Source organism: Schistocerca nitens, chromosome 7, assembly GCF_023898315.1.
Source record: "Schistocerca nitens isolate TAMUIC-IGC-003100 chromosome 7, iqSchNite1.1, whole genome shotgun sequence".
In the NCBI taxonomy this organism is placed as follows: Eukaryota; Metazoa; Arthropoda; class Insecta; order Orthoptera; family Acrididae; genus Schistocerca; species Schistocerca nitens.
In genome coordinates this window covers 390,787,131-391,075,488 of record NC_064620.1, presented here as the reverse complement: position 1 = coordinate 391,075,488, position 288,358 = coordinate 390,787,131, and the positions used below count along the sequence as shown (strand labels likewise).

General features: G+C 41.9%; 2 protein-coding genes across 3 annotated transcripts; both read left to right on the top strand.

Moving 5' to 3' along the window:
- The first annotated feature begins 123,151 nt into the window (after positions 1 to 123,151).
- Positions 123,152 to 257,051, top strand: LOC126194720 (speckle-type POZ protein-like B). Of its 2 annotated transcripts, XM_049932968.1 has the most exons (4): positions 123,152 to 123,172; positions 194,078 to 194,654; positions 229,220 to 229,309; positions 254,768 to 257,051. In XM_049932968.1, exons 2-4 carry the CDS (start codon positions 194,089 to 194,091, stop codon positions 255,246 to 255,248), a joined length of 1,137 nt encoding a protein of 378 aa, XP_049788925.1. In that variant the 5' UTR covers positions 123,152 to 123,172; positions 194,078 to 194,088; the 3' UTR covers positions 255,249 to 257,051. The 2 variants fall into 2 exon arrangements, with proteins under 2 accessions (XP_049788925.1, XP_049788926.1); XM_049932969.1 differs by lacking the exon at positions 229,220 to 229,309.
- On the top strand, positions 152,742 to 154,813 carry LOC126194721 (uncharacterized). The gene is made up of 3 exons (XM_049932970.1): positions 152,742 to 152,771; positions 152,863 to 152,937; positions 154,046 to 154,813. The coding sequence occupies exons 1-3, from the start codon at positions 152,768 to 152,770 to the stop codon at positions 154,330 to 154,332; spliced, it is 366 nt and encodes a 121-aa protein (XP_049788927.1). The 5' UTR covers positions 152,742 to 152,767; the 3' UTR covers positions 154,333 to 154,813.
- Positions 257,052 to 288,358: the final 31,307 nt, after the last annotated feature.

Genomic DNA, 288,358 nt, shown 5'->3' with positions numbered 1-288,358 from the left:
AATATATACATATAGGAAGAAAGAAGGAATAACTATATTATAACTATAAACTTAAGGATACAGGGTACTTATAAATGATGGAAAAATCGATTTTTTTATGACTTTATTAAATTCTATAGTCTTTCCTAATTACATTGATATATTCATTACAGGGTTTCAGATGAAAAATGATCTATTCTCTATGGCCATTAAAATTGCTACACCAAGAAGAAATGCAGATGATAAACGAGTTTTCATTGGACGAATATATTATACTACAACTGACATGTGATTACATTTTCACGCAATTTGGATGCATAGATCTTGAGAAATCATTACCCAGAAAAACCACCTCTGCCGGTATAACGGCCTTGATACGCCTGGGCAATGAGTCAAAAAGAGCTTGGATGGCGTGTACAGGTACAACTGCCCATGCAGCTTCAACACGATACCACATTTCATTAAGAGTAGTGACTGGCGTATTGTGACGAGCCAGTTGCTCGGCCACCATTGACCAGACGTTTTCAATTGGTGAGAGATCTGGAGAATGTGCTGGCCAGGGAGCAGTCGAACAGTTTCTGTATCCAGAACGGCCCGTACAGGACCTGCAACATGCGGTCGTGCATTATCCTGCTGAAATGTAGGATTTCGCAGGGATCGAATGAGGGGTAGAGCCACGGGTCGTAACACATCTGAAATGTAACGTCCACTGTTCAAAGTGCCGTCAGTGCGAACAAGAGGTGACCGAGACGTGTAACCAATGGCACCCCATACCATCACGCCGGGCGATACGCCAGTATGGCGATGACGAATACGGGCTTCCAAAGTGCGTTCACCGCGAGGTGGCCAAACACGGATGCGACCATCATGATGCTGTAAACAGAACCTTGATTCATCCGAAAAAATGACGTTTTGCCATTCGTGCACCCAGGTTCGTCGTTGAGTACACCATCGCAGGCGCTCCTGTCTGTGATGGAGCGTCAAGGGTAACCGTAGCCACGGTCTCCGAGCTGATACTCCATGCTGCTGCAAATGTCGTCGAACTGTTCGTGCAGATGGTTGTTGTGTTGCAGACGTCCCCATCTGTTATCTCAGGGATCGAGACGTGGTTGCACGATCCGTTACAGCCATGCGGATAAGATGCCTGGTATCTCGAATGCTAGTGATACGAGGCCGTTGGGATCCAGCCTGAGCCCACCGATTCCATATTCTGCAAACAGTGATTGGATCTCGACCAAAGCGAGCAGCAATGTCGCGATACGATAAACCGCAATCGCGATAGGCTACAATCCGACTATTATCGAAGTCGGAAAAGTGATGGTGCGCATTTCTCCTCCGTACACGAGGCATCAAAACGACGTTTCACCAGGCAACGCCGGTCAACTGCTGCTTGAGTATGAGAAATCGATTGGAAACTTTCTTCATGTCAGCACGTTGTAGGTGTCGCTACCGGCGCCAACCTTGTGTGAATGCTCTGAAAAGCTAATCATTTGCTTATCACAGCATCTTCTTCCTGTCGGTTAAATTTCGCATCTGTAGCACGTCATCTTCGTGGTGTAGGAATTTTAATGGTCAGTAGTGTATACACGAAATTTTAAAGTTACGGTCATTTATGCCGCCACGCCCACTTTATTTCTGTTACAGAAACTAGTATTATTTCGAAAAGAACTGTGTTCTTCCTGTTTCCAGCAATTATACTTATGATACATTGTATATGTTGATAACAGTGCAAGTCTCTATTGTCTGTAAACTATTATCTTTGCTAGTATTTACTTTTGTTTCGCTGAAGCAGTTTGTTCACGTGTTACTGAATGGTTATTGCCCAAGTGATACATATATTTGTGGAAGAAGGGGAGACTGGGATACAGTGGGTGAAATTTGAATATATTTTTGGATTATTTTCTGTCTGGCAGGATGCCTAAATCACCTAGTATCTATGTTAATTTAATTGTATTGCTCTGATAAAAATTTTGCATATAAAATAAATGAAAGCAATGTGATGTAAAAGTGCCCACTGTGGCCCCATCATGGGGTACTGTGAGCATTGGTATGAGGCACAGTGAGCACTACTGAAAAGATCCTCACACATGCTGAAAACATTTATTTTATTGCTAAACATTATTTGGTACATTGAATTGATACACTATATTATCACTGGACATTGTATGATTCCATGTCAATGAAGAATAAAAACATTCCTACTGTTCGTTTTGTGCCGCCAACTGTGGAAGGCTTCGGTAATTTACAAATGACATCTGTTAAACAAATTTCACCTGCTTCTGCACCTGCAGGAAGTGAAAAATGTCTGTCAAACTTACGTGACTATCGCAAATAATTCACAATTGCAGTGCCTTCATTTTTATTCATTGAATTAATATGCGCAACAAAGTAGCGAGATGGTATTTCTTTTCCTTTCGTTTGCACTTTCACAATAACAGAGTCATTCTCTTCAGGCTCACCTTCCATGTTAAATTCTTCTTCACCGTGAAGACTCAGATTATCATCACTACCAATAACATGAAGAATAGCAGAGCCTTCACTGTCTAATGAGCTACTCTCTGGCTGTAGTTGCCTTCTGACTTTTTAAAAAATGGGCTTTGGCTGTTTTGCTTGTAGAGTTTGGTTCAAATGGCTCTGAGCACTATGGGACTCAACTGCTGAGGTCATTAGTCCCCTAGAACTTAGAACTAGTTAAACCTAACTAACCTAAGGACATCACAAACATCCATGCCCGAGGCAGGATTCGAACCTGCGACCGTAGCGGTCTTGCGGTTCCAGACTGCAGCGCCTTTAACCGCACGGCCACTTCGGCCGTGTAGAGTTTGGTTTGTTTCTTTTTTCCCTAATGTTCTCAGATTCTAGAAGCTCCTGCTTCTCTGGGGTGTGAGTAAGAATTCTTGTCCTTCCTCTTTTTCTTCCATGCTGGGGTGTCTTACGGATGGATGCTTTTGGTGATACCAAGGATCCTGACGTACTTGAACTGCTACTACACTCCTGGAAAAGGAAAAAAGAACACATTGACACCGGTGTGTCAGACCCACCATACTTGCTCCGGACACTGCGAGAGGGCTGTACAAGCAATGATCACACGCACGGCACAGCGGACACACCAGGAACCGCGGTGTTGGCCGTCGAATGGCGCTAGCTGCGCAGCATTTGTGCACCGCCGCCGTCAGTGTCAGCCACTTTGCCGTGGCATACGGAGCTCCATCGCAGTCTTTAACACTGGTAGCATGCCGCGACAGCGTGGACGTGAACCGTATGTGCAGTTGACGGACTTTGAGCGAGGGCGTATAGTGGGCATGCGGGAGGCCGGGTGGACGTACCGCCGAATTGCTCAACACGTGGGGCGTGAGGTCTCCACAGTACATCGATGTTGTCGCCAGTGGTCGGCGGAAGGTGCACGTGCCCGTCGACCTGGGACCGGACCGCAGCGACGCACGGATGCACGCCAAGACCGTAGGATCCTACGCAGTGCCGTAGGGGACCGCACCGCCACTTCCCAGCAAATTAGGGACACTGTTGCTCCTGGGGTATCGGCGAGGACCATTCGCAACCGTCTCCATGAAGCTGGGCTACGGTCCCGCACACCGTTAGGCCGTCTTCCGCTCACGCCCCAACATCGTGCAGCCCGCCTCCAGCGGTGTCGCGACAGGCGTGAATGGAGGGACGAATGGAGACGTGTCGTCTTCAGCGATGAGAGTCGCTTCTGCCTTGGTGCCAATGATGGTCGTATGCGTGTTTGGCGCCGTGCAGGTGAGCGCCACAATCAGGACTGCATACGACCGAGGCACACAGGGCCAACACCCGGCATCATGGTGTGGGGAGCGATCTCCTACACTGGCCGTACACCACTGGTGATCGTCGAGGGGACACTGAATAGTGCACGGTACATCCAAACCGTCATCGAACCCATCGTTCTACCATTCCTAGACCGGCAAGGGAACTTGCTGTTCCAACAGGACAATGCACGTCCGCATGTATCCCGTGCCACCCAACGTGCTCTAGTAGGTGTAAGTCAACTACCCTGGCCAGCAAGATCTCCGGATCTGTCCCCCATTGAGCATGTTTGGGACTGGATGATGCGTCGTCTCACGCGGTCTGCACGTCCAGCACGAACGCTGGTCCAACTGAGGCGCCAGGTGGAAATGGCATGGCAAGCCGTTCCACAGGACTACAACCAGCATCTCTACGATCGTCTCCATGGGAGAATAGCAGCCTGCATTGCTGCGAAAGGTGGATATACACTGTACTAGTGCCGACATTGTGCATGCTCTGTTGCCTGTGTCTATGTGCCTGTGGTTCTGTCAGTGTGATCATGTGATGTATCTGACCCCAGGAATGTGTCAATAAAGTTTCCCCTTCCTGGGACAATGAATTCACGGTGTTCTTATTTCAATTTCCAGGAGTGTATATGCCACCTGTAGCAAGGAAGACAAAGAAAGCAACAGCAATGACACGCACAATTCTGCTTAGGAAAGAACTCAGCCAAAAAGGACATTGTTGTAAAATCCCAGATGTAACCACGGCCTCGTTGTGCTTGTGCAAAGTGAAAACGTGGGTACTGAGGCAGGCCGGCACTGGCAATGTTTGCACGACAAAATAGCACTAACCACCACATTACACAGTATTACGAAATTAGAGTCATAAACTGCAAATCTAAATTGACTGCAGCTGTAGTGTTTGTTGGTGACACGTGAAAGTTTGCGGTGGACCAGGATTCGAACCCGTATTTCCCACTTCACACGACAGCGGTCACCTTAATCGCTTCGGCTATCTGTGCACGCCTCCATGACTGACTCAGAGTTCCATACGTCACCCTTGTCCACATCTCGTAAGGCTCGTACACACACTGTATGGTTCCTGCCAGAGTGGGATGTGCGATATGATCGTTTAAACCCTTCAAGGCATGTTGCAGCCGAACCGGTTAAGGCGACCACTAGTCTGTGCAACACTCCTTCTTTCTCCCTCACCATGAATACTGGAATACTTCTCACGATGTCGCACGAAAAGTAATTAAGCCGCTGCATCGTTGATACACAAGATGCGCTCCTAAATTGTTAGCTCACTCATGAAAGACATTGTGTGTAGAAACATATTCGTCCTGGTACAGCTATGATAGACACATGACAACACAGTGCACCATATCTGGTGATACTGTAATGGTTTTGTTACTTCCTGGAATGATTGTGTTATCTTGCAAGATTCGCTTGATATACACACACTACTGGCCATTAAAATTCATACACCAAGAAGAAACGCAGATGATAAACGGGTATTCAATGGACAAATATATTATACTAGAACTGACATGTGATTACATTTTCACGCAATTTGGGTGCATAGATCCTGAGATATCAGTACCCAGAACAACTACCTCTGGCCGTAATAACGGCCTTCATACGCCTGGGCATTGAGTCAAACAGAGCTTGGATGGCGTGTACAGGTACAGCTGCCCATGGAGCTTCAACAGGATACCACAGTTCATCAAGAGTAGTGACTGGCGTATTGTGACGAGCCAGTTGCTCGGCCACCATTGACCAGACGTTTTCAATTGGTGAGAGGTCTGGAGAATGTGCTGGCCAGGGCAGCAGTCGAACATTTTCTGTATCCAGAAAGGCCCGTACAGGACCTGCAACATGCGGTCTGCATTATCCTACTGAAATGTAGGGTTTCGCAGGGATCGAATGAAGGGTAGAGCCACGGGTCGTAACACATTTGAAATGTAACGTCCACTGTTCAAAGTGTCGTCAATGCGAACAAGAGGTGACCGAGACGTGTAACCAATGGCACCCCATACCATCACGCCGGGTGATACGCCAGTATGACGATGACGAATACACGCTTCCACTGTGCGTTCACCGCGATGTCGCCAAACACGGATGCGACCATCATGATGCTGTAAACAGAACCTTGATTCATCCAAAAAAATTACGTTTTGCCATTCGTGCACCCAGGTTCGTCGTCGAGTACACCATCGCAGGCGCTCCTGTCTGTGATGCAGCGTCAAGGGTAACCGCAGCCATGGTCTTCGAGCTGATAGTCCGTGCTGCTGCAAACGTCGTCGAGCTGTTTGTGCAGAAGGTTGTTGTCTTGCAAACGTCCCCATCTGTTGACTTAGAGATCGAGACGTGGCTGCACGCTCCGTTACAGCCATACGGGTAAGATGCCCGTCATCTCGACTGCTAGTGATAAGAGGCCGTTGGGATCCAGCACGGCGTTCCGTATTACCCTCCTGAACCCACCGATTCCATATTCTGCTAACAGTCATTGGATCTCGACCAACGCGAGCAGCAATGTCAAGAGCGATATGATAAATCGCAATCGCGATAGGCTACAATCCGACCTTTATCAAAGTCGGAAACGTGATGGTACGCTTTTCTCCTCCGTACACGAGGCATCACAACATCGTTTCACCAGGCAACGCCGGTCAACTGCTGTTTGAGTATGAGAAATCGGTTGGAAACTTTCCTCATGTCAGCATGTTGTAGGTGTCGTCACCGGCGCCAACCTTGTGTGAATGCTCTGAAAAGCTAATCATTTGCATATCACAGCATCTTCTTCCTGTCGGTTAAATTTCGCGTCTGTAGCACATCTTCTTGGTGTAGCAATTTTAATGGCCAGTAGTGTATTTGTGGTATACCAATCAAACATTCTGAATGAATCCACTTTAGTGTCTCATCGACTTATCAAATAAATATTTACAGATAGGAGAGATTACTTTCATGCACCAACTGAAATTAATTTCGTTGTCTACATAGCGAATTATCTGTACCAGCCATCAGAAGGCCAATAAAGATGTGATGGACGCTTCAGTTAGTCGCTTGCTCCATAAAAATGTCGACGCACTGTCCAGAGTAAGAGGAAGTAGGTCTCAGTTCGAAACTGGAGCGAGAGAAACATTTTATCTCCTCTGTGACAGAGATACGAGCAGCTGTATCAAACTCAGAACGACAACTTTAGAACTTTTGTCATCATAAGAAGTCTCACTACGTTCAGTGACCAGTCGAGCTATGGGCAAGAAACGTAAAATACTGGAAATTATAAAATCTCTTAACGAAATCGTATCACTGAATACTCTGTTAACTATGTTTCATTCAGCAACTACTCTCACAGCCATTTTTGTATTTACGCCCTAGTCCGATAAAGCTACGTATGACAAAAGACTTCACACCGAATTAAGATAGACACTGGTTGGATGGTACTATGATGAGACACCAGTTGTATTAGCGTAGAGAATATTAACAATGTTTCCTATTAGGTTATTGAACAAAATTGACACAAATATAAGAGAAATTGTCAACAATATATTTTACCTCGTTATCGAAAACCAAGTGATAATGCGCAAATAGTTTTTTGTCGCCATGCATGTAGAGACTTGATGATTCTGAGTTAAGCCACGTTCAAAGTGCAATCGCCAAAAATAAACAATATAAACACAAGAGAACCAAAACTAGTTTTCTTGGTGGACATCTGGTTGCGGAGGTATCTGAAAGATGTGTTCAGTGCTCCCATTACGAACTTATCTGAACTGAAGGCACAAATCGCGCACACATTCTGAACGTGACCCCTGTAATACTCCGATCTATTGTGGAACATGCTGTCTCTCAGACTCAACTTGTGCAGAAAATGGTGGGCAGCATTTTGAACATGTCTTGGCGCCAGTCGCTCTACAGTTAAAAACCAATTTCTTTGTTGCTTTTTATGCGATTATTGGGCTCAGGACAATTGAAATTTAGTAATGATGCAGAGTCGGCTAATATTTAAAAGGCTATACAGGAAGAATCAGTGCGCAAGGTAGTGGGATACGAAAGTACTAACGAATGAAGATATAGACTTGAAGTTTTCTGAGGCTAAAGATACTACTGTCATGAATCGCCTAGTAGGCAGTTCAGCTGAAGCAGAATGGGAGTCTCTGAAAATGGCAGTCATAGACGCTGCAAAGAGAAACATAGGTACAAGAAAGGTAGCTGCGTAGAATGGCTCTGAGCACTATGGGACTTAACATCTGAAGTCATTAGTCCCCTAGAACTTAGAACTACTTAAACCTAACTAACCTACGGACATCACACCCATCCATGCCCGAGGCAGGATTCGAACCTGCGACCGTAGCAGTCGCGCGGTTCCGGACTGACGCGTATAGAACCGCTTGGCCACCGCGGCCGGCAGCTGCATAGAAACCATGGGTAACAGAAGAAATACTATAGCTGATCGGCGGCAGAAGGAAGTACAAAAATGTTCAGGCAAATTCAGGAATACAGAAATACAAACGATTTTGGAACAAAATAAATAGGAAAAGCAGGGAAGCAAAGGTGAAATGACTTCAAGAAACATCGGAAAAGGAATTACACTACTGGAAATTGAAATAAGAACACCGTGAATTCATTGTCCCAGGAAGGGGAAACTTTATTGACACATTCCTGGGGTCAGATACATCACATGATCACACTGACAGAACCACAGGCACATAGACACAGGCAACAGAGCATGCACAATGTCGGCACTAGTACAGTGTATATCCACCTTTCGCAGCAATGCAGGCTGCTATTCTCCCATGGAGACGATCGTAGAGATGCTGGATGTAGTCCTGTGGAACGGCTTGCCATGCCATTTCCACCTGGCGCCTCAGTTGGACCAGCGTTCGTGCTGGACGTGCAGACCGCGTGAGACGACGCTTCATCCAGCCCCAAACATGCTCAATGGGGGACAGATCCGGAGATCTTGCTGGCTAGGGTAGTTGACTTACACCTTCTAGAGCACGTTGGGTGGCACGGGATACATGCGGACGTGCATTGTCCTGTTGGAACAGCAAGTTCCCTTGCCGGTCTAGGAATGGTAGAACGATGGGTTCGATGACGGTTTGGATGTACCGTGCACTATTCAGTGTCCCCTCGACGATCACCAGTGGTGTACGGCCAGTGTAGGAGATCGCTCCCCACACCATGATGCCGGGTGTTGGCCCTGTGTGCCTCGGTCGTATGCAGTCCTGATTGTGGCGCTCACCTGCACGGCGCCAAACACGCATACGACCATCATTGGCACCAAGGCAGAAGCGACTCTCATCGCTGAAGACGACACGTCTCCATTCGTCCCTCCATTCACGCCTGTCGCGACACCGCTGGAGGCGGGCTGCACGATGTTGGGGCGTGAGCGGAAGACGGCCTAACGGTGTGCGGGACCGTAGCCCAGCTTCATGGAGACGGTTGCGAATGGTCCTCGCCGATACCCCAGGAGCAACAGTGTCCCTAATTTGCTGGGAAGTGGCGGTGCGGTCCCCTACGGCACTGCGTAGGATCCTACGGTCTTGGCGTGCATCCGTGCGTCGCTGCGGTCCGGTCCCAGGTCGACGGGCACGTGCACCTTCCGCCGACCACTGGCGACAACATCGATGTACTGTGGAGACCTCACGCCCCACGTGTTGAGCAATTCGGCGGTACGTCCACCCGGCCTCCCGCATGCCCACTATACGCCCTCGCTCAAAGTCCGTCAACTGCACATACGGTTCACGTCCACGCTGTCGCGGCATGCTACCAGTGTTAAAGACTGCGATGGAGCTCCGTATGCCACGGCAAACTGGCTGACACTGACGGCGGCGGTGCACAAATGCTGCGCAGCTAGCGCCATTCGACGGCCAACACCGCGGTTCCTGGTGTGTCCGCTGTGCCGTGCGTGTGATCATTGCTTGTACAGCCCTCTCGCAGTGTCCGGAGCAAGTATGGTGGGTCTGACACACCGGTGTCAATGTGTTCTTTTTTCCATTTCCAGGAGTGTATTATCGAACGGCCTGACTCAGAATACAGAAAAGTAAAAACAGCCTTCGTTGAAATTAAAAGCAAGGGCGTTAACATTAAGAGCGCAATGGAAAACCGACTGTTACGTGAAAAGGCGAGAACAGATAGGTGGAAAGATTACATCGAAGGCCTCTGTAAGAGGGAGGACTTTTCTGATGACGTTATGGAAAAAGCAACAGGAGTAGGAAAAGACGGATAATATATAATATCTACAAGAACAAAGAGGGAACAATAAGACTGGAAGATGAAGAAGTAAATGGTGTAAGACAGAGATACTGTCTTCCGTCCCTAATATTCAATCTATACATCGAAGAAGCAACGACGGAAATAAAAGAAAGTTTGAAGAGTGAGGTTAAAATTCAAGTTGAAAAGCTGTCAGTGATAAGATTGACTGATGACATTGCTACCATCAGTGAAATTGAAGAAGAATTGCAGGGTGTGTTGAATGAATGAAATGTCTAATGAGTACAGAATAAGGATTGAGTATTAATCGAAGAAAGATGAAAGTAATGAGAAGTGGCAGAAAGGAGAACCGTGAGAAATTTAACACCAGAATTATGGGATCACGATGAAGTTAAGGAATCCTGCGCACCTAGTAGAGGAAGACAGAGATTGGAATACGTCCAGCAAATAACTGAGGACATTGGTTGTAAGTGGACCCAAATCCTCGAAAACATAAGGCTCTACTGTAAGCGATGCCGACAGCCCACAGCAGACAGCTATCTTAGTATTATGAAGCGGTATTGGTTGAGGCACGAGCAGCTTTTCTGTCGTGTATTCAGGGCTGCACACCTGTATATTCGGCCACCACACTTACATATAAGCTTCGCGCTCCAGTTACAGCCCCTGCCTCACCTCGGAGGTTGTCTGTCAGTTGAATGGTCATTGAGCTGTTTACCGTCGAACAGATGTGCAGAACTATAGATCTATATGTCTAACGTCGATCAGTTGTAGAATTTTGGAACACGTATTATGTTCGAGTATAATGACTTTTCTAGAGACTAGAAATCTACTCTGTAGGAATCAGCATGGGTTTCGAAAAAGACGATCGTGTGAAACACAGCTCACGCTATTCGTCCACGAGACTCAGAGGGCCATAGACACGGTTTCCCAGGTAGATGCCGTGTTTCTTGACTTCCGCAAGGCGTTTGATACAGTTCCCCACAGTCGTTTAATGAACAAAGTAAGAGCATATGGACTATCAGACCAATTGTGTGATTGGATTGAGAGTTCCTGGATAACAGAATGCAACATGTCATTCTCTACGGACAGACGTCTTCCGAAGTAAGAGTGATTTCAGGTGTACCGCAAGGGAGTGTCGCAGGACCGCTGATATTCATAATATACATAAAGACCTTGTGGATAACATGGGAAGTTCACTGAGGCTTTTTGCAGATGATGCTGGAATATATCGAGAGGTTGCAACAATGGAAAACTGTACTGAAATGCAGGAGGATCTGCAACGAATTGACGTATGGTGCAGGGAATGGCAATTGAATCTCAATGTAGACAAGTATAATGTGCTGCGAATACAAAGAAAGAAAGATACTTTATTATTTAGCTACAATATAGCAGGTCAGCAACTGGAAGCTGTTAATTCCATAAATTACTTGGGAGTAGGCATTAGGAGTGATTTAAAATGGAATGACCATATAAAATTAATCATCGGTAAAGCAGGTGCCAGACTGAGATTCATTGGAAGAATCCTAAGGAAATGCAGTCCGAAAACAAAGGAAGTAGGTTACAGTACACTTGTTCGCCCACTGCTTGAATATTGCTCACCGGTGAAGGATCCGTACCAGATAGGGTTGATAGAAGAGATAGAGAAGATCCAACGGAGAGCAGCACGTTTCATTACAGGATCATTTAGTAATCGCGAAAGCGTTACGGAGATGACAGATAAACTCCAGTGGAAGACTTTGCAAGAGAGACGCTCAGTAGCTCGGTACGGGCTTTTGTTGAAATTTCGAGAACATACCTTCACCGAGGAGTCAAGCAGTATATTGCTCCCTCCTACGCGAAGAGACCATGAGGAAAAATCAGAGAGATTAGAGGCCACACAGAGGCATACCGACAATCTTTCTTTCCACGAACAATACGAGACTGGAATAGAAGCGAGAACCGATAGAGGTACTCAAGGTACCCTCTGCCACACACCGTCAGGTGGCTTGCGGAGTATGGATGTAGATGTAGAAGCCTCCTGTAACCTCCACATCGTCAGAGGGCGTGCAGATCGCTGTATACTCGTAGTACAGGCGCTGCAGTCGCAGGTATCTATTCATATCTGGGTGGTCACGTGTCCACGTGACACCGCTCATGTAGCCTTCCGCAGATGCATCCCGCACGATACGTCGCGCATGATAGGCCGCGCGTCCGTCCTCAGAGGGTTGGTTACGCTCCGGGCTTCAGCCAACACGAGTCACCGTTTTTTATCCGAAACGGGCCGCAGCTGCGACCCGTCGCACTGTGACTGCTCATAGTCGCCGTGAGCTCCGCACGACGTATGACTTCCGTCAGCCACTCCCGAGGGCAGTGCATAGCATGATCTACATGTGGCTGCCCACGGCCACACCGCCCAGTCCTAGTGGGACCGCGCCGCCACAGAGGCATGCTGCTCATCAGTGACTGCTGTCGACCTCGCAGTCTCGTGGGACCGTGTCGTTCCTTATGCTCATTTCTCCTTGCCAGTTCGACGAACATTCGTCCTCAGTAGCAATACTTCGTTAATATTGTGTTAAAAACCAAACAGATGTTATTGCAATGTGTGTATTTCAATACTGTCAGCTAAACCACACGGCTAAGGGCCTTCTTTTTCCGTTGCCCATATTCTGCAGTTCTTTATATTGGTATGGATGAGAAAGCATGAGTACCTAAAATGATCTATAACGCTACGCATGAAATCGGGATTTTCCGGTACTCATACATCGGGATCTATTGGTCATACACTACTGGCCATTAAAATTGCTACACCACGAAGATGACGTGCTACAGATGCGAAATTTAACCGACAGGAAGAATACGCCGTGATATGCAAATGATTAGCTTTTCAGAGCATTCACACAAGGTTGGCGCCGGTGGCGACATCTACAACGTGCTGACATGAGGAAAGTTTCCAACCGATTTCTCATACACAAACAGCAGTTGACCGGCGTTGCCAGGTCAAACGTTGTTGTGATGCCTCGTGTAAAGAGGAGAAATGCGTACCATCAAGTTTCCGACTTTGATAAAGGTCGGATTGTAGCCTATCGCGATTGCGGTTTATCGTATCGCTACATTGCTGCTCGCGTTCGTCGAGATCCAATGACTGTTAGCAGAATATGTAATCGGTGGGTTCAGGAGGGTAATACGGAATGCTGTGCTGGATCCCAACGGCCTTGTATCACTAGCAGTCGAGATGACAGGCATCTTACCCGTATGGCTGTAACGGATCGTGCAGCCACGTCTCGATCCCTGAGTCAACAGATGGGGACGTTTGCAAGACAAAAACCATCTGCACGAACAGTTCGACGACGTTTGCAGCAGCATGGACTATCAGCTCGGAGACCGTGGCTGCAGTTACCCTTGACGCTGCATCACAGACAGGAGCGCCTGCGATGGTGTACTCAACGACGAAACTGGGTACACGAATGGCAAAACGTCATTTTTTTGGATGAATCGAGGTTCTGTTTACAGCATCATGATGGTCGAATCCGTGTTTGGCCACCTCGCGCAGAACGCACATTGGAAGCGTGTATTCGTCATCGCCATACTGGCGTATCACCCGGCGTGATTGTATGGGGTGCCATTGGATACACGTCTCGGTCACCTCTTGTTCGCATTGACGGCACTTTGAACAGTGGACGTTACATTTCAGATGTTTTACGATCCGTGACTGTACCCTTCATTCGATCCCTGCGAAACCCTACATTTCTGCAGGATAATGCATGACCGCATGTTGCAGGTCCTGTACGGAAAATGTTTGACTGCTGCCCTGGCCAGCCCATTCTCCAGATCTGTCACCAATTGAAAACGTCTGGTCAATGGTGGCCGAGCAACTGGCTCGTCACAATACGCCAGTCACTCTCTTCATGAACTGTGGTATCGTGTTGAAGCTGCATGGGCAGTTGTACCCGTACACGCCATCAAAGCTCTGTTTGACTCAATGCCCAGGCGTATCAAGGCCGTTATTATGGCCAGAGATGGTTATTCTGGGTACTGATTTCTAAGCATCGCCGCGCGGGATTAGCCGAGCGGTCTATGGCGATGCAGTCATAGACTGTGCGGCTGCCCCGGCGGAGGTTCGAGTCCTCCCTCGGGCAATGGTGTGTATGTTTGTCCTTAGGAAAATTTAGGTTAAGTAGTGGGTAAGCTTAGGGACTGATGACCGTAGCAGTTAAGTCCCATTAAATTTCACACACATTTGAACATTTTTTTCTGAGGATCTATCCACCCAATTTGCTTGAAAATGTAACCAAATGTCAGTTCTAGTATAATATATTTGTCCAATGAATACCCGTTTATCATCTGCGTTTCTTCTTGGTGTAGCAATTTTAATGGCCAGTAGTGTAAAAGGGTAGGGTCAAGTGCTTTGGATAGCCGTTGCGCTACGGACCATTTGCATATCCAACAGGGGGAGCGTCTCCGTGTCACTATCTTACAGTATAGCGTCACAGTGTGAATGTTACATATTTCTTCTTGCTTGGACAAATGGAGGAAATCGGTTGATTCTTTTTGCATTTAATGTGGTCTGCTGTGAGCCTGAAGGGACTCATGGAGGCACCATTAGTTCAGGGGCGGTTCCTAGGAGATCCCCACAAAAATAGCTTTTTGCTATGTTTTCGCCGACACCAGAGGGCCAAAACTCAGTCGAGGACTCAGAGACAGGTGTGTACGTCAATGACTATAACTTTTACGATGTATTCCTAAGATGCCGATCTCGAACACCATTGAAAATTTTCCTCATATCTTTATCTGATTCGAAGTTTCGGACGTTCAAAGTTACCATACTTTTACACGTAAAATACTCACCTAATATCACGTGTGAGGCGAAAACGGAGCTTATAAATGGACGTAGCAAGGAGAAATACGCGAACGTAGTTGCAATATAAGGCGAGTTAGAAGTCCTTGAACACTTTCATAAATTGGAAGATTAAAGGGAAAATTGAAATGTGATGTTGGGAATGTAGGTTTGACGTGGGGCTGCAACTTTTGGAGTGAATGTCATTCATGGCCGCCATCTTGAAATCCGCCATTTTGGATTCTAGGTTTTTCTTTCTTTCTTTCTTTCTTTTTTTTTTTAAACTGGGAAGGGGGTTGTATGACACATCAAATAGCACTCGCTTGAGCTCTGGAATTGAGTGGTGTAAACTGTTTTAGTCTATCTTGTACAGTTTAGAAGTTATTAATGTTCAAAGTTACCTTGATACGAATCTTGTCTTGGGATGGACAACACGTAGACCATGTGTTGTAGCAGTCAGTATGAAGGTAATTTCCCAACTTTGAACATTAATAATCTCTAAACTGTAGAAGATAAACAAAAACAAATTACACCACTAAATTCCAGAGCTCAAGCGAGTGTTATATGATGTGCCATACACCCCCCTTCCCATTAAAAAAAAAATGACTTGAATCCAAAATGGCGGATTTCAAAATGGCGGCCATGAATGACATTCACTCCAAAAGTTGCGGCCCCACATCAAACCTATGTTCCCACAATCACATTTCAATTTTCCGTTTAATCTTCCAACTTATTAAGGTGTCAAAGGACTTTTGACTCGCCTTGTATTTATGCTGAAAGAGAAGAAGAAAGTGGTAGAAGCAAAGAGACGAAAAAGTAATAAGTAATGGAAGATAGTAGACAGTAGTTGTGTTACAGAGACAGGGAAGGAGGGAATAACAGCGTGAGGAAAATAGAGACAGACAAAATGGCAGTGGAACATAGTTGACAGTGACAGAACTGCGTAAGAAAAAGAGTGAAGGAGACAATGCCATGGGGGAGGAATAGAGGGAAAGAGAATGTGGAATTGGGTGAAAGCCAGATTATATCACATTGACATCGAGGAAGAGAGAGATAATGACAGTGAGAAGATATAACAGCAGTGGGAAGGAAGGAACGCGATATTAGCAGTAATCGAGAGTAGGGGAGAGACAGTGAGGGGACTGTGGCTGTGACACAGGAGACAATGACAGAGGGACACAAAGAGATACTGATAGTGAGTTGGGCTGAATGAGCGAGTGAGAAAGGGCAACTGGGAATGGATGGGTATGAGCGACTTACAGCGATGGTCTGGTGTGTGTGAGTGAGTAACAGTTAGGGGAGCTTGTGGCAGTCTGCAGTAAGCTGCATGTTAGTAAAAGCCGGCGTATGTTCGCATGATACAATTTTTAAGAAAACTTTTAAAGGTACTGAGGAAAGTAAAATGAGACAGTTGGTATCCTGCTTTTCAGTTAGAGTCCTTTCAATAAACAGGAACATATTCGAATTTTTTGTACTCCTATAGGAGCTTTGTACCACCGGTTGACAGATACCTGGAAATGGAAATGAGCTTCGTCTACAGACTGTTCCATGGTCGCTCATTGTACATTGCCAAGCGAGTGAGGAATTCTAGAGCAAACGATAGTCTAACTCCAGGCCAGCATGAAGCAACTCTTGAACATGAGTAACTTTATGTGGATAGGAATACAGGATGTTTCGTAGAATTTTATGCATTGGTCTCACAGGTATGTGCAATTTTCGGGTAATTCCCCGTGCACTCGATGTTTGCACACCAGTACTCGAGTCCCCACGCAATGCAGAACATTTCTTCACGAATATGTTATCATTTACTCTAGACCCTTGGCAAACCATCGGACCAACAGCCTTTTTCATACCCTCGAATGTCCAGAACCTCTGCAGAACTACTGGTGCACAGTCACTGTTCTTGTAAAAGAGTTTTTCAAGCAGCGTACGACCTTGCATTGAGACAGTTACGCTGAGTATCTCAGACCCAAACTGGGGAACAGCCGTTTATCCTGTCTTATATTTGTCATATTCTCGTGCTTACAGCGCCATCTGGTGGTACAACTTTCGTAGTTTTTTTTTTTTTTTATTTTCCTATAGCGTTTCCTCCTCGATCGATAATAATCCGTTCAAGTTAGAAGTAATTTTGAGAAATGATTCATTGTTTGTAGCGTTTTGAAAATGGAACTTCAATAATAGTAGCACTGTCAATCGTTAAAGTTATTTTCCTTTCTATCACCATTGTTATACTACTGGTCATTAAAATTGCAACACCAAGAAGAAATGCAGATGATAAACGGGTATTCTTTGGACAAATATATTATACTAGAACCGACATGTGACTACCTTTTCACGCAATTTGGGTGCATAGATCCTGAGAAATCAGTACCCAGAACAACCACCTCTGGCCGTAATAACGGCATTGATACGCCTGGGCATTGAGTCAATCAGAGTTTGGATGGCGAGTACAGGTACAGCTGCCCATGCAGCTTCAACACGATACAACAGTTCATCAAGAGTAGTGACTGGCTTATTGTGGCGTGCCAGCTGCTCGGCCACCATTGACCAGACGTTTTCAACTGGTAAGAGATCTGGAGAATGTGCTGGAGAGGGCAGCCGTCGAACATTTTCTGTATCCAGAAAGGCCCGTACAGGACTTGCAACATGCGGTCGTGAATTATCCTGCTGAAATGTAGGGTTTCTCAGGGATAGAATGAAGGGTAGAGCCACGGGTCATAACACATCGCAAATGTAACGTCCACTGTTCAAAGTGCCGTCAATGCGAACAAGAGGTGACCGAGACGTGTAACCAATGGCACCCCATACCATCACGCCGGGTGATACGCCAGTATGACGATGACGAATACACGCTTCCACTGTGCGTTCACCGCGATGTCGCCAAACACGGATGCGACCATCATGATGCTGTAAACAGAACCTTGATTCATCCGAAAAAATGACGTTTTGCCATTCGTGCACCCAGGTTCGTCGTCGAGTACACCATCGCAGGCGCTCCTGTCTGTGATGCAGCGTCAAGGGTAACCGCAGCCATGGTCTTCGAGCTGATAGTCCGTGCTGCTGCAAACGTCGTCGAGCTGTTTGTGCAGAAGGTTGTTGTCTTGCAAACGTCCCCATCTGTTGACTTAGAGATCGAGACGTGGCTGCACGATCCGTTACAGCCATGCGGATAAGATGCCTGTCATCTCGACTGCTAGTGATACGGGGCTGTTGGGATCCAGCACGGGGTTCCGTATTACCTTCCTGAACCCACCGATTCCATATTGTGCAAACAGTCATCGGATCTCGACCAACGCGAGCAGCAATGTCGCAATACGATAAACCGCAATCACGATAGGCTACAATCCGACCTTTATCAAAGTCGGGAATGTGATGGTACGCATTTCTCCTCCTTACACGAGGCATCACAACAACGTTTCACCAGGCAACGCCGGTCAACTGCTGTTTTTGTGTGAGAAATCGGTTGGAAACTTTCCTCATGTCAGCACGTTGTAGATGTCGCCACCGGCACCAACCTTGTGTGAATGCTCTGAAAAGCTAATCATTTGCATATCACAGCATCGTCTTCCTGTCGGTTACGTTTGGCGTCTGTAGCACGTCATCTGCGTGGTGTAGCAATTTTAATGGTCAGTAGTGTATATTGGACACCTGCGAGTGAGTTAAGCAGATTGCGAAAATCAATTTTGAATTGTCATTAGTAGGGCCAGGAATGGAAGGTTTGATCCTTATATAATCTGTTATGACCTCAGCCATTGTCGTGCTTTTATCAGGAGGTCGAGCGGAGAGCCTGGGTGAGTGATCCCGTAGAGCGGCAAGACGCTAAAGAAACATCATAAATTAACAGTAAATTTTTGGCGAGAATTTTACAATCAATAGTCTTCTTCCTGCCGCTGTCTAGCAGCGATCGTGCTGAGTCCGCGCTGCTTGAAAGTGCGAGGTGGCTCGACAGAATCCGGAGAGGAACTTGGCGCGCACAGGTCCCGCGCTTCCCCCGTGGTCAGCGCTGCGGGTCCGTCGCAGGAGACTGCGGTCGGCCGACCTCCCGCGAAGCCTGGCATGGCTGCGGACGTCCGTCAGAGCCTCAGCATTCTCGACGAGTGAAGCTGCACCTGGGCTCGGCCGCAGAAATCTGCTTGTCCCTGTTGTCAGTTGTTGGGTTGGCATGTAGGCGGGAGACCAGCAGCAACACCAAGGACAGATGGAGTGGCGGTCCCAGCACACAGCCGATAAGGCGGTACTTGTACCGCCCGAGTAGCGGCGACACAGGCGCCCAGAACTTGAAGACAGGCAGATCGGTTCTTCACCCAGGAAAGATAGGCCCGCCCAGCATCCTCATTCAATCACTGTGTGAGCGTGGGGTTGATCTGAGATTCTGTTATTCTGCGCAACGGATTAATCTGAGACGTACCCTTTACCCTGTGGCTCCTGCAAGATGCAATTTCCACCCCCACACTACTACAGAAGTCAGACGGACGCTCCTAACGTTCTAAAGAGAAATGCCTGAAAAACCTTCAGCAATAAATATCTTCTGGAGTCGTCCGCTGTAAGGAAATGACACAAAAATTCACAAAATTTCTTATGTAACTAATGGGATACTTGGGTACTGGAGTAGTGATAGTTAGTGGAAGAAAAACATGAAACCCTCGAAAGTTATTATTTATTTTGCAAAAATTCTGAGAAATCACAATGGCACTTTTAGTTATGAATTGAACAAGTTATATCCTGGTTGGCATTTATAAGAGTCGAGGGGCATGAAAGGGAAGCAGTGGTTGGGAAGGGAGTGAGACAGGGTTGGAGCCTCTCCCCGATGTTATTCAATCTGTATATTGAGCAAGCAGTAAAGGAAACAAAAGAAAAATTTGGAGTAGGTATTAAAATCAAGGGAGAAGAAATAAAAACTTTGAGGTTTGCCGATGACATTGTAATTCTGTCAGAGACAGCAAAGGACCTGGAAGAGCATTTGAATGGAATGGACAGTGTCTTGAAAGGAGGATATAAGATGAACATCAACAAAAGCAAAACAAGGATAATGGAATGTAGTCGAATTAAGTCGGGTGATGCTGAGGGAATTACATTAGGAAATGAGACACTTAAAGTAGTAAATGAGTTTTGCTATTTGGGGAGCAAAATAACTGATGATGGTCAAAGTAGAGAGGATATAAAACGTAGACTGGCAATGGCAAGGAAAGCGTTTCTGAAAAAGAGAAATTTGTTGACATCAAGTATAGATTTAAGTGTCAGGAAGTCGTTTCTGAAAGTATTTGTATGGAGTGTAGCGATGTATGGAAGTGAAACACGGACAATAAATAGTTTGGACAAGAAGAGAATAGAAGCTTTCGAAATGTGGTGCTACAGAAGAATGTTGAAGATTAGGTGGGTAGATCACGTAACTAATGAGGAGGTATTGAATAGGATTGGGGAGAAGAGAAGTTTGTGGCACAACTTGACTAGAAGAAGGGATCGGTTGGTAGGACATGTTTTGAGGCATCAAGGGATCACAAATTTAGCATTGGAGGGCAGTGTGGAGGGTAAAAATCGTAGAGGGAGACCAAGAGATGAATACACTGAGCAGATTCAGAAGGATGTAGGTTGCAGTAGGTACTGGGAGATGAAGGAGCTTGCACAGAATAGATTAGCATGGAGAGCTGCATCAAACCAGTCTCAGGACTGAAGACCACAACAACAACAACAACATATCCTGGTTCTTTTCGAAATGTGAAGTTACCTCTCAAGGATAGGATTCGCTAATGAAATTTCTATACAAAGTTTAATATTGTTGTTGACTTGGCAGAATGGCTGAGAGGCGCGCCTACTCAACTTGAATAATTATCCTTTAGAATTTTGCTAGGTGCGGTCGAGGCTGTCGCGTGTGAAATGCAGTGAATTATACGTAATAACCCACAGATGCAGGTTAGTTACAACTGTTGTGGAGGAAATATGGGGCTCGCAATAATTATAGCGCACAATACCGTAGGATGCGATGATTGCTGTCTGCGCCACTCGCTGCTGACAAATAAGATAACTCTCGTTGTATCTGGATTGACCTTCGCCAATCACCTCTCCCTACGCCTTGATGAAGTCAAGGATTCCTGTTCGCCCCTAGTCTAACTACTGGCGTGGTACAGCGGTCAGATAACCTGTCTACCGCGATGCCACTCAAAAATTCGCTCGGAGGCGTTTAACTATAACTCTGTCCATTGACATTGCACAATAAGTGTGTCGGCCAACAGAGTGAACAACGCTTATTCACAAGGACTCAATATAGAGAGTCGCCCTTCGATTCGCTCTCGACAGACGTGCTCTCCCAGTGATGTACTGAGGAGAGACTTGTTCCTCACTCCAAGAGCGACAACGGAACGGCGCCTCTCCACGCCAAACGTGAAGGGGTATATCTTTCGGTCTCTTCCATTACTCCTTCAGCTCAAGGTGTCAGAAATATCGTCTGCCAATCGGCATTGCTCTTCTAAAACGGGAGAATGACGTTTCTTTTAAGGCGACCAATCCGGAAACCTGTAGCATTGGCGTTTGGCGTTTGCTGTCTCCCTGTGAAAATCTCTGAAACAACATGCTATGTGTAAAGAATGAATAGGCTGGCCGCTCCCACACGATGTAGTGGAATTTGCTTGAATGTATGTGTGTACGACAGCCTCAAGTATTTCAACCACGGTGCGCTTACTTGTTATTTGATATCGTTTACATGAATTCATACAACACTGACTTTCTTTTTCATTTCCAAAAATTTGTTTTTACGATATTAATTTTTCTAAACTTGTAAGTGTACAGTGTATCATGTTTTAGTGTGGTTATATATTTTCTTTAGTTAAGCTTGTTTAAATGTTCGCAAAAGCTCTGTTGTGTTACTTTGTTTTATTTATTTAGGCATTATCTTTTTCTTTAAGTGTCACTGTTTTTTTTTTTGTAACAATGAAGAAGCGTTTCCTCTTAATTCTATCCTCAGTATTAATATTATTACCCCAAAAAGGTGTTTTTGAATGTTACTTAAAGAAGAAAAATCCTGCACAAATCCTTTTCTAATTTTACATATAAAAGAAATAAATAGACTAAGGTTCTTTACAAAAGGTTTAAGGTATCTATAAATTGTGGACTTTACATACATAATAAAAATAATTACTTTTACAAGAAAGGAAAAATGTACTTTTACAAATATATCATTTCCTTAACTCTACATTTGTGTTATATCAGTCCTTTCCTTTTTTTTTTTTTTTTGCTGCGTCAGTTTCTGTGTTCGACGTTCCCCACTGAAATACTGGAAGGCGTCGACTCATTTGTATTGGTGTCACAAATCATGAGAGAAGCACCCTAGCATGCGATGCCACGTCTTACTTGTTGACATTGTCATCATGGAGTGGTACTTTTAACCGATGATGATGACTGTGGTTTACTGCATACACAGTGATGTCTTGGTACTCCTTTCCTGTCACACCTGGGATGGTATGGCAGTTCGATGATTGTAGTTGACTACCGATGATCGTCACCCAATATTGTGTTGTGACCTCTTGGTACTTCACACCTAGTTCGGTATGGCAATTTGATGATGTGGTAGGGAGAATACTGTTCATTTTGCTGAATCTATTTCTAGATAATGTTGGTTGATACTACATAATATTCTGTTTGCCATTCACTTGTATTTCTTTGACGCTTCAAGGTTTATTTTTGGAGAGGTGGTTGTAGTAGTTGCCATGCCTCAAAGTTCATGGAAAGACATTTGTAGCAATTTGCTTTCTAGGATAGGAGAGAAAGGTATCTTGCTGTCTTCTGCTCTTCTTCATCTTGCATCTTCTGTTCTTCTCTTCTTTCTTGCATTCTTCTGTCCTTCTTGGGCTAGGAATATATGAATTTTAGAGTAGGAGTGATATAGGATTTGTAGGATCTGACTGCCTTTCCAACTGTTACTTGATGAGTTTGTAGATCTTAGTAATTTTTTGTACCTTCATTGTCGTCTCGTCATATTATGATTCTCCCCACGCTCTTCTGTTGTATAGCTGTGTCGTGACATATGAAATGTCCGTGCTGCACGTTGTCCTCCTGAAGTCCAACCTGGTTGAACCTGCACTTCCAGTGTGGCGTTGGTCTTCATGTTGTTTCTGTTTCCCTAAGTGCTTTCTCAACATGTCTGTACCCTCTCCGTCGCTATCTCGAAGCATCTGGTGTTAAGGGAGCTGGTGATTGGTGTTGGTGGCGATGTCCCTCTGATGCATAGAAATATTTACAATTTTTGTTTTACATATATTTTTTTATTTACAAAAAAAACCTCTGATTTTATATAATGCAAAAATTTCCTGATAGTGGCAAAAATTATTGTATATATATGATTTCTTTTTTTATTCTAATTATGTCCTACCACTTCTTAATTCTTTTAATTGTTGTGTACCATTTATTGTTTGTGTGCATGTTGTAGTGTACTTGATACTACAAGAAATTTTTAGTGTGTATTGTGTCTCTTTTTCTTTTAATTAATGTGTTATTTTGTTGATTCTTAAATAATTTTTTTGATTTAGTGGTTAGTACACGATTTGCGATTGCCCCTCTGTCTGTTTCCCTTTCTTCTCTTTTACCATTTCTTTAATTCACATTCTTTTAGGTGGCTCATGTGATAGATGCCAATATTTTTACCTGTTTTTGGATTCGTTAGCTCAACGGGATTTTCGTGAGTGAGCCTGGAAATTATCATTGGCCTCTTATAGATTGCAAAAAATTTTCTGCATTTATTTTGACTCTTATGTGAAAGGTAATAATTTTGTACGAAAACCTTTGGCACTGTGTGAAGCGTTTCTTTGTGGTACATTTGTCTTGAGTGATTTTACGTCTCATTGCTGCTGAGCGAACGTTTTGTAGGGCAGAAGCGACGATTTGTCTATGTTGCTTTCGGGGAATAACTGGAAATTTAATGATTTCTTTTATTTTTTCTGGTGGATCTATGTTCTTTAATACTGTAATTGGTGAATAAGTCGCAGTACTATGTGGCGTCTCATTAATTACCTCTTGGGAGTCTCGTAGATATAGGTACCAAGTACAGTGGTTCTTTCTACAAAACACTCTACAAAGTGTTCCCAAATCTTTCATGGTACGTGCTGCCGGATTTCCTCTTGGTTTATATTTGGAAATAAAGGTGGGTTTGATTTTTAATTTGTCTAATGTGTTTTTCCAATGCACTGATCTGTATTGGGGCCCATTATCTCAGATGATTCTTTTCACTCTCCCAACTTGTTGTATAAAGTCCTTTTGAAGTGATTTACTAATCGTAAATTCAGTGGCTTTCTTTAAGGGTGTAAGTGTAGTGTATTTTGATGCTAGTTCAATTACAACTAATATGTAGGTGAAGCCTTTCCTTGTTCGTGGAATTGGACCATAAAAATCGGTTGCATCAAACTGTCTTAATTTATCAGGTATAATAGGAAACATTGGGGGTCTGGTCTGATATGTCACATGTTTCGACTGTATGCATTTTTCACAACTTTCAAGAACGCGTCGAATAGGTCGCTCCATATTTGGGTAGTGTACTGTTTGTTTCATTTTTAGATAGCATTTCTTGGGTCCAAAATGTCCACTGCTAAAGTGGGTGTACCAAATGTATTTATTAATAAGTTCGTCCGGGATGCATGCTAACCATTGTGCAGTATCATTATTACGTTTGAAAAATAGGATATTATCTTTTACTATGTAATTTTTTCTAATTTCTGTATTGGTTTTATCGGTAAGTTGGTGTTTGATCTTGAGGAGGGCCTGATCTTTGTTTTGTTCGTCAGATAAATTTTTTAAAGAATTTGTGATAAAATTTTCGAATGGTACATTTTTTAGATAATGGATAGTCCGTTCTTCATCTTCAGTGTTGATTTTCCGGTCCTCTGCCATTCTCTCTGGTGAACGAGGCAATGCATCGGCCAGAATATTTTCAGGTCCTGGTATGTATGTGATTGAAAAGTCATACTCCTGCAGTATTTGCATCCATCTCGCCAAACGTCCGTGGGTTAATTTGGAGGAGATTAAAGACTCTAATGCTTTATGGTCTGTGTATACTTGTGTTTTTCTGCCAAACAGAAAATGTCGAAATTTTTGAAATGCCCATACTATGGCTAGAGCTTCTAATTCTGTTATGGAATAATTCTTTTCTGCTTTCGATAGTACTCTGCTTGCAAAGGCTATTGTTTTATGTATTTTCTTACCGTTTTACTCAATTTGTTGAAATAGTACCGCCCCTAGCCCGGTCTTTGCACTATCGGTTACTAGACAGAACTCCTGGCTAAAATCTGGGTGTGATAAAATTGGAGCATTATTCAATGCCTCCTTCAACTTATGAAATTCTTCATCTGCTTGTTTATGCCATATCCAGGGTGTGTTTTTTCCTGTCAGTGCACACAGTCTCGGTGCTGCAAGTGTGTCTATCCATATAAACTTTTTATAAAAATTTATCAACCCCAAGAATCCCCTCAGACTTTTCTTGTTGTAGGGAGTAGGAATATTACGAATAGCGTCTATCCTCTTCTCGTCTGGCGTTATACCCTTTTCAGATATGTAATGTCCTAAAAATTTAATTTCTGATTTTCCAAAATGCGATTTAGTAATGTTGACGGTGACCCCATGTTTTTTCATAATTTGTAGGAAATTATCCAGTATATAATTACGTTCTGCCCAAGTTGCCTCCGCCACAAGAACTTCGTCCACATAGCAAGTAATTTTCTGAAGTATGTCGAGATTTAGTATAGAATTCAGACCGCGAATAAAGGCAGCTGACGAAATTTTGAGGACAAACGGTAAACGTTTGAATTCGTAGCAACGCCAAAGACAATAAAGGCTGTGTATTTTCGACATGAAGGCTGCAATTCTATTTGCCAAAAACTTGAACGCAAATCAATGGATGAAAAAATCTGTACTCCATGAAACTTCTGAATCAACTCATCCAATTTCTCTGGTCTATCTGTTTCCGAAATTATAATTGTATTTATATGTCTTGAATCGAGTACCAAACGTCTGCTCCCATCCTTCTTACTTACAACATGTAAGGGTGAATTATATGGTGACTTGGCGGGTTCAATTATGTCATCATTCAACATTTTTCTGATTTAAAGAAATACTTGCTCTCGATAACTATATGGTATGGAATAAGGTGGAACACAAAAGGGTTTATGATCTTTGACTTCAAATTTGTATTGAAAATCTTTAATGCTACCTGTCTTTGGTGCAAATACCTCTGCATGTGATCTCAATATGCCTTCTAATTTTTTTTTTTTTTTGTGGAGCGAAATATTATCTATTTCCTCTATCTTTTTACTAATTTCTTGATGAATTTCTTCTATTATTTCTGGTGGGAGTGGGTCAAGGTTTTCCTCAAACTTATATCTAGGGTGTCCCTCCTCCTCTATTTCATTCCCTTCTTGACTTAAATGTAATTGCTTTACTTTTCCCTGTTCTTTTTCATCGTTCAAAGTTTGAATAAAATATAGTATTACATCATCTACTGTTACGAAGTCTTGTGGTTTGCCAATGTGAACCTTGCGCTCATTAATGAAATCTACACCGATTATCACATCAGCCGTAAGTTTTGGTACGATTATAAAATTGTTTTCAAATTCGTAGCCTTGGCAATTGAATGAAAGATGTTTTTCGTATTTCACCTCTGTTGCATTTTTTCCTACGGCTCCAAAAACTCTTATCCTTTTTGTCCTTAAAATCGGTAATTATTTCTCTCTATTGCACCTTTCAAATAGGCTTTCTGATGTAGCCGTCACTTGACTCCCACTATCTATGATTGCTTGTGTCGTGATTTCTCCAATGTTTATCTTTAATATGGGTTGTATAATTGTGGATGTTACGATTTCCTTTTCTTGCATCAAATCCTCTGCTATAGATTCATAGCTTAACCTGTGGATAATTGTACCTTCCCTTTGTGTTTGTGTTTGCTTTGGTGTTAACTCCGTGAGCAACACCGTTTGCGACCTATCTACCTCTTTTCGTCTGTTTTCGAGCTCCTGTCTCTCCTTTTCCTTCATTTCCAAACATTCCGAATGTACTCTCTCTATCTCCTCATAGTCACCCGTGTTGTATACATTATACGTCTTTTGTGTTCGTAGCGTCTGTGTTTTGTTTCTATCTAGGATACTCTGCTCTGTTTTATCGCGTTTATTTATTTGCTTCTCGTCAAATATATTGCTAAGTCAGGTTAACAATTCTTCATCGCTTAATTCTTTAATACACGGAAGTGGTGGCAGTTCATCCTCGCTTTCAGAGTTTTCCCATTCTATGACTTGGTGGAAGACATCTGAAGTTCACTGAGGCTTTTTGTAGATGATGCTGTGGTGTATCGAGAGGTTGTAACAATGGAAAATTGTACTGAAATGCAGGAGGATCTGCAGCGAATTGACGCATGGTGCAGGGAATGGCAATTGAATCTCAATGTAGACAAGTGTAATGTGCTACGAATACATAGAAAAATAGATCCCTTATCATTTAGCTATAAAATAGCAGGTCAGCAACTGGAAGCAGTTAATTCCATAAATTATCTGGGAGTACGCATTAGGAGTGATTTAAAATGGAATGATCATATAAAGTTGATCGTCGGTAAAGCAGATGCCAGACTGAGATTCATTGGAAGAATCCTAAGGAAGTGCAATCCGAAAACAAAGGAAGTAGGTTACAGTACGCTTGTTCGCCCACTGCTTGAATACTGCTCAGCAGTGTGGGCTCCGTACCAGATAGGGTTGATAGAAGAGATAGAGAAGATCCAACGGAGAGCTGCGCGCTTCGTTACAGGATCATTTAGTAATCGCGAAAGCGTTACGGAGATGATAGATAAACTCCAGTGGAAGACTCTGCAGGAAAGACGATCAGTAGCTCGGTACGGGCTTTTGTTAAAGTTTCGAGAACATACCTTCACTGAAGAGTTAAGCAGTATATTGCTCCCTCCTACGTATATCTCGCGAAGAGACCATGAGGATAAAATCAGAGAGATTAGAGCCCACACAGATGCATACCGACAATCCTTCTTTCCACGAACAATACGAGACTGGAATAGAAGGGAGAACCGATAGAGGTACTCAGGGTACCCTCCGCCACACACCGTCAGGTGGCTTGCGGAGTATGGATGTAGATGTAGATGTAGATGTAGATGCTGTTTTCCCAGGCTATGTAGCGTAATTCAAGTGTATCTGGTGCTGACTTTATCAGAAATTTTCGTAAGTCCCTGTTTGTCTGAATTTTGGATTTTTTCAGTTTTTTCTAATTTTGATCTAGCTACTTTCAAACATGAATGTCCTTTTTGATTGTTTTACCAGTTTGCCTAACCTCTTCCGGAATTTCCCGTCAATCTTTACGTTTTTCAGGATTTTGTGGCCTAATTTCTATTTCTGGTTTCCCTTTGCTATGTTGTTCTTGTCTCTGTGGACCATAATTTCCTCGGTAATTATTCGCGCCCTGGTCTCGCCAGTTGCTGTTTCTAACATCGTGACCTCTTTCAAAGTACCCTTGACCGTTGGCATTTTGATTCCTAAATCCATATCCGCCACTGTGTGAGTTTCCATTACCGTTCCTATTTTGGTACCAATTATTCTGGTTATCGTTTTTCTGCCAATTGTCTCCATTGCGCCACTATCCTTGTCTGTTAAATTGGCTGAAATTATTGGTGTTAGGATTACGATTATTATTATTATTGGAATATTCGTTCCTAGTACTCTCCTTTTGCTGTCCCCTTTCCTTTCTTTTTTCTTTCACCTCGTCTTCTTTAAACATAAATTCAAGTTCCCTTAAAACCTCTTTGCATTCTTCGGTATTTTCATTTTTTCTACTGTCGCCTGTTGATACTTTACCGGTAATTTCATTCTACACAGACGTATCAGCTCTCCGTTACTGTATGGTTTGTCTAGGCATTGACTCTTTTTGTCCATGCTATCAAAGAATTTTACCACGCTTTTTTCTTCTGGGTTTTCATATGGTGTCATCTGAAGTAACTCGTATTTAATTTTGTTTTGCGCCTCCTTGGACCAATATCTTTCGAGAAATGCTGTTCTGAACTGTAGGTAAGACGTACAGGTAGCCGCAATTTTTTGCATCACCTCTGCTACCGTCCCTGACGTGTGTGCACAAATGAAGTCAAGTTTCTGAGCTACGCCCCAGTGGTTTGGTAAGCCTATTTGAAACTGGTCGATGAGTGTGCGTGCATGCAAGCTACCGCCTTCTTCCTTGAAATGTTGAAATTTTCTAACTGTACGGAAGTGGTCTGTATCATATCTACTCACAAATCCGGTTTGTGGCTGATTCATGGACTCAAATTATCTGCCACTGCTTGTGTCGTCGTGTTTATTCTCTGGTAATCTACTGCCTGTCTGCCTATTCTCAATTTCCTGACTCACATCCGCGTCATATCGTATCATTGGTAAACAAAAGTGTTGTTCGTGTGTTTCTACTCTCGTCGTTCATGGTGTAGTACCTGTGCTGCTATTATGTTGTGTCATTGGATTTATTGGTTCAGTTGCCTGTCTTTCGATTGGTATCTGCTGAATGTATGTGTTACGTTTTTCTAGGTACTGTGCCTGGTCCTATGGCATGTCATGTATTACTTTAATCGGGGTTTTCTGTTTCGATTTCTGCGCGAGTGTTACGTCTAGCCTTGGTTCTACTTGAACTTTCGTAGACGGCGCGTGTTCGTGTACTGAATTAATGCTTGACGCGTCAGTTGTTTCACTACGGGTGTAATCGGTCTCGATCTTTTCTTCGGTAGTTTGTATCAACTCTGTTCGAAGCTTTTCAAACTGATCTTTGTTTTTAAGTTCTATTTTATTGATCCGCTGATCATATTTTTTCAGTGCAACCTTTGCGACCTTGCTATGAATTGCTTGTTCTTCCGAAATTTGTATTGCTGTTCCAGTGGCTTTTTTCGTAAAACGTTCCACCTTTTTGTCAACGTTTACGATGTCCACGTCAATGGGTAATTGCTGCTGACCTTGTGTTAGTACCTGAATTCTTTCTCTAGATTCTTTCGCGTCTTTGATTATCTGAGTGATCTGACTATCAATTCTGGCAATCCCTTCTTCCATTTGGATTTTAACCTGTTGGATCTGTGTCTTAATCTCTTGTCTCAAGTTCTGACTATCTTGTTGGATCTGTGTCTTAATAGCCTGATTATCCTGTTTCAATTCCTGATTACCCTGTTTCAATTCCTGATTATCCTGTTTCAATTCTTGATACTGTTTTATCATCTGTGTATTAATACCCTGATTCTGTTTCGTCATACTAGCATTCATTTTTTGTAACATCTCCATGATCTCGTCCTGTTCTGTAACACTAGCTTCTGCTGAACTATGTACTCTCGATCTATTATTTTCCACTCGATCGGTTACGTCGTTTACTGGGCTATGCTGTGGCGTTTCTAAGTTTGATAACTGCAATAACCCGTGCTATCTGTGTTGAAGACTAGTTGCGTCTGTCATTGAACCATTACGTGGCGCAAACAACTCCCCATTCTGCCCTCTCTGTTGTGTATGTCTTGTGTTTGCAGGTACAGTTGCGTCTGTTACGGAACCTTTTCGTGGCGCTCGTAACTCCGCAAAATTCTGTGTCTGCTGTTGGGGCATATTTAGAGTGTGTACGATAGGTTCGACGTATTCTAAATGTTCCCCCTCTTCCTCACTGTCTACTTCTCTTTGAACGTTAGCTAACTGCCGGTTCATTGACTGTATTGACGCGTATTCTGTCCCTGAATATGCGGCAAACAAGCGCGTTTCCTGTGCTCGTTTCGCTTCTAATCTTTCCCACTTCCTACGTCGGCTGTCTATTTCTGGCTCAGAATGTGCCCTACCTGGAATTTCGTATTCTGGAAATTCGATGTTCTCATCCCTTCGATTCCCATCTGTCTGATCTGTTTCAATTTTATCCCAGTCTAACTGAGCCTACTGATTCTGCAGCTCCCCGACTGTCCTATTCTCTGATTCACCGTCTGTCCTATTTTCAGGTTCACCTTCTATCCTATTCTCAATAAGCTCGTTTACTTGCTGTCTATCTGGTTGATTCTCCCCCATCTTGTCTACTTGCTGTCTCTCACGTGACCTTTTGGCTTGTGCTCTCGTTAACACGGAAATTCTTTCAACACACCACAACCCTATCTACAAAACTGTACAACCACTTACCAGTTGGCTGAACCAACAACAACAACAACAACGCCGTGACTTCTCAGCTAATGTTCTGTCTGCTCTGCTACAGTCTCCAATCTCTACCTGTGCGCTTGCAAAGGGAGAAAAATGTTATTTCTTAATTCTAATTTATATGATGCTGCGTCACATTGCGTCTCTGCCTCACTCTGCGTCTGTGCCTATCACCTGAAAATTCTATGTCCTAACAGCTACACAAAAATAGTAAAAAAATGCAAAATTTTCCAATACAATAACACATGCCCTTTTCCCAACAATTCTGTTTTCTTCACTATCTGTATCTATTCTGATCCCAATCTTTGCAAATAGCTATTTAATACATGAAAGAAAGTTCTTCAAAGTGCTACTGCTGCGACCTGCCGTACCTAACTATCCTGACATTTTCCTATCATGGTAGCTTACCTATTTTACCTATCCTGGCAGGGTCGCCATTTTCTGTGAGCGTGTGGGTGTTATTCTGTCATTCTGCGCAACGGATTAATCTGAGACATTCCCCTTTACCCTGTGGCTCCTGCAAGATGCAAATTCCACCCCCACACTACTACAGAAGTCAGACAGACGCTCCTAACGTTCTAAAGAGAAATTCCTGAAAAACCTTCAGCAATAAATACCTTCTGGAGTCGTCCGCTGTAAGGAAATGACACAAAAGTTCACAAAATTTCTTACGTATATAGTGGGATACTTGGGTACTGAAGTAGTGTTAGTTAGTGTAAGAAAAACTTGAAACTAACGAAAGTTATTATTTATTTTGCAAAAATTCTGAGAAATCACAATAGCACATTTAGTTATGAATTGAACAAGTTATATCCTGGTTCGTTTCGAAATGTGAAATTACCTCTCAAGGATAGGATTCGCTAATGAAATTTCTATACAAAGTTTAAGATTGTTGTTGACTTGGCAGAATGGCTGAGAGGCGCGCCTACTCAACTTGAATAATTATCCTTTAGAATGTTGCTAGGTACAGCCGAGGCTGTCGCGTGTGAAATGCAGTGAAGTGTACTATGATAGGGTCCTGTAGCCACCTTTCATTAGTCCGGTAGCCCATTTTCACTAGCATTTCTCTTTCTTTTCCTTGTTTATCTTTTCTCATAACTCATACTGGTGTGATTGAATGAATGTGGTTGTGTGTCACGCTGCTAGACGGGGGCGTAGTCTGCTGCAGAAAGTCTGCGATAGTGATACAGATTCAGCAGCAATTGTACAGAATAGCCAACTCTCGTAGTGTTAAGTAGGCAAAGAGGTTTGCGCTACCGGTGGCGGAAATGGCATCCTGGGCTTTTCCGGGCCACGCGGAGCATGGAGGAGGCTGGAGAGGAAAAAGGGAGGCAGTCTTCCGCCGGTATGGGAAGCGTCCACAGCTGTCGAAGAAGGGTGAGTTAGACTGACCGCGTGGCGCGTTGTTACTTGGCGAGGGAAGAGCTGTTAGCTTTTGGTCTCGCTTTTCAGCTCTGAAAGATTGCTTTGTCTTGTCGCAGCAAGGAATGCACAAAGGTATCGATAAGAAGTGAGCACTTGCTCCTGTATGAATGTCTGTTTGCCTTCAGCTGTGCCTGTATAAGCTTTCATTTTTCTAAGTATTTATAGCTTTGCCTTCTCATAAATTTTCCTTGCTTTATGTATCTTTCGTCCGTGGGGAGCCGACCACATGGTTGAACATTAGAGTTTGTTGGGCTACCGTCATCACTAACTGTCCGGTCTCATGTTTGTTTTAAAGAATTTTAACTGTTCATGATTGTGTTATGCGATATTGTTGCAACTTGGCCACGATACCTAGAAATTGCGTCTCCGCAAACCATGTGTTCATGTGGGTGTACTGTGAAACATGTACCGTTTCACGAGTTATTGTGATCAGTTATCAGGCATCAGCAGTTGTTTGAATGATTCAAACCAATTAGTTTAGGTGTTGATTATAACAGTGAATGTATCGATGCTTTTCTTTAATGTTTTAGGAATTAATGTTATCAGGAATTGTGTACATGCCTCCTTTTTCATGTGTTAGGAATAAATGATTTTATTTACAATTTTCTCTTGTGTTCCGAGGTTACGTTTTTGCACCTAAGCCACTCACCTCGTAGCTTTCCTGTTAGCACATCCAACGTGTTTCCTTAGGTAGAGGTCCAGTGATTAGTTTCCCCTTTTATTTTAAAACAAATGCTTTATATTAAGTCTTATTTTCAGGTGTGTTGCTGGGAGCTGATCTTCTGCACAGTGTTCATGCATGTACTATTTTATTTCAAATGGTTGATTCTCGTGGACAGTGCATGGGAAATACTATTAATTACATCGCATCCCCTATGAGCGATATCGTGACGTACGTATTTTTATGAGTTTTTTGTCTGTGATCAAATTAATTTATTTTCCGACTCAGCCAAACCTTTGATTAGTTATATGGTTAGAGTCGGTGGCGACCCTAATCTTCTCACGTTAATTTCACAATCAATAAGCATTTCCATTCCCAATAATAACGTAATAACCCGCAGATGCAGGTTAGTTACAACTGTTGTGAAGGAAATATGGGGCTCGCAATAGTTATAGCGCACAATACCGTAAGCTGTGATGACTGCTGTCTGCACCGCTCGCTGCTGACAAATAAGATAACTCTTGTTCTATCTGGATTGACCTTCGCCAATCACCTCTCCCTATGCCTTGATGAAGTCAAGGATTCCTGTTCGCCCCTAGTCTAACTATTGGCGTGGTACACCAGCCAGATAACAAGGCCACCGCGATGCCACTCAAAAATTAGCTCGCAGGCATTTAACTATAACTCTGTCCGTTCACACCACACAATAAGTGTGTCAGCCAACAGAGTGAACAACACTTAATCGCAAGGACTCCATATAGAGAAACGCCCTTCAATTTGCTCTCAACAGAGGTGCTCTCCCAGTGAAGTACTGAGGAGAGACTTGTTCCTCACTCCAAGAGCGACAACGGCACGGCGCATCTCCATGCCAGACGTGAAGGGGTATATCTTTCGGTCTCTTCCATTACTCCTTCAGCTCAAGGTGTCAGAAATATCGTCTGCCAATCGGCATTGCTCTTCTAAAATGGTAGAATGACGTTTCATTTAAGGCGACCAATCCGGAAACCTGTAGCATTGGCGTTTGGCGTTTGCTGCCTCCCTGTGAAAATCTCTGAATCTGCGTGCTATGTGTAAAGAATGCATAGGCTTGCCGTTTGCACACAATGTAGCGGAATTTTCTTTTAATCCAAACACGGGGTCGTTCCCCCTTTTCACTAGGGCCCATGCTGTCCGCTCCACGGGCGGTCACCAGCCAACAAAGGCTGGGTCGTCCTCTGAAGGGACCGGCCTTCTGGTGTGTGGTCTACCTCTCTTGAACTAAAAGCTCCTGTGACCGTCGTGTCTGGAATGTATGTGTGTACGCCAGCCTCGAGTATTTCAACCACGGTGCGCTTACTTGTTATTTGCATATCGTTTACATGAATTCATACAACATTGACTTTATCTTATCGAGTTTGTGTTCGAATGAAGCGTCTTGATGTGCGGAATATGATTGTGATGGCGGCATATGTAAGCAATGAAGGTCAGGAGACCACAATGTCTTACAACTGTTGTGAGCGGCAGGAATGCGGATCGCAGATCAGAAGTCCCCTCCGCTGCCGGACAGCTGTGGGTTTGTAGCAGTGGACTACAAGTTGGCGGAAGCTTGTATACGACTGTTGAGTTCCCCACAGCGTTCTGTAAATTAATAAAAACGGTCTTTCATCGGTATCCCTAATGCAGATTGAATGGCCTAACTGTGAGAATGAGCTTCAGGGGGGGGGGGGGGAGGTTTCGTAGTAGGCGATGAAGAGGCACCATCCCCTCCCCCCCCCCCCCCCACCCGCCCCTGTCCACCTAGGGTGACCAACTCTCCCGTATTTCACGGGATCTCCCGTATTCAGAGACATTGTTTCATATCTCCCGACTCCCGTATTTTCAGTTTCAGTGGCCGTTTATCTCCCGTTTTTAACTTTATTTTTCTTATCACGCACCGGTATGTAAAATATTTTTCAATCATTTAAATTTTGCACGCACTGTCAGGAGTCGTACGTAGACAGCAGAGACAACTGATTCTATATCGACCTTCGACCATAGATGTCGACATTATGTCTATCGAATATCTTAGGAATGATCGACCGACGCCTGGCGGTTAGATATGACTTTGTTTCTGTGCCAGTGCTTACTGCGAATCGTCGTTAACTTGTTCAAGATTTTATGATGGGCAGGTAAGCTAAAACGCCACCAAAAAAGAAAACAAAGTATATGTGTACATATCTTACGAAATGTGAAGCTTTATATTCCTGGATTGGACCTGCGCGGTCAAATGATTATAAAGCAAACTGCTCAAATTGCAAACGGGAGTTTAGCATCGCGCATGGCGGCAAGAACGATTGTTTACAACACATGAATACTTCAGGTACGGTAATAAATTATTAACACACACACACACACACACACACACACACACACACACACACACACACACATATATATATATATATATATATATATATATATATATATATATATATATAAATCTCTTACTGAATATCTTACTGTTCAGTGCGTAGTAATTAGTAATCCGCAATTTTCTGAGTTAACATCTTGTATTTGCTTGTAGGTCACAAAATCAAGGCAAATGATGTAACTACTTCATCCAAAATAACTACGTTCTTCATCCCTCCTCACCTGAGCAAAGGCTTAACAAACGAAGATGTGAAAACCATTGCTGGTGAACTTTCATTAGTCCACCACACAGTGCAACACAATCTAAGCTATAGGAGCTTGGACTGTGCTATCAAACTTTCGAAAAACGTGTTCAGTGAATCTAATGTGTCAAAGAAAATATCTTGCGGGCGAACTACAGCTGAAATGATGATAATGAATTTATTGACCCCAAGAAGTGTGAACGATTTTCTGAAAGTTTTAAATGACCCCAAGAAGTGTTTCATGTTCTTTTCTTTAGCAACAGATGCCTCCAATCATCTAAACACGAAAATGTTTCCAATTGTCATACGATATTTTGACCCCTTTAGCGGAATTCAAAACAAATTGCTGGATTTCGTAGAACAGGCAGGTGAAAGTGCAATTGATGTCCATAGGTTGTTAAAAAACAGTCCACGCATACACTGTTGACCGAATGTCCTTTGGTTTTCTAAGCCTGTCAGCGCTCTCGGCTGCTAAACTGTTTAACTTCGTGGTTTCAGAGTGTTCCTTTATGTGAACTCAGCAACCTGAAAGGTAGGCTTATGACATCTCTAAGTGAAATTACTATATTTAGCTTCATTACAATAGAGTACGTACTGTCTGTTCAGGACTGTTGTCGAAATGGTCAATCAGTTGTTCTTGGGTTCCTTATCGCAATGTCTGACGAAATCTGCTCGTACCTTATTTGTATTTTTGGCCTCTCACGTTGACATTCAGTTGCAACACTGTTAGACAGCTGGCAGATGCGACCAACTTAGCCGTTTCTGTCGGTTCTTAACAAAATTTTATTTATGCACTAATTACCATTCTTGTGTGCAAAAGCCGAGCGGTTCTAAGCGCTTCAGTCTGGAACCGTGCGACCGCTACGGTCGCAGGTTTGAATCCTACCTCGGGCATGGATGTGTGTGATGTCCTTAAGTTAGTTAGGTTTAAGTAGTCCTAAGTTCTAGGGGACTGATGACCTCAGATGTTAAGACCCATAGTGCTCAGAGCCATATGAACCATTTTTGTGTGCAAAATGCCTCCAAGAGGATTAAATTATACTTAAAACCCCCTAAAACAGGTTAAACAGGACTTACACAGAAAAAGTAGTGGCTAAAGAAGACTTTTTGCTACAAAAGAGGACTTTAAATAGAATTTATGATTTAAAAGTAATGAAAAAAATTTGGGAATTTGCACATTTTAAGAAAAGACATTATTAATAGCTTATACTTTATCCGGAAATCCAGCATTTGTGTGGCAGAATTTCGCTTGTCCTTATAACTCGATAACGTGTCAGACCGCTATTGCCTCGTTGATACTTGAGTAATCGGAAGGTATGAGAAATAAGGCCCGCACTGAGATCGACATTGTGTATGACGCATTGTCGCCGCGTGAATACGTCCACCCCTCCCTTCTTGGGTGAATTTGCACGATGCCACTCCACTGATTGCCTCTTCGTCTCTGGTGACAAATGATGGGTCCATGTTTCATCACCGGTCACAATTCTTCCAAGAAACTCATCTCCACCATTCTCGTACTGTTCCAAAAGTTCGCTGCATACCGTTTTTCTTGTTTCTTTGTGAGCCACTGTCAATATCCTGGGAACCCACCTGGCGCAAACCTTTTTTAATGCCAACACTTTCAGTATTCTGCAAACACTTCCTTCCCCTATCCCAACGTAGCATGACAATTCGTTCACTGTGATGCATCTGTCAGCAGTCACCAATTCGTTAACTCTCTGCGCATTGTCTGGAGTGTGTGCATTACGAGTCCTGCCGCTGCGAGGATAATCCTCAATATTGCTGTGCCCGCTTTCATCATGTAACCCACCGACTAACTGTACTGCGATCGACAGCAGCATCTCCATACACCTTTTTCAACCTCTTGTGGATGTTCCCCACTGCCTCGTTTTCACAGCACAGGAATTCTATGACAGCACGTTGATTCTTACGAACGTCAAGTGTAGCAACCATCTTGAAGACATGCTGTGACGGCGCCACTCACGGGAACAGGTTGAACTAAGTTTGAAAACAAGCGGGAAGGATTTATCTACACACTGTATAACTTTCACACATGCAGAATGAAAACTGTATTTTTACTAAAATAGTGTGCATTTCTTTTGGAGTGATCCTCGTATTATCCTAAACCTGGGGCGTCGGTGGGATGGTTTCCTCAATGCTTGCGGTGGTTTTGCCTGAGTGGCATAACGATTCTGGACTGTACGGCCTTTGAGTACAAACTTTTTGATCGTCCTTCATAAAATTAGATAACTGACTTGCATATGTGATACGACTGAAGCAGACATTTTACATGACTACGATATTTTTTTTTTTAGTTACTGCCATCTTCTTAGAATTCCCGGCGGGGTCAGGGATTTTCTCTGCCTCGTGATGACTGGGTGTTGTGTGATGCCCTTAGGTTAGTTAGGTTTAAGTAGTTCTAAGTCCTAGGGGACTGATGACCATAGCTGTTAAGTTCCATAGTGCTCAGAGCCATTTGAACCATCTTCTTAGTTTTCGTTTGTTTGGGTAATTCGTTCTAAAAAGTCACATTTTCTTCAACACAAAGTTTCCACAGCTCACATTACGCGCACCATTAGGAAGAAGAACACTGTTGCAGAAACAACGAAACAAATATGCCAAATTTAAAAAGACGCAAAATCCCCAACGTTGGCGATCTTTTACAGAAGCTCGAAATTTAGCGCGGACTTCAATGCGAGATGCTTATAACAGTTTCCACAACGAAACTTTGTCTCGAAACCTGGCACAAAATTCAAAGAGATTCTGGTCGTATGTGAAGTATGTTAGCGGCAAGAAACAATAAATGCCTTCTCTGCGCGATAGCAATGGAGATACTATCGAAGACAGTGCTGCCAAAGCAGAGTTACTAAACACAGCCTTCCGAAATGCCTTCACAAAAGAAGACGAAGTAAATATTCCAGAATTCGAATCGAGAACATCTGCCAACATGAGTAACGCAAAAGTAAGTATCCTCGGAGTAGTGAAGCAACATAAATCACTTAATAAAAGGAAGTCTTCTGGTCCAGACTGTGTACCAAATAGGTTGCTTTCGAAGTATGCTGATCCATTAGCTCCATACTTAACAATCATATACAACCGCTCGCTCGACGAAAGATCCGTACCCAAAGACTGGAAAGTTGCACAGGTCACACCAATATTCAAGAAAGGTAGTAGGAGTAAGCCACGAAATTACAGGCCCATATCGTTAACGTCGATATGCAGCAGGATTTTGGAACATATATTGTGTTCGAACATCATTAGTTACCTCCAAGAAAACGGTCTATTGACACACAGTCAACATGGGTTTAGAAAACAATGTTCCTGTGAAACACAACTAACTCTTTATTTACGTGAAGTGTTGAGTGCTATTGGCAAGGGATTTCAGATCGATTCCGTATTTCTGGATTTCCGGAAGGCTTTTGACACGGTACCACACAAGCGGCTCGTAGTGAAATTGCGCGCTTGTGAAATATCTTCTCAGTTATGTGACTGGATTTTTGATTTCCTGTCAGGAATTGATGGAAAGTCATCGAGTAAAACAGAAGTGATTTCTGGTGTTCCCCAAGGTAGTGTTATAGGCCCTTTGCTGTTCCTTATCTATATAAACGATTTGGGAGACAATCTGAGCAGCCATCTTCAGTTGTTTGCAGATGACGCAGTCGTTTATCGACTAATAAAGTCATCAGAAGATTAAAGTAAACTGCTAAACGATTTAGAAAAGATATCTGAATGGTGCGAAAAGTGGCAGTTGACCCTAAATAACGAAAAGTGTGAGGTCGTCCATATGAGTGCTAAAAGGAACTCGTTAAACTTCGGTTACACAATAAATCAGTCTAATCTAAAAGCCGTAAATTCAACTAAATACCTAGGTATTACAATTTCGAACAAATTACTTGGAAGGAACACATAGAAAATGTTGTGGGGAAGGCTAACCAAAGACTGCGTTTTATTGGCAGACACTTAGAAAATGTAACAGACCTACTAAGGAAACTGTCTACACTACGCTTGTCCGTCCTCTTTTAGAATACTGCTCCACGGTGTGGGATCCTTACCAGATAGGACTGACGGAGTACATCGGAAAAGTTCAAAGAAAGGCAGCACGTTTTGTATTATCTCGAAATATGGGAGAGAGTGTCACAGAAATGATACAGGATTTGGGCTGGACATAATTAAAAGAAAGGCGTTTTTCGTTGCGACGGAATCTTCTCACGAAATTCCAATCACCAACTTTCTCCTCCGAATGCGAAAATATTTTGTTGACACCGACCTACATGGGGAGGAACGATCACCACAATAAAATAAGGGAAATCAGAGCCCTTACGGAAAGATATAGGTGTTCATTCTTTCCGAGCGCTATTGGAGATTGGAATAATAGGGAATTGTGAAGGTGGTTCGATGAACCCTCTGCCAGGCACTTAAATGTGATTTGCAGAGTGTCCATGTAGATGTAGATGTAGAACAAGCAACAGGCTGAACCAATAATTTCTTCTATTACAAATGTTGCAGTGGACAACTTTCGTCTAGACATGTGGTAGGATTTAGTGTCGGCTAATATGCCATGGAACGTGCTAAGGAACACAACTTTGTAAGAGCTTTCTGAAATATACCAGGAAAGTCGAACTGCAAAAATTATTTGAAACAGATGAATGAAAAGGCTATTGCTGGTATTTAAAACGGACATTTGTGACCACTGCATTTGGCTTTCAGTCGACGAGGCTACTGACGTCTATGGCTGAACTTTCTCAGTCTGCAGAAATGTAAAAGTTTCACGTTACACAGCTTAGAAATTTGGTTCTTTGTGTAATGCAATTCCAAAATGAAATATGATTGTAGGGTTTGGCTTCGGACTGTGGTCATACTCAAGTACGCATCGCAACGGTGTGTTTTTATGTGAGTGACACATGTAAGGTATTTTTCGGTAGAAGATGTTGCATTACAGTACTATGAAAAGAGAAAATGGTTGTACCACCGGTAAATATCTCGAATGTTTATGAATTTTTTCGAGTTTCGATACAGAAAATAGTTAGTTGTTCATTTTTCACAAAGAACTAGAGTGACAGTGTTAAAAATATGATAAAATTTTTCTATGTTGATACTGGAGTTCATTACATTTTAATTAGATGACTACAAAAAGGCAAAAATATTTTCCAAGAAGATGGAGTGCTAAAATCAGTTTCACAAAAACCTAATAATCCGGGCGCTAGTCATTAGCAATATTAGCTGCTTAGCATCGGTCCCAGGGCAGGCTCACAACAATGAAAATATCGCACGAAGTGACGCTGCCGTTGCTTAGCAATTGTCTGCTTTGAGAGGTGAAGCTATTCGGACGTGTGTCGGTGTTGTTTGAGAGGAATATAGTGATTAAAAAGTTTGCTGCAGATCTCCGCAAATAGAAGTTAAATAAAACTTTGGAAGAAGGTTAACTGTTGAAGAAAAGCAGACTTGTGACGAAAAACTATGGAGGTAAGTGGCCAATCCAAATCCAGCCATCATAACACGTCCACGCTGAAATTTTATGCTGTAGGCAAAAACTTCAAAAGCTGCTACTGCTGAATGGTGAATGTCCTAAACAGAATAAGATACAGTACGAATCCGAGCAACACCAAAAACATTACGGAGGATATTCACGGCTACTTTCTGAGTATTTTGGTGTGGGAGGCTCGAGAGAATGGTGCATCACTCTGCCTCGACAGCTATGATCCGCAAACCACTTTACGTTGTATGGTGGAGAGTGTTTCAGCATTTTGCACTTGGTATGGGGGAAGATCTCCTGTAAACAAACCACCACAAAGATTCCAATTACTCTGATTTCCGAATCTCTGTTATTTCGTGAGACCTGTATGCGAGAAGTAATATGCTGCCCAACTCTTTTCGATACTTACGCTCTTACAAGGGAACATCCCCATCGCACCCCCCCTCAGATTTAGTTGTAAGTTGGCACAGTGGATAGGCCTTGAAAAACTGAACACAGATCAATCGAGAAAACAGGAAGAAGTTGTGTGGAACTATGAAAAAATAAGCAAAATTTACAAACTGGGTCGTCCATGCGTAAGTTAGGCAATATCAAGGGCAATCTGAGGTGAGGAGCGCCGTGGTCCCGTGGTTAGCGTGAACAGCTGCGGAGCGAGAGATCTTTAGTTCAAATCTGCCCTCGACTGAAAATTTTGCTTTCTTTATTTTCGCAAAATTATGATCTGTCCGTTCGTTCATTGACGTCTCTGTTCACTGTAATAAGTTTAATGTCTGTGTTTTGCGACCGCACCGCAAAACCGTGCGATTAGTTGACGAAAGGACGAGCCTCTCCAATGGGAACCGAAAACATTTGATCGCAAGGTCATAGGTCAACCGATTCCTCCACAGGAAAACACGTCTGATATATTCTATACGACAATGGTGACGGCATGTGCGTCACATGACAGGAATATGTTGTCGACCCACCTAACTAGTACACTTGGCGAATGGGTAAAAAGATTCTTCTACCTTGCCCGATTTAGGTTTTCTTGTGGATGTAATAATCACTCCAAAAAAAGTGATGAAAACATAAGAGTTTGTCACATAAACTGAAAATAAAAAGTTAAAATTTTCGGTCGAGTGAAGATTTGAACCAAAGACCTCTCGTTCCACATCTGTTCACGCTAACCACGGGACCACGGCGCTCCTCATTTCACACTGCCCTTATTATTGCTTATATTACACATGGACGACCCAGTTTGTATATTTTGCTTATTTTTTCATAGTTCCACACAACTTCTTCCTGTTTTCCTCGATCGATCTGTGTTCAGATTTTCAAGGCCTATCCACTGTGCCAACTTAAAACTAAATCTGAGGGGGGTGCGATGGGGAGGTTCCCTTGTTAGAATTTCTACAGTAACCTCTTCGTGGAGCACAACGGCCTCTTGTGCCGTCTGCGACTGGCGTACGTTGAGCATACCTGTAACGTTCTAGCGCCTACTCAACGATCATTTGACGAAATGCAACGACCTACATTGAATCTTCTCAATCTTGTCAATTACTCGAACCAGACAAACGCCCCAGACTGATCAGTAATGCTTAAGAATCGGTCTAACAAGATTTTTGTAAAAAACTTCCTGGCAGATTAAAACTGTGTGCCGGACCGAGCACACAGTTTTAATCCGCCAGGAAGTTTCATATCAGCGCACACTCTGCTGCAGAGTGAAAATCTCATTCTGGAAACATCCCCCAGGCTGTGGCTAAGCCATGTCTCCGCAATATCCTTTCTTTCAGGAGTGCTAGTCCTGCAAGGTTCGCAGGAGAGCTTCTGTAAAGTTTGGTAGGTAGGAGACGAGGTACTGGCAGAAGTAAAGCTGTGAGGGCGGGGTGTGAGTCGTGCTTGGGTAGCCCAGTTGGTAGAGCACTTGCCCCTGAAAGGCAAAGGTCCCGAGTTAGAGTCTCGGCCCGGCACACAGTTTTAATCTGCCAGGAAGTTTCATATCAGCGCACACTCCGCTGCAGAGTGAAAAATCTCATTCTGGAAGATTTTTGTAACCCACATTTTTCGTGGATGAGTCATATTTCCCTAAGTCTCTTCCAGTGAACCCCAGCCTGGAATCTGATTTTACTAGAATTAGTTTTATATGATCACTGCATCTTAGATCGCTTCGTACAGTTAATCCCAGTTATTTTATCGAAGTTGCTGTTTCCAGGGATAAATCGCCAATAGCGTAATCGAACTGTAACGGACTTCTTCGCCTATTTATACGCAGTGTAATATAAATCACTTATTTCTTAGGGTGCTGCCAGTCTCTGTACTACTAATCGACTCTCCTCAGATATTTCCGCATTTCGCTCACAGTCTTCTGACGTTATGGCCTTCCTATAGCCAACAGACTCGTCTGCATGTAGCCTCAGGGAGCTTCTGACGCTATCCATCGAGTCGTTCAAGATCCCTGTTTGCAGAAGACTCTTTTACAGATTTTCTTTCGCAAAAAGGTCGTAATGCGTGAGTATAAAACATGTTCCACAATTCTATAACAAGCTGACATCAGTAATATAGGCCTATAATTATGACATCTACCCGACGACCCCTCTTGAGTAAGGATATGACCTGCGCTTGTTTTCCAATCGCTTGGTACCCTCAGTTGTTCCAGCGAACTATGATGAACTGTTACTTGAAGGGGTGCGAGTAACCTGTGTAGAATGTCGCACTATCTCATGCGGCCCGACTGTGTTTCCTCTGATGAGCGATTTAAGCTAATAACCTATTTCGTGACCACTTGTTTCAAAACAAGCTCTTCGGCATTAGTGCGACGATTGTAAGGAGCAATAGTTATACGATCTTTCGTGCTGAAACTTTTTCGGAAAATCAAATACAGCGAGACGGCCTTCTCTTTATTGTCTTCTATTTATGGGCCAGTATGGCTAAAGCAGCGACAGATTAGAAGATTTCGATTATTTAGTGGGACTTGCGATGAACTTACCCTTCTTTGTGGAGTAACTCTTACTGTGATCTTATCATGAGCCTGTTGAGTTTCACCAAACTGACAAAGCGAGCAACGGATACTTCTTCGCTAAATCACGTGAACCTAGTTTCTCAGTCCACAGCGTAGATGCAGTAATCGAGAATGCATGCTTCTAAATTTTAACTCCATCTCAGGCCTGTGGATGTTCCTCCAATCAGCTGTAAATATACTTCCGGATGAAATAGGTCTGTTAAATGGTTCATCTGTAACCCTCCGACCTAATGGCATCGTAGATAAATCCTTCACATATACGCTAATCAACCAGATCGCCTTATATCCACTGTCAACAAAATTAAATTCTTTTGAGAATCAGGACAGGTCGACTGCGAGCTGTTTTGAATTTGTAGTGTAAATGTAGTACTAAAGTAGCAAAACAAGTATTCCAGTTAAATAACGATTTTAGTAAAACAAGCATCCCAATTAAATAATGAGTTTTGTCAGTTCGTATCAACCTATTTGTCTGATTACGATTAAGTCTTTTTGTGCTCAGTACACAAGAAGATGGAAGTGAACTAAAATACGTTGTTAGACGCATCTGAAAAGAATTCTAGGAATAAATAATAAAAAATCAGTTATTGAACCATTTTCACTATTGCCTCAGATTATCAGAATTTGCTGTTCCACTGCTTAGAACCATACATTATGGGGGACAGAACTGAAGTGTTTCGTATTGACAGCGTTCATACTGAATGTCATCATTATCAGCTTAGCATTAACATTACCACTCAAGGTTTTCGAAACTTTTTACAAAGATTTAAATGTTCAGTAAAGAATGTAACATAACTCTCTTTAGGCGTTAGGAGGTCAAGACATAGCATCATGCGTGTCTGAACAATGTCGCCACCGGATGTACGTAATAATCTTACTCCTTTCTGCAGTATTTTGTATCTAATTACGAGATATAAGATTATAATTTAGATTTTAGAAACGTATTTGCATGTGTTTGTAACCACGATCTTCGGTGTTCTTATTCGGACACAACGATACTTCAGTCACAAGAAAGGTGTAACATGAATATACACTCCTGGAAATGGAAAAAAGAACACATTGACACCGGTGTGTCAGACCCACCGTACTTGCTCCGGACACTGCGAGAGGGCTGTACAAGCAATGATCACACGCACGGCACAGCGGACACACCAGGAACCGCGGTGTTGGCCGTCGAATGGCGCTAGCTGCGCAGCATTTGTGCACCGCCGCCGTCAGTGTCAGCCAGTTTGCCGTGGCATACGGAGCTCCATCGCAGTCTTTAACACTGGTAGCATGCCGCGACAGCGTGGACGTGAACCGTATGTGCAGTTGACGGACTTTGAGCGAGGGCGTATAGTGGGCATGCGGGAGGCCGGGTGGACGTACCGCCGAATTGCTCAACACGTGGGGCGTGAGGTCTCCACAGTACATCGATGTTGTCGCCAGTGGTCGGCGGAAGGTGCACGTGCCCGTCGACCTGGGACCGGACCGCAGCGACGCACGGATGCACGCCAAGACCGTAGGATCCTACGCAGTGCCGTAGGGGACCGCACCGCCACTTCCCAGCAAATTAGGGACACTGTTGCTCCTGGGGTATCGGCGAGGACCATTCGCAACCGTCTCCATGAAGCTGGGCTACGGATCCGCACACCGTTAGGCCGTCTTCCGCTCACGCCCCAACATCGTGCAGCCCGCCTCCAGTGGTGTCGCGACAGGCGTGAATGGAGGGACGAATGGAGACGTGTCGTCTTCAGCGATGAGAGTCGCTTCTGCCTTGGTGCCAATGATGGTCGTATGCGTGTTTGGCGCCGTGCAGGTGAGCGCCACAATCAGGACTGCATACGATCGAGGCACACAGGGCCAACACCCGGCATCATGGTGTGGGGAGCGATCTCCTACACTGGCCGTACACCACTGGTGATCGTCGAGGGGACACTGAATAGTGCACGGTACATCCAAACCGTCATCGAACCCATCGTTCTACCATTCCTAGACCGGCAAGGGAACTTGCTGTTCCAACAGGACAATGCACGTCCGCATGTATCCCGTACCACCCAACGTGCTCTAGAAGGTGTAAGTCAACTACCCTGGCCAGCAAGATCTCCGGATCTGTCCCCCATTGAGCATGTTTGGGACTGGATGAAGCGTCGTCTCACGCGGTCTGCACGTCCAGCACGAACGCTGGTCCAACTGAGGCGCCAGGTGGAAATGGCATGGCAAGCCGTTCCACAGGACTACATCCAGCATCTCTACGATCGTCTCCATGGGAGAATAGCAGCCTGCATTGCTGCGAAAGGTGGATATACACTGTACTAGTGCCGACATTGTGCATGCTCTGTTGCCTGTGTCTATGTGCCTGTGGTTCTGTCAGTGTGATCATGTGATGTATCTGACCCCAGGAATGTGTCAATAAAGTTTCCCCTTCCTGGGACAATGAATTCACGGTGTTCTTATTTCAATTTCCAGGAGTGTAATTAATTAAATGTTCTTAAGTCTGATGTGCAAATACATTACATGATGTACGCTGCAAGGTTACCGAATTTCCTGATGCTGCTGCAGCTGCACATTGACCTCTGTTGTAACATTGATAACTATTTACAATAAACTCAACTAGCAGTTATTTTGCAAAATCATGAGATATTTACTATTGGATTATTTACTGAAATTTATGACTAATGCAGTGAAGGCAACTGTTTAGCGTTGTTGATCATGGGAAACGTTCATTAGTTGATGGAGACAACCTAAACCCAGAAAAGACGGATGGGTATGGATGCTAACTGTGGCCAGTTTACTCTATTGTAACTGGGTAACCTCTTTTGATGCTAGTCATTTGTCAGGATGAGCATTACTGCAAAGGGCATTTGATTCTAAAGCATTATGTCAGGTTGAAAAACACTAAATAAATTACTTTTTCTCTCTTAACAACATGTGGGCAGGGTGGGTTCTTCCTTGGCTCGGGTATGAGGTAGAATGAAACAGCATTTTTACATAAGATAACTTTTATTGAAAGATTTGTACAATGGTTTCCTTACTGGATTGTTCTGGCTGGGAGAGCGGCAGCTGTGTCGTTTGCGAAGCCTTCTGCTGCGTGAGCGGCGGCATCTGATTACGCCTGGCGGTGTGTATCTTGTGTCGCTGTTTCGCCCAGTTGACTGGAGACGCGCATCTTGAGGTGGCCCGTTTAATTATTGAGTACCAAGTCGTGAATCGGATGGTGATACCTCGGATGTGGCGTCCCAGTGTTTCTCTTCTCTATGCGGCCGCGTGTGTCAGTGTTGTGCGTCGGCCAGCGGAGCGGCGCGGCAAGGGAAGGCCAGTGTCCTGGACACGAACAACGGACTCCAGCATGCCAGTCTTCGGCTGTTAGATCTACATCCCAGCTCGCAGGTGACTGCTGATGTGAGGCCGTCTCCTTCCCATACTGACGAGTCACCCGGGTACGTAAAAATCAGTCTTCTAATACCTTCTGACTTCTGTCTTCTGGCGGCGAGGCTGCTGCTTGCTATTCCATTACAGCGGCGGACTTGGTGCTTCTGTGTACGATGTAGTCTCTTCCTCCATGACGGTCTTCAGCACCGACTGAACTGTACTGGAACTGAACTCGACCCGAAACTGAACTGAAAACTACTGTCGGGCCCACTGCGTCTCGCGTATTTATTTGCTGGAGGTGAACGACTTCACGGCCATTGCCTATTCTGTCACGCTAAAAAGCTTCTCGAAGAATCTTCTTAACGTCGGTCATTGGCTCTTGGAATGTAGGCGAGGGCCTTTGATCACATGTGACAATTGAGAAACACGTGAGTCGGTCGGGCGATGCCCTGACAGCTGAATCGACAGCTTCCACTTATGTGGGGAGGGCGATGGCTTCTGAACGTGCTGTCTTGCAAGCGCCGGTCGTTGCCACTGCTGCTCTACCCGCTGTTTGCCAGTGTCTAACTCTTCTAAACTAAACTAAGTTTTTCATTTATTTTCTATTTTCTGCTTCACTTCACATTGATTTCACTAATTTATTTACCTATCTTAAGTACCACTCAACACTATGACGCATTGCTAATACTAATTACTCTTCATTTCTAAGCAAAAAATGATTGATTTTAGTAAGCTCCAAGAAGGAAGTTAGATGGTGTAAACTTGATTACTTGGACGAAAACTACCGATTAAGGCTCCAAAAAGTTACCACCTGATTTCCAGAGCTGTGTTGGAGCTTAGCCTATGCTGTGAAGCTTTAGATGAGAGACGAGGTACCTTGGTTTTGACGTCTCGTCGACTTTCAGGTTGGGCAAAGATGAACCATGAAGTGGATCACAAACTTTGCAGGTGAGCAAATCCTTTTTTTTTTTTTTTTTTTTTAAGTGGATAGAGGAAATGAATTAAATTTCAAATGAGATCGCTGAATGGCAGTGTGAGTAGCTTGAGGCGTATGAAACTCCAGTGTCTTAGCCACTCCTCCAACACATCCTGCTCTTCCTTTTCGTGCATAGCACTAAACATACGTCGTCGCTCGTTACGAAAACGGATCTGGGCTGGCGGTCACGTTAGATACATTTGTCACACCTGTCCCCTTTTATCTTTTAAGGACGTTAATCTGATGAAATTGCTGGTTGTGCTCTTATGCCAGGTGATTCAAAAAGAAAAAATAGATTTCAGTTGTTTATTACACATCGCGTATGTCACTGGATAGAGGAAGTTTCAAAGTTTTGAGCAACATGTCTACTGCAACACAAGAGAAGTCATTTCGTGTGTTAGAATTTGGGTGAAGTCAGTCCACTGTTCACGTCCAACGTGCATTTCGCCTCTGATACAGCGAGAAACCACCTCTGCACATGCATATTTGTGACTGGCATACAAAATCCTTGGAAGTTGGTTGCATACGCACAGGGAAGAGCACTGGTTGGCTACGCGCGTGTGATGAAAAGGTCGAGCGTATCCGAGATGCGTTCACACACAGCCCCCCCCCCCCCCCCCCCCCCCAAGTCCACAAGACGGGCAGGACAGGGATTTAAAGTTCCTCAAACAACGCTGTGGCGTGTTCTGAAACGACGTCTGCATATGAAGCTTTACAGGTTGCAGTTGCTGTAGCAATTGTGTCCCGGCGACCATAGCAGAAGGTAAAATTTTACATTTCATTTCTCCAGAATGTGGCAGAGGAAACTTTTCCCGAACGACTCAGCTTTTCAGACGAATCGATGTTTCATCTGCCTGGTAAAGTAAATCGCCATAATGTAACAATTTGGGGATCGCAAAATCCTATCGTCGTCATCGAACACCGACAATGAACGCGTTTTGTTCCGTTTCTGTTCGGAGTGTTTATAAACCTTTCCTTAATGCGGAGGAACCTGAGATTCATTTCTCTGGGGCTGCATAAAAGAAAACGTCTTCGGCCCAGCTATGGCAGTTACTCGTTAACAACTGATAAATTGTTGAAGCTGCCGCTTCAGTAAACAATGTATTGTTGATTCGTGTGTGGAATGAAATGGACTACCGTTTCGATGTTTCTCGAGCAACGCATGGCGCTCATGTTGAGTGTATGGCATAGCGTCTGTGCGAACATAAAACTTTCAGCCTTCCTCTATCCAGTGACGTGCATAAAGTGTTCTGTCCTTCATAGTTTGTAATAAACAACTGAAATCTCTTGTTTCTTTATGATTCAGCCTGTATGTTCAGCTTTCAAATCGTCTTTAATCAGCGCAGAGTAGGCAAAGTGTAATGTGAAGAAGGCTTTAGCAGGACAGGAAACACACAATCCGGCCTTTAATTTGTCGCACTTCTATTATTATTATTATTATTATTTGGCTTGGCGTTATTTAGCCAGAATGCAAACAGCTTGGTTCAAATAAACTGAAGCGCCAAAGAAACTGGTATAGGCATGCGTATTCAAATACGGAGACACGTAAGCACGCAGAATACGGCCCTGCGGTCGCAACGCCTGTATAAGACAACAAGTGTCTGGCTCAGTATTTAGATCGGTTACTGCTGCTACAATGGCGGGTTATCAATATTTAAGTGAGTCTGAACGTGGTGTCGTAGTCGGCGCCGGAGCGATGGAACACAGTATCTCCGAGGTAGCGATGAAATGGGGATTTTCCCGTACGACTATTTCACGTGTGTACCTTGAATATCAGGAAATCGGTAAAACATCAAATCTGCGACATCGCTGCGACCGGAAAAAGATCCTGCAAGAACAGGACCAACGATGACTGAACAGAATCGTTCAACGTGACAGAAGTGCAACCCTTCCACAAATTGCTGCAGATTTCAATGCTGGACCATCAACAATTTCAGCGTGCGAACCATTCGACGATACATCATCGATATGGGTTTTCGGAGCCGAAGGCCCACTCGTGTACCCTTAATGACTGCAGGACACAAAGCTTCACGCCTCGCCTGGGCCCGTCAGACCGACATTGGGCTGTTGATGACCAGAAATATGTTGTCTGGTCGGACGAGTCTCGTTTCAAATTTTATCGAGCGGATGGACGTGTACGGGTATGGAGACAACCTCATGAATGCATGGACTCTTGTCTGTCAGCAGGGGACTGTTCAAGCTGGTGGAGACCCTGCAATGGTGTGAGACGTGTGCAGTTAGAGTGATATGCGACCCCTGATACGTCTAGATACGACTCTGACAGGTGATACGTACGTAAGCGTCCTGTCTGATCACCTGCATCCATTCATGTCCACTGTGAATTCCGACGTACTTGGACAATTACGTCAAGACAATGTGACACCTCACACGTCCAGAATTGCTACAGAGTGACTCCAGGAACTCTTCTGAGTTTAAACACTTCCGCTGGCCGCCAGACTCCCTAGACATGAAAATTATTGGCATATCTGGGATGCCTTGCAACGTGCTGTTCAGAAGAGATCTCCACCCTCTCGCACTCTTACGAATTTATGGACAGTCCTGCAGTATTCATGGTGTCGATTCCCTCCAGCACTACTTCAGACAATAGTAAAGTCCAAGCCAGGTCGTGTTGCGGCACTTCTGTGGTGCTCGCGGGAGCTCTACACGATCTTAGGCAGGTGTACCAGTTTATTTGGTTCTTCAGTGTGTAAACTCTTATATGCAAAGAAAGCAGAGTATAAATAGTGTGTACAATGGCTATTTCACATAGGTTCAATACATATAGACAAGGAATCTTCACATATCAACCAGGGACAGAATATAATACAGCTTTGTTATTCCTCCTCGGTCCTGCGCTTAGAGTTTGTGAAAGAAAATAATTGTGGTCAAAGATTTGTTCTGGGACCAAACAAGACCGAAACACGAAATTAAAAAAAACACTCTTGTGAGTTTACTTGGCGCTCCTTATTGGGGCATGTAGCACATAGTTTACACCATAAATTATCCTTCTTTCTTATCCTAGTAATGACATATTTTCACGGATTACATTGATGGATTTTATTTGTAAACTGACACGTGAAGTATTTGAATATATTAATAAAAGTACAGCAAAATGTTAGTTAGTTATTATATCTGAAAATACTGTCAGAAAACAGTTCATTCCAGGGCCTTCAAAAAGTTAAGTTACACGTTATTATGGCAGGCCAAGTGACATTTAACAAATACTGCACTACACTTCTAACTGACACAAACAAGTGATGCTATTTTCCAATATAATCATCAGAACTTTGTAAACAACCCTCGGGACGTTTCACTAGTCGTTCAGTCCCTCGACTATAGAAATCAGACCCTCGGCCGCGGAGCCATTCCGGAACCGCTGTGTAAATTTCTTCGTCGTCGCAAAATCTGTGACTGCTATGAAACAGTTCGTCGATATCTTCGCATTGTCGTCTATGGTAGACGTCGAGGTCGATGGCCCTCCTTCCCTATCAGCATCACCCACCTCTGTGCGGCCTTGGTCAAATTGTAGGCACCACTTCCCTGTGCCTGGATGCGACAGTGCATTTCGTCCATATACCACCAGAGTTCATGGTTAATCTGTGTGCAATTTGGACGTTTTGCCCACTACAATCGTATTGTGCCGCGTAATTCAGCTTTGGAGTTCATTTCCAGTTGCTGTGTCATTGCACTCTCACACTGTGAAGCACCTGTTATCCTTAAAAAAGCTAAACTATGTCTTCATGACACCCAGAGCATGTACTGTCCTCTGACAACGCGTAACCTGTTGCGCAATCGTCTTAGGGTGGGGCGATACGTGTCACTTAATTTTTGAAATCCCTAGGGGCGATACGTGTCACTCAATTTTTGAAATCCCTACGTGTACGCTCATTTCTGCTATTACACTACTGACCATTAAAATTGCTACACCAAGAAGAAATGCAGATGATAAACGGGTATTCATTGGACAAATATATTATACTAGAACTGACATGTGATTACATTTTCACGCAATTTGGGTGCATAGATCCTGAGAAATCAGTGCCCAAAACAAACACCTCTGGCCGTAATAACGGCCTTGATACGCCTGGGCATTGAGTCAAACAGAGCTTGGATGGCGTGTACAGCTGCCCATGCAGCTTCAATACGATACCACAGTTCGTCAGGAGTAGCGACTGGCGTATTGTGACGAGCCAGTTGCTGGGCCACCATTGACCAGACGTTTTCAATTGCTGAGAGATCTGGAGAATGTGCTCGCCAGGGCAGCAGTCGAACATTTTCTGAATCCAGAAAGGCCCGTACAGGACCTGCAATTTGCGGTCGTACATTATCCTTCTGAAATGTAGGGTTTCGCAATGATCGAATGAAGGGTAGAGCGACGGGTCGTAACACATCTGAAATATAACGTCCACTGTTCAAAGTGCCGTAAATACGAACAAGAGGTGACCGAGACGTGTAACCAATGGCATCCCATACCATCACGCCGGGTGATACGCCAGTATGGCGATGACAAGTACACGCTTCTAATGTGCGTTCATCGCGATGTCGCCAAACACGGATGCGATCATCATGAAGCTGTAACCGGAACCTGAATTCATTCGAAAAAAATGACGTTATGCCATTCGTGCACCCAGGTTCGTCGTTGAGTACACCATCGCAGGCGCTCTTGTCTGTGATGCAGCGTTAAGGGTAACCGCAGCCATGGTCTTCGAGCTGATGGTCCAAGCTGCTGCAAACGTCGTCGAACTGTTCGTGCAGATGGTTGTTGTGTTGCAAACGTCCCCATCTGTTGACTCAGGGATCGAGATGTGGCTGCACGATCCGTTACAACCATGCGGATAAGATGCCTGTCGTCTCGAATGCTAGTGATACGAGGCCGTTGGGATCCAGCACGGCGTTCCGTATTACCCTCCTGAACCCACCGAGTCCATATTCTGCTAACAGTCATTGGATCTTGACCAATGCGAGCAGCAATGTCGCGATACGATAAACCGCAATCGCGACAGGCTACAATCTGACCTTTATCAAAGTCGGAAACGTGATGGTACGCATTTCTCCTCCTTACATGAAGCATCACAACAACGTTTTACCAGGCAACGCCGGTCAACCGCTGTATGTGTATGAGAAATCGGTTGGAAACTTTCCTCATGTCAGCACGTTGTAGGTGTCGCCACCGGCGCCAACCTTGTGAGAATGCTCTGAAAAGCTAATAATTTGCATATCACAGCATCTTCTTCCTGTCGGTTAAATTTCGCGTCTGTAGCACATCATCTTCGTGGTGTAGCAATTTTAATGGCCAGTAGTGTACTTATGGAATTGCAAAAATGGTTCATTTTTTTCTCTGCAACAAAAACATGTTTTGTGTTGAGTGCACTACACAAATGTGTGATCCTTACAATCAGGCAAAGCACACCAGAATCAAGTTTCATGGGTTTTATTCAAGATTTCAGGTAGACACATGCATGGAACATCCTTGTTGTTGCTACTGGGACAGGCTTTGGTGTTCTGAAGCGTTCCTCACTGGAAATGTATCTCCTTTGCCATCATTTTCCGTATCTTCTTCTTCGCTACCGTCCACGTCTTGTAATCTCCGTTGGGAATGTAAAAATACAAGTCGTAAACTCAGTGCTACATCGATGGAAGGTATCGCCTTAATGTTATAGGGAAACAAATAATTTTTTCTCTAAATAGCGTATGACTCATTAGTGTGACAAATGATCAAAAACTGAGTGTTGGGGACTTAGTACTTATATGCAATCACCCTAAGTCCTCAGCGACACTAAAACAAAACAGTAAGTGGCAGTTAGTATATACTGGACCTTTTAAAATAATCAGAGTACCACATGAGTGTAGTTACTTATTAGCACATCCACAGTCAGGGAAAGTGCGGGGGCTGTACCCTCGAAAGGATGTAAAATCATTCGTACACTGAATGACCAGTAGTAATATATAATGTGTGTAGAGAATATACTAGGGTGTAGAAATATTTAGCTATAAGGATTCGTTTGTGTTTCCCTTTTTCTAGGATTATTTATGTTTTTCTTCTTTGAATGATGATAAAATTGACATGCTCTAAATGATTGCACAAAGCTAAGCTGATGCCAAGGTGCAATAATCTGTTGTGTAAAGATGTTAAGGAGGACAGTCGAAATAAACAATTCACTAGTAAAAAATTTATGTGATGGACAATATTTAATACGTGTAAAAAGCTAAAGCATTTGTTGGAACAATTTTTCTATTATGTGTGTGTAGATGTAAGATATAAGATTTTCTTTGAACCCAGAATGATATTAGTGTTACGAAACCCTGAGACAATTATGTTTTGAAGTTATATTATGAAAATCAATAATGCAACCAGTAGTGATCTGAGTACACCACTGGAGACAAATTCAATGGCAATAAACCCAATTGAGGTAACATAAAGTTACGAGTAATTAAAGCTCCAATTGGAGCACGTGTGAATTGCACACGTAAGAATATATATATATATATATATATATATATATATATATATATATATATATAGGTTATTGAACAATACGCTTGAATCCGGCTGGGATGCACAAGTAAAGTCTGCTTAAGAATAAAATGGGTGATAACCGGGCAAACTGATAAAGGAAAAATGCTGGAAATGTAACCATGTATGCAAATGTCACACATCTTTAATATAAACGAATAACTAAGTTACAATTATTCTGTTTTAAAGATGCCATAATGGACATTGTAACCAAAGACCTATGAGAACGAAAGAAGTATTGTGTAGCAGAGATAGATAGTGACTGTTAAGACTACATCAATATGTCGCGAGATTATTAATGCCAAACAAAAGAAAACTGTGTCAGTGCGGTGTTCATAGGAAAATAAGTAATCGACAAGACACGAACAGTGACCCGCAAAGAGACGGCGAAACAAATTAGTGTCTAACAGCAACATTTACAGTATGTAAAATGTATTCTAAAGAGTCTCCAGTTAAAATTATTAAAAACGATCAGAAATTACCTCAATTTCTCTAAACCGTGATAACACACATATTAGTACCTTGCAGAAATGAAAGCAAGTGTTGAACAGGCAGCACGTGGCGTAAAGTACAAGCTACAATCAAGGACAACGAGTTTAGTTAACTTCCTAAGTGGAAAAAAATATTTTTTTTTAATGTAGCATACGTGCTTCATGAGCACTGGTGAAGATATTTGAGGACTCGAATGGCGAAATGGGAGCACTTGTTGAAATGGTAATTTTCAGTTTCACAAGGTTTTGCAGTAAAGAGTTTTTCTTTGTTTCGAAGTAATAGTTCGCAAACAGCAAATTGCTTACATCTCCTTCTTCCATTTCCTAATAGTCGTAGAAATGGTTATCCTTGATACCTACCACAAGCAATTGGGTAGGATCAACTAAGGTTGAATCGCATTAGTACCAAGGTTGGTATCAGCTTCCTGCTCGTCTGAAATCCTCGAAGCAAGGGGGACTTAATTATTGGCTGGATCGCAGCGTCACATTGGCTTTACGGTCGGTTTCCATACCCTCAACTTGAAATCGGGGGATGGTAGACTGACGTTGGTTGATTGCTCAGCCAGAACCACTGGCATTCTTCGCCAGCTGTTCGACTTTGTCTCGTAAGCCAATCGTACATGAGCCAGGGGCCACAGAAGGGAGATTCTTATATCTCTACACCTATACTGCAATGTTGCTCGTAAAATTTCTGCTATTTGAATATTCAGTTTACTGTTCCATTTTATATTTTGCTTAAATTGTAATAAGCTTTCTGAGTCCGACACTGCAGCAGGATCTGGACCCCCGCATGAGCATCAAATACAAAAGCCTCTCGAATCGCTATCGCTCCGTAGTAAAAATTGAACAACATGGGGACGGGCGAAGTTGTTTAGAATATTTCACCTTCGGGACAAGAACCACATCTTCTACTGCAGAAGTCTCTTGAAATAGAGAAGTGTCAGTATAAACGTGAACAACGTGCGTCAATAAAGATTAATGTAAGTACTGAAACATGAACTTATTGTGTTTTCCTAAAACTGTAGTGGTGAATATGGAGGTTTTTTGATAGGAAATAATATTTACAAAATCCATTTCTTAAGTCTCTGTATCTCAGCTGTTAATACGAGACTGCGGATATTGCCTATGGGTTGATTGAAGCTTCCGTCGGGAATACTACAGGTGTGATATCTTCGCTGCCTCTGTCTTACGGCATGGCAAGATAGTCACCCGCTTCGCCTGGGATAAATGAAGTGGGAGGATAATGTGCTAGCCTCCACTGTGTCTCATAACTCCTCATGTGATGGAACACAAAACTAATTCGAAAACATCTGCATACGCGCACTGTACGATACTGGGCTTCACCATAGTCCTGTGCGCACCGATAGCTGAATGGTCAGCGTGACGGACTGCCGTCCTGAGGGGCCCGGGTTCGATTCCCGGCTGGGTTGGGGACTTTTCTCCGCTCAGGGACTGCGTGTTGTGTTGTCTTCATCATCATTTCATCCCCATCCGGCGCTCAGGTCGCCCAATGTGGCATCGAATGTAATAAGAGCTGCGACAAGGTGGCCGGGCCTGCCCCGTAAGGGGCCTCCCGGCGAGTGAGACCAAACGCTCATTTCCATACCATAGTCCTACTGAACTTGAAGCATTGTTCGAAATTTATAATGCATTATTTGCTTTACGTTTGGAAAAAATACATCTATTAACACAGATTTTACAGTTTCAAGAGATTTTTCCAACAAACTGAGGCATCGGCCAAGACCTTGTCAGAGCCAGCCCACAAAAAATCTCAACATTGTGAATGCTATGTAGTCCACGTTTGGAGCGGCTTCATCCCTGGCTGGATGTACAGCCACTGGATTACGCGTATCGTGATTTTGTTTTGCCTTCGCAGGTGCTACGATGCATCTTGTGCTGTTCGTGTCTTCCCTGCAGGAAGAAAACGAAGAAACCGACACCCTACGTGGAGCGCTACACAAGTAGAAAAGAGTGGAAGAAAGTCCTTGATGCCGGAATAATGGATTTGAACATGGTGAGCAACTCCAAGATGTATCAAAAACGCCACGGTGATGTTAAAGCATTACTGAAATCAGTAACAATGATTACTCTAGTAGCATAATTTGTTCTTGTAACTTCCCAGATTTTTTCAGTATCCGAACTATTTGTTTAAGTTTTCTGGTTTATATTAAATCTTAAATTAGACTTAACGAACATACACATATTATAAATGTCATAGATAGAGGGGGGAGCACAGGGAAAGGACGAGCAGATGGATAGAGAGTGGTGACGAGTAGAGGGTTGGGGAGAGTGGGGGGAGGAATTGAACAGATTGAAGGGCAGGAAGAGATGGAGGGAGTGTGGTGGGCACACAACCCCCAACGAATAACGCGTCCAAGAAGGCGACATCCCAACGAACGTTGACCGTAGACGGTAGAAGAGTGCTTCTGCGATTCCATCTGCTTGGTTACAAGTCGCCTGCGTTGTTTCTCTGGAAACAGTTATGGAGGATAATTCTGACTACCTTAACAATAATATCCCATGAGACCAGTTGAGACTGCACTGTAGTTCCCTCTCTAGATTGTCGCACAGGTGACAAAATGGTAGATACCGAAATAGACGACAGTGGAATAGAGAAACAATTAAAATCGCTCAAAAGAGGAAAGGCCGCTGGACCTGATGGGATACCAGTTCGATTTTACACAGAGTACGCGAAGGAACTTGGCCCCCCTTTTGCAGCGGTGTACCGTACGTCTCTAGAAGAGCGTAGCGTTCCAAAAGATTGGAAAAGGGCACAGGTCATCCTCGTTTTCAAGAAGGGACGTCGAACAGATGTGCACAACTATAGATCTATATCTCTAACGTCGATCAGTTGTAGAATTTTGGAACACGTATTATGTTAGAGTATAATGACTTTTCTGGAGACTAGAAATGTACTCTGTAGGTATCAGCATGGGTTTCGAAAAAGACGATCGTGTGAAACCCAGTTCGCGCTATTCGTCCACGAGGCTCAGAGGGTCATAGACACGTGTTCCCAGGTAGATGCCGTGTTTCTTGACTTCCGCAAGGCCTTCGGTACAGTTCCCCACAGTCGTTTAATGAACAAAGTAAGAGCATATGGACTATCAGACCAATTTTGTGATTGGATTGAAGAGTTCCTAGGTAACAGAACGGAGCATGTAATTCTCAATGGAGAGAAGAGTGATTTCAGGTGTGGCGCAGGGGAATGTCGTAGGACCGTTGCTATTCACAAAATACATAAATGACCTTGTGGATAACATCGGAAGTTCATTGAGGCTTTTTGTGGATGATGCTGTGGTACGTCGAGAGGTTGTAACAATGGAAAATTGTACTGAAATTCAAGATGATCTGCAACGAATTGACGCATGTTGCAGGGAATGGCAACTGAGTCTCAATGTAGACAAGTGTAATGTGCTGCGAATACATAGAAAGAAAGATCCTTTATCATTTAGCTACAATATAGCAGGTCAGCAACTGGAAGCAGTTAATTCCATAAATTATCTGGGAGTAGGCATTAGGAGTGATTTAAAATGGAATGATCATATAAAGTTGATCGTCGGTAAAGCTGATGCCAGACTGAGATTCATTGGAGGAATCCTAAGGAAATGCAATCCGATAACAAAGGAAGTAGGTTACAGTACACTTGTTCGCCCACTGCTTGAATACTGCTCAGCAGTGTGGGATCCGTACCAGATAGGGTTGATAGAAGAGATAGAGAAGATCCAACGGAGGGCAGCGCGCTTCGTTACAAGATCATTTAGTAATCGCGAAAGCGTTACGGAGATGACAGATAAACTCCAGTGAAAGACTTTGCAGGAGAGACGCTCAGTAGCTCGGTGCGGGCTTTAGTTGAAGTTTCGAGAGCATACCTTCACCGAGGAGTCAAGCAGTATATTGCTCTCTCCTACGTATATCTCGCAAAGAGACCATGAGGATAAAATCAGAGAGATTAGAGCCCACACAGAGGCATACCGACAATCTTTCTTTCCACGAACAATACGAGACTGGAATAGAATGGAGAACCGATAGAGGTCCTCAAAGTACCCTCCGCCACACACCGTCAGGTTGCTTGCGGAGTATTGATGTAGATGTAGATGTAGACAAGTGTGATCCTGTAAACAGTTTCTTTATTTGCACAGTTTGTATGAAAAGATAAGAACTACTGGCAGCGTACTTCAGCTGCATGGGATAAACCGAGAAAAAATTGCTGCACTTCATTAGACCGAACCAGAGGTTGCGCATGTTGCAAGGTACATTTTCCTGCCGAGATAATGCGCAGTCCTAAAGCTAATACATGTTATCAGGAACCGAATCTAAGCAAAAGCATATGAAGATGTTAGAATCTGATGGCAAACAGTAACCAGAATTATGGAATTTGGTTTCTCGGCTCGCGACAGCCATAAGCTCCCTTCAAGGTTGAATTATTTAATGAACGAAGGGGGCATTCGATGGATTACCTTCTGTTTTGGAGTAAACCAGGCTATAAAATAAATAAATAACAAAATAAAATAAAATATTAATTATAGTATATGCATGATAGTGATTGGTTGTAATTAATATTTGCGTATCTGGAACGTGGACGTTTAATTATTTTGTATCAGACGCTTGACAATGGCTTTTTCGTAAATGCAATGTTATTCGTAGTTGACCGTGAAATAAGACTCAGATAATCGGACTTCGTATTTAAATCGTTTCCAAAGACTGCTGCGGTAAGTGCGGACTCAAAATCTCAATATTAGAATAATTTGCCAGCCATGTCAATACGTCGTACAGAGGTGACTGTCTACTAAACATAAAAAAGTTTACATAGTTAATTAAATCAGACATATTCAACGAATAAGCCTACAGTTAAATAATTCAACTTACTTTCATAAATATAGAATCTTTACAGGGTCGAGTGCCTAGTGAGATTGCAACTCGCAGTGTTCTTATATAACATCAAATATGGCGGTCTGCAAGTTAATAAAATATACGTGCTTCCCGCACCAGCTATTCTACAAGACCTACTTCTTCTTAATGAAACATAAGAGTGTCGTAATTGTATTTTGTTTTATCAGCGGCATACCGCTGCAGTTCTGTGCCATAGGCTTTATTTATTTGTCAGAGATTAATTATTTAATTAAGATTTCGCGTTTCCCAGGAAACTCACGCACGGCATGCAAATGTGCCCTTATAAGGCCTTGCAGTAGCAATTATTTTGTAGCTGTTCGAGCTGAGCTTAATGATACAAGTATGATTCAAGGCTGGAAACTAACACGAAATCTTCTACAACACAGGCTCTTTCCTGGCCACACGTGTCACTCAGCGAGGTGAAAATCTCGAACCATGACGTCTGAAGATAGCGAATCAGCCCAATGTAAAGTTTGTAGGTTTATTTTCCTGATGAAAGCCTTACCTATGCCTTACCTAGACAAGCATTCTGAATTACCAATTTTAACATCAGAAACGTAAACCGTGCAAATGTATCATTCGACAATAGTGTCTGTGTCTAGGCGCTTCAGTCTGGAACCGCTTGACCGCTACGGTCGCAGGTTCGAATCCTGCCTGGGGCATGGATGTGTGTGATGTCCTTAGGTTAGTTAGGTTTAATTAGTTCTAAGTTCTAGGCGACTGATGACCTCCGAAGTTAAGACGCATAGTGCTCAGAGCCTTTTGAACCATTTGAACCACATAGTCTGTGTGGTATTATTATAATATCATCGTCAATTCGTCAGCATATGTGCTGTTAAGGAGACATAGCACGAGTGACTTCAGATTACTGCCTTAAAGAATGCCGTTGGTGCACGGTAGAATATTGTTCCTCTGGTTTGCATTACAACGCTCCTTGCGTTTATTAGTAGGGAAAATTTGACTGAAAGCATTGGCGCTTACGAATATGTGCTTGTTTTTCCATTTGATAACACTGCTACATTATTCGATGGACAAATACTGTCTTCGTGCCATCCCAGCGGAGGTGCTGAAATTATAAAGATCCTAGAACAGTTACCAATGAAGCACAGATGACACCAAAAAATTTAAAACCAGTTAGGGTATTGAAAGCAATTCTGTAACTGGCAGATAAAGTACGCTTACTTAGGGAGGCACCTAAACGAAAGAATTACCACATAACAGAACAATTATTCAAAAGAATAACAATTTATATAGGGAGAATTTTCTCAAATATTATGGGAGCGAATCATTAAAGAAAAAAATAGAAAATAACTCTAGAGCGGCTATACAATCTCAGAAACTAATAGAGAGAATATGAATGTATTATAAGCGGCTAAATTTATTCCATCTAATAATTTCTCACGACACATGATTAATATGTTATTAACAAGATACTATGTTAACTAATTTAATTCGGCACGTAATTTAGGATAGTATTATATTATTAGCATAATTTTATATTTTCGTTACCAAGTTACATGTTTACATTTGCATATATAATTTACTATGTATGTAGTGTTCTCATCTATGCATGTATGTACCGTTGTATTTAGTAAACAAAACATCATCATAGACGTTATACACACCCTGGTCACAGATAAATGCATTATGGTTTTAGAACATGAGTCTCTCTTCATTCTCCTTCATTGGCTAATCTTTTTATATCAGTATGTTTACCACAGCCGGCCGGAGTGGCCGTGCGGTTCTAGGCGCTAGTCTGAAACCACGAGACCGCTACGGTCGCAGGTTCGAATCCTGCCTCGGGCATGGATATGTGTGATGTCCTTAGGTTGGTTAGGTTTAAGTAGTTGTGAGTTCTAGGGGACTGATGACCTCAGAAGTTGAGTCCCATAGTACTCAGAGCCATTTGTTTACCACACTGCATCAGCAATTTGATTCCTACAAACTTTACATTGCGGTGATTCGCTATCTTCAGACGTCATGGTTCGAGATTTTCACCTCGCTGAGTGACACCTGTGGCCAGGAAAGAGCCTGTGTTGTAGAAGATTTCGCGTTTGTTTCCAGCCTTGAATCATACTTGTATCATTAATCTCAGCTCGAACAGCTACAAAATAATTGCTACTGCAAGGCCTTATAAGGGCACATTTGCATGCCGTGCGTGAGTTTTCTGGGAAACGCGAAATCTTAATTAAATAATTAATCTCTGACAAATAGATTCTAACCGTTGCATTTACACAAAAATTTTGCTTTCAGGTGGCCGGTTAACTATTTTAGGATTCCTTAGCAGTCGTCCCGTTAACCTGCCTCCAATTCTGTTGAGCATGTTCCATTAAAAGATTACCTCACCGTTTCACTTTTCTGCCTCTCATTTCTCTACTTTATTTGATTTCTTCATTTATAACAGGCACCTATAGCACCATGTAACACATTCTTTAAACTTTACACTTATGGGCTGTTTATGTGATATAAAATCTGTTTAAGTGTGGTAAGTCGAATCTCTAGAGTATTCCTATTTCTCAGCTATATGCCATGCTATGTGAGTCAGTAATGGTAAAAACAAACCACCCACAGTTTATGGAGTACGGACGCTTCAGAGAGAGGAGGGAGCCAGAATATCCATCTATCTTCGAGATCTTTCCCTGTCAACACACTCCAGGTCCTGCCTCTCGCATCAAAAAAGAAGAGGGTAATATGGACGTTACTCGGAAGGACGGCCGCGCAGAGGTGATGGTGGTGGTGGTGGTTAGTGTTTAACGTCCCGTCGACAACGAGGTCATTAGAGACGGAGCGCAAGCTCGGGTTAGGGAAGGATTGGGAAGGAAATCGGCCGTGTCCTTTCAAAGGAACCATCCCGGCATTTGCCTGAAACGATTTAGGGAAATCACGGAAAACCTAAATCAGGATGGCCGGAGACGGGATTGAACCGTCGTCCTCCCGAATGCGAGTCCAGTGTGCTAACCACTGCGCCACCTCGCTCGGTTTGCGCGCAGAGGTGAGCCAACATCAGTAGTACCGTGTATGCATCACAGAAACAGTCACTCTGCCAGATAACTAACTCATTTTTACACGTAGGATTAAGTAAGGAATTCATTTTATTTCAATCCATTGATACGAAACAGCACTGGTTACAATATTCTAAAATAAATGTCACATACAACGGAGTGAAAATAAGCTTCCGTTGTAAAATTACGAGGGATTCGGAATACACTACCCGTTTGAAACACAAGCTAATAACGCAGGTTAACAGTTGATTCAGCCTTCCATGATTTCCCACGTGTGTTCGACATGCTACATCAAGTGTCCAGTACACGACGTATGACCATACGGAGTGTTAATTGAATACCTGGGCATAAAACTAAGCGCTGATATAAACTGCAATGCGTATATGCTGTCAGTAATAAGGAGCCGAGAGCAGACCTCGATTTCTGTTCAGTAGTTGGAGTAAAAATACACACGATACCAACGCGACGTTATGTGGTTTACAGTTCCAGTGCTTGTGGCCCCTTATCAATGCGGCATCCACAATAAGGTTTAGAAACATGAGGAATAGTTGATAAGAGAATATTTAACCAGACCAAACCACACGAAGGTATAAGTAGAATGTGGGGGATCTTAAACAAAAGCTGACGATATTGTCGTAGTGTCTTCCAGAATCGGAATTCGAGGTAGATTGGACGGCGTCATACAGCTTTATACGTACGTTCATGTGACGATGAGAGGATCAGGTGAGAGAAATTAGGGTGGTAACAGAGAGTGTTATAAATATAAATTTAGGTTCTCGTTAGCAAATTTTCTTGTTTACAATTGCCTGCGTATTTAACTATGACCTTGCTGTACTTGTACTCCTGCTGTGCTGTCGCAATTAAGAAACAAAGAAGCATCACAAACGCTATATACAAAACGGATCACAGACAATCCCATTGTTTTTAGAATCATATGTCTATTGACTAGTTTCATCTGTCTTCATGTGTTAATCATTTTATATCTTCCTGTGTACTACACAGTGCATGGGCAACAATCTGCTGGTTATATACTTAATTTTGCATACCTTCACAGTTTTTCCCCTTTCAAATGCGTGGTTTATTACTCCTGAATGCCTTATTTGCTGTTTCGACCAGCCCTTATAGTGTTAAGCGTGTCCCATTAAAACATTATGTTGCCTTTTTTGACAAACATCTGTAGCATCGCACTTCGCATTCTTTATTAGCCATAGTTATGGGCCGCTTAGTTAATATACAACAAAGCCAAGTAATCTGTCTTAAGTTTTCTGTTAGACATACGGCATCCTAGCTGAATAAGCGACGGTAAAATCAGACCATCCACAGGGCGCGTCAAGAAGAGAAAGGCGGCCGAAGAAATACTACCGTCTGATGACCGCGAGCGCAAACACACTGAACAGCGTCGCCGTCGCCGCAAGAGGCGTGAGAATAAACTGGTCGTTGCGCCACAGGAGGGCCCTGCTGGGGTAAGTCAGCGTCATTAATGCCATGCAGGGCTAGCAGGGAGAGACAGACAGATAGGATGAGAGCTAAGAAACAACAGCTACTTCTTAAACTGCACGCATTGCAGAATCAGCCATTCTGCCAGATCATGTCTATCGAGAATTTCTGACGCTCCAGACATGCCCCCTCGACTATAAATCCAGGAAGGACAATTTAAGGGATTCGCTTTATTACAATCAAATAAGAGATTGGTTACAAGATGATGAGGTAAATCTTGGGTCGTACGGATATAACTGTGGAATAGCAAGGTTCGATGTAAAATATCCACGAATATGCACGAATTATAGATCTGCAGCTGTGCGAGTCACACTAACCAATGAGTATTGTCACTCGGAGACACATCAGTATTGCGGGTTCGAGGAAATAGTGTAAGACTATCAGACGACTTTCAGTTTCGACGAATATATTATAGGTGTAGCACATGTTCGAAGTGTGGAATGGCGGGTAATGAAACCGTTTGACTCGTTCTAAACGCAAGTATGCCAATAACGGTTTCATGTAATTTATGCAAACACGGAGAACCGCAATCCGATTGGCGGACGTGATTTTAACTGAGCTCATACTGATTTCGAGTATGCGCCTTAACCAACTAGCCTCTTCACCTGCGTAAATTTTATGGTGGAAATACTATCTTTGTTCAGCTTGTCTATTACAATCACACGAAATGTCTTCTTTGTATTAGACCTGAGAGCTGAACTGCTCCATTGGTTGGCCCAGCAAAGGGCGAGCTTAAGTACCTCTAGCTCCAAGCTGATTGCGTCCTTAGCTATTTGCTAGCAAGGAAAGAGGAAGTTAGCTAAACGGTAACCATAGACCGCGGTGTTGTACAGTCACCCAGCCAGCCCGAAACTGAGCAGAAATACCAGGGCCAGAGCCTATCACATCAAAGAGAAAACTGCCTTGTACGTAAATATAGGTATAAGTGATATTAGCCCTAACTATTAGCGGAACTGAACACTCGTGTACGATACACAGGCACGAAACCACAAGCTGGAAATCAATGACGCCCCAAATACCATCAATGACATTAAGGAACTAATAAAGCACTCGGAAACTGTTACAACAACTCAGCGATTTATGCCTGCAACAAAGTAATGACTCATCCAACGTAGATGTTAGAAACGAAATGACTACCATAACATAGCAGAAGACTTGGTAAGAATTGGTCAAAGTTAGACTTCATATACATTCCAACTGTATTCATGAAATCCCCTGTGACTGACACAAATGGCACAGCGAGAACAACTTCAAGTTTCTTAAAACAGACCTGACACATGAAGAGAATCAGTTATATTTTCGTGAGGTCTTTTCTGGTTTCTTACAACTCCATCAACAATTCTTCACGTGATGAGATAAGTATGAGTTTGCAACTACATAACTGATGCAGACTACAGAGGGGTCCAAAAAAAAAAAAAACGCATCCACTGTTTAAAAGTCCATAACTGGAAAACTAAATGACGGAGCTGTCTTATCTTTGGTAGTGTCATAGTTTGTAGTTCCGGCAATCACCACACACGCGTTGTATTGCGTTGTTTTGTTTTGTCAGATGACAGTCGCCAGATAGTCAGTGTTTTGTTCTTAGTTGCACCTAGTTACTCGAGTAAACATGGCTGGCGCAAGGCTTACATTCGATGAAAGGAAGTCAGTTTTGAAGTGGTATTTTAACTACGAAAACATTAATGAGGCTCAACGGCAATGGCGAAATGAGTATCAAACAGAGCCTGTTGTGGCGTAACAAGCTCGCTACGACACACTGAGAAGGAAGCCGAAAGGCACGCGTACACACACGCCGACTGGCGTCAAGTCTGGAACAGGGTACGTTATGACTGCTATAAAGAAAATACGTAGCTTTGGAATATACTTAACTTTTAATCAATCCTTGTGATACATCTCTCTTGACTATACAAGTGAGACTCGTAAGATACATGCACTGTGACAATTGGCGCCTTGCTAAGTCGCAGCCATTAACTTAGCTGAAGGCTATTCTGTCTCTCGGCAAATGAGAGAAAGGCTTCGATCAGTGTAGTCGCTAGCAACGTCGTCGTACAACTGGGGCGAGTTCTCGTACGTCTCTCGGGACCTGCCGTGTGGTGGCGCTCGGTCTGCGATCACACAGTGGCGACACGCGGGTCCGACATGTACTAATGGGCCGCGGCCGATTTAAGCTACCACCTAGCAAGTGTGGTGTCTGGCAGTGACACCACAGAGCCACCGACACGTTTAACGATTCGTTGCATTCGAGACAAATCTGAAGCCGAAGGCTGTGTTAAAGATGTACACAAACAACGATCTGGACGACCTGTAACAATAACAAGTCCAGCTGACCCCCGTCGTGTGTTACAACAATTCACTCGCTCACCACAGAAGTCTGAGACAGTGTGCCCGTGAAACTGGAGTGAGCCCGCATCTCGTGGTCGTGCGGTAGCGTTCTCGCTTCCCACGCCCGGGTTCCCGGGTTCGATTCCCGGCGGGGTCAGGGATTTTCTCTGCCTCGTGATGGCTGAGTGTTGTGTGCTGTCCTTAGGTTAGTTAGGTTTAAGTAGTTCTAAGTTCTAGGGGACTTATGACCACAGCAGTTGAGTCCCATAGTGCTCAGAGCCATTTAAACTGGAGTGAGTCGCCCAAGTGTTCGCCGAATTTTGACGACAGCAAAGTGTAAGTGCTACATCCCACGATTGCTACACGCAATGAACGAGGACGACTCAGATCGTACAATGGAGTACTGCGAGTGGTTTACTAACATGATGCGCAACGATGAAGAGTTTGCAGAGATGACTTGTGTGGTCTGATGAGGCACAGTTCAAACTCAATGGTACAGTAAATCGCCACAATTGCATCTACTAGGCCGCCGAAAATCCGAACGTCCATGTAGACAAAGCCCTGAATTTGCCAGGAGTAAATGTGTGGTGCGGGTTGTCTTACCGGGGCTTGATTGGGACATTCTTCTTTGACGGCACAGTTACCGGTGAGGTGTACCTTCAGAAGCTTCAGACATCCATTTCACCTGCCATCCGAGACTTGTATGGAGACAGAAGAATTTACTTTCAACAAGATTGTGCTCCAGCGCACTACCAAAATCGTGTTAGGGCGTATCTCGACGAAAATCTGCCAGGAAGATGGATAAGCCGTAGAGGTGCCGTGGAGTATCCACCACGTTCCCCATATCTAATTCCTCTGGACTTTTTTACCTGTGGGGAACACTAAAGGACGTCGTTTATCGACAAAAGCCACACACATTGGATGAACTTCGAGAATCCATCTTACATTCATGTGCAACTATCCAACTGAACACGTTGCAGTCAGTAGTTCGTGCTGCAGTTCGGCGGCATCGTTTGTGTGTGGATGTTAATGGTGACCATTTCGAACACCTACAGTGATATCTTTAAGTTGGACTTTAAGCTACACTTTCACCAAAAATGAGACAACTCCGTCAATAAGTTTGCAAGTTATGAACTGTTAAACAGTGGATACATTTTTTTGGACCCCTCTGTATTTGTGTGAAATAGTAGTAAGATCAACCGGTAGAGAACACGCGATATCAATGGCACAAATCGTGAAAAAGCGTTACTGCCTCTCACTGAAGACAATCAGGGATGGCCCAGCAGTGTTGGTGCAGGTTCTGATAGGGTTACTGCGAGGACCAAACTGGATGTCATCCCATCTGTATTTCCACTTCATCCGTGATCAGAAGAAATACTGAAGTTTTAGCACCTAAAGATACTAATTAAGAGCAAGACAATGCACACAGGTATAAAGGGGTCTAGTATAATAAGTGTGAACTGACAAAATTGTGTTGCGTTAATAGCCTTAGAGCAGTTATAAGGGCTCTGATACTACAAAGGAACAGTGTGAAAATCTACTGTGTGTCACTAAATACTTTCAATATAAGGAGTAATGTATTATCAGGGCAACTGACAAATATATTGTTAGTAACTTCACATGATTCACTTTTAATTGAACGTAATACTTAACTTTGGTGGCACAATATTCTGCATAATAATGTAAAAATAAATTACGTTTTCGTTAGGAAGCTCCCTTTGTGAGGTTACGACGAAGCCATCCACATACTTCTGTGGAAGTCAGAAGTATCTGCGCCGGGTGAACTTACTGATAAACAAATCGCTTCCTATAGGATCAAATGAGTTTAATTAAAGGTATTGGGCAGCGCAAAAATTAATAAATCGAATTTATTAAAAAAATTTTGGTCCCAACGGTGTTATAAGACGATAAAGTAGGGAGTTTATGATACTACTGTCTGAAACTGGTCACTATAGGACTCTATATATTATTCTTCTCTACAGATGTCATGATAAACACAAGCGCACAAGGACAGGAAACTGTTATGTTCATTAAGTATTAACTTAGGTTATATTATAATTAAAATACCCATACTTGGCAAAGATTGGTTAATGAGATTGGGGAAAGAACCAAGATCGCAAAGGCTGCACAGTGCTTTGCACAGTCGAGATTGCCAGTGAACTCAATCGAGCTGAAAAGATGGCAGTCATAATGCCAATCGGAAATCTTTATATACGTCTTGAAACTCGGTTAGTGGACGCCGCTGTCGCTCACCATACTTAGCGTTACCTGAGGCCGCGGGCGGCTGCCGTAGTGGCTGCAGCACTCTCAGTCATCTGACCCGCACTGAAGGCTGCTCTCCCTGAGGGCCGAAACTCTATGTGCCTCTCAGCTATCTGTCCACTGGCGAGTCTCTGATGGAAGTTTGCTCTACAGGGCGCTCCCAATAAGGATCAGAAATTTTATTTACTTTTCGGAGCGCGCGTGGTTTCGGATAATCAATGAATGTTACTCTCCTGAGTACCAACCAATCAGATTGCTTCTAACAGTGCAAAAATCTCCCTTCCCTATTCAGTTTATTATAACAAATCAATCATGAGGTTGATTGTGCTGGAGCACAGAAACAGGCAACTTCTAACACTATCTGTCCTATATCACGTTCAGCCAATCAGGCCTTCTCCATGTAGACACTTGCGAGTTGCGTTCTTCCACTCTAGAATTTATTTGCACTATCCTGTGTTAACTGCTCTACTATTTCTTAGCAGAGTCAACAACAGTTCAGTTAGCTTCGCAGCAGCCTGACATCTCAGGGTGCCGTGCTATTAAATAAGATCCAGATGGTCTCTCCTCCTACTCCAATCTAAAGACCTTACCTTTGCACTGTGGTGGGCCTAGCAGTTACCAAAACATGGGCTTCCTGCAGGGCGCAGAGAATTACAATACCGCACACCCTGTAGCTGCTAACTCGCGATGTGTCCCTTCTGCACCAGTGAAGATGCCAAGTTACGAGGGTCACTCCAAAAGAAATGCACACTATTTTTTTTGAATCCATATTTTACTCTACATGTTTGAAAGTTTTACAGTGTGTAGATACATCCTTTAGGAACAATATTTTCATTTCTACACATAATTTCCATCCCTATCAACTGCCTTACGCCATCTTGGAATCAGCGCCTGTACACCCGCACGGTAAAATTCTGGACGAATCTGTTGGACCTACTGTTTGGCAGCATGCACAAGGGGGTCATCATCTTCAAACCTTGTTCCACGAAGAGAGTCTTTCATTTTCCCAAAGAGCTGATAGTTACATGGAGCCAGGTCAGAACTTAAGGCGGATGTTTCAGTGTTGTCCATCCGAGTTTTGTGATCGCTTCCATGGTTTTTTGATTGACATGTGGCCGTGTATTGTCGTGCAACAGCAAAAGAGCCTGCTTTTGCCAATGTGGTCGAACGCGACTCAGTCGAGCTTGAAGTTTCTTCAGTGTTGTCACATATGCATCAGAATTTATGGTGGTTCCACTTGGCATGATGTCCACAAGCAAGAGTCCTATGGAATCGAAAAACACCATAGCCGTAACTTTTCCAGCAGAAGGTATGGTTTTGAATTTTTTTTCTTGGGTGAATTTGCATGATGCCACTCCATTGATTGCCTCTTCATCTCTGGTGAAAAATGATGGAGCCATGTTTCATCACCTGTCACAATTCATCCAAGAAATTCAACTCCACCATTCTCGTACTGTTCCAAAAGTTCGCTGCATACCGTTTTTCTTGTTTCTTTTTGAGCCACTGTCAACATCCTGGGAACCCACCTGGCACAAACCTTTCTTAACGCCAACACTTTCAGTATTCTGCAAACACTTCCTTCCCCTATCCCAACGTAGCGTGACAATTCGTTCACTGTGATGCGTCTGTCAGCAGTCACCAATTCGTTAAATCTCTGCACATTGTCTGGAGTGTGTGCAGTACGAGGCCTGCCGCTGCGAGGGCAATCCTCAATATTGCCGTTCCCGCTTTCATCACGTAACCTGGTTGCCCACCGACTAATTGTACTGCGATCGACAGCAGCATCTCCATACACCTTTTTCAACCTCTTGTGGATGTTTCCCACTGTCTCGTTTTCACAGCACAGGAATTCTATGACAGCACGTTGCTTCTGACGAACGTCAAGTGTAGCAGCCATCTTGAAGACATGCTGTGACGGTGCCACTCACGGGAACGGGATGAATTAAGTTTGAAAACAAGCGAGAAGGATGTATCTACACACTGTAAAACTTTCACACATGCAGAATGAAAACTGTATTTTTACAAAAATAGTGTGCATTTCTTTTGGAGTGACCCTCGTAAAACCGTACACATCAGCTTTCCATTGTTTAGGATGCAAACACGGACAGTGCCTCTGCCGTGGAGCTCAGCCCATATGAAGTGTACTGTGGCCTGGCATCGACACATGCTCCCTTGTTCTGGCGGCCTGTGTTCAACGTGTAGTCAGTCGGGTTTCCAGCTACACATTTAAACAACCGCCCACAGATAGGAAATAATATGGAAATCTAGTGTTAGATACGACAATCACTGACGTTAGTTTCAATAAAAACTCCTATTTACTGCTGGGAACTGATTTAGATTCGGTGGGCTTATGAAGTTAAAAGCGTTTGATTATGGCAACAGACAGGTTTTACATAAACGTTCACGCAACACCCTGTTTTCGGTTACATGCTAACTTTACTATGTGTTTGGTGCACTTACGCACGTGCCGTACTGTTGTAAGTAATAAACAAAAAACCTTCGCAAACGTTACATACAAAAGAGACCACAAAAAATGTCTTATGTGGTTAGATCTATCAGTTTGATGGCTGGTTTCATTCTTCTGCGTGAGCTGAACTCTTTATGTCTTCTTGCATGTTATACACTGCTTCGATAGTAAATTGTTTCTTATATAGAAGTCTTCCTCATCCCCCTTTCATTCTCGCCCTTCAGTTATCTGCCTTATCTAAAATCTCCGTTTTTAACTGAAATCTTCTTATAGCGTACATTTAAGGGCTACTAATTTAATATATAATCTGTTTAAGAATGCTAAGTGAAATTTCTAAAGTTTTATGTATGAGTGACATGTGCCATCCTAGCTGGGTAAGTAACGATAAGATCAAACCACCCACAGGTCCACGTTATTGGGGGCTTCAAGGTGAAAATCCACCGTTTAAGATTCAAGGCAACGACCTGAATACAGAAAGTGAGATTTACTCCAGGGAACAGGGGATGGTACTGGTCGATGCGGCGCAGGAGGGCCCTGATGAGGTAAGTCAGCATCATTATTAACATTAGAGTAAGCGTAACGATGTGGCCTGATAGCGTGAGAGCGATAAGGAAACAGTTACATCTCTGATTGTACACACTGCGGAATTTAGGCACATAGGCAGATTACATCAGTCGAAAAAGTCTCATGATTTGCACATATCTCCATGACTGTAAATTGCAATTAGCCCTCAAGTTTACGTAAAGTATTAACAGACTGATTCACGATATTAGTATCTAATAATACCAGCAATCGTTGGTACGAAGACCTTAGTGTATACAGGGTGGTCTATTGATAGTGACCGGGCCAAATATCTCACGAAATAAGCGTCAAACGACAAAACTACAAAGAAAGAAACTCGTCTAGCTTGAAGGGGGAAACCAGATGGCACTATGGTTGGCCCGCTAGATGGCGCTGCCATAGGTCAAACGAATATCAACTGCGTTTTTTAAAATAGGAACCCCCATTTTTATTACATATTCGCGTAGTACGTAAAGAAATATGAATGTTTTAGTTGTACCAATTTTTTTACTTTGTGATAGATGGCGCTGTAATAGTCACAAACGTATAAGTACGTGGTATCACGTAACATTCCGCCAGTGCGAACTGTATTTGCTTGGTGATACATTACCCGTGTTAAAATGGACCGTTTACCAATTGCGGAAAAGGTCGACATCGTGCTGATGTATGGCTATTGTGATCAAAATGCCCAACGGGCGTGTGCTATGTATTCTGCTCGGTATCCGGACCGTTCGCCGGATAGTTACGTTATTTAAGGAAACCGGAAATGTTCAGCGACATGTGAAACGTCAACAACGACCTGTAACAAACGATGATGCCAAAGTAGGTGTTTTAGCTGCTGTCGCAGCTAATCTGCACATCATTAGCAGACAAACTGCGCGAGAATCGGGAATCTCAAAAACGTCGGTGCTGAGAATGCTACATCAACATCGATTGCACCCGTACCATATTTCTAAGCGCCAGGAATTGCATGGCGACGACTTTGAATGTCGTGCATAGTTCTGCCACTGGGCCCAAGAGAAATTACGGGACGATGACAAATGTTTTGCACGCGTTCTATCTAGCGACGAAGCGTCATTCACCAACAGCGGTAACGTAAACCGGCATAGTATGCATTATTGGGCACCGGAAAATCCACGATGGCTGCGACAAGTGGAACATAAGCGACCTTGACGGGTTAATGTACGGTGCGGCAGTATGGGAGGAAGGATAATTGGCCCCTATTTTATCGATGGCAATCTAAATGGTGCAATGTATGCTGATTTTCTATGTAATGTTCTACCGATGTTACTACATGATGTTTCGTTGCATGACAGAATGGCGATGTGCTTCCAACATGATGGATGTCCGGCACATAGCTCGCGTGCGGTTGAAGCGGTATTGAATAGCATATTTCATGACAGGTGGATTGGTCGTCGAAGCACCATACAATGGCCCGCACGCTCACCGGATATGTCGTCCCCGGATTTCTTTCTGTGGGGAAAGTTGAAGGATATTTGCTATCGTGATCCACCGACAACGCCTGACAACATGCGTCAGCGCATTGGCAATGCATGTGCGAACATTACGGAAGGCGAACTACTCGCTGTTGAGAGGAATGTCGTTACACGTATTGCCAAATGCATTGAGGTTGACGGACATCATTTCGAGCATTTATTGCATTAATGTGGTATTTACAGGTAATCACGCTGTAATAGCATGCGTTCTCAGAAATGATATGTTCACAAAGGTACATGTATCACATTGGAACAATCGAAATAAAATGTTCAAATGTACCTGCGTTCTGTATTTTAATTTAAAAAACCTACCTGTTACCAACTGTTCGTCTAAAATTGTGAGCCATATGTTTGTGACTATTACAGCGCCATCTATCACAAAGTGAAAAAAGTGGTCCAACTAAAACATTCATATTTCTTTACGTACTACCCGAATATGTAATAAAAATGGGGGTTCCTATTTAAAAAAAAAAAAACGCAGTTGATATCCGTTTGACCTATGGCAGCGCCATCTAGCGGGCCAACCATAGCGCCATCTGGTTTCCCCCTTCAAGCTAGACAAGTTTCGTTCTTTGTAGTTTTTTCGTTTGACGCTTATTTCGTGAGATATTTGGCCTGGTCACGATCAATGGATCACCCTGTATATAAAGCACTACTCAGGGAATGTAAGATTCCGTTGCAAAACTGTCACGGGTTCGGAAATATCTGTCGTGTTACAGATGGCAGCCTATAACGATTTCGGATGCACCAACTGTAGGTCCGAAGGCTGCTCGCAACCAGTCGGAGACACAACCGTTTATCAATATTGCACGTACCAGGCAACGGTGTAAGGATCACCAGCTAAATTTCAGTTTGCGACAAGTCGTAATTGACCTAGTGCAACTTATGGTATTTTCTGTGGAATACCATTTATGATTGGCTTGTCTCTTACAGAGATGGAAGACTTCGCCAAAATATCCTGCTGAATCACAGCTGAAAACTTATATTGGTTGCTAGTGAGGATACGAACGTGTGGCTTCTGTGCGATTGCTGCCGTTGTCATTTGCTATCAAGAATAGCAGAAGTTCTTTAGTTGCTGCTCTGTAATGTAAATCTGGACCACAGTAGCATACACTCGTCTGGTCAGTCACACCTTAAACAGTCACATTAGCGCAAAGAAATATCACAATCAAAGGCAAAACTTCCTATGCACTTATATAAAATAAGTACAACTAGGAAAACCTCTCACTGGAGCAGAGCACTTCTGTGTGCTACTCAGGAGTCAGTTGGAGTGAAACCAGGAGCTGGAAATAACTGACGGCATGAATACCCCCAAAGAACTTATGAAGCGCTAGGAAACGAATATACCAGTCACAACAGTTACAACACTTCAACATTGTTGCCTACAAGAAGGTTATATCTAACACGGATGGCTTAAATGGAATAAATTCTACATCCAGTAAGTTCGCTTGATAACGATGCTTTCGTCTGAACTCTTGAAACAACTGAGCAGGATAAATTCGGCCTCATAAACATTCCAGCTGTATTAATAAATCATCGTCTCACCTCAACATAGACGTCACATAAGAATATTGTCATCTCTCGTTCAACACTGCTCACACTATAAGAGCCACCGATCCAATTTTGTGGAGCGTCTTTTTCTCTGTTACGGTCCTCCTTCGAACGTTGAAATAAACTTGATCTTGTAGAAGGATTCTCCATTCATACTATAAGTTTGACTTGATAGGAAGTGCAGTGGCGTAGGTTATGAGAAAGTGTTACTGTCTCTCATTGGGGCGAATCATAGGTTCCACAGGAGTCTCCATGCAGGTTCTGATAAAGATAATATGAGGACCAAACTGGAAGCCGTACCATCTGTATTCCCACATCAGTCTCGAACACCATAATACTTAAGTTTTGGAAACAAAAGATAATTAACAGGATATTACCACATCCTTAACGGATGTTAGTCTACAAAGTGGAATTCCTTTATTTTCTACAGACATACATAGCTTTCGAATTAAGCTGTCAAAGTTACGGCTAGAACAACAGTGAGGATCATACTCTGTTCCAGACGGAGCAACAAGTTCGAGGTAAACCCTACAAATTTTGACTCGATGAATTAAAAAACATTTGCTCTGACACAGCTGTCGCGGATTGATAGAAAGTTTACTCATGGATGGAGACAACAAAGCGGTGTGTGCGAGACAGCTGCACTTCTGTCCTCCATGTAGCACAGGCGCACCGTACTCACTCAAACCACGTACCCATTTCTGATAATTTAAAGCGTTTTACCATTAGTTGTTCCACTTTTAAAACTTAGGAAGATCTTTCCTCTTCCTCTTAGCTCTTCAACCATTAGGTTGGCTATCATCAGCCCGCCAAGTATTTCTGTCTTCGGCCTCCTTGAGAATGGTGTAGGTGGTTTAGCTGGTATCGTCCATGATATGGTTGATGTACACTAGTCTCAATTTGCCTCTTGTGTTTTTCCTTTCTGCTGTTCCTTCAATTACGCCATTTATGACACCGTAAGGTCTGAGTAGATGGCTGACACATGTGGCCCTTCTGAGCTGAATAAGCTTTAAGAGATATGGCTTCTCTTTATCCAAACTACAAAGCACCAGTTCGCTTGGTATTTTTTTTTTCACAGAAAATCTTGAGCATCCTGCGGTACAGCCACATCTCGAAGGCTATCAGCATTTTTTCCCGCTTCTCCGAGTATCCGTATTGCACTTCTGTTCTGTGGCACATTCCATACAAAAGTCTTTATGAGGTCTTCCCTCAGGTATTGGGCTATAAACGAGACGCGTAAGGTTCCTGCTCTTGTTAAAAGTAGCTGTTGCCTGGTTTATTTGGCTTGCAATATTCTTCCCTGACCTTCCGTCTGACGGTGGTTTTACTCTGTAGGAAGCCAAAGGATTCTACGGTCTCCAGTCTCTCATTGTAAAGTGACCACTGGGCAACGGTATTTCGTCTACTCACCCCAAGATTTTTGTCTTAACTTCATTAATGCACATTTTGGGAAGAAATGGGGGAGGCTTTCATGTGCATCTCACTTCTAGTAGTTCCACATCTTTCTAACTCCACTCTGTCTTCGTGTTCTGTGGTTTTGAATAGGGCGCATATGGCCGCAGTTGTTTTTTGATCCCTAAAGCAAAACAAAACCAAACCAAACCAACCTTCACTTAACACTATAATATCACCAGCAAATCTCAACATGTCTAATATCTTACCTTAAATTTTAATTCCTACTACAACTACTAGTTTCTCCCTAAACTCATCTAGTGCCCTCTGAATGTATCCGATGAACAAGATAACAGAAAATGAGTAGCCCGGCTGTACACCTGATTTAACAGTGGCTTCCTCTTGATGTTATCCACATCCTATCACAGCCATCTTTTCTCTGTAAAGTTACTGCAGCACTCTTCTGTCCTGATACATTATGCCATTCCCTCTCTCAGCTTCTCAAAAATCTGTCGCCAATCTACCCCAGCTAATATTTTCTCTTGGTCGATGTAGGCAATATACAGTGCCTTGGCAGGAATGATAAAAGATGCGACAGGAACGATCATTTGTAGCCAAAGAGACTAGTAAACGTGGACTAAGGTTCGTAGTTTAAGAGCTACAAGGGCTTGTTTTGTGGAAGAGATGTGTTTCACAACAGTGAAGCTGCACAACTGCCCAAAGTTCTGAAGGTGAGCACTTTACAGCCAATGCTTACAGGAAATTTTTTCCGTGATTTGAGCCATACTTAAGCCCCTCAAAATATAGAAGGCCAAGCCGTTGCAGTAGAAGAGGTTTTGTTTAGACTTTTAAACTTCAAATGATCGTTCCTGCCATACACCTGAATACTGACCAACCCTCCTAGGATACTCTGCTGCATTCTTGACTCTTCCTTTGTCTTATCTCAGGTATTAGCCGTTACCCGAGTATTGCTTCTACACCTTTTGTAAATCCAAATTGGTCTTCCGTATCTTGCACACCTATCCTTTCTTCAAACCTCCTTACAATGACAGAGGACAAGATCTGGGTGGGTTGTGTCATCAAATTAAGAATGTTACATTGTTCAAATTTGTTTGCAATTTCTTTATTTGTGTTGGCGCTGTAGCACATTCTTCGAAGTTTGTTGGGTGTTCCCTGGTTTCGTATAGGGTTGTGAGACTTGGGATAGTTCTTCATGTAGCTGTTGTCTAGCAGCCTTGACGAGTTCTGCTGGTTTATCACCATCTTTAGTGGCTTTCCCATGTTTTAGCTGCTTGACTACGAGATAAAATTAATCATGCAGGGGACAGATTCCCTCCTCTTCCGGATTGCTTGCCACAGCGTTCTCCAGTTCCTTATCTTCACTATTTCTTGCATACGACTTTTCAAGACATTGTTTCCACCATTCTAGTACATCTTTATGATCATAACAAGAACCACATGAGGGCGTAGCAGGTAGCTAGAAATACATTAAAGGGTTAAGAAATTTTCCTCCACTTATTGAAACAGATATAACACGTCCACATAGCGGCAGAGTGAAAATATCCCGTAAGTTACACCAAACATCGCGCGCAACATAAAACAAAAAATTAAAAGAGACGTGTTGTCAAATGCGATGACAATAACAGTATAGAATAATCAGTTACAGAAGATTAGAAAAATGAAATTGTGCTGAATGTTACAAGGGTAATGAAGCTACTGAATGTGGAGTTATAGGGACTGCTGTTTTATTACTTACGATGAGTTAGCCACTGCTACCAGAATGCACCACGATAGAATTTTTTGCACGTGACGGTATATCCATGGAATCTAGGTCTCTCTTCTTCAATGAATAACATCAATGCGGCCATTTCCCCTTTACAAAGGGGACTTTGTAAATAAGGGCGAGGCAATTGTTAGAAAATCTTCATGTGGTGGTGTTATTGTTGATACGATCTCCCGTTTGAAGAATGATGAGATGCAGGTTCCCACGGTAGTCTGTCCTGTGAGAGGCTCTTTGCTTCTCCATAAGTGCAGCAGCTGACATTCATTTCAATCTGCATACTGTGTTAAACTCTTCCTCTACACTCTACCTGTACAAATTTTACAATCCCTCGCCTTCTCACCCAACTCACAGACTTTTTCCTCCATTTCGATTCATTTCCTCCTCGCAAGTTACACGCTCCACCCAGTTTGATCTCCAGCGTTCCACTCATGTACATGGCTACACTATAGACAAATACCTCGAGAGAAGACTACCTAGAACTGAAATTTATATTATAGGTTAACTAATTTCTGCTTTTCAGAAATGTCTTTCTTGCTATTGACATCCTGATCCTCTACTTTGCTAATAAGCTGTTACTTTTACCCAAGCGACAAAGCTCAGTTTACTTCTCTCAGTGTCATTTGTTAATATTTTTCCATATTCAACTTCTAACTCAATTCTACCGCATTTTACTATCCTACTTTTACTTTTGCTAGTATTCATTGATAATTTCTTTTCAAGACATTACTCATTTCGTTCAACTGATAATCAAAGGAAACGGGTGTATCTTACAGAAATGTAATGTCCTGAACTCAAAGTACATATCTCCATATGTAATTTTTGTCTATTTACCGTGCTGCTTGCTGAATTGCTAGGTTACAAACGTATCACACTCCCGTCTCAGCTACTGTATGCCTGCGAGATCCTGAGACCTTTATAACTGCACTTTGTTTTATGCACAAGTTTGGGATAGTCTCACCTCCTGTATTTTATCTCTGTGTCCCTCAGAAATTGAATTCCTACAGATTTACTTTTGCCTTGCAGCAGTCTGTCTTCAGAGTCCTACGGTCGGAAATGACTTACTCGTCCCCATACTTACGCACAATCTAAATTCATCTCCCCAGAAATTCTACGCTACCAATGTCTTCATTAATTCGTATTAGATTTTTCGTGACCATTCCGTTAACTTTGAAACTTGTGAGCATTTGGCCTGTCTGGGAATGGGATTATTACACGTTTTTGAAAATGTGGGTGTATTTCGCCTGCTTAGTATGTTTTATATATCACGTGGAACACCTTTTACTGTTGTGTGAAGCTCTTTTCAGTGTACCATATTTCACTTCGAATCTTCATCCACTTCCTTTTTTAAGTTGGTTTATTTTGTAGGACCCATTCCTACCTTCAATACAGCTTTCAGACCCCCATCCTTTCGTTCGTATCGGCTTGCCAGGTAAGCGTTTGATATTTATGCATCTGAATCTCTCTCCTCTAACGGTTTCCATAATTTTCCCATCTATGGATCTAACTTTCCGATTGTTACACACGCTTCTATTGTTTCGCATTTCTTCTGCATCCAGCCTTGTTTTCCCGTTTTCAGCTTATTGCAAAACTTATTTTTACGTGTGTGTATTCACGTTTGAGGCTTCATTCCCTGTTTTTCTTTTTTAATTTTCTTCTTTAAACCGTTAAAATCAGTATCTGGTCAATTAGGCAAGAATTCTATTGGAAATAATATTTTTGCCCATTTAATTCTCTACTGCGCTCTCTAATTCACGTGTTCGTTTTCCATTCGTCTTCTAATGCAATGCTTCCCCTTTCTCAGTGGGTTTTGGACTTATCTCGGACCATTATCCCAAATTTCAATCCTTCTGCAGCTTCTTCACTTTAAATTAGCCGTTTATACACAATAAAGTATGGATATAGTCCATCATTGCTCCTGGAAAGAAAAACGAGTTTAAAATCCGGTTTTCAAATCTCTGTCATTCTGAGCGGCATTGAAAACATAGGGAATAAGAGCAAATGGGGAATTACGCGTCATTTGCGAATCCCCAAACCACATAACGCTTTTAACTGACACAGTTTCTTCGTCGGGTGGTAGTGTCATTTTCCGGGTGTATACTAGCACTACAGGAGGCGAAAAGACCGACATACGCAAAATTTGTACCCCGTACTTCGGTCGACGTATACAGGTCAACTGAAGAGTGGGATGCAAATATCATGTATGTAGATCTTTCCGTCTTCGCTAGTAATACTATCTACATAAGAACAGAATCTTAGTAGTAGCGGAAGCGAAAGAAACAACACCTTTAAAATTTGTATCCCGTACTTCACTTGACCCATACAGCTTAACTGAAGAATAGGATACCAATGCTAACGAAAACGAAGAAATCAACGTACGTTAAATTTCTATCCCATACTGCAATTAACCTATACATATCGACTGAATTTCAAGATACAACACGTATATATGTTAATTGAGGTATTCTACACTACCACAACTTCAATCCTTTTTTCCCTTTCCTTTTTAACAGGAATACTAGGACTTAAATAAGCGATATCCTTAACATTATGGTCGAAATATCACTGGACGTTATATATGTCTACCACCTGTTTCTCTCTCCTGCATTCCTTAGTTTATGAACACTTGGCTCAGCTGTCAAATCTGTGTAGTAAATCATCTCTGGAAAATTCTAACGTCATTGGTCAGAGCCGACGGGTTGTCTCCCATTCTTCAGTAAGCCCGAGACGTTTTAGTTACAGACATGCTGCCAGTATGAGAATCTTAGCGCTACGTTATTGTGCAGTCGGTGATAATGGAAGTCCCTCTTTTTCATACCGTACACTAAGTCATCAGCTTCTAATGACTGTGCGGTAATAATATTCCAGTATATTATTATTACCTGTTAAACATTATCACTACTATTCAAATTTTGAATTTCATTTGACTCTGGCATGAAACAATGATTCTCCATGTAAACCTCTTGTTCACCGCAATGCCTGAACACTCTTACCCATTATTATTTCATAATGTACGTTCTAGTGTATAATGTTGTTTCTAGTTTAGCCAAAAGCCTACCACTATCTTGGTTGCTTAGGTGGACGGTGCCAAGATGGATCAAGAGGAGGAGAGAGTAGCTGAGTGTCTCGTGGATGCTGTCAAGGTGGTACAAGCCTGTCAAGATTTAGAGGAGGAGGCAACTGAGAGTCTGATGGGTGCTGCCAAGATAGATGAAGCATGCGGAGATATTGAGGAAACGGCAGATGAGGATCTTGTGGATGCTGCTGAGATTGACCAAGCATGTGGAGAAGAGGCAGCTAAGGGCCTCATGAATGCTGCCAAGATGGAACAAGCCCATCAAGATTTAGAGGAGCAGGCAGCTGAAAATCTCATGGGTGCTGCCAAAATGGGTGAAGCATGTGGAGACATTGAGGAAGGGGCAGATGAGAATCTTGTGGATGCTGCTGAGATTGACCAAGCATGTGGAGATGAGAAGGAAGGGGCAGCTAAGGGGCCTTGTGAATGCTGCCAAGATAGAACAAGCCTGTAAATATTTAGAGGAGGAGGCAGCTGAGAGTCTCATGGGAGCTGCCCAGATGGGTGAAGCGTGTGGAGATACTGACGAAGGGGCAGATAAGGATCTTGTGGATGCTGGTGAGATTGACAAAGCATGTGGAGATGAGGAAGGGGCAGCTAAGGGCCTCGTGAATGCTGCCAAGATGGAACAAGCCTGTCAAGATTTAGAGGAGGAGGCAGCTGAGAGTCTCATGGGTGCTGCCAAGATGGGTGAAGCGTGTGGTAAAATTGAGGAAGGGGCAAATGATGGTCTCGTGGTTGTTGCTGTGATTGACCCAGTATGTGGAGATGAGGAGGAAGTGGCAGCTAAGGATCTCGTGAATGCTGCCAAGATGGAACAGGCCTGTCAAGATTTAGAGGAGGAGGCAGCTGAGAGTCTCATGCATGCTGCCAAGATGGGCTAAGCATGTGGTGAGATTGAGGAAGAGGCAGATAAGGGTCTTGTGGATGCTGCTGAGATTGACCCAGCATATGGAAATGAGGAGGAGGGGGCAGCTAAGTGCTTCGTGAATGTTGCCAAGATGGAACAAGCCTGTCAAGATTTAGAGGCGGAGGCAGCTGAAAGTCTCATGGGTGCTGCCAAGATGGGTGAAGGGTGTGGAGATATTGAGGAAGGGGCAGATGAGAATCTTGTGGATGCTGCTGACATTGACCAAGCATGTGGAGATGAGGAGGAAGGGTCAGCTAAGGGCCTCATGAATGCTGCCAAGATGGAACAGGCCTGTCAAGATTTAGAGGAGGAGGCAGCTGAGAGTCTCATGCATGCTGCCAAGATGGGCAAAGCGTGTGGCGAGATTGAGGAAGAGGCAGATGAGAGTCTTGTGGATGCTGCTGAGATTGACCCAGCATATGGAGATGAGGAGGAAGGGGCAGCTAAGGGCTTCGTGAATGTTGCCAAGATGGAACAAGCCTGTCAAGATTTAGAGGAGGACTCAGCTGAGAGTCTCGTGGGTGCTGCCAAGATGGGGTGAAGGGTGTGGAGATACTGAGGAAGGGGCAGATGAGGATCTCGTGAATGTTGCCAAGATGGAACAAGCCCATTGAGATTTAGAGGAGGAGGCAGCTGAGAGTCTCCTGGGTGCTGCCAAGATGGGCAAAGAGTGTGGTGAGATTAAGGAAGAGGCAGATGAGGGTGTCATGGATACTGCTGAGATTGACCCAGCATGTGGAAATGAGGAGGAAGGGGCAGCTGAGAGTCTCGTGAATGTTGCCAAGTTGGAAGTAGCCCATGAAGATTTAGAGGAGGAGGCAGCTGAGAGGCAGCTGGGTGCTGCCGAGATGGGCGAAGCATGTGGTGAGATTGAGGAAGAGGCAGATGATGGTGTCATGGATTCTGCTGAGATTGTCCCAACATGTGGAAATGAGGAAGAAGGGGCAGCTGAGAGTCTCGAGAATGTTGCCAAGATGGAAGAAGCCCATGAAGATTTAGAGGAGGAGGCAGCTGAGAGGCAGCTGGGTGCTGCCGAGATGGACAAAGACTGTGAAAATGAGGAGGAAGGATCAGCTGAGACTCTCGTGAATGTTCAAAGATGGAACAAGCCCCTAGAGATCTAGAGGATGAGGCAGCCGAGAGCCTCATGGGTGCTGCCAAGATGGAGAATTTCCGAGTAGAGGTGGAGGAGGGGGCTGCTGAGAGTCTTTGGAGCCAACCCTCAGGTGCCGAATGCACCAACTGAAAAAACGTTTGTTTCAAAAGTTCTTATTTGTCTTCGTTTTTGTTCTGTTTATTATTGGTTTCGTTTTTCGTTCTGTGTTTCGTTTTTTGCTGCGTTCATTTAATGTTGTTTCTGTTTATTCATTTTTCAATTTTCATTAACAGTCATTGGTTTATTTAAAACAAAAAAATAAATCTTACGTATTTCACCAACTGTTCTCTTTTTTTAGTGTACATCTGCAACAATGATAGTTGCGGAATTGAAAGTACGTTTCATTTTCAGTTCAGACTGTCGCCCTATCGTTACAATGAAATCAACAGTAGGCAAAACCCGGGGCTCAGTCCAAGGCATTTATGAAGCTCATTTCAGTGGCATTGAAAGTTCTGTGACATATACACGATAATAGTCGTCAGCAAGTGCTACATTCACTTCTGTATTACAAACCTCACATAATGCCGATTTACGCAGTCTGATTTTATAGTTGTTAGAGAGTGTTAGGTGACCAGCCGCAATATCGTTGGCCCGATGTCTCTAATGACTCTGGGTAGGATCATGGCCTGGACAATCGACCACACTTGTGACCAATCTGCTTGAGTGTATTTCATGGCCACAAAAAGTATGCGAGAGCGTTGGATGAAAAATTCCGGAAGACTATTGCAGAGATTTGTAATAGAAGCGAACATCCTTAAATTTGAGAGTTGACAGATTTGGAGCATATTGTGTGTGACCCTCCGTGCTTCTCCACTGAGTAGTTTGTTTAAGAATAATGTCATGAAGTGCTGAAATATCCTAACAGAATCAAGCTCTCCCATTATTTGCTGGTATGAGTAGCTATATGACTCTGCGCAGTAAGTTGGGTTGTTTCAGTTTTCCTCTCGTTGTGTCTCGGGAAATTCCCTAGAGAGGAGAAATAGGGCAGTAGCGGTGCTGGGATTAATCTTGCAGTAGGAAGAACCTGTATTAAAAGTCCAAATTCGAGCACGTATCCTTCTCTGACCAGCTTCTCATGTGAATAGCATAGTAATATAATTCGTTCTAACGAGAAAGAAATGTATCGTATATCACTCAGTTTGATCATCCCACTCATACCTATCCTCAGTGAGTATTCTTACAATATGTGCTCATCAGCATTACGAGGGCCATGACTTGATGAGGGAAGTATGCCAAAGGACCGAGTTATCTACGGTTAGTGGGCTGCGAAAGTACATGCGTGACAACAGATTTTTTTCTTTGTTCTTCACCAACGTGTATTATTTGAAAGCAAGTGTTTGGCGGGAAACAAAGCATGAGACTTTGTAAGTACGCACAGTAGGTGCAAGGCTTGATGTACCAACTCAATAAGAAGCTAAATGGTCTTATTATTATTATTTGATTTAGTATATTGGACATGGGAGGGAAGTGTCGTCAATAACTAATTGGCCGGGTTTATAGCTGGGCTGTAATACAGTCACTCTAAAACTCATAGAAATCAGCTGGTGCCGATACGCCTACCAACCATTGTGGGCAAGCAGAACGGAGACTGAACATTTACAAACAGTACATACAGAGAGCACACCTGCGTGTTGATTGTAAAACTTAAGCAAGTAGCCCTAAGAACAACAAGAAGATGAGCTCATCGGTATTTCAGCCTAGCAGAACTCACGCCAATGCAGGGGCCAATAACGGTGGAACCTCATTGTCTATGTAGTTGTAACCAAGTGCAAGAATGGCATATACCTTACTCACAGCGACATCTTCCATGTATCGACTACGACCGACAAGAAACAGTTATATGAAATTCACATTAACACACGTACACTGCCTTACCTGAAAACTATGCAAGAAGAGTAGATATCCATTGTCTGCACAGTCATGGCCACATGGCTTTATTAAGACTATGGTATACACAATACTAACTCTTTAACAGTTCTTGATTCCGATAAGATTCACACACTAATATAAAATTCGCGCACTAATATTCTTTTTTATTTTTGTTTGTACACACATTCTGCATTACATGAAAGCATTTCATGAACGATGAGAGCTCATTGTCTGTACAGCTATGGCCACGTGGGACATTGAGAACGGTGGCACATACACTCATGTTCATAAATTAAGGATATTTGCAGAATGTGGCGCCACACAACGTGGCACTACACAAGACTGGCGCTAATAGCATAGGCACATAGGGAACACACACGACACAGATCTGTAAGTCCGCGGTATTGGTGATAAGTTGAGAAAACCGTCCCGAAACACATGTACTACAAAACGCCACTGTTTCCTGCGCATGTACCTGGCATCAGTATGGGATATGATCACCATGCACACAAACACAGGCCGCACATACTCTGGATCGGGTGGTCGAGCAGCTGCCAGGGTATAGCCTCCCATTCCTGCACCATTGCCTGTCGGAGGTCCTGAAGTATTGTAGGGATTTGAAGACGTGCAGCGATACGTCGACCGAGAGCATTTCAGACGTGCTCGATGGGGTTTAGGTCTGGAGAACAGGAAGGCCATTCGCCTGATATCTTCTGTTTCAAGGTACTCCACCACGATGACAGCTCAGTGGGGCCGTGCGTTATCAACCATCAGGAGGAAGGTGCACCCCTGTAAAGGCGGACATATTGGTGCACAATGACGTCCCGATACGCCTGACTGTTACAGTTTCTCTGTCAAAGACATGCAGGGGTGTACGTGCACCAATCATAATCCCACCCCACACCATCAAACCACGATCTCCATAGAGGTCCCTTTCATGGACATTAAGGGGTTGGTATCTGGTTCCTGGTTCACGCCAGTTGAAAACCCGGCGAGAATCACTGTTCAGACTATACCTGTACTCGTCCGTGAACATAACCTGGGACCGCTGTTCCAATGACCATGTACTGTGTTCTTGACACCAGGCTTTACGGCCTCTCCTGTGAACAGGGATCAGTGAAATGCACCTTACAGGTCTCCAGGCGAATAAACCAGGTCTGTTCAGTCGTCTGTAGACTGTGTGTCCGGAGACAACTGTTCCAGTGGCTGCGGTAAGGTCCCGAGCAATGCTACTTGCAGTACTCTGTGGCCGTCTGCGGGCACTTATGGTGAGATATTTGTCTTCTTGTGGTGTTGTACACTGTGCACGTCCCGTACGGTAGCGCCTGGAAACGTTTCCTGTCTGCTGGAATCGTTGCCATAATCTTGAGAGCACACTTTGTGGCGCACGGAGGGCCTGTGCTACGACCTGCTGTGTTTGACCAGCTGCCAGTCACCCTAGTATTCTACCCCTCATAACGTCATCAATATGCGTTCTTTGAGCCATTTTCAGGACACAGTCACCATTAGCACGTCTGAAAATGTCTGCACACTTACTCGCTGCACCGTACTCTGACATGCACCAACACACCTCTGCGTATGTGGACTGCTGCTAGCGCCACCGTGCGACGACCGCAGGTCAAATGCATCGCATGGTCATACCCCGAGGTGATTTAAACTCGCAAACCGCCCACCAGAGCGTTGTTCACCATGTATCAGCATTATCCTTAATTTATGAGTATGAGTGTAGTTTACTGACTGTGAGATGATTCTTCATTGTAAGAACGTTCACACTATAATACTTTTATATAATATGCACGAAAACATGCAACTTATTCGCTATGAAGCGTCCGAGGTAAAGTGAAAGTTAATTATCTTTGCGGCCATGAACGATGGACTATGGAAGGCAATGGCTCGTACGTTATTCACAGAGGAATCATTACTTGACCCTATACAGATTGCTGGAAAAATAAGAACGGAGCACCTGTAATTAAATAACGATAACATCAGCAGTACTAAAGCTAAAGGCTTGGACGAATATTCATGCATACTGATGATCCAATGCCTGCGCAATGGAGTTTCCATCAGACTATGATCTCCCTGTGGAATATACCATAAATATAAAAATTAATGGGCGTTGCTACACTTCCCTGCTATTAACAGACCTGCAAGAAAAGGGATTGACTAGTTACTTGACTAAATAACTCAGTCTTGCACCGTAGACAGCAACCTGAACGAGACACTCTGACGGAGCGACCGTTCCCTTAAAAGACGAAGACACAATGCCCATTGTGGGAATATATGAGGCAGAATCCACCTTCTGTTCCAGGGTGGGGCAAACTGACCCACTTTCGTGACCAACAATGGCACAACACATTTCAGACTATTGTACATATCCGTCATACCTGTTTTGTTTGCAGTCTTTCCCAGGAACTCAAGTTGGTGACTACTTGAAACTACACATGCATTTATGGATGTCTCATGTAAACATTCAAACTCCTGACTCACTCCATTCCATCTACTTGTTAATAAAATGAGGACACATAATGGGAAAAAGGGGAGTATATGCACTAATTAATAATTGAACTGGTTACCCTCAATCTTCATCAAGAGACTACTAGTACATTGGATAGGTAAACTTATTAAAATGTAGTAGTATTGATACAATTAAAAATAAAGTACTATTTGTATAATGCAAGTTATACTAAAAGCTGTAGTAATTTAACGGTACCTATGGTAGCCCGTCAGCATTAACGTAATCTTGCAACCATTATCTTATACAAACCTCAAATGTTTAGGTTAATTAATGTTTTGATTAAATGACCCTCCTCCTTCCACGACCATGGTCATTTTTATCCAATGTGTACAAACTCGTGTTACCGAGATACAGAACTCGAGTCGGAGGTCGATACAGACTAATGTATCGAGATATTCCGGCTCTGCTAGATTTTACTTATTCGTTGGGTGTACCAACTGTGCTGATTCTATTTTGCTAATCGTTTAAAGTTAGAGTGAGGTTGCCTGCGCACGTCTAACCTACACTCGTCATCGTCGTGCCTATTTATCTCGTTTCATAATGTCCCTCTCCTCCAGTTCACGACAGTAATTTACCCGCCACGAAAACTGAAACACCAAGTCAGAGTACAATATTAAATTGGCCATTAAAACGAAACAACCAATCGCTATCCTTAATCTCAGTACCTTCCACTTTCCAACAGTGTTCTAAATTATTACCTTATCTAAACTGACTGAATTTTTTAATACACTATGTAAAAATATCGATAATATTGGTGTATATTACAATATTTCAGTGTCTAAAATATATCTGTTATCTATCGAAACGCACATGACACTATTGCTGATCAAATGCAAAATTTGATTATTGTACACATCTCTTAATTGTCTGTGGTACTTAAGAAAATACGAAAGAATATTGGCATTCCTATTTTATCCCTACTTGAGGCAATGATCTCTCTGTACAAAGATTGAATTTTCCTCACCTGAAATGTTAAGTTTTTCAGTAATCCTTCATCTCACTGAGCCCTTTTATAGGAAGGGGGCGGGGAGATAAGATTACACTTCTTGTTATTCACTGTAAAAATATAATTGATGTTATTCAACGCTAATACTATTTACTACATATGTTAACATACATGTGGTAACGTGTTTAAGCGTAAAAGTCACATTTTTATGGCACTTAATTACACACGCTTTATTAAAAATGACTCTTTACGACGAGATATCTAATACATTGTATCACTTGCACTGCAGATTATCGTAATACACAAGGAAAGCTTCATCATGTTCCCAATACAAGATGCAAACACACAACACGTCCGAAGGAAAGATCTTCAAGGAACCATTTGCACTCGCGCACAGACAATATTTAATTTAGTTAACTTAGATTATATGTATCGATTTTTTAAGACAAGAGACTGCAAAATAAAGGAATTAACACCGCTCTCTTGTCGCAGCCGGTAGGCATTTACACTCTCACGTCATTCGTTGTCCTAGAAGGACGTAATATTTTGTGCGGCTCCACAATTAGCCATCATCATTATCAGTTATCTGCTATATTAGCAGGTCCTTTGCCTCTCCATTTTCTGCGATCCATTGCTTCCTTCTTAAGGCTGTCATGTCATCCAGTATCTGGAATCTCTTCCTTCCTCGCTTCCTTTTCCCTTCTACATAACCTTCTAAAACTGTTTTTATCAGTCCGTCATTCTTTCTTAATATATGCCCAATCCATTTTCTTTTTCTTCTCTTTATTACATCTAGTAACTGTCTTTTCTCTCCCACTCTTCTCAGTACCTCTTCATTTTTTACTCTGTCCATCCAACTTATTCTTTCCATCTTCCGCCATGTCCAGATCTCAAAAGCCTCCAGCCTTTCTCTGTCTTTTTTCCTCATAGTCCATGTTTCAGCGCCATATAGAACAACACTCCATACAAGACATTTTATGAGTCTCTTTCTGAGTTCTCTGTCCAGACCGCTGCAGAAGATTCTCCTTTTCTTATAAAACGCCTATTTTGCCATTGCTATCCTTGTTTTAATTTCTGTGGTGCACTTCCAGTCGGTGTCTATCCTGCTTCCAAGATACTTAAAATTTTGCACCTGTTCTAGTGTTTCTCCATTCAGCACAATTTTTATTTCCTTATTTCCTCCTATTGCCAATACTTTTGTTTTATTTGTGTTAATTTTCATTCCATATTTTTTTCCGTTAGTTGCAATGGTGTCCACCAAATCCTGTAATTCTTTTTCCCTTGTGGCTAGAAGGACCATGTCATCAGCAAATCTCAAGCACCCTACTCTTCTTCCTCCAATTTCTACTCCTTTGTCATCTAATGAGCATTGGTCAATCACATTTTCCAAGTACAGGTTGAAAAGAGTAGGTGATAAACAGCATCCTTGTCTTACTCCTTTCCCTAGTCTGATCCAGTTTGTACTTTCTCCTCTCACTTTAACTGAAACTTTTTGATTAAGGTATAATGAGTTTATAAGTCTTCTGGTTTTCCAGTCCACTCTCTTTTCCCTCGTAATAGTCGCCAGCTTGCCCCAACCCACATTGTCAAATGCCTTTTCTAAATCGATGAAGCACATATATAGGTCTCTTCCTTTTTGAATAAACCTTTCTCCCAAGATTCGTAGGAACCCTATTGCATCTCTGGTGCCCGTATTCCGTCTAAAGCCAAACTGCTCCTCGCCGAGATTCTCCTCTATTACTTTTTCAAGTCTTTTATTAATTATTCTTAACATTACTTTGGCTGCATGTGAAATGAGGCCGATTGTCCTGTGCTCTCTGCATTTCTTGGTTCCTTGTTTTTTCGGTAATGGAATCATTACTGTTGTCCAAAAGTCCTCAGGCCATTCACCACTGTCATATATTTTATTACATAACCTCAATATCGTTCCCCTACGCTCTGTAAAGAAGCATGGGACATTTTTTCAACCTCAATATTTCTCTTATTCCATTGTGGTTCAAGCATTTTAGTATTTCTCCTGGTATTGTATCTCTACCTACTGCTTTGCCATTTTTCATTGCAGCAATGGCAGACTTTACTTCTTCCATTATGATGGTCGGTCCTTTCTCTTCATCACTTACACTGTTGTGTGATTCAAGTTCCAGAGTTTCTGGTTTGCTATTTGTGTCATATAGCTCTTTTATATATTCTTCCCATCTCTGGAGGAAATCGTCACGATCTTTGTACACTACCTCTTCGTCTTTACTCAAAATTTCCATAGTAGCACTTCCTGCCGTTTTGTTCCCTTGTCATAGTCTTTACTCTGTTGTACAGTAAGTCCTATCTTCCCTTCCTGTCCAGTTCTTCAATTTCATCACATTCTTCTTTTAGCTATTTTTTCCTAGCCTGCTCTGTTTCTCTTCGCAGTTCGTTATTTAACCTTCGGTATATCTTTCTTGCATCTTCATTGTTTTTGTTTTTCAATTTTCTTCTCTCCTCCATCTTGGAAATCATTTCTTGTGTGACCCATGGTTTTTTTGACCTTTCCCCTTTTACATATCCTATATTTTGCTGTCTTGCTTTAATGATTCCTTCTTTCAGCATATTCCAGTACTCGTTGGCATTATCAGGTGCTTCTTTGTCTCGTAATGTGTTTAGAAAGTCCCGAGACTGCATTTCTGTAATTTGTTCTTTGTTGGACCTTATCTTCTCTCAATCCCAATTCTTCACCATTGTCGCCTTTTTCGGTTTTTTCATTCTTATTTCTATTTCTGCCATAAGTAAGTTGTGGTCACTATTAATATCTACACCTGGTAATGTGTGCACCTTCTTGATTCCATTCCTGTATCTTTCTTCTACCAGTATAAAATCGATTTGGTTTCTGTATTTATCCCCTGGTGATTTCCAAGTGTACAGCCTCCTCTTATGGTTCTTGAACCATGTGTTTGCCGCTATCAGCTGCCTTTCCCTGCAGAAGTCAATTAACCATTCACTTCTGTCATTTCTCTTTCCAAGACCATGACTGCCTACTATGTTTCCCTCTTTCCCTTCTCCCACAATGGCGTTCCAGTCTCCCATTACTATTTTGCAGCATTTTTTATTTTCGTCCATTATTCTCTCTATTACATTGTACGTTTCCTCTACAATTTGGTCATCATATTCTGAAGTTGGACAATCAGTAAATCTTTTTGTGCTCCTCTCAGCCTTACACCAATAACCCGGTCATTTGCATAGTCTACATATTCCACACATTTAGCCAATTCCTTTGTCATAATCATTCCTACTCCATTAATTCCTTTTACTTCTCCTCCTGAGTAGTAGAATACATATTCATTTGACTGCAACTCTCCATGTCCATTCCATCTTACCTCAGCAACTCCTACGAGGTCCATATGATTCTTTTCCATCTCTCTTTTAAGGTTTTCTAGTTTTCCTGCTTGTAGCAGAGTTCTGACATTCCAGGTACCAATTCTCGTTTTGATTTTTTTTGCCTCCTTCAAGTTCAAGTTGTCCCCCCCCCCCTCCCCCGGAGATCCGAATGGGGGAATATTTTACCTCCGGACACTGATTTAACATGAGAGGAAGCCATTTTTTGTGCATAAAATGGAGACTGCATTATGCAGGGAAGATAATCTGCGGTGGTATTCCGTTGCCTTCCGCAGTTCTGGAGGCCGCCCCTAACATGGGATACAGACGCCTTTTGCAGCCGCCCGCTCCGTGTCAGACGCTGCATGAGAAGTATAGGTTGGAAAATGAAAGACCCCTAGCCCTCGAAACCTAATAGCGTCAGGGTCGGAAAAGAACAAGAGCTGGCCGAAGGTGGCCAGATAGGAAAGATAAAAGCGAGGAGCCTGGCATAAGTAAGTGGAAGCAATGCCAGGACTCAGCTCGGGGCCCCGTGGTCGCCAGCCACGTATCACTGGGTGTGACTCCCTGAGGAGACAGTTAGCCATATTGATATTTATTTGCAGAAAAGAGGCGCAGAATTAATAAGTCGCTCTCATTTGTGAATTATCTGCAATTATTTACTTAGAATTTTACGTTAAGTGTCACTTATATCGTAATGTATATGTTAAAATGAATATATGTTTTATTTAATCTTATGCTTTTCTTGGTTTTAGTCACTCCATTTTCATGATTGAAGCTGAGGTCAGATATCAGACTTTGTCTACAAAAAATATATAATGAGCCCTGGCTACGTTCCGTACATCCTCGGACGTGCGAAGCTCGATAAATTCACGGCGTAAATTTTAATCTCTCAATTACTCATCCAAACAAACAAACAAACAATTATTATTATTATTACATATTATTAGTATAAATTATTATTATATTTTTTATTTGTTAAACTGGCGACTATGTGCCAGGATTATTGTATTTGTACTACAACTAATTGTTCTTTTTCATGTACATCCTGACCGGCAACAACCTATGTGACGAGAATACTGAAGATAACGAATAAAATCTAGAGACGATTTGAACTGGAAATGCAATCTTCGCATCAAGACGGTAAGACGCAGCACTCGCGCATCCACAATTGATTCCAAGCACATTTTTCATTCAAAATTATTTTTCTCAGCATTAAATTCAATATTCAGTTCCATTCAAAATTTTTTCCGAATTCCGCGAAATCTCATTATTCAGACGATTACATTCCGATCCAACAATACGCAAGTTACATTGCACAATATGGCCGACATTGTACAAGATTCAAGCAACATGCCTAGTCACCATTAACACGTATACTACTTCCGATCTTTAAAGTCATCTCTCAATCATTCTCAGTCATTTAAACACACACATAGGCAGTACATTTTCACACTACGCATTTAAACAATTTTTTTCTTGCACACAATTTATCGACGATATGGTAAAAACTCGACGCCAGTACACAATGGAACAACAATCAAGTAATGCAAACATGGATACACTGACACATTCAGACACAGAAATTAATACAGACACGCAAACACATCAAAATAATCCCACATAAACGCCGAAAGGAGCAATTCAGAACCAAACCTGAGAGCCCACGTCACGTCTAATGACGCGGCGGGGGCAAGCTCATTTTGCAATCAAAATTTTGCCGCTATACTGAATTCAATTTTGGAAGGCATATCCAATATTAAGCAAGATAATAACGAAAAATTCACGCAATTAATGACAGACAATGCAGTTTTCAGAAATAAGATAAAATCAGACTTCGCCACACTGACTCAAAAGGTAGATGAAATTAATACAAGTCTTTCCAAACAGATCGGCGATCTTACGGAAAAATTTGAAAATTTAGAGTTACGACAAAACGACCATACCAATCACATCCATGAATTGACAAAAAGCTGTGAAACTATTAATTGCAAATTAGAATCAAACACGCACGCATGTGACGAAATTAATTTAAAGGTGAATACAATAGAAACAAACGTAGCTGACATTCACAAACAGATTCACAAAACAATACAGAGAGAGGCTGAACCCCATTTCTCTCGCATTAATCCACAATTTAAAGAATGGACAGCACACAAAGACCAAATTTGTGAAGAATGTATACAAAACAAATTGCCACATATTGTGCACGATTGTGTAGTGGAATGCATGAACAATAGGCAAGTAATCGATGACGATATGCAAACAAAGACAACTCGATGCCAAGCACAACAGAATAGTACACCCACTACACATTTTAACACACATACAAGAAAATCTCGATTCGGAAATGAACACATGTACACACACGAATTTCAACACTCAAACAACAACTGTAACTATACACAGGGAGATAACCTGTACAAAAAACGAAGAAACGACAAATTTAATTCAAGAAGGAATAACGGAAACAACAACGGACACAAAGCCAAACAGAAACATTGGCAAAGAAACAACACAGATTACACGAGAAATGGAACACCTACACCGCACTTTAACCAGAACAACAACCAGTATTATGTGAGACAGTGGAAAACACAGCAACCGCCACCACAAAATCATATTCAGATGCCACAAGGGAATTTTGCACAAACAAGCAATACAAATCAACAAGTGACTTCAGCCAACCGAAAACAGACGGGCGATTGGCGAAGACAATATCCTAATGTAAATATAATTGAGGTAGCTAATGAAACTACAACTACACATGCCAATGACCAGACAAACCAGGTAAACTAGAACCAGTCATTACTGAGCCCCAGGTCGTAACTGAGGAACATTTGGGGGGCAACTTCAATTTAGAAACTATGTTTTAATATACACTTGCTAGTGAAACGGTGAAACAAGAAAAAGCAACATTTACACAACAAGAGTTGCTGACACTATTCTTAAGATATAATGAAAGTGGAAACTTAGCTCATGATCTGATAAATGACAACACACAATGTCACAATATAAAGAAAAGATTTTGTACTGTCTTCCACCTCAGGCACTGTAAGTGGTATACCTACTAACATAATTATTGATACAGGAGCTGCTGTCAGTATGATTTCTCACAATTTTTATACTATGATGAAGAAAACTTCTAAGATACCAGAGTTCCCAGTTCAAAACTATTTAATATTAACTGCATTAGGTAATAAGTCAAGTAGGGTTAATAAGCAGGTATTTGTGACCGTTAATATGGGAAATGGAATTGTACAATGGCCTTTCCTAGTTGTCCAAAACCTTGCTGCCAATTGAATATTGGGTATTGATTTTCTTTGCGAGAAGGACTGCACAACAGACTTCTCCAAAGGCATTTGTTATTTTAAGTATGAAGTCAGAGACATAGTTTTGAACTTGGACACTCGACTAGTAGACCATAACAAGCACTGTTCTGGCTACAAGATACAGACTATACATGAGACTGACGTAGATTCCACACAAAAACCTGTATCACACAGTGAGGTAGTGAATGATGTACTTACACAAATTAATTCTAAGTTATCAGAATGTGATGCTATTAATGAAGAGGAGAGATCCCAGCTTAAACATATTTTACTTAAGAATAAGGATGTTTTCACTAGTAAGCCAGGTAGGATCAACACATATATGTATACGATTGAAGTCAAGCCTCTCCAAATCTATTACCACAAGTCATACAATGTACCTCTAGCTCTGCGACTTGCGGTTTGTGAAGAACTAAAGAAAATGATTCCATGGAATATTATAGAACCATCAACATCTCCGTATTGTAGCCCTTTGCATGTTGTGAAAAAGACACAATGGAAGTATCAGGTTAGTATTAGATACAAGAGCTATCAACCAAATTATCTTACCTGTGAGGACACAACCAGAAAATCTTGATGAACAACTTCAGAAATTCTTGGATGCAAAATATTTCTCTACAACAGGCCTTAAAAATTCGTTTTGGCAGGCGCCAATAAGCAAAGAATCTAGAAAACATACAGCCTTTATGTTTGGTGGTAGAACTTATCAATTTTGTGTATTACCATTTGGCCTAAATGTAACTCAGGAGTATTCATTACTGCACTAAACTCTGTACTCGGTGATGATTTACTAGAAACTGTTATGCACTATGTAGATGACATACTGATTGCCTCAAAAACATGGAAGGAACACACTGATACCCTGAACACTTTACTATGCAGATTCACAAAAGCTGGAATCACTGCCATTCTTTGTAAATCTAGATTTGCTTGTTCTGAGATCAAATACCTAGGACACATCATCAACACACAAGGCATTAAACCTGATCCTTCAAAATTAGATGCTATCAGACATTTCCCCAGTCCCACTATAAAGAAACAGTTAAAATCATTTCTCGGTCTATGCTCATTTTTCAGACGATTCATACCTAAACAGTTACTCAATAGCAGATACTTACTAAACTTATTAAAGACGAATCAGGTATGGATTTGGAACCAAGACTGTGAAAATGACTATTAAAATCAAAGAAGCCTTAGTAAATTCTAACATGCTGGAACGTCCAGACTTCAATTTGAACTTTTGTATTGCTTGTGATGCATCAAACATGGGTTTGGGATGTTGTTTATTTCAACTTGTTAAAACAGAAACTTCAGAACATATTAAGATCATTGGTTTTGCCAGTCAGACTTTAACGGAATGTGAAAGATCTTACTCCACCACAGAATTGGAAACATTATCTATTATATGGGCATTTAAAAAGTTTAATTATTATCTGTATGGAAGACACACCATTATATACACTGACCATCAAGCACTTACCTTCCTTTTGTCATGTAAACTCATTCATCCTAGACTTACACGATGGGCACTTGCATTACAGAATTACTCTTTTGAAATCAAGCACATCAAGGGAAAAGACAACATAATAGCTGACACACTTTCAAGACTACCACAAGGATTACACCATAAGAATACAGACTTTGAGAACACACACGATTACAGAATACTACTCATGCAAGACAAACAGTTTACACAATACTACAAAGACCTATGCAAGAACATGGCAGTACTACAAGATTCAGATCCACACTGGTACAAAATAAAACAAATCATAGTACAACAACACTTTACAAGACAGATACATGTTACACAACAACATACTTTTCTACAAAAGACACACAAATGCTACTAACTGGTGCGTTTGCATACCACAAGATTTTGTACACAATCTAATTGCACACACTCACACAGTTTGGGGACACTACCGAACAAAGAAATGTACAAACAAGTTTCATACATATTGCTATTTTCCAAACATGAGAAGAAAAATACATGATGTTATCAGCAAATGTCTCATATGTCAAAAATCCAAGCCACAAAATCAATCCACCAAAACAGATTTGCACTCTATCTTAGCCACTGGACCTAGAGAGATACTTTGTACAGATGTTAGCGAACCTCATCCAACTAGCATCGGTGGTTGGTTGTAAATACATTCTAGCATTTTATGACATATTTTCTAAGTACATCAAACTTTTTGCCATTAAGTCACCCACAGCAAACACCATCATCAGAAGATTCACAAATGATTACATGCCATACTGTGGAAAACCTAAAGCCATTCTATCAGATAACGCCACGTATCATGCAGGATTCAGATGGAGAAAATTTCTAAAGGACAATAACATTAAGAGCATCTTTATTTCAAAGTTTCATGCATCGGCCAACCCTTGTGAGAGAACTTTTAGAGAATTAAACAGATTCATGAGAACTTATACCTCAACACAGCACACAAACTGGATACATTACCTAGCACTTTTTGAGCAAATACACAACAATTTAAATATATACAACACACCCTATACTCCCAGAGAAATCATGTTTGACACAAAGGAAACTAATGAATGGAGCAACCCACTACCAAAATTTTCTGATAGCAAATCTTCACACGAGGAAAAGGTAAGGGAAGTACTCATTGCAATTACTGAACAAGCTGACATTAGAAATAAGAACTATGGTGCTAATCTTAAAAGAAGGCAAAACTTTACACTTGGAATGCAAGTTTTACTTAAAGCCCACAACAAATCGTCATCACCTCTAAAACGTAATGTTAAGTGGCGTCCATTATATGAAGGTCCTTACACATATCTTCTACAAAACCCCAAGAACAAGAGAATTTGAGGTTTGTTCCCTCACAAAGATTTGAAAACTTTTAGCCCTTAGCAGAGTATGCTGATACAACAACAAGGTAAGTCACATTTGGTACTTCAAGCTGGAAGAAGAAGAAGATATAAGCTATAATCTTAAGTATCTACATTTTACAGCACCAGCAATAACAGCAGTAAGAAGATAAGACACAGGAAGAACTAACAATTTTCATGCAAAGCACAGCTACTGATTATATTTATTAATACCCTGCAGACAAGCTGACACACTAAATGACTGGAGACAATTTCTGCCATGAACTTGATATATTAATTGGCATGATAGACATTTGATTTGCTATTCACACTCACACCACAATCCACATGAACACAACATGCACAAAAAACACTCTACAGGAAATGACATGTGAGATTAATTGAGCAAGGCTATATATACTTTATTGTAATTGTAAATGATACTTTGTGCATGTGCTAATTTGGAATTGATTGTGGATGTGGGTCAACAGAAACCTTCGATCTTACTCGTCGGCTTTGACCCGTGACGTAAGCGTGTTGTGGTGTGTGACGTCATTACGGCGCGGAGTTTGTTTTGCGATTGTGGCGTGTTTGTAGATGTCTTGTTTTTGTTTGTGGTGCTCTCTGGTGGTGTGTTCATGGTTTTCGTTTGTTTTAATTTAATGCTCATTGCTGTACGTCGGGTGAGTTTGTTATTGAGTGTATTTGGTTGTGGTTTTTTGTTCAGGAATGGATATGAAAGACACCGTTAGAAGTTATCAAGTTCTTACAACTATTCGCTTTAATCTCCGAAGTTGTTGATCGGACGCTTTTGTATTTCCCGCGTGCGTGCGTGCGTGTGTGCATTTGTGTGTGATTGTGGTGGCCAATCTAGTTTGTGGGGCTGGAACTTTTTTGAGGTAAGTTCCTTTTTTTTCTGTTTTTGATGTATGTTTTGTGTCAACAGAAACATCCGATCTCACGCTCACGCGTCGGCTTTGACCCGTGACGTTAGGGACCTACACATTGATCTGTAGCGTAGCCCTGAATACGAGGTTAGGTTGGGAGGTTTTTTTTTGGCGGGGGGGGGGGGTCAGGGGGGGGCGCAGCCCCCCCCTGCCTGGCCTCGAGTACCACTTGTTTATTATTATCTTTGTTCGATCGTAATTTATGTGTTTGGGAGCTGTTGTAGATGTATGTAGGTGTAAGGGAAGTGTTGGTTTTTTAGGTTGGTGTTGGGGGATGTGATCGGTAGGTTCTGTTGAGCTATATAGGTCAACGGAAGTGTTCGATCGTAATTTATGTGATCGGGAGCTGTTGTAGATGTATGTAGGTGTAAGGGAAGTGTTGGTTTTTTAGTTTTGTATTGGGGGATGTGATCGGTAGGTTCTCTTGAGCTATATAGGTCAAGCGAAGTGTCCGATTCTGGATAGGAATGTGTTTTTTGGTATTTGGTCAGTTTTGTGATGTTGATTTATTTCGTTGTTTTGCGTGGTTTTGTATGGCCGTCGGTGGCTACATTTGTGTATATTTAGTTTGTCCCCACCCAAAAACCCCCAATTTCCCACGCTTGTCCCGTTAGAGTCATTAGGCTTTTTGTAAAACTTGTGTATTTTAGTGTTTATAATACGTATGCGATGTTTTTATATCCGCCATATTGGATAATACGTATGCGATGTTTTTATATCCGCCATATTGGAATTGTCGTTTATGGTCGTTTCCGCTACATTTGTGACGTCATGGGTCAAAGCCGACGGGTAAGATCGGACGCTTCTGTATTTCCGTGGATGTGACGTGTCGTGTCTTATTGTAATTATGACTTTTCAGGACAGATCATCTCCAAGATGTTATCTAACCTATTATGAAACTTTATGTTGCAGGAAACATTTAATGAGGAAGAACACTGTGTAGTACTGACGTAAAGGAAAATATACTTAAAAGGAAAACTTTATTAAAAAACACTGAACCTATAAGATAATTTTTTCTATGTCTGACACATATGTATTTGTAAATATGTATATGTATTACCAAACAATGTAATGTAAATGTATAGGTACATGTTTCACAGAAAATTTTTTATATCTATGTAAATATGTAACAGAAAACTGTCAATGTGAAGTGATATTTGTTATGTTTTGTGCTCTCTGTTGTGAACGAACATTTCGTTTTGCAACGAACAATGTATGAACAATTTATGTGCACATTTTTTAAAACACGGTTCACTGCGCTCATAATGGGACACTATAGGTGACGTGAGTCGCAGAAAACGGCACACTTTTCGACGAAACGACGACACAATATCCATGAGACGACATACGCCTTTCGGAAGACGAAATATGGAGGTTATTGAGTAGATGTAACTCGGACTGGTCAGTATGGAACCACTGACACCATGTATTCCTACCAAAACGAAACCACATTTTAACTACGTCTTCCAAAGCACGGTTCATTGCGGGATTGTTAATCTCCAACTCATTTCTTCAAGAACTTTCGTTTCAAAGTAAACAAAACGTGTGACACGTGACATTTATTTTAAAGTGCAAAGACTTTAGCACAGTATAAACAATTTCTAACAAGTGACATTCTACAGAGAATACATTCACATATCTCTGAATATGCACAAAAAAGACATTAATTAATTTTATTTATTGAATGAACATGTGTAATAACATTTTGAAATGAAAGAGAACAATGGACTATATGCCCAACAATTTTTTACAAAGTAACAGCACAAGTGAATACAAACCGTGAAATTTGTTACAGTCAATGTAGACCTATTATATAATGATGAGACCCCTCCTCGGGTTAGCGGTGATAGCTCTGAGCCAGTGTACTGGACTTTGGTACTGCAGTTCCCGGGTGCAATACCGCTCAGAATCAAATATTTTTAGTTTTTCTTTTCATTTTCATTTATCTTGTATGTAAATATTATTTATGTATTTGTGTAGATGTACGATATTTTATGTATGTTGAATCTGTGAAACAAGATACGTAATAACTTATGATTCATGACATGACAAATAAAGAAAATACGTCAACAAATTGCTCAGCTGCAGGTGGTACACCTTTGCCTTCGCAATTTGGGGGGCAGTTTAAGGAACCATTTGCACTCGAGCACAGACATTATTTAATTTAGTTAACTTAGATAATATGTATCGATTTTTTAAGACAAGAGAATGCAAAATAAAGGTTTTAACACCGCTCTCTTGTCGCAGCCGGTAGGCATCTACACTCTCATGTCATTCGTTCTAGAAGGACGTAATATTTTGTGCGGCTCCATAGTTAGCCACATTGATATTTATTTGCAGAAAAGAGGCGCAGAATTAATGAGTCGCTCTCATTTGTGAATTATCTGCAATTATTTACTTAGAATTTTACGCTAAGTGTCACTTATATCGTAATGTATATGTTAAAATGAATATATGTTTTATTTAATCGTATGCTTTTCTTTGTTTTAGTCACTCCATTTTCATGATTGAAGCTGAGGTCAGATATCAGACTTTGTCTACAAAAAATATATAATGAGCCCTGGCTACGTTCCGTACATCTTCGGACGTGCGAAGCTTGATAAATTTACGGGGTAAATTTTAATCTCTCAATTACTCATCCAAACAAACAAACAACATTTATTATTATTATTATTATTATTACATATTATTAGTATAAATCATTATTATATTTTTTATTTGTTAAAGATCGTGTAACTTCAACCTGGTGCCTAAAACCCTGAATACGGATTCTCAGATTATTTTAAACAATAATAATATATCTACATTGAAACTGTGATATAACTCTACAAAACACATATGCTGTACTAAAATAAACCGCGCGCCACGGTTCGCGCGGCTCCCTCCGTCGGAGGTTCAAATCCTCCCTCAGGCATGGGTGGGTGTAATTTACGTTAAGTAGTATATAAGCCTATGGATCGATGACCTTAGCAGTTTGCTCCCATAGGAACTTACCACAAATTTCAAATATTGTACTAAAAGAAGTTGCTAAGCATGGAGCTGATATTTCTTGTTAGCCGTACAAAAGGCTGTGCGCAAAAATCAAGCATCATTTTAGAGGAGAAGATTACCGTCTCTTGACAAGAGCTTTAATGCAATTTATCGCTTAAACTGTGTATTTGCCTAATGGAAAAGGGTAACTTTACCGTGCTCCATTATGACATGTAAAGAAACAAAATGGTCAAAGAAAAAGATGGTATATGTTACGGATAAATGCAATTTTTAACGTATGTTGTCACTGAACCACTTTTGCAAGGCACAATGGATCCTAAAATTCGATATTTCCACGTGCATATTGTCGGTATTACTCTTCACAAAACATTTAGCCCATATGCTGGCAACACTGACATAAATTACATGTTAAGCTACGATTTTAGGTCAAGTTTTGCTCCACAGATTAAAGAAACCTGGAGTTATGTGCATTATTTGTCAAAGTGCTTAGAACTCTTTCCTAAGAGAAATTGTCTATATTAGTCTGCACAATACATTGACTCATATGTTGGCAACAGTGATACAACTTGCACGTTTATTAACGATTTGATGCCAAGTCTTGCACCACAGATTAAAGAAAGCAGAGTTATATGTATTATTTATCAAAATACGTAGAACTGTTTCCTAGTAGAATACAAAACAAACATTGCACGTGATCTGACTGCGAGCCTAAAGAGCACTTGTCAGTGAGAATATATCGATGTTCGTACGAAATTGAACAGCGTTATTTCCACAGCTAAATCATCTGCATTACTGGCCAAAACTAATCTTAGTTCAACTAAAACCAGTATCGAATTCAACCAAACATCACAATGACCCCCAAACAAACAAATCAACTATTTCTGCCATTGCACAACTATAACAAATTGCCTCGAGTATTACTAGGTTCCAGTAAAATTATAATAGATTATCCCATGTCACAGCAAAATTATAATAAATTGCCTCTTACATCGCCTTATTTACAGCAAAACTGTTGCAAAGTGCTCCTAAAATCATTTCATTACAGCAAAATTTTAACATATTACCACAAACAACGTTCTGCCATAGCAAAATTGTGACAAAATTACGGTACATTACAACAAAGTTCTAACAAATTGCCCAATACATAAAAAATACCTTATACTTCACCATGTTATAACATATCGTAACAGATTACCACACAGATCGCCATGTTATAGCAAAATTGTAACTAAGTGCTCTACAAATACACATGCTCCACCTAAATTGTAATAACTTAAGGGGACACTTCGATGTACTACTCAAAAATTATAGTGAAGTGCCCTATACATCCCCATGTTAGTAAAGTGCCACAAATTTTTAATATATACTGTATCATGAAGCGCAGGGCCATTTGTGAAATGTTTATGTAAAATGACGAAGTATTCTCCACTGTGCGTTGCCATATGTTAGCATTATCTGCAGAGGAAGTTTTGTACTGCAAGATAATGTTGACTCCCCGACGTGGGGGTCACTATAACGTTTGGATGATTTTCGTATTGAGCTGAGACAGACTAAGACCAGTTTTGACAAATAATAGAGTTTAGAAATGGGAATAACGTTGCTGTGCTTGGTGCAAAAATCAAATAATTCTTGTACACAACTGCACTCTAACAGTAACTTAGATCAGCAGTTGACCACGTGAGTTTATGATGCCACAGAACAATTTTCTACATATTTCGACAAATAATACAACCACTCCTAGGCTTCATCAATATGTGATACAATACCGAATTAAGATCATTCGTTAACATGTAACTTATATAAGCAATGCCAAATGCAGGTAATGTACACTACGTGATCAAAAGTATCCGGACACCTGGCTGAAAATTACTTACAAGTTCGTGGCGTTCTCCATCGGTAATGCTGGAATTCAGTATGGCGTTGGCCCACCATTAGTCTTGATGACAGCTTCCACTCTCACAGGCATACGTTCAATCAGGTGCTGGAAGGATTTTTGGGGAACGGCAGCCCATTCTTCATGGAGTGCTGCACTGAGGAGAAGTGCCGATGTCGGTCGGTTAGGCCTGGCACGAAGTCGGCGTTCCCAAACATTGCAGAGGTGTTCTATAGGATTCAGGTCAGGACTGTGTGTAGGCCAGTCCATTCATTATAGGGATGCTATTGAGTGTAACAACTCCGCCACAGGCCGCGCGTTATGAACAGGTGCTCTATAGTGTAGAAAGATGCAATCGCCATTCCCGAGCTGCTCTTTAACAGCGGGTAGCAAGAAGGTGCTTAAAACATAAAACGTCATTGTATTCCTGTGCTATGATAGAGCCACGAAAAACAACAATGGGTGCAAGCCCCTTTCCATTGAAATCACGACCACACCATAACCGCTCCGAATTTGTTGGTACTACAGCGCTGACAGATGACGTTCACTGGACATCCGCCATAACCACACCCTCGCATCGGATCGCCACATTGTGTACCCTGATTCATCACTCTACACAATGTTTTTCCACTGTTCAGTCGTCCAATGGTTAGGCTGCTTACACCAATCGAGGCTTCGTGTGGCATTATTGGCGTGATATGTGGCTTATGAGCAGCCACTCGATCATGAAATCCAAGTTTTTTCACCTGTCATAGTACTTGCAGCGGACCATGATTCAGTTTGTAATTCCTGTGTGATGGTCTGGATAGATGTCTTCCTATCACACATTATGACCCTCTTCAAATGTCGGCGGTCTCTGGCAGTCAACAGACGAGGTAGGCCTATACGCTTTTGTGCTGTACGTTTCCCTTCACGTTTTCACTTCACTATCATATCGAAAACTGTGGACCTAGGAATATGTAGAAGTGTGGAAATCTCGCATGCAAACGTATGACACATGTGACACATACTCACCTGACCACGTTCGAAGTGCGTGAGTTCTGCTGATCACCCCATCTGCTCTCTAACGATGTCTAATGACTACTCAGGTCGCTGATAAGGAGTACCTGGCAGCAGGTGGCAGCACAATACACCTAATATGAAAGACGTATGTTTTGGGGGGGTCCGGATACTTTTGATCACATAGTGTATATTCCAGAGCTGCTGTGGCGTTCGCCGTGTTATTCCTTGGTTTGGTATTTAACTAATTTGTAAATGAAAATGATAATCTTATTTCATTACATTGAGTAATTACTAAATAATTTTTTCTGCCGGCTAAAGATTTGGTCAAGTTGCTAAAGAAATCCAAGTTAACGTTGTGTGTTGTCTGTCAGCTGTGTGTCACTAAATCACAGTTCATACAGCAGATTCTATACAACTATTGATCATGATGGAAACAGTTATCTTCAGCAAAATGATCATTAAAACCACCGAATATCAGCCGCGCGCAACACTGACGTATGTTAGCTGAAACAATATTCTTCGCAACTCGTGCGGAATTAATTTCGACTCCATACATCAGCAAGAAAAAGTTTGTTATATGGATCGTGCTATGAGCACTGTTTTTAAAAACCAATCTGATTCGAACTATTTTCATTAAAATGAGTTCGGGACCACTGGTGCACATTCATTTTTACACATTTTTATTACCTTCGGCATTTATGTCTGCAGAGTTGCGTAATTTGAATTTGCCGCTGAGATAATTGTTAAGATGGCGGCAGACAATTGATAGAGACTTTCTATTGTTAGATCAACTTTCCTTTTAACAGGATAAGTATTTGAAATGCTTATTAAACTTTACTTTCATATTGTGGACTATTTAGACTAATTTTCATCAAGCAAACCTTTGATTTTTTCCTAAGACACACAGATAAAACCGCGATACAAATCGCTATCATCAAGAAATAATTAACGGAGATAATACGTATTGAGAGAGGAATTAAAGTTACAAATAATTATTCACTCATATTTATAATAATAATGAACTCTATTCTCAAGTAATAATTAACAAATAATTACAGTTTCTTAACAGACCTCAGTTTGGTATGCGTCTTGCGTTCGCAACCTGCAGAAGCCAACCAAGAAAAGGTAAAAACAAAGGAAGACAAACGCAGATCAAAAAAGGAATTTACAATTATCATTGTCTTTGTATGATATTAATAGATATGTCCAATTACATCATAAAATATTATACGAATAATTAATATTTATCACCATTTATTTCACTGTTTTTTCATATGTCGGATAGATAATGTTTATAACTGTTAGAGTTTCCTCTCGTCGCACTGTAGCTAAAATTTATGGATGTTACATTGCCCCTTGGACTGAGAAAGAAATTAGTTTATCTATTGTATATTTTTTTATCAGTCCACGTAATCCATGTAGATTTGTTACTCTCAAGTTGCAAATGTTCAGTTTCAATGTTGTTTTAGATATGATAAAATTATAGTTGAATTGAGTACTTTAAATGACTTCAGTAACTGTATTATCTCGGAAGTTGCTGCAGATACTTCCCAGATTATCTTATCTCCCCCCCCCCCTGGGTTCGCTGGACTCGAAAAACCGGGAATAAAACCGTCCAAGGGACTTCAAGAAAATACAGCCACCTACTTTTAACAGTCAGGCGTGACATGAATGTAATAAAATATGCTGGAAAATGCAAATTTATGACTCTGTTCCCCCCATGAACCATGGACCTTGCCGTTGGTGGGGAGGCTTGCGTGCCTCAGTGATACAGATGGCCGTACCGTAGGTGCGACCACAATGGAGGGGTATCTGTTGAGAGGCCAGACAAACGTGTGGTTCCTGAGGAGGGGCAGCAGCCTTTTCAGTAGTTGCAGGGGCAACAGTCTGGATGACTGACTGATCTGGCCTTATAACATTAACCAAAACGGCCTTGCTGTGCTGGTACTGCGAACGGCTGAAAGCAAGGGGAAACTACAGCCGTAATTTTTCCCGAGGACATGCAGCTTTACTGTATGATTAAGTGATGATGGCGTCCTCTTGGGTAAAATATTCCAGAGGTAAAATAGTCCCCCATTCGGATCTCCAGGCGGAGACTACTCAAGAGGACGTCGTTATCAGGAGAAAGAAAACTGGCATTCTACGGATCGGAGTGTGGAATGTCAGATCCCTTAATCGGGCAGGTAGGTTAGAAAATTTAAAAAGGGAAATGGATAGGTTAAAGTTAGATATAGTGGGAATTAGTGAAGTTCGGTGGCAGGAGGAGCAAGACTTTTGGTCAGGTGATTACAGGGTTATAAATACAAAATCAAATAGGGGTAATGCAGGAGTAGGTTTAATAATGAATAAAAAAATAGGAGTGCGGGTAAGCTACTACAAACAGCATAGTGAACGCATTATTGTGTCCAAGATAGACACAAAGCCCATGCCTACGACAGTAGTACAAGTTTATATGCCAACTAGCTCTGCAGATGATGAAGAAATTGATGAAATGTATGACGAAATAAAAGAAATTATTCAGGTAGTGAAGGGAGACGAAAATTTAATAGTCATGGGTGACTGGAATTCGTCAGTAGGAAAAGGGAGAGAAGGAAACATAGTAGGTGAATATGGATTGGGGGGAAGAAATGAAAGAGGAAGCCGCCTTGTAGAATTTTGCACAGAGCATAACTTAATCATAGCTAACACTTGGTTCAAGAATCATAAAAGAAGGTTGTATACCTGGAAGAATCCTGGAGATACTAAAAGGTATCAGATAGATTATATAATGGTAAGACAGAGATTTAGGAACCAGGTTTTAAATTGTAAGACATTTCCAGGGGCAGATGTGGATTCTGACCACAATCTATAGGTTATGAACTGCAGATTGAAACTGAAGAAACTGCAAAAAGGTAGGAATTTAAGGAGATGGGACCTGGATAAACTGAAAGAACCAGAGGTTGTAGAGAGTTTGAGGGAGAGCATAAGGGAACAATTGACAGGAATGGGGGAAAGAAATACAGTAGAAGGAGAATGGGTAACTCTGAGGGATGAAGTAGTGAAGGTAGCAGACGATCAAGTAGGTAAAAAGACGAGGGCTAATAGAAATCCTTGGGTAACAGAAGAAATATTGAATTTAATTGATGAAAGGAGAAAATATAAAAATTCAGTAAATGAAGCAGGCAAAAAGGAATACAAACGTCTCAAAAATGATATCGACAGGAAGTTCAAAATGGCTAAACAGGGATGGCTAGAGGACAAATGTAAGGATGTAGAGGCTTTTCTCACTAGGGGTAAGGTAGATACTGCCTACAGGAAAATTAAAGAGACCTTTGGAGAGAAGAGAACCACTTGTATGAATATCAAGAGCTCAGATGGCAACCCAGTTCTAAGCAAAGAAGGGAAGGCAGAAAGGTGGAAGGAGTATATAGAGGGTTTATACAAGGGCGATGTACTTGAGGACAATATTATGGAAATGGAAGTGGACGTAGACGAAGACGAAATGGGAGATAAGATACTGCGTGAAGAGTTTGACAGAGCACTGAAAGACCTGAGTCGAAACAAGGCCCCGGGAGTAGACAACATTCCATTAGAACTACTGATGGCCTTGGGAGAGCCAGTCATGACAAAACTCTACCATCTGGTGAGCAAGATGTATGAGACAGGCGAAATACCCTCAGACTTCAAGAAGAATATAATAATTCCAATCCCAAAGAAAGCAGGTGTTGACAGATGTGAAAATTACCGAACTATCAGTTTAATAAGTCACAGCTGCAAAATACTAACGCGAATTCTTTACAGACGAATGGAAAAACTGGTAGAAGCAGACCTCGGGGAAGATCAGTTTGGATTCCGTAGAAATGTTGGAACACGTGAGGCAATACTAACCTTACGACTTATCTTAGAAGAAAGATTAAGAAAAGGCAAACCTACGTTTCTAGTATTTGTAGACTTAGAGAAAGCTTTTGACAATGTTAACTGGAATACTCTCTTTCAAATTCTGAAGGTGGCAGGGGTAAAATACAGGGAGCGAAAGGCTATTCACAATTTGTACAGAAACCAGATGGCAGTTATAAGAGTCGAGGGGCATGAAAGGGAAGCAGTGGTTGGGAAAGGAGTGAGACAGGGTTGTAGCCTGTCCCCGATGTTATTCAATCTGTATATTGAGCAAGCAGTGAAGGAAACAAAAGAAAAATTCGGAGTAGGTATTAAAAATCATGGAGAAGAAGTAAAAACTTTAGAGGTTCGCCGATGACATTGTAATTCTGTCAGAGACAGCAAAGGACTTGGAAGAGCAGTTGAACGGAATGGACAGTGTCTTGAAAGGAGGATATAAGATGAACATCAACAAAAGCAAAACAAGGATAATGGAATGTAGTCAAATTAAATCGGGTGATGCTGAGGGAATTAGATTAGGAAATGAGACACTTAAAGTAGTAAAGGAGTTTTGCTATTTAGGGAGTAAAATAACTGATGATGGTCGAAGTAGAGAGGATATAAAATGTAGACTGGCAATGGCAAAGAAATCGTTTCTGAAGAAGAGAAATTTGTTAACATCGAGTATAGATTTAAGTGTCAGGAAGTCGCTTCTGAAAGTATTTGTATGGAGTGTAGCCATGTATAGAAGTGAAACATGGACGATAACTAGTTTGGACAAGAAGAGAATAGAAGCTTTCGAAATGTGGTGCTACAGAAGAATGCTGAAGATAAGGTGGGTAGATCACGTAACTAATGAGGAGGTATTGAATAGGATTGGTGAGAAGAGAAGTTTGTGGCACAACTTGACTAGAAGAAGGGATCGGTTGGTAGGACATGTTTTGAGGCATCAACGGATCACAAATTTAGCATTGGAGGGCAGCGTGGAGGGTAAAAATCGTAGAGGGAGACCAAGAGATGAATACACTAAGCAGATTCAGAAGGATGTAGGTTGCAGTAGGTACTGGGAGATGAAGAAGCTTGCACAGGATAGAGTAGCATGGAGAGCTGCATCAAACCAGTCTCATGACTGAAGACCACAACAACAACATGACGCTGTTGTAAGCATCTGAGATAATGAATATTTTTTTTGCATGGTGGTATAGCATAACAATTTGCCGCTGACGTCGTAAGACTGCCCCCGTGTCGAGCCGTTGGAATGCAGACAGGTAGTGGCTGCTGCTGGACCGCCCCCGGCCGAGTCGGTGGAGCGTCGGCTGCCTTCGGCTGCATCGTGTTTTGGATCTGCTGCTGGCTAGAAGTGGCGCTGCAGCAGGTCTTGCTTCTCCTTTCCCACGTCCCTCAGTTTTAAGACGGGTACATGAAATGACAAAATATAAGCATCAGTGACAAGATAATTGCTATTCTCATCCTGTGGAAAAGATTATTAGTGTTCATTTCACTCGCATTCACACGGATGGAATTAGACTGTTTTTGGGATATGTTCTGTATTTTGACATTGTTCAACACAATGTAGTGATTCACATGTAAATTTATCACAATATGCACATTTTGAACACTACACTGTTTATCATACAAGTGGTCGTAGTGTGCTTCGTTTACTTAAGCAGAATGTAAATATTTTCGCGACGCGCTGCGTAGCCAACGTTGCCATCATTGTTTTGCCGCGCGGCTGGCACGCGAAGACGCTTCGTATCAAACTACTAAAGGTTATCAGTTCAAGTTAATTATTAATACAGTCAACAGTACTCAACGTTCATAGCGTTGCTGCTAACTTCGACACTCCAAGAGCGTTCGTAAGGTTACGTGTTCACAGTTTTTATCACTGTTCATCATTATTCACAATATATATCACAGTCCTTCACGTGTCCACTAGTTCCTGCGAAACACGTTTCGCTGTTCTGATTGCTGTCAGTGTTTTTCCACAGTACTTAACAATATATATGCAAATGACACTTTTCAAGTAATGAAGTCTGGTACAGTTGCATGTAAGTTGATATTATCATGACTGAATAAAAAAATTTAAAATTTTACACTGTCACATAAACATGAGACAATATAAAACTTTCAGAATCTGCTACATTATCTTGACCATGAGATCATTACTGAACTGTCCAGATAACAGTACATTTCCATTTTTATTACAGGTAAATATATTTATATATTTCTATTTTATTTTATTTTTATTGGGATTGTTATGTAGCATGTTTTTTGGGACAGATGTCCATGTTCGGTTTATCTAACCGGAATGTTGCTCATAAGAGCATTTTAAATGACTTCGTAATGAAACCATTAAAAAAAAAAAAAAAAAAACGGTCACACAGCTCACACACCACCAACACTCGCTACGTGTGTGGGACTACATGACTCAATCTTACGAAAATATTTTTGTTATATCCATTCTTACACAAGAAACAAATATATTATTTAAGCATTTTAATCATTTCTATGCTACGTATAGAAAGGTAAAATTCCTCACATTTAATGCAATAACACTCAAGTGTTTATCAAGTTATTGATCCCTTTTAGAGTAAAAATACATTTATTATGAAGATTCTCTACTCCTTGTTCAAATAATTCAAGAATGTTACAGTGTAATACTTTACATAAAAGCTTAGAAACTAATACATACATAATATTATCACATTATTACTGCTAATTATTTTCCCATAAACATTATATTTACAGTTATGGGATAGTGCACTTGCACTTCTGATTGGTCCTTTGTATATTCACTTCGTTTTTCTTAGTTCAAGGGACCGAGTAAGATGCTCGGCAATACGTCTTGTGCGGATATACTTTCATATTATACTTGTGATCTTTTATGATTCCAGGGCGTTCAATGAATACTTCGAGGAATCCAGATAATAATTCTATTAATTGTCTAGCCTCTGAAGCATTAATGCAAGTTGCCTCCTGTACTTTGTCTTCTATTGTTGCGACGATGTCACTCACATAGCTGGGTGCATCGTTATTTCGATTTTTGTGACACATCTGTGAGTGCTTATGATCCAACACTAACAACTTCTGTTTGGTGACACAAAGATTCATTTTTCTCATCAGTCTAAGATTCGCACCGAACTCCCGATTCAGCATTAATGTTATCGGTCGCTGTTGGTACTCAAGTTCACATGTCCCACAGGCGAGATCAATTACAGCTTCCCTTTCCCGAAGGAACTCAAGACCCAGAAGCACCTGTACTGACAAGTTATCCATTAGTAGGAACGTGCATAATAAGCGATCATTTCCCAAGGAAACTTCCACCTGCGTCTGGTATTTTATACTCTGTTTCCTTGCTAGCTTTGAAGTTCATTTCTGTTTGACAAAATTTGTGCAGTTTTCGCATAGTCCGTATTTCTTTCTATTGTTCGTAATGCCATAGAAATTGCTGCCTGATAATATATTTATCCATATCATTGGGCACATACTTATTGTGAGCTTCTTGCTTCTTCTTCTTGAGCCCTAGTACCTCGCTGTATCTTGTCACGTGACCCAGTTCCTGGCACTGCTGTGCCTCCACTTCGCCTTTCCAGGCAATAGGTATTGTTGCGTTCTCTACAATGAAAACTACAGAATTCATTTCGGTAGTTGGCTGAAGGAGTCAAGATTGGTCAGAAGCACTTTCATTGCGTTTCGTAAGAACAGAAGAATTGGTGCTGTAAGGTGGCTACACTGAGTCACAGCGCCAGAGATTATTATTCCGCCGCCTCCACTGGTGCATTAGTAGTTCAGAGGATGTCGAGGGCAGTTGTTGTTCTGTTGGACGAGAGAGTAGATGCTGTTCGGTTGGTGTAATGTATAGGTGGAAGATGTTGCAATTGTCACAGTGTATTTGAGAAAGGAGATGGGCTTTTGATTTATGATGCTGGTGTAATGGAAGGGGCGAAAAGAATTTCGAACCAGTTAATATGGAGCAGTTGCAATATTAAATTTGGGATCACAAATGGGAACAATGGAAACACGGTTAGACTCACGAATAGGGATATGTTTTGAAAACATGAAAGATGAATTAAAGAAAGAAATTAGAGAAGAAGTACAACCGATTTTGAATGCTCACGATAATAGATTAACTTCAATAGAAATTAGACAAAAGGAACAGAATAGAGAATAGGAAGAAAGAAATCGCGTGATAATACAAAATTTTCAGAGTTAAATTTAAAACGTGCACACGATAAGGAAGAAATATTTGAAAGAATCGAGGAATCTGTACCAAATGACAGAATAAATAACCTAACACAACAATATGAACAGTTAACTACTAAATGTGTCAATACTGAAATCCGAGTCGCGACACTTACGGAAGACGTAAGTAAATAGAAAGAAAAAATAGGTGACTTACCGGAAAGAGTTGATGAGACTTCAGATAATTTGACAAGTCTTAGTTTAAATGGGGACAGATATTCAGATGATACAGCTCCATTGCCATTTGCAGAAACAGAAGAGTACTAGAATATAAATAAACATGTTAAAAATCAGGGAAAATTTAATGAAAGCGTTAAAAGGGAATTTGAGGCTTTACGAAAGCAAGTTAAACAAATTGAAAGCGAAATCGTAGGAAAAGACAGTAGAAGAAATTTAGAATCACCGGTAGCGGGGGGGTTTTGAAGAAAATAATTTATTTCATTTACGAGATGCAACAAGAGAGCGCCAGGCGCGCGAACTTGACAATAATCGACACTCGGATTGGGACAGACGCGGTAGGTCTTTGTCGCCACGAGGCGAAAACTTTGACTATAAACACTTCTTAACTGTTCGGAAATCTAAGATCTTTCGTAATTCTAATAATGACATACATCCATGTTCATGGTTAGATCAATTTTTGTACGCACTTCCGCCAAATTGGCCACTAAGTCACAAACTGGAATTTATGTGTGGATATTTAGAAAACGAACCGACGACGCGCATGTGCGCACTTATTAGAGATTGTAATAATTTAAATGATTTTTATCATGCATTTCTATTGGCATATTGGTCCGAAAACACGCAAGACAGAGTCAAACATAATCTTATTATGCAGCGTATTTAAAATTTAAACAGTCTGAGTTCCGCACGCCGGCGGAATACTTTGAAGACATGATTCGAAAGAATCAATTCCTTTCCAACCCTTATAGCCCGACTGAATTAATTCGTATTTGTTTAACTAAGCTGCCACAATGGATAAGACACATTGCTTTAGCTGGGAGATGTAAAGATGACATTGAAACTTTTAAGTGTTTGCTACAAGAAGTTGAGTATGACAACGACGACGGAAGTTCTTGTAATTTTTTCAGTAACGGTAATCACAATAGATTTTCAGAGAAAAGGGATAATGATCGGAACGGACGTTATAGCGGTAATATCAAAAATGACAGACGAAACAGGCAGGACAATAGATACCAGCCTTATGACAATAACAGACGTTCTAACAGAAATTGCACAGACAATTACAATAACAGAAATTCTTACCGGAATGATTAATTATACGGGAACAGTAATCTGTATCATCAAGACAGAAATTATTCATACAATAATAGAAATTCTTACTACAGAAATAACCAGGGTAGTAGACCTAACAATAATTTCAGAAGTGACAGTCGAAATTACACAAGAAGTAGTCATGCAGATAGCCAGGAAAATAGAAATTTTAATAACAGACACAACCAAGAATTTACATCTAACAGACAGGAGGGACCAAATTGGCATCCTCCACGTGACAGAAATTCAGAGAGACAAGTGCAAATCGTAGAAATTGATCCGCGAAATGACGCGAATAATCAAAGACGTGACGCAAACAATCGACAATGACTTGTAGCTTCGGCTTCTGGCAGCAATATAGACGGTTCAGAAAGTAATGACACTACGACTTTACACTACGTACACTTGGAAGACATGAGAGATATTTTGCTAGACGAAAAGGAAAATAATGTAGACGCATTTTTACATCCTGTTATTGAAGTATGTGTGAGTAAGAACAAGTTCACTGCGGTTTTAGATTATGGGAGCCCATTGAATGTTATTAGTGACTCAGTTTTTCGTACATGTGTAAGAACTATTGCTTGTCCTGTGTTACCTGTTTCTAAAACTACAATTCGAGAAGCTATTTCTGGAAAAAGTGTGGAAGTCAAACAACAGAATAACTTAAATTTCAATTGTCAAGGATAAGAAGAATTAGTGAAGTTCGGTGGAAGGAGGAACAAGACTTTTGGTCAGGTGATTACAGGGTTATAAATACAAAATCAAATAGGGGTAATGCAGGAGTAGGTTTAATAATGAATAAAAAAAATAGGAGTGCGGATTAGCTACTACAAACAGCATAGTGAACGCATTATTGTGGCCAAGATAGACACAAAGCCCATGCCTACTACAGTAGTACAAGTTTATATGCCAACTAGCTCTGCAGATGATGAAGAAATAGATGAGATGTATGACGAAATAAAAGAAATTATTCAGGTAGTGAAGGGAGACGAAAATTTAATAGTCATGGGTGACTGGAATTCGTCAGTAGGAAAAGGGAGAGAAGGAAACATAGTAGGTGAATATGGATTGGGGGGAAGAAATGAAAGAGGAAGCCGCCTTGTAGAATTTTGCACAGAGCATAACTTAATCATAGCTAACACTTGGTTCAAGAATCATAAAAGAAGGTTGTATACCTGGAAGAATCCTGGAGATACTAAAAGGTATCAGATAGATTATATAATGGTAAGACAGAGATTTAGGAACCAGGTTTTAAATTGTAAGACATTTCCAGGGGCAGATGTGGATTCTGACCACAATCTATTGGTTATGAACTGCAGATTGAAACTGAGGAAACTGCAAAAAGGTGGGAATTACAGGAGATGGGACCTGGATAAACTGAAAGAACCAGAGGTTGTAGAGAGTTTGAGGGAGAGCATAAGGGAACAATTGACAGGAATGGGGGAAAGAAATACAGTAGAAGAAGAATGGGTAGCTCTGAGGGATGAAGTAGTGAAGGCAGCAGACGATCAAGTAGGTAAAAAGACGAGGGCTAATAGAAATCCTTGGGTAACAGAAGAAATATTGAATTTAATTGATGAAAGGAGAAAATATAAAAATGCAGTAAATGAAGCAGGAATACAAACGTCTCAAAAATGATATCGACAGGAAGTGCAAAATGGCTAAGCAGCGATGGCTAGAGGACAAATGTAAGGATGTAGAGGCTTTTCTCACTAGGGGTAAAGAGACCTTTGGAGAGAAGAGAACCACTTGTATGAATATCAAGAGCTCAGATGGCAACCCAGTTCTAAGCAAAGAAGGGAAGGCAGAAAGGTGGAAGGAGTATATAGAGGGTTTATACAAGGGCGATGTACTTGACAATATTATGGAAATGGAAGTGGACGTAGATGAAGACGAAATGGGAGATAAGATACTGCGTGAAGAGTTTGACAGAGCACTGAAAGACCTGAGTCGAAACAAGGCCCCGGGAGTAGACAACATTCCATTAGAACTACTGATGGCCTTGGGAGAGCCAGTCATGACAAAACTCTACCATCTGGTGAGCAAGATGTATGGACAGGCGAAATACCCTCAGACTTCAAGAAGAATATAATAATTCCAATCCCAAAGAAAGCAGGTGTTGACAGATGTGAAAATTACCGAACTATCAGTTTAATAAGTCACAGCTGCAAAATACTAACGCGAATTCTTTACAGACGAATGGAAAAACTGGTAGAAGCAGACCTCGGGGAAGATCAGTTTGGATTCCGTAGAAATGTTGGAACACGTGAGGCAATACTAACCTTACGACTTATCTTAGAAGAAAGATTAAGAAAAGGCAAAGTTACGTTTCTAGCATTTGTAGACTTAGAGAAAGCTTTTGACAATGTTAACTGGAATACTCTCTTTCAAATTCTGAAGGTGGCATGGTTAAAATACAGGGAGCGAAAGGCTATTTACTATTTGTACAGAAACCAGATGGCAGTTATAAGAGTCGAGGGGCATGAAAGGGAAGCAGTGGTTGGGAAAGGAGTGAGACAGCGTTGTAGCCTCTCCCCAATGTTATTGAATCTGTATATTGAGCAAGCAGTGAAGGAAACAAAAGAAAAATTCGGAGTAGGTATTAAAATTCATGGACAAGAAGTAAAAACTTTGAGGTTCGCCGATGACATTGTAATTCTGTCAGAGACAGCAAAGGACTTGGAAGAGCAGTTGAACGGAATGGACAGTGTCTTGAAAGGAGGATACAAGATGAACATCAACAAAAGCAAAACGAGGTTAATGGAATGTAGTCAAATTAAGTTGGGTGATGCTGAGGGAATTAGATTAGGAAATGAGACACTTAAAGTAGTAAAGGAGTTTTGCTATTTAGGGAGTAAAATAACTGATGATGGTCGAAGTAGAGAGGATATAAAATGTAGACTGGCAATGGCAAGGAAAGCGTTTCTGAAGAAGAGAAATTTGTTAACATCGAGTATAGATTTAAGTGTCAGGAAGTGGTTTCTGAAAGTATTTGTAAGGAGTGTAGCCATGTATGGAAGTGAAACATGGACGATAACTAGTTTGGACAAGAAGAGAATAGAAGCTTACGAAATGTGGTGCTACAGAAGAATGCTGAAGATAAGGTGGGTAGATCACGTAACTAATGAGGTGGTATTGAATAGGATTGGTGAGAAGAGAAGTTTGTGGCACAACTTGACTAGAAGAAGGGATCGGTTGATAGGACATGTTTTGAGGCATCAAGGGGTCACAAATTTAGCATTGGAGGGCACCGTGGAGGGTAAAAATCGTAGAGGGAGACCAAGAGATGAATACACTAAGCAGATTCAGAAGGATGTAGGTTGCAGTAGGTACTGGGAGATGAAGAAGCTTGCACAGGATAGAGTAGCATGGAGAGCTGCATCAAACCAGTCTCAGGACTGAAGACCACAACAACAACAACAACAAGGATAAGAATTTTCTGCTAATTTTATTATTGATCCATTACTCAGTACACAAATTATATTAGGTATGGAGTTTCTTAACACACATAAGGCAATTTTAAACTTTAAAGAATGAAGTGTGAACTTGACTGTTGCCGGAATGCCGAGATATTTGAAATTTTTCGAGGGTGTAACGAAATCTGAATCAGACACAAATTGTTTAAGGTTTCTTACTTCTGATGTTTTCGCTGAGTATTATGACGACAATGTGTTCATTCATGACAACGACAATAGATACTAAGACGCGATGGATGATATGATTAATAGTGAAGAATTAATTAATGATAAGGTTAACAAAGCTGAAGTGACAGTTGACGTTGCAAGAGAAGAATTGCACCAAATTTTGACTTCACATGCTACAGTATTTAGTCATCACACAGGAACTATACAAGGCTTACAATACTTATTTAAAGTAAAAGAACGCACACTATTTCGGGGGGAAACATACGCTATTCCTTTGGCTTATAGAGACAAGGTTAGATCAAGGTATTATTGAGCCAGCAGTCAGTCCTTATACCGGCCCATTACATGTCGTTCTTAAAAAGGATGGGTCAATTCGTTTGGTTCTGGATTCCAGACAGATAAATAATATCATCATTCCTGAAACTGACCGTCCACAAAATTTAGATGAACTTCTTCAACATTTCCGTGGAATTAAAATGTTATCCACAATTGATATGCGCGCAAGTTTTTGGCAAATTGAACTCCACCCTGATTGTAGAAAATACACTGCCTTTTTAGCCTTTGGTAACTGTTATCAGTTTCGGAAATTACCGTCTGGACTTACTGTATCTTCAGCAGCATTCATTCGTGGTTTAAATGAAATTTTACCTGTTTATATTCGTAACAATATTACTTCATATGTTGACGATATTCTTATTGCTAAACGTTCTTGGAGTGAGCATAACAGAATTTTGGATTCATTATTACGTATTTTTTCAAAAGTTGGCATTACAGTGAACTTGGAAAAATCTGAATTTGGTCGTTCTCAGGTGAAATTTCGCGGTTATATTATTTCTACAGAAGGTATTCTTCCTGATCCAGAGAAACTAGACGCTATTCGTAATTATGCTGTTCCTGCTACTAAACGTGATGTTCGTAGTTTCCTTGGTGTCTGTAATTTTCTTAGACGCTTTGTTAGATTGGACAATTTGGCCACACCTCGTTTATGTGAACTTTCTGGAAAGAATTCTAATTGGTGTTGGGATGAGGAAGCTCAAACAGGATTTGAACAACTTCGTGATGCTTTAGTTGCTGCTCCACTTCTTTCACATCCGGATTTATCTAAAGATTTTTGTTTGGCGACGGACTCATCATAATGGCTCTGAGCACTATGGGACTCAACATCTTAGGTCATAAGTCCCCTAGAACTTAGAACTACTTAAACCTAACTAACCTAAGGACATCACACACACCCATGCCCGAGGCAGGATTCGAACCTGCGACCGTAGGGACTCATCATACAAAGGCCTAGGTGCACACTTATTTCTAGAGACAGAAGAAAACGGCGTTGTAGTACAGAAAATTATTGCATTTGGAAGTCGTGTTCTCTCTAAATCAGAAAAGAATTGTTCGATTACGGAACTTGAAGCTTGGGCTGTTGTTTAGGCTTTCACAAAATTTCGCATCTTTTTGTATGGCAGACATACTAAGGTTTACACAGAACATCGAGCTCTGGAATTTCTTATGTCAACAAAATTAACACATGCAAGATTATCACAATGAGCACTGTATCTACAGGAATTGGATTTTAGTATTGTTTACATCAAGGGTTCTTCTAATATTATTGCTGATGCTTTATCACGTGCTCCTATGGGTTAGAAACAAAGTGCTGAGGAGGACTGCAAAGAAAACAATTATTGTTTGATGTACATTCAAGGTGTTGCGTTTGAAAATTTTATCTCGTCTTCGCTCCAGGACATCGCTAAGGAGCAAAACAATGATCCAATTTGGAAGGACATTAAGGAGAAGTGGTTCTTTTTAAACGAAAATCGGTTGACAACTCTGTTTGATTAGTTTGCATTCCTGATGAGTGGGTTAATAAATTGATTTGGTATACACATTTCAGCTATGCACACTTTGGTCCCAGAAAATGCTTTCATAAATTACGACAAAATTGGTACTTCAGTAATATGGAAAAACGTATTCGATTTGTTCTTGCTAAACGCAAATTATGTCAAAAGCCTAAGCTGCCAACTATTTCTTACAGAGCACCGTTGTTTCTTATCATTCCAGCGAGATTAAAGGAGATGGCTGCAGTCGATTTGTTCGGTCCAGTGGTTTGTTCTACTAATGGTTTTGCGTACATTATGGTAGTAGTGGAATTGACATCAAAATATGTGTGTTTTACACCTTTACGCAAAGCAACAGCTCGTTCGGTATCCAATGCTTTCATCAAACATTTTCTTAAAGAAGTGGGTCATGTTGATAAAGTTATATCAGATAATGGATCACAGTTTCGCTCCAAAATTTGGCTTCGTACTCTACGGCGTCGTAAGATTAAACCAATTTTCATTTCACTTTTTCACCCTCAATCTAGCGTGTCAGAGAGATGGATGAAGGAAATTAATAAATTGTGTCGTCTTTATTGTCATTATAATCACAGAACGTGGGATCAGTATCTTCATATTTTTCAAAACATTCTGAATGAACTCCCTAATGATTCAACTTCTTTACCGCCTATATCGATATTAAAAAATAAAGCACCGACAAATCGTATTTCTGAAATCGTTCCTTTTCCGCCTACATGGAAACTGCAGCATTCTGAAGTTGTCAACCTGGCTCTACAAAATATTGCATCTGCTGCTGATAGAAGAGAGACATCAGCTAAACGTCCTGGTCGTTTAAAAACTTTGCCAGTATATATATACATCAAGGTATATCAACAACACCTGTCGGCAGCTGAGGTTGTTAGTTAGTCATCATGAACTGTATATGTTTGCGACAATACTTGCTTTGAACTGTGTTTAGACAGGAAACTTTGATACAGTTATGCAAGTAATCAGTAATCTAATGCTGTAATGTGCATATTACTCTTGTTATTACCATAATGTGTGGAAGACCGAGCTCAGCTCTGTTTCTTTTTGTAAAATCGTATTTTTTGGGAGAAGCTACTTAATCAAATAAAGTTGAAAGCAAACAGTTAACTAAATATAAATTTTCATTTCCGAGATACCAGCGATCAGAGGAAACCATGTCTAACCTAAAACATATCTAGGATGATTGTTACTATTGGATGTACGGTAAGTCCAACATGTTCGTATTCGGATAATGTTATACTGCCATCTCACAAAATTTTGATACACCTCTACTGTAACATCCAATAGTAACAAAGATTTTCGAAATTGCGATATAAAATACTTATTGTGTAAAATCGAGTTTTTTCAGGAAACACACCAATATAGATAAACTTAAAAATCAAAAGCTGTATCTAAATATAAAATTTTATCCAAACTGTTAAAGCCGTTCCCAAGAAACATGAAATTCGCGTTTTTATTTAAAAAAATCTTTTGTGTAAAATCGCGTGCAGTAAGGAAAGACACCTATATACAGATAAACATAAAAACCAAAACCTTAACTACATTCAATACGTACTAACAAAGTTTTACGAGATGGCGTTATAAAAACGTGTGAAATAGCGTTTTTATAATATAAAATTGCGTTTTTACGAATAGAACTATGTAGGATATATATATTGTAAAATTGACTTGTTACGAAATAATGGAACTATGCAGATGAACTAAAAAGCAAAAACCAGTTTAAATTCAAAATTTCATCTTAATAGTTCGGGCCGTTTTCGAGATACACGAAATGTAATACATAATCCAAGTACTATTGCTCGTGTGTAAAGAAGGTGTGTGTGTTTTGCATTGCATCTGCAACAAATAAGAGGTACGTATTTATTCATCATACTTGGATTTCTTGATTTTAATCGTGCGTATTGGGAGCTGTGTACTCGCTGTATATCGTTTCTGTCATCACTAGTTTGTGTATTACTCGCGCAAACTAAGCTGACGTCGGCGCGGTGGCTGATGGTAGCGATAGTAAATGGGAAGTTTGAAGAACCAGTATGAAGTGAGGTATCTAGAAACATACAGCAGCCTCCCATGTATCGCAATCGTAGAGGCCGCGAAAACAGATCACATTGATAACGGAGCACAAGGAAACTAAACAGTCATTCCTTCCACCGTTTGTAAGATAAGAGACCGAAAAGCATTGGCTGCTATACTGGAAAGTAGCCGCTGCCGTGCTCTTCATAGAGGCTTGGAGAGTACGGGTGTGTATTTACGCACACATACACACACACGCGCGCACACACACACACACATACTCAAATGCGCACATTCAAACACGTGCGATGTTTATGGAACTGATCAGTGTTGTCGCTCATAAACATGTCGTGGCAGTTGGTTGTTCGGAATACTATGCTATGCTGTGCAGTGTATTAGTACGTTAAAGTGCAGGAAAAACTGGTAGCGAAGTTTTCGTCTCTTTGGAATAGTACACTTCGATCACATTTTCTGCGATTCAGTTTCTGATCGCGCTACATATTTATTAATCTGACCATCCCAAACCTCGCTACCACAACGCACACGTTTGCTGGGAACAAATTTATTTTCCTTAATGGCTCATGCAGCAGGTTCTTGATTAGCGAGACGCCGTATGTTCTTCTGCGGCGGAATGCAGTTGGTACCGCTGTCCTTTAAGCGGTTGGCGGTACTGACAGTGTGGCAATCTCCAGACGCTTGCGCGCTGCATCGCATTTCTTGCGACAGAGTTGCGGAGTGAGGAGGAGAACCGACAATCCCTGCTGCTGTTGCTGCTGCCTGCTGCGCGGACAAGTCTTTTTTTTTTTTTTTTTTTGACACGCCCACATCGTTTCTAAGGTAAGGACGACTTCTTTTAATTCGTGCGCAGGTTTTTGATGATTTATTTTATTGCGTAGCGATGGTTGTTTCACGTTCTCAGTTATTTCACCACCGAGTCTAATGAAGATAAAGTAAAGATTTTCGGTTATTATGCCCTCAAACTGTTTGCGAATTTCGCATTATAAATTAGCAAACCTATCGCTATTCCTGTAAATTCTGCCATTTCACAGATCGTCTGCACAGCTATGAAAAGTACCGGGCTGGGAATAAGATGCCATCAGTGGCACACCATTTTCGTAAAACGAACGGAACGACGTAGTTATAGTACTGTACACGTAAATATGTGGTACAGAAAAAGCCTCCTTGATACTTAGGAATAACGCTGCAAGATAATGGAACGAAATATACATTCTGCAGTAGAACGAAACGTTTTCCTTCTATTTACAGTAGGCGTGATAACAAGACAAAACTTGAATACCTGCTGAACGGAATAATTCGTTTGTCAAAACTTACCAGAGACTCTTATACATATCACACGCGATTGCACAGAATGAAACGCTTTTCTGTCAGATCGCAAACGCACCATTGCGTCAGTTCGGCATATTTTAGCAGCACTCGACTTTACGAAACCCTCCAGCTTCATAAAGATTCAGTCCAACACGGCGTGAGCTCAGCTTCTTCCTCCTGATACTGTAAGGTAGAGTTGTGGCGATTCGTGAATGAGTCGTTCATTTGAACGACTCTAAATAAAGAATCGTAAGAATCGAATCGTGATACGGACGAATCGTCGTTCAAAAGAATCGTAAGAACGATTGCGTTTCCGAGTCGTGACGATTCCAAGTTCCAACGGTTCATCGATTCTTAGTCGCTATAAGAGATGGGCAAACTGAAACACTTAACTGTTTCGAAACAAATGAAACAGTACAATGTAAGTTTCGATACGCTGTTTCGAAACAGTGAAACAGTTTGTGTTTTGTAATCTAATAAACCTACACATTGTATCACCTTGAATGTCTACTGTATAAGTATGTTCATATAAACACAAATGAGGTGCTAGAGCGCTAATCATTTCGCAGGAAGTATGAAACTATCACTTGGGCGTCTTGGCAGTTTCGTATTTCGTGCAGCAAATGCGTTGCTTTCGTGTTGTGTGACTTTCGTACTTTTCAATTGGATGAGGACAGCCATAGCTGAAGAACGGAACTGGAGGTAGGAGCAAACTGCAGAAACAACGGATATGCTACTGGGATTCCCACATTCCGTTAGTATGGGTAATATACCCATCCTGCTAATATCCATGCACGCAAACGGAATCATTGTGAATAATAGGCACAGTGACTATAGACTCACAAATAACGCCAAATAATACGAATAAATAACAAAATATAACAGAAAAAAATTTTGTCTTTCAAGGTGTTTCGAACGGTTACTATAAAGTCACCATGCTTCCAAGCCCTTCCTGTTCACCATTACACTATCAGTGATATGTCAAACAGATTGCTTGCAATTATACCTTCTTCTTCTTCCGTGTCCAGATGCACCAATTATATCTTCCCTTCCCAGTAATTAGCAACGTCGATTGCTTTGTCATTGACTTTCAAAATATCATCTTTAGTGCATGTTATAGACATATCTGGGCAGATCAGTAGGTGGTCCAAGTCCTGTATTGCTCTGCATTCACACCTATCGCTATCACTGTAGCCCCATTTAAATAGGTTTGATTTGCACCCAGTTACTCCAGTGCGCAGCCGGTTTAATGACCTCCAAGTTGTAAAAGGTAGTTGGGCTGTTTGTATGTTTCAGCCCTTCCCCTTGCCACATGACTCGGAGTTTCCGTTTGGCTTGTTTGTTCCAAAGATGGAAAGCGGATACTTGAGATTTACTAGGGTTTGGTTTGAGATTATTGCCGTCGTAATAGGTAGCAAGTTCTGTTAAGGCTCCTGTGAGATTCTCCTCCACTTGTTCAAAGGTTTTATCCTGTGTGGCCACTGCTGCATCATCAGCATATATCAACATTCGTGTCTGGTGGCTGATGGGAAGATCATTGGTATAGATGTTAAATAATATTGGAGCCAAGACACTGCCCTGTGCAAGTCCATTTTTCTGTGTCCTCCATCTGCTGTTTTTAGATTGTAAGGTTACATAGTAGCGTCTGTTCTGCAGCATACATTGCACGAACATAGAAAGGGTGTAGTCCTTAGTGACATTATACACTTTCTGGGTAAGCAACTTATGGTTAACTGTGTCATACGCAGCACTGAGATCCAGGAATGCGACCCCAGTTACTTCTCCCTTCTGATAGCCGTCTTCGATGTACTGTGTGAGATTAAGGATTTGGCCACAGCATGATTTTCCTGGTCGGAATCCAGCTTGTTCGTTAATGAGGGCTTTGTCCACATAATCAGCTATGCGTTTGAGGATCATTCGCTCCAGCACTTTAAATAAATGACCAAGCAGTGAGACAGGCCGGAAATTTTTAGCTTCAGCTGGGTCTTTCGCAATTATACCTAGATCAAACTTATGTATATGTCTAATAACTGTCACTCTACGCCTTTTTTTATTCAAAATGTTGTAGGCTTACTTGCGTTTCTTAATACTATTACTGTACATGAAAAGAGAAGCGTATGTTATAAGAAAAAGTGTAATTTAATCGAATGATTTTCACATATTTATTATTTTGAATGTGAATAGTATGCGTTGTTTTATTGTTTGGTTAGTGTTTATAAAGCAGATGTTACGCCATTTCGTAATAGGACAGTCAGCTAGAAACGAAGCTTTATTTTCTGATATCTTAAGCTTCATTCTATTACTTGTCAAAAAGATTTCGACACTCTTGAAAGTGTTTCATGAAGTGTTATGTTGTGTTTCAGTATCTGTGCCGAGCCCGAATCTCGTGCGACACAGAGCGGAATGACACATCACTGTTTCGATACAATTAGTCCGTTCCAAGTGCAGGTGGACTGAAACAGCCTTATTTTGAAACGATACAGTGTCTGTGTCTGGCTCGAGATCGAATCTGGTACGGTTATCCGAGACAGGGGCGGAATGAAATACCACTGTTTCGAAACAGTGAACCATAGCCGTTCCGAAACACTGAAACAGTTCCACGTATCGATACACTGTATCGAAACATAGAAACAGTGGCCAAGTCGTCGTGCCGAATGATTACGACCGCCAGATGGCAGCCAAGTGGAGGATGCGTGTGAACAAAGGTAGCAATTTTGCACCACCTTTCGCACAAATCGACTCCTCTTTCCTGGCATACTGAAATAAAACAATAGATGCAATCAAATCAAACGTGACCTTTCGTCAATTAAGGCATTACACGCATAAATCGAGAATCACACTTGTAACGTCATATGCATGTTTACTCATAAACAAACTATTTCTGACACAGTTCGATGCTAACCCCATTGACGATTTCAGACATGTCCTGCCATCTGTGAGTAAGATGTAGAACTTTTTGCATTCCGTAAGAATAGTGCCATCGCAGACTAGAATGAATCGTGAAAGAATCGATTCGCAATGTGAGATTGAATCGTAGGAATCGAATCGAGAAAAAGAATCGTGTTGCCCAACTCTACTGTAAGGAGGCCCCTCTTTCCCACTCTGCACTCTGGGCACATGCCAAGGGCCCTGTGATCGACAGGACTCCCCTAGTTCTGTCAGATTACCAAACGATAACCGATATTTATTATCGAAAAACAAATTTACTTACGATAATGACTGACTACAAACATACTTGCTCATTGGCTTTGCACATTGCACATCTCTGCACAGAACGAATATCGACGTAAAATTAAACGTGACCGATCGACTTAAATAAACCGACTCCACGATCGGGAAATCCCCTGTGTCTGTGTGCGGTGGTGTGACGTTTGTTTCGTTTGTAGTTGTTACTGACTGTGCCCCAAGGTGTTGTTTGATTAAATCGTCGTTTACCTGTTTGGTTTTGTGTTAGCGACTATTTTCGGTGTAAAAATGAATGCTGAATTATAATATAAAATGTCGAAACGGTCATATTCTAGTGGATCTGCAAAAAGGAAAAAACCTGTACATCAGAAGGAAGTACTTCACAAGTTACCAAAATTAACAGCGTATTTCACTACTACTGCTGGGAGCAACTTCTGTAAGTAGCAGTCAAATAATAAATCGTCCACATGATGAGTTGTGTCGATCACGAATTGCGGGAATTTCTGAATGTTCATGTTCTACGCCAGTTTCAGAATTCTACCAATGAAAATTTTACAGAAAGAAATCGCGAAATTTTGATTTGTAAGGGACCTGTATATTTTCAGAATAACAATTCTGACTTTTCCGAGGCATCCAGAATCTACAAATATGGCAATAAATCAGTAACTAGTTGTTTAAACAAAGCATTATTTATTCGTAAATTACAGAACAATGGAAGCGTCGAAAGAAAATGGTTTTTGTACTCGCCTTCCAAAAACTCTTGTATTTTGTTTTTCATGCTGCTTATTTAACCCTTCTGATGCAAATCTATGCTCTACGAGATGTAATGATTGGAAGCAAATTAATCACATAAATTTAACACATGAAAATAGTGCTGCACATAGGCAATCTACAGTGACTTATCTGGCACAATGCTAAGCGTACAATAGATATAGACTTATTATCTCAACATCAAAATAAGTGGATTACTGGAGAAATGTACTTAAACGGATTGTAGCAGTTGTAAAATATTTGTCATCGAGAGGGCTTCTATTTCGCAGTAGCAATGAAATCCTTGGATACCCCAACAATGGGAATTATTTGGGATGTGTGGAATTATCGAGTGAATTCAATCCATTTCTTGCAGATCACTTACAAAAATTTGGGAATCCTGGAAAAATAACACTTCTTATTTATCAGCGAATATCTGTAATGAGTTTATTGACATAATGGGAAAACAGGTCTCAAAAATTGTAAATAAAGTTAAATTAGCAAAATATTTTTCCATTAGCGTCTAATACTGACCAGCTAACTTTTATAATTCGATACGTTAGAGACAGTGTCCCTGTTGAAAAGTTCCTGAAATTTGTACCTATTAAAGACCATAAATCTGAGTATTTAGCAGAAACCATTTTGAATTTTTTAGAGAATCATGATATTCCCATAAAAGATTGCAGAGGGCTAAGCTACGACAAAGCTTTAAAATGGCGCTACAGTCTGGAGCCGTGCGACCGCTACGGTCGCAGGTTCGAATCCTGCCTCGGGCATGGATGTGTGTGATGTCCTTAGGTTAGTTCGGTTTAAGTAGTTCAAAGTTCTAGGGGACTGATGACCTCATAAGTTAAGTCCCATAGTGCTCAGAGCCGTTTGAACAGCTTCCACTCTCGCAGGCATATGTTCAATCAGGGGCTGGAACGTTTCTAGGGGAATGGCAGCCCATTCTTCACGGAGTGCTGCACTGAGCAGAGGTATCGATGCCGGTCGGTGAGGCCTGGCACAAAGTCGGCTTTCCAAAACATCCCAAAGGCGTTCTGTAGGATTCAGGTCAGGAATCTGTGCAGGCCAGTCCATTACAGGGATGTTACTGTCGCGTAACCACTTCCCCCACAGGCCGTGCATTATGAACAGGTGTTCGATCGTGTTGAAAGATACAATCGCCATCCCCGAATTGCTCTTCAACAGTGGGAAGCAAGAGGGTGCTTAAAACATCAATGTAGGCCTGTGCTGTGTTAGTGCCACACAAAACAAGAAGGGGTGCAAGCCCCCTTCATGAAAAACACGACCACAACATAACACCACCGCCTCCGAATTTTACTGATGGTTCAAATGGCTCTAAGCACTATGGGACTTAACATCTGAGGTCATTAGTCCCGTAGACTTAGAACTACGTAAACCTAACTAACCTAAGGACATCTCACACATCCATGCCCGAGGCAGGATTCGAACCTGCGACCGTAGCAGCTGCGTGGATCTGGACTGAAGCGCCTAGAACCGCTCGTTCACAGCGGCCGGCTACTGTTGGCACTACACACGCTGGCAGATGACGTTGACAGGGCATTCGTCATACCTACACCCTGCCATCGGATCGCTACATTGTGTAGCGTGATTCGTCACTCCACACAACGTTTTTCCACTGTTCAGTCTTCCAATGTTTACGCTCCTTACACCAAGCGAGGCGTCGTTTGGCATTTACCGGCGTGATGTGTTGCTTATGAGCAGCCATTCGACCATGAAATCCGTGTTTTCTCACCTCCCGGCTAACTGTCATAGTACGTGCAGTGGATGCTGATGCAGTTAGGAATACCTGTGTAATGGTCTCGATAGATGTCTTCCTATCACACATTATGACCCTCTTCAACTGTCGGCGGTCTCTGGCAGTCAACAGACGAGGTCGGCCTGTACGCTTTTGTGCTGTACGTTTCCCTTCGCGTTTCCACTTCACTATCATATCGAAAACTGTGGACCTAGGGATGTTTAGAAGTGTGGAAATCTCGCATGCAAAAGTGTGACACAAGTGATAATCACCTGGCCACGTTTGAAAGTCCGTGAGTTCCGCAGAGCGCACCATTCTGCTATCTCGCGATGGCTAATTATTACTGAGGCCGCTGATTTGGAGTGCATGGCAGTAGGTGGCAGCACAGTGCACTTAATATGAAAAACATATGTTTTTGGAGGTGTCCGGATACTTTTGATCACATAGTATATGTCAGGGAAGTATACTGGTCTACAAACAAGACTCAAGGAGAAATGAGAATTTGCCACCTTTGCACCACGTGCGGGACATTCACTAAACTTGGAAGATGTTCAAGGTGCTGTGTGTGTATTAGAGAAAACAGTTTTTTGAGCTGATACAGAAAGTGAACAACTTTTTGTCGAGCTCTATCCACCGATGGAATATATTGACAGAACATTTAGGTCAAAAAAAGTTGTTAAACGTCTTTCACAAATCAGATGGTCAGACCGAGCTGATGCAGTAAGCGCCTTGCATGAAGGTCAAAAACAAATTGTTCAAACTTTGATGTGCATCGCAGAAGATACAGAACAGGCAATAGAAACTAGAGACGAAGCCCTTAGTCTGTCCAGAAAAATGGGAAAGCTAGAATGTATTACACTAACGAAAATTTAGAGAATCTGTATTGGAAAGAATAGGCAACACAAGTAATTATCTTCAGAAAGAAACAATAACACTGCGCTTTGCAACTAATTTGTTCGCTTCACTTGATGATTTTATAGTTAACCTCAGGGATAAATTTAATGCTTTGAATCGTCCGCCAAAGAAAGAAATCCGGAATCTGATTACAAGGACCTATCTCAAAGAACAAAACGTAGAAGCTCACGCCAGGGTTTTTTTTGATGGCTCTGTACCGTCAGTCTTACGAAATAAGAAGAGAAATTCAAATAGAAACCTTTCCCTTTCTTCCATAATTGATATCCTGAGCGTTCTTCCAAAACAGCGATTAAGTTCGTATGAGAACATTAGTCAGCTTTTTGTTTTATTTTTTCGCTTGAAAACACTGAATTCCGAAGATCTGAGACAAATGTACAAAGAATTTGCTGAAATTTATTATGAAGACGCTAACGAGCAGGAGTTCGAAATGGAATGTCTGCATTTAACAGAAAACTTGAAAATTGTTTATAGTAAAAATGAGGGAACTAATAGTATATTGGAAATTTATGACCTTTTGACTGAAAATAGAATTGAAGACACATTTCCAAATGTGGAAATCGCATTGAGAATCTTTTGAGGAATGATGGTAACCAACTGCAGAGCGGAACGCTCCTTCTCCAAACTGAAAACAATAAAAAGCGAATTAAGGAGTGCAGTGCTTCAAGAGAGATTAACCAGTTTATCACTGATGTCCATAGAACATGATATGCTCAGAAGTGTAGATTTTGAAGAAGTGATTAACGATTTTGCCGGGCACAAATCTAGAAGGGTACTTCTTCAGTCAACATAGCTTTTTAAGCACTAACCTGTGAATGCGGAAAGAGTTACTTTTGTGGATTACATTATATTATCTATTCATTTAATGTGACTGTGAAGAAATAAAAATGCATCTAGAACCTCGCTTATCTACTTTCTTTGTCTATTCTAACAAAATAGTTCCCCGTCAATCGTAATGTGCCCACGGCCTCATATAGGTTAAAGACGACCCTGACTGTCACCAAATCACGGCACGTCACGTCGTATGTACGGAAAAGCACTTGACAATTATATGTCGATAGTTTTTACATTTTTTTTAGAATAAAAGTCTGGTAATTTCCTAGAGGCGCTGCAAGCGATAAATGTCGAGCGTGTGCCTGTCATGGCGCCAGACATCGATTAGTCTCCGATTTTGCTTACGACGTTGACATCAGGACATTAATCAGCAGTGCTGTAGTAGCAAGCATTTAATGTGCAGAAGCCATAAGCGCTGACAGCTAGCCTGCATTGCGTTTCTTTTCCTTTACGGAAGTGTGATTATTCTGGTGCGTCTACTACAGCGTGAAAGATTTTTACTTTTAGAAAGACTATCTGTGCCTTCGCAAACATCTACCTCCTCTGTTAGCGCATATTACGTGTAACCGTTCCAATTTGTAGTGAGAATACAGTACACGCAAGGTGTCTAGTTGCTTTCAACTATCAGAGTGAAATTCAAGGGGTTTCCGATAAAGTTCACCTACATGGAGTCTTCGATACATACCCGCTGTGCAGAAAACAGCACCTAGGTCGTAGATCCGCAGTCTGAAGACTGTAATGAACTGTTGTGCGAGGAACTGACACTACTCACACGACCGGGTCTTTCATTTTTTTGGAATGCCACTTCTATTTATTCTAGCACAACACTAGAAACTGTAAATTAAAATATTTGTCCATGGCCTATTTAACAATTCACACGTCATTAAAAATTCCACATGTTCGCTCTCTAAACACCGGCATTTATTCACACATTTACTTATTCTCTTGCCTGTTCTAGGCTTAACATTTCCTAAGACAATATAAAGACAATCAATCGCACCAGACAACGTATCTGTGCCTTACGACTGCTAATCCTGCAGTGATTAGGCAGCGCAGTCCACTTCGCTTGTTCGCGTATTTCAGTCTGGATCCGAAGTGCTTCGTCTGTCTTTTCGTTGAACTTTTGTTCTTAGTTTTGCATATTGTTATGACTTTTGAAGTAAGTGCACGATAGCCTGCTATTTGGAGATGCCTGTATTTGAATGTCAAGGAAGTTTAATGCATAGCTTTCATAATATTAATAATACAAAATTAGCGTTTTGTAACGCTGTCTTCGAACAGAGCAGCCAATCAGAGTGATGGACTACAGTTCCGGCGGTCTTTCCCACGAAAGGGGTACCTGGCACTTCTTATTGCGTCACTACTTAATGGTGCAGTCCGGTGCAGTCTGAACTGCTCCGAGGACAGAATCTTGCAGCTAGAAATAGAAAGTCAGAGATATCACACTACTGAGCACGAGAGTGACTCCCAACGACCTCTCTGTGTGTTTTGCAAAAAGAGGAAAACATTCTCGGAATTAAACAAGAAAAAAGTTATACTTTCTCTTTTGGACAAAATTCTTAAGGAACAATTAAAATTAAGTTTTTATACCTCGTAACATACTTTTAAGGTTTTCCAGTCGTGATTTTCGATGTTATGTGAGTTATAGTGAACGGAACATTTTTCCACTTTTTTTGTCGTAGTTAGCTTATCAGTTTTTTTTATTTTATTTATTTATTTTTTATTTTTGCCTTCAGTTATATCATCGTACTGGCCGATTTCCTGCAATAAACACTTCTAGTCTCTGGAGAAGTATGCTTATTGTCCTCCATCTTTACAGCTCAAAACCTTGAAGAACAAACTCTGTGAATCATCGATGTACTATTAATATCTGCGATCGAATCGCCATAATCTTTCCGAGAGCCGTGTTGCCGAGCGTTTCGCTCTAATTTAGAGCATCGTTGAGCGTTGTTCATTTGAGCCAGATTCAGTGTTCTGGATTTTTGGATTGTTTGGAGGAAGAGACCAAACATTGAGGTCATCGGTCTCATCGGATTAGGGAAGGACGGGGAAGGAAGTCGGCCGTGCCCTTTCGGAGGAACCATCCCGGGATTTGCCTGGAGCGATTTAGGGAAATCACGGAAAACCTAAATCAGGATGACCGGACGCGGGATTGAACCGTCGTCCTCCCGAATGCGAGTCCAGTGTGCTAATCAGTGTTCTGGAAAACAGCGAATTCGTGAACTAGGTACATTTCCTCGTCAGCTAAATTTATGAGCGACGCTCCAACAGTTCTGTTATTTCACCCCCCCCCCCCAATCACATCACCCCTCTGCAATATTCGTAGTTGATGTGCGATGTATGCTCATAACGTACAGCGCAATACTGTACGGAGATGTGCTCATTGTGCAATAATTTTCCTGAAGTCTCTTCAATTTGTTATTTATAACAGGAAGTTCGTCAGATATGAAGCGAAAGTAGATCTTGGGCTATCACTCGCCACGACTTTTCTCAGATTCGCTTCACTCGCCAATTCAGAACAGCGATGATGGTTATCGCAGAAACAACCGCGTCTCGGTTGCACCCATTCTTTTCGCGCCCAGCCTGACCCGACCGTTAAAACTGCTCAAAATAACAGCTTGCTGAAATAACCTATTTTCGGTTTCTTATTGCTGTTACTTCCAGTAATAAATGTAGATTTCGAACAAAGGTTCAAATATGTAAATGAAGGTGAAGGAGTAGGAGATCACGTTTGATAAGGGGTTGAGGCTGCAGCAGAAATCGGTGTCATTGTCCAGCAAAGATTCCGAAGGTGGAGGAGACGGATGCGGCGCCCCCTCATCGTCATTTTTGGATGGCACCATTTTTCACCCTGAAGCAAACACAAAATTAAGGATTGAGTTATTATGCCAAGTATATAGTATGTCAATAAAATTACAGGTATATCGATCATATTTACCTTGTGTTCCAAGGATCACTCTTGATGTTTTCTACTTATATGGAGTATTTAATCATTTAAAGCACAGCATTGCCACTGTAGTTCGAAAAATAATTCAAAACAAGGGTCAGTACCATTCTACAACACAACTGATGTCCGAGGTAGGGTTGTGTTGTTGTGGTCTTCAGTCCTGAGACTGGTTTGATGCAGCTCTCCATGCTACTCTATCCTGTGCCAGCTTCTTCATCTCCCAGTACCTATTGCAACCTACATCCTTCTGAATCTGCTTAGTGTATTCATCTCATGGTCTCCCTCTACGATTTTTACCCTCCACGGTGCCCTCCAGTGCTAAATTTGTGATCCCTTGATGCCTCCAAACATGTCCTACCAACCGATCCCTTCTTCTAGTCAAGTTGTGCCACAAACTTCTCTTCTCCCCAGTCCTATTCAATACCTCCTCATTAGTTACGTGATGTACCCACCTTATCTTCAGCATTCTTCTGTAGCACCACATTTCGAAAGCTTCTATTCTCTTCTTGTCCAAACTAGTTATCGTCCATGTTTCACTTCCATACATGGCTACACTCCATACAAATACTTTCAGAAACGACTTCCTGACACTTAAATCTATACTCGATGTTAAAAAATTTCTCTTCTTCAGAAACGCTTTCCTTGCCATTGCCAGTCTACATTTTATATTCTCTCTACTTCGACCATCATCAGTTATTTTACTCCCTAAATAGCAAAACTCCTTTACTACTTTAAGTGTCTCATTTCCTAATCTAATTCCCTCAGCATCACCCGACTTAATTCGACTACATTCCATTATCCTCGTTTTGCTTTTGTTGATGTTCATCTTATATCCTCCTTTCAAGACACTGTCCATTCCGTTCAACTGCTCTTCCAAGTCCTTTGCTGTCTCTGACAGAATTACAAAGTCATCGGCGAACCTCAAAGTTTTTACTTCTTGTCCATGAATTTTAATACCTACTCCTAATTTTTCTTTTGTTTCCTTTACTGCTTGCTCAATATACAGATTGAATAACATCGGGGAGAGGCTACAATCCTGTCTCACTCCTTTCCCAACCACTGCTTCCCTTTCATGCCCCTCGACTCTTATAACTGCCATCTGGTTTCTGTACAAATTGTAAATAGCCTTTCGCTCCCTGTATTTTACCCCTGCCACCTTCAGAATTTGAAAGAGAGTATTCCAGTTAACATTGTCAAAAGCTTTCTCTAAGTCTACAAATGCTAGAAACATAGGTTTGCCTTTTCTTAATCTTTCTTCTAAGATAAGTCGTAAGCTCAGTATTGCCTCACGTGTTCCAACATTTCTACGGAATCCAAACTGATCTTCCCCGAGGTCGGCTTCTACCAGTTTTTCCATTCGTCTGTAAAGAATTCGTGTTAGGATTTTGCAGCTGTGACGGTAATTTTCACATCTGTCAACACCTGCTTTCTTTGGGATTGGAATTATTATATTCTTCTTGAAGTCTGAGGGTATTTCGCCTGTCTCATGCATCGTGCTCACCAGATGGTAGAGTTTTGTCATGACTGGCTCTCCCGAGGCCATCAGTAGTTCTAATGGAATGTTGTCTACTCCCGGGGCCTTGTTTCGACTCAGGTCTTTCAGTGCTCTGTCAAACTCTTCACGCAGTATCTTATCTCCCATTTCGTCTTCATCTACATCCTCTTCCATTTCCATAATATTGTCCTCAAGTACATCGCCCTTGTATAAACCCTCTATATACTCCTTCCACCTTTCTGCCATCCCTTCTTTGCTTAGAACTGGGTTTCCATCTGAGCTCTTGATTTCATACAAGTGGTTCTCTTCTCTCCAAAGGTCTCTTTAATTTTCCTGTAGGCAGTATCTATTTTACCCCTAGTGAGACAAGCCTCTACATCCTTACATTTGTCCTCTAGCCACCCCTGCTTAGGTAGGGTTAGCAGATTAAATAAATACAAAAGCGGGACTGTGCATCATATTTGGTTGGACATTTTGCCCTAAAAACCAGACCGTCTATTTTGAACAGAAATAGTCAGTAGCGTATTTTAAGTCGTTTGTTAATAATCAGTTACAGTCAGTTTTTTGCGAGATTAACCTTGAACGTTGAAAGGTGGCTGCACTGAGCCACAGCGCGAGAGATCGCGCTAGAGAGTGTTGTTCCGCCGCCTCCACTGGCAGTGATTCTTGAGATGTCGTAGTGGACAGTGCATGTCGAGGACTCGTAGTAGTCAGTGTGTGTTGAGATGTGCTAGTGGGCAGTGTTTGTCGAGATGTTGTTCCATGTTTTATGCAGTTGTTTGATGGGATACACAGCAGATGTTGTTCGAATGGAGATATTGTAATGATCAGAGTGCTATTCGTCAATATATATGAAGGTAAAATATTCACTGTTGTTTCATTATTTCCATGTTTTAAATAATGCGTCATTACAGGTTCAGTCAACAAAGCATCTGGCTTGTGTTCTTGCATTAGAGTGTAATCCTGGTTTTCTTGCGCAATTGTAGTATTTCTATTTTCTTTTAATTACTTCAGTATAAATGGTATTTGAAATTTCTTGTCTTATTGAAGAAGAACCGTGCCAGATGTGTACGTTGAGTCACACTTCCACACACAGAACAATTACACTTGTGTTTTGGTTTCGTAGGTTTTATAGTTGCTGGGGACTTAATTAAGTAATTGTGTTAATGAAAATTTGCATTTCATTCTTTGTTGTTGTTCTAAGCTGTCAGATTGCGTACAAAAACTAGTCAGGGCCAACCGTTTACGAGACTTAGTAAACGAACATTCAAATACAAAAAATTAAAATTATTTGCATTATCATTTAATTAAGCCCCCATGCAACGTGCTCGAAAAAACGATCAGTAAAAAGCGTTATAATTTTGCAGTTGTCATAGCAACTAAATGTCAAGTCGTTTTAATTTCTCAGTCTTATGTCAAAACAAACTAAAACTTCTTTATTAAACAAAATAAACAATACCTATTCTTATGGGACGAAAAAGAAAGATATCCAGTAACTTTGGTCATTTCAGTTACACTTATAAGAAACTATCAATGATCCAGGTGAATCGTGGGAGGGGGGTGGGGGTGGGGGGAGAGGTTGGCGATCCATGGGACTGCAGGCTCGTCCCCCCTCCCCCTAGCTACACCTTCTTAATCTTCCAAAAAAACTTCTTTGCAACGTAGCTTTGAGACGTAACAGTTTTGAAAATGTTCTTGCTACTGTAGTTGGTTTTATACGAGGGCTATCCACAAAGTACATTACGTTTTCGTTTGTGTCCGTTAGGGGCGGGGCTAGCGCGGCCATCTTGGTGTCATGGTATTCCGCCGCTGAGTCGGCATCCTGTCGTGCTAGTGAGAGGTTCTTGCTGTACTCCGTTGAGTTACTGTGACAGTTTGAAATGTCAGCGTTAATTGAAAATGCCGCGAAGTGTGAAGTGCGTGCTGTAGTAAGGTTTATGACTGCAAAAAACTGTACACCGATAGAAATCTATCGGCAGCTTTGTGAAGTGTATGGGGACAACATAATCACTGAAGGTGGAGTGCGTCAATGGGTCATAAAATTTAAAAATGGCCGAACTAACGTTCACGACGAAGAGCGAAGTGGAAGACCCAGCATAGTGACTGCCGAATTTGTCGAAAAAGTCGATGCCGCGGTCCGTGAAAACCGTAATTTCACAATAACGGAACTCTCTATGAGTTTTCCACAAGTTTCACGAAGTTTGTTGCACGAAATCTTTACCGAAAAGCTTGGTTACCACAAGTTTTGTGCAAGATGGATACCAAAAATCTTGACAGAGATTCACAAAAATCAGTGAATGGCTGCAGCGTTAACGTTTTTGGACGCGTACGAGAAAGATGGCGACTCATTACTCGATCGCATCGTTACTGGTGACGAAACGTGGGTTAAGCATGTGAACTGCGAGACAAAATTGCAGACAATGCAGTGGGGGCACACAAATTCCCCCCAAAAACCCAAGAAATGCATGCAGACAATGTCGGCAGGGAAGGTGATGGCGACTGTCTTTTGGGACAGAAAAGATGTGATTTTTGTGGATTTCCTGGAAAGAGGCACTACAATAAACTCTCAAAGGTATTGCCAAACTCTGCACAACCTCAGAAGAGCAATACAAAACAAGCGCAGGGGAAAGTTGGGCTCAAAGATCTTGCTGATTCACGACAACGCCCGGGCCCACACGGCAAATGCCACTCGTGAAGTTCTCGAATCTTTTAAGTGGGAGTTGTTTCCTCATCCGCCGTACAGTCCCAACCTGGCACCGAGCGACTTCCACTTATTCCCAGCAATGAAGAAGTGGTTGGCTATACAGCGTTTTGATGACGACGCACAGCTTCAAGAAGAGGTAACCACGTGGTTGAAGGCGCAGGCGGCCGAATTTTACGACGAAGGAATTTCCAAGCTCGTCCTTCGCTACGATAAGTGCCTTAATTTAAATGGCAACTATGTAGAAAAGTAGTATTTAAGTGTGGCTTTCATCTGTATATAATAAAAAAAATTTCCAATACTTTATTTATTTTTAATTCCAAAACGTAATGTACTTTGTGGATAGCCCTCGTAATAGATTAGTTATTATCCGCAGCTGCAGAAGCTCAGGCAATTGGAGCAAGTCTTTTTATTTCATGGCACTTCCGCGAACTGCGCGTCGATGATGGTAAAATTATGACGGGGACAACACCCACACCTAGACGCAAGAGGAAAAGATTCAAACCGGGTAGGAATCGAACCCGGGACTCCACAGACGAAGGTAAAAAACGCTAATATCAAGCGCATTACATGCTGGTAGGCGACATAGAAGCTATAATAGACGCGTGACGTTCAGTGGCTAAAATGCAGTGGGTTTGTGGCTTATTAACGTGCAAGTACGGCTTAAACACACAGAGGATTGTATAAGCATTGTATTCATTACGTTCAAACCTATCAGATCGACTAAATCAAAGAATAAAAGCATTTTCATAAATATAACAAAGTTCAAAATTCAAGGAGTGTATAGCTTTTTCGAAGAGTAATTGCCGTTCCATATTTCACTTTAAAATCTTCAGATCAGTAAATATGTTGTACCTCATACTTTCTAAAGCACAGTAAATTGGGGTAACTTTGAACCACTTTTTGAAAATACTGGGCATTAAATAAATTACACGTCACAATAGACATTGTAACATTTTATATCTGTTGTTACAGAGTGCTTCGAAAAGTGAAAATGTGTACTCACTATGCCCCACAAGAATAAAGTTTCATTTTAATGTTGATACAAAATTTCACTGTAATTCAGGATAACTTTAGACCAGTCTTAAAAAACACAGATTTTTTTCTATATCTAATGTCTGCGTAAATTTAGATCATGTCAGATGGAAATCACGTGTTAATAAGAAGTAAAAACAAACAGTGTTAATTCGGTACCGCAGATTTACTTTGAGATATCGAGATATTTGTATCGACCTGACATTGCTCAACTTACAGGGCTATTACAAATGATTGAAGCGATTTCATAAATTCACTGTAGCTCCATTCATTGACATATCGTCACGACACACTACAGATACGTAGAAAAACCCATTAAGTTTTGTTCGGCTGAAGCCGCACTTCAGGTTTCTGCGATCAGAGCGCTCGAGAGCGCAGTGAGACAAAATGGCGACAGGAGCCGAGAAAGCGTATGTTGTGCTTGAAATGCACTCACATCAGTCAGTCATAACAGTGCAACGACACTTCAGGACGAAGTTCAACAAAGATCCACCAACTGCTAACTCCATTCGGCGATGGTATGCGCAGTTTAAAGCTTCTGCATGCCTCTGTAAGGGGAAATCAACGGGTCGGCCTGCAGTGAGCGAAGAAACGGTTGAACGCGTGCGGGCAAGTTCCACGCGTAGCCCGCGGAAGTCGACGAATAAAGCAAGCAGGGAGCTAAACGTACCACAGCCGACAGTTTGGAAAATCTTACGGAAAAGGCTAAAGCAGAAGCCTTACCGTTTACAATTTGCTACAAGCCCTGACACCCGATGACAAAGTCAAACGCTTTGAATTTTCGGCGCGGTTGCAACAGCTCATGGAAGAGGATGCGTTCAGTGCGAAACTTGTTTTCAGTGATGAAGCAACATTTTTTCTTAATGGTGAAGTGAACAGACACAATGTGCGAATCTGGGCGGTAGAGAATCCTCACGCATTCGTGCAGCAAATTCGCAATTCACCAAAAGTTAACGTGTTTTGTGCAATCTCAAGGTTTAAAGTTTACGGCCGCTTTTTCTTCTGCGAAAAAAACGAATCACTAAAGGGGCACATACCGAACATTTGTGAATGCCTAAAAAAACTTTTTGAGTTTTTGTATGTGTGTGCAAAGCATTGTGAAAATATCTCAAATAAAGTTATTGTAGAGCTGTGAAATCGCTTCAATCATTTGTAATAACCCTGTATATCACTGTCGCGAGAAGCTCTCTTCACAGCCAACCCAATTAAAGGATGATCACAAGCCTAAGAACTTGAAAGAAGTCAGAAAGACAACTGCAATACTTCCTTAGCTTTCAGGCAGTCTGCATACCAAATTTCATCAACATCGAATCGGTTCAGCGTTTTAGTTGCGAAAGCGTAGCAGACAGAATTACTTTCACATTTATAATATTAGTATCGATTAAGAAACACCTTCGTTTACTCTAGATACACTATACTCTTGCTAATCCGGTCATTCCTTTGTACATACGGGTGTCCCCGTGATAGGTGGAAGTGATGCATTATTGAGTGTGTCTTAAATTTAGTGTAGACATATAGGAATTACAAGTCATTAAATCCAAAGATACATTCATTTTCATAGAAAACTTAGTCCTTGAGTAAATGCTTCAAATATTTATTTATTTATTTATTTTTTTTTTTCCGCGGTGATGATTCGCGACGGCACTAACCTTTATCACACCATGGCTTTAAAAGCATTACGTCGGTGCTACAGTAGCGACATTAGCGCTCCAAGTGGCGAGAAAGCGGCCACATGCATCGTTATGATAATGTTCATTTTTAATTATTTTTTACTTAATTAACGAAATAGTTGTTACATTTTTGCGTTACACGCGTTAGTGAATTACCAAGAGACATGATTTATCGTGAATTACATGTAAAAGCAGTCGAATCACACTGATTCAATGACATAAGCCACAACTTATTCATGAAGAATACTTTCGAATGTTCGTATATTTGCAGCTATCTCCGCCGAAACCAAGAGAATATACATACATATTTCATGCATGAGAAGCATATATTTGTTTTTTTCTGGTGTTATTATCATAGGCTATTTCCTTGACAAACATTTTTTATGGAGTCCATTGACTGGCCCATTCTTATACTTCAGTTAGCTTCCAAATATAAGAATACTTTTGTATATGGAATTACTGTTGCTTTAAAAGCGAATGTGTTGAAGATTCCTGCCCTTTTTGGCTCAGATTTAGCAACAGTGACGGAATCGATTTCATTTGTGTTGGGAAACAGTTTTATTGCTTTTGACGTTTTATTATCTCTTCTGTGTGGTTTTACCTTTAGTTGCAAGTGTGGTGGCTTGTCCGGTTCGTTAAATAATGTAGGTGCTCCATTCCATACAGGTTTCGTACGTTGCATATTAAATGGTTTAGCTGGGAGTGTTGAAAACAAAACTCTGCGTTGTTGGGTAGGTAAACGACGTCTTTCTGCGAAAGGTCGGGTCTTATGGTGCTTACTAGCGGTTTTTCCATTATGTATTAAAGGAAAACTGCATTAGTTGGTTTGTCAGGGGAGGGAACCAGACAGCGAGGTCATCGATACCATCGGAGTAGGGAAGGAAGGCGGCCGGTCCCTTTGAAAGGAACGATCCCAGTATTTACCTGATGCGATTTAGAGAAATCACGCAAAACGTAAATCAGGATGGCCTGATGCGGGTTTGAACCGTCGTCCTCCTGAATGCGAGTCCGCCGGCCGCTTTGGCGGAGCGGTTCTAGGCGCTTCAGTCCGGAACCGCGCTGCTGCTACGGTCGCAGGTTCGAATCCTGCCTCGGGCATGCATGTGTGTGATGTCCTTAGGTTAGTTACGTTTAAGTAGTTCTAAGTCTAGGGGACTGATGACCATTAGAGCCATTTGAACCATTTTTTTGAATGCGAGTCCAGTGTGCTAACCGCTGCGCCATCTCCCTCGGTAAACGAGGCCTGTTTGTATGTTGCAAGAGAATCGTAAATAAACTGTCCTGTAATATACAGTTTTGTACCTCCCAGGGTCCTTACGAAACTAAAAAATGGCGAATGTGGTGTCCTCATTTAGTTATTGTCAGATTTTATGTCACTATATACGCTCCCTATAGTAAACTATGTTGCAAATTAATAGAAACGTTAGTATTCGCACTCACCCAGTAACATACTCATAACTGTCTCTTGCTGGCCGCTTGAGGCTCTGTCGTTGTTGTGGGTAACAAAAACTAGACGGAATGTCGCGAGGGTTACGTATGTTAAGATTATGATCGGTATTGCACGTTTCTAATTGTGACGTGATGTACACCGGGGACACATCTGCAGTTTCAGCACCAGTGGTGTGAGATATCCACATTTTCTCTCCAACTGTGTCCCGTTCTTCATCAGCTTCAGTATAAATTTTCTGTACGCTTTTGATTGTTTCTTCGTACGTTAAAGTTTGGTCATAAATAGGTGCTCGTTCAACTTTGTACTCAGCAGCAATGGCTTTCTGCGAAGAACCTCAGTTCGACCTACGTTTGTCTAATTTCGAGTTTGTACTTGAATATGTTTCGTATTAGAATCCATGATACTCAACCGTAAAGAAAGCCATAATTTCAAAAGTTTATTGTGTTGTTTAACATTGTCATTAAGAAACAACATTGTTGCACACGAGAATTCGTTATTGTATGCATCATTTCTGCTTGAAGGACAAGAGGCAGGACGAGGGTCATATTAGCGAGAGTTTGGTGTACAAAATTTTTCTTTGAGCTCGCCCCCCGTCCCCTGGACCTAAATCATTGATTCGACTCTGACTTTGCAGTAATCTGTAGTTAACTATTATTATTTCTCATGTGAACGCACTTTATCGACAACATTATTTTTCTTAATAATTTCGTTTAACTCTTGACAGGGCAATTGTAAATTACAGAACTTCTTCTTTGTGATTGTGTCGGTTTACAATTTATTGCGGTCTTTGACAATTGGGCATTACGGCCTGGAATCGCAAAGTAAAATTTTGCAAATTTCAGAAACTGGTACATATGCTTATTCCTCATTGTACTTGTTCCACACGCTCATATCATTAGCGAGAACCGGGCCTTAGGTGTGCGCCTCTGCTTTTCTAGAAAGCCCAACGAAAGCCGGACGAGCCGGATTTGTACATATTTGGCCGGACACGAGTGTAAAAAGCAACCCCAGTGCGAGGACGAGAGTGAGGAACTACCACGTTAGTCAGGTGGAAGGCAAGTCCTGCACATCTGGAGGTACCCACGTACCATGTAATAGGCCACGCTATGCGACATCAGGTACATTGCTCTCCCTGTAATGGTGTACTGATTCTTGTCCTGTGTCTGTTGCTACTTTCTAACCGTAAGCGTTGTTTTCAAAATAATGCTCATCGCTTTTTCCCACTTTCTATAATATCCAATATATTTAAAACAACGCAAATTGTACTACGAATAAATATTATCCGCTTTTTAACAAAAAAATATTTAAAAACGAAAAATTTTTACGCTGTTGCTATGGCAAATTTTTATGTATGTATTTTTATCGAGTGATTAGTAAAAATGAAAAAACAAAGACCTGTATTAACAGAGACCAAGCAAATACCGAAAAATATCGGTTATTCAGAACTAAAATACCGGCATCGCTTTTAACCGACCAGTTTTTCACGTCCCTAACCCAAAACCAAAACGCTATAGATCAGTCTGTCGCCACAGCCAAGACTTAGTTGGGAGGTGGAGAGATTGGAGGGGAGATCTGACGTTGACGACGACGACGATAATATCATATTCTCGTCCTGAGCGCAGTGAGTGTTACCATTTGGGGTAATATGCATTACTTTGTAGCCTTTACTCGTGCCGTTTACCACGCTGCTAATACGAGAATGGGCTTGCATTGCCTTGGCTATGCCATTGTAGCAGTTGTTTCTGAGACCACTACCGCTCAAGGTCATCGGCTATTAACCAACATCTGACACTTCACTCCTTTTGTCTTTCGTCAGGTGTCAGCAGAAACACTGTTTGAGTGCGTTAGCGTCTATAGAATAAATGACTGGGGTAAGGAGTGGACCCTTTATTCTATGACAGAGCAGAACGGTGTTCAAGCTGTAAACAAATTGGTTTTAATGCTGAATTTTTACCAAATAAATACACGAATTTTACACAGTTTGTAACTTGAGAATGTTAGGACAGTTGTCAAGATAATGCATCTCGTCCTGAGTAATCGAAATAACTCTAAACACAACAATATCAAATATTAACCAGAAGTTTCTTTACAATGTTAATCTTACTACTACGTCATGAAGTTGGCCAATATTACGACAAATCATCAGATTCCAGTTCCAAGTTCGGTACTATTTAGGATGACAATCAAGTCTGTGGACTGTGGAAGATGGTTAGTGATGTGTCGGCAGCTGGGCCAACACCTTGTAAATAGAGGTGGCTTAAAAGGCACGCGAGACTAACGCAGACGGGCGTGAAGTACTGGAACAGGATACGTAATTAATGCTATGAAGAAAAGAACGGAGCTTCTCATATACTTATCTTTAATTTCTTCTTGTACATCTCTATGGTGAACACAAGTGAGACTCTAATTACAATCACTGTAAGGCTAATGGCGCCTTGCTAGTTCGTAGCCATTAACTTAGCTGAAGGCTATTCTGTCTCTCGGCTAATGAGAGAGAAAGGTTTCGTACGTCTAGTCGCTAGCTCTGTCGTCCGTACAACTGGGCTAGCCGGGCATATCCATGGGCGAAGGTTCACGAGCCTGAGTTTCCTTGGTTCGATTCCGGCGCGAAGCAAAGGGCCTGGAATTGGTGTGAGTGTCTGATCTGAGCTTTTTCTGGCAAACACTTTGGACATGTCCTTTCTTATGACAGTAAAAGCAAATGGCTTGGCGTGACGGGCAATTTTCACGCGAATGTCTAGTTGCACACCGCGGGCATGATTTCACTGCATTAGCTTGCTTACGCGGCGCACGTGTACACGAGCTAGGCTGCCGCTGCGCTGACGGGCGCGAGGGCCGCTGAGCGTCCCGTGCAGCGGGCCCGGCGGGCCGGTTAATGTGACACACTGCTGGCGAAGTTTCAAACGAGTCCTGAGCAAAGTCAAGTGTGTCTTGCCTGTCCAATATGTCTATCACTTGTTGAAGGGAGGGATTAACTAGTTTCAAAATCTGTTCCCGTATGCGAACATCAGAAACGTTCTGTGCAATGGCATCACGCACCATAGTATCTGAATAAGGAAGTCCACATTCGCATTCAAATGCACACTCCCTAGTAAGTCCTTGCAATGTCGCAACCCACTCCCTATTAGTCTGACCGGCCGTACGTTTTGTACGAAAGAACGTATACCGTTTTGCAACGACATTTACTGTTTCCTTGAAATAGGCATCTAAAGCAGACAAAATTTCTTCGTAGGACAGAGTTGCTACGTCGCGCCGGGGAAACAACTTCACTACCACACGGAAGGTGGAGACACCGACACAAGAGTTAGTTTTTGTGACAAGCTGAGCAAAAGATTACTCAAGGTTGCTCGAGTTCACAGTGGACGCAAGCTGGTGAACCAACAAGTTATGCCTCGGCTTGCGTTATTTACCTTAGCTGCGATGAGCTATCGTCTGCATGGCTGCTCTCCTCCTCTTAAATTCCTATAAAGCTAATCAAAACCTTTGCTGACTTTAGCAGCAGAAACTCTCCTATGTTTCTCGTTTGGTGAGAAAACATGCACTCATCTCTAGCCTTGAAATATGGCGATATGCATGTGCATGGTTGGAGCAGCGTGCATATTACAATGCCCTCTCAATTCTCACAGGACAGTTAACTAACTGTCTGGTTTGTTTCTCCACAGTGGGAGCTCAACGACGCTACATCTAATATCTAGTTGGATGTCAGCCGCAGTGAACGCAGTGCTCACACAAATTTCTCCTCTGTGTCGTACGAGCGTTATGCGTCCCCTTCTGCACTTGACGCCAGTTCAGAGGAGATCCCACAAAATTTTCGGTCTTCTCTTTGTCGTAGCAAAACTGTCCCCCTCCTTGGTCCTTTCGTGCTCCACGTCACGGCTTTTTCCGACCAATAGGAGCATTCCGCCGGCCGGAGTGGCCATGCGGTTCTAGGCGCTACAGTCTGGAGCCGAGCGACCGCTACGGTCGCAGGTTCGAATCCTGCCTCGGGCATGGATGTGCGTGATGTCCTTAGGTTAGTTAGGTTTAATTAGTTCTAAGTTCTAGGCGACTGATGACCTCAGAAGTTAAGACGCGTACTGCTCAGAGCCATTTGAGCCAGGAGCATTCCTCTTATTTTGTGGGAACTCTCTCTGCCAACCACAAAGGCCCTTCCATTAAACTGCGTCGAAATCTCGGCACTTTACTCCTTCCTAGTTCGTTTCCGCCAATCGGACATTTTGTGACCGCTCCAGATGCCTAAAAGTTACATGTGTACCATGAGCATACCACACGCTGTTCACGTGATAAACTGTGTCACTGGTTTGTTTGTATCCATTTGGAAATTCCGCAACACAGTTTTCTAAAGCTTCTTTCCGTACAACTCCGGTGGCCCGCTACTTGCCCTCCTGGCTGAGTCACCTGGTCCATTCGTTGACTCTCGCCGAGGGACGCCTTTAAAAGCTTTCCGTTGTCACCCGTGGTGTGCTCCTCGCGCTTGCTTCCAAATGCACCGTTCTCTCCAGCCGGTTGTTTCACCTTTTGCTCAAAATACCTGCAGTATATAGGTTCGGTGTGTTGATACTGTCGATTGAGTGTCATCCCTTTGCATTGCATACTGTACATTTTTATAGGAAAATCTGCCGAAGTAAGTCAGGTGACATATCCACCTTCCCGTTACGATGTATAAAAACTCTCATGTAAGATGCGAAATCGATCGTCATTCAACCTGCCACCTTACAAATAGAAACAAGAACATTTAGCATCTGGATAAACCGTAGAACGGAAATTGAGGTAAAGATCATTGAGGGAGACCGCAACCATCCACTAATACCTTTATGAAACAGTATTTTTTCGCCACTACATGTTTAAAGCCATTACACCCGTCACCACTTTCTTCGGTGTAGTATGAGAGTCATCCACAGCTTGTCGTCCACTCCTGTAATTTATAGTAGTGAACCGTGTTTTGTTACTCTCTATCGTTGTGCACATTTGGGAAGACACATAAAATGCTGAAATGTGACCAGCACGCATACACTGCACAGTTAAGTCTGGCGTGCGAATGTTGCATAATATTCCTCTTGACAGCTGCAGCCATGTGCTTTAGTCGCAGTGCTTTTGTCTGTAAGCGTACAGACTGTACTAAGCCAAGTGTAGCCATTTGGAGGTGGACATAACGGCCTGTCATACCAATAAACTAAAGTTTGTGAAAAACATACGTGGCTCCTCCCGGTCAGTTTCAACAGTCTGTAACTGAACAACAGCCACTAAACAAATTTTCACTCTGCAGCTGAGTGTGCGCCGATATGAAACTCCATGGCAGATTAAAGCTGGGTGCCAGATCGGGCCTCGAACCTGAACTCTTGGCCTTTGGGGGCAGCGCTCTACCGGCTGAGCTACCCAAGCATGACTCACGATCCCTCCTCATAGCTTTACTTCCTCCTGTAGCTCTCCTTCTACATTCTAAACTTCACACAAGTTATCCTGCATACCTTGCGGGCTGAGCACTCCTGGAGGCGAGGGTATTGCAGAGAAGTGGGTAATACACAGACTAGTGTATCTTTTCTGCAATGAATTTTCACTCTGCAGCAAAGTGTACGCTGATTTGAAACTTCTTGCAAGACCCTGTGGAAGTTAGAGAGCCACAAGGTTCAGCAAGTATCAATATCGGTAAAATATTTAAATAGAAGTGCTTTCCTTTAAGCATTCTCGTGTCTAAAATGTGCAGAGATAAAATATTTAACTACTTTATTTTAGGTTTTGTATTACACCACAAGATGAGTAAATGGGTCGCTTGGTGCTGCGTGTATTCAGTTTATCTATTTGGTCTCGGTCAGAACGTATCGCAGGTCATGCTCCAACTTGATTCAGTGCGTCCTTGGTGTTTCCATTTCTCTCTCTCTCTCTCTCTCTTGCTCTCCTGGGTGTCCGCACACACCTCGCCTGCTTCCTCCACAACACGTGCTCCCATATTCACAGCCGGCTGCCATTCATCACACCAAACAGAAATTGTGTCCAGGTCATCCTTGTATCCTCCTACAGCCACCCAACGGAAACTCTTCACCGTGCTACACAGCGTCATCAGCCAACAGTCGCAGATTTCTGCTCATTCCGTCCGCCAGATCGCTTACGCACACAGAAAACAAGAGCGATCCTGTATCACGTGACTGTGTCGGTCCTGACGATACCCTTCTTTATGAGAACACTTTTCGTCCACGACAACGTACTAATGTCTATTATTTGAAAAATCTTCTAGCTATGCATACATCTGGAAACGTAATCCACATGCTACGCCATTTGTTAAGTCTGCAGTAAGGCACCGTGTAAAACACATTCCGATATCAAGGAATATGGAATCTGCCGCTTGATCTTCACCCACGGTTCGGAGGGTATCATGTGACAAAAAGGGCACGCTTGGTTTTGTGTCAGCGATGCTTTCTAAATTCGTGCTGATCTGTGCGAAGAAGCTATTCTGTCTGAAGATAATTTTATGTTTGACCTTTCAATATGCTCAACATAACTACAGCAAACCGCTGTTACGTATATTGGTCTGGAATTTTGTGAGTCCGTTCCTTCACCCCTCTCAAATACGGCATAAGAAGTCACCCTCATTCTGTCAGTGGCCTTGTCAAAGAGGGCGGAGGAGTGGATAGAGGTTCCGGGTACTCTATTGTCTTTGAGGTGGAAAACTGTCCCTAAAGGCGGAAGAATCAGCAATGATCAATGGCATAAGGATGCAAAAGGCAATGGAAACCACTGCATTAAAGACTAATATCGCGTATTCACAGAACATGTGGTCTGTAATTGAAAAAAGTTTCATGATGGTTTATCCGCTGGCAAAACATTCCGGAATAGTCCCCCATTCGGATTTCCGGGGCGGGACTGGCAAGGGAGAGGTGATCATGAGAGAAAGATTGAATAACCAACGAAAGGATAACGTTCTACGAGTCGGTGCGTGGAATGTCAGAAGCTTGATAGGGAAGCTAGAAAATCTGAAAAGGCAAATACAAAGGCTCACTCTAGATATATTAGGGGTCAATGAAGTGAAATGGAAAGAAGACCAAGATTTCTGCTCAGACCAATATAGGGTAGTCTCAACAGCAACAGAAAATGGTATATCGGGAGCAGGGTTCGTTATGAATAGGATGGTAGAGCAGAGATAGAGTTGTTCTTATCAGAATCGTAAGCAAACCAACACCGACAACGATAGTTCACCTATACATGCCGACATCGCAAGCTGAAGACGAAGAGGTACAGAAAGTACAGTATATGACGATACTAAAAGCGTAATACAGTACATAAAGGGAGATGAAAATCCAATTGTCACGGGGGACTGGAATGCAGTTGCATGGGAAGGCGTAGAAGAAAAGGTTAGAGTAGAATATGGGCTTACGGCAGGGAATGACACAGGAGAAAGACTAATTGAGTGCTGTAATAAATTTCAGTTACTAATAGCGAATACTCTGTTCAAGAATCACAAGAGGAGGTGTTATACTTGGAAAAGGCCGGGTGATGCGGGAAGATTTCAGTTAGATTACATCAAGGTCAGACGGAGATTACGAAATCAGATACTGGATTGTAAGGTGTACCTAGGAGCATATATAGACTCAGATCAAAATGTAGTAGTGATGAAGACTAGGTTGAAGTTTAAGAGATTAGTCAGGAAGAATCAGTACGAAAAGAAGTGGGATACAGAGGTACTAAGGAGTGACAAGATACGATTGTAGTTCTGTAAGGCTATAGAAACAGCAGTAAGGAATAGCTCAGTAGGCAGTACAGTTGAAGAGGAATAGACATCTCTAAAAAGGGCCATCACAGAAGTTGGGAACAAAAAACATAGCAACAAAGAGAGTAACTGCGAAGAAACCATGGGTAACAGAAGAAATACTTTTGATCGACGAGAATAAAGTACAAAAATGTTCAGCGAAATTGAGGAATACAGAAATACAAGTGGCTGAGGAATGAAATAAATAGGAGGTGCAGGGAGCTAAGACGAAATGGCTGCATGAAAAAAAATGTGAAATCGAAATAGAAATGATTGTGGATAGGGTTGATACAGCATGTTGGAAAACCAAAACAACCTTCTGCAAATTTGAAAACGAGGTCGATAGGAATTACACTGTTAAATGCAGAGGAGAGAGCAGAAAGGTCGAAAGCGTACACCGAAGGCTTCTATGAAGGAGAAGATTTGTCTGATGTGATAGAAGAAGAAAAAGGAATCGACTTAGAAGAGATAGGGAATAAAGTACTACAGTCAGAATTTAAGAAAGCTTTGGAGGACTTAAAATAAGGCAGAGGGGATAGATAACATTCCATAAGAATATCTGAAATCACTGGGACAAGTGGTAACAAAATGACTTTTCACGTTGGTGTAAAGAATATATGAGTCTGGCGACATAGCATCTAACTTTCGGAAAAATATCATCCACACAATTCCGAAGACTCCAAAAACTGACAAGTGCGAGAATTATGGCACAGTCATATTAACAGCTCATGCATCCAAGTTGCTCACAAGGATAATATGCAGGAGAATGGAAAAGAATATTGCGGATATGTTAGATGACGATCAGTTTGGCTTTAGATAAGCTAAAGGCACCAGAGAGGCAATTCTGGCGTTGCGGTTGATAATGGAAGCAAGACTAAAGAAAAATCAAGACACGTTCATAGGATTTGTCGACAAGGAAAAAGCGTTCGACAATGTAAAATCGTGCAAGATGTTCGAAATTCTGAGAAAAATAGGGGTAAGCTACAGGGAAAGACGGGTAATATACAATATTTACAAGAGCCAAGAGAGAATAATGAGAGTGGACGACTAAGAACGAAGCGCTCGGATTAAAAAGATGTAAGACAGGGATGTAGTCTTTCGCTCCTATTGTTCAATCTGTACTTCGAAGAAGCAGTGATAAATAAAACAAAGATTCAAGATCGAAGTCAAAATTCAAAGTGAAAGATATCAAAGATAAGGCACGCTGATGAGATTGCTATTGTGAGTGAAAGTGAAGAAGAATTACATGATCTGCAAAATGGAATGAACAGTCTAATGCGTACAGAATATGAATTGAGAGTAAATCGAAGAAAGACTAAAGTAATGAGAAGTAGCAGAAATGAAAACAGCGAGAAAATTAACATCAGGATTGATGGTCACGAAGTAGATGAAGTTAAGGAATCCTACACCTAGGCAACAAAATAACCAATGACTGACGGAGCGAGGAGGGCATCAAAATAAGACTAGCACTGCCAAAAAGAGCATTCCTGGCCAAGAGAAATTTACTAGTATCAAACAAAGCCCTTAATTTGAGAAAGAAATTTCTGAGAACGTACGTTTGGAGCACAGCATATTATGGTAGTGAAAGTGGACTGTGGGGAAACCGGAACAGAAGAGAATCGGACCATTTGAGATTTTGTGCTACAGACGAATGTTGAAAATTTGGTGGACTAATAAGGTAAGGAATGAGGAGGTTCTGCACAGAATCGGAGAGGAAAGTAATATGTGGAAATTACTGACAAGGAGAAGAGACAGGATGATATCCGGGAAATGGCTTCGATGGTGGTATAGGGAGCTGAGGAGGAAAATGGTTCAAATGGCTCTGAGCACTATGGGGCTTAACATCTATGGTCATCAGTCACCTAGAGCTTAGAACTACTTAAACCTAACTAACCTAAGGACAGCACACAACACCCAGTCATCACGAGGCAGAGAAAATCCCTGACCCCGCCGGGAATCGAACCCGGGCGTGGGAAGCGAGAACGCTACCGCACGACCACGAGCTGCGGACAAGAGTAGGTATTGAATAGGACTGGGGAGAAGAGGAGCTTGTGGCACAACTTGACTAGAAGAAGGGATCGGTTAGTAGGACATGTTTTGAGGCATCAAGGGATCACAAACTTAGCATTGGAGGGCAGCGTGGAGGGTAAAAATCGTAGAGGGAGACCAAGAGATGAATACACTAAACAGATACAGAAGGATGTAGGTTGCAGTAGGTACTGGGAGATGAAGAAGCTTGCACAGGATAGAGTAGCATGGAGAGCTGCATCAATCCAGTCTCAGGACTGAAGACCACAACAACAACAACATGCAGAATTAGTAATAAAGTATGTACCGTACGTTTGCCGTCCGATGCAAACCATGCGGATGCGCACATGTCGTCTGTAGCAGCTGTATATGGACCTGGCGCAACTTGCTTTCGTAGCGGGAGCAGTCGCTTCACTGGCATCCTTGCAGAACCCTTCCACACCTCCTTGCCCCCCCCCCCCCCCCCTCCCGCCGCCGACCCTCACCACTCCCACCACAAGGTCATCGAGCACGGCCGCGCCGTGTAGCCAGGCGGTTTGAGGCGCCTTGTCACGGTCCAGCTCCCCACGTCGGAGGTTCGAGTCCTCTCTCGGGCATGGGTGCGTGTGTGTTGTCCATAGCGTAAGTTAGTTTGAGTTAGATTAAGTAGTGGGTAAGCTTAGGCGAAATATTCTGTAATTTATGACGCAGGGCATGAAGAACACAGAAATGTTTTAGTGAAAGGTAACGTCTGGAAAGCTATAGCACAAGAGTTAAATAAAACAAGTACGTATATTCAACCAACTATTTACTAACAAATAGATCCGTATGTGAACTAACAATTATTATATGAAGATGTTAAAAAGGCAACAGTATATATGTTTCGTCTTACAGAAATCGTTATTTACAATGCATTGTTATTCACCACCCATTGTTAACTGCTGCCTCATGCCACGCCACAGAACCGTATTCACTGGAGAAAAAAATCTTTAAGTTTGTCTCTAATTTAAAAACAACTGCTGTTTAGAAATCCTCCAAAACGAGAAAAGCTATGCATGTTGTTTTGGCTGGTTGCTTCGTTAAAACTATAGCTATAAAATGGAATACCATTTTCTTCAAGATAACCGTCTCGTAGCAAATTGTGTAAACAACACGCCGACAAAACGAGGTCGTCAGCCACTTCAGGCGCTACAGCAATAGGACTATAAAATACCCTAAATACCTGGCTTAGTAGCCCAAAGGCGTTTTCTGACACTCGACGAGCACGGCATAATCTATAATTATAGATCTGTTTGTCTCGATGTGATGCAGCAACTCTTCTGGAATAAGGTTTCACCATACAATCACTGAGAGCAAACGCTTCGTCTCCTATCAGGTAATGTGGTAATATCACATTTGTGCCTGGCAAACATTTTGGTGGAGGTATATTAAACTCCTTTGCGGCTATTTTCTTGCGCATAGCCGATTTCTGAAATATACCGTTATCAGACTCTTTTCCGTAAGCGCCGACATCAGCGCTAATGATTTTACAATTTGCGTCCACAATAGCCAGCAGAACAATTGAAAAAAATCTTTGTAATTAAAAAACAGAGATCCACTTTTCTCTGGTGCCCTTATGCGAACATGTTTTCCATCTATAGCGCCTACTATACAATTAGGTATATTGCATTTAAGCCAAAATTCTTCTTCAATACGTCTGAAATCTGATTCAGTAGAAGGTGGCATCAACATGAGCAGCAGCCTTATTCTTAATATCTTCAAAACATTTTTAACAACTCTTGATACGTAAGATGGTGATATACGATAGGCAAATGATAAAGACGGGTAACTTTCGCCTGTGGCCAAGAATATGAAATAAACTAAACCATACAGCTAATATAATTTCCATTTACAGGTGATGACTTTAAGAAGATGTGGAAATTTTTAAGGGACCGTTACCAGAGGTTCAAGAAGGAAAGCAAATTAGAAACGGGCTCTGCTGCCTCAAAAAATTCAAAAACAAAAAGACACGAACAGCTATCGTTCCTTGATAGTGTTGCACAACACAGATCTGGAGGAACAAATATTACATTGACATCAACACAGACAATACAAGAAAGCCAAGAAGAGAGTGGAGATATCGAACTCAACTGGACCTTTCGGCATCACAGGAAGAAGATACGGCAGAAACACATACAATAGGAAGTAGTGGTGAAACGTCTGTGGTAATAAACGATGAACGTTATGTGCCAGCATGGAAAAGAAAACGCAGTAAGGTCGTAGTAATGATGATACAATATTAAAAGTGTGGAAAGAAAGGGACGAAATTAGGCAAAATTAACTAAAAACGTTTATGGAACACAAAGATGATGATATTTACTTATTTTTCCGTCACATCAGCACAGTTGTAAGGAGTTTACCTCCAGTTTATAAGGCAGAAGCCAAAAGAAAAATTAGTATGATTGTTTCTGATCATGAAATAATGGGTGCACAGTGAACACACATCAGCCAAGTGATATCAGCAGCCCTTCAACCTCCACAACTCTCTCACAAAGTCTTGGAACTGTAGCACAATCTAATAATGTATAACATTTTGTGGGCTTACCTCAGCGCCAAATATAATTTTTCTTCTGCACTTATTGCGTTTCTTAGGCACTGTGGCATTATGTCATCTTGAATAAAACCGAGCACGAAATTAAACTGTCTTTTATTTAAACGACAGTAGCTCCTGAAGATATTTTCATCACCTAACAAATATCTTCTTATCAGTGCTGTGTAACTACCTTCTGCAGTTCTACTTTTATATAATGGCATTACCAGCTTTCGTCTTTTCCTGGAATGCAACAAAAAAATGTCATCGTCTTCCTCTTCCAACAACAGCGCAATAACAGCGCTGGTGTTAACAGACATCTCGCCTCGCGCAGTTGTTCCCGCCCCGGCAACTGCATAGCTTGTCTGTCGCTGCGTTCCGCAACGCACCGACTGCAGGCGGCAGCGTTGCCATCTGTCTTCTGCAGCCGCTGTCGCCGTGTTCGGAATCGCACCTACTGTGACTCGCAGAACTGCCGACCTTGCCATGAGAATACTGTGGCAGGAACACCGCTACAACACGGCCCGCTGCTTCTCCTGACAGGGCAGCACGTTAATAAATGTCGACCTGGGGAGTGGCTGAACCACGGCTCCGAATAGCGCTGCACACGCTACGCACACACACAGCCTGGGGCCACGCGAGGCGGGGTGTTACCGCGGCGGAAGTTTTTCAGTAAATCGTTCAGTTTTTGAGTAAATAAAAACCACGTTTCTTCGATTCGCGTGCGATCTGCGCTATAAAATCTCCTGATGAAACCACTCGGCAATTCTTTTTTTAAAATCCTTTCGCATCTTACAGTCCCACATCGTAGCTCAATAATGAACTGGCCCACTTACCGTTATGTCTCGTAGATACTGTGGCAGCATATTCTACGGCAGTGTGTCGCCGAAATAATGTTGCCGTCAATACCGCAGCAATGTGGCTACAATATACGGCAATACTGGCCTAAGACCGCACAATATTGCTGATGAAGTAGATTGTTGCAGATAGTTCCCCGGGTGTAGCCGAGGTGTTCACGGTCTTGTCCAGCTGGGAGAGGGGAATATATCGTACGGCCGGGCCATACCTACCTGTGTCCTGACTCCCTCAGCCTTGCCTCGTGCTTGCGCTGCAGTCTCCAGTCACGAAATCTGGCCGAAATATTTGACGAGTCATGTAACATTTATCGAAAAGACTGGATGGGCACCATAGCAGGGCAGTATTCGCTGCAGTCGGCAAGAACATTGCGTCTATCGAGGTTGAATTTGAGTCTGACTACGAGCTTATCTGGAAGTGCGTATCAGGCAGCTGAAGTTTTTACTGGCCACCGGATTCCGTCGTAACAGTTATAGAACCATTTACAGAAAGTGTACGATCAGTGGCGTGGAAATACTTCGGTAATACGATATTAGTCGGTGGAGAATTAACCTACATAAGATAGTCTGGAACTTCTATGGGTTCACTTCAGGTGCCCCAGAGACAGTGTTGCGAGGTAGGCCTGAATAGGTTTTCGGAAAACTGTCTTGACTAAGTAGTTCGACAACTGGCAAGCAATGCAATTATTTTAGATCTCTCAGATACAAACAGGCTTGACCTTATCGACAGTAACAGTGTAGAGACAGGGATTAGTGATCATGATATCATAGCGACGATGGCTGCAACAGTTAATAAATCTATCACGAAGGAGTGTTCTTTTGTCGGAAAGATCACATGAGCAGCTGTTGCCGTGTTAGACAATGAATGGGTATCATAAAGTTCCAATTTGATGGACGTAGAGGAATTAAGAGCAAAGTTTAAACTGATTGTAAACGTCGCGCTGGAGAAGAATATCCCGAGGTAGTGGATTAATGACGGTAAATTCCCGCCATTCGTTAATTTACAAACTTCGAAAAATGCCAAGGAAGCAGAGACTGTTGCACTTCTGGTTCAAAAGAGAACGCAGTAAATGTTAGCACTGAAAAGTTAGTAGAAATTTCTGTGTCTATAAAATCATCGATGCGCGAAGCATACAACTTTATCCATCATACGTTAGTCAAAGATCTTGCGGAGTAATCAAGAGAATTATGCTGCCACTTTAACATTGCTAAGCTTGTCTACCACTTCTGTTCCTTCACTCGTCGACCAAGCTTGGCATGGCAACAGAAGACAGCAAAAGGAGTTTCAAACATTGCGTTTAAATAAATCGTTCAGGCAGGAGATTGGTACAGACATACCGTCGTTGCACATCGCACGCTCTCCCCTGCGGAGGACATTGCTTTAGAAGTACCTGGCGTTGAGAACGAACTTTGAAGCGTTGAGAAACAAGTTAAGTCGCCAGGTCGGCATGGAAGCACAGTACGGCATTGGCCCCTTCCTCACCTTGCGGATCTCTGGCCCAGCACCAAGTCCCGAGAGGCTCGAGAAGAAGCGCTACTGTCTCCCGTTTATTTATTTATTTATTTGAGTCTCCTGGCTGCTTGCGGCTCGGCATGAATTCCTCTTCTGTGCCAACCTTTTCATCTCAGAGTAGCACTTGCAACCTACGCCCTCAGTTATTTTCTGGATGTATTCCAATCTCTGTCTTCCTCTACAGTTTTTATCCTCCCGGGTTCGATTCCCGGCGGGGTCGGGGATTTTCTCTGCCTCGTGATGACTGGGTGTTGTGTGATGTCCTTAGGTTAGTTAGGTTTAAGTAGTTCTAAGTTCTAGGGGACTGATGACCATAGCTGTTAAGTCCCATAGTGCTCAGAGCCATTTGAACCAATACCTACTCATTAGTTACGTGATCTAATCACCTTATCTTCAGCATTCTTCTGTAGCACCACATTTCGAAAGCTTCTATTCTCTTCTTGTCCACACTAGTTATCGTCCATGTTTCACTTCCATACATGGCTACACTCCATACAAATACTTTCAGAAACCACTTCCTGACACTTAAATCTATACTCGATGTTAACAAATTTCTCTTCTTCAGAAACGATTTCCTTGCCATTGCCAGTCTACATTTTATATCCTCTCTACTTCGACCATCATCAGTTATTTTACTCCCTAAATAGCAAAACTCCTTTACTACTTTAAGTGTCTCATTTCCTAATCTAATTCCCTCAGCATCACCCGATTTAATTTGACTACATTCCATTATCCTCGTTTTGCTTTTGTTGATGTTCATCTTGTATCCTCCTTTCAAGACACTGTCCATTCCGTTCAACTGCTCTTCCAAGTCCTTTGCTGTCTCTGACAGAATTACAATGTCATCGGCGAACCTCAAAGTTTTTATTTCTTCTCCATGAATTTTAATACCTACTCCGAATTTTTCTTTTGTTTCCTTTACTGCTTGCTCAATATAGTACAGATTGAATAACATCGGGGAGAGGCTACAACCCTGTCTCACTCCTTTCCCAACCACTGCTTCCCTTTCATGCCCCTCAACTCTTATAACTGCCATCTGGTTTCTGTACAAATTGTAAATAGCCTTTCGCTCCCTGTATTTTACTCCTGCCACCTTTAGAATTTGAAAGAGAGTATTCCAGTCAACATTGTCAAAAGCTTTCTCTAAGTCTACAAATGCTAGAAACGTAGGTTTGCCTTTTCTTAATCTTTCTTCTAAGATAAGTCTTAAGGTTAGTATTGCCTCACGTGTTCCAACATTTCTACGGAATCCAAACTGATCTTCCCCGAGGTCCGCTTCTACCAGTTTTTCCATTCGTCTGTAAAGAATTCGCGTTAGTATTTTGCAGCTGTGACGTATTAAACTGATAGTTCGGTAATTTTCACATCTGTCAACACCTGCTTTCTTTGGGATTGGAATTATTATATTCTTCTTGAAGTCTGAGGGTATTTCGCCTGTCTCATACATCTTGCTCACCAGATGGTAGAGTTTTGTCATGACTTGCTCTCCCAAGGCCATCAGTAGTTCTAATGGAATGTTGTCTACTCCCGGGGCCTTGTTTCGACTCAGGTCTTTCAGTGCTCTGTCAAACTCTTCACGCAGTATCTTATCTCCCATTTCGTCTTCATCTACGTCCACTTCCATTTCCATAATATTGTCCTCAAGTACATCACCCTTGTATAAACCCTCTATATACTCCTTCCACCTTTCTGCCTTCCCTTCTTTGCTTAGAACTGGGTTGCCATCTGAGCTCTTGATATTCATACAAGTGGTTCTCTTATCTCCAAAGGTCTCTTTAATTTTCCTGTAGGCAGTATCTATCTTACCCCTAGTGAGACAAGCCTCTACATCCTTACATTTGTCCTCTAGCCATCCCAGCTTAGCCACTTTGCACTTCCCGTCGATCTCATTTTTGAGACGTTTGTATTCCTTTTTGCCTGCTTCATTTACTGCATTTTTATATTTTCTCCTTTCATCAATTAAATTCAATATTTCTTCTGTTACCCAAGGATTTCTATTAGCCCTCGTCTTTTTACCTACTTGATCGTCTGCTGCCTTCACTACTTCATCCCTCAGAGCTACCCATTCTTCTTCTACTGTATTTCTTTCCCCCATTCCTGTCAATTGTTCCCTTATGCTCTCCCTGAACCTCTCTACAACCTCTCGTTCTTTCAGTTTATCCAGGTCCCATCTCCTTAAATTCCCACCTTTTTGATGTTTTTTCAGTTTCAATCTGCAGTTCATAACCTATAGATTGTGGTCAGAATCCACATCTGCCCCTGGAAATGTCTTACAATTTAAAACCTGGTTCCTAAATCTCTGTCTTACAATTATATAATCTATCTGATACCTTTTAGTATCTCCAGGATTCTTCCAGGTATACAACCTTCTTTTATGATTCTTGAACCAAGTATTAGCTATGGTTAAGTTATGCTCTGTGCAAAATTCTACAAGGCGGCTTCCTCTTTCATTTCTTCCCCCCAATCCATATTCACCTACTATGTTTCCTTCTCTCCCTTTTCCTACTGACGAATTCCAGTCACCCATGACTATTAAATTTTCATCTCCCTTCACTACCTGAATAATTACTTTTATCTCGTCATACATTTCATCAATTTCTTCATCATCTGCAGAGCTAGTTGGCATATAAACTTGTACTACTGTAGTAGGCATGGGCTTTGTGTCTATCTTGGCCATAATTATGCGTTCACTATGCTGTTTGTAGTAGCTAACCCGCACTCCTATTTTTTTATTCATTATTAAACCTACTCCTGCATTACCCCTATTTGATTTTGTATTTATAACCCTGTAATCACCTGACCAAAAGTCTTGTTCCTCCTGCCACCGAACTTCACTAATTCCCACTATATCTAACTGTAACCTATCCATTTCCCTTTTTAAATTTTCCAACTTACCTGCCCGATTAAGGGATCTGACATTCCATGCTCCGATCCGTAGAACGCCAGTTTTCTTTCTGCTGATAACGACGTCCTCTTGAGTAGTCCCCGCCCGGAGATCCGAATGGGGGACTATTTTACCTCCGGAATATTTTACCCAAGAGGACGCCATCATCATTTAATCATACAGTAAAGCTGCATGTCCTCGGGAATAATTACGGCTGTAGTTTCCCCTTGCTTTCAGCCGTTCGCAGTACCAGCACAGCAAGGCCGTTTTGGTTAATGTTACAAGACCAGATCAGTCAATCATCCAGACTGTTGCCCCTGCAACTACTGAAAAGGCTGCTGCCCCTCTTCGGGAACTACATGTTTGTCTGGCCTCTCAACAGGTACCCCTCCGTTGTGGTTGCACCTACGGTACGGCCATCTGTATCGCTGAGGCACGCAAGCCTCCCCACCAACGGCAAGGTCCATGGTTCATGTACGTCTTTAAATGTATCTTGTCCTTCAACACAAAAACTCAAACAAAGTAACACAAAATTTGCTGATTATATATTCCACTAGTGTTCACAAGTACCACAGAGTGGAAGGATAACAAACTTCACTAAATATCAACGCCTGGAATATATTGCCGCAGTTGATCCAGTGTGTCAACACAACAGTAAACTGTACCTAGGCACAAGCTATTTTAAAGTATTATTTATTTGAAAATTTATCTTGGTACGAATTTGCACATCTAATAGAATACGCAGTTCGTAAACTTGCATTAAATAAACAATTACAAAATGTTGAATCAACCAGAAATGCAGATTTTCTTGTACAAGGTTCGTAGGTCTTGTCGCTTAGGCTGCATTCACAGTGGCACCGACAGCTGTCGTCAGACACTGTCGCCAGAGGTCGCCCGATAACATCGGCCGGCAGCATGGTCATAGTGCGTCCGATCTCACTAATCTGCGTGGTATCAGATAACTGAAAACTAATGTGTGATACTACCTCAACCTCTTACTGTGATTCCAAATCTGTTTTCAGTGTTTTCCTATCACGTACAGTTTCGCCCCTGTTTGACTTCAAAGATATATTGCAATGTCAATAGGTTATGCGCATTGTTGGACGGAAATTTCTCAGTACTGCCCTGTATACCTTTAGGATGTTACACCTGTTGATGCTAGTTGTTGTGCGACCCTGAAAGTGTTGCTTGTCTCTCAGGCTTGGATTACCAGTGCTATATTGTGATTATTCTGTTTGTTTAAGACAGTATTAATAAAACACTTCGCCTAGTGTTGATAGTTACTACTATGTCAACACGCAAGTGTGAAGAATCTAAATTTTTTCTGTAACATTTTGAGAATCACACAGTGGCTAAACAGACTTTGTGTGAAAGGGTTATCATGCTTATTTTAAAATGAAATTTTGCACCTGTAACTGAAAGTACCCTGCACGAACCGCTTGTAGAACAAAGAAAAGTCTTGCTCCCACCTCTAAAAGTAAAACTGGGCTTGATGAAATAATTTGTAAAGGCTCTACCGCAGGATGGATGCTGCATCAAGAACCTTTCCAAGGAATTTCCCTTCACCACACGACACAAGTTGAAAGCTGGAATTTTTTTTAGTCTCAAATTAAGATATTGACGAAGAATGAAGATTCTGAGAAGACAATGAAGAAAAGAGAAAAAGATACATGACTGTCTTCGGATTAGTAACAGAACTTTGTACGGTATAACAAAGATCCGAATTACAAGGCCATTATTGAAAAAAGTTGTAAAATTTCAAGAAGATGGGTTTTTAAATGAGTGTGAAAGTCTGCTTTCTATACTCACATATCGACTACTTTCCGGAAATTTGGGACGTTCTATTGAAGAGCAGAGTGAACATTTTCACTGAAACATTAAGAGGAGCTAGCAGCGGCACATGACAACAGCTGTGTTGGCCAACTACTTTCGGTTGTTGGGGAGGGACAGTCATCATATATAAGGATCTGCAAGGAAGTCAAACAAGAGAAAGTTTAAAAATTTGTGGAACACTGTTGACTTCTTGTGTTTATACAAGGTAGTCAAGAAACAAATTAGGGGAGTTAAAATGGTTCAAATGGCTCTAAGCACTGTGGGACTTCACATCTGAGGTTATCAGTCCCCTAGACTTAGAACTATTTAAACGTAACTAACCTAAGGACATCACACACATCCAGATTCGAACCTGCGACCGCAGCAGCAGCTCGGTTCCGGACTAAAGCGCCTAGAACCGCTCGGTCGCAACGGCCTGCATTAGGGGAGTTCTGAGGAGTATTTTTAAATCTATTTAATTTTTTTAAACGTGTTTTGATGAAAAGGTCACATTGTGTGAAATGGTGTTAGAATATATTTGTGGACACAGAAGTCAAAATATTACTTCTTATTTTGTGTAAAAACCTGAAGTGATTGTACAAAAACGGTAGTTATTTCTAGAATCAACGTAAAAAATTGATTCAAGAACACCTCCTGTCAACAGATCGTCTGACAAAAAGCTCTCAAATGCAGACTAGTTGTCTCCTCCGTCAGTTTTTAGCAGGGTCAAGAGGTTAGGTTAGGTTAGAACGTATTCTATTAATGAAGTAAGTTAGATTTTAACCTCTTAGTGTGGGTGGATACGACTCCTCTATGTGTGGATACGAGTGCTGCATAAGGGGCTTCTGCTATTACCCAAGAGACGCTGAATGCATGTGAAAGAGCTTTCCTGTCTCGCAAAGAACGTGGCGAGTACTATACACTCTGTCCTCAGTTATCGGAATGACCAGACAAGTTTTACGAATATATGGCATGACAGAAGAAACATTCCGTTACATACTTGAGATAATTTGTGATGACCTTGAGAAGTGGGTTATAGATAACCCGTTTAGCTGTATTTATTTAAATTTGTGCTGACGGACATTTGCAAACCACTTCATATTAACAGTATCACTACCCTCCTGGCATAAAACACCAGTAGGCAGTAATAATAATTTGTAGATCCAGTACAGTAGCTATAAGCATATGAAATACGCAACTCTCTTCATGTGAACAAATTAATTTTTGAGATCGTAATATATGCCTAAAATTTCCGGTAAAATGTTTGTCTGTTTGAGTTTCGAATAAAGCTGCGATTTCAGACTGTAGATTCCGGACGATATCCCGATTATGATATTTTCATCTTCATGATGTGTGGTGCTACAGAAGAATGCTGAAGATTAGATGGGTAGATCACATAACTAATGAGGAGGTACTGAATAGGATTGGGGAGAAGAGGAGTTTGTGGCACAACTTGACCAGAAGAAGGGATCGGTTGGTAGGACATGTTCTGAGGCATCAAGGGATCACCAATTTAGTATTGGAGGGCAGCGTGGAGGGTAAAAATCGTAGGGGGAGACCAAGAGATGAATACACTAAGCAGATTCAGAAGGATGTAGGTTGCAGTAGGTACTGGGAGATGAAGAAGCTTGCACAGGATAGAGTAGCATGGAGAGCTGCATCAAACCAGTCTCAGGACTGAAGACCACAACAACAACAACAACGATGCCATAAACTCATTCTTTCTTGGACCAAACTTAACGAGTTTCTCACGCTCTGCATTTCGTGTGCGTGAACGTCGGACGATTTGACCGAAGAAAACAAACTGATTTGAATTTCACCGATTATTGTCCGAAGTCAGTACACACGGGAGATAGGACCGGCTATAGTATGACCGCGCACGTAGTGGCGTATTGATTTGAAAAGATCGGCCGTCTCCGGCCGATGTCGGTCGTCGGCGGAATGCACCGCTACCGGCGCCACTGCGACGGCGACTTTAGGCCGACTGCTGGTGGTGGTAAAAAATAACGTAACTCATAGAAATAACCGGTTACTGAGAAGTAACGGTTACTGCGATAACCGTTCCTCTGATACAGGCAGTTATTTCAATAACTGTCTAATGTCAACAGTGTCTCGCGCCATCTGTTGACCGAAGATCGTACTACGCTTTCCCGTCAACTCATCGGAGTTCTGGCTAGGCAGAAGTGTCCGATTCCTGCAGATTTTTGTTGGTGTAGCAGAATGCTGTATTTTTTTTTCTTTTTGTTCTTCATTTTGTGTTTTGGGATCATGGTGTGTTTTTTTTACTAGCTTGTCCTCACCGTAAAACACCCAACTTCCCGCAGTTGTCCCGTTGGTTTGATTGTATTTTTGGTAGAGATGTTACTGTATTATTTATATGTATCTTCGTGTTTGTTGCCATGTGTATGTAGTGACGTCATAGGCACACTTAAAATAGCCATTTCCGGCATATTGATGATGGGTGGAATCAGACACTTCTGTATCATAAAGTCTTTCAAACACACTGTAAACCGTGCTTTATCTGAAACCAAGTTTTTAATGGTTGCTGACTTGCTGGCAGTTTATTGAAAATGCATGTTCTTGAATATTGGACCCCTTTTGAACCAAGGTAAGTGATTTTAGGTCTTTATGTAGATTGCTGTTCCTATTTCTAGTACTGATATTAGGTATTGAGCTATTGGTTGGAAATACTTGTAACAAATTTCATTAAGGAATAAATATACTAGGAAGCAGTGGTTAGAATACAAAGTTCCTTGAATAGGTTCCTACATGATGTTCTTGAATTTATACCACAAACGATTTTTATTACACGCTTTTACATGCGAAAAACTTTTGCTACGTTTGATGAGTTACCACAGAATATACTCTCTTATGAAATAATAGAATGAGAAAATGTGGTAGGCCCTATGCCCTTCCCAACTGAATTTATTATCGAGTTGTAGTCCCAGAAATGTAACACTGTCAACCTTTTCGATCTGCATGTCTTCATATGTTATAAACATGCTGTAGCTGGAGAAATCGAGCAGTTTCCAAATCTCACATAAAACTTGGATTAGCGTACTCACACTTTCCCCAATAGGACTATCTTTTACAGCACAGGAGTAAACGAATCTGTCACATTACGTATAGTTTTTGTTGTATTACAAGGCTGTACACTTTATTCTATTATGTGAGCAGCACAAGAAATTAAGCTTCGAATTTAACCTACAGTACTCAGTTTACATATTACTTCACACTTAAAAACGCACGTTGTTAACATTTTACTTAAACAGTGCTGTGGCGAAGTTCCGCGTACTTTCTGTCGCAGCTGCGAAGATAATATTTCTAATAGCGACCGATAACCTACAAACATATAATGTGAAACACTAATAATCGTTCTAACATCAACTAAAATGTACCCGGAGTTAATAAGCTAAGGTTATGACACGATTCATACGACATTCCTGCCATTTCACACTACTCGCAGTTATACTGATAACTAAACTGATGGATTCCAAGTATGTCGTTATTTAGCTGTAGCCCCTCGGAGTATTCGGTTATCAAAGAATAACTGGAACTGTGATAACGGTTACTCCAGAATAACCGTTTGGCCCACCTCTACCGACTGGCGCAGTTCGGTAGCTCGGCCTTTGCTGGTCACGTGAGGGTCAACGGATGACGTACGCACGGCGGCCTGTCATTTACGAGGGCATCGGAGTAGGAGGCTGTGGCGTCACCCGCTGTGCCTCGTGACGTCACTGATTTCGCAACGACTGCTGTGCTGCTGCTGCGTTTCCTTCCCGATAGACCGAGCGCCTATGCCCGCTCGGTTGCCACGACTTACGCCTCCTTTACTCTGTTGCTGACAGAATTAAAGATAACTGCACTCGATGCAGCCGGCCGCTGTGGCCGAACGGTTCTAGGCGCTTCAGTCCGGAACCACGCGGCTGCTACGGTCGCAGGTTCGAATCCTGCCTCGGGCATGGATGTGTGTCACGTCCTTAGGTTAGTTAGGTTTAAGTAGTTCTAAGTCTAGGGGACTGAACTCCACAGATGTTAAGTCCCATAATGCTTAGAGCCATTTGAACCATTTTGAAGCACTCGTTGCTGTGCTCTCGCGTTAATTTCCTCATACGTAAGTTGGTTATCTCCAGCAACTTTAGAACGTCGTTTCGAAGTGGTGATTTGCCTCAGCGGAGTCCTGTGTTCCTGAGTGGCGTCACCGACTACCACTGGCCAATCTCTGACGCCATTTCTAGCCGTAGCATTGTCAAGAGCCGCTCGGCAAATTGCATTCGGTCGTGGTTGGTTCGTATCCGCTCGTGTCCCACTGACAGTGTCAGTCTTTTGGTCAACCACCAAACGAAGGTTTGCGTCCTTGACTGCCTCGGTAGCTGCCCGGTCAGCGCGGCAAATTCCCGATCGAAAGGCCCAGGGTTCGATCCCAGGCCAGCTCGGAGATTTTCTCCGCGCAGAGTTTGGGAGTTGTGTTGTCTACTCATTTTTATTGCCATAATTGAGATTTCCCTGTTGAAATGGCTGTCTGCGCACGTACCGTAAGTCAATAATAATAAAATTAAAGTTTGTATCCTCTCCACTTCACGCTGGCAGTACAGTCAAGTCTTCTTTTGTTGTGTCCACACCTCGTGGTCTAGTGGCTACAATTGCTACCTCTGGATCCTGGGGTCCCGGGTTCGATTCCCGCAGGCGTTGGGTATTTTCTCTGCCTGGGGACTGGGTGTTTGAGTTGTCATCATCCTCATCCTTCCTGACTGTGGCTAGACTGGACTGTGAAAAAAAAAAATTGGACTGTGAAACAACTGGGACTTTGTACGGGCGCTGATGACCACGCAGTTGTGCGCCCCGCAAACCAAATATCATCACCGTCTTCTTTTGTTATTGACATGAGTTGTGGGAGCGATGGAGTAGTTCGAACAGAATATAATGCTGATCGCAGAATAATTTAGATATAGCTTTTTGGATCCACCAGATGTTAGGCACAAACGCCGAAGAAAAAGGCTATCATTGGTAGAAAACTGCGAAGCGCTCGTAGGTCCTACCGGAGACGTGAGAAAGACAACAAATTCAGTAGCTAATTGCATCAGGCCGGAAAGGAGCAAATAAGCATAAACTTTGCAGTTATTTTTAGTCAAAACAAAAAGCAGAATAATGTCTTTGGAAGTAAGCATGTGCGAATCCGTATCTTTTATGCTGATTAATTTTAAAAATGTACGATAAACATAATCATTGTCGCTGCTAACATTCGTGGCAGCTGTAATTACATACCTCATGAATCACTGTTCTGTCCGAGAATTTTGATGACTAATAAATATGGTTTTTATGTGATCTCGCATTCTGGCCTCTTACAAAGTGTATAGCAGGTGTTATCAAGCGGCTTATGCGACACGTCATATGTACACCAGGTGTAGAAGTACGAAACCGGAATTACCCTATAGATGGCGATAGCTGTCAGTGTAAGGCCCGCGAGACCGCTTCTGCAGCGCTATCTGGTTCCTATAACGGCTGACGACGAAAGTCAAGACAGAGTAACCCATGTTCCAAACATCGGTATCTGTTGAAAACCGGCAAAGATGTCGAGTTTTGTGCCTATTAACTACGATTTGTGGACAGCACTGGTTTTCTGTTACCATTTGAAGAAAGCTGCTGCAGAATCGCATCGAATGCTTGTCGAAGCTTTCGGCGAACATATTCTACACAGTATTTCGAATGGTTGTAATGTTGATGCATTATGTTGTTCTGAAATCGGTGCTGATATTCAAGATACTAAAAGCGGGTTAAAAGCTGTGAGCTATCTGGGGAAGTTATCCTTGCATTACTGAGCAACTGTTTCACCAGGTATCCAGTCTAGTTTACCAAATTGCCAACCAGACTAACATTAATTATATATATAAATAGAATTTAAATAAAAAGAAATAAATCAGTTCATATTTAGACATTTATTTTAACATTCATCATTGTACCGTTAAAATTTCAGCATATTAAACTTGATTCGTAACTAAACTGGTGCCTTATTTAGGATTGTGAAAATGTGCGTTTGTAATCTTACGGAATACATCAAATATGGAGCCAAGATTTGGAGACTGCATACAGCACTGCATTCATAAAATAACACACGAAGAACGTTGAAACATATGCAAGAGGAAATTAACCACAACCAACCGATTCAATTTTCACCCGAAGAAGTTACGGTCGTAGCGCAATCCTGTCCGTCATGAAATTTCCACACACTGGTATACTAAATTAATACTAATTGTCTGTGAAATCTTCTCGATAAGAATAGCAGAGGGTTACTTTGACGATTACACCACATGCTTCACGTGGTCGACTTGCTTTACACAAAGAGTGTAACTCCACAATTATTTTGAGAATTAAAATAAATTACATCGAAAAGAAAAACCTCGAACTGGTTACTATCGTCATACTATTAACCTGATGGGTCAAACAATTATATAAGCTCGTGGTACTGGCCTCACAAAGTACACTCCACGTGGCTTGAACATAAAGAAAAGTTGCTATATTGAAAAATATTGTCAAGACGAGACGTTATAATCTCACGCACATTCGCATTTAAGATTGATGATCTTAGTTAGAGTTACGGATCATCAACACGTGGTTCCACTTTAGTCACAAAGTAGTGACAAAGCAACTACTGGGAGATATTCTGAACTTCACACTCGAATTACACTGCGTTGCAATTTAAGATAACATAAGATATTTTAGATCTAAACCTGAAACAAAGATGATTAAATTTTCAGTTAGGCTGAACTTAAGAAATGCATTGTCCTACGGACTTAGCAGAGACGCGCTTAGCCAGAGATCTTACCACTTCAGACGCTCGCCGCAGACCAACTGGTGTGGGCCCCTACCGAGCGTGCTTCACAGATTCAAACAGAAGCGACCAGAGAGGCAGCTTCCTATACCAACATGACAAGGGACGGACAGGACCATACTAAGAATAGAAACCTCTTTGCTTTTAGAAAGCGTAGCTACCTGTTCCGACGTTGGTGCTACTGTTCTCTAGCAGACAGGCTTGTCTGCTACCATCAAGCATGCAACCAGAAATACATTTGCTCATTCATCCTTTCACACAGAAGGGAAGGGGGATGACAGTATCTTATCATATACACTATATAAAAAAAAGCGCATGTAGGTTCCGTATGAGACCGTGTGACATGAACTACATATAAACTGTGTTTTAAAGTGTAGTACTGTGACAGATCGTTCTTGTTTATGTGCAAAAGTAACACGTTCCACTGCTCAGTCTCCTCCCAGATGGAGTCTGAAACACCACAGTAAATTCAGAAGTGGAATGTGATGTGTCGGCAGCTGGGCCAACACCTTGTAGATCGAAGTGGCTGAAAGTGCACGCTAAACTAACGCAGACGGGCGTGAAGTACTGGAACATGAGACTTATTAATGAATAAGAAGAACAGTACGTAGCTGGAATAATATACTTAACTTTATTCTCTTGTTGGAATACATCTCTTGAATAGTAGTAAGCTATAAGCACTGATACACATGGCGCCTTGCTAGGTAGTAGCTATGGAATAAGCTGAAGGCTATTCTATCAGTCTCTCGGCAAATGAGAGGAAGACTTGGTAGGTCTGGTCGCAAGCTATGTCGTCCGTACAACTGGGGCGAGGTCATGTCCGTGTCTTGTGACCTGCCATGTGGTGGCGCTAGGTTTGCGATTACACAGTGGCGACACGCGGGTCCGACATGTACTACAGGACCGCGGCCGATTTAAGTTACCACCTAGCAAGTGTGGTGTCTAGCGGTGACACCACAGAATGTATGCCGTAAATGACAACAGATTTAAGAAATTAACATGAAAGGAATCCAACAGAGATCTTTCATGGTTCAAACAATTTAAAAATGGTGATTTTGACGCGAGAAACGACGAGTCCGGGAAACCACCGAAAAAGTTCGAAGATAACGAATAGTAGGCCTTATTGAATGAATATGATACTCAGACTCAACAGGAACTCTCGGAACAATTGGATGAGGCGCAGAAAGCCGTTTCTCTTCGGCTGAAAGCTATAGGAAAAGGTGCAGAAAGTGGGAAAATGGGTTCCGCATGAACTGAATGAAAGACAGCAAGCAAGTCGAAAGACCACTTGTCAAATGCTGCTCGGCAGATACAAGAGAAAGCTGTTACTTCATCGAATAGTGACAAGTGATAAAAAATGGATATATTTTGACAATCCTAAGCGCCGTTAATCATGGGTGAATCCAGGCAAAGCATCTACATTCAGTGGAAGACCATATCCCTTTGGAAAGAACACAATGCTCTGTGTTTGTTGGGATCAGAAGGGTGTCATGTACTATGAGCTGTTAAAACCAACTGAAACCTTTAACACTGATCGCTACTAACAGCAAATGATCGATCTGAATCGAGCATTACGTGATAAACGACCGGAATATGGAAAAACGCAACACAAAGTCATATTGCTCCATGATAACGCCCCATACGCACAGCAAAACGGGTCAGGGAAACGATCGAGATGTTCAGTTGGGAAATATTAGGGCATGCGGCTTATTGTCCACGCTTGGCTCCATCCGATTAACGTCTATTTGCATCACTGGGACACGATCTCGCTGAACAACGCTTCAATTAGTATGAAAATGTACGAAAATGCCTCGCTGGCTGTTTCGCTTCAAAAGACGAAATTTTTTGGCGTGGAATTCATAGCCTGCCGGAGAGGTGGGAGAAATGTACAAATAGGAATGGAGATTATTTTGAATAAAATATTGTTTATCAGTTTCAAACACAGACGTGTAATTATTGCAAACAAATTCCAGTTTCATACTTCTACACTTAGTATTTTACGTTTCGTTAATCATATTTTGTTGAGATTCTTTTCCTTACACTTACTTTAATAAAAGCAGGAAATGCTTTGCACACGGCACTGCAGACACCGGAAAGCAAATAACAGCTACTGAAATGACAAACAGTCTCTAATGTACACGTAACCCGTCCTAATAACCAGAGTGTGAATGCTAGCCTTTCTTCATTTTATGGTGTTCGTCGGTAATTAGTGTTCTGTTTTCTAATTTCGTCCTCAATTGCAATTCGAAGTTCGCGAATAGTGTCAACCTATATACGTGCAAAGTTTTGAACTGATGCTAACTAAAGCAGGAGTTGCAGTTCAGCGTCGATTGCAGCACCACCTCCAGGCGTTCCATGTTTACGTAACAAATGAGACACCTGAATTTTTCCTTTGCTACCCACTGTGCTTACTTCGTCAAAAACAGTGCACTCGTCACGCAAAATAATCCTCTCTTGAATTTCAAACGTTTTGCGTCGTGCCTCTAACGATACAGCTTGAGGCAGCTACGACACGCTACCCCAAATGAAGGGCTTATTTCAATAGTGGTGCAAGTCCATTTTTGTTCATTTTAAGATACAGAGTCCTTAAGTTAAATGAACGCTGAAAAATCTGCAGTTGAGATACCAGAAATATTCAAGCATATGGCTTCTTGTTAGAGATGAACCTTTCTTTCTGTTTGTTTGGACCCTTAATGTCAGATGCACTATAATCAGAAAAGTCGAGGTAATGGACTTGTACCACTATTGAAATAAGCCCTTCCAATATGTCCAGAATGAGTAAATAGATAGAGCTGCGGTTTCTGCCAACCTATAACGGACATTATGGCGAATTTCTCTACGTTCGCGAGTAATTGCTATCGTTTACAGTCCCCGAATTGCGAAAACGACTTTGTTTTTCTTTCCGCGTTAGAAAAATGGTTCAAATGGCTCTGAGCGCTATGGGACTTAACATCTGTGGTCATCAGTCCTCTAGAACTTAGAACTACTTAAACCTAACTAACCTAAGGACATCACACACATCCATGCCCGAGGCAGGATTCGAACCTGCGACCGTAGCGGTCACGCGGTTCCAGACTGAAGCGCCTAGGACCGCACGGCCACACCGCCCGGCCCGCGTTAGAAAGAAACTTCTAAGGGAACTTCGACGACATAATATGGAATGTCTGGGACTTGATCAAACAGTATCAAGATAACGGCGCGTTAAATGTTTGCTTAAATTCGGTACATTAGGACAGACGTTTGAGGAACCTCTTCTCCCGAAGGCGGAGACGATGGTTTGCGGCCCTGTTATGTTGATACTATGAGATGAAGTGTCATACATGTTATTTTGTTCAAGATCTCTTAGAAGTTTCTTTCAAATGCCTGGGAAGAAAAAAGTCGGCGTCGCAATTCGGCGACTATAAACGATAAAATTTAGTTGCGAACGTCGGGTAATTCGCTACTATTGTTCGCTATAGCTTGGCGAAGAGTACACCTCGATATGTTTAATCGTTCTGGGTATGCCTGAACGGCCTGTCTTAGATGCCTCAATCTGTATAATGTTATATTCCTCCTGCCGATTGTCAGCACCAAAAACCAATAACTTAGCGTTCATAGGCAGTACTCGATATCCCGTGTTCTCTTCCGTGCCGTCTAGGGTAAACGCTTGTTCACAGGTACAAGCGAATGGTAATGAACATTGGCGGATTGTTTGCAAGAGCGCGTTCGGTTGTGTTCACTTGCATTCGCTCTTGTGTAAAGGGGGCTTCAGATGTCTCGTCAGTTTTCAAGGGTTCGCTAGATGGCTGAATTAGAGCAGCTGCCTGTATACTTCTGAGTACAGGCTTTGAACTGTATATTTGCATTTTTACACTCCCATATCGGAACGTGAGTAATTCAAAAATGGCTCTGAGCACTAAGGGACTTCACATCTCAGGTCATCAGTCCCCTAGAACTTAGAACTACTTAAATCTAACTAACCTAAGGACACCACACACATCCATGTCCGAGGCAGGATTCGAACCTGCGACCGTAGCAGTCGCGCGGTTCCAGACTGAAGGGCCTAGAACCGCTCGGTCACACCGGCCGGCGGTGAGTAATTCCTACTTCGCTAAGTTAGACGCAGTTTCGCAGTAAACAGTAGCTTTCACAACCAGACCAAGCAACGTTTAATGGGTGGTCAGACGTGTAAGACGTTACTCTCCCAGTCTACTTGGTTGAGGGCCGGTCCGAAAACTTGTCCGTTACAAAAGTCTTGACTGCGGGAAGACCTCTGCTGTTTGGCATTCTCACAGTGTGAGTAAATATACACAGCATGACTGGATAAGTGATCTCGTCTACTGACCCGTCACTGCCGTATCAGATTTTGTCTAAATTTCGTCTGCGCGTTTGCTAAACAGTCAAAGGAAGATGTACTAATTTCTAGCCCACAAATTTTAATTACGTTATGAGTAGGAGACACGTGAAGAGTGACATAAAGTAGCGCCGACATCTAAAAAAATTGTGATGAAATTTAAAGTTATATGAATGCAGCAGGAGATGCTGGGTTCTAATACCGGTCCGGTGTACTTTTCCACTCGTCGCCTCTGATTCCACGTAATGTTGCGCTGCAGTTGACAGCTGTACCCCCGTCAATTTACTTTTCAAGTTTAAAGTGCTGTACTTCAATGAATATTTGTGGTAAAATTCTAAAACTTTGCTAGATATTCGGGTATTCACATTGTGCACAACCTGTAAGTCTGATGTCATTTGATTTACCGCTTCTCTCCCTAACGGACTCATCATTAAATTTTACGCGACCTTTTTTTGACGTTTTTGTCCCTTGGATTGTTTATAAAACACGCTTGATCAAGTTTCGGTTTTTGAAGTATACATGGGACTTCAGGTAGCCGAAAAAATCTGCTGCACAAAAAGTGACTTGTCTACAATATATCAAATTTCCAGGACTGTTTTTTGCTCCATGCCGATCACCATTCGAGATCATCGTGTTCGAAGCAGTAATAAATGCACTCCTGGTTTCAGTATGGCCTGAATTAAAAATCATAGATGCCTATTGTCCGGTAATTTTTCAACATTTTTGAACCATCTTACACAACAAAAAACTAATAAGCTATTACAATTTGAAATGAGATTTTAACGTTGCAGGTGACGTTCCAAATTGTTGTTTTTAAAACCTGATGGATTCATATGGTTCAAATGACTCTGAGCACTATGGGACTTAACATCTGTGGTGATCAGTCCCCTAGAACTTAGAACTACTTAAACCTAAGTAACCTAAGGACATCACACACATGCATGCCCGAGGCAGGATTCGAACCTGCGACCGTAGCGGTCACGCAGTTCCAGACTGAAGCGCCTAGAACCGCACGGCCACACCGGCCGGCGTGATGGATTCAGAAAGTGTGTTGCCGAAGCGTACTCCTACTGGAGTGGTGCTTCTAGTTTCCGTTTTATGGTCAGCAATTCCAGCTGAAGACAGAAAAATGTTTGAGGCCTTTCTCCTGAATAAAAGGTTGAGTTATTGACCCGTCCTGGCCTGAGGTTCAGGAGTGACCCAACAAGTCGACTTCATCAAGTTGCCATTTTTCTGACAAAATCTGAATCTGTGCCTGGATCATGCTGTAATCCATTTCTTAACGAGGATTATCAAAAACGATAAAAGTAGGAGACTGGTAGTGAATCATAGAATGATCTTAAACATGAAGCTCCAAATTAGTGCTTTGGATGTGAAATATTAGCGGATGACTCTAGTGCTCAATGACTTTAGTCCTTCTGGTAAGAGAAAATTCGTGCAAATTTGATATTATACAGAAAAAGGTCCTTTTTCTGGCGATGATTAACACAAAAATGGGTCAGGCGTCCTGTCTGAGATGAAAGTCAGTTACGGTAGCAGTAAGTTTGTTTTCAACCAGCTTAAGCCATCTCAAAAACTGTAAAGCGAAACCTGCACGCTGTGTAACCGATCTGCCGGACACCGAGGCCACACACAGCAGGAGAGCTTCCTCCAGTAGCCGGGTGGCGGGACGAGGCTGCCACGGCTGGAGGTGCCTCGCTGGATGACTGGAAACCCTGTGGACTGCCTGGGGAGACGTAGAAGAAGGGTAGGGGGGGGGGGGGAGGTGGCAGCCTCGCCGTCCTGGCCCACTGGAGAGTGACTCCACTGCGCCCTCCACCTCCAGTGGGGGACGTACGAAACCCCACGTCTGCAGATGAAAGTGAAGGATGATGAACGAGCAGTGTACATTACGCAGCACCCAGCAACCGACAGCTCCCAACTCCACCGATGTACCTGGTTGTTTGTAAAAATACTCTTGTAAGCTGCCGACAGCGATGCGTCCTAGCTATCCTAAAGCTCTCAACAACTCCCGGTGATTGATATTTTACTCGTTAGAGGTCGTATCTCTACACTCATCATGGACGACTCGTTCATTGCAACTATTTTACATTTTTAATTATTCCAAATAATTACTTTTAAACTCTTATTTCAAAAACATTCAGTTTTAATTCTGAAACATGTCAGAATATATTCATTTTAAGCTAAAACATGGTAACAATTTTTCGGATTGTACATTTTTATAATTATGATCCGCCCACTTTTCTCATAACGTCATTGGGCGCAACACTTTTTTAAGTCCACTTGACTTCTATTTTTCTTTTATCAGTGTATGTTAGTTCCCTACAGCATAACATAAACTGTATATTATTTCTACATTTTTATGGTACATATATAAGTATTGTCTCTCATCTCCTGCAGTAAAAAAATAAAAACATGTATATGGCGATGACATTAAGTATTAACGTTTGGTACTTTTAGGATACACTTGATAATGGCCAAGTATAAAAGCCAAAATGGGTCGTGTGAAATTAACAAATTTTTAGTGAAGCGACTGGAGCGGGTTTCCATTAACATTAACTGTACAGCTGTTTATTGCCAGACCCCGCTGTAAGTGGAAATGAAGCGACGGGCCAGACGCTAGGGAAACCAACCCTGAGCCGTTCTCCTGCTGACTGAGGTCTTTGACCGTGAGGGAAAGTGTGTCCAGCGTAGGCGAACATTGCTCCTACTGCTATGTATTTACTTGCTCTTAAGCTGAAGTGGCTAAACGTCGTGTTAGACGATGCGTACCAAAGACATGGTAACGATATTACTAAACGTGGTGAAAAGTAATGCCTCTGAATTTTTTATTCTGTTCTTAATATTGGCTGAGGTATTACGTCACGCATATCATTCGGAAGACTTTTCCGCTTCGCCGGCGCTAGCTGCAACCCTCTGCTGCTTGAACGCTCCGAATTGTAGCGTGTATCTAGGCGGAGTGTAACGTAACTATGTCGGTAGCGTAACTACGTCGGTGTGTGAGAAACACCGTGCTGCAATCGAGATTCGAATTCGGAGAGTTCGTCCACACGTGGGGCATCCTTTCCTTCAGCATGAAAATGCCGGACCGCACACGATCATTGCGGCATCTGCAGCACTCACACGCCTTGGGTTCACTGTCCTCTGTCATCCTCCGTACAGTTCTGACTTGGCACCAACCGATTTCCATCTGTTTCTAGTAGATGAAGAACAAAATGGTTCAAATGGCTCTAAGCACTATGGGAATTAACATCTGAGGTCATCAGTCCCAGGCTTAGAACTACTTATACCTAAGGACATCACACACATCCATGCCCGAGGCAGGATTCGAACCTCCGACCGTAGCAGCAGCGTCGTTCCGCACTGAAGCGCTTAGAACCGCTCGGCCACTCAGGCCGGCAAGATGAAGAACACCTTCTGGGACTTCAGTATGGTACTGATGAAGCAATGCAATCAGAGGTGGGCTTGTGGGTCCGTCTAGAAAGTTATTCTACGGTGACAGTTTCAAGAAACTGGTCTCTTATTGCGAGAAATGTGTTCGTCGCCAGTATGAGTATGTTGAGAAATAAATATTGCATGGGGGCTTATTGAAAATTATTAATGAATAAATGCAATAATTTTAGTAGCTGCGTGACCGGTTACGAAGTCTCGTAACCGGTTGGCCCTGACTAGTATTAGCACGCAATCTGACTGCATAAAATAAAAATAAAGAATGACAAGGAATTTCCATTAACACAATTGATTAAGTCCCCTGCAATTATAAAAGCTACGAAACAACAAAGCACAAGTGTAACTGTTCTGTGTGTGGTACGTACATGTACCTGGCTCGGTTCTTTCTCAATAAGACAAATATTTTAAACGCCATTTACAATGAACTAATTGAAAAACCAGAAATACTATAATTGCACATAGGAACCAGAATTATAAGTCTAATAAATGAACACGAGCCCGATGCCTTGTTGACTGTACCTGTGAGCAAGAGGCATAGTGATTAAAGAAAACTGTAATACCTTTTTACCTCATTATATAATGACGAAAATTTTCCATTACACCAGCATAATAAATCAAAAACCCATCTCCTTTCTCAAATACACTCTGACAATTGCAACTTCTATCTATACATTACACCAACCGAACAGCACCTACTCTCTCGCCCAACAGAACAACTGCCCTCGACATCCTCCGAACTACTACTGCACCAGTGGAGGCGGCGGAATAATAATCTGTGGCGCTGTGACTCAGTGTAGCCACCTTTCAATATGTAGACACGAAGAATAAAAACGTAGAATGTTCATAGAGTTTGTTTTATTGACAAAGCTTTTCACATTAAAAAATCAGAGGTATTACTTTTCAGCACATCCTCGGGTTCCGTTACTGTTTCCTGGCGCAGTATTCGGCCAGAATGTTACCATCCCCTAATGAATCGACAGCTCTGCAGTGGATCATACGGCATAAAGGCTCCCACCAAGTAAATAAATGTGTGGCGTTCCAGACAGCTGTGTTGTCAGCAGGAGACAGGCGTCCGGACGTGACGCAGTGGTGTGGCCATCGTGATAGGACTTGTTCTGTTTGGCAGCGGGATTGGAAGGGGGGAGGGAAGGAGGCAGGGAGTGGGCAGCGAGGCTGACGCAATGGCGAACGGATGTAAGGTGCCAGGATTTGGGCACTTACACGTTAGCTTGCCAAAGTTAGTATTAATAATAAAGGGACTGGCAAAGGCATCAGGTCATGACTTATTGACTTATGATAAATATGAGGCACTCTCGAGTAGTAGTCCCTGCATGTCTGCATGATTGAGCCACTAACTTAAAGCGTTGGTGAAAAGTGTCGAAATTGAGAATTTTAGGATATGAAGTCTGCAGCTGGTCGTAACTAGCCGGGCCGCAGTGGCCGGCAGGTAGCGGTCACCGGAAACGCGGGACAATACGGTGCTTTTGCGGGTAGCCCGGCCTCCGGAGCCACCTGTGCTGGGCAGCACGTGGCGAAGACGAGAATTTCGTTTGCCTAGGGGCGATATGGCCGACATGACCGTTGGGTAGAATCTCAAAAATGGTGTTGGAGGGATTTCGGCGACGTTAGAACGTTCGTTATTGGCCGAAACTGAGTATTCTTCCGCCGCGTTTTCGTACGCGTGGAAGACGGGAGAATAGTGGTGAGAGGGGTCTTCGCCTTCAGCCATCGAGTGGTACGGACTTGGAGACGACGTCTTGGCCATCGTCTTCGAAGGGAGAGGACTTCGACTTGGACGTCGGCGAGTTAGTACGCATCCTGCGAGATCCAACAAGGGAACCTCCCCATCGCACCCCCCTCAGATTTAGTTATAAGTTGGGACAGTGGATAGGCCTTGAAAATCTGAACACAGATTAGTCGAAAAAACAGGAAGAAGTTGTGTGGAACTATGAAAAAAATAAGCAAAATATACATACTGAGTAGTCCATGGTAAGATAGGCAAAATCAAGGGTTATGTGATCTTAGGAGCGCCGTGGTCCCGTGGTTAGCGTGAGCGTCTGCGGAGCGAGAGGTCCTTGGTTCAAGTCTACCCACGAGTGATAGCCGGCACGGTAGCTCAGCGTGTTGGGTCACAGGGTTAGCTGCCTTCTGTAATAAAAAAACTGAGTGACTAGATCAGTAATGAACTCCAACGGGCGTCAGGAAACGTCCGCCACGAACAATTACAACGAACTATAACGAACAAAATGAGATTACCAAAAGAAAAGTGAATAGTTTTTTTTTAATTTTCAATTATTATCCGAAAAACTGTTATGTTTTCATCACTTTTTTGGGAGTGAGTATCACATCCACAAGAAAACCTAAATCAGGCAAGGTGGATGAATCTTTTTGACCATTCGCCAAGTGTACAAGTTAGGTGGGTCGACAACGTATTCCTGTCATGTGACGCACAAGCCGTCACCAGTGTCGTATAGAATATATCAGACGTGTTTACCTGTGGAGGAATCGGTTGGCCTATGACCTTGCGATCAAATGTTTTCGGTTCCCATTGGAGAGGCACGTTCCATAGTTCCGTTTCAGCCGCGCTCGCGAGTGGCCGCTGTTAACTGTTGCGCTGCACTTCGTGTTTACATCGCTGTACTTCTGCTTCGCCGAGTGCCGTCCGTCCGTCCGTTAATCTCCGTGTTCGTTCCTGTTCCTTGTGATCTGATCGCTCTTTCTGGTCTTGCTGCTGTTACTTGGAATTTCGGTTGTTTAACCGAAATTGCTTCGCTGGATTAACCATGGCTACAAACCTCAGGAAGAATACTCTGGTATTTGCTTTTGACAAGGAATCCCGTCCTGTTCAGCCAACATCCCTGGAAATAGATGACTGGATTACACAGGTAATTGGTCTAAATTCTGAAACTGCCCATACCTGGCAACTGGATCAGGAAAAATACTGTGTTTTTGTCAAGTTAATCAGTGCTTCGACTGTTGATAAAGTGTTACGAAAGTGGGGCTATGAAGTAGATTTTGTGCATAGAAATGGTTATAAAAGTAAGGTTTCCATCTATAGAGCGGACATTCATTGCAAAATCGTTCGTGTCTTGAATCTTCCCATTGAAATTGAAAATGATAAGATTAAGGAAGCCCTTTCAAACTACGGTGACGTTAAATCAATTGCAAATGAAAGATGGTCGCCTCGCTTTAAACTGCAGTGTTTTAACGGGGTCCGCTGTATAGAGATGGACGTTAAGACGAATATTCCGTCTCACATCACTGTTTGTGGGTATAAGGCACAAATTGTTTATACAGGTCAGGAAGCTACATGTCATTTATGTAACGAAACCGGCCACTTCAGACAGGAATGTTCGCGGCGAACTGTTGTTCTTAAAAGTAATTTGATACAGCGACAGAAGCTTACCTTGAATGGTCTGTTATCAAACAATAGCCCGTATCAACTGGTTGAAGATGTTAACGTGGTGGGCCAAGCTAATGTATCCCTTCACGATAACAGTCAATTTCCCCCCTTAACAACAAAGAGAAACCCTGTTGCCACCGAGAAAACCGAGAAAACGACCTCTGGAGACAACTGACAGTTATTCAGAGGACGAACTGTCCTGTCCAATTCCCTCACTTCACAAGCAAAAACAGTGCGATGAGGAGGCAGAGGAACCCGGAAGGCGAAATGCGAATGGAAACTGATGAACAGAAAGATAATACACATACAGTACCAGAAATTGAAGGGGGTGTAATCAGTATTAGTTTGCAAGAAACAACAGGTGCAGTAGCCGATTGCAAAGATCAGCAGCTATCTGTTAATAAACAAATTCAGGGAGAGGTTGCAAAACAGCAGTTTCCATTTGTTTCCCTCGATCAGGAAGTAAGTGATATCAACAAAGAACGAGGAAGTGGTGGCCAAACTGAAATCACGGTTAACACCTCAGGGCAGGCGCCGGCAACAGAAATTGGGAAAGCGTCTGCTACTGCTCCAGATGAGCCACGAAGTAAAATACAGACGCAACCAAATGAGAATGTAGCTCGTAACCAAGGCAAGGGTAAATCCGGAAAGGGCGACCCAAGCCCAAAGGATGATCGGTCCGAAACGGTTCTATACGAATCAGTGGAGGAAAAACCAGAAAGTTTACCAGGAAATCAGTCTGCTTGCGGTACAAGAGAAAACATCGGAAGTAGAAAAGAAAAAACGGGACAGTAACTAATAAACTGATTGAAGTGTTATTCCATGTTCAGCCTTCCGAGAAAACTGTTATAGCTTAACTGAACCCTGAACCACAGGAAACTAAATTAGTTCATCAAAACAACTACATAGTGACAGCGCAATGACGCAATCTTATTCTGTCACCACTAATAAACATAAATAAAATTACGTCCGGTTCGAAATTATCAGCCCTTAAGGAATTTTTGTAAGAATCCGCGACTGATATTGCCCTGTTACAAGAAGTTCTAATTTCGGATTTAGTTCAAATGGTTCAAATGGCTCTGAGCACTATGGGACTTAACATCTGTGGTCATCAGTCTCCTAGAACTTAGAACTACTTAAACCTAACTAACCTAAGGACATCACACACATCCATGCCCGAGGCAGGATTCGAACCTGCGACCGTAGCGGTCACGCGGTTCCAGACTGAAGCGCCTAGAACCGCACGGCCACACCGGCCGGCTTCGGATTTAGTAATTCCCGCTTTTGTCAGTTACATAAATGTGTCTCCCGAAACAAGTGTTGGAATAACTTTTTTGGTGAGGGAAGGGATTACAGTAAGCGAGGTGTAACGACTGGAATCCGGAAGGGATCATCAACTCGTATGACCCTTCAGGAAGTTCTCTCCGAGCTGACAGGGCACGTTTCTTCAAAGATGACCTGATATACTTGTTAAGGAAAACTCCAAGACAGATTTACTTGGAGGTGATTTTAATTGAGTTTAAATCGAATAGACCAGTTACCTAATTTTAATTTCTCAAGTGAGCTAAAACAACTAGTTAACTGGTTTTGAATTAAAGGATATATGGGAAATCAAATACCCCTCCATTTTTGAGTTCACTTGTCACGACAATATCACGTAGTAGGATTGATAGATTATATATTTCTAAAAACCTTGACACTTCAGTGACAAAAGTAGAAACCATTCCTGCGTTCTTTTCAGACCATTAAAGTGTCTTAGCTTGCATAAATCTAACAAGACAGCCAGTTCGCCGATTAAAGAATCAGTGGAATTTGAACACTTCCTTGTTAGTAAATCATGGTTTAGAAGACCTGATTAAAGTAATATGGGCAATATGCCTGCGTGCTCGTAGTAGATATTCCTCTGCTATCGACTAGTGGGTTAAAATGGCGAAGCCAAAGTTGAGGAACATTCTTATTCAATAAAGTGCCCAGAGCGCAAGAGAAAGGAAATGCACTATATAACATTACTATTCCGTTTTGAGAGATCTATATGATCAAGTCTCAGCAGGTTCCTCACTTCGGATAGCAGACATAAAAAAAGTCAATGCCAAGTTACTTAATATGAAGAGAAGTCAAATGGAAGGGTTTAAAATAAAATCGAAGACAAATTTGGTATCAGAAGATGAAACTACTTCCCTGTATCATTCAGTGAAGCATACGAAAAACGGGAGGACTTTTATTGATGAAATTCGAACAAAACACGGTACGATTCTCAGAACCCAGCAGGGTATCATGGAAGAGATTTATCCCTATTATTGCGAGTTATATTCTGTACATCACAGTAGTGATGCTTCCTTGGAAGAATTCCTCAACATCCTAGCCCCACAGCTGACAGAAGATGACAACGAAAATTCTCTCGAGGTTGTCAGTGAAGAGGACGTGTATGAGACTCTGTGGGCCTCACCACTAAAAAAATCCCCAGGACCGGATGGTCTGCCAGCAGAGTTTTACATCCGTTACTGGCCAATAGTAGGTGCGAAAATCACGGACATTGTAAATGAGGTTATTCAGGGTAAAATGATTCCGGCTGAGTTTCAGGAGAGTAAAATTGTTCTGGTGCCAAAAAACAATGGAAACAAAGATTTAACTAATTTTCGTCCAATTTCACTGCTGAATTCTGTTTATAAATTAATAGCTAGAATAGTAAACAAGAGAATTTCATGCCTTCAGATAAAATTATTAGTCAACATCAGAACTGCGCGCAAGGCAGAACCATTTTTCTGTTCTAGCAGAATTCAAGGATATCATTGCAATAACTCCTGTACCAAACATAAAGTGTGCTTTATTTTTATTTTATTTTTGGATTTTTATACAGCGTTCGATGTAGTAAATCATGAATATCTGCTACAGACATTGAAAAAGTAGGTTTGAACGATAGAGTCATACAGTTGATTAAGAACATAGCAACTGGAATAAATGCTAAAATAGCAGTGAATTGTCAACAATCCAGGCCGATGCAAATACAACGAGGTGTTCCTCAAGGAAGTCCTCTGTCCATGTCGCTCTTCGCCACTTCGCTCGAATCTTTCCTCCGACATGTCCATGCTACATTAAAAGGCTTAACATTATCAGGACATAACACAGTTATAAGAGCTTATGCTGACGATATAGAGGTCATTATAAGTAATAAAGACGAGGTAACCACGCTAGCAACAGTGATTTGTTCGTACTCTAGAGCATCTGGAGCCAATGCAAACGAAAAAAAAGAAAGATGTTAAATCTCAGAGGTTTTGATAATATCAACATCGAGTGGGCAAAATTAGTCCGATCACATAAAACACTTGGGATCGCCTGACAGCATGCCCCATGAAAAAGACGACTTTAAATTGGAAAATTGCAGCAGATAAAGTGCAAGGAGACATTATAAAGAATTTAACTCGATATATGAACCAAGTTCAAAGAACAAAGTATATCAAGTCATGCATCCTTGCTGAAGCTTATTATATTGCCCAGCTGTTTCCAATACCGAGAATGATAGCGAGGAGAATAATGTCCCCAAAATCACCAAATTTTTGTGGAGAGGTGAAGTGTTCAGAGTACCTGCTAAAGTAACCACTTTAGATCCTAAAAATGGTAGACTAGGATTAACGGATATAACGGATAAAGCCTCTGCACTTTTTATCAAAAGGCAAGTTAATGTAATAAGAGACTCGCGAGAAAGAATAAGCAGCCAACTTTTCGATATCATTAAACCTCGAAGCCTGCTTCCCCCGATTGACGTGCAGAATATCAACAGTCGTTTACAGCTCAAATGGTTCAAATGGCTCTGAGCGCAATGGGACTTAACTTCTGAGGTCATCAGTCACGTAGAAATTAGAACTACTTAAACCTAACTAACCTAAGGACACTGCCCGAGGCAGGATTCGAACCTGCGAACGTAGCGCTCGCGCGGTTCCAGACTGAAGCGCCTAGAACCGCTCGGCCACCAAAAGCGGCTCGTTTAGAGCATGTGAGGATATTCTATGTTGAGTTCAGTTATGTAAGTGTCGAACTCAGGCAGTCACGACACTTTTAGTTATGTAAGTGTCGAACTCAGGCAGTCACGACACTTAACACCAAGACCCATAATGCGGGAACGAAAGAAAAGCAAAGGAAGGAACAAAATAGAACGACAGTGTCCAAACATTGAGTGGACTGAGATTTGGAAAAACATTAGTTTTAATGTGTTCACGTTTAATATAAAAACGTCATGGTACAAGATAGTTAACTACATAGTTAGCACCAATGAAAGACTGTACTCAATCGGACTCTGTGAAGCAAATTTGTGTCATCAATGCCATCTAGTTGACACAATAATTCATAGATATACTTGCAGTGGTCACATGAATAGTTGGAAGTGGATTCGGGAGCAAATAGTTCTGATTACAAAAACATCCCCGGAGTATATACCGCTGTCATTGATACACAGGCCTGAAGCACGATATTTCCCAGACGCAAAAAATAACGCTGTGTACTGGTTGATGGGAAATTTTGTTAATTACGTCCTTAACAAATTAGGATCTAACAGCACCATAGAGTTCAAGGTAGACATGCTGTGTAGATCCCACAAAATTAGGAGGTATTCGAATCACAAGGAAAAGTTCGGTAATACGTTAAAAATTATATTTGAAGACAAGGCATTGGTTAATATAAAAAAGAAGACTGTGTTGACAGTGATGTATTGTAGTTACCTTAAGGATATTATTTAAAATTTTACTGTATATTTTTGGTGTGTGCTTTTTCTGCCTCAGAGAATTGTTTTTGAAATTTTATAAGCTAATGTACAGAACTTACGTGACAGTCAGAATGTGTGTCTAATAATGTCAAAACACAAAACATTAATAAAACATTCTAGGGTTTCAAGCCGCCTCAAGTGGTTTACAGCCCACGAGCGTTCGCCAGAGATCTCCTCTGCTATTGTCAAGTGGATGACTGTCGTGTGGTTGTCGTTGCCGGCGGCCGGTGTGGCCGTGCGGTTCTAGGCGCTTCAGTCTGGAGCCGCTTGACCGCTACGGTCGCAGGTTCGAATCCTGCCTTGGGCAAGGATGTGTGTGGTGTCCTTAGGTTAGTTAGGTTTAAGTAGTTCTAAGTTCTAGGGGACTGATGACCACAGATGTTAAGTCCCATAGTGCTCAGAGCCATTTGAACCATTTTTTGTCATTGCCGTGCTTATATAGCTGCGCTCGATGAGACGGGTGTTATTAAACTGACTAATGGCTTCTGGGATAGCGTGATAAACGACGCCATAGAGATTAGAATTTCTGACAACACCTTCAATAAAGACGATGCACTGCAGCTGAGTACAGCGTGGGATCCGGTGTTGAGGGAGTTGAAGCGGGCCCGGCGGTCGCGCTGCCAAAACATTACCATATATGGTGCGGGACCGAGCACCAGTGACGTCACGAGCGACGGCGCGGCTATATAAGCACGGCAATGACAACCACACGACAGTCATCCACTTGACAATGGCAGAGGAGATCTCTGGCGAACGCTCGTGGGCAGTAACCACTTGACGTGGCTTGAATCTCGAGAATGTTTTATTAACGGATATCGCATGCATTCGTACATAACAAAACATTAAAGCTGCATAATTGGTTTATATTGTTGTTGTTGTGGTCTTCAGTCCTGAGACTGGTTTGATGCAGCTCTCCATGCTACTCTATCCTGTGCAAGCTTCTTCATCTCCCAGTACCTACTGCAACCTACATCCTTCTGAATCTGCTTAGTGTATTCATCTCTTGGTCTCCCTCTACGATTTTTACCCTCTACGCTGCCCTCCAATACTAAATTGGTGATCCCTTGATGCCTCAGAACATGTCCTACGAACCGATCCCTTCTTCTGGTCAAGTTGTGCCACAAACTTCTCTTCAATCTGGAAATTGACATTTTTTATGGAAATGTCCTTATCGATTGGTTAAAACCATAAGATTCTATCTGATATATGTGATATTCAATGGCTAGCACATTGCCCTGTTCATCTTTTTACTGTGATGTGTAGGTCAGTTTTGCAGTAAAAGACTTATTATACAGATGTGATCACGTCAGATACTTAACATTGAAATAATGTCCAGAAAGTGTAATTGAAAGGCTAGTCAACTCAATAATATCTCCTTTCCGCCATTCTCAAGTATTTCACAAATTGTCTAATATGATTATTAAATTGTTTTTATGTGTGATGGGCATAAATGTGAAAAATTAACAAAAAAAAGTTGGTGCAGTGTATAGAGTTTTGAGTTAGCATGCGGGAGGTCGAGGGTTTTATCCTGAGTTATTGCGCATTTTTTTTATTTGCTAATTTCATTCTGACATTTAATACTGTAATATATACCGTTTCTTAGTTCACATGTATCCTAAATTTGCAACATTTTGTAACGCTGAACATAACAAATACGTGCTTCGACAAATAAAAAATAGAGAGTTGAAAAAGCTAACCTGTCATAGGACAGAATAACTACAGAAATAATATCAATTTCTAGATGCTAAAGATGATAGCACTGTGCAATAACACAACATCTACTTGTCATTTATACTACATGTAATATAAGCGCTCAGATGTCGCACATTAGCAACCAGTGACAATAATAATGGCCATATTAATGACCGCTTGACCTTCACAATAGAATACGTTGTCCTCAGAAGAAAAAATGCTCAAAGCGACCTCCCTGCACGTCCAAACATTGAGCAACCCAGGGGATCATACAGCTCTGGACCCTTCGCAGCAAAGGTGCGCCCACATTAACAAAAACCGCATGAACACGCACTACCAATTCTTTCACATTCGTCGGCGGAGTAGAGTACGCGTGTTACTTCAGTGTCCCCACTGGAAGAATTCCAAGGGATTTGGGTCAGGTGAACGCAGTGGCCATACAACTGGACCTCAACATCTGATCGATTTACCTGGAAATGTTCTGTCCAAATACTGTCGCACATTAATTCCAGAGTGTGGAGGTGCACCATCACGTTGGAACCATATCCTCTGCCGAACATGTAGTGGACCATCTTCCAGTGCATCAGGCAGATAGTTTGAGAGGAATGCGTGATTCCTTCATGCACTCAACCGGTCAGGCAACATGTAGGGGCCTTTCGCCCAATATTCCTGCCCAGACGTTGATACCAAAGTGAACTTGATATCCACAGGCGTGGGTGATGTGCGGGTTAACCTCACACCAATCGTGGGCATTGAGCATATTGAAGACACCCTCACGAATGAATGCTGCTTCATCCGACAATATTACGGTGTTCACGAAGTCATTGTTGGCTTTCTGTTGTTGTTGGAACCATTCACTGAATTGCATCCGCTGATGGCGATCTGCAGGCTGCAGATGTTGCATGAAAGCATAATGATAGGGGTGCAGCCCATGCTCGTGCAGCACGTTAACTACCATGCGTTGCGAGACACGCAGCTGCCTCGCTACGCTACATATACTTCTCTGAGGTTCTTGGTGTATGACCTCCAGAATAGCTTCTTCAGTAGCTGGAGTACAGCGAGTCCTCACTACCGAAGGCCCAGCTCCGGACGACGAAAAGCATTTTTATCTGAATGGCGTCGACGAGGATATCTAACAGCATATTCATGAGCGGCAACACCAGACCGGTTATCAGATGCACCAAGGACCAGAAGCATATCCACATATTCATCGTTTGTGTATGCCATACGTCTGCCACACTTGTTTAGAGGCTTACAATGAGAAAATTCGGTACGTATACGCATGTACATTGGAGTCTGTCACGGGCGTGTTACTCCGGTTGCAACTAGTCCCCGCATAGAGTATAAATACGCCGTCAGTCCTGCGCGATGTTCCACCCAATGCGCATTACCAAATGGCTCTGAGCACTATGGGACTCAATAACTGAGGTCATTAGTCCCCTAGAACTTAGAACTAGTTAAACCTAACTAACCTAAGGACATCACACACATCCATGCCCGAGGCAGGATTCGAACCTGCGACCGTAGCGGTCTCGCGGTTCCAGACTGCAGCGCCTAGAACCGCACGGCCACTTCAGCCGGCGCGCATTACCCCTCTGACAGATATTGTTGTGCACGATTCATCCCGACACCGCTAATTGTGAAATGTTCAGTTCCGAATTACAATGTTTCCCTAACGGTAATAGACGTGATGTTTCCACAATCCAATTATAGAATAATAATAATAACGCATTGATATATGTACTGAGCAGCATGTGGTTACGAGACTCAGTATTTAAAGGCATAATTAGTCGGATAACACATACAAATAGTAGCAGAGTTTGGACATTATTCGCAAAGCACGTTGATAGTTCTGCTGGTAATGTAAGGCCCTAACGGAATGTAATGGACCTGAACGAGGCAGGAATAATAGTTGGTACTAATCTATGGGACCATTGGAGGAGGGTACAAACAAATCAGGTTTCGCATCTAGTAGATGAATTGGTGCGAATAATGTCGTGCCCACTACGTGGAAAGGGCTTCTTTCAAAACTGAACAATCTTCCATTTCTACGATTGTAGTACGAAAGTGCAAATTTTTTCTAGAGGACCCGCTGCAATCGCTGTTGACGATTAAGATGCCAGATACCGTACCACCTGGACTACATTTACCAAATAAAAAACCCATTCCCCATCTGAGGATCGAACCCTTAACGTCCTGCATGCTAACCCAAAACTGTATCCACTGCACCAAATGTACATCACAGTTAAGAGGTGCTGACAGAGGAAGTTACCATACATGTGGTTACAGTGTTGCCACATTGCCACTCTTTAATGTCCTTTTTCTTCCAGATGTACTCGCCGGAAGAAATTTTGTGAGATAAATTTTTTTATCGCTGGCATGTGAGGAGTCGCGCTGCGAAGCCCGAGTGAGCGGCTTTCGCTTCACCCTGTATAATATAGATTATTGGTGCAGTAATTACCACAGCTCCTGTAGTATGTATTCACGATGTGGGAACCATATGTCAAATAATGAAAACAGTTAATTTTCTTCCCTTATTTCGTCTCGTTCGTACAAAAGAAACTTCGGACACACTATACGCTATGGGTATGGATTAACTATAATATCTTTCAGCCTAGCAGCACGCAGCATAACATTCACAACACATCAACGCATAAGAACTACAGGAGGGAGTAGGCTGGGGCATGCGCGACTAATTGCATTAACTTACACTGTACGAAAACGCAGCAAAACAGGGCTTCCTGAGGGGTTTCACGCACTGAACGACGGCGAGTCCCGAAATTGTGCTGCACACTACTATGATGGGCCAACATATTTGATATTGTCCTCGTAAAGAAAGTGAAGTGGATTGGCTTTACAAATAAAATGGAATGTGGCGTTTAAAATCTGAAGTACTTGGATGAATTTGGCTTTAGTTGCCATTATTTCATTCCGAAGGACTGAAACAAATTACTTAAACAAGCACAGCGGAAGTAACACAATGGCAGGAACACACGGAATCCGTTAGAACTCACAAAAACAACTCACCGAAAATTATCAAATTATTACGTAAGACATGGCTGAGGCTCATCAAAGTCATTATATGAAACTACAGGATGTTAAACAACACCTGAATTACTCTCGATTTATTTGCTACATGAACTACTGCTACACAAATGGTCAGACTCACTTGGCAAATTATTCTGCCCCGTTTCTGTTTACTTGCAACAAGATTAAACATCCACGGAAGTTTGAATTTCTACTCGTTTATCTCTACTCCCAGAAATGGCGCGAACATGTGCTCGTGGCCCCGTTACGAAGAAACTTGCATAAAATTCAACTTTATACCGCAAAAACTACAGTTAAAATGCAGCAGCGTCACACGTTCTCTCAAATGAACAACTTTCACCCGCCATTATTCAGAAAACACATTGGAGAGGTGATGGCCAAACTCAGTCTCAATGGCCACAACGTGAGTTTTGCCTATTACTCTATATCATCAAAATTATGTCACTTCGCTGTCTACATCGAATGTAAACGACACATTACAGATATTAACTTTTTTTTCGTCTTAACAGCAAGAACTCCACAAGAGCGCGTTCTTGCTCAAAGTACTTGGAGGGGAACGTCTGCTATCAGCTGTAGCCGTGTAACATCCTCTGCAGTCAATTATGCCGATGTTTTAGTAAGCTGTCAGGCAATCTCTTTGCTTAACTTTCTCCATAGGTTATACTTTGCAAACCCACTACCCTTCAGCAATTTTGCTTAGTCTCTCAACTTTCCATATCCACCACATTCAAGTTTGATGCAGTCACACACAAACGGAAAGCAATAGAAACAAAATGCGAAGTGTGACACATTAAAATGAATCAAAGATGGGTTCATTCTCATATGCAAAGGCCATATTTCGTGAGTATTAAATAGAGAAAATTCTTATTATGCCACACAGTACCACAGCAATCAATCTAGTGACAGATATCATTGGCACTCGAAGGAGCGTCACACGTTCTACAGTGATTATGCTAAAGAACTTGCCCCCTTTCTATCAGCAATTTATCGTAGATCTCTGGAAGAACGTAAAGTACCTAGCGACTGGAAGAAAGCGCAGGTCGTTCCCATTTTCAAGAAGGGTCATAAATCAGATGCGAATAATTATAGGCCTATTTCGCTTACGTCAATCTGTTGTAGGATAATGGAACATGTTTTGTGTTCTCGTATTATGACGTTCTTAGATAATACAAATCTCCTTCATCATAACCAACATGGATTCCGCAAACAGAGATCATGTGAAACTCAGCTCGCCCTATTTGCCCAAGAAATTCACAGTGCCGTAGACACTGGCGAGCAGATTGATGCCGTATTCCTGGACTTCAGGAAGGCATTTGATACGGTTCCGCACTTACGTTTAGTGAAAAAAATACGAGCTTACGGAATATCGGACCAGGTTTGTGATTGGATTCAGGATTTCCTAGAAGAAAGAACACAACATGTCATTCTTAACGGTTCAAAATCTGCAGATGTAGAGGTAATTTCGGGAGTACCGCAAGGAAGCGTGATAGGACCTTTATTGTTTACAATATACATAAATGACTTAGTTGACAACATCGGTAGCTCCGTGGGGCTATTTGCAGATGACACGGTTGTCTACAAGAAAGTAGCAACATCAGAAGACTCGTACGTACTCCAGGAAGACCTGCAGAGGATTAATGAATGGTGCGACAGCTGGCAGCTTTCCCTAAACGTAGATAAATGTAATATAATGCGCATACATAGGGGCAGAAATCCATTCCAGTACGATTATGCCATAGGTGGTAAATCATTGGAAGCGGTAACGACCGTAAAATACTTAGGAGTTACTATCCGGAGCGATCTGAAGTGGAATGATCACATAAAACAAATAGTGGGAAAAGCAGGCGCCAGGTTGAGATTCATAGGAAGAATTCTAAGAAAATGTGACTCATCGACGAAAGAAGTAGCTTACAAAACGCTTGTTCGTCCGATTCTTGAGTATTGCTCATCAGTATGGGACCCTTACCAGGTTGGATTAATAGAAGAGATAGACATGATCCAGCGAAAAGCAGCGCGATTCGTCATGGGGACATTTAGTCAGCGCGAGAGCGTTACGGAGATGCTGAACAAGCTCTAGTGGCGGACACTTCAAGAAAGGCGTTACGCAATACGGAGAGGTTTATTATCGAAATTACGAGAGAGCACATTCCGGGAAGAGATGGGCAACATATTACTACCGCCCACATATATCTCGCGTAATGATCACAACGAAAAGATCCGAGAAATTAGAGCAAATACGGAGACTTACAAGCAGTCGTTCTTCCCACGCACAATTCGTGAATGGAACAGGGAAGGGGGGATCAGATAGTGGTACAATAAGTACCCTCCGCCACACACCGTAAGGTGGCTCGCGGAGTATAGATGTAGATGTAGATGTAGATCAGTACCACTTCATAATGTCAATGAAAACTGTCCACTTTACTGTACTATCTGCAGTTCTGTGGTAACCTGAGATTACATCGAAAACGGTAGCACGTATTTTAGCTGAACTGATGGCATATTCTCTATTACTGGCTCAACATATCGCCCTACGCGTGGTTGGACATTGTCATGTTGGCATATGCCAGGCGAGTTGAGAAGCTGTTGGAGTCCGTCTCTGACAGTTTCCCTGAGGTAACACTTACGAGTGAGACGCCCAGACTTTATTAGCAGATCTGGAATTCACCGTCTGAACCAGCTCCTGCATAGCAACATACAGGACTAGCTGTTAAGAGCAGATCAATTCAGATTCAAGTCATAAAATATAGTTGGGGAATACCCATAGGGGGAATACCCATAGAGACTAGGAGGGTAAAACGTTTAGTGAAGCACCGCTGTAGGTCCTTGTTACCATGTTACCGATGAAAGAAATGAGGTCTCCACCACTTCCGTGGACATGTTATCACGGTATAAGTGTATATTTTTATTTTTATAATTATGTATTTTATGATTTTGGTTGGAGTGGCTTTAAATATTGTGGGCTAGCATGAGACTTTTAATTAACTTATACCGCAATAACACTCGTACGGACATCGGCTGCCCCGAAGTACGTACGATATAATATTTTTGAAACACAGCACGCGACTCACCGCCTTCTAATAAATAGTTGGCGTGAGCGCTGCTATTTAGAAAAGAAAATATGCGTATTCTTACGCAAACTGTAATTATTAATATGAGTCTCAGGGGCTACTGGTTATTTATGTACCAAATTACATAAAGATTAACTGAGATATTGCGCAATGTCATGATTTTCAATATTTCTTTTTCATTATTTGCAAGGCAAAACTGGAGAGAATCTCGTCTGCCGTTAGGCGGCCAAAATGAAACATACTGATGTTTTGGTAACTGAAATTAATTTTAACTTCGAAATTAATGAAAGATCAAAATTGAGAAGTCTCTCGCATTTACATTTAATATGACTTGAAATTTTAATTAAATAATACAATCAGCGTGATGGCCGACTAAATCCTGCTGGGGGAGATGAACTCCCTGCACTACGAAGTTCTGTAAAATCTTTGTTAATTATAATAAATGGTTGCGATCATGAGAGGAGACAACTAAGTCAATAATACACACTTTCTAATAATTTCTATTATATTTTTCAAAAATACAGATAAAACTTACGTTAATTATCAGACAGCACTACAATGGCGGCCTACCGCTAGACGAAACAAAATAGGAGAGCTAGTTCAATCAAAGCACTGTCTCTGATCTTCATGGCCTATGTTACACTGAAATTATACAAAAAAAACTGTGTTTCGTTAATTACATCGATATTTTGCGTTTTGATAATAATAAGTTAACGTTCTTTGCTATTTGTTATGTATCGCGCACACGTACACAGTCTTCAAATAAAACTTCCTGGCAGATTAAAACTGTATGCCGGACCGAGACTCGAACTCGGGACCTTTGCCTTTCGCGGGCAAGTGCTCTACCGACTGAGGTACCCAAGCACGACTCACGCCCCGTCCTCACAGCTTTAATTCCGCCAGTACCTCGTCTCCTACCTTCCAAACTTCACAGAAGCTCTCTTGCGAACCTCGCAGAACCAGCACTCCTGGAAGAAAGGATATTGCGGAGACATGGCTTAGCCACAGCCTGGGGGATGTTTCTAGAATGAAATTATCACTCTACAGCGGAGTGTGCGCTGATATGAAACTTCCTGGCAGATTAAAACTGTGTGCCGGACCGAGACTCGAACTCAGGACCTTTGCCTTTCGCGGGCAAGTGCTCTACCGACTGAGGTACCCAAGCACGACTCACGCCCCGTCCTCACAGCTTTAATTCCGGCAGTACCTCGTCTCCTATCTTCCAACTTCACAGAAGCTCTCTTGCGAACCTTGCAGAACCAGCACTCCTGGAAGAAAGGATATTGCGGAGACATGACTTAGCCACAGCCTGGGGGATGTTTCTAGAATGAAATTTTCACTCTACAGCGGAGTGTGCGCTGATATGAAACCTCCTGGCGGATTAAAACTGTGTGCCGGACCGAGACTCGAACTCGGGAACTTTGCCTTTCGCGGACTCAGCTGTAAAGTGAAACTTTAATTCTAGTCTTGAAATAATTTATAATTCACACGTCTCATAACAAAAACTTCCTTTCCCTTTCTCCAAATGTGCATTTATGTGACGTACCGTCACAATGTGCAGTATAATGGGTGTTGAGGAGATACTGCTATTTGGTTGATGAAATTTTGCTGCTATTGAGCTTCAGCATCAGTTTGACAAAGTAACGATTTCATGGTGTTGTATTTGACTTGTAATGGACAAGGCAAAGGGGTTGCACAGTGGCGTTATGTTTCAGAGTCATCCACAATGGCGGCAGTTAAAGAGGTCCAAGAGACTGCAGTCGTGAAACTGGGCGCCCTTCTTGACGCGGGGGAAGGCGCATTCGTGACGCTGGTGGCGGGGGAGACGCGGCTGGCGACGCACAGGACTGTCCTGGCCGCCAGGAGCCCCGTGTTCCAGGCAATGTTCCAACACGACACGCTGGAGGCCAGCAGCGGCCACGTCGTCATCACAGACGTGGAGGGCCCGGTGATGAGGGAGCTGCTGGACTACATGTACACCCTCCAGGCCCCCCAGCTGCCCGACATGGCACTTAAGCTGCTAACTGCCGCTGACAAGTACGGCGTGTCTGGGTTGAAGGCTGTGTGCGAGGAGCAAGTGACCGCTCAGCTCGCCGTGGAAAACGCGGCGGCCACGGCGGTGCTTGCGGTGAGGCATTCCTGCCCGAATCTGACTGCGGCCACAGTCGCCTTCATAAGGGCCCACAACTTCCAGGTAATGGCCACGCAGGGATGGGCAGATGCGATGCGCAGCCAGCCTGAAGACTTAATCGAAGTGAGTCGGCTGCTTGCTGACCCATCTGCAGAAACCAGGTAAGCACGAGACGAGGCGCTCATAGGTGTTTCTTAACACCTTTGTTGATGGCTTCAAAAGTAACATGCTGCTACGAGGGCTATCCACAAAGTACACTACGTTTTGGAATTAAAAAAAGATAAAGTATTGGAATTTTTTTTAATTATATACAGATGAAAGCCCCACTTAAATACTACTTTTCTACATAGTTGCCATTTAAATTAAGGCACTTATCGTAGCGATGGACGAGCTTGGAAATTCCTTCGTCGTAAAATTCGGCCACCTGCGCCTTCAACCACGTGGTTACCTCTTCTTGAAGCTGTGCGTCGTCATCAAAACGCTGCATAGCGAGCCACGTCTTCATTGCTGGGAATAAGTGGAAGTCGCTCGGTGCCAGGTCGGGACTGTACGGCGGATGAGGAAACAACTCCCACTTAAAAGATTCGAGAACTTCACGAGTGGCATTTGCCGTGTGGGCCCGGGCGTTGTCGTGAATCAGCAAAATCTTTGAGCCCAACTTTCCCCTGCGCTTGTTTTGTATTGCTCTTCTGAGGTTGTGCAGAATTTGGCAGTGCCTTTGAGAGTTTATTGTAGTGCCTCTTTCCAGGAAACCGACAAAAATCACACCTTTTCTGTCCCAAAAGACAGTCACCACGTGGTTGAAGGCGCAGGCGGCCGAATTTTACGACGAAGGAATTTCCAAGCTCGTCCATCGCTACGATAAGTGCCTTAATTGAAATGGCAACTATGTAGAAAAGTAGTATTTAAGTGTGGCTTTCATCTGTATATAATAAAAAAAATTTCCAATACTTTATTTATTTTTAATTCCAAAACGTAGTGTACTTTGTGGATAGTCCTCGTATTTCACAAAGCTTTCACTGCCTTCTCATGACAGATTCCGTCGATCTCTAAATTGACCTGTGTTTATTACCAGACAAGTTAACTAGCAGACGCCAGGAATGGCAGTAAATAAGGGTTTAAGGCTTACTGCTAAAATAAAAATACCAAATTATAATTTTAAAGCAAATGACCACAATCATGGCTGAAGGCCTTACACACCAGGAACGGAAATGAGGTCCGGCAACAAACACTTTCGCGAGCGATGAGATAGGCAGCCAATAGTTGCATTCACTTCACAAGGTGGTAACTTGGACTACTGACAGTCTAACGAATGACTAATTATAATCTTGCTGAAGCTACCTGACGTCCGACAAACGAAATGCATCGATGGAACAACACGTCAAAACCGGAACCGGCGGTCTGCCCTACATCCAGAATACTGTGTTTAGAGCGCCTGGAACGAGAAAGGAATCATTACCACCAGAGCAGAGGAATCACTCGTGCTCTTCACCTCAGCGACACTACGGGCAGCAACATGAAACCAAGTGACTGGAGAATCGCGAGATATCACAGTGGTGGAGGTTTCTCTTCTGGGATTGAAATGCACGCATCTTAGAGCTTGCTAGATCTGGTTTATGATGAGGTCGTTCACCCCCGTGACCACAGCCCTTCCATCCGGCAGTCCATGGATGCTGCCAGCGGTCCCAGCATGTTGGGGCACTGTGCGGACCTTGCTGCTCCTCAGTCCCCAACCAAACTGGCCCACTAAACACGTCCTGGAAAAACAACGACGTCCCCAGTTACAACATATGGATAAACGCCGCTGCTGCCACTAGCAGACGCTTGCGAAACCGAGTGGCGCCAGTCAACATGACAAGAAAACAAACACCCGCAAACATGCCAGCTAAACGATACCGTCTGGCCTCCAACAGAGGGCATAAAGCTACAAACAGCACCAACGCGAGGTGCCACATGGCTCAAGAAGCCTCAATAAGATTTTACTGCATCTCTCTCCTACAATATACCGGGAAACAGATACTGTCTGCGTGCTGACATCGACCATATGTGACAATCCCATTATATATACATGTATTGGTCCACTGGAGCAGACGACCAGTCTTCGAAGTCGCTTCCACAGACCTGTCTAAACTTTTGTTGCCTGTACTGGAGGAAGACCATACCGACTATCAGTCACAAAAGGAGGGTTCTTGTGCTGCTGTCTCATAAGTAATTTGATACATTGCTTTTTCTTTGTTGTACCACATAGAAGCAGAATATGACTACTCAGCTATACATTTTGTTTTTCTACCATGACTTTGAGGTCTGTGTCAGGTGCTAATCCGACATTAACAGTATGAGCGTGTGGGTGCTGTTCTGTCATTCTGCGCCACGGATTAATCTGAGATGTACCCTTTACCCTGTGGCTCCTGCAAGATGCAATTTCCACCCCCACACTACTACAGAAGTCAGACAGACGCTCCTAACGTACTAAAGAGAAATGCCTGAAAAGCTTTCAGCAATAAATATCTTCTGGAGTCGTCCGCTGTAAGGAAATGACACAAAAATTCACAAAATTTCTTACGTAACTAGTGGGATACTTGGGTACTGGAGTAGTGCTAGTTAGTGTAAGAAAAACATGAAACTAACGAAAATTATTATTTATTTTGCAAAAATTCTAAGAAATCACAATGGCACTTTTAGTTATGAACTGAACAAGTTATTTCCGGGTCCTTTTCGGAATGTGAAGTTACCTCTTAAGGATAGGATTTGCTAATGAAATTTCTATACAAAGTTTAAGATTGTTATTGACTTGGCAGAATGGCTGAGAGCCGTGCCTACTCAACTTGAATAACTATCCATTAGAATGTTGCTAGGTACGGTTGAGGCTGTCGCGTGTGAAATGCAGTGAAGTGTATTGTTGTGGAGGAAATACGGGGCTTGCAAGAGCTGTAGCGCACAATACCGTAAGCTGCAATGACTGCTGTCTGCATCGCTCGCTGCTGACAAATAAGATCACTCTCGTTCTATCTGGATTGACCTTTGCCAATCAAACTCTCCCTACACCTTGATGAAGTCAAGATCTCTAATTCGCCCCTAGTCTAACTATTGGCGTGGTACACCGGTCAGATCACCAGTCCACCGCGATGCCACTCAAAAATTCGCTCGCAGGTGTTTAACTATAACTCTGTCCGTTCACACCGCACAATAAGTGTGGCGGCCAACACAGTGAACAACACTTAATCGCAAGGACTCAATATAGAGTCGCACTCCAATTCGCTCTTGACAGAGGTGCTCTCCCAGTGAAGTACTGAGGAGAGACTTGTTCCTCGCTCTTTGAATACACGTATGAGCACACATGCTCTCGTTAGGTGTTGTCGCTTCAAGAGCTACAACGGAACAGCCCCTCTCCACGCCAGACGTGAAGGAGTATATCTTTCGGTCTCTTCCATTACCCCTTCAGCTCAAGGCATCAGGAATATCGTCTGCCAATCAGCATTGCTCTTCTAAAATGGGGGAATGACGTTTCGTTTAAGGCGACCAATCCGGAAATCTGTAGCATCGGCGTTTGGCGTTTGCGGTCTTCCTCTGAAAACCTCTGAAACTGCGTGCTATGTTTGTAAAGAATGCATAGGCTGGGCGCTCCCACAAAATGTAGCGGAATTTGCTTTTAAGCCGAACACAGGGTCGTTCTTCCTTTCACTCGGGCAAACGCTGTCTGCTCCACGGGCGGTCGCCGTCCGACGTACATAGGTTGAATCGTCCTCTGAAGGGACCGGCCTCTCGGCGTGCGGTCCGCCTCTCCCGAACTAAAAGCTCTTGTGACCGTTATGTCTTGAATGTGTGTGTGTACGCCAGCCTCGAGCATCTCAGCCCCGGTGCGCACTGTTATTTGCGTATTGTTTACATGAATTCATACAACATTGACTTTATCTTATCGAGTTTGGGTTCGAATGAAGCGTCTTGATGTGCGGAATATGATTGTGAGGGCGTAATATGTAAGCAATGAAGGTCAGGAGACCACGATGTCTTACAACATGTTTCGGTCCATTCTCTCTCACAGAAACCTGGACTTCACATAGTGTTAACTATGCTGCTCCCACAACATAAATGCTGTTTGCAATAAAAGATATAGGTGGTGTTTCTTATTGACAAAATGTGGAAAAAGTCGCAACATAAGGAAATGAAGCGTTTGCAGCAGTATGGAGCATTTCCAAACAGCTGTCCAAAGGTGATGACCTCGACATTCAATCTCATTCTCCACAGTGGCAAGCTAGCACATGTCTCGGTATTCCGTTTCAAAGAGACGAAGAGCATTGATTCCTCATTTGCAGCCATATACACAATCACTGTTTCAGTGCTGGCTATCCTAGGAAAATGTTGGTCCCACCAAGACTCTCTCCATCTCAAAGAAGTGATGTCAGTCAATTATTATGTGCTAACCAACAGCGATCCACTGGACGGATGGGGTGGAAAGACAGTTTAGATATGGGTGGAGACTGTAATAAGAACCAAATATGATAGTGGGATCAGTTCTAGCAATTTTACCTGTTTTTCCGTAATTTCAAAACCTGTTAGTGACATGGAAGCATGCTTCCCAGTTCCTGTATCATCACTAAAGCAACCGTCCACTACCTTGCGAACACCGTTTGCTAGATTGCGAATGTAGATAGATGAGTGAGCAGTACGTTCATTCAAGGTTAATTCTCGGACATATACACCAAAGTACACCAGACAGGATCCTACACTGATGCAGTTAGGTTATCTATACATTTCTAGCACTTCGATCACAATGTGGAATTTACGATTACAAATGGTCATCCTTTGCTGTGAGGATGGAAGTCACAGATTATTCATGCATTCTTAGTCTAAAGTTGGAGACTGAAGGATCATCCCACACTGTCTTTGACCAATCCTCCCTGCAACACTGTTGCCAATTTAATTTGCAACTGACCAGAAGCAGCAGGGTACTATAACCACTAGATTCGAGGCATCGCGAAGGCTGATTTGAGCCCATAACTGCAGTTCAGCGAAGACTGCTCCACACCAGTCCTACCCATGGCACCCATCCAAGCGCACAACGCCTCTCCAGACCGTGCATGTTGACGAGGGTAGCACCCCTTATCGACATACAGTATATACGAGATTGTTATGACTATATAACAGACTTTTAGGAAGAAATGTGTGGTTTATTTATGACGGAGCTCCAGACGGATGGAGTTTGAAGAATTTTATGTAACTAAACTGTGCTATAAAGTCTAAAGTATTGTTTTAGTTTCTGGGATCGGTACTAAGAACGTATTCGCAAGAGAGAAATGATGATAGACCATAGACACATGCACTTCTAAGGCTACTCAGTTCTGCTCTTAAACACGCTAGAATTTTAAAGCCATGTGGTTTCCAAAATATTAGTCATGCGGAATGCAATGCTCTTAATACTCTAATGCAGGACATAAATGTTCAATATCTATCATACATCCACTCTGCAAGTTTTCTATCCCACTCACTACGGTGACATAAGATGATAAAACTACTCCCTTCTACACCAAGAAATATATAGGTTCGTTGTGATACACACACAATATACTTTCTGGAGGCGTAAAGTGCCCAGTGATCACACCCGATTACGGTTCATAAATTATGCTATACTCGCATCATTCCTACAAAATGACCGCCAGCAATGGAAAATATAACTTATGAAGAAACAGACAAATCCATAGCAGCAGTGTTCGACATGTAAAACATCCCACCATGCTGCACTATCTCTGTAAACAGGGAAATGTCAAGAAAATTTACACACAAAGCGTTTGCTGTACCTCATAAACCTCTGTCAGTGAGCACACCAAGAAATTCAAGCTGGATTACGGTTCGGAAATTATATGTTCACAACCGTCCTATAATATGATCGTCAGAAGCTGAAAATGCATACAAAGAATCTGCGACATCTTACGAGGAAATAAACGCCACAATCAGTAGCCAGAGGAGATGAAACAGTCTTACCACAGTTTACCACCTAGCCAAGTAATCTTCCTCTTGTACACAAAAGCCATGGTCCGATGTTAGGTTGCAGTCCTCACGTGCAGATAATATGCCTGTTTCGCCTTGACACCACATCTCCAGAGTGCCTCCTCTTCGCAATATTAAGGTGCGTATGTAGCATCAATCCATTCTTCTCCAGAACACACAAGTCTATTGATTTCCATCAGTACTCATTTCATGGTATTTTTTCTCTGATTTTATATAATCTCAGCGAGTTTCAGTAATTTTACTAGGTTTTGGCAGATTTATATATTTCATCTTATTTCCTTCAATTTTTGCATATTTCACGTCAATTTTTCGTGATTATACCAGTTTTTCCATGAATTTTACTGATTTTATGACATTTTTCATATTCCTTCGACAGTTTATCATATGTATATGGTCATATTGCTGACATACCTATGTGTGATTTGATGCTTATGAGAATATTTGCGCGTCTTGCACACCAACCTACTAAAAAATCCGGAATTCCCTCTCCCTGATGATCCACATGCATGCATTTTGGATAGGACGGTCATAAAATGTATAGTAACAGTTGCTTCTTACCTATATGAGACTCAACAAGTGGTGCAGATGATGGATGTGTTGGTAACTCGAAATCCAGAAACAATATCGTGTAATACTCTGACACATCAGAGAGCCTATCTGAAGAGTCACGTAGTGCTGCACCTGATGGAAACTCAAAGTCTGGAAACAGTTTTACATGTTCGTTCGACTTCCACTCAATCGTGTAGGGGTCTGCAACAGAGAGTTGATATGTGTACAGAGTTGATTTCTTGTGATGCTCAGATTTTTTTTCTGTAAGTGTATGTCTTTATTACTTATCTGACCTGCTTGGTTATTTCTGTTTATACCTTCCAACTCACTGTCAGGGCATCTACAGACTATATCTTTTGGGTATTTATTTTTATTACCCCGGTAATAGGTTATTCGTTAGTAGACAGTGTGTCGACTGCAGCTTGCATCCTGGGCCATAGGAGTTTCCCTCCTCTCTCTCTAACTACAGAGTGCATCTCCCGAGCAGCGTCATTTATAGATGAACAGTTAGCCAGTTATTAGTCCGAACAGCAACCGTTCACCACTGACAACTTTACACACATACACATAGAGAGACTCTGCATGCATATTACAAATCGCGAAGTCTCGATTTCAACCATTGGTACGTTATTTTCAACAGCGCTAAAGCTCTGCAAATAGCGAAATACTCTTTGCAAAATGGCTCTCCAGTAGGTGAAAGCACATTTAAATTCATTATGCTACAGAGCATAATATCTTCGATATAATTTATATTACTAATATTTGTAACAAAATTGTCTAGATCATCCAGTAATAACAACCATCCAAGACATCCCACTGCACCTATCACACGCCCTTCTATACTCTACAGATCCACAATGACGGCACATTATCAGCCCAATCACGCTATTTTGTGTGCTTGATGTCCAGTAGACGGAGGGAGTTAGTCCGTGTGAGTATCATACTTATGTACGATGTAGAACAGCACATTAGTCACACGGTATAGTATGGCACTACACTCGAATGCATCCAGTCACTTTGATCTCATATTCTACAGCTGCAGTACATTTGCTCTGTTTTCTGTATGCCTGTATCGCAAATGTCTCAAATGACCCAGAGTAGACCCAAGTTAGCGTCAAGTGTGGATCCACTATGTGTTATATCTGGAGCGATCTTCAGAGCCAGACCCACAATGTGTTACATCCAGCACACGTTGTATCTCGAACAGTGGACCAAAAACGCTTTACGTGTGGGATTGGGTTCGTAGGCGGTCCAACGTGCCTTACATCCAGATATGTGTTCTATGTCCAAAGACGGATCCACCTGCATGATTATTATTTCGGAAACCACATGTCTTAAGCATTATAGCTTGTTAGTGCAAAAGCATGTGGCCTTAAGAGTGCATATTATTATGTTTTAAGATTATATCTCTCTTGCCAATACATTCTTAGTACTGCCCCCAGAAACTATAACAATACCTTAGAATTGATCATACAGTCAATTTACATAAAATGCTTCAAACTCCATCCATCTGGAGCTCCATCATAAATAAACCATACATTTCTTCTTAACCCTCTGCTATAACACCATAACAGTCTCATATACATAGTATACCGAAAGAGGTGCTCAACTCCAAAACATGCAGGATCTGGAGAGATATTGTGCAATAGGATGGGTGCCATGAGTCAACAGCAGTTAGGGGCTCAAATCGCTCTGTACCTTCACGAGACTTGGAGTGTTGTGGTTATAGTACCCTCCTACTTCCGGTCAGTTGCAAATTTTATCGACAACAGTGTTGCAGGGAGGCTTGGTCAAACACAGTCCAGGAAGATTTTTCAATCTCCAAATTTATCCTTTGAATTCGAGAACACTCAGTGACTCTCATCCATGTAGGATACGATGGCAAATCTTAATCGTAAATTCCGCACTATGATCCAAATGCCTGAAATATGTAAACAACTTCATTGCATCAGTATAAAACGCTCTCTGGTATACTTCGTTGTGTATGTCTGGGAATTAACCATGAGTGGACATACTGCACAGTCATCTATCTACATTCTCAATCTAGTATACAGTACTCGGAAAGTAGTGGACGGATGGTGTAGCGATGATACAGAAATTGGGAATCATTCAGCCGTGTCATTGGTTGGCATTGAAATTCCGGAAAAAACTGGCAAAATTGCTAAAATTGTTTCCACTATCAACTGTGGTGCTTATTACAGCACGTCCACCCATATCGACACTGTTTTTCCATTCCATCCGCCCACTGGTGCACTGTTGACTACCACATAATGATCGACTGATTCCACATGTTTGATATGGAGGGAGTCTTGGTGGGAGCAATACGCTTTGGGGACGGCCAGCACTGAAAGAGGGATGGAGTGCATGGCTGCAATATGAGGAATCAATGCTCTTGGTCCCTTCAAAACAGAACACTGAGACATCTGCTACACTGTCAGTGTGGAAGGTGTGATTAAATGTAGAGGTCATCACGTTCGAACAGCTGTTCAGAAATACTCCACAACCTTTTCCAACTTGCATATGTTGCTCTTCCACATTTCTGTTAATAAGGACACTGCCTACGTCTTTTATTTCAATCACCCTGTGTGTTGTGTGAGCAGCATAGGTTGCATGATGCAATGTCCAACTCCTTGTGAGAGCCAATGGATTGAAACATGTTAAGGTCGGTTTGGCACCTGACACACACCCAAAGTTATGGCAGAAGAAAGAAATGTATGACTGTGTACACAGCTGTCATCATACACTGCTTCGGTCTGTTACAGCAAAAAATAATGTAACAAACTGCTTCTGAAATAACATCACAAGAACCCTCTCCTTGTGACTCATAGTCGATATGGTCTTCCTCCAGTAAAGGCGGCAAAATTGTAGACAGGTCCGTGAAAGTGACTTCGATCACTGGACGCCTCCTCCAGTGGACCAATACATGTGTATTTAATGGGATTGTCACATATGGTCGATGTCAATGCACAGAAAGTGTTTGTCCCCGACATGTCAGAAGAGAGAGATGGGGTAAAATCTTATTGAGTTCTCTACCAGGTGATGTTAGCGAAGTTTACTCCATTGGATGTTTCAAAAAATAACGATAAGAGACAGAGAGAGAGAGAGAGAGAGAGACAGACAGACAGACAGACACACACTGTGCTGTCAGCGAAGACTCGGTCACCCTTACAATGTCGCATTTCTAGCATCGTAATCATAGGAATTCGATAAAGGAGATTAGGACATGTACAGAGTGATATCTGTGACCGTAACTCGATATCAATGAACTGTAGGTGTCATGCTTGTGAATTTCTTTGTGCAGTCTGTGTATACTCTCATGGTTGTTAATTTCCTCCTATACGTTAACGTGCTATTTTTCTCCTTATGAAAGCTCTCTACCTGTCAGCCTTCTAAGTAATGGAATAGTGCTGTTGGAACGTTCTGGGATTTCGAAGGAATTAGCATAAATCTGTAACTTGGGCATGAGACATCTCTTACTCGTCAAAATGAGGTGGATTCAAATGCTTTACATCGAAGACTCAAAGATTCCTGAGAATACGGCAGAGAAGCGATACTCTGATGAAAGGGGAGTTTAGATGTGAGCTCTATACCATTTCCTCTAAGCACTGTGGACAAACCTGTTAAAACCTCTCACACAAGTCTTGTGCGGTGACTGCAGTGTGAAACTTGGGGACTAATGCGAAGATTTTCTACAGAGAGACAATCAGCAGCAGAAGTTCCGTCTTTTGTTTTCTCGATAAATAAGAGACAACACCCTTCCGTGAGTTTTCTGTTCCTACACATGGGTGGTTCGAAATCTTAATAGGTAAACTAAATTTACATTTACATCTACACTGAAGAGCCAAAGAAACTGGTACACCTGCCTAATATCGTGTAGGGCCCCCTGCGAGCACGCAGAAGTGCCGCAACACGAAGTGGCATGGACTCGACTAAATGTTTGAAGTAGTGCTGGAGGGAACTGACACCATGACTCCTGCAGGGCTGTCCATAAATTCGTAACAGTATAAGGGGGTAGAGATCTGTTCTGAATAGCACGTTGCAAGGCATCCCAGATACGCTCAATAATGTTCATGTCTGGGGAGTTTGGTAGCCACCGGACGCCTTTAAACTCAGAAGAGTGTTCCTGGACCTACACTGTAGCAGTTCTGGACGCGTGGGGTGTCCAATTATCCTGCTGGAATTGCCCAAGTCCGTCGAAATGCACAATGGACATGACTGGACGAAGGTGATCAGACAGGATGCTTACGTAGGTGTCACCTGTCGTAGTCCTATTTAGACGTATCAGGGGTCCCATATCACTCCAACTGCATATGTACCACACCATTACGGAGCCTCCACCAGCTTGAACAGTCCCCTGTTGAAATGCAGGGCCCAGGGATTGATGATGTTGTCTCCATACCCTAACACGTCCATCCGCTCGACACAATTTGAAACGAGACTCGTGCGACCAAGCAACATGTTTACAGTCATGAACAGTCCATTGGCGGTGTCGTGGAGTCATCGAGGGTACACGATTGTGCCTTCGGCTCCAAATTCCCATGTCGATGATGTTTCGTTGAATGGTTTGCACACTGACACTTGTTGATGGCCCAGCACTGAAATCTGCAGCAATTTGTGGAAGGGTTGCACTTTTGCCACGTTGAACGATTTGCTTCAGTCCTCGTTGGTCCCGTTTTGCAGGATCCTTTTCCGGCCACAGCGATGTCAGAGAGTTTATGTTTTACCAGATTCCTGGTATTCATGATACACTCGTGATATGGTCGTATGGCAAAATCCCTACTTCATTGCTACCTCGGAGATGCTGTGTCCCATCGCTCGTGGGCCGACTATAACGCCACGTTCAAACTCACTTAATTCTTGATAGCCTGCCATTGTAGCAGCAATAACCGATCTAAAAACTGCGCCAGACTCTTGTCTTTATATAGGCGTTGCCGACCTCAGCGTCGTATTCTGCATGTTTACGTGTCTCTGTATTTGAATATGCATGCCTATACCAGTTTCAGTGCCGCCTACATCTACATCTACATCTACATGGTTACTCTGCAATTCACACTTCCGTGCCTGGCAGAGGGTTCATCGAACTATTTTCATACTACTTCTCTATCATTCCACTCTCGAATGGCGCGTGGGAAAAAGGAACACCTGAATCTTTCCGTTCGAACTTTGTTTTGTCTTATTTTATTATGATGATCATTTCTCCCTACGTAGATGGGTGTCAAAAAATATTTTCGCATTCGGAAGAGAAAGTTGGTGATTGAAATTTCGTAAATAGATCTCGCCGCAAAGAAAACCGCCTTTGTTTCAGTGACTGCCACCTCAACTCGCGTATCATATCAGTGACACTCTCACCCCTATTGCGCGATAATACGAGACGAGTTGCCATTCTTTGCACTTTTTCGATGTCTTCCGTCAATCCCACCTGGTAAGGACTCCATACCGCGCAGCAATATTCCAACAGAGGACGAACAAGTATAATGTAGGCTGTCGAGTGCGTTTGTCGCATCTTCTAGGTGTTATGCCAACAAAGTGCAGTTTTTGTCTCGCCTTTCCCACAGTATTATGTATGTGGTCCTTCCAATTTAAGTTGCTCGTAATTGTAATTTCTAGGTATTTAGTCGAATTGACAGCCCTTAGATTTGTGAGATTTATCGTATACCCAAAATTTATCGGATTTCTTTCAGTACCCAGTACCTCGCACTTTTCGCCACGTACAGAAATTCTCTCTAGATCATTTTGTAATTGGAGTTGATCATCTGATGATTTTACTAGATGATAAATTACAGTGTCATCTGTAAACAGTCTAAGAGGGCTGCTCAGATTATCACCTAGATCATTTATGTAAATCAGGAACAGCAGAGGGCCTATGACACTACCTTGCCGAACGACAGATATCACTTCTGTTCTACTCGATGATTTACCGTCTATCACTACGAACTATGACCTCTCTGAGAGGAAATCACGAATCCAGTCACACAACTGAGACGATACTCCATATGCACGCAATTTGATTAATAGTCGCTTGTGAGGAACGGTAGCAAAAGCCTTCTGGAACTCTTGGAATATGGAATCGATCTGAGATCCCTTGTCGACAGCACTCATTACTTCATGGGAATAAAGACCTAGCTGCGTTGCACAAGAACATTTTCTGAGTCCGTGTTGGTTACGTATCAATAAGTCATTTTTTTTCAAAGTGATTCATAATGTTCGAGTACAGTATACGCTCCAAAATCCTATTGCAAATTGAGGTCAGTGATATGGGTCTGTAATTCAATGGGTTACTCCTATTTCCTTTCTTGAATATTAGTGTGTTCAAAAAATGTTCAAATGTGTGTAAAATCTTATGGGACTTAACTGCTAAGATCATCAGTCCCTAGGCTTACACACTACTTAACCTAAATTACCCTAAGGACAAACACACACACCCATGCCCGCGGGAGGACTCGAACCTCCGCCGGGACTAGCCGCACAGTCCAAGACTGCAGTGCCTCAGACCGCTCAATATTGGTGTGACCTGTACCACTTTCCAGTCTTTAGGAACAGACCCTTTTGTCAAGGGAGCGGTTGTATATGATTGCTAAGAAAGGCGCTATTGTGTCAGCAGAAGACTTGACTTTCTTAAGTGATCTGAGTTGTTTCGCAACACCAAAGATATCTACTTTTATGTCACTCATGCTAACAGCTGTTCTGGTTTCGAATTCTGAAATATTTACTTCGTCTTCTTTCGTGAAGGAATTACGGAAAACTATATTTAGTAACTCCGCTTTAGTGGCACCATCATCGGTAACATTTCCGTCGCTATCGCGCAGTGACGGTATTGACTGTTTTTTTGCCACTGGTGTACTTTACGTATGACCAGAATTTCTTTGGGTTTTCTACCATATTTTGAGACAATGTTTCATTGTGGATACTATTAAAAGCATCTCGCATTGACGTCCGCACTAAATTTCGAGCTTCCGTGAAACTTAGTTAGTATTGGGGATTTTGCGTTCTTCTGAATTTGGCATGCTTTTTTCATTGCTTCTGCAACAGTGTTCTGACTTGTTTTGTGTACCATGGTGGATCAGTCCCGTCTCGTATTAACTTATGCTGTATGAATCTATGTATTGCTGTCGATACTGTATCTTTGAATTCGAGCCATATCTGGTCTACACTTACATAATTAGATTGGAAGGAATGGAGACTCTCTCTTAGGAAGGCATCAAGCGAATTTTTATCTACTGTTTTAAATAGATATATTTTGTGTTTATTTTTAGTGGTTTTAGTTGATATGGTTTTGAGCCTCGCCACAATGACCTTGTGTTCACAAATCCCTGTATCCGTCATTACGCTCTCTATTAGATCAGGATTATTTGTGGCTAAGAGGTCAAGTGTGTTTTCTGAACCATTTACAATTCGTTTGGGCTCATGAACTAAGTGTTCAAAGTAATTCTCAGAGAAAGCATTTAGTACAATTTCGGAAGATATTTTCTGTCTACCACCGGCTTTGAACATGTATTTTCGCCAACAAATCGAGGGTAGATTGAAGTCTCCGCCAATTATAACTGTATGAGTGGGGTACTTATTTGTAACGAGATTCAAGTTTTGTTTGAACCGTTCAGCTATTATATATCTGAGTCGGGGGGTCGGCAGAAGGAGCCAATTATTATTTTGGTACGGCTGTTGTTTATAACCTCTACCCATAGTAATTCGCAGGAACTATCTATTTCAACTCCACTACAAGATAAACTACTACCAACAGATACAAACACACCACCACCTACTGTATTTAATCTATCCTTTCTGAACACGGTTTGCGCCTCTCTAAAAATTTCGGCAGAATCTCCAGCTTTAGCAAGCTCTCTGTTCCTATAACGATTTCAGCTTCAGTGCTTTCTATCAGCGCTTGAAGCTCTGGTACTTTTACGACAATTTACAACTACAATACCGACTGTTGCTTGGTCGATTCTCGTCGTTTCTTTGCCCTGTACCCTTTGAGACTGGAGCCCTTTTTGATCTTTCCCGAGACCGTCTAAACTAAAAAACCGCCCAGTCCATACCACACAGCACCTGATACCCGTGTAGCTGCCTCTTGTGTGTAGTGGACACCTGACCTATTTAGCGGAACCCAAAACCCCAACACCCTATGGCGCAAGTCGAGTAATCTGCAGCCTACACGGGCGCAGAATCGTCTGAGCCTCTGATTCAGACCATCCACTCGGTTCTGTACCAAAGGCCCGCAATCAGTCCTGTCGATGATGTTACAGATGGTGAGCTCTGCCTTCATCTCGCTAGCAGACAGCCGCCAGAAACCAGAGAGAATCTCTTCCGATCCATAGCGACACACGTCATTAGTGCTGACATGAGCCACCACCTGTTGTTGGCTGCACCCTGTACCCTTCATGGCATCCGGAAGGACCCTTTCCATATCTTGGATGACTGCCCCCGGCATGCACACGGAGTGCACATTGGCTTTCTTCCCGTCCTTAGCTGCTATATCCCTAAGGGACTCCACCGCCCGCCTAACATTGGAGCTCCCAATGACAAGCAATCCCACCCTCTGCGCTTGTCCGAACCTCTCAGGAAGACCGGCCACTGCCGTAACAGTGTATATGGTTGCTTCGCAAGCCTTCGTATGATGTGTGGTGGAGGATATCCTGTACCGCTACTAGTCATTCCCTTTCCTATTGCGCTCGCAAATAGAGCGAATGAAAAAGATTACCTATATGCCTTCCTATGAACGCTGATTTCTCGTATCTTATCTTCGTGGTCCTTATGCAAAATGGATATTGGCGACAGTCAGCTTTCAATGTCTGTTCTGAATAGTGTTCCTCTAAAAGAACATTGCCTTTTCTCCAGGGATTCCCATCTGAGTTCTCGAATCATTCGTCTACTAATTTTGCGGGTATCAGTATTGCCGTATGCTCAGAGAAGTTGAGGTGCACAAACTTGTAAACGCTTGAGACGTGGTGGTCAGTAGACAGGTATTTTGTTATTGCTCACTGTGTTAGCCTTTCCAGGATATTTCGAAAACACATCTCAGTCAGATCATTTCTGTTTGCAGGAGGGATGACGGGAAGTATATTGTTCAACATCCTTGCAGTTACCGCAGCGACTTTTAAGCGCACAGTCTTTCTGAGACAGACAGGACAACTTTAGCTGTCCACATGCAATAGGGTGGCAGAGGTATCACGAGGGTGAAGAATATAGTGAAACATCCTACTGCCTCCACAGGTGGACAGGTCTCAGCAGGATTGGTTCGGGAGCAGTGTACCAGAGTTCTAAGTAACTTACTTCCACTGCATGACAAGACAACCGAGAGACAGAACACAATTAGCGTTGGGTGTCTTTAGGTATCTGACGATGATTACGACCCATTTTGGTATCGGAGGAAGTGACTACCTAGCCTGTGGGAAGCCTACGGACGTGTCATAGAAGTGTCTGTAACGGTCGCCTGGTGAGTGTAATCCTACTGAGGGAAAAAATTACTCACCATGCAAAGGGACTATCATGATCAATTTAATTAATTCGTGTATCAATTTCATATCAATGACGTGCTGCCGGATGTGTGGAAGCCAGGGTGAGAGTACCACAGATATGATCAGGAGTTATTTCGTTGCGGCGAGATCTTGTAACGAAATTTCAGTCTCTCGCCTATTCTGGAAGAGATGACAATCATAATAGAATCAGATGTATTACCGAATTTATAAAGTGATGCCTGGTATAAAGCTGATATTTACAACTTCTCTGTGCTGTTACCTTAAGAGAGATCATATCTGGCGAAGCAATTGGTTACTTTAAGAGGGTTCAAAAGTGACAAGGCATCCTGTGACAGAGTAGATCGGAGCACTCCGTCATGAGCCAGAAATGAGTGAAATATTCTAGCCCTGTGTGCATGGCGTAACAGATAAGAAATGGCTCTGAGTGCTATGGGACTTAACTTCTAAGGTCATCAGTCCCCTAGAACTTAGAACTACTTAAACCTAACTAACCTAAGGACATCACACACATCCATGCCCGAGGCAGGATTCGCACCTGCGACCGTAGCGGTCGCGCTGTTCCAGACTGTAGCGCCTAGAACCGCTCGGCCACCCCGGCCGGCAACAGATAAGAACAGATTTTTCTACCTGATGATGAATACTTAGAGAAAATATAGCCTATGCCATAGTGTTGTGCAGGATTTTCACAAAAAGTAACGAGAAACTCGAGGTGTATAGTCAACAACATCCCTGTCTCGGATTTTTTAAAGTGTGGGTCTATATTGAGGTGGAACTGGTTGGGTCTTTTGTAAGTGGTCATGAGGATGTCAGACAAAAGCAGTTCGCAAATTAGCTTGGCCTGTGACGTGCGGCAGCTTCCCAGCTTTTCAGGTGCACAATATACTCAGTAGATGGCGCAGGACTAGACTGGAGGTGACTGGTCGTTTTTCTGTTCCGTCTTGAGACGCCGTGTTCAGGTAAGATAATGAGCACTGCATACGTAAAAAAAATGTTGTACCGTGTACTCTGTACCTTCTGTGTTTCTGTTGGATAGGATGCAACTTGTAAATAGGTATAACTGTGTTTCATTCCCATTGATGTTGTTATAGTAATTTTGTATACAGGAGGAGGATGTTACAGAAGCAATGGCACAGTGGGTCACTGTTCCAGTATTATTATTACCCTCCCAGCAGCAGCTAGTCAGCTATAGATTGGCTGGTTGCTACTTCCTTGTACTTTAGTGATAGCTAGCTGTCCTGTTATTGATACCTCTCATCTTGTTACCTCCCATCCTTCCCATATAGGATTATTGGCTAGACTGGCTGGAGCAGTTCTGTAGTGCTGGATTAATGGCAACTCATATCGTTTAAACAAACAATATATCACACAGTGTACAAACTTGCATCTGTCCTGTACAGCAGCCCAACACAGACTGAGTTCTTTCCCCGACCATTACCACATGGATGAAGTGGGGAAGAAAGCTGATTGGAAAGGAGAGTGGGGAGGGTGGTGGTGTTGTGAACTAGACAGTTGGTCTCCAAACCTCAAAGTGAACACACAAAATTTGATATTCCTGCCAATAAATTTGAAGTTACCTCCATTTCTTGAATTTATCACCATTTCCAGGTGTGGATGTGGAGGGAGGTGGGAAGTGGAGGGGAGGGGAGGGTAATGGGATCCACATTCCTGCTGGGGAAACTCATGACTTTATCAGGGGGTGGGAGTTATTAATTGAGCAATTTGTATAATTAATTTAATAACAATTTCATATCAAAAGTGTCCTCAAAGCCCCAGTGCCCCAGTACTGGCATTCCTTTCATTATGCCACATCGTGTTATATGCTGTCTCACCGTACATATGGTAAGTACACAAGTGTGCAAAACTTAAGGATGAAAGTAAGTTTTGCATGTGTCACTCGCAAGTGACATATCTTGGTGAAATTGTGACCATTCATTGAGAGAACTGCTACAGTGTTGTACAAAAGGTAACTGAAAGAAGCATGTATTGAGGCGAACAGTAATGACACTTTTATTCAAAGACGATAATTACACTGAAATTACAGTGATTTTAATGTCCTGTGGACATTACAAAGGCCGGAACATGGTTGTTAATGGGCTACCTGACCACCACGGACAGCAATGCATGCTATGCAACATGCTCCTATTCTGCCCTCAGAACTGGTAAAGAGTTGTTGTGGTAAGGCTTTACATTGCTCCAAATGTTGACATCTGCTGGATGTTCGTCGCTGCACGTGGAGGTGCTGCAATATGTCTTCTTGATACTTCCCGCACACGATCGATGGGATTTAAGTAAGGAGACAGGCAGAGGAGTCCATTTGCCAAATATCCCCACATTACAAGTTCTCCTCGATTTGTGCTATTCGATGCAGTCATGCAACGTCATCCAGAAACATTGAATCATGGCCAGTGCACCCCTGAAGAGGCGCACATAGGGAGAGTGTAGAGCGCCATTGCAAATCGAACGGGTACTTCAATATAGTTATTTTCTTTGAATAGAACTATCAATTATATTCGCCTCATTGCATTTTTCTTTGTTACCTTGTTTAGTGCATTGTAACAAGTTCTTCTGTGGATGGTCCTAGTTCTGGGTCTACATCTACATGCATAATCCGCAGGCAACCGAACAATGCATGGTGGATGGTGCCCTATACCACTTTTAGTCATTTCGTTTCCTGCTCCACTTGCGAATAGAGTATGGGGTACAACGACTGTTTATGTGCCTCTGTATGAACCCTAATTTCTCTTATCTTTGTGGTCCTTATGCGAATTGTACGTTGGCGGCAGTAGAATCATTCAACAGTCAGCTTAAAATTCTGCCTCTCTAAATTTTCCCAGTAGTGTTCCTTGGAAAGAAAGTCGCCTTTCCTCAGGGATTCCCATTTCAATTCCCAGAGCATCTCCATAATGCTTGCATGTTGTTTGAACATGCTGATAACAAATCTAGTAGCCCACCTCTGAATTGCTTTGATGTCTTCCTTTAATCCGACCTGATATGGATCCAAAACATTCCAACAGTACTCAACAATGGGTCACACCAGTGTCCAGTTTGTGGTCTCCTTAACATACTTTCCTAAAATTCTCCCAATAAACCGAAGTCGACCATTCGCCATTCTTACTGCAATCCTTCCATGCTCGTTCCATTTCATATCGCTTTGCAACGTTACGCACAGATATTTAAATTACATGAATGTATAAAGCAGGACACTACAAATACCATATTTAAACATTACAGGTATATTTTTACATTTTTCTACATTTAGAGCAAGTTGCCACTCACCACACCAGCTAGAAATTCTCTCTAAGTCATCTTGTATCCTACTATAGTCAGTTAACGATGTCACTTTTCCACACACCACAGTTTCAGCAGCAAATGCCCACACATATCTACTTACCCAGTCTAGCGGATCATTTAAGTATGTAGAGAATTACAACAGACTTATCTCACATTCCTGTGGCACCCCTGACGATACGCTTGTCCCTGATGAACAGTCGTCATGGAGGACAAGATGCTGGGTTCTGTTACTTAAGAAGTCTTCGAGCGAATCACATACATGGGAACCTACTCCGTATGTTCGTACAATTAACAATCAGCCGAGGGGCACCATGTCACATGCCTTTTGGAAATATAGGAATATGCACTCTGCTTGTTGCCCTTCATCCGCATTTCGGAGGGTAATATGCGAGAAAAGGCCAAGCTGAGCTTCACGTGAATGGTGCTTTCCAAAATTGTGCATTTGTGGACAGAAGCTTTTTCATCTCAAGGAAATATATCATATTCGAACTGTCTCAAGGAAATATATCATAGTCGAACTGAGAATTCGTTCAAGAATTCTGCAGCGAACTGATGTTAAGGATCTTGGTCTGTAATTTTGCAGGTCAATTCTTTTATACATGAGTCACCGACACTTTTTTTCCAGTCGCTCATTTAATTAGTAAAGGAGTTTTGCTATTTGGGGAGCAAAATAACTGATGATGGTCGAAGTAGAGAGGATATAAAATGTAGACTGGCAATGGCAAGGAAAGCGTTTCTGATGAAGAGAAATTTGTTAACATTGAGTATAGATTTAAGTGTCAGGAAGTCATTTCTGAAAGTATTTGTATGGAGTGTAGCCATGTATGGAAGTGAAACATGGACGATAAATAGTTTGGACAAGAAGAGAATAGAAGCTTTCGAAATGTGGTGCTACAGAAGAATGCTGAAGATTAGATGGGTAGACCACATAACTAATGAGGAAGTATTGAATAGGATTGGGGAGAAGAGAAGTTTGTGGCACAACTTGACCAGAAGAAGGGATCGGTTGGTAGGACATGTTCTGAGGCATGAAGGGATCACCAGTTTAGTATTGGAGGGCAGCGTGGAGGGTAAAAATCGTAGAGGGAGACCAAGAGATGAATACACTAAGCAGATTCAGAAGGATGTAGGTTGCAGTAGGTACTGGGAGATGAAGAGGCTTGCACAGGATAGAGTAGCATGGAGAGCTGCATCAAACCAGTCTCAGGACTGAAGACCACAACAACAACAACAACAACAACAACATTTAATCGAGATATGTTGCTTGGCAGTGATGCATCATGAAAAAGTTCCTGAAGCTGTTGCTCTATTTCTGGAATATTATTACATGTAAAAACAATATGTCATCTGTTACCTGACATATTACAAACAATGTAATATATTTCCTACACTTGTTAGAACATTTTTTCTTTTCGTTCTAGCCTGTATTGTCAGCTCCTTAATCACAGTTCCTCTTGTTTGGTGTAAATTAACCTGAGAAATGTTTGAAGAAGAAGCATGGCGCCACTACTGTCATTGTAGTTCCCGACATCATCTTCTTCATCCCCTCAGGCTTCCCACACTGTTGTGTGGTAGTTGTCCATCAGCATATCATAGCATCATTCTATCGTGAAACTTGTCGTTCGTGTCTTCAGCATGACCATGACAAACTTTAGATTGTCTGTATAGTAAGCTTTTGCTGTCTCTCTCTCTCTGCACACATACACTGCAAGGGTTCTCTCCTTCTTGGTGCCATCATCTTACTAGTTTCAGACGGACCCCACCTTCCACCAGACTTTTCCTGTGAAATGACTACTATTACATAGTAACAGGTGCTGTAGGTTCACAATTACAAATCAGTTTAACTTCTGATCAACAATAACTTCTTTCAGCCAATAACTATAACAGACTCCCATTATCGTTCTGAGTCAAATTCGGTTCTGAGTTATCCATATGTCTCCCTAGTTAGCAAGTCCCACATCACAGAACTCTGCAATGGGTGGAACTCCACGGTACGCCTCGCTGTTCTGCAGACTCTGAGCCCCTGCCTGCTCTGATGACACAAGCAGCCATCATGCGCCTCTTGAACATCTCCAGCATAAATCACCACACCAATCCAAACAGAACCTAATTTACTTCTACTCATTATTACTTAAACCTGTTCTTTCGCAATTCACTCCTCAGTCCACAATCATTGGGTCCCTTAAGTTAATCACATTTATTACCATTATTGTTCTAATCAAAAAAGTTCTGTCCATGAAGTTTTAACCATGCCATAGAGGCCCACATTCTCTTCCAGGTAGAAACCATGAGATATCATTTCTGATTGTCTGACTTGGATTATGCCTTCTTACCCACTAAGCGTTCCTTCACGTGTAACATTTGATACCAACACCATGTCTGCTTAATAAACATTGACTGAATAGACAATGATATCTTAAATAATATATCTCTTCAAAAAAAAAGAAAAACCTTTACCACGTACCTCAGAGACTGATATGATCCAAGACTTTCATAATTGCCACCACATTCAGCTCATATTACAGTTCAGCACTTGAAAAAATGGCTCTGAGCACTATGGGACCTAACAGCTATGGTCATCAGTCCCCTAGAACTTAGAACTACTTAAACCTAACTAACCTAAGGACATCACACAACACCCAGTCATCACGAGGCAGAGAAAATCCCTGACCCCGCCGGGAATCGAACCCGGGCGCAGGAAGCGAGAACGCTACCGCGCGACCACGAGCTGCGGACTTCAGCACTTGATTATTATTTAATTTCCATAATGCATCTCTTCACTGATTACATATGGACTATCACTGAGTACTCCCTTACCTTCGGCATCACACTCTCTAACCTAAAAAATTATTGTCATTTTTCGGTGAATCCCACTTTGGTTGATATTTGAACATAATGTCTTGCAGAATTTGTCACTCATTGAGTGCAAAGGGTCTTAAATTCTGGATGTTAAACATAACTTTTTCTTTCTTTGTGATTGGGTCAGTTAGCACAGTTGCTTTCGGATGAGGTATGTATGTTATTACAAATTGTCCTCCATACCGATTTGAAACTTGGATGTTAGTTCCTCACTCTTTTAGCTTCTGTTATGCTTCTTTACTAATACCTGTCTGAATCATCCGTTATGAGATGAAATGGTTGGCTGAAATCGGGAAGCACCAATACTGGTGCTGAAACTAAACTGTCGCTCATAACTACGATCTTGGTTGTGCATTCTTGTGTCCATCACCACACTGAATGTTGTTTCAGTAATTTTGCCATATGCAATGCATTTAAGACTGACTTTTTCAAAAACTTTCTGTAAGATCTTTCCATCCCTAAATATGTTCACATTCTTTTTTGTTTGATTGTTGCAAACATTTCTAATTGTGTCTACTTATGTGGCTGCCGTCTTCTTCCTTCCATACCAATCACATGTCCTAAAAATTTAACTTCAGTCCTACTAAACCGAGATTTAAGCAGTTTCAAAGTAATTCCCTGGAAATGTAATTGAGATATTAGTTTATCCAATGTGTATATGCAATAGTCCCAGGTTTGTGATGTTATTACTATGTCGTCTGTGTATACCATGATCTTGTATTTCAGTTCATCTCCAGTTACCTTACCAAGAGCAATTATGAAGACCAATGCTGAGACGTTCAATCCTATTGGCAGAACCCAGAATTGATAAGCTCTACACTCTCACAGAAATGTTGTATATTTGCGTGACCTCACATGTAGTTTAATTTGCCAGCATCCCAATGTTAAATCCATAGTACTAATGTACTTCACCCCTGCAAATGCTGTCAACAGCTCTTTGGTTATGAATGGTCTGTCTCTTTCTGGTTTTATCATCCTGTTTAGTGTTCTTGCTTAAGCACAAGATTGACTGTTCCATATTGTTCCTTAACAGCAACCAGTAGATAACAACAATTAAATATTTCTATTATATCCTAATTTATCATCCGATTAATTTCATGGCGTACCATGACCTTTAATGTTAGTTGCATCTTGTATGGTCTCACAAAGAACAGATCATGAAGTTCTGTCTGTAGTGTGCACTTGAAATCTTTAATTGTTCGTGGTTTCAACCAAAATATCTCTTTATTACTGGTAAGTATCTTCCACTGTTATTGTTTGACATATATGTAGGGCCCCTATGTATCTCTGTTTGATCTAGTGCAGTTTCTATTGTAAGTATTACACTCGTGTGACTAGTTAGTTTGAAATCGAAACGTAACGATACTAGTTGCTAGAATGAGATTTCCACTCTGCAGCGGAGTGTGCGCTGATATGAAACTTCCTGGCAGATTAAAACTGTGTGCCGGGTCGAGACTCGAACTCGGGACCTTTGCCTTTCGCCCGGCCCGGCACACAGTTTTAATCTGCCAGGAAGTTTCGATACTAGTTGCTGATTGTGACCATGGAAAAGTTACAGATCCTGTATAAAAGTCTAAAATATCTTTTGAATCTAATAGCCAGTCTGTTCTCAGAAGGTCAGAGATTTAAATCAGATAAATGACCAGTGGGTAACTAAGCTCATATGTGCCAATAGGAAAATTAATTAATTTTTCTGACGTTAACGATTTACTGTATTTTCCTTTAATTCGCATCAACCTCAGTCTGGTTACCGGCAACTTCAGGAATACATGTACCAAATAACACTGATAAGCCAAAACATTATGTCCACTGCTCACCGCGACGCTGGATGGTGCCTGATGGCGTTGCGAACACGTGACATGATAACAAAAGTATGTACGCGGAGCAGACACAAACGGGGGATCACCGTATTTAAGATATGAGCTGCAAATTGGGAAATTCATTGAGATAAGCGACTTTGACAAAGAGCAGATTGTTATTACACTGAGCCTGTAAATGAGTATCTCGAAAATGGCGAAGCTGGTCGAATGTCCACGTACTACTGTCGTGAGCACCTACAGGAACGGGTAGAAGGACAGTGATTAGGCGCCAAATGGTTGGACGTTCACCACTCTTCACGGAAGGTGGGGTTAAGGGGTTTGTCTATTCTGTAAAGTAGGATAGACGGTGATCTGTAGCAGCTCTGTTCAAAGAGCGCAATGCTGGTGCAAGCTGAAATTTTTCAGAGCACACCGTTCATTGTACGTTGTTGAAAATGGAGCTCCACAGCAGGCCACTCCTACATGTCCACATATTGACCCGATGACATGGTCAAAAAAATGGTTCAAATGGCTCTGAGCACTATGGGACTGAACTGCTGAGGTCATTAGTCCCCTAGAACTTAGAACTAGTTAAACCTAACTAACCTAAGGACACCACAAACATCCATGCCCGAGGCAGGATTCGAACCTGCGACCATAGCGGTCTTGTGGTTCCAGACTGCAGCGCCTTTAACCGCACGGCCACTTCAGCCGGAAATGACATGGTCAGTTACGATTGTAGTGGGCACGAGACTGTCGGTATTCGACCGTCGATCATTGGAAACGTGTCGGCTCTTTTGGTAAATCACAATTTTGCTACACTAGTTCGATGGTCGGATCCGAAAAGGGCATCATCGAGGTGAACGGTGGCTCAAAACGTGCAGCACACTACAGACACAGGCTGGGGGGAGCAGTATTACAGTATTATGCTATGGGAGACATTCTCCTGCGCTTACCTCGGATTTATGGCAGTAATCGAAAACACTCTGACAGCTGTGAACTACCTGCATCCCTTCATGCTTGATGTCTTTCTCGACGGTGACGTCATCTTTAAGGAGTATAAGAGTCCGCATCTCAGAGGTACATCCGTGCTACAGTGATGTGAGGAGCATTTAGTGAGCTCACGTTGAAGCCTTGGCGACCAGATTGGCCTGATGTAAATTCTATGGAACCCATCTGAGCCGCCATCACAGCGTACAAAAATCAGCGGCACGTTATTTACACGAATTATATGACATCTATATATATATACGTAGACATATATATATATGTAGACATCTAATGCCACATACCTCCATAAACCTGCGAACTAACTGTCGGATCTCTGATACGCAGAATCAGTGATGTATTTCATTCCAAAGACGGGCAAACAAACTATTAAGCAGGTGGTCATAATGTTTTGGCTCATCAATGTATAGATCATTAAAAACACCTGGTCCACAAAACAAATTTCACTGCCTGAATCCATAATGATATCTACTGGTACCTCATCTGTTGTGCCACGTAGCTTCGGTCAGATGTAATTTTTAATTATACACGGATTCTCAGCTAATGAATCATTCATCATCATATTATCTTCATCACGTCTAATCAAATGGGAGTCCTGTGATACTGGCTAGCTTGCAGACAGCTTCAGAAGATCAAGCCTCTCTTCCGAAGCGTATCGGTTTTCCATCTGCGTGTTGTTTTGAAATTCTCGATTACCATCTCTGCACCAGTATCTTGCTCTATTGTTAGTTATTATATTCGTTTCTCTGTTATGCTTGTCCCGTTAGTTTGGACTTGTCTGCTGTCCCTAATCGTGTTTGTTCGATTATTGTCGCAACGCTGTGATTGCCTTTCTATTGTATCTAGCTGTTCCAAATATTTTGAAAGGATGAAAGGCTATTAACTTTTCTCCAGTCTGTCCCTGAAAATTTATCTCGTGCTATCCATGATAGGCGGCTGATAATAACTTCTAAGTGCTCCTCAGGAATTGGATTTTCGACATATTTGGCTTCAATTAGCTGACATTCAGCGAAATCTCCGCATCCCGTCCATTCATTGCTATTATATGGTTTCTACACTAGTAATTTCAAGCGAAGTTCCTTTTGTGATTCCGCACTCTAGTATTTAGCATTGAATTCTCTTTCAAAATCAATAAAAGACTTGAAAGCATCTACTCTTCGCATACCCCATTGTACTGCGTTTCCTGGTAAATGGCCGACTACAAATCTATTTTTGCTGTGCCCAACCACGTACTGGATAACATGCCTTAAGCAATAACGAAGAATGTATATCTCCATCTGGTGTAAATTTATATTTATATTTATAGTTGATTCCTTCCCTAAGTGTTGACGTAAAATCATCACACACACTACTGTGTTGATTGCTATCATCCCTAATAATTGTTTCTGGTTGTGGGCAGTATTGACCAGATATATCATCAGCATTGGACAATAAATGAAGGAATCTGTTCTTATTGTTACAAGTCATCGACCTCATATCTGCTTGTCTGACTACAATGTCTGAATATGGGACGTCTTGTGTGTTTGAGATATTATTCGGCTGTGAATGTAATGCAGTTTCATAGTGCTCATCACAGCATTACAACTTTTGTAAACGATCGTCATTTTCATTAATTATGAAGGATAATGTTTCTGTGTATCTATTCGTCAAGTTTTCCGCATTCGTTGTAGTCTCTAGTAACCCGGTTTCCACTATCTGGTGCCGTTTAATTATCGTATCTTGGGCTGTCTGAACGAAGTGTGTGTGTTGTTACTGACCCTGTGCCTTGTCGCTTAATAATTCCAATTGTATGTCTATTTCTTCTAAGTGTCTGAACATTAGGTTGAATTTAGTTTCCAGCGTACCGATCCTCCCATTGTTCTGCATCGTAAGATTATTGACATTTAACTCCATCTGTTGCAATCTAGTATCGGTTTGCTTTAACCTTGAATGAAATTGGTAAAACTGTTATTCATTTGATCAATCAGTGTTTCTGTAATGTGATGACAACGCGATTTCACCTGTGAAAATGGCGATTCCGTCCGTGCAAATCCCGATTCCATCTGTGAAAACTTTTCGTTAATCTGTTACATGAATGCATGCAGCAACGCTTCGACTGCGTGGTAATACCCTGTGAAAGCCATGGTTCTTAAACTTGTATCCTGACTATTCTGTACATCGAGACTGCACTGTACTATCGTATTAAACAAGTATGACCTTGACTTTAAAAGAACTTTAGAGATCAGAACTGTCACTGATTGCCAGTTATACACCAAATACGTTCAGCGCAACATTTATAACTATACAAACAAATAAACATATCTCGTTTTGGACTGGGCGGATACTGCTAGCTGGAGATGTACACCCTTAAACGACGTGCCGCGCTGCCGCGGGTTGTGGACGTGGAGGGCTGGAATGCATGCCCACTGCCACGTGGTCGCGATGCTGCGTGCTGAAGCGGACAGCTGATGTGCCCGTACTCAGCAACTCTTCCTAGCTTTAAATTGGCGTGCTCAAAATGTAGTGAACTATTGCATGATTCATATTTAGAAATCCGTTGATGCAAGCCGGTTACTCGTTACCGGTTGTTTTTATAGGGGGAAACACATCACTGATTCTTGTTACTAAGTAGACAACATTCCATTAGAACTACTGACGGCCTTGGGAGAGCCAGTCCTGACAAAACTCTATCATCTGGTGAGCAAGATGTATGAGACAGGTGAAATACCCTCAGACTTCAAGAAGAATATAATAATTCCAATCCTAAAGAAAGAAGGTGTTGACAGATGTGAAAATTACCAAACTATCAGTTTAATAAGTCACAGCTGCAAAATACTAACGCGAATTCTTTACACACGAATGGAAAAACTGGTAGAAGCCGACCTCGGGGAAGATCAGTTTGGATTCCGTAGAAATGTTGGAACACGTGAGGCAATATTGACCTTACGACTTATCTTAGAAGAAAGATTAAGGAAAGGCAAACCTACGTTTCTAGCATTTGTAGAGTTAGAGAAAGCTTTTGACAATGTTAACTGGAATACTCTCTTTCAAATTCTAAAGATGGCAGGGGTAAAATACAGGGAGCAAACGGCTATTTACAATTTGTACAGAAACCAGATGGCAGTTATAAGAGTCGAGGGACATGAAAGGGAAGCAGTGGTTGGGAAGGGAGTAAGACAGGGTTGTAGCCTGTCCCCTGATGTTATTCAATCTGTATATTGAGCAAGCAGTAAAGGAAACAAAAGAAAAATTCGGAGTAGGTATTAAAATCCATGGAGAAGAAATAAAAACTTTGAGGTTCGCCGATGACATTGTAATTCTGTCAGAGACAGCAAAGGACTTGGAAGAGCAGTTGAACGGAATGAACAGTGTCTTGAAAGGAGGATATAAGATGAACATCAACAAAAGCAAAACGAGGATAATGGAATGTGGTCCAATTAAGTCGGGCGATGCTGAGGGAATTAGATTAGGAAATGAGACACTTAAAGTAGTAAAGGAGTTTTGCTATTTAGGGAGCAAAATAACTGATGATGGTCGAAGTAGAGAGGATATAAAATGTAGACTGGCAATGGCAAGGAAAGCGTTTCTGAAGAAGAGAACTTTGTTAACATCGAGTATTGATTTAAGTGTCAGGAAGTCGTTTCTGAAAGTATTTGTATAGAGTGTAGCCATGTATGGAAGTGAATCATGGACGATAGCTAGTTTGGACAAGAAGAGAATAGAAGATTTTGAAATGTGGCGCTACAGAAGAATGCGGAAGATTAGATGGGTAGATCACATAACTAATGAGGAGGTATTGCATAGGATTGGGGAGAAGAGGAGTTTGTGGCACAACTTGACAAGAAGAAGGGACCAGTTGGTAGGACATGTTCTGAAGCATCAAAGGGTTCACAAATTTGGCGTTGGAGGACAGCGTGGAGGGTAAAAATCGTAGAGGGCGACCAAGAGATGAATACACTAAACAGATTCAGAAGGATGTAGGTTGCAGTAAGTACTGGGAGATGAAGAAGCTTGCACAGGATAGAGTAGCATGGAGAGCTGCATCAAACCAGTCTCACGACTGAAGACCTCAACAACAACAACAACGGATTCAGCTGAAACTTTAGTGTGATTCTTACTGTTTCTTGTATCCTAATTGAACTCACTGTATCTTCTTATGGAAGACCGTTTTTATCACTGCAGTTTTAATTGAAGTTTGTGGATTAGCACCAAGTATTTATGCACAGGTTTTTTCCTTGAATTTTCCATACACGGGTCAGCGTATATCGTGTGACTGATTATTTCGTCTTGTTTACTTGTGTGAAATGTCGCACGTTGCCCACGTGTTTGTATTTTTTTCCCCTGTGTCAGATTTCGTCTGTGTTATTAATGTTCGTAGGTTCACAAATCCACGATCGCCGCGTGCGAGAGTTTCTTCTTCTTGACGCTATCCTTTCACTCGTTTCGGAGGGAGCCCGCCTTCCACCATCCTTTTCTTGTGAAATGACTACTATTACATAGTTACAGACGCTGGTAGGTTCGTAATCTCCCAATCACAAATCATGTCATTATGCTTGTGTGTCAAAATTCGCTTGTGAGTTAGATCTCCCTAGTTACCAAGTCCGACCATCACGGAACTTCGCTGTGGATGGAGCTCCGTGGCACGCCACACTGTTGTGAGGACTCCGCGCCCCGCCTGCTATGTATGACGTCACGAGCAGCCGTCTGGCGGTACCAGAATATTTCCACCATCGAGCAGCACACCAATCCGAGTAGAATCTAATCTACTTTTACTAATAACTTTTATTACTTAAACCTAGTGTCTTGCAATTCAGCCGGCCGGAGTGGCCGTGCGGTTCTAGGCGCTACAGTCCGGAGCCGAGCGACTGCTACGGTCGCAGGTTCGAATCCTGCCTCGGGCATGGATGTGTGTGATGTCCTTAGGTTAGTTAGGTTTAATTAGTTCTAAGTTCTAGGTGACTGATGACCTCAGAAGTTAAGTCGCATAGTGCTCAGAGCCATTTGAACCATTTTTTTGCAATTCAGGATGTCAAATCAACCACCTTTCAGCCGTCTAGTTTCCAAACTTATTTTATTTAGCTGCGAGTTTCGATGATTTACTATGCCATCTTCAGGACTCTGACCCGACGTGTAGGAAGATTCTACCTCGGTTCTGGTCAAAATAGGGGCCATAAATACTCGTATCATTAGATTTCTGCTTGCTATAGCGATCTCTTAATCCAATTTTGTCATATGATGACATGATGGAGACTGTGGCTGTTGTTTGAAGACAAATGTTGATGGTGTTAGGACAACAACCAGCCACAAATTTACTTTCAGATCCTTTATTCAAAGGACACCGTTACCGGTTTCGAATCGTTGTGATTCATCTTCAGACGGTTTACATGCTTTTTTTGCGACATGTTGTGTGTTTTTACAGATTAATTTTCCTAAAATATAAATAATACATAATTATAAACACGCCACACACAGATGGTTGCGTTACAGATTTTCGTTGTATGTGACTTACGTGAAACGTCGGTTTGGAGTGTTTGTTTCCATAAAATGCACATGTAAATGCATTCCCACTGCATTCTTACTGTTGCACACGTAAATTGTTCTTACTAAACACTTCAGATTTGTCACTGAGAGGATGTCTGCCACGCACCACATTTTTGATACATACGAAGAGCTTACAAACATATGAGTATCACAGATGCTATGATATATCGTAACATTTGACGATGATGTCCTATGTTTGGAAAGGGTCATATATTCATTTACGCAACCGTAATGCCTTTTACACTAGTACAGAGACATTGAATTTTTGATTTGATATTTTTAAATTAATTATAAAGTTTTTTTTATAGGACTGTATAGGTAAAATAGTATATTATTTAATTACATCTAGCATCATGAGAATTATAGTAACATATAAATTTGCTACTTGATCTGCAGATACGTGTACTAATGTTATTTGCTTTTGAGGCTGGAAAGTAATTTTTTGAAATTTTTCAGGAACGGGTGTTAACTAACTCTGTTTGTTCGTTAAGGATATGATCTGGGGTGCTGTTTCTGTGTGTGTGTATTTCTAATTCTTCTAATATATTCATAGTGGCTCCTTTTTCTGCTGGATGTAAAATTTTTAAGTTGTCCTCAATGTTTCCCAATGAATGGTTTTCTTCAGCAATATGGGCTGCAAATGCTGATTTGTTCAAATTACCAAGTCTTAAAGCATCAATATGTTCTTTGTGTCTAATTTCAAAACTTCTGCCAGTCTGTCCAATGTAGAATTTTGGGCATTTTATGGAAACAAACACTCCGACGTTTGACGTAAGTCACATGCAACGAAAATCTGTAACGCAACCATCTGTGTGTGGCTTGTTTATAATTATGTATTATTTATATTTTAGGAAAATTAATCTGTAAAAACAGACAACATGTCATAAAAAAAGTGTGTAAAACGTCTGAAGATGAATCACAATGATTCGAAACCGGTAACGGTTCCATTTCAACAAAGGATCTGAAAGTAAATTTGTGGCTGGTTGCTGTCCTAACACCATCAACATTGATCTCTTAATCGCTGTTTTGACCAGAACCGAGGTGGAATCTTCCTACACGTCGGTCAGAGGCCTGAAGATGGCATACCATATCGCCGAAACTGGTAGTCAAAATAAAATAAGTTTGGAAACTAGACGGCTGAAAGGTGGTTGATAGGACATACTGTGCCGAACAGCTGAGTCCCTTAACCATCTCTGTAAGGATGGACTTACACAGTCTTGCAGTTCAGTTCTCAGTTGTCAGCCTTGTATAGATTTCTGTAAACACAAACGCACACTGTCTCGCAATCTGAATTCAGCAGTAAAGGTGCATATCATCAACACCCTTTCACCACCATGTGGATTTTTACCCTTACAAAACACACACACACAGGCCGAGTGGTTCTAGGTGCCACAGTCTGGAACCGCGCGACCGCTACGGTCACAGTTTCGAATCCTGCCTCGGGCATGGATGTGTGTGATGTCCTTAGGTTAGTTAGGTTTAAGTAGTTCTAAGTTCTAGGGGACTGATGACCTCAGAAGTTAAGTCCCATAGTGCTCAGAGCCATTTGAACTAATTTTTTTTTTCTGGCAAAAGTCACAGCCAGCTGACTGTCTCTAATTACTTCCTTTATGGAATAATAATTTCATGAGTGTTTACACAAATGCTCTTTGTCCAATGCCCTATGCACTCTTTGTCATTATTATAATTAACAACCACTGCTCCATTCCGCAGCTGCTATTCCATTTCCGAATCTGGTATTATAATTACACTGAATACACTAATAAAATGAAATTTTTAATTTTGCTGGATTGTCAAACTCTCAGCATGTGTCAGGTTTTAATAGATTTACGGTGTTTCTCTACACTGATCTTCCGCACACACTCATTCAACGTTACAGCAAGAAGTTGTGTAATGTTCACCTGTTGAGTGAGAGTAGTTGTATGCGCATGTGTATCGACGCTACTTCGTAGATAAGATTTAAATATGTGTAGTAATATTTATAAGGACAGTTAAATTTCCCGCAGTCTTAGCTCGATTCTTGTACGAATCATCGCCTTTCTGCACTGCTACCTTTTCCGAATTACCTTCCCTGCTAAGTTGGAAACCTCCGACCACGCGTATTAGGGTCGTCGAACAGACGCGCAAAACTATAGACCTATATCTCTGACGTCGATCTGTTGTAGAATTTTAGAACATGTTTTTTGCTCGCGTATCATGTCGTTTCTGGAAACCCAGAATCTACTCTGTAGGAATCAACATGGATTCCGGAAACAGCGATCGTGTGAGACCCAACTCTCTTTATTTGTTCATGAGACCCAGAAAATATTAGATACAGGCTCCCAGGTAGATGCTATTTGCCTTGACATCCAGAAGGCGTTCGATACAGTTCCGCACTGTCACCTGATAAACAAAGTAAGAGCGTACGGAACATCAGACCAGCTGTGTGGCTGGATTGAAGAGTTTTTAGCAAACAGAACACAGCATGTTGTTCTCAATGGAGAGACGTCTACAGACATTAAAGTAACCTCTGGCACGCCACAGGGGAGTGTTATGGGACCATTGCTTTTCACAAGATATATATAAATGACCTAGTAGATAGTGTCGGAAGTTCCATGCGGCTTTTCACGGATGATGCTGTAGTATACGGAGAAGTTGCAGCATTAGAACATTGTAGCGAAATGTAGGAAGATCTGCAGCGGATAGGCACTTGGTGCAGAGAGTGGCAACTGACCCTTAACATCGACAAATGTAATGTATTGTGAATACATAGAAAGAAGGATCCTTTATTTTATGATTATATGATAGCGGAACAAACACTGGTAGCAGTTACTTCTTTAAAATATCTGGGAGTATGCGGGCAGGAACGATTTGAAGTGGAATGATCATATAAAATTAATTGTTGGTAAGGTGGGTACCAGGTTGAGATTCATTGGGAGAGTCCTTAGAAAATGTAGTCCATCAACAAAGGAGGTGGCTTACAAAACACTCGTTCGATCTATACATGAGTATTGCTCATCAGTGTGGGATCCGTACCAGATCGGGTTGACAGAGGAGATAGAGAAGATCCAAAGAAGAGCGGCGCGTTTCGTCACAGGGTTATTTGGTAAGCGTGATAGCGTTACGGAGATGTTTAGCAAACTCAAGTGGCAGACTCTGCAAGAGAGGCGCTCTGCATCGCGGTGTAGCTTGCTGTCCAGGTTTCGACAGGGTGCGTTTCTGGATGAGGTATCGAATATGTTGCTTCCCCCTACTTATACCTCCCGAGGCGATCACGAATGTAAAATTAGGGAGATTCGAGCGCGCACGGAGGCTTTCCGGCAGTCGTTCTTCCCGCGAACCATACGCGACTGGAACAGGAAAGGGAGGTAATGACAGTGGCATGTAAAGTGCTCTCTGCCACACACCGTTGGGTGGCTTGCGAGTATTTAGATGTAGATGTAGATGTAGATGTAGCTATGCACCTTATAGCGAAGTTCTCAGACACAAGCAGCAAACACTTTCAAAACCATCTGATCGAAATAGTATATCTGAAGGTCAGAGACAGTCTGATTAGTGAGCTTCTCATTTCTGTCCGGTTATTGCTATAGCGATGTATTTAAGCTGTCATGTCCAATAATTCTCCAGTGAGTCAAATGGTTCAAATGGCTCTGAGCACTATGGGACTCAACTGCTGAGGTCATTAGTCCCCTAGAACTTAGAACTAGTTAAACCTAACTAACCTAAGGACATCACAAACATCCATGCCCGCGGCAGGATTCGAACCTGCGACCGTAGCGGTCTTGCGGTTCCAGACTGCAGCGCCTTTAACCGCACGGCCACTTCGGCCGGCTTCCAGTGAGTCTTTTAGGTTCGCCGATGACATTGTAATTCTGTCGGAGACAGCAAAGGACTTGGAAGAGCAGTTGAACGGAATGGACAGTGTCTTGAAAGGAAGATATAAGATGAACATCAACAAAAGCAAAACGAGGATAATGGAATGTGGTCCAATTATGTCTTTTATCCCTTATGCTTACGATTGTTGTACTTTGTTTTGTGCTGTCTGTCGAGTGGTACGCTAAGACACGCCTATGAGGAATGAAGCAGAAGCAGTGTAGAATCTGACAGGTTCACTGGTAAGTCATTCATGTTAATTGACGGACTGTTCTTGTTGGCAGTGTGTGTTGTGTTGCCTGATCGTAGACAATGCGTCAGCAGTGCAGTGTTCAGTAAGCAGCCCCCTTGGGTTTCTGTGTGCAGCGCGCCAGCCACCCACGCCGCTCGCCACCAGCCGCCCACGGCTGCCTGCGACACTCCTCCACTGTTTGACGTTGCCGTCTCCTACTATCGGTGAGTTGTGTCAGCAGACGTGCTCGGTTCCCACATTTATAGTACCACTTGTATTGGCATTAACAAAGTTTATACAAAAAATTGAAACACACTATCATATGTTATGATGAAGCAGCGGTTTTAGTTGCCAGAAAAAAAGCAATTAATTTCATAAATTTTTGGTTTGCTAAATTTTGACGTAACAGCTGACGTGGATCAGAGTGATTTTCTACAGCCTTCCTTGCGTTCAGTCGATGTTATTTTCTGTTCAGAACACAAAGGTGCTAAAAACAAAATTCTTTTCTAAGCACAGTAAATGTACTGGTCTGCTGTGTGCGATTTCTGCTTTCAGTGATGGTTTTATATATTGCAAATTGATCGTGGAACGAACGGATGTGGAAAGTTACTGCGATGCACTGCATCTCTACAATGCCTTTGTCGTGAGAATAAATGATGGCGAAATGAAGGAATTATAATTAGGATAAGACTAACTAAATAATACTCAGCAGGCGAATAAGACTATGACACGTCTTGGTGTATGTGTGTGTGTGTGTGTGTGTGTGTAAATATGGCGAATTTTCTAAATTTTTCTTTAAATGGCTTTTTTTGGACACATCCACGTGTAATAACCATAGAAAATATACGACCAACTGTGACTCGAATGCAGATTTCTTGTTTATGAAATGCAGTTGCCTGAACATTAAGCTACTGCATCACATGTCCAGGCCTATCTCAAACTCCTATTGTCGATGATATTTCCACCTTTGCGTTCTAAACAATAGGAACATACGTTCTGGCACAGGGGACGTCTTAACAACATCACTGCGGAAGCACTCGATGTAAGATATTGCTTATCTGCTATGAGCGACATATACAAGGTGTTACAAAAAGGTACGGCCAAACTTTCAGGAAACATTCCTCACACACAAAGAAAGAAAATATGTTATGTGGACATGTGTCCGGAAACGCTTACTTTCCATGTTAGAGCTCATTTTATTACTTCTCTTCAAATCACATTAATCATGGAATGGAAACACACAGTAACAGAACGTACCAGCGTGACTCCAAACACTTTGTTACAGGAAATGTTCAAAATGTCCTCCGTTAGCGAGGATACATGCATCCACCCTCCGTCGCATGGAATCCCTGATGCAGCCCGGGAGAATGGCGTATTGTATCACAGCCGTCCACAATACGAGCATGGAGAGTCTCTACATTTGGTAGGGGGTTGCGTAGACAAGAGCTTTCAAATGCCCCCATAAATGAAAGTCAAGAGGGTTGAGGTCAGGAGAGCGTGTAGGCCATGGAATTGGTCCGCCTCTACCAATCTATCGGTCGCCGAATCTGTTGTTGAGAAGCGTCCGAACACTTTGACTAAAATGTGCAGGAGCTCCATCGTGCATGAACCACATGTTGTGTCGTACTTGTAAAGGCACATGTTCTAGCAGCACAGGTAGAGTATCGCGTAAGAAATCATGGCGGTGAATCGAGGAAGTACAGTACATACTGACGAACCTAAAATGAGCTCTAACATGGAAATTAAGCGTTTCCGGACACATGTCCACATAACATCTTTTCTTTATTTGTGAGTGAGGAATGTTTCCTGAAAGTTTGGCCGTACCTTTTTGTAACACCCTGTATGAGAAACACTTGGTGATTGTGTTCAGAAAACATTCCTGCAGTCAGGTTGTTTTTCCCCATCAGAAACACTGTCTTCACGAATGTATTAATGAGATTTACGATAGCAGGAAGAGCAGCATCGGTCGTAAATTTTAATCTGGTTATTGCAGATCGATTTCCGCTACTGTGGAGCTATCTTCAGTGCTTTATATCAAAGTCGTGACCACTCATCGTAAATATAATAACACATGACACCACTTGACATTACAGATAAAAAATATCAGTTAAACTGACTTGGATATAGTGCACTGAGATAGGTGCACAGTAGCTGAAATCGACCTGCAATAAACAGATTAAAATTTACGACCGGTGCTGCGCTTCCTTCTGTCGCGAATTCCTGGAATCACCGGCAGTAATGGATTATGGTGTGAGGTTTATAGGCATGCGCAGCTGGTCTAATGATTAAGGCACCCGGTCACCGTAAGCCGGTAACCCTGCCAGTCCTGTTGTGGCCGTGACTGAGTGATGACATGTGCTTCGTTGCAGCTTGCGGCGTTTCCTTGGTGTCCTGATTACAGCTTTCAGATTCATCACAAATCAATCCTAAATCCATTTGTGTTTTTTGGACATCAATGTTTGGAGTGGACGTCGATATTTGGCTTTGCGAATAATCTCGTCAGCTGACGGTGGATTGATAAGTTCACAACATGCTTTCATTTCGGATGCAGTTCATGTTAAAATAAGAGACAGTGTAGTTGGTCACAAACAATAAAATATTCCGGACGATTAAGCTGTGGTCGGATGGCTAATGACTGCATCAAAATTCCGGTTGGCATGCTTCCACGCAATGGCATGACGTGACATGCTTTGAATACAGGGGTGCAATTGGCCGTTGTCGACTGCAGTCGTCCGCTGTTCAAAATGGTTCAAATGGCTCTGAGCACTATGGGACTTAACTGCTGAGGTCATCAGTCCCCTAGAACTTAGAACTACTTAAACCTAACTAACCTAAGGACATCACACACATCCATGCCCGAGGCAGGATTCGAACCTGCGACCGTAGCGGTCGCGCGATTGCAGACTGTAGCGCCTAGAACCGCTCGGCCACCGTCCGCTGTTGCTGTCACCCCATGGTGGAAGACTGGTACACATTTTCTTCATCGTCAAGATGCAGATGTCGTTCAATTTCATGCCGTCCCCCTTTCCACTGAAACTCCTGGGGTGTTTTACAGTCTCTATCTGCTTGTGGCTGCCACCTGACTCATATCAAAATGAGTGTCGTAGTCTCCTGGCTGCAAAGCATGTTCCGCAACAGCTAGTCTGTGGTCTTGGAGTATTTTTTATCTTTCTTTTTGTAATACCCACGTACACCTCCCTACACGGAACCCTACCAATTCTTGCAGTTTCCAGCGGTTTCGAGCACTCTTGGCCAATTTTAGGTGATCCAATCTTCCAGGTGGGTTTGTAGATTAACGCGATGTTACTTTTTTTCATTTTTCCTATGGGGTCAGTAACTTCCTGAACGAAAGGTACGAAAACTTTCGATTTCACAGAGGCATGTGCGTTGCTATGATTTTTACATGTCGGTATAATGCTCTTTCTACCACATCGGAGACCGAGCGAGGTGGCGCAGTGGCTAGCACACTGGACTCGCATTCGGGAGGATGACGGTTCAATCCCGCGTCCGGCCATCCTGATTTAGGTTTTCCGTGATTTCCCTAAATCACTCCAGGCAAATGCCGGGATGGTTCCTTTGAAAGGGCACGGCCGACTTCCTTCCCCATCCTTCCCTAATCCGATGAGACCGATGACCTTGCAGTTTGGTCTCTTCCCCCAAACAACCAACCAATGAACCTACCACATCGGACGAATAACCATTCTTGAGCAACGCATTGACGGGATGTTTTAATTCCACGTCAAGCAGCTCTGGTTCGCAGATATTCCTTGCTCTGTGTGCCTGCGTTTCTATGATGCCTCGCTGTTGTTCTGGACGGTGGTTCGAATCCTGGTGTAGGAAACGGTCTGTATGTGTTCTTTTTCTATAAACTGTGTGGCCTAAACTACCATCTTCTTTCTTGAAACATAGCGCATCAAGAAAATTTGGTCTCCTGATTGCCTCCACCTCCTTTGTAAACTTGAGTCTTCGGATTAATCTCGTTGAGATGCTTGGGAAAACGACCTATTTCCTCTCTGCGAAGTCTCCACAAAAGAAACGTATCGTCTACGTAGTAGAACCAAGTATTGTCTTTTGTTGGCAGTTTCCAAGGCCTGCTCCTCGACTTTTTCCATACAGACTTTCGATATAACTTCTCCCCATAGCCACGCCATACTTCTGTTTACAGAGCTCATCGTTCCATTTGAAATACATGGTTGTGTGGCAATATGTGAACAGCAATATCAGGAGGACAAACCTGATTCAGCTGTTTCAACACTTTATTCAGCGGAACCATAGTAGGAAGCTGTACCACATCAAAACTAACTAATGTCCTCTGGGTGGACCACTATGACGTTTAATTTACTGATAATGTATGCTGAATTCTTCATATGGAACAGGTTGTAATAATGTTGTCAACAACTTGGCTATCGAATAAGTGGGCGAACCACTAGGGCTAAATATAGGCCTTAGAGGAACATGTTCTTTATGAACCTTTGGCAACTCATAAAGTCTTGGTGGTAGTGCGACTAAATTGAACAGAGTATTTTGAACGCCCTGTTCAGCAGAGGACATTTTTATCATCCGAGTAACAGTTCTAGGAACTTAGTCAGTGGGGTCTTTACTCAGTTTGCTGTGTGCGTATGGATCTAATAAGTCGCTAATCTTACTATGATAGTCGGTCACGTTCAAAACTACCGTCGCATTTCTCTTGTCAGCGTGAAGAAAGATAATGCTCTCACCCTCATTAAAGCGTTTTATAGCATTCCTCACACGCGGTTAAGTGATTTTTTTTTTGGTGGCTTTGCGCGAGACAATACTCTTACAGCTTCTATATGGATTTTTTCAGCTGCAACCGAGTCCACACTACGAATGTGTGCTTCTACACTGTTATTTCCTCCGTGGGCACAACTCACGAACTATTGGAAAAATTTCCGCCCTTGGTAACCACAGATCTCTCGTCGTCTGATACCAGACGTTCTGAAAATTGATAACCATGTGGGAAGCGTCTAAATGGTGGATTGTCTGAGTAGGTTGCAAATTGTCAAATTCATCCTTCTGTCTATTAGGCGTTGCCAATATACGCTTCATAATAATATAGTGCAATTGTCTCTCAATTCTACCCCATTCACCACTACACAGTTTATTGCTGATAGCAATATGGGAGGCAGTCACTTACAGTCAGAACTTGAAAGGTGCCGGCGGGTCTGTTGAATCCGCTCTCATAGTGAGGCCTCTTCCGTCCGTTCGAAAATCTAGTGTGCCTTGGCCGAGACCGAGGGAACGCAAAAGCTGCACTCTCTTATTCCGCAGACCTTCCATGTGTGCACATTTCTTGACCTCTTCCCGCAGAGGCGTCTAATTTTAGAACGTGAACTTTCACGGCTGGAAATATCACTGTTAATAAATTATTCCGGGATATTATGCCGTGTTCAGATGGATTTCACGTTAAAATCGAATGTTTTGTCCCCATCTGTGAATCGGACACTCAAAGAAACTACAATCCCTCTTGAAAATGTCCTCCGAAGATGGGGACGAAACGTTTTTTTAACGTAAAATCCATCCGACCATGTCATAATAGCTCGGAATATTTGATTAACTGTGACATTTCCGGCTGTAAAATTTTAATTTTACTATGCAGTTGGTACCTGAAGAATACTTACACGGGTCTACATTTTCAAATTAAACAGAGTAAAGTACGTCTACATCTACACGGTTACTATGTACAGGGACACGATTATTGAACTACGTGAAATAAAGTCGTCATAACTTCTGAAGGTTTGCGTGAGGTCGTTCAAAATGCGCGGTTGGCCGCGGGGCATGATGGGAATTAGTATAGCTTGATTTAGCGACGAAGCCCACTTTCATTTGGATGGATTCGTCAATAAGCAAAATTGGCGCATTTGGGAGACTGAGAATCCGCATTTCGCGATCGAGAAATGTCTTCACCCTCTATGGGTGATGGTGTGGTGTGTCACGAAATAATTGGTACGATGTTCCTTGATGGTGACTACCGAACGGTACATGAAGGTTTTGGAAGATGATTTCATCTCACCATTATCCAGAGTAACCCTGATTTCGACAAGATTCAAGACGGATATCGACCCCATCAGAGTGTTTGATGTCTTTGGAGGAGCACTTTGGGGACCGCATTATGGCTCTGAGATACTGAGAGGCCACTGGCATGGGCATCTATTGGCCACTACGTTCTCCGGATCTGAATATATGCGACTCCTTCTTGTGGGGCTATATTAAAGACAAGGTGTACAGCAATAGCCCCAAAACCATTGCTGAGCTGAAAACAGCCATGCAGGAGGATATCGACACCACCGATATTCCGACACTTCAACGGGTAACGCAGAGTTTCGCTATTCGTCTGCGCCACATCTTCGCCGATGATGCAGGCATATCAAACATGTCATAACCTAAATCTGAATGTCTGTAGTGACGTTTACAAATTGAATAAAGTGTGTGCAAGCCGTAGTTCATAACTAATATACATTTTTTTATATAGTTCAATAATTGTCACCCTGTAATTCACACTTGACTGGCTGTCAGAGGGTTCATCGAACCGCCTTCAACTCCCGAACAGTTCAGAAGAAAAAGGAAAATTTCCCGTCCGAGCTCTGATATCTCCTGTCTTATTACGATGATCATTTTTCCTATGTAGGTGCGGATCATCAAAATATTTTCGCGTTCAGAGCAGGAAGTTCGCGATTGAAGTTTCGTGAAAATATCGGCCACAAGGAAAAAGCCTGTGTTTTAATGATTGTCACTCCAACTCGCATATCATATCCATGACACTGTCTTCCCTATTTCATAATAAAAAAGACGAGCTGCCCTCCTTAGGAATATTTCGATGTCATTCATCAGTCTTACCTGCTAAGGATCCCGCACAACACAGCAGTACTCTAGCAGAGAACGGACAATCGTAGCGTAGATTTGATGTTCTGATGATTTTACTAGACTAAATGACAGCATCATCTGCAAACAATCAAAGAGGATTACACATATGATGTCCTAAATCGTTTGTTTATATCAGGCGTTCCAAACTATGGCCCGCGGGCCAACACCGGCTCGCGAACGCCATCAATCTGGCCAGCGGTATCGGGTCAGACATGCGTGCTATTCGGTCCGCCGCAATTTTTTACTGTTACAGTCGATCCTTGCTTATCGTGCTCCTCCCATTACGAGTAATTCGCATAACGAATGGAAGAAAAATGTAAGAAATTTACTCACCTAACCAACGGTGTTTCCCTGTGGGTGTTTTTAGTACTTGGAAAAAGGACCGATGACCGTAGCAGTCTGGTCCCTTTAAACTCACAAACTAACCAACCAACCAACGGTGTTTCTCATAAAGCGTCTGTTTATTGTTATTTTTTCAGCCCTCATTTCAAGAACCATCATCTGTCCTGAATCAGTCTCTTTGGCCACTATAAGTGAACACTTAAGTCACACGTCCTCCTATACACTACCGCTCCGTAAAGCAAAGCTCTATCTATTCAGTCAGCCGAACTTATCGCAATGGGCCTCGCGCCGTAATTTCTGTCACCCGTACTTCTGCTCAGGCTTCCGCGACGAGGATTCAAGTTCTCTGCAACGGTACTGCAAGATCTTTTCTCCGCCGGCGCATGGTAACCCTTTTCCTTACAGTATCCGTGTATGAATTCGAATTGTGACCTGTCGTCGTTAACTAACACGAACTGATGAAAAATGCCCATAAGGCAGCAGTTATGCGTGACACTTCATTAACAATAATACTATGGCCCTCTTTTTCGACGAACTTTGAAGCATAGGCATAAAAAACAACTTTAGACAGCTTACGTGTATAACAGGATGTACTGTACTATAGATAAAAAAATTACAATATGGCCCAGTGCATTGTAAACACGCTTTGAGTGCGAAATGGAACATATTGACTATTCTTCACGGATTCCTGTGGTAAAAAGTGTTTCACGTAACGAGTATTAATTGTGAGTAAAATTGAGCAACGAATCATGTTCATTGAGCGAAATGAGACTCTACAGATTAAAATTCACAATGCAAATGAATTATACAAAATACATACAATTGTCAGTTGTTTTTAATGTATGACTATTGAGATACAAATCATGTTTCCTGAAAATTTATCATACCTAAGAGGCATTCAGAGGCAATTTTCATAATGAAATGAAGCAGTGTGATTTGAATTGAGATTTATATAGCTGCAATTTCCACTTACAGTTGTTTGCAGGTGGGGATCAAGTTAATAGTGGAAACTATCAACAGCGACTGCAAATGATCATCAGTTAGTTTAGATCTGTAATTATTTTTTGTGTAGTACACTGTGGAGATTTTTTTTTACGGATATAAGTAGTACCAAAAGTGGCAAACGAGTTACGAACAGCTGATCAGGACTCTTATAAAATTCCAGCAATGATGAATTAAATATGGTTATTTATAAAAATCGTTATATTGCAAATGAAACATTTTCATTTGGAGTCTGGGGTAAGACATTCTATACTGGCGTTAGAAAACTTTTGAAAATCTTGATATCGTTTGCAATTGCATCAAAATCTGAAAAACTACACAAATTTTATTCTTAAAAGTAGTCAATTTTTCTGTTGCGAAATCTACCAGTAATAGGGTCTCTGATTGCTGACTGGAAGTTTGGCACCTATTAAAACGCGTGAAACATGTTTTCTTCAACTGAGACTGAAACAAAACTTTTTTTTTATCGAAAGGACTTAATATGAGCATACAAATCAGGCATTAACTAGTCTTCTACTTGTGATTTTAAATTAAAGTTGTTCAAATGTTTGTTTAAATCTGCATGAAATGAAAACTTCCGTGACCACTCACTGCCTTGTAACTCAGCCAGACGATGATTCTTTTCATTCAACAAAATTTAGATTGTTATTCGTAGCTCAAAACATCGTTTCACACCTTTTCCACAGCTAAACCTGCTTACTGCTATATAATATTTCAAGTCATTTTCTTCAATCTCTTCCATAAACCAGCGGAATTGACGACGGTTGAGAGTGTGTGATCGTAAATAGTTAACAGCTGACATGACTGGTTTTAAAACTTCTGACGCATCCAATCATTTTCCTCACAAACATGGTTGATGAATGATGTAATGTATGAATGATAGTGTCTACCCCCATCGATTTTTACCTCCTCTGACACGAGGCTAATGACATCTTTATTTTTTCACACGTGTTTTTTGCCACCATCAGCTGTGATACACCATAAGTTTTTTCATTAAAGATTGTTTTCCTGAACAGTACTTTTTACTCCTGTAAAAATTTCTTCTCCAGGGGCATCACCATGAATGCTATGAAGCTCTTCATACACTTCATAATTTTTCTTGATCTGTCGAATACAAATTAATCACTTTGTAGTATCTGAAACATCTGTTGACTCATCCAGAGCCGAACAGAACCACTCTTATGTGTTGCGTTTTCTCAAACAATTGAGTTAATATATTTCAGCAATATCATTTACTTCATTTAGTCTTTGAGCCACAGTGTTTACTGACAGATTGATATTTTTAAATATATTAGTTTTTTTGTACGCATTTGTTCAACTGCAGCAATTCATTTTCAGTAACTGGTTTTCCACGTTTTGCCACCGAGTGAACCACGCGGAAGCTAGCACGAGTTTCTGCTTCTTGTTAAGTTCCTTGCTGAGATTTCAAACCACATTCGAACGACGCATATATTACCTAGGATGTTGCGGATGTCTATCACCTGTGAATCCACTGTACTTTTAGAACCCTGATGCAGCGTAGGTGTCCAACAGAAACTCAAGCACCTTGAGGAATAACGCTAGGAGACATAGAACAGGAATGGAACCCAACAGAAATTTGCCAGATGTGGTGCATACAAATAACATGGGCCATGTGAGACAACAAGAGGTACAAGCAAACAACCAAAGAGAAGAAAATATCAGGAACAGCGCAAGAACACACTAAGGATCAGTCTGTAATAAAGAGAAACTTTTCAGTGTAAGATGACACAGTGACATTTACACACCGAAACACAAACTTTAGTGTTAAAGGGAGTGTATGTACTGTCCAGCATAGGCCTTGTAATTATGTAGCAGATACTCAAATCGAAATTAATACAGCTTCAGTAGAGAATATAACAGAAGACAGGGAAAGAAACAAGCGGACTGGAATGAGAAAAGATTCCGATTTAGAAACGGAAGGACTTCACACTATGAAAATAAGAAAATAAAGAGCGAAGAAAACTTGTCGACAGGTCTCAAAAAGCGGAAAAACCTTTATGAACATGGTCAGAAGAGGAAATAAGAGTAAGATCAGAAAATAAAACGAACCTAGATAATTGTTAACAAAGGGTAGCGAAAAGTTTGTTGGTGAGGAGAAAAAAATAAACGAAGTTTAATAGCAGACACTGTGTTGAGATAGTATAATTAAACACGTTGTTAGTAAGAGGCAAGAATAACGATGTGCAGGAGGAAATATGTGAAGACTTTCCTCTCATTTTAGCAGTTGTTATTAATGTAGACAAGTGAGATATGTTAAGTAAAATGTCAGAAGCTATGGAAGACTATACAATAAGTACTATAGACATGAACTGCATACAATCATAGATAAAACATATGAATCATGAAAGAGTGTCATTTCGCTTCAGAATTGGATATAATTTTTTCAGAAGAAGTAAAAACAAATAAATGAAACTAAATACTCAGTGATACACAGTGTGTAATGTAGGTGGAATAGCAGTTTTACAGATCGAGTAAACAGTAAAACATGTCAGCTACAAAATGTGAAAAAGGAGTATGGCACGCTCGGAAGATCTGTAATTTATGAATATTTTTGCACCCTCCAGGAGAGAAAACTGACAAAGGGGGAACCATTTCTTTAGACAATATATCGTTAATTTGTCTGCTCCAGTCCTCTTGTTGAGGTGATTGGAAGAGAGGGAGAAATACCAAAGTAAAAATTTTGTATAGAGAAAAAAAAATGTAATTGATGGATTGGATGTGCAAGGTACTTGCTACTCATTATACTTACAATATATATATATATATACATACATACATATATATATATATATATATATATATATATATATATATATATATATATAAACAAAGATGATGTGACTTACCGAACGAAAGCGCTGGCAGGTCGATAGACACACAAACAAACACAAACACACACACAAAATTCAAGCTTTCGCAACAAACTTTTGCCTCATCAGGAAAGAGGGAAGGAGAGGGAAAGACGAAAGGATGTGGGTTTTAAGGGAGAGGGTAAGGAGTCATTCCAATCCCGGGAGCGGAAAGACTTACCTTAGGGGGGAAAAAGGACAGGTATACACTCGCACACACATACATATCCATCCACACATATACAGACACAAGCAGACATATTTAACTCTTTGTCTTTAAATACGTCTGCTTGTGTCTGTATATGTGTGGATGGATATGTATGTGTGTGCGAGTGTATACCTGTCCTTTTTCCCCCTAAGGTAAGTCTTTCCGCTCCCGGGATTGGAATGACTCCTTACCCTCTCCCTTAAAACCCACATCCTTTCGTCTTTCCCTCTCCTTCCCTCTTTCCTGATGAGGCAAAAGTTTGTTGCGAAAGCTTGAATTTTGTGTGTGTGTTTGTGTTTGTTTGTGTGTCTATCGACCTGCCAGCGCTTTCGTTCGGTAAGTCACATCATCTTTGTTTTTAGATATATTTTTCCCACGTGGAATGTTTCCCTATATATATATATATATATATATATATATATATATATATATATATATATATATATATATATATTGTGGTCTTCAGTCCTGAGACTGGTTTGATGCAGCTCTCCATGCTACTCTATCCTGTGCAAGCTGCTTCATCTCCCAGTACCTACTGCAACCTACATCCCTCTGAATCTGCTTAGTGTATTCATCTCTTGGTCTCCCTCTACGATTTTTACCCTCCACGCTGCCCTCCAATACTAAACTGGTGATCCCTTGATGCCTCAGAACATGTCCTACCAACCGATCCCGTCTTCTGGTCAAGTTATGCCACAAACTTCTCTTCTCCCCAATCCTATTCAATACTTCCTCATTAGTTATATGATCTGCCCATCTAATCTTAAGCATTCTTCTGTAGCACCACATTTCGAAAGCTTCTATTCTCTTCTTGTCCAAACTATTTATCGTCCATGTTTCACTTCCATACATGGCTACACTCCATACAAATACTTTCAGAAATGACTTCCTGACACTTAAATCTATACTCGATGTTAAATTTCTCTCCTTCAGAAACGATTTCCTTGCCATTGCCAGTCTACATTTTATATCCTCTCTACTTCGACCATCATCAGTTATTTTGCTCCCCAAATAGCAAAACTCCTTTACTACTTTAAGTGTCTCATTTCCTAATCTACTTCCCTCAGCATCACCCGACTTCATTCGACTACATACCATTATCCTCGTTTTGCTTTTGTTGATGTTCATCTTATATCCTCCTTTCAAGACACTGTCCATTCCATTCAACTGCTCTTCCAAGTCCTTTGCTGTCTCTGACAGAATTACAATGTCATCGGCGAACCTCAAAGTTTTTATTTCTTCTCCATGGATTTTAATACCTACTCCGAATTTTTCTTTTGTTTCCTTTACTGCTTCCTCAATATACAGATTGAACAACATCGGGGAGAGGCTACAACCCTGTCTTACTCCCTTCCCAACCACTGCTTCCCTTTCATGTCCCTCGACTCTTATAACTGCCATCTGGTTTCTGTACAAACTGTAAATAGCCTTTCGCTCCCTGTATTTTACCCCTGTCACCTTTAGAATTTGAAAGAGAGTATTCCAGTCAACATTGTCAAAAGCTTTCTCTAAGTCTACAAATGCTAGAAACTTAGGTTTGCCTTTCCTTAATCTTTCTTCTAAGATAAGTCGTAAGGTCAGTATTGCCTCACGGGTTCCAGTGTTTCTACGGAATCCAAACTGATCTTCCCCGAGGTTGGCTTCTACTAGTTTTTCCATTCGTCTGTAAAGAATTCGTGTTAGTATTTTGCAGCGGTGACTTATTAAACTGATAGTTCGGTAATTTTCACATCTGTCAACACCTTCTTTCTTTGGGATTGGGATTATTATATTCTTCTTGAAGTCTGAGGGTATTTCGCCTGTTTCATACATCTTGCTCACCAGATGGTAGAGTTTTGTCAGGACTGGCTCTCCCAAGGCCGTCAGTAGTTCCAATGGAATGTTGTCTACTCCGGGGGCCTTGTTTCGACTCAGGTCTTTCAGTGCTCTGTCAAACTCTTCACGTAGTATCGTATCTCCCATTTCATCTTCATCTACATCCTCTTCCATTTCCATAATATTGCCCTCAAGTACATCGCCCTTGTATAGACCCTCTATATACTCCTTCCACCTTACAGCTTTCCCTTCTTTGCTTAGAACTGGGTTTCCATCTGAGCTCTTGATATTCATACAAGTCGTTCTCTTCTCTCCAAAGGTCTCTTTAATTTTCCTGTAGGCAGTATCTATCTTACCCCTAGTGAGATAAGCCTCTACATCCTTACATTTGTCCTCTAGCCATCCCTGCTTAGCCATTTTGCACTTCCTGTCGATCTCATTTTTGAGACGTTTGTATTCCTGTTTGCCTGCTTCATTTACTGCATTTTTATATTTTCTCCTTTCATCAATTAAATTCAATATTTTTTCTGTTACCCAAGGATTTCTACTAGCCCTCGTCTTTTTACCTACTTGATCCTCTGCTGCCTTCACTACTTCATCCCTCAAAGCTACCCATTCTTCTTCTACTGTATTTCTTTCCCCCATTCCTGTCAATTGTTCCCTTATGCTCTCCCTGAAACTCTGTACAACCTCTGGTTCTTTCAGTTTATCCAGGTCCCATCTCCTTAAATTCCCTCCTTTTTGCAGTTTCTTCAGCTTTAATCTACAGGTCATAACCAATAGATTGTGGTCAGAGTCCACATCTGCCCCTGGAAATGTCCTACAATTTAAAACCTGGTTCCTAAATCTCTGTCTTACCATTATATAATCTATCTGATACCTTTTAGTATATATATATATATATATATATATATATATATATATATATATATATATATATATATGGTTGGCCCGCTAGATGGCGCTGCCATAGGTCAAATGGATATCAACTGCGTTTTTTTAAATAGGAACCCTCATTTTTTATTACATATTCGTGTAGTACGTAAATAGATATGTATGTCTTAGTTGGACCACTTTTTTCGTTTTGTGATAGATGGCGCTGTAATAGTCACAAACATACAGCTCACAATTTTAGACGAACAGTTGGTAACAGGTAGGTCTTTTAAATTAAAAAACAGGACGTAGGTACGTTTGAACATTTTATTTCGGTTATTCCAATAAAAATAAATAAATCCCGTGTGGCTATGGCCTCCCGTTGGGTAGATCATTCGCCTGGTGCAAGTCTGTCGAGTTGACGCCACTGCGGCGACTTGAGTGTCGATGGGGATGAAATGATGATGATAAGGACAACGCAACACCCAGTCCCTAAGTGGAGAAAATCTCCGACCCAGCCGGGAATCGAACCCGGGCCGTTAGGTATGACATTTCGTCGCGCTGACCACTCAGCTACCAGGGGCGGACGGTTATTCCAATGTCATACATGTACCGTTGTGAACTTATCATTTCTGAGAACGCATGCTGTTGCAGCGTGATTACCTGTAAATACCACATTAATGCAATAAATGCTCAAAATGATGTCCGTCAACCTCAATACATTTGGCAATACGTGTAACGACATTCCTCTCAACAACGAGTAGTTCGCCTTCCGTAATATTCTCACATGCATTGACAATGCGCTGACGCATGTTGTCAGGCGTTGTCGGTGGATCACGATAGCAAATATCCTTCAACTTTCCCCACAGATAGAAATCCGGGGACGTCAGATCCGGTGAACGTGCGGGCCATGGTATGATGCTTCGACGACCAATCCACCTGTCATGAAATATGCTATTCAATACCGCTTCAACCGCACGCGAGCTATGTGCCGGACATCCATCATGCTGGAAGTACATCGCCATTCTGTCATGCCGTGAAAAATCTTGTACTAACATCGGTAGAACATTATGTAGGAAATCAGCATAAATTGCCCCATTTAGATGCCATCGATAAAATGGGTGCCAATTATCCTTCCTCTCATAATGCGGCACCATACATTAACCCGCCAAGGTCGCTGATGTTCCACTTGTCGCAGCCATTGAGGATTTTCCGTTGCCCAATAGTGCATATTATGCCGGTTTACGTTACCGCTGTTGGCGAATGACGCTTCGTCGCTAGATAGAACGCGTGCAAAACATTTGTCATTGTCCCGTAATTTCTCTTGGGCCCAGTGGCAGAACTATGCACGACATTCAAAGTCGTCGCCATGCAATTCCTGGTGCATAGAAATACGGTACGGGTGCAATCGATGTTGATGTAGCATTCCCAACACCGACGTTTTTGAGAATCCCGAATCTCGCGCAATTTGTCTGCTACTGATGTGCAGATTAGCCGCGACAGCAGCTAAAACACCTACTTGCACATCATCTTTGTTGCAGGTCGTGGTTGACGTTTCACATGTGGCTGAACACTTCCTGTTTCCCTAAATAACATAACTATCCGGCGGACGGTCCGGACACTTGGATGATGTCGTCCAGGACACCGAGCAGCATACATACCACACGACCGTTGGACATTTTGATCACAATAGCCATACATCAACACGATATTGACCTTTTCCCCAATTGGTAAACGGTCCATTTTAACACGGGTAATGTATCACGAAGCAAATATCATCCACACTGGCAGAATGATACGTAATACCACGTACTCATACGTTTGTGACTATTACAGCGCCATCTATCACAAAGCGAAAAAAGTGGTCCAACTAAAACATTCATATTTCTTTACGTACCACACGAATATGTAATAAAAAATAGGGGTTCCTATTTAAAAAAACGCAGTTGGTATCCGTTTGACCTATGGCAGCGCCATCTAGCGGGGCAACCATAGCGCCATCTGGTTTCCCCCTTCGAGCTAGACAACTTTCGATCTTTGTAGTTTTTTCGTTTGACGCTTATTTCGTGAGATATTTGGCCCGGTCACCATTAACGGACCACCCTATATATATATAAGAGTCAGACAAATTATCTGGTGTTTCGGCAGATGTCTGCAGTTTAGTTTTTGCGCTGTGTAACTGAGATAAGACCAAGCAAACATGGCTCATCGCTCCTTTCATGTGGCGCGCATGTCGACGGAAACAATCAGTGTGTTTCCTGTCACAAATAAAATTATTTTTAAATCGGAATTACATATGCCGATTCGGTAGAATGGACCCTAATAGACCTACTGCAATATCTGTTTTATCGGTACCTGTGAGCAGGGACAGTAAAGTGCGAAGAGTGACGAGTACTCCAGCAGCAACCGAGGAGCGCCGCTGCACGGCAGCAGCAGCCAGCGCAGGCCAGGGACGTTCTGTCACTGCTGCAGTACCGGTTGTGCTTCGTGTTTTACTGTCCCTGTTCATAAGTATCGATAAAAAGAGTGTGTCGAATGGGCACGTAAAATTCTGCATTTAAAATCATTTCCTGTCGACACTGGGGGTAACACGAAAAAAGTGGTGATCAGTATTTGTATTGGATAACTCTAATTTCATAATGCAAAAGGACTGCAGAATCACTAGGGGAAATCCCCCTGACAACACTTCGGATGAACTAGATTCTATACAGATCTCTGGCTCATCTAAACTGAATCAACCTCCTCTACAAAAAATGTGAACAGATTATGTAGCTTTTTTAGTATTAATCGAGACCGATATGAGCATGAAATTGTTACAGTGAAGAGTAAACTTCGGCTTCCCACACTACAAAAGAAAATAAAAGGACAAAGCGTTCACCAACGGGACAGTTAACGGGTGAATGCAGCGAACTACGCAGGAAGCAATTATCCAACACATTTTTAGGCGGTTTACCACACTTTCCATAGATGGGTAGAACAGTTGCACGCTGTCATTACAGGCGTAATAACCGCGAAAGCTGACAGCGGAGTACTCTCTTTAATTATACAAGAATGCTGAGTGATAATGAGCTCTTTTTTTTTTTAAAAAAAAAGAAGAGTGCCTTTGCAATTTTATGAGAAGCTATGGTCATTAACTAACAACTACGTCAAGTGTTTGTCTCATGAACTTTTAGCCAAACTGATGTGTCTTAGACACTCTACTAAGGGGCTGATGGAGTCAAGCATAAATAACTAAAGAAACCTGCCAATCGATTACATAACTCAGAGAGGTTATAAAATTTTAGCAGGCCGACTTACAGCACCATATCAATAAAATGGAGATTCGACAGGAATGCTTGCAGGCAGCAACAATATATGCAACTGACGTGGAACGACTCATTGAAATGCTTCAAGGACCCAAGGTTATTAACAGCAAGATGATGCTTCTGGAATATGCAGTAAGTCTGGTGATAAACAAGGTGGTTGAGTTGGAGGGAGTCAAACAAAGATTAACAACATATGTCCAAATGACAGGAGTGAAAAGGAGGTGTAGGAGTTCCTAACTCTCAGAACTAGATGTGTCTACTAACAACCTAACATAACTTGTATTCACATAACTGAAGAGAGATGTAACTGGGATATATATCGTACCTGGCGCGAAATGCATAGTTTAATTAAGAGCATCTACTTAATGAAATTTGTGCACCAATAAAGGAGTACGGCATGAAAACTACGGTATACTCTAAAATATATAATCAAAATAAATTATTTATAAGCAGTTCTTCTAATACCTACCACATTTGTTAAAAGAAGAGACAGTCAAAGGTATGTTAGACTATAGAGAGTGCCAACATCCTCAACACTATCTTCTCAGCCTGAACACTGCAGCACGCTCATGTACTACTGGGTGGAACTCAATCAATAGCACTGAACATCAGAAGAAGCAAGGAAACAATTCAAAACAAACACTACCGTATATTCAAATATCTTATGATACCGTGGCCCCTGAGAAAGATATCCCAATGAACAGGGGACAGATAAATCCACAGCTAGGTTTATTCATCAGCAACACATGGAAACCAGTTACTTCCAAGAAAAAATTAATATTTCCTTACAGACTGCATTAATCAAAGCCAGCAGGCACGAGATAATACTCCCCTGCCAGAGGGAAGCTATACAGGATTCTATTAAGCGCAGGTTCACAATGCCTGTAACGCCATGTAGTCTACAGAATGCCATATGAAACTGGATGACAATGAAAATAACATCCATCAGCTTAGTAAACGACAGGCACATTGAACTGCAGCACACCTTTCCACCAAACTGGACTGATCGCCATTAAAGTAGGCACGTCATGCTGACATAGTTGCAAGAACATCTTGTACTTGACACTACAAACAACAGAGAGCCAACCCTTCGTATCTGGAAGTAATTACCAAATTAAAGCAAATCCCGAACACCATATTGAGACGAACAAAGAAAAAAAACACTTAGTGTTAAGGGCTTACCGAAATCTGCAAGGTGAACAGCACTGATATGGAAAATACCTTACACAGAAATACGAAAAGTAGAGTATATAAGCTACTTTAAATCCATTATTAGGTATGGTTTACTTTTTTTCGGTAATTTGGCAACATAGTGCAAAAACTAAAAATACAGAAAGAACTGTTTGAAATATATGTCACTGTAAATCATTAACAACCATGTCATAAGTTATTTATATTATTTACATTGACATTACCATCCCTATATATTTATGAGATTATTGTCTTTTTGTGCGCCACATGAATTATTCGAAGGAAAATATTTTGGTCATTTGCATGACGAAAGAAACAACGAAAATTTTACACTTCCCACCCACCGTTTCAAGCTGTACACCTAAGAACCTCAATACATTTATAATAAATTACAAGGGAACAAATTAATACTGGTGAATGTAGGTTCACTTAACAGGAAGTTACGAGGCTGACAGTGATTACTCGGACGTACGTATGAATTCCTGCAGGACAAACTGGAAATTTAAGCTGGGTGCAATGTGTTCCATATCTCAAGCATATCATTTTAGTTGGTTGGTTGGGGACCAAACAGTGAGGTCATCCGTCCCATAAGATTAGGGAAAGATGTGGAAGAAAGTCGGTTGTGCCCTTTCAGAGGAACCACCCCAGCATTTGCCTGAAGCGCTTAAGGGAAATCACGTAAAAGTTAAATCAGGATGGCCGGACGCAGATTTGAACCATCGCCCTCGTGAATATGAGTCCAATATGCTAACAACTGTACATTATTTTAGTGTTATACACACATCAAAAAAGTTTTGGATCACACCGATTCCCAGAACTCCTGAAGATAGACGTTGACTGCTGATATTGTATCACAGACACAGTCCCTTTGACTATTCAGTGATGTCACTAAACCTGCTCAAAGATGTAAACAATCATGCACGAGCAGCGCCTGTTAGACGGAGGGGGTCCGACAGCTTTCAGTTCCAGTCATTCCACCTGGAAGGAGGTACACGGCTCATGTTGTCTGTGGTTCAACCATGCTTAGACGGTCAATACCGCGATTTGATCGCGTCTGCGTTGTTACTTGTGTCAGGAAGGGCTCTCAGCATGGGAAGTATCCAGGCGTCTCGGAGTGAACCAAAGTGATGATGTTCGGAGATGGAGGACATACGGAGAGACAGGATCTGTCGATGACACGCCTCGCTTAGGCCGCCCAAGGGCTACTACTGCAGTGGATGACCGCTACCTACGGATTATGGCTCGGAGGAACCGTGACATCAAAGCCACCATGTTGAATAATGCTTTTCGTGCAGCCACAGGACGTCGTGTTACGACTCAAACTGTGCGCAATATGCTGCATGATGCGCAACTTCATTCCCGACGTCCATGGCGAGGTCCACCTTTGTAACCACGACACCATGCAGCGCGGTACAGATGGGCCCAACAACATGCCGAATGGACCGCTCAGGATTGGCATCACGTTCTCTTCACCGATGAGTTTCGCATATGCCTTCAGCCGGACAATCGTTGGAGACGTTTTTGGATGGCAACCCGGTCAGGCTGAACGCCTTATACGCATTGTCCAGCGAGGTGGAGATTCCCTGCTGTTTTGGGGTGGCATTATGTGGGTCCTACGTACGCCGCTGGTGGTCATGGAAGGCACCGTAATGGCTGTACGATAAGTGAATGCCATCCTCCGACTGATAGTGCAACCATATCGGCAGCACATTGGCGAGGCATTCGTCTTCATGTACGACAATTCGCACCCCCATCGTGCACATCTTGTGAATGACTTCCTTCAGGATAACGACATCACTCGACTAGAGTGGCCATCATGTTCTGCAGACATGAATCCTATCGAACATCCCTGGGTTAAATTGAAAAGGGCTGTTTATGGACGACGTGACCCACCAACCACTCTGAGGGATCAACTCCGAATCGCCATTGAGGAGTGGGACAATCTGGACCAACAGTGCCTTGATGAACTTGTGGATGGTGTGCCACGACGAATACAGGCATGCATCAATGCAAGAGGACGTGCTACTGGGTATTCGAGGTACCGGTGTGTACAGAAATCTGGTCGTGCAGTTCTGAAGGTCTCGCTGTATGGTGGTACAACATGTAATGTGTGGTTTTCATGAGCAATAAAAATGGTGGAAATGATGTTTATTTTGATCTCTATTCCAATTTTCTGCACAGGTTCCGGAGCTCTCGGAACCTAGGTGATGAAAAACATTTTTTGATGTGTGTATTGTTATTTATTAGAGTAAAAAATGCTTTTAAGGTACTGTAGATTTTTGACGTGTCTCCCGTACACAAACCAAATGGATTGCAAATATATGTAACTCAGCCTTCCAGTACATGTAGGACTGGAGCAGGTGGTTTTTTGCAATGGAAGTGATCATGGGACAACCAGCTGCTAATTAGTACTGATCTAAGAAAATGCACAATAATAATGAGAGCATGTGATAGGCTCAATGGCATACAACATTAGTGATTCAAATAAGATTACTGCTGATTACTATTACAACAGCACTGGTGGTAGAAACCATGTACACGAACCACCTTGGTAGCTCCATACCAGAGTGGCTGATCCCGCATTTCAGGATTTGACCCTCATTTGCACATCTGACTTTCACCTCTACCAGAGCTCTAAGCTGTAAAAGGATGTAGCACCATTGCTAGTATTCCATGTTAAACTGTGAGTCCAAGTGAACTGTCGCATATACCAGGGGCTTGCAAATGTGCACTAATTCCACCATGTGCACACCTAGAAAAGCAATATCGGGATCAAAATGATTTTCAGACTGTTGACCACTGTACAGTCATTCGAAATTATAATTTTCTATCTCACTATTCAATAGGAAAGATCATAAAGCTGCGTGCATTAATTGTCACAAGAGTAACAACTATTTTTAATTCACAAACTGTATGAGATCTTAGTAATTTTGTTTGTTTGTACAAACAGAATCATTTTCAGTACAAATCAGAGTCATGTGCATAAAATATTTGTAGAAAATGTAGCTGGACACTGGATTTATCAACTGTAATATCTCCCTTGGCAAAATAAGAAATGACTTTGTTCTTAAGGGGGGAAACCACATTAGGAGCCTGTTTTACACTGTTTTTTTGGGATTTTTTTGGTTAGGAAGAATTAATTAGAATTTAATCAAATTTTGACATCGTTTCATTCGTATTTCGAACAGTTTTTGTAAACTTCTTGAATAATTTCACCCAAAAATAACAAAATTTCGCTGTGATGTTCGCTGAAGGTTGTGAGTATAGTTCTCCAATTGCTTGCTATCCCAATTTTCATCTGAAATAAAAAAGTATTGATTTTACATTAATAACTTATTATCTAAGAATATGAACCTCAGTGCGGGTGAAAATAATGAAAATTAATAAAATCGTGGTATCATCTCACAAGTTAATTCATATAATTTGTAATTTTTTAAGGAATCATACTATTAATTTTCATAATGGTCGGTTCTACATTTTTTGAATTAGACTTCATGCAAATGTGAAAAGTCATTTCGAGACAAACGCGTTTGAAAAATAATTTCTCGGAAATTAGAAATTCTAGGAAGTTAACAATAATATAAACTGCTTACCGATTAATCTGCGATTCCAGCACTAAATAGTAATCCTTCTTCTTCCTCATAGGCTTCGTTTTGCGCTTGCAGCAGTGCTTTCCGAGCTTCTTTCGATTCCAATGAACTACGTCGATTCTGTCGGCTCACGTGCTGGTTATCCATTTATTTGGCATAATTGAAGCTTTGCGTGCCAACTACAATTGCTGCCTCGTTTATGACAATCAGAAGGGACTAATTTCCTTCATTCAATAAGCCCGCTGCTAAATACGATGCCAATTCAACGACTTTTATTCCGGAGTGCAAGTGATTAGGAGTTAATCGCCAAATAGTGGAATTAAAACTTTCATTAGTATTTTGTGTGTGGGCACCTAAAGATCTCTCCAGTAATTCATCCCTTGATAAATCTTCATATATTGGAATAATGTGCACTCTGTTCTATGCTCATAAAATCTAAAAGAATGCGAATTTCGCTTTGAAATTTCGACAGCGTGTTCTTGAATAATTAAGCCAAAGATGTATGTAATAAAAAAAATTGGATTTTTGGAACCTCTATAATGTGGTTTCCCCCCTTAACTGCCTTTCGACTATAAATCATTTGCTCCACTTTAGTCAACACAACATTGAACTTGCAGTTTGAGGTGTGAGAATGAAGGTATTGCCTACTAGGACCGTAGTAACACTGTCATGTGCCAGTGACGACGTGTTGTTCCTTAGTACATGTGTAAGCAGTTGTAGATATACAATGCGTCCAGGAATCGAAAATTTACTTTCGAATGATATTCTAGAAAAGTGCCTGAAAATCCAATTTATATCACAGTCTACGAGTTTTCCTCTGGCCTTGAGACACATGGCCATCACAAGAACTTAGCTAAAAAGGGTGTCTGTGTGTGTGTGTGTGTGTGTGTGTGTGTGGTGGGGGAGGGGGGGGGGGAGGGGGAAGAGACGTGTGCTCATTATCACGCAGATACATTGATCGGTGAAGTCTACATCCGCCAACAAGTGCTTCATGTATAGGGGACAGGAGGAAAATTAGGTCATAGTTACATCAGAAATATTTGGACCAAATAGCGTCTTTGAAAACACTAATTTTCTATGTTCAAAAAGAGTGTTACATGAAATTTACGAATGACTAGACCGAAAGTTTTTGGTGCCTCTTTAGAAAAATATCATCAACAACAAAATGATCTCTAAAATCAGATTGTTTAAAAATGCGTCGGCCATTGTGGCCGAGAGGTTCTAGGTGCTATAGTCTGGAACCGCGCGACCGCTACAGTCGCAGGTTCAAATCCTGCCTCGGGCATGGATGTGTGTGATGTCCTTAGGTTAGTTAGGTTTAAGTAGTTCTAAGTTCTAGGGGACTGATGACCTCAGATGTTAAGTCCCATAGCGCTTAGAGCCATTTGAACCATTTCATAATGCGAAAAATATGTGTCATGGAGTGGACTATTGCCAGACTTATTGCTTAGAGTAAACAACGTGCAAATTTCCACGAAAATCAAGCAGACATTTGGTGCAGTGTTTGAGGGGAGCAGCCGTAAATGGGACACGCTGGTCTTATACTAAGATGACGAGTTCGACTCTATACTAGACATATTTACGTGACTTCTCTTATCTTCTTTGACCATTAATATTAATGAGAAGAGCTAACAGTTTAATGGAGAGTGCTGCCCGTAATATCACAGGTGTGGCTGTTTAGACAAATATTATGGACATGGCGTTCTTTCTACCATAGGAGACAACATAACATTATGGAGATGGAGATGGACATGGACATATCTCAAGACATGATTTGATTTGCGTGTTACATTAGCAAGTGTCAGAAGGGATAGCTGCACACAGATGACTAGTATAATCACTGTTGTGAATTCCTGTCAGTGGAGGACAATGAGAACTTAACAGTAATATCCTGAGCTCAAAGTAAGTCACTGTGATAAATGGATTATGAAAAATGTGACAAGGTGTGGTGTGCGTACTGTAAGACCTTCGATACACACACCATCAGATTATTTGACTTGTCGCTCTAACGAAGTAGGCGAGTGTCAGCAGTATGTCTCGTGGTCTTATCGTGGCGTGTTTATCTTCTGCCGTTAGGTCAGACGATAGAAATGCCACTTGCACGCTTGAGTAGCAGATTGACGGTGACCAACTTTAAACAGAACTTGATTAATTTTCACACACATTTATTACAATAATAAAAAGCATAGATAGTACGTAACTTGATTCTGGATGCTGTTTACAATTGACAATCTGAAGTTCCTTTGGTCTTGGTACGTTAATCTTATTCTCACATATCTCTGATACTTGACAAAGTGTCTATACATTTCTCTTCATGGCTATGTACAGGAATATGATAATCTTATTAGGCGCAGACTGAAACTTGACTACAGACTAATGCAGACTGACTAATCGGAGTTTTTTTTTCTTTTTTTTCTTTGTTGTTATTTTCAAACCCGTACAAACAGGCAGGCTGTCAGCAGCATGTTACGCCGCTCTTCAGCCATAGAATAGATCAATAAACAACAGAAAGAATACACATAAGTGACATAACGGTGGGTGATAAAACAGTAGACACATAAAGACAAACACGGAGCCATTCACACTCGACGATAAACCACACTACAAACTGTTGACACGACGCACAAACACTGAAGATGGCGATGGCACTGGTGAACGATGGAGTGCGACGGTGAACACTGAACACTGAACACTAAACACGACGGCACACACGAGACACTGATGGCGATGATCTCCGGCGTACGAATGTCCACTTAGCGTGTGCGAGTCCGGGGACCTGCCAAGAGGGGAAGAAGGGTGAGGTGGGGGAGAGGGGAGAACAAGGATGCCAATGGCTGAGGAGATGGGGGGAGTAGGAGAGGGACAGGGGAGGGGAAGCCTGGGGGAGGAGTGGGGAGAAATGGAGGAGGGAGGGAAGAGGGAGAGAAGGGAGGGAGGGTGGCCAAAGGAGCAAACACAGGAAGAGGGAGGGAGGATCAAAGTTGGTAGGAGGGGTAGAGGGAGGGGAGGAGGCCAACATCAGGGAGAGGGAGCTGGCAGAAGCCACCTTGGGAGAGGGTAAGGAGGGTGGAGAGATGGAGACAGGATGGGACGTGGGAATACAGGCGCGGCAGCGGGCGGGGGCGGGAGAGGATGGGCGAGACAAGCGGGTGAGGAGGATCGAGTTTGCGGGAGGTGTACAGGATCCGTATCCTTTCAAGGAAAAGGAGGAGGTGGGGGAACGGAATGAGATCGTACAGCATCCGCTTGGGGGAGACGGATGCGATAGGCGGAGACGGACGAGTGCTGCGCCTGTGCTGTTGTGCTTAGCAGGGCGCGCTCTAGTGGGAAAGTTGTGTACGCGCTGACTACGCGGAACTATGTACACAACACAAGGGAATTTTTGATGAAAGCTGTATGAAGACTTTGATGATAGGATACTACTATACATCTGTACCTTATACGCTGAGTTTTGGACTATTCTTTATCATAGAAATGAGATTTCTAGATTATCACTGGGCAGATGAATATTCAGAATGGCTCACAGTTTAGCTCGTATGATAGTTTTCTTCATTTTGCGTGCATGTTTATCACAAAATGTAATAATCTTTGTTTTTTACAGGAGCCTTTCGGAAGAGGAGAGAGCCAGAAGGTTGAGACAGGCTGCTACTGTTGGGGCAGTGGAGAAGCTGCGGGCACTCCTCGCGGCAGGGGTGGATGTTGGGGCTGGCGATGAGGAGATGCTGACTTCACTGCACTGTGCAGCAAAGGAGGGACATGTGCAGGCGGTGAGATGTCTGCTGGATGGTGGCGCCCAGGTAGACACCAGGAGCAACTTGCAGAACACGCCTTTACACCTGGCTGCATGGAAAGGCCGTGTGGCTGTGGTGCGGGTCCTGCTGGCCTCTTCCGCTGACCCGAATGCCAGGAACACATTTGGAAAGACGCCGCTGCACAGGGCGGCACTCCACGGTCGTGCAGAGGCGGCTGCTGCACTGTTGGACACAGGAGCTGACAGGAGTGCCAGGGATAGCGATGGGAAAAGCCCCCTGGAACTGGCCAGGCAGAACAATCACCAGGAGCTGATAGAGATGCTGACGTAACATTTACAGTCCTGTGAACATACGTTGGGAAAATGAATAATATTCACTGCATAGCTTTCCGTTATTTATAAACAAAAACTGCAAAAAATTAATTATATCATTCACTTGTAACCATCATTGTGTAGTAGATATAACTCTTCAGCAACACTTCAACAAGCATGACAATGAAAGTACTTTGCAAGTAATCTTTCTTTCGAGTAAATAGTCTGAAGAAACATTTCTCAAGCAATCTCTACAAAACTGAACAACATTTGGAAAATATTTGCTTTGATACTTTGAAACTTGAGATAGCCAAGGATTCTTCTAGCCCATAAAATGTTCAAAAAATTACAGAATTGTAGTCAGATAAAGTCCTTGACAACTGACAATACTTCGATAGTGAACACCTAACCATTTTAAAGTCACAAATTGCGAAATATCGGCGATTGTCGAAGATGTGACACTGTTGCACGCTCATAAGTTGAGTGAACTAATCCTCTGCATTATTTGATTACTGAAAAGTCATGTGCTATCTTAAACTAGTGTGAATTTCACTATACCCAGATCACTGCCATATAACTTGTGTGGTTATAATACAACTCCAGTCCCAATCTCATGCTGAATCTACTTCCCTGACTGCAGTACGGATTGTGTAATAGTTTGTGTCTTTAACTCCATTATACCATTAGTCCATTATATGTTGTGAAGATCTGTCATCTGCAACCACATTTGAGGCGCACAGTTCCAAAATCCTCCTTATCCATTTTTGCAAATTTTTCAGGAAACAAAAAAAACGTTTCTTGCTTGCCTTCAGTAAAGCAAATGTGTTTATTCATGTTTATTATATTGAGGTACTTACATATATTGTTATACCTGAGTGCTGGATATAATTCATGACATGTAAGGAAGATATTTACAAATTATGATTGGATAAGGCTTGTTTTGGAACTCAACATTGGATAAGGAGTTTGGAACTGTCATCATGGATAAGGCGGGTTTTGCAAATGTAGCTAAAACTTAATAATGGTCATTTTCGTCATTAATTGGAATTATTATCGACGTTCTTTCCGTCACATAAATATTGACATTTTTATCGGTTGTAAACGGTAGTTTAAGTATTTTATGAATATAATTAGCGTAAAAGATATAGTTAATGTCCTTGAAACAACTGATATGCAGCCATAATTTAAGAGTAGCATATTTATTTAATGTCTATGAAAATAAAAAAAGGATCGAAAGAGACGCGTATGTACGGCCATGGAGGAAGGACGTATTTTATGGTACTCACACTGTTTTGTTTCGTGGTACGGAAGGCAGCCATTGAGCAGCTACACATATTTTATATAAGTTATTCGTATTGATTGCTAAAATAAAATTGTTATTATTATCACAAAATGAATTTCTTTGTAATAGTTGTCACCTCAAATGCTCGCAGTGGCTAATTATTTTGAATAAGCATTTTTTCAGTAATTTGCGCTGCGAGAAGCTCATCTTCCGATGCAGCCTCTGGTCGGCCATTACGTGCCGAAGTATTAATTTATTTTTCATAGTGTTAACAGTAACTGTAAATATGAGAGATTTCGTTATAAGAATCTGTTTGAATTGCAAAAGATAATTAATTTACGTTAAAGTTCATGTTTTTTAAATTATACAGATTCCACGAGTTCAGTAAGTTTTATCTTGGGCGCTCCACTGCAACAATGGAAATTCTGTCAAGCCTTGCTTTGCAATCAATAAATAGAAATTAACAAAATTACATCAATACAGTTAATGGCAACTATATTTTAGTCATCACGTTCAAAATCTAAAGTTGGTACATGAATAACTGAGGCCCTTCCATAACCCGTTTCATATTTACTTATGCACGTAAGTAAAAGTGATAAGAAAAGACAATATCCCTGAGAGAAATTATCATGCTGATAAATTAAAAATAAAAATATACAAAATATATATGTAATTTCTTTTGCATATGACGTAACAAATGCCACCGACATCACAACTGCCATATAACTTGTGTGGTTATAATACAACTTCAGTCCCAATATCATGCTGAATCTATTTCCCTGACTGCAGTACAGATTGTGTAATAGTTTGTGTGTTTAACTCCATTATACCATTAGTCCATTATGTGGTATGAAGGTCTGTCATCTGCAACCACATTTGAGGAGCACAGTTCCAAAATCCTCCCTTATCCATTTTTGCAAATTTCTCAGGAAACGAAAAAATGTGTCTTGCTCGCCTTCAGTAAAGCAAATGTGTTTATTCATGTTTATTATATTGAGGTACTTACATATATTGTTATATCTGAGTGCTGGATGTAATTTGTGACATGTAAGGAAGATATTTACAAATTATGATTGGTTAAGGCTTGTTTTAGAACGCAACATTGGTTCAAATGGCTCTGATCACTATAGGACTTAACATCCGAGGTCATCAGTCCCTTAGAACTTCCCAGCTAGCACTCAAGCTTATTTCAAGGTGGATATTGAGTTTAGGTTCAGTTGAAAATTCAAGATTGAAAAATCAACCTGTTACACAGCTTGTTTCAAGGTGGGTATTGAGTTTAGGTTCAGTTGAAAATTCAAGATTGAAAAATCAACCTGTTACACAGTTTACATCAAGCTGTAAAAATTTAGCTTGAATTAAAATAATTTTCCCAAGCTTGAAATAAACTGTAATTTCCCTGGAAGGCTGTACAGCAGATGCGCGTGCAGCATAGCTTCCATAGACGTCCACGGGCAGCGCCACAAGCGTTTATAAGCCGTGACGTAAGGGTGTTGTGTGTGACGTCATGACGGCGCGGAGTTTGGTTTGAGTGTGGCTGTCTCCAGTTCTGTTTTATCTTATTTTATTTACTTTTCTGAGCCTTGCTATGTTTACGGCCATTTTACCTTTGTGACGCGCGTTAATGGTTGTGGTTTGTTGACAAGTTTGTTTTATACTAGAAAACAGTTCGGTACGTTAATGTTACAAATGTTAAATATTACGTAATGTAAAGTTACGTTTACGGCCATTTTACCTTTGTGACGCGCGTTAATGGTTGTGGTTGTGGTTTGTTGACAAGTTTGTTTTATACTAGAAAACAGTTCGGTACGTTAATGTTACAAATGTTAAATATTACGTAACGTAAAGGAATACCATATTCTTTTACGTAGAAAAATTGAGCCTGGATAAAAGTGAAATGGATTACCAGCTAAGAATACATATTACAAGTTGTTGAGCAAAAAGAGGTCATTTTAAACTAACTCTCTAATACGTGGCACAAATAAATTAAAACTTCTTCATAATTTTTTCACACCATTTCCATTCTGATATTTATTTAATTAATTAGGTTCAATAAATTCAGATTAATATTTATATAGCTTAAAACAAGCTGTAAATACCAGGCTGTATTCCACGTGTGTAGATACAGATGGAGCCAAGCTTGATAAGTCAAGCTTGAAATATAGCTTGAACTCTGCCAACTTTGATGTTTGTTTCAAGCTTGAATCCAGCTAACAGGCCTGAATATTCCAGCTTTGATCAAGCTTATATACTTGAACTTTACAGCTGGAAACAAGTTTGAAACCGGCTTACTGTGCTATCTGGGTTAGAACTACTTAAACCTAACTAACCTAGGGACATCACACACATCCATGCCCGAGGCAGGAATCGAACCTGCGACCGTAGCAGTCGCGCGGTTCTGGACTGTAGCACCTAGAACGCTCAGCCACAACAGCCGGCCTCAACATTGGATAAGGAGTTTGGAACTGTCATCATAGATAAGGGCAGGTTTTGCAAATGCAGCTAAAACTTAATAATGGTAATTTTCGTCATTAATTGGAATTATTATCGACGTTCTTTTATCATTTATGTAATTTGAAATCACAAAATATTTCATAGTATTTCATAGTACATAAAAATATTAAATGCCAATAATTAAACTCAATATCAATCATAATGTAAAAAAATTTTCCAAAAATGACAAGTAAATATTGCACGATACACATTACTATCCTACATATTTTTAAAAGTGTAATAATGTGTATCCAGAAAACAATTTAAGTGCTGATTTAACAGAAAATCGTTTATATTCTGAAGTCAGTGTCTTCTTCATTACCACATTCATTTTCCCCTTCATATAGCTGTTCTGCGAAATTTTCATTCTCTGCATGTTTCTCTTTCATCAGGCTGGAATACGAGATGAGGTTCTCATTACTTTTCCAAGCTTTGCCAAACCGTTGCGGGTGCAGTTTATCGATATCCTTTAGTTTTTCCGGTTTTAGTAACACACTTTTCGGTAGAGTACTTAAGGTAATATTGTTAATTTTCTGATGTTTCCTCAAGGGAGAACGGAAAACACCAATCTCACATCTATAAATGGACACACCTCTAACCAAGACTGCAGACTTGCCTTTCTTGAAGATAATTCTTTTACACAAGGTGAAGTCGGAAATGTAATCCACTTGGAGGTTTATTTATTTGAGATACAGCATGTTCCCAGTTTTGTATGGGGAGATCACTTCCGAGCTTTAGAGCAGTACCTTCTTCCTCAAATAGTTCAACGTGTTCTGCAGGATCCACATTGACATTTCTTCTCCGCATCTTCTTCTCTATTCTTCGAAATACAAGGTTTGGAGGCAGGAAACAATGTCCAACAACAGGAAACGTTAGATGTACTTCCAACCGTTGCAGATTTCTTATTTTGGCCAGGGCATCCGTCTGCATACAGTTCAACAGTTGTAACCTTCTGGATTACAGTAGTTCAGCTGCTAGTGCAAAGCGGAAACAATTTCATTGCAGCCTTTGAGGCTTTCATGTTCGAGCCAGTTATAGATCGTAACCGTTTCTTTGTTCTGAGGAGATTTTGACCCACCTCTGCAGATTGTAAGGCTATATGAATGTAACTGCCTGGAGTAATATGCCGCTTTATCTGATATCTTGGACAAGACCATATTCTTCTGACAGTCGAAAAAAAATTTGATCACCGGTGACTCTTCTTTCTGTAACAGAGCTTTCAAAGCAGCCGCTTTGAGCTTACGCACACCAAATTTTGTCATTACAGATAACTTTTCTTTCGGTGATAGGTAGGCTGACTTCATTTGCAGGGTATAGCGTCCCCAGTGAAATAATACGAAAAGACTTAAAAACAGTATTTATAAAGAAGAGACATTTAAAAACTGAATAATATACATTTTTCGCATGTACCCGTAAAATAATAATTTCTCTATGTAAGTTTCGAGGGCAAAGAAATATAACAAAATGATCTAAAGAGACGACAAGATACGCTCTTTTGTTAATTTTTTAGTCGTCTTCACTCCTTCTCTTGTCTTGGTTGCGTGTAGACGGACATCTTGCGAGTGCTGGCAAATGTAAGCATATTTGTACTAATTAAGCAAATAATATATTGATTTAATATTATTGTTCACTTTTAATTTGTAAGAGGTGATCCCGATTTCATGTCCGCCTTCCTTAAATTAACCTGCATTCGAGTAATTTACAGTACAACACTCGCAGCGGCCGATGCAGCCAACGACGCCATTACATGGTGATATTAACTTATAAAATTTAGCGGAAGCGAAAAAAACGCCCGCTATTAACATAATATACATTTTTCTCCACAGCCGCCCGGCGCTGCAGAAAATACGTAGCTTTAAGATTCTTATTTTCAGTACAACAGCCGAGAGCCAGAGCCAGGACTCCGACTACAATGCAAACGGAGGTAAGAAAAAATACTCTCGCGCGTGTGTGGGCCGCAATTGTAATTAATAACTAAAGGTTTTTTTGCTTTAAAGTGAACTGACTAGCCGAGGAAATTAATATGAAAAGTTTATATTCCATTGTTCAACTTATATGCTCATGTTTTAAGATTCAGCGAGTCTAACATTCATTAACGTAACAAATAATTTAGGATTATTATTGTTAAAAAGGAGAACTTCAGAAAAGCATTTAATTGTAAATCAAAATTGAATGAAATATTTTGATTAAGGCAGTAATTAATAACTAAAGATTTTTTTGCTTTAAAGTGAACTGACTAGCCGAGGAAATTAATATGAAAAGTTTATATTCCATTGTTCAACTTATATGCTCATGTTTTAAGATTCAGCGAGTCTAACATTCATTAACGTAACAAATAATTTAGGATTATTATTGTTAAAAAGGAGAACTTCAGAAAAGCATTTAATTGTAAATCAAAATTGAATGAAATATTTTGATTAAGGCCCACCACGTAAGTCGGCAACAATAAACATTACCAATAAATAATAAATTAAATTCCGATGGCCGCGAGAAGTTATGTGCATTATTTATCAAAGTGCTTAGAACTCCTTCCTAAGAGAAATTGTCTGTATTAGTCTGCACAACACATTTGACTCATATGTCGGCAACAGCCATACAACTTGCACGTTTATCAATGATTTCATGCCGAGTCTTGCACCACAGATTAAAGAGAGCAGAGTTATATGTATTATTTATCAAAATACGTAGACTGTTTCCTAGAAGAATGCAAAACACACATTGCACGTGATCTGACTGCGAGCCTAAAGAGCACTTGTCAGTGAGAACATATCAGTGTTCGTACGAAATTGAACAGCGTTATTTCCACAGCCAAATCATCTGCATTACTTGCCGAAACTAATCTTATTTCAACTAAAACCAATATCGAAGTCAATCAAACATCACAGTGACCCCCAAACAAAGAAATCAACTATTTCTGCCATTGGACAATTATAACAAATTGCCTCGAGAATTACTAGGTTCCAGTAAAATTGTAATAGATTATCCCATGTCACAGCAAAGTTGTAAGAAATTGCCTCTCACATCGTCTTATTTACAGCAAAATTGTTACAAAGTGCTCCAAACAGCATTTCATTGCAGCAAAATTGTAACATATTACCACAAAAATCGCTCTGCCACAGCAAAATTGTAACAAAATTGTGGTATTATACAACAAAGTTGTAACAAATTGCCCAGTATATAAGAAAATACCTTATACTTCAGCGTGTTATCACCAATCGTAACAACTTACCCCAAATTGTAACTAACCACTCAACAAATACACATGCTCCGCCTAAATTATAATAACTTGAGGCGTACTTCAATGTGCTACTCGAAAACTATCGTAAAATACCCTACACATCTCCATGTTACACCAAATTGTCAGAAGCTTTTACTATTTCTTGTACCATGAAGTCAGCACCATTTGTGATAGGTTTCTGCAAAATGACAAAGCATAGTGTGAGAAATGTCTTGTAGTCTCCACTGTGCGATGACGTATGTCAGCATTATCAACAAACGATGGCAAATGTTTTTTACTGCAAAATAATGTTGACTCCCCGACATGGGGGTCACGATAACGTTTGGATGACTTTCATTTTGAGATAAGACAGACTAAGACCATGTACACAACTGCACTCTAACAGTAACTTAGATCAGCAGTTGTGCCACGTGTGTTTATGATGCTACAGAACAATTTTCTACATACTTCGACAAATAATACAAGCACTCCTTGACTTCTTCAATACATGGTACAAAGACTGACCTACGATCATTCGTTAACATGTAACTTATATTAGCAGCTCCAAATGCAAGTCATGTATATGCCACAACTGCCAGAAGCTACCCGACTCGGTTGCCCCCTTGTCAGTACGGCTTCAGACACTGCTGTCCCTCCTACACACGCGCGGTGCCCTGCCAGCCCAGCAGTCAGTGAGTTCAGCTCTGGAGACGATGACGGAGACTGCTATGGTTACTTGCCAGGCCAGCCTGTCGCCTCTGGTGCGCCGCATTCTGCCTCTGACTGTGTATCGGGTATTTATTCACGTTTATTATTTCTAAGAACTGTGAAGTGGCAGATTCATTGGTTTCAATCACATCTAAAATTATACCATTTATGAAACCTCCAATATGATTTGTGACGACTGAAGTTTGGGAGTCCGTTTTGCAGTGCAGAGAGGAGTCAAACAGGGAAACTGCATCAGTGTAACGCCTAGGTATTTAATTGAGGTGAGTCTGTCAAGCGCCACCCTACCACGGCTGTACTCGAATTTTACATGAGTGTTTTTTCTGTTCGGTATTAACTTATATTCTTCTACGTTTACAGCACGATATCATTCATCAAAAAAATAAGAAATATTGTCTGAGTCACTTTGTATCCTCCTAAAGTCACTCAACTTTGACACCCTCCAGTACACCACAACATCATCAGAAAACAGCCATACACACCTGCTCACCCAGACAGCCAGACCATTTATAAGTAAATGTATAGAGGGTATGAACGCTTCTATTACACTTGCCTGGAGCATTAGTGACGATATCGTTGTCGCTGGTGAACACTGGCCGTCGTCGAGACCGTGCTGGGTTCTTTACTTAAGAAGTCTTCGAGCCACTACTGCGCATGCTCATACCTTCATTAACAGTCTGCAGTTTCAAACATATTCCATAATACTCTGACTATGGAAACTACATGTTGCCCTTCACCCACGGAACGTAGGACTTCATGCTAGAAAATAGCAGGTTTCGCTTTAGCGACGCTTCCGAAATGTGCTTATTTGTGGACAGAAGCTTTTCCGTCTCAAGGAAATTTACATTCGAACTCAGAATTTGTTCGAGAATTCTGCAGAAAACCGATGTTAAAGATGCTGGTGTGTAATTTTGTGGGTATTTGTGATAAACCTTTTGCATTTCTTTTATGTTTTCGTCTTCTTTAAAGGCAAAGAGAAAAGATGAAGCGGTAGCCTATCATAGAACCTATGCCTACTGTCAGGTATTTTTGATTTTCAGTTGTTAAAAAAGAGAGGAGATTTTCTTGTACCAGTAGGAGGAAGGAAGGATTCGCGCTCAGCTAGTGAACGAGTGAGAAGCACGCCATTTTAAGCGAGTAATTGTAGACCGCCATTTTCGGGCCGCTATGAATAAGTGAGTATGTATTTCATATGTGCACCGTTTAGAAAAATACAGTATTGTTTTATTAACAGAAAGGTCGTGTGAGTTGTTATTTCAAATGGTACGATAATTACAAGAACTGAAGCCCACCTGTGTACTTTGGAAAATTACGAAGATCCGATAAGCTTAATGAGTACACGGTCAAGACTTCAAAGGTGAACACGGCGACCAAACGTAGCATTATAAAGAATGGTAAGCACAAATCTACAGCGGAGGAAGAAACTACTTCGCCCTGCAAATAATATGAACTAATACGAACTTATTTCCAGGCATAGCTCAGCTTATTGTGCTTGTCATTCGTGCCGAAAAATTAATCTCATTAATTCAATACATTTTAAAAAGCCACGCATTTCAACATTTTATTATCGTCTATTCCTTTATTTTATTATATTATAGTAGGTCCTTCTACCCCTCCTGCCGAGAATGCTGCAGAAAACCGATGTTAAAGATACAGGTGTGTAATTTTGTGGGTAGGTCCTTCTACCCCTCCTGCATATAGGACTCACCTGTCTTTTCTTGTAGGTGTTTAGGGCCCTGCACTGCGCGTTGATTTGCTATAAAAGAGAGCAAAGTAACAGGATAATACCATACAGTACTGTCCGTAAAACTAAATTGGACTTCCGTCAGGAACTGCCGACTTACTTTTTTATTTCATTTTCTTTGAGTTTGTTCTGTACACCAATGATGCTTGTTTCTTGCCAGAGGGAAGTCAGTACCAAGGTCGAACCACAGTATGTTTGTACGATTCTCTTTGGTCAATGATTTCTTAAACGCCTATTTGACTTAGCATTCAAAATTTCCTAAGAGAGTTCTGAGGGAGAGGATAATACTCTTGAATGTACGTATAGTATGACAACATGAAAAAGTAATCTACATTGCTATAATCGTCTTCCATCCAAAAAACTATTGCTAATGTATGAGCTCCAATTCTACTCTGAAGAGCCAAAGAAACTGGTACGCCTGCCTAATACCCTGTAGGACCCCGCGAGCACGTAGAAGTGCCGCAACACGACGTGGCACGGACAGGAAGCAGTGCTGGGGGGATTTGACACCAAGAATAAATAAATCCGTAAGAGTACGAGGGAGTGGAGATCTCTTCTGAAAAACACGCTGCAAGGCATCCAGGATTGCTCAATAATGCCTGGGGAGTTTGGCGGCCAGCGGAAATGTTTCAACTCAGAAGACTGTTCCTGGAGCCACTCTGTAGCAATTCTGGACGTGTACGGTGTCGTATTGCCCTGCTGGAATTGCCCAATTCCGTCGGAATACACAATGGACATGAATGGATGCAGGTGATCAGACAGGATGCTTACGTACGTGTCACTTGTCAGAGCCGTATCTAGACGTATCAGTGGTCCCAAATACTCCAACTGCACGCCCCACACCATTACAGAGCCTCCACCAGCTTGTACAGTTCCCTGCTGACATGCAAGGTCCATGGATTCATCAGGTTGTCTCCATACCCATACACGTCCATCCGCTCGATACAATTTGAAACGTGGCTCGCCCGATTAGGCATCATGTTTCCAGTCGTCAACAGTTCAATGTCGGTGTTGAATGGCCCAGGCGAGGCGTAATGCTTTGTGTCATGCAGTCATCAAGGGTAGACGAGTGGGCCTTCGGCTCCAAAAGGCCATATAGATGATGTTACTTTGAATGGCTCACACGCTGACCCTTGTTGATGGCTCAGCATCGAGATCTGCAGCAGTTTGCAGAAGGCTTGCACTTCTGCCACGTTGAACGATTCTCTTCAGTTGTTGGTGTCCCATTCTTGGAGAACCTTTCTCCGGCAGCAGCGATGTCAGAGATTTGATATTTTGCTGGGTTCCTAATATTCACGGCACAGTCGTGAAATGGTCGTACTGGAAAATCCCCACTTCATCGCTACTTCAAAGATGCTGTATCCCATCGCTCGTGCGCCGACTATAACACCATGTTCAAACTCACTTAAATCTTTATAACCTGCCATTGTAGCAGCAGCAACCGTTCTAAAAATTGCGCCAGACACTTGTTGTCTCATACAGGTGTTGCTGACCACAGCGCCGTATTCTGCCTGTTTACATACATCTTTATTTGAATACGCATGCCTATATCAGTTTCTTTGGCGCTTAAGTGTACTATTCATAAACACATAGTTCGATTTCTCCGTGTGTATTGATTTTTACCTAATAATACCAGTTTAATCTCATACACAATATCTAACTTCACCACATCAAATAAATTGCAATACCCTCACCCAATACTTTATTCATTTTGGAACCTGCGTATCAGCAAGGACCAGCGCCATACAAAAGCTATCCTCTCTCCACGTACGGCTCACCTCAAGAGAATGTAACAAATCTGAAACACCAGAAGGCATCGAATGTAAAACAGAAACGGTGAATTCTCTTTCAAACAAAGAAGATAATATAAGCAAAACGGCAAATTATTCAAACAGATCGAAAGCCATCTGATATAGCAAAAACATGAATCTGCATTTGTGATGTAGTAAAGAGGCTGCTACAGTGCTTGTATCAAATAATCGACACTTGTTAGGGCAGACTCATATAAACAATGTCAAAGATTAAAGTTGCGGTCTGTAAGGTGGCAATTTCGCACCTTACATGAGATTTTATACATCATAACAAGCAGATAAATATGTCACTACTTCGGCGATAATGAGCAGATTTGCCTATCAAAATGTATACTTTGTAATGCAAATGGATGACACTCGATTCGACAGTATTAACACATCGAACCCAAATACTGCATGTCAATGAGCAAAAGGTAAAAAAAGCTGCTGGAAGAAACGTTTTAGTACGGAGGCAAACGCGAGTTGTGCCATCGTGTCCCGCGTACAGTGTAAGGCTTCTAAAATGGGTTGGTGACCCATGGCGAGAGGGGCAACAAACGCGCCGGGCGATACGTCGAGGGCAGCAGGTAGCGGCGCAGCACTGCTTGTTACGGAGAAATTCTTTAGAAAACTGCATTGGGGAATTTCCAGATGGATACAAACAGACCAGCAATACAGTTGATCATGTGAAATGCCTGTGGTACACTTGTGATGTACGTGTGTAAGCGTCAGGAGCGGGCACAAAATGTCCGATTGGCTGAAATAAACTCGGAAGGAGTAAAAATGGGATGATATTTTGACGCAGTTTAAAGGTAGACCCTTTGCGATTTGCACAGGTAGTTTCCATAACATGAAAGAAACGCTCCCATTGGTTTGAAAAAGGCATGACGTGAAGCACGAAAGGACACAGGTGGGGGGACATTACTACAAAAGACACAAGACCGAAAACTTAGGGGACTCTCCTCTGAACCAGCATCAAGTGCAGAACAGGGCACATCACGCTCCATACGACGCCAAAAGAGAAATTTTGTGTGAATACTGCGTTCACTTTGGCTGACAACCAGCTAGAAATTAGCTGAAGAGTCTTTGAGCTCCGACAGTGGAGAAACGAAACAGCCACATAGTTGATTGTTCTTGCAAGAACTGAGAGGGCATTGAAATATACACACTGCTCCATCTATGCACGTGTATATCGCCATATTTTCCAGACTAGGGATGTGTGCATGTTTTCTTGCCTAATGAGAAACATAGGACAGTTTCAGCTGACAAAATCATAAAGATTTTGATTAGTTTTTTATAGGATTTCCAGTGGGCGAGAGCAACCATGCAACCAACAGCATGTCGCAGCTAAAGGTAAATGCCGCTGTTAGAGACATAAACTTGTTGGTTCACCAGCGTGTGTCCACTGTGAACTCGAGCAACCTTGAGTAATCTATTGCTCATCTTGTCACAAAAACTAACCGTCCTCCATAGACTTGAATGTAGTCCTAAATAGTATTGAGCTTATAACCGGAATCGGATTATTTGTCATAACACTGGCTAATTTCACTGTGTATAAGTAAGAAAACTCTTATATGAGAATGCAGGCTTCCTCGGCGAATTTCGATGATAAAATCTTCTCAGGTTGACAGCCGAGTCAATGTGTTGTTTTCCAGCAACGATTCGCAAGTTTCTTACTTGCCATCTTCAGGCGAAGTGGCAAGTAAGAAACTTGCTGAAACGTTGCTGGAAAACAACACATTGACTCGGTTGTCAACCCGAGAAGATTTTATCAAGAAGAATCTTGTAGAGAACCTTCTATTTTAATTTGATATTGTCGTGTTCAGTGATATTTTTGCTAAACAGGACATAATGCATTGTATTGACAACTGTCCTGAAATTGTCGTGTTACAGTCTATGTAAACTCACGTGCTTCTTTAACAACAAAATAGGATTAAACCAATTTTACAGCTAAACACCAATGTGCTCGTCCTAGAATAAGGGTCCGCTCCTAGCCCCATTCTCTGATTCTAGTGATGCTAACGCAGTCACAGGGTGTTTCTGCTGATGTCTGACGAATCTGAAAAGGAGTGGAGTACCAGATAATGGCGACCCTGCCAGGATGACAGTTGGACTGCCAGGATGGCAATTAGTCAAATTAGAAAGTGTAATTAAAATTTGGTAAAAAAAATATCTTTGAAAAACAAAAAGTGACAAGGTTACTCAACGTATGTGTCTGCATAGTGGTCATATTACTGTAAATGTGTGATCCACAGAGTAGAAAAGGTTATATTAACGAGTAAAAAAAATTAAAAAAACGTTGTGGTTCGGGTAAACGTAGCTTGTGCATGACCTTTCTGGCGCGTGCGAAGTTATTCATGGTGTTGTTGAGTTGGTTTGAATACCCGAAAACTGTGAACGGCGTTGATAATGATCTGTACTTTGCATGATATTTTGAAGACGTGTCAAGTCATAGAAATCCAGTTGACTAGAGCTCAGGCTCGCGCAAATCGTGGAAGACAGAGGTTAGTTAGACGGTCTGAGATGGCGGACAGACATAGACCATCGCATATAGGGCAAACTGCAGATCTTGATAGGACAGAAAATGATGTACAACAAAATGTATCGAATGCAAGTCACGAAATCGAACCAAGTGACAATGCAGAGGGAATGGTGACAGTCTCATGATTGGTATCTCAAGTTGCGAGAGCACAAAACCGAACAGATGACGGATCTAGTGATTCAGAAGCAGAATCAGAGAACGCGCGACTTCGGTACGTTGATTCAAATGTTGTAATTCCTACGGAAAGAATGTGTGTTAAGTGCGTCAGCACTAAGCACACAAGTCGGTAGACGTCACATGAAAGACGTGAACGGCAAAATTTACACCAAATGGTGACAGATGTCAATGACGAAGAGTCTGATAGTGTGTTCTCAATGCTGAAGCAATGCACTATTGTTGTCAAGTAAACAAGTGAAACGATGAGAGCAGGGTTAGCAGCCTTAAATACCGAAACGGCGAGTTTAAACACCGAAACGGTGAATTTAAAAACAGAAGCAAATGTAGTATTAGCGGCCACAAATGCTGCTTTAAGTGGTCGCAAATTTGAAACAAATGCTGGGTTCGAAAAAGTCCGCAAAGGTCAGCAAAATATGAGAACGGAAATTAATGAACAGTTTATTGAAATCCGGAAAGAGGCGAGAGACTCGCGCGAACTAATTCAATCGCTTATGGCCAACCAGAAAAAGATGCGTACTGACTTCAACCTAGTGCAGGATGCAGTTTCTAATGTCAAACAAAGAGTTCATAACTTAGCACATAAAGCGTCTGGTAAGGCGCAACAAATCGTGGAAGAGCTGAATGTCAAAAAACGTGTCACGCGAGGCGCGTTAAAAGATCCGATACACGCGTTATAAAGATCTTCTCGAACAATAAGCAGCAGTATGAACATCTTCGTACAGAGCTGAAGCAGTATGTTGAGAACCGTACAGATAGCAGTAGTGAGGTGAGGGAATTGGTAGTATCATCTGACATAGTGGTAGAAAAAAATTCAGAGGTAACTAAGTTCGTTATCCAATCTTCCGTGTCAGTTGCAGAAACACAAAAAAAATAAAAAAAAATCATGAGATTACACTTGTATGTCCACAAGATGTTGTATCTGTATTTTCCGACCCGAAACAGAAGCAAATGGTTGGAGTACAGTTGAGACAGGTGAGCGAAGCAGGTAATGTGCGTCCACAGCAGACAATGGTGCGAGAACTGCGCGCAGCTGGTCGGAGTGGCCGTGCGGTTCTAGGCGCTACAGTCTGGAGCCGAGCGACCGCTACGGTCGCAGGTTCGAATCCTGCCTCGGGCATGGATGTGTGTGATGTCTTTAGGTTAGTTGCGGAAAGTGTTGCGAAAACAAATGGTTCAAATGGCTCTGAGCATTATGCGACTTAACTTCTGAGGTCATCAGTCGCCTAGAACTTAGAACTAATTAAACCTAACTAACCTAAAGACATCACACACATCCATGCCCGAGGCAGGATTCGAACCTGCGACCGTAGCGGTCGCTCGGCTCCAGACTGTAGCGCCTAGAACCGTACGGCCACTCCGGCCGGCTTGCGAAAACACAAACTCCATGTGGTGCAGTAGAAAAATTTGACAATGATCATTTTTTGGCAGTCGGAAAATTCCAACATTACAAGGAAAACGGGAACGGCTTACAACCCCGCACGTTTATACATCAATCCCAAATCGTTTTACCAGAACATAAGCCACTTAGACATAAACTTCATTTCAATTGTGGTGCCGGCCGCGGTGGTCTAGCGGTTCTGGCGCTGCAGTCCGGAACCGCGGGACTGCTACGGTCGCAGGTTCGAATCCTGCCTCGGGCATGGGTGTGTGTGATGTCCTTAGGTTAGTTAGGTTTAAGTAGTTCTAAGTTCTAGGGGACTTATGACCTAAGATGTTGAGTCCCATAGTGCTCAGAGCCATTTGAAACCATCAATTGTGGTCATATGGAAAGCGCAATAGCGGAAACGATGCAAAGGGTCGCTGCAAATTGTCAGTCATAGGAACAATTTAAGTCTGCATTCTTAGAACGATACCGGTCCGCGGATACCCAAAATGGGATAAAATAAGCATTGTTACAGCAGACGTCATTTGAAAATTCGGGAGAAAAGAAGCCAGTTAGATTTTTTGAAGAAAGGACGAAAAAGAATCAGTGTATAGACAATCCATGCAGCGATGGGGAAGTGATACGTATGTGCACAATGAAGTTATTATGCGTTATAAGCAATCGTTGGTTGGCAGAGCTGGAGATAATATACAGGCATTTAAACGGATGTTAAGATTACCTGAATTCATCTTCAGTGAAGATGACGTGAAGAAACAACGTGCTGTGAGAGAAACCAATGGTAGGAGGTATAATAGCAACCGACTGGCCTTTAATAATGCTTACAATGGCAATAGTAATGTTGGGAAAGGTAATCGTTTTGGGAAGAATAGTAATCAAATGGTTCAAATCGCTCTGAGCACTATGGGACTTAACATCTGAGGTCATCAGTCCCCTAGAACTTAGAACTACTTAAACCTAACTAACCTAAGGACATCACACACATCGATGCCAAAGACAGGATTCAAACCTGCAACTGTAGTAGCAGCGCAGGTAAAGCGCCTAGAACCGCTCGGCCAAGGCGGCCGGCGAATAGTAATCGCCCATGGGATAATAATAGCTATGGTTTTGGCAACTCACAGATGTCAAACAATAATTATGGTTTTGGTGAGCTGCGGAATTACAATAATGGCTTTGGTTCCAGAAATTATGGTGGTAACTATAATTCGCGATAGGATCACCATGCAAACGAAGCAGGAAGATTTAAAGGTTTTCACCCAAAAACCCAGATTATTTGGGTGGAACTAGAATGCCTAGAACACAGAAAGGTTGGGAGAATTAGACTTCAGTAGGACAACACACTCAAGACGAACTGGTATAGGAAGTCGAGTTGAGGCCACCAAATCCTGGTAAAAGACAGAGTTGACGAGATGAAAGGTATGAAGATCGGTCACAAAAGGTCCAGTCGCCAAATGAAGTTGATTTTATAATTAAATGTGTAAACAGACTTAGCTTTCAAAATAGCTCTGAGCACTATGGGACTCAACATCTGAGGTCTCCTAGAACTTAGAACTACTTAAACCTAACTAACCTAAGGACATCACACACAGCCATGCCCAAGGCAGGATTCGAACGTACGACCATAGCGGTCGCGCGGTTCTGGACTGATGCGCCTAGAACAGCTTGGCCACACTGGCTGGCAGACTTAGCTTTAATCAAAACGATTCTGAAGTATGTTTAGGGGGTGATCAGATACAAATACCAACATGCTGGGAGACAATTAATGGGGAATCGTCCAACGATGAGGAACAAGAGTTGTCAGCAGTTAATGTAGGCAGCTGTACAAAAACTGATGATGACCAAACTGTGAGGAATGAAGTTCACTTATACGAAACAGAGAGAGAAATGGTATGCGAAGAGGATAATGCGCCATCGGCAATACCAGTATTGATAGACAAGTCAGATGATGTATATAGGACAGGGACATATCCGGAAAATAATTAACTCACCATATCTCTAGCAAGAAAAAACATTAAAGTCATGAATTCTTTTCGGTATATAAAAGTACTGAAACAAGGCAGTTTCTGGTGCATTTTGTTAGTGCACGTTGCCTACATCAGGGACAGGTATGCGCTCAGGGGCACACCTATTGTTCTCCTTTGATTGACAGGTACTTAACCTATTGTTCTCCCCTCCCCCCTCAGGTAGGAAGAGCTCGGCCATTTTGTTAGTGCGAATTGCCTACATCAGGGGCAGGTATGCACTCAGAGGCAAACCTGTTGTTCTGATTGACAGGCACTAACCCTCCCTCTTCCCCAACCCCCTCACCCCTCGCTGCTACAGGTACACTTTCAGGTCTGAGTTATTGAAACGGGCCCCCTCTCACTCTTATCAATTTTATTGGCTACTTAATTAAATTTATCAATTAACTAATGTTTCTGGTGGGAAAGTGCCACACCACCTATGCCGCATCCCCCTCCCAGGTGGGAGGGTGGTGAGCGAATGCCACGCCCATCTGGACTTGGAATGAAATAGTTAAAGCCTCCACCACGATCCTCAACCGACCGCCACGTCCCCTTACCAAACCATGTTGGCAGGCTAAGGTGTACTAACGTGTACTAATGTGCACTAACATGTACTAATGTGCACTAACATGCACTGACGTACAAATGTGCACAGCGCATGACCTCATCCAAGATGGCGGTCGTGACGTCAGTTGATGACACAAGTGCCTCATCCCCCCCGGTGGGAAAAAAAGGGCAGTTTGGCTACCTCCACTAAACTAAGTCATTCGACCACAACCTCTTCCTAGGAATTGGCGGGAAAAAGTCTCAGTTGATCGATCATTTGGAGGGAATTCGATTGCTCAGTGTGGAATATTGTTTAAACAATTTAGACAATTTATGGAATATATGGAAATGGTATATTGTTTATTTATATAAAAATTCTGTTTGTGGGGTTGGATTTCTCTTGCTTATAATTCTCGGCTGTTTGGTAGCATGTAGGTCTTGTAAGAAGCAGTCAAATGAGGCAAACATGTTGCATAACCTAATGTTAGGCACTGTACTCTGGGTGTCTTAACCTAATGTTTGGGCCTTTGTCAGCTCTTAACCTATTGTTCTGTTAAGTGGTTTTCCATGTCACCCCCATTTCCTTAAAGTAACCTCCCACCATTGATACCAAATTAAGCAATCAGTTATGTCCTCCCACCATTTTCCGGTACACTTTTTGAATTTCACATGCTTTTCACCGTCAGTCGGAAGCATTCTTCTTCGTCACCCACCCCCTTAAACTTTTGTACTGCGTTTTACATAAAAATTATGCAAATTAACCTAGTGTTATGCACTTAACTTGCTGTTCTGATCCATGTCACCCACTCACGCACTCCCTCCCATTAACTACTGTACCGCTAACACCACATGGGTAGTTTTTCTTAATTCGCAGCATCCTATTGGTTGGGGAAAGGGATGTAATATAGTTTAAACGAAAGATTGCTAATAAAAAGACACATTTCGCCACTCGACACCCGACGCTGACGCCGCCCCTGCCGCAGCCGCCGTCGCGAGCCACTGCCGGAGTCAAGCCAGTGCGAGCCTTCGTTCTCACACTGCTGCAGGTGAAAGTCGGGTCTATTTTCGTGTATACAGTTAGAATTCTTTGGGTGTTATAATGACGTCACAGACCTCCAAGACGCGCTGACGCTGATCCCATACGCGATGATGCGTAGCTGTGGTATGATGCAGCACCGAGAGAGATGTTCCAATGCTTCCCAGAATAGCACAGGGTGCATTGTTCCTAGCGGTCCTTTCGCCATTGTTTTCTGCAGATGAGACTTTCAGCAGTAAAATTATTTTGCACAGATCGCTAAATTGCACTGACAGTTAAACACCGCAAAAGTTGTCTTCAGATCATCAAATACATACAAGACTCACAATAATATTGAAAGCCAGAAACATATTTACCGGTGTAACTACAATTAAATGTTACGATTGCTGCTACAGTCTGATACCGATCGATGTACAGGTAATGTCTCCTCTTGACGGCTGTGGTTCTTAGTATCTATAGCGAATTCTTGCAAATTGCATGGTGTCCCAGAAATACTTAATGTGCGCTTTTGTAGGAGTTTTCGTGATGTCTCGGCTTGTATGCACGGAAATTCTTGCCCTAACAGAACTTGTTTACGAAAATAGCGCAGAATAACGTGGCAGCCCGTCCACCATGTGTTATCCTTCCTGCTTTCAACATACGCAAACGTTCTCACCGCTAAAAGCCTGTGTACGATAGCGAAAACACTGTTAATCATAAAAGCATTCTTGTTGTTTGGAAAGAGAGCACTCTATAAGCACAGACAGAGGAAATCAGAACAATTACGCAAACGGAATTCGAAGCACTGTCTTACAGAAGAGAAAAAAATGGACGGAATTGTCAGTATCCTACAGCTTACAGGTCTGGAGATATTCCAAAGCCACAGTGACGGATGAGTGACGGCATCCCCGTCAGAGATGGATGGTCTGCTTCAATTTGGCTTTGAACACTTGCTTTCTCAGAACTTTCCATACATACCTTGTCTCCATCTTGTTCGAATCAGTTTGTAGACACTCCATTGTCCCGGCACAATGCATGTCTTGTGAATGAATAGAGCGTTGTCCACAGCTCGTGATCTTGCGGTAGCGTTCTCATGTCCCACACATGGTGTCCTGGGTTCGATGCTCGACATGGTCAGGGATTTTCGCTGCCTCGAGATGACTGGGTGTTGTGTGTCTCTCATCATCATTTCATCCTCATTCACTCGCAAGTCGCCGTAGTGGCGTTAAAGAACTTGTGGAGCGGCAGCTGAACTGCCCCGTGAGGGGTCTCGCGGCCACCTATGCCATACGCTCATTATTATTATTATTAATAGAGCATCACCAAGTACTATGTCGATGTTGTAAACATACATTTCCTGTCCTGTGCCATACAAAATCATCCCTTTTACATCATCTGTATGTGTACCGCAAAGACAGACACCACAATATATATTTATCGCAGCACTGGATATGTCCATCTGAGATCGGTGGTCATCGACCCCTGACGGGTGAGCAGAGTGCTCTCAGCAGACTGAAGTCACTCTCAGAACTGTTCTGCAAATTCGGACTCCTCTCCCCTCGGCAAAGACGCGTTACTGTTTCTGGTCCGGAACTGCTTGCTTGCTCGCATTTCTACCCACACCTCCAGACTCGGGGATTACAAGAATGCATGTATTTTCGCATGGTTCACCATAATATTATACCATTTTCGCAATACTTCTCGATATGAAGCACACAGCAGTATCCTACCGATCGCTCACGCAACATAATTCCGAAGATATAGACCGGAAATTATTTCTCTACAAAACCCGAAACTGTAGCTAGGTGGGAGCATGCTGTAAACCACTGACTAACTAGAAACTTGTCACGTCTGTGAAGACATTTACGCGGAAACTCGGGAAAAATATAGAAAACTGATAATTCCTCTTAATAGCTGGCCGGGGTGACTGAGCGGTTCTAGGCACTACAGACTGGAACCGCGCGACCGCTACGGTCGCAGGTTCGAATCCTGCCTCGGGCATGGATGTGTTTGATGTCCTTCGGTTAGTTAGGTTTAATTAGTTCTAAGTTATAGGGGACTGATGACCTTAGAAGTTAAGTCCCATAGTGCTCAGAGCCATTTGAACCATCCCTATAATTTACAAAGTCAACTAAGGTGTTTCTCATGTCTAGATGGTTCAAATGGTTCAAATGGCTCTGAGCACTATGGGACTTAACATATGTGGTCATCAGTCCCCTAGAACTTAGAACTACTTAAACCTAACTAACCTAAGGACATCACACACATCCATGTCCGAGGCAGGATTCGAACCTGCGACCGTCATGTCTAGAGATCCGGTAAACGTGTCTTCCACATGCTAGACACGAACCTCACAATCGACCTTCTCTCAACTAAATAAAGGCGCGAAATGTGCAGAAGCAGTCAGCTGAACAATTTACATGTGAGGGAAGAATGATCCCATGCAAACGCACCTCCTTACACAATCTTCTCAAATTTCTACGCGATCACGAAAGCTATGCAACACATACTAAGTATTAGTTCGCTATTCGGCAGTCTAGAGGACAACAATTTTATTCATCTACATTTCTGCACTCCAACAGGCCTCTCCATTCTGACAGCTCCTACCGTTAAAGGGAAACGTGAATCACCCCCACACAGGTCCCCAGCGCTGCAGGCCGAGCACGCACAGGTAGAATCAATCATCCCAAGAAATCGGTCACATACATATTTTATCCCTGTACTTACAACCAAATGTGTACAATCGCAGTCTCAGTCGGGTGATATTCAACAATGAGCGAAGTATCGGAAATACACCCTGTTGACAACTATGGCTCTGGATATAGGAATATCAGTACCATTCTTATGACTTGATATAATATTCACTTTGCTATCACAGTACTAGACGTCAAATCCATACCTCCCTTATGAATGGACATAGTCATTTCCTTTGCATATGTCGGAACACAAGTACCGGGTGATCAAAAAGTCAGTATAAATTTGAAAACTGAATAAATCACGGAATAACGTAAATAGAGAGGTACAAATTGACACACATGCTTGGAATGACATGGGGTTTTATTAGAACCAAAAAAATACAAACGTTCAAAAAATGTCCGACAGATGGCGCTTCATCTGATCAGAATAGCAATAATTAACATAACAAAGTAAGACAAAGCAAAGATGATGTTCTTTACAGGAAATGCTCAATATGTCCACCATCATTCCTCAACAATAGCTGTAGTCGAGGAATAATGTTGTGAACAGCACTGTAAAGCATGTCCGGAGTTATGGTGAGGCATTGACATCGGATGTTGTCTTTCAGTGTCCCTAGAGATGTCGGTCGATAACGATACACTTGCGACTTCAGGTAACCCCAAAGCCAAGAATCGTACAGACTGAGGTCTGGGGACCTGGGAGGCCAAGCATGACGAAAGTGGAGGCTGAGCACACAATCATCACCAAACGACGCGCGCAAGAGATCTTTCACGTGTCTAGCAATACTTTGTATTTTTTTTTGTTCTAATAAAACACCATGTCATTCCAAGCACATGTGTCAATTTTTACCTCTCTATCTACATTATTCCGTGGTTTATTAAGTTTTCAAATTTATACTGACTTTTTGATCACCCGGTACATACTTTATAAGCATGATGCTCAAGGTGAACCTAACACGCACCCCCTACTACTAAGTATAATACTTCATCAATAACTGATTACCTCCGATACAGAATAATACTGACAGAAAATCAGCGATGGGTGGACATGTCTCATAAGTTTTTCTTGTGAGTGATATAACTGTGTATTAGAAAGAGAGCCGTAATCGTCTCATATGTTTAAAAAACCCGATCTCAACAACTACTGTATGTTACTGTTACAAGCAGTCTTGGTTCTACAGATGCACACAAGTATCCATGTTAAAAGCTATACCGGCTTTATGAATCCACGTATGGAATTAACTATGAATGATGTATTTTTTTTAACCGGACAAATAACGAGATGATCGCCCGAGTGTATATTGTCACACCAGCAGTGCGGTTACACGTAGCCCACGATGCAACCTCTTCATGAAATTGCTGAATTTTGAAAGTGATTCGGCTAAGGAGCTTTATGATACAGATATGTGCAACCCCTTCACGCCACCGCCAGTAGATATTTCTCCAGTATTTGTAACACATTCTGTCTCGATGCCATATCATACTTCTGGCACTCACATACCTCGAAAACGAGCCACCTTTCTCGAACCTATCTACTATAGTAAAATTCCAACGTGGTTTTAGGTAGCCTCTATGTATCTTGCAACTACCCTTCAGACTCGCGCTACCACCCCTACAGCTTTTCACATGTGATTGTTCCAATGTAAGTCGGAACTGAGTAGAAGTCAGAGAAAGCTACTTCTACCACTTTCGGCAACCCGTGTAGAAAAAGGTGAAGCTGAGTTACTGTGACAGAACTGTGTTTCGATCATTCGACGTAAACAAGGCCTGATCTTGCAACACAAGGTAGTATAAAAGACAATACGGGAGCTGGGGGAAGGACGTGGATTTTGCTACTGCATTGTGGTGCTTCTCCAGACTACAAGCAAGTACTACAGATCCTCGTCCCTCAGGGTCCATTTACGTCTACCACCCCAACATTCTGTCTTCGTCGTTATTCTATTCGATCAGCCAGAGAAAAATTATTAACTATAAAAGCTCAACTAACTTCATCTGATAGAGAACAAGATAAGACTTTTAAAGCATCTGTCTCCTTCCATATATCGAAACCAAATACTGCATGCATGCAGGCATCGAGCAAATGTGATGATTATATTAAATATACTGGTATTGATCAACTGCACAGACCAGTTAAAGGTTTCATCACCAGCACTGTAAGATGATGACCGTACACCACAGACTATACTGTAAGTCGCAAGAGATGCTCCCTGTGACCCTGTGTCGTTGTTTGAAACATTGTTTTCTAACATGATTCGCACACAGCCATACATTTTCTTTTTCTGCCACAACTTTGAGGTCTGTGTCAGGTTCTAAACTGACATGAAGACGCTCTGATCCATGGCCTCTCGCAGAAAACTAGACATTACACGGTGTAAATGATTTTGTTACTGTGGCTACCAGAACACGTGACACACAATGGATGATTTTAAATAAAAGAGGGTTACAACATAAGGAAACTAGAAGAGTTTGGCTGCGTTGTGGAGATTTTCCAAACTGATGTCCGAAAGTGATTGTCGACCTCTAAATTTAAACTAATCTGCCACAGTGACGAAATAGATGATGGCTCTGAGTTGCCATTCGAATGATTCCTCACATTGCACTTATGTACGTGATCACTGTTTCGGTGCTAGCAACCCCCAGAAAGTGTCACCCATCCACAAAACTCATTCCTTAACTCAAACAAGGGCTCTCAGTCGATCATTATGTGGTAGCCAACAGTGGCCAATGCATGGATGGGATGGAAAAGACACCGCCGATGTACTGTAATAATAAGCATCACAGTTGATAGTGCGAACAATTTTATCAATTTTACAGTAATTTCAACACCGGCCAATGATGTGACAGCATGTTTCCCCAATTACAGTATCATAGCTAAACTGCCCCTTCTCTACTTAGCGAGTACCATTGCGAATGTAGATAGATGACTGCGCAGTACGTTCATTCAGTGTTAATTCTCAAAGACATAAATCATCAAAATATAACAGACAGCGCTCTACATATTTATAACACCTCGAGCACAGTGCTTAATTTGCGACCTATCTCTCTGCGTGTGAGAGTCACAGAGCATACTCTAAAGTATTGTTCTAGAGTCTAGGATCGGTACCTGGAAGGTATTGGTAAGAGACAAAATAAACACACACACTCCTAGGGCTACAATGTTCCGCACTTAAAACGGACTATAATGTTAGACCGTGTGCATTTCCAAACTATCAGTCGTATGGAATGTAGAGCTGTTAATATTCCAATGTAAGAAATATATTTCAAGCGCAGGACATACGTCCTTATTCCCGGTTTCTCTACGTTAAACTATGTTATAAAACCGTAAAACGAGAAAACTACTTCCTTAAAACATTGTCTCTGTGTGATACGGGTACAATATAGCTTTCCGGAGATGTAAAGCGCCCACTGTTCGCATCCGATCATGGTTCGGAAATTATACTATGCATGTATCAACCCTATATAAAATGATCGTTAATAACGGCGAGTACGCCGGCCGAAGTGGCCGTGCGGTTAAAGGCGCTGCAGTCTGGAACCGCAAGACCGCTACGGTCGCAGGTTCGAATCCTGCCTCGGGCATGGATGTTTGTGATGTCCTTAGGTTAGTTAGGTTTAACTAGTTCTAAGTTCTAGGGGACTAATGACCTCAGCAGTTGAGTCCCATAGTGCTCAGAGCCATTTTTTGAACGGCGAGTACCTGTTCACGGAAACAGATAAACGTATAGCAGCGTCCGACATGTGTAAATTACCAGTCATTCCGTCACTAACTCTGTAAACAGCACACCTGTCAGGCAAATGTGTACACCAGGAATGCAGTGCCTCGCAAGCACCTATTGCCGACTCACTTATGACGCTGAAGTCTAGATTTTACACCCAAGATGCGACAGGGGGGATGGAGTACATCACATAAATCAAAGTTCACTTAAAGGAATGTGTCACATCTCATCACTCATGAGATGGAAGTCCTCTGATGACCGACAGGTTTACCGTTAACGATCACAAATAGATAGTGCTTTAAACCACACACAGAACACGTGGCTGTATAAGAGTAGAACGCAGGCTGTATCACGCGACTGATGCAGCCTGACAGAACTGTGGAAAAATTGACCTGCAGCAACTTCTCCTTCTCTAGAGTGCATCATCAGTCAACCATTAAATCGTACCTCCTTACAGCTCCATCTCAATCGATCACCCCATCCACTCTCTGTTATCCTTTAACGCAGATGCAAGGAAGTTTAGAGGCGGATGGTTCTCTGTCTTCCTGAAAAGCATCAAATACAGTAGTCAACTCGCATGTATCACTGGTACCTCAATAGACATACAGTATTATGCTGCCTCAACGGAGGAAAGCTGACTGCCTCCCTGAATCCCTTCGTTTTGATGTCGGCGATTTCTCGGATTCCTCTTGTGGATAGGTGCTTGCGAGACCCTGCATTCCTGGTGTACACATTTTCCTGACAGGTGTGCTGTTTACAGAGTTAGTGACGGAATGACTGGTAGTTTTCACATGCCTCAGCTTTCTCCAGTTCCTTATCTTCACTATTTCTTGCATACGACTTTTCAAGGTATTGTTTCCACCTTCCTAGTACGTCTTTATGCTCATATAATGAGAGCCATGAGGGCATAGCAGGTAGCTTGAAATACATTAAAGCGTTACGAAAATGTTCTCCACTTATTGAAACAGATGTAACACGTCCACATAGCAGCAGAGTGAAAATACCCTGGATGTTACACCAAATATTGTGTGGAACAGAAAACCAAAAAAATACAGTAAATGTGTTATCAATTGCCATGATAATATCAGTCTACAATAATCAGTTACAGAAGAGTGGAAAAATGAAAGTGTACTGAATGTTAGAAGGGTAATGAAGTTGTTGAATGTGAAGCCATAGGAACTGCTGCTTTAGTACTTATGATGAGTTAGCCACTGCTACTAGAATGCAACACAATAAAATTTTTTTAGTGTAACTGTATCTCGATGTAGTCTTGGCCTCTCTTCTACAATGAACAACATCAGTACGGCCATTTCCCCTTGGTAAGTAAGGGCCAGACAACTGTCAGAAAATCTTCATGTGGTGTTGTTGTTGACGATGCGGCCTTCCGTTTGAAGTATGATGAGATGCATGTCACCACACTAGCTGTTCAGTGGGAGCCTCTTTGCTTCTCCATAACTGCAGCAGCCCACGTTCATTTCAGTCTGTTTACTGTGTTAAATCTTCCTCTACCTGTACAAATCTTACAACCCTTCCACCTCCTCTCCCCATTCAACTCTCACATCACCTTGTTAACAACATACGATCCTTAGACACTGAATGATTCACACTAGAAACTAATCCCAGCTTTTATTCATAGCATGTGATACAAGATTTTTCCTCCATTTCGATTCAGTCCTTCCTCGCAAGTTGGACGTTGTACCCAGATAATCTTCAGTACTCTCCGGAAACAATATATATCAAAACTATATATTCTCTTCTTTCTGAACTGTCTATCGTCAACGTTTCACTCATGTAGGCCTACATGGCTACACTATAGACAAATACCTTGAGAGAAGAGTTCCTAGAACTGAAATTTATATTGTAGTTTAGCAAATTTATGTTTTTCAGAAATGTCTTGCTATTGACATTCTGGTTTTTTTCATGTCCTCTACTTTAGTAATACTCTGTTACTTTTGCCCAAGCAGCAAAGATCAGTTTACTTCTTTCAATGTCATTTGTTAATATTTTTCCCCCTTCAACTCCTAATTCAATTCTAAGCATTTTACTACCCTACTTTTAGTTTTTCTAACATTTATTGATAATTTCTTTTCCAGACAGATAAGCCACGGACATTTCCGTTTCTGACAGGCATGCCATGTCATGAACTGAACTTAAAAGTTTTATTTTTTCTCCCTGTGCTTTAATCCCCATATCTAATTTTTGTTTACTCTTTGTACTGGTTGCTGAATTTTACAGCACGGGGAATAGGTTACAAACATATCTTGCCCTTGTCTCAGCTGCTGTATGCCTGCGAGATCCTTAGGCCTTTATAACTCCATTTGTTTTATGCATAAGTTTTGGATAACCTCACTCCCTGTATTTTATCCCTGTTACTCTCAGAAATTGAATTCCTCTCCATTTACGTTTGCTGTGCAACAGTCTGTCTTCAGAGTTCTAGAGTCGGATATGCCTCACTCCTCCCTACACCGCGGGACCTAAATTGATCTCCCCAGAAGTTCTCTGCTATCAATATCTTCAGTAATTCGTGTTAGATTTTTCGAAACCATTCCGTTAACTTTCAAAATTGTCAGCAATTGGCCTGTCTAGGAATGGGATTATTACATGTTTTTTAACGTCTGAGGGTATTTCGCCTGCTTTGGATATCTTACCCATTATGTGGAACACCATTTTCATGTTTCTCTCAGTAACTTTGAAACAGTGTAATGTACACCAGTAGAATTTTTTCAAATTGGGTCTTTCATTGCTATGTGAAACTCTTTTCAGTGTACCATATTTCACTTTGAATCTTCATCCACTTAAATTTTCAAGTTGGTTTCCTTTGTAGAATCCATCCATACGTTAAGTACAGCTTTCAGACTTCTGTCTATTCGTTCGTATTGGCTTGCCAGGTAAGTCTTGATATTTACGCATCTGAACCTCTCTTCTCTAACGGTTTGCATAATTTTCCCACATGTGATATCTGACTTCCCGACTGTTACACATGCTTCTATTGTTTCGGATTTCTTCTGCTTCCAGCCCTGCTTTGCCATTTTTAGCTTGCAGCAAAACTTATTTTTAAGTGTGTGTATTCACATTGGAGGCTTCATTTCCTTCTTCTTTAAACAATTAAAATCAGTATCTGGTGAATTAGGCAAGAATTCTATTGGAAATAATCTTTTTGCCCATTTTATCCGCTACTGCCCTCTCTATTTCAAGTTTTCAAGTTTTGCATTCATCTTCTAATGCAATGCTTAACCTTTATCAGTGGATTTTGGACTTATCTCGGACCCATTTTCCAGATTTCAATCTTTCTGTAGCTTCTTCTTTCAATAAGCCGTTAATACCCAACAAATTATGGATATAGCCCGTCACTGCTCCTGGAAAAACAAACGAGTTTAAAATCTGGTTCCCAAATCTCTGCCTTGTTAATACACAATCTGAATGGCATTGGAAACATAATGTATAAGAGCAAATGGTGAATTCTGCGTCATCTGTGAATCCCCAAACCTCATAATGCTGATAACTGACAGAGTTCTTCATCAGGTGGTAGTGTTCCAATGAGGTGGGTAACTCCCTGTGAGAAGACTCTTATTTAAACATCAGTATTAGAACAGACTATTCCATAAAACCATCATAGCCACCTCAAAACCATTTACAACGAAGAAATTACACTCTTTATTCTGTTTCACTGATAACTCAACAGAGATTAGTGAAACTTTTTAGTTAGACATGGTGTCAGTATGAGATTCTCAACGCTGCATTATTGTGCAGTCAGTGATAATAGAAGACTCCCTTTTTTCAAACAATACAGTAAGTCAGCAACTTCTAATGCCTATGCTGTAATAATAGTCCAATATCTTAATCACTATCTGTTAAACATAATCACTACTACTCAAAGTTTGAATTTCAGTTGGCTTGTTCACCACAATGTCTAAAGACTCATACCAGTTATTATTTCATAATGTAAGTTCTAATGTATAATGTTGTTTCTAGTTTAACAAAGCATCTAACACTATCATGGTTGTCTAGGTGGATGCTGCCAAGACGTATCAAGCTCCTGAAGACGTAGAGGAGATGGCAGCCAAGAGTCTCATGGGTGCTGCCAAGACAAACGTAGCACATGAACAGTTGAAGGAGGAGGCAGCCGAGTGTCTCAAGGGTGCTGCCAAGATGGACGAATGTCATGAAGAGTTGGAGGAGAGTGCATCTGACAGCTTCACAGATGGTGACATGATGGACCAAGCCCATGAAGGATTCGAGGAGGTAAGAGGAGAGAGTTTCTTAGATGTTGCCAGGATGGAAAAAGTCCGTGTAGAGGTGGAGGAACAGGTAGCTGAGAGTCTTATGGATCCTGGAAAGATGGAGCAAGCCCCTGATCATCTGGAGGAGGAGGCAGCCGAGTGTCTCATGGGTGCTGCCAAGACAGACATAGCACATGTAGAGTTGGAGGAGAAGGCAGCTGAGTGTCTCAAGGTTGCTGCCAAGATGGATGAAGCGTATGAAGATTTTGAGGAAGGGGCAAGTGAGGGTCTCGGTGGTGCTGCTGAGATTGACACAACCTGTGAAGATGAGGAAGGAGAGGCAGCTGGGAGTCTCATGAATGCTGCCAAGATGGAACAAGTCCATGAAGGTTTAGAGGAGGAGGCGGCAGAGAGTCTCTTGGGTGCTGCCAAGATGGGCTGTGGAGAGATTGAGGAAAGGACAGATGAGGGTCTTGTGGATGCTGCCAATATGAACGCAGCCTGTGAAGATGAGGAGTGAGGAGTAGCTGAAGGTCTCGTAAATGCTGCCAAGATGGAACAAGTCCATGAAGATTTAGAGGAGGAGGTGGCAGAGAGTCTCATGTGTGCTGCCAGGATGGTCAAATGTCATGAAGAGTTGGAGTAGAGTGCAGCTGTCGGTTTATTAGACGGTGACACCATAGGGCAAGTCCACAAAGAATTGGAGGAGGGGACAGCTGAGAATCTCATGGATGCTCCCATGACAGATGAAGCAGACCAAGTACAGGATGGGGCGGTCGAGAGTCTCATGGATGCTGAAAAGATGGATGAAGTCCACGCAGAGGTGGCGGAGTGGGCAGCCGAGAGTCTTAGGAGGCAACCCTTGGGTACCGCATGAACCCACTGAAAAATGTTCCTTTGTTCCAAAGTTCTTGTTTATGTTCAAAATGGTTCAAATGGCTCTGAGCACTATGGGACTCAACATCTGAGGTCAGCAGTCCCCTAGATCTTAGAACTACTTAAACCTAACTAACCTAAGGACATCACACACATCCATGCCCGAGGCAGGATTCGAACCTGCGACCGTAGTGGTCACGCAGTGCCAAACTGAAGCGCCTAGAACCGCACGGCCATACCGGCCGGCTCTTGTTTATGTTCCATTTTTGTTCTGTTTACGTTATTGGTTTCTTTATTCATTCAGTGTTTTCGTTTGTTGTTGAGTTCACTTAATGTTTTTTCTGTTTACTCATTTTTCAGTTTTCATTAACAAACTTTGGCTTATTTAAATCAAAAGAAATAAATTTTAAGTATTTCACTAACTGCTGTCTTATTTTTTTTTTAGTGTACATCTGCAACAATAATAGTTGCCGAATCGAAAGTACGTTTCATTTTCAGTTTATTCTATAACTGACTGCCTTCCCTGTCGTTACAATTAAATCAGCAATAGACAAAAGCCGACGAGCAGTCTAAGGTATTTGTGAAGCACATTTCAGTGGCTTTGAAAGGTCTGTGATACATAGATGATAATAGTAATCAATAAGTGCTACATTCACTTTTGTATTGCATACGTCACATAATGGCGATTTACGCAGTCTGATTTTATAGTTGTTAGAGAGTGTTAGGTAACCAGCCGCAACATCATTGGCCCAATGTCTCTAACAACTTTGGGTAGGATCATGGCCTGGACAATTGTCCGCACTTGTGACCAATCTGCATGAGTGTAATTCATGGACGCAAGATGTGTGAGAGTGCGTTGGATGAAAAATGCCGAAAGAATATTGCAGAGATTGCTGTAGTCTGTTCTCCCCTATGTAACTAACTTCTTTGTAGTAGAAGCGAACATCCTTAAATCTGGGAGTTGACAGATTTGGGACATATTGTTTGTGATCCTCCCTGCTTCTCCGCTGAGTTTCTTTTTAGCTTGTTTAAAAATACTGTCATGACTTGCCGGAATATACTAACTGAAGTCAAGCTGCCATAAAGAGGAACTGTCTCCCATTATTTTCTGGTACGAGTAGTTATATGATTCTGCGCTAATAATATATGCGCAATAAATTGGGTTGTTTCAGTTTTCCTCTCATTTTACATCGGGAAAATCCCTAGGGAGGAGAAGTAGAGTAGAAATGGTGCTGGGATTAACCTTTCAGTGGGGAGAAGTCCAAACTCTAGCACGTATCCTTCTCTGACCAGCTTCTCATCTGCGTAGCACGGTAATATGATCCGCTCTAACGAGAAAGAAATGTATCGTATGCCACTCAGCTTAATTATGCCACTCATTCCTATCCTCAATGAGTATTCTTGCACTATGTGTTCATCAGAAGAATGTAAGAGGACTGAGTAATTTACGGTTAGTAGGCTACGAAAGTACGTGCATGAGCAACAGAGTTTTTTTCTGCATTCTGCACTAATGTGTATTATTTGAAAGCAAGTTTTTGGTAGGGGAAACAAAGCATACAACTTTGTAAGTACATATAGTAGGTGCATGGCATGATGTACTATCTGAATATGCTAAATAGTCTCATTATTATTTAACTTAGTGCAATGGATATGGAAGGGAAGTGTCCTCAATAAATAATTGGCCGGCTTTGTAGCTGCGCCGTAATACAGTCACTTTAAAAGTCTTAAGAAATCAACTGGGGAACCATACGCCCACCAGAAATTGTGGGCAAACAGAATGGAGACTGAATATTTACAAACGGTAAACAGAGAGAGCATACCTACCCATTGATTGTAGAAGTTAAGCGAGTAACCGTAAGAACAAAAAGAAGGTGAGCTTATCGGTAAATCAGCGTAACAGAATTCGCAGCATCGCACAGGTCAAGAAAGAAGAAACCTCATTGTCTATGTAGTTGTGACCACGTGCGAGCATAGTAGAGAAATTTCATATATCTTACTCACAGCGACATCGTCCATGTATCGACTACAACACACACAAAAGATTTATGTCAAATTCACATTAACACACGCACACTGTCTGATCTGAAAGCTATGCACAAGGATTGGATGCTCATTGTCTGTACAGTCATGCCCACATGGCTTTTTTAAGATGATGGTATACACATTACTCACCATTTAATAAATCATAGTTCTGATAAAATTCACACACTAATATCCTTTCTCAGTTTATGTTTGCACTGCCTTGTATGAAAGCCTTTCATGAACGATGAGGGCTCATTCTCCATGAAGCCATGACCACGTGGAACATAAGATCATTCTTCATTGTAAGAACACTCTCATGACAATATTTTTATATAATACACACATAAACACTCGGCTTATTCGCTATGAAATGGCCGAGGTAAAGTGAAAGGTAATTGGCTGTGCGGCCATGAATGATGGCCCATGGAAGGCAATAGCTGGTACGTTACTCACAAAGAAATCATCAGTCGATCCTATACAAACTGCTGGAAAAATAAGAACAGAGCACCTGTAATTAAATAACGATAACATCAGCAGTCCTAAAGCTAAAGGCTAAAGGCTGATGATTCAGTGATGACACGATGGAAATTCCATCAGACTTTGCTCTCCATATTGAACTTACCAGAAATATAAAAATTAATGTGCATTATAACACTTCCCTACTATTAACAGAGCTACAAGAAAAA

Excerpts from the sequence above, each read along its gene's own strand:
- LOC126194721 (XM_049932970.1), top strand. Across the intron at positions 152,938-154,045 it reads ACAAGAGTTAAATAAAACAA|GTGATGACTTTAAGAAGATG; the intron begins GTACGTATATTC and ends TTCCATTTACAG.
- LOC126194720 (XM_049932968.1), top strand. The coding sequence starts at position 194,089 with ATGGCGGCAGTTAAAGAGGTCCAAGAGACTGCAGTCGTGAAACTGGGC. Across the intron at positions 194,655-229,219 it reads GACCCATCTGCAGAAACCAG|CGCGCCAGCCACCCACGCCG; the intron begins GTAAGCACGAGA and ends TTCTGTGTGCAG. Across the intron at positions 229,310-254,767 it reads GTTGCCGTCTCCTACTATCG|GAGCCTTTCGGAAGAGGAGA; the intron begins GTGAGTTGTGTC and ends TGTTTTTTACAG.